Source organism: Chiloscyllium punctatum, chromosome 2 (genome assembly GCF_047496795.1).
Source record: "Chiloscyllium punctatum isolate Juve2018m chromosome 2, sChiPun1.3, whole genome shotgun sequence".
In the NCBI taxonomy this organism is placed as follows: Eukaryota; Metazoa; Chordata; class Chondrichthyes; order Orectolobiformes; family Hemiscylliidae; genus Chiloscyllium; species Chiloscyllium punctatum.
Genome location: NC_092740.1, coordinates 92,395,597 through 92,683,954, shown reverse-complemented (window position 1 = coordinate 92,683,954; position 288,358 = coordinate 92,395,597). Strand labels below are relative to the sequence as shown.

The following is a 288,358-nucleotide window of genomic DNA, read 5'->3' as shown; positions in this document are numbered from 1 at the left end:
ATGAGCCCAAGCCTGAAGAAGGGCTCATGCCCGAAACGTCGATTCTCCTGCTCCTTGGATGCTGCCTGACCTGCTGCGCCTTTCCAGCAACACATTTACAGCTCTTTCTATTCACAAACCCATGCTGACTATGTCCAATCAGATAACTTCTATTCAAGTGTCCATTTATCATGTTCCTTATAGGATTCTAGCATCTTTCTGACCTCAGATGTAAGGTCAATTGATCTATTGTTTTGCTTGGCACTTTTTAAAAAATAGTGAGGTTAGGTTTAGACAAGCTTCAAATCTGCAGGAATCATTCTAAGCTCTATGGAACTTGAGAAGATGATGACCAATCACTTACCGATATAGCCAACTCAGTCAACACAAGGAATATAGTCAATAGCAAAATCTACATGGATGAAACAGCTTTTTTCCTTGACAATCCATCAGCCTAGTCATTGCTGTACAAGCTGTGAGAAAGACTGCTGAAACTTACTGGCACACTGTCAAGTCTCCATCAAAATCTACTCTGGAAACTCTGAGTAATGTGTTACTTTATCTTATTGGACACATTACAGAAGTCTGCTTGGGCTGACAAGTGGCAAATGTCATTAATGCCATATAAGTGCCGGGCAATGAACATTTCCAATAAGAGGGATTCTAACCATTTCTCCCTAACATTCAATGGTATTACCTTTACCAAATCTCTTACTATCAATGTTCTGGGTGTGAGCATTGACCAGAAACTGAACTGGACTCTCAATATAAATATTGTGGATTCAAGACAGGTCAAAGGCTAGGAATTCTGCATCAAGTAACTCACCTCTTGAATCCCCAAAGACTGTTCCCCCATCCATAAGTTAGGAATGTGATGGAATACTCCCTATTGCCTGGATGAATGCGGATGCAACATTATTCAAAAAGCTTGACACTATTAAGGACAAAGCAGCCCGTTTGATGGGCACCACATCCACAAACATGTATGCCTTTCACCACCAATGCTCAGCAGCAACAGTGTGTACTATCTACAAGAAGCTCTACAGGAATTCGCCCAGCCTCCTTAGACAGCACCTTCCAAATCCATGATTATTCATATTTCAAAAGGAAAACGTCCCACATGTGCATGTGAACTCCACCATATGCAAGTTCCCCTCTAAGCCACACACCGTCCTGAGCTGGAAATATATTGCCATTCCTTCAGCGTCACCTATTCTAAATTCTGGAATTCCTTCCTTAATTGTATTGTGGTACTGACAGCACATTGACTGCAGCAGTTCAAGGCAGCAGCACACTAGCATTGTCTCAAGGACAAATAGCGATGGGCAATAAATACCAGCCCAGCCAGTGCTGTCCAAAGCCTATGAATTAATATTAAAAATTCAAGTGAGGCTCTATAACTTAGTAATAAATATGGTGACCAAAAATGATTACACGTTTTGCAGCTATTTCTTAACCAAAAACTATACCACACAATATTCCAACTAAACCATAAATGCCTTATGAATAATTAAACCTTTAAATACGGCCCTGTCTGTCGTTGGCTCCTTGATGTCTTCACCATAAATGAATATGAATTGGTCCCAGATCTCTACTATGTTCTTTCATGTAGGTTAAGATCTGTATTTCAAAGCTGCCGTTCTATTCTGCAAGTTTCAATTTTTATGTAAATACATGGGTAGAATTCAAAATACTTGCTACGATCTATTTAATTTTAGTAGCTCTGCATCATATTTTTTCAAATGAAAGTATTCTATAGCCCTCTAATAATATAATCATAAATAATTAAAATAAATGTAGCATGAGAATCATTACATGAAAGCAGTAATATTTCATCAGTGAATGCAGAACTCTAACCATTCCTGTAACTCCTGTGTCAAAGGTATGTCATGTATTTTTAATATCGGTTGTAAACCATTTAGTTGCGGTTGTTGTGTAACTATTTAGCAAAACAAAGCTGTAAAAATTGGGAAACCTCCATTTTGGGTTAATGCACGACTTGTGAAGTGTTTTAATATTCTGTGAGCTCAGGTCATTTTCTCTGCAAAATCAATTGTTTGCTTTGCCATTGAGTCTGCTAATTGTCATGCAACTTTATTACTTAATCTATTTAATTGATGTCATTAACTTGCAGTTTAGCTGCCATCAAATAAACTGTCTATTTGCTTTACGCTTGCATTACGATGGAATGGAGCCAGGTTTATTGTTGCTTGGGTCAGAGTACAAATAAAGTAATTAATACATATAGACAACACCTATTTTTTCCTGGACAGCTCATTACATAGTTTTATCCACTTGTTTTCACCTGTCATTTTAATTCATTCAGGCATTCTTCATTTTTAGACATACTTTTTAATATTATTTTGATTTCAGCTCAGACTTCTTTGCTTTTCTTTCTACTTTGAGAATGACTTGGGCACAGAGACATTTTCACAGCAGCGAAGTAGCATGGATAAGCAAAGGATGTGATAGTTATTGTATCGGTGACTTGATGGCTAAAATTACTATGTGGTATGATCCTGATCCATGCACAAGAGAAAGCTATTTTGTTTGTTTCTTGGCCTGTGTTTAAGCAGTTGATTTCACCTAGACTGAAGCTAGTGGTGCAACAATTGTCCTAATGCTATTTGCTGAATGAAGGAAGCATCAGCCAAATTGCTCATGTTCAACTCCTAGCTCAGTTCAGAGCCCCACTGGAACTGCTGAAATGTCACAACAAAAATCAATTTGAACATATCCAAAAGTTTATTAAATATTATACGATCAAAGGCTGATTTGCAATCCAGAATACTGGAAATATTCTGCAACACCTGAAAAGTAATTCAACAATATTACCATCCAATTGTTGTTCTCTCATAGCCTTGAAAATGTGTTGCTGGAAAGGTGCAGCAGATCAGGCAGCATCCAAGGAGCAGGAGAATCGACGTTTCGGGCATGAGCCCTTCTTCAAGAATGATTCCTGAAGAAGGGCTCATGCCCGAAATGTCAATTCTCCTGCTCCTTTGATGCTGCCTGACCTACTGCGCTTTTCCAGCAACACATTTTCAGCTCTGATCTCCAGCATCTGCAGTCCTCACTTTCTCCTCTCTCATAGCCTTCCCTATATCAACCAACAATTAAACCAGGTCATAGAGTCGTGGAGATGTACAGCATTGAAACAGACTCTTCGGTCTAACCTGTCTATGCTGACCAGATATCCCAACCCAATCTAGTCCCATCTGCCAGCATCTGGCCCATATCCCTCCAAACCCTTCCTATTCATATAACCATCAAAATGCCTTTTAAATGTTGCAATTGTACCAGCCTCCACCACTCCCTCTGGCAGCTCATTACATACACGTACCACCTTCTGCGTGAAAAGGTTGCCCCTTAGGTCTCTTTTATATCTTTCTCCTCTCAACCTAAACCTTTGCCCTCTAGTTCTGGACACCCCGTCCACAGGGAAAAGACTATCTATTTAGCCTATCCATGCCCCTCAATTTTATAAACCTCTATAAAGTCACCCCTCAGCCTCCGATGCTCCAGGGAAAACAGGCCGCCTTTATAGCTTAAATCCTCTAACCCTGGCAACATGCTTGTAAATCTTTTCTGAACCCTTTCAAGTTTCACAACATCTTTCCGATAGGAAGGAGACCAGAATTGCACGCAATATTCCAACAGTATTGAAGTGATACAACTTCATATTCAATTTTGCATTACAAACATAAAAAGATGGAACATAGGAGCAAGAGTAGACCATTCAGCCTTTTGATCATTATGATCATGTCTTATCATCCAACTCAATAGCCCGTTTCTGATTGCGTGCCAACACCTCCCTCCACCCCCACCGTATCCTTTGATACCTTTAGCCCAAGTGCTATATCCAACTCTTTCTTAAAATCTGAAGCATCTCATCCTCTTCACTGTTCATCCTCCCATCCAACTTTGTGACTTCTGCAAATCTAGAGACAACACTTTTAGTTCCCTCATCCAAATCATTAAAAATATTGTGAATAGCTGGGGTTAACATTGATCTCTAAGGTACCCCCACAAGTCACTTACTGCTATTCAGAAAAGGACCAGTTTATTCCTACTTTTGTTTCCCATCTGCCAAGCAATTTCCTATCCATCCAAATACCTCCAACCCTGTGTGCTTTAATTTTTACACATTAACTTTGATGTGGGACTTTGTCAAAAGCCTTCTGAAAGTCCAAATAAACCATATCCACTGACCTCACTGTAGTTGATAGTTAAATTCTGAAAAAAATGTCAGTAGATTTTTCAAGCTTGATTTCTCTTTCATAACTCTAGCTGACTCTGCCCAGTCTTGGCATTATTTTCCAAATGGTTAGCTATTAAAACGGACTCTATCATTTCCTTACTAATGATATCAGACTGACTGGTCTATAATTCCTGGCTTTCTTTCTGTCTCCCTTCTTAAATAGAGGGGTTACATTAGCTAACCTCCAGTCTGTAGGAACGGTTCCAGAATCTGTAGAATCATGGAAGGTGACCACCAATGTATCCATTATTTCTGGACTGTCTTCCTTAAGTACTCTGGGATATTGATTATCAGAACCTGGGGATTTGTTGGCCTTCAATCTCATCAATGTCCCTAACATCTTTTCCCTTTAGGGTATGGGTTTGCTCGCTGAGTGTAGGTTTGATATCCAGACGTTTCATTACCTGGCTAGGTAACATCATCAGTGGCGACCTCCAAGTGAAGCATCACATACCGATAGTAAATTTTAGAGTCATTTTGTTTTATATTTCCCACAAGCTTACTCTAATTCTCATCTTCCACCTGTTAATCAGTCCCTTTGTCCACCTTCTGTTAAATTCTAAAATGCTCCCACTTCTCAGGTCCATTTCTTTTCTGGCCAATTTTTATGCCACTTCCTTGGATCTAATACGGTCTCTAATTTATCTTGTAAGCCATTGTTTGGCCACCTTTCCCATTTTACTTTTGTTCCAGACAGGAATGAAAAATGTTTACAGTTCCCTCATGTGCTTATTGAATGGTTGCTACTTCCTTTCCACCATCATCCTCTTAAGTAATGACCCCTAATCTATCATAGTCATTGTGTCTCATACAATCGTAGTCTCCCCTGTTTAGATTCAGGACCCTAGTCACAGAATGCACTATGTCAGTCTCCATTTTGATGAGGAGTTCTACAATATTATAGTTGCTTATTCCCAAGGGGTCTCTCTCAGTAGATTGCCATTAAACAATACAAGGATTATGAAATCAGGTGCTATTTCAAAGAATGATCACATTTCTAGATTAATTTCACTAAAACAAATTTAAAATTGTGAGAGGATTACTTTGTTGAGAGGATAGAGACAGAGATTAAATATGTATTAACTGAAACATAGAATGCAGCAAACACAGCAACAAATAAAAACAGAAGGTGATGGAAAAACTTTAGCAGGTTAGGTAGCATTACATAGAGACAGAAGTGGGGGTGGAGCCTTATAAGGGGCTATCTGACATGGTGAGATTTATGGCAGAATTAGAGGAGTCGTCTAGAGAGTCCCATCTTGACTTTGGAAGCATCTCACTACATCTTTTATACTTCTGACAAGTGTTGTATTGAGTATCTGGCTAGGCCACAGCAAGTTTCTAATTAAGGGGGACTATTGTTTGTCAAACAGTCCAACTTGCCTCAATAATATCCAGCTTCCTATCTTATCAACTGCAACAAACAAGTTAGTTATCAATAAAATCCAACATGGCATGAGAGTGGAGTGTTTTATTTCCCCGTCCAATTCTATTTTGATTTAATCCCTGCCCCCCCCCCCCCTTCACTGTTTGATAACACAGCATTGCCCTTTGATGTGAAGGGCGCTGCTTGTCACTGGCCATTTGAGTGTTTCCTTTCTTCCTGGTGGTGGAAACTGAATAAAGATTGGTGCACCTTGTGTCTTTCACTGTGTCTCACACCTGTACACACACACCCACACACACACACACAACATGGGTGCTGGGGACAAATAAGCACTACCACAGTTCGGCAATAGTGTGGGGGTTAAGAGGAAAAAAAAATAAACAGGGGTGTCACCTTCTTCACTCAGAGCTGCCTCTGAGGGAGCTGGAACCAGTGTGTGAAGGGAAGGACTCTGCTCTTTAAGGAGAAGAGGAGACTGATTTTTGTTGGTTTTTTTTGAAGGAAAAAAAATAAAATTCAACATGGCAGGGAGTGGAGTGTTTTATTCCCCCCCCCCCCCAACTCTATTTTGATTTAATCCCCTTCACTTTTTTTGATCATGCAGTGTTGCCCTTTGATGTGGAGGGCACTGCTTGTCACTGGCCACTTGGGTGTTTCTTTTCTTCCTGATGGTGGAAATTGAATACAGATGTGTACACCTTGTGTCTTTTACTGTGTCACAGGTGCTGGCTAAAATATAAGCACTACCTAAATCCAACATTGAAATTAAAGTGATTGCCTGATTGTTTCAGCTCACCATTTGCTCTGAAGGACTTCCATGTTGCATAGGACAAAACATCATCTGAGAGCTTATCTGGACAGGCTGTGTGGGGACCATTGGAGGTACTGTGCCCATGGGATTTACAGGAATTACAACCAGGAATGAGATTTGGATGTTTCGGAGCTCACCAACACAAAAAGGCAGAGACTGGCCACTGGCTAAGGAGCACTCACCATCACCAAATGTGATACATGGACCATCACCATCACCATCACCTGTGTGCAATGGGGCTGAAAATGGTTTTGCCCCCACTCAGATTAGATGGGTAAGTGTTAACTTGTGAGGAAGGAGGCTGCAGGCCCCATCAATGTGAAGGATTTTAAAGGGACAGAACATTATGCACAGACCATACAATGGACAGGACACAAATCTGTGGGATCCTTAATCCATGGCCATCTTCATGCAATATCCAGCTCTTTGCAGCATACTTCCTTGCCACTTCCTTGTATTGCTTCCAGATGCAGGGTCTGATCACAGACATCAATCCATGGTGACCAGGAGGGTTAGGCTTATGTTGGAACTTCCTCATTTGGGGCTGCACAGACAGACACACAACCAGCTGAAAGCTCAAAACAGAACCATTTATTCAAAAAGTGCCAAGTAACGTACACTGTATTGTCACCCAGGCCACGAAAGTACTCTCAAAAAGTTTTCTTCTTCCTCTCCTTCCTATTGTTTCTTAGCGTATGCCCTTGTTCAACAGATAAGGTTGTAGTCATTGTGATGAGGTCAGCCAAGTGAACATCACAGAGTATGAATTGCTTGAATTTCACATTGGCCCCAAGGTCCCGTACTTCCCATGGGAGCCTGTGCCCCACAACCCGAGCCGCCTCCAAAACTGTAGTTTTGTCCCCTTCAGGGACATATCTCGGCAGGGCCCTGAATAAACTGCTGCTGCACACTGTCCACCTCTTCTCCCTCATTCATTGCCCAGACATGCCTTGGTGTACCCAGTTGCCACCGGGTGGTGGGGATCCCCAGTGGAGGGCTCTTTACATGGGAGTGCTCCCCCTTTCTCTCGGGGATCTGGGGTGGAGGGTGCTGCATGCAGCGGTCCCCTGTGACCGCAGATTGTGGTGGTTCACGGACTCCCAGTCCAACTGCTTGTTCTGTGGGGTTGTGGAGTCCATGGACCATGTAAGGCATTAGCACTCCCTTTATAGTTTTCTAGAGAACCTTCTCTGTTTTTGGTTGCACTTCAGTCTCACAGTCCTGATCTTTGGGCACCCCGTGCGGAAGGAGGGCTGTAGGTCTGAGGATCTTGTGGGTCTGCTCCTGGGCCTGGCCAAACTGGCCATAAACAGGTCCAGGCAGTGGGCCGTGGAGAGGGTCATTAGGGCCAACTATCTGCCCCTATTCGTAGGTATGTCAGAGCCCAGGTGTCCCTGGAGAGGGAGCTGTTCAGGGAGAGGTGGGCACCGCAGGGAGTGGAGTGCTTTATTATCCCCCTCCAACTCTTGATTTAATCCCTGCCCTCCCCTTCACTTTTTTGATTATACAGCATTGCCCTTTGATGTGAAGGGAACTGCTGTCACTTGCCACTTGGGCGTTTCTTTTCTTCCTGGTGGTGGAAACTGAATAAAGATTCATACGCCTTGTGTCTTTCACTGTGTCTCAAACCTGCACACACACACACACGACATGAGTGCTGGGGATAAAAAATAAAGCACGAGAAAAAAAAAGAAAAGAAAAATAAACAGGAGTGTCAGGGGTTCTGTTTACTCAGAGGTGGAATCTGTGTGGAGTGACGGACTTTGCTCTTTAAAGGAGAGAGAAGAAAAGAGAAAAGAGAAGTGAAGTTTTTTGTTGGTGTCTATGCATTGAGGAAGAAGAGGTTATTTTGAAGTTTTTTTGTTTCTTCTTTATTGTGTTTGTGTGTTTTCTGGCTTTTCTCTTTGCTTATTTGAAACTGTGCTCAGCTGCACAGCAATCTTATACTGCTACAGTTTGGGCCTGCTCCCACTACAGGAGCCTGGACCTTGCCTGCACTGTCGCTGCTGCCTGGACCTACTTACACCTGGGGCCTGCTCTGACCGCTGCTGCCTGGGCCCCACCTCCATCCAGGCCTACTCCACTGCTGTTGACTAGGCTCCACTTGCACCTGGGACTGCTGCTGCTGCCTGGGCCCCACCTACACCCAGACCTACCTCCACCTTTGTTGACTGGGCTCCGCTGGTACCTGGACTGTTGCTGCTGCCCAGGCCCCACCTGCATCCAGGCCCATCTCCATTGCTACTGACTGAGCCCTGTCTGTACCTGGAACAGCTGCTGTTACCTGGGCCATAGCCACACCCAGGCCTTCCTGTGCTGCTGCCACCTGGTTCCCACCTGCACCTAGACTGTTGCAGTTTGCTGCCTGGGCCTCACCTACACCTGGAACTGTTATTGCCAGGGCCTAACTCCTCTGCTGTCACCAGGGCCCAACAGGACTCATGACAGCCTGTACTACTGCCCCGGCCTCCCAGTCTCAAGATCACCATCGCCTGAGGCCCACAGAGGAAGAATGCCCGGGGTAGCCAACAGTACATATGGCGAGTCCAAAATCAGCAAGTCCAAGCCACACCTATGCCGGGGTAGCCGCTGCCCTAGGCTCAGCTGCTTCAGGCCCGGCTGCAATCCCGACCCCCTCAGGCATCTCACTAAACGCCCGGGGGTTGAGGCCTACCCCCACCTGAACATGAGCATTGAGGCATGCAGCAAGGCTATGGCTAGTATGATCAGTCCGCTAACCATCATCACTGCTGCCCGAATTGGTGGGAAGGTTTGTTTTTCTAGCAGGCAGTCCACCTGGCCGTGGAGAGGGGGCTGACTGTGGGCGGGTCACATCTACCAGTCAACCTATTGGAGGTCACAGCCCAGAGGGTCGTGATCTCTAACATACCAGCCTTCATTCCCAGTGAGTTCCTTCTTCCCCCATCTCAACACCTCAGAAAATCCGGTCAGGCTCCCAACCGCTCCTGTTCAATCTAAAGGACCCCTCCTTCAAGCACATATACTCCTTCTGTCGCCAGGTGTTCATAAGCTTGGAGGTCACTGAGGACTCTTTCACTCTCCTCCACAAGGGTGAAGCCTATCGCGTCTTCTGGACAGCAGTCAGTGTGCTGTGCCAATTGTGCCATGAGGTGGGACACATACAAAAGAACTGCCCCACCCAGAAGGCTGCCCAGCCCCCACCGGCAGCTGAGAGTGGCACCGCCGCATCCACTCCCCCCACCCCCGAAGTGGGAACTGAGCCAGGCGTTTCCAGTGCCTCAGCCTCTGGCAGGGAGCAGGGTCCGACCAGATGGAAGGCGCAAAAGATATAACGCACCAAGCCCGCTCTTGTGGAGATAATCCATCACCTCCCCCAAAATCAGACCCTCTATTTGCCCCACCCAGCACAAAAATGCCCCTGTGGCTGTGCCAGCGTCACCCCAGCATGGGAACCCTGACCTTCAACCCCCATGAATCCATACCTGGTCCCTGCCCTGTTGCGTCTCTTGACCCCACACCCAACTCCCACCCTGTTATGGAAACTCCTGGGGCATCATTGCCTGGTCCTGGTCCTGGCCCTGGCCCAAAGGTTCCAGAGCCCGGAACCCACTACTGACCTTCATCCTGCAGCAGCTGTGTCTCTGGTCCCTGGGTGGGAAACTAGGCCCCTGCCCACTGTCACCTGATAAACAAGGGGCAGTATAGGAAGTGACACATCCAGCTCTCCTGACCCTTGCCTTCCCCCAGCCAATCGTATTCTGTAAAAAGCTGGGGGGAGGAGCCTCAGGCCCCATGATCATCGGGGGTGGGGGGCAGGCGTTCCCCAAAGGCACTGCTACCTCAGGGAAGAGGCGCTGCCCCAGGAGGTGGAGGACTTCCCTGCGGCTCACTGACAGTGTCACGCCTTACAAGGGGGTGCACCTGCAGCACCTCCCACCTTTCCTGCACTGTGGTCTGATCCACCTGGAGCCCCGGGGGTTACAGCAGAATCCCCTGGTAACACCAGCCCCTGGGGACATGCCCATATACCATGCAGGCCACAGTGGAGGCCACAACAATGAAAGATTTAATACTGCTTGGTCGTCGAGTAGTGGAGGGGAGGAAGGTGTTATCCTCACTCCTCCCTCCCAGACTGTTTTTCTGGGGCCTTGGCCCTGGGGGAGGACCTTTTCCCCGAGGAGCCGGGCGTCCCGGTGTTGGGAGAGAAGCGGTGCCCCGAGCATTTGCCGCCCGACGACCCGACCTTGGGGCATTCTGGGAAAGGGTGCACTGAGGAAGTTTCTGCCGGTGACCCTGGCAGTGGGGTCGCTGAGGGTTTGAGGCCAGTTGCCGGTGCTGGACCAATCCTCACTCACGGTGGGGGACGGGCTGGTAGCTGAGGGCGACTTCCCGGAGGAGGGTTCAGGTTCGGGTTCGGGTTCACGTTCGGTGGTGGGTAACTGGGGATGATGTGGAGTCTGTTTCTAGCAAGGTGAGTCCCAGGTACACCCCCACCAAGCTCCCCCTCATCCCCCTCGAGGAACTCTAGGAATTTGTAGAAGGAACCCATATTCACCGAGATAGACCCCAACTAGCACTTGACTGCTGGAGGTCCTTTGAATGAGTGTACTGCTCAGCCCACGCTAATCGCCAGGCACCTGGGCTCGGCACTAACGAACAAAAGTGGGTCAGAAACTTCCTGGGTGCCCTCCTGGTAAGGGTGAGGGACTTCTGTGCCCCTCCCTCATCCTCCCAGTAAATGTATATAGTTTTAACCGTACTGGTGGTGGTTGCACAATACTGCACAAGACAACCATAGCCAGCCTCAACTTCAACAGCAGCAGGGAGTCACAGCACAGATTCTAAACCTTCTCGGTCCTTCGGGATGGGAAGTATGCAGTGTGCTTCCTGCAAGAAACCCACACCACTCTGGGAAATGAAGCCACCTAGCTCCTGGAGTGGCCGGGTGGGGGGTCTACATAAGTCACCTCACCCGCAGATCGGGCAGGGTGGCTATCATATTGGCCCCACATTTTCAGCCGGAGATCTTGGGGGTCAGGGAACCTGTGCCAGGCCGGTTGCTTCACCTGACAGTTTGGCTGGGGGAGGCGTGGTGTTTCACCTTGTGAACGTCTACGGTCCCCTGGCTAGGCCAAGGCAAGCGAGCTTCTACAGAGAAGTGTCCGCTCATCTCACCTTCATCGACAAGAGCCAGTGCGTTGTCCTTGGGGGAGATTTTAGCTGCATCCTCAAGGACAGGGACCACAGCGGTGCCCCGTCTGGTTGGTCATCGGGGAGGAGGTTAGGGGACTTGGTCGAGTCCTTTGACTTGGTGGACATCTGGTAGAATCTCCATCCCTGTGCCCCACAACTTGAGCCACCGCCAGAATTTAGTTTTGACCCTTTTAAGGAAGTATCATGGCGGGCCCTGTATCGACTGCTGCTGCACACCGTCCACTCCTTCTCCCACATCCACCACCGAGACACACCATGGCATGCCCATTCACCACTGGGCAGTGGAGATCTCAAGTGGAGGGCTCTCTACGCGGGAGTCCTCCCACTTTCTCTTGGGGATCTGGGGTGGAGGGTGCTGCACACAGCAGTCCCCTGTGACCGCAGATTGCGGTGGTTCACGGACTCCCAGCCCAACTGCTTGTTCTGTGGCGCTGTGGAGTCCATGGACCATGTATATATTGGGTGTGGGCGCTTGCACTCCCTTTTTGATTTAAAACCTTATTTGTTTCTGGTTGCATTTTAGTCCCACGCTCCTGATCTTTGGGCTCCCGGTACGGAGTCGGGAGGGTAGGTCTGAAGACCTCCTCGTGGGTCTGCTCCTGGGCCTGGCCAAACTGGCCATAAACAGGTCCAGGCAGCGGGCCATGGAGGGGGTCATTAGGGCCGACTGCCTGCCCCTCTTCCGCGGTTATGTTAGAGCCCGGGTGTCTCTGGAGAAGGAGCATGCGGTGTCCACCAACACCCTGGAGTTGTTCAGGGAGAGGTGGGCGCCGCAGGGAGTGGAGTGCATTATCTCCCCCTCCAACTCTATTTTGATTTAATCCCTGCCCTCCCCTTCACTTTATTTGATCAGGCAGCATTGCCCTTTGATGTGAAGGGAACTGCTTGTCACTGACCACTTGGATGTTTCCTTTCTTCTTGGTGTTGGAAATTGAATAAAGATTTGTACACCTTGTGTCTTTCACTGTGTCTCACACCTGCACACACACAACATAATAAGAAAACTAGAGAAAAGGAAAAAACAAATAAAAAATAAACAGGAGTGTCAGGGGTTCTGTTCAGTCTCAGAGCTGGCTCTGAGGGAGTTGGATCAGTGCCAAGGACTCTCCACGTGTGAATAAAGGGTGACTTGGTGATGGGATACCAGCTTCTGTGGAGTTATTTCAGGGGTGGAAGGTTCATGCCTGGCAGTGGAGCCTTTTGCCCCTGATGGTTAGCTGGATGACAATGGGGCTACTTGTGGTCTGGAGGGGCCAGACATACCCAGGATCTTCTTGCCAGTGGCAAGTAAACCCACTCATTGTGTATTTCCAAAGGTTAGATATTGGCAGTGGAGGGCCCAGCTATCACTGGACTGACCTGAATTGAAACATCTGAGGGGCCTGTGAATGGTTTCTCCTCTAGTAAGATGCCTCCTGGAACTGTCCTGTCTCCTCATCAAGAACAGTCGCCTGGACTTGGATCAAGAATCGCAGCCCCCAATTGCCAGCATGCCTTCAGTCCTGAGAAGCAATGGCTGGGGCAATGGAGTATGAGTGTATGTGCCTCTCCACCAGACCCTGAGGGTTCTGGGCTTGACTCCCCATGGCAGCCACTAACCTGCCCATGGAGGCAGCCAGACAGTCCCATTAACCACTGCAATGCCACAGCGTCTGGGCAATGAGACCATTGCATCTCACATACCTCTCCTGTTCTTCTCTTTGCATGTGAACAAAGTCCCTGATTGCCAATACCAGTGGGTCCTCTACTCCCTGGGCTGAGCAGGTTCCCGATCTCAGGCAGTCCTCTGAGTGCCAGTGGCCTAACCGCATTGTAGTTGTACCTACATCCAATAGACTGAAGCTGCTGATGAAGCCTCTGCCTTCTCAAGGGCAAGTAGGGATGATAAATGCTGGCTCAGGCAGCAATTCCCATATCCCAGGAAAGAATGGCAAAATCATGCAGAGGGAAAGAGAAAGTATTCTTATCATCACTATCTTGAGAGATCCTTACTATCAAATGACTAACATTCCTATTGGTATTGTCATCCAACAGATAAACATAACTACTTCACAACCACATCATCTCCTTTGGATACAATAGAGATGATTCATGTTTGTGGTTGTGACTTTAGCTATTTAATTTGAACCCAGTCTACAAATTCACAACATGATTCCCTTTCATACACCCGTGTGTATGCTTTTTTATACCTTGTTATTTCCCAATTTCAGCTGTTTTCACTCTGACAATCTTATTAACTCAGCAGATGCTGGAGATCAGAGTCGAAAAGTGTGGTGCTGGAAAAGCACAGCAGGTCAGGCAGCATCCGAGGAGCAGGTCTCTTCATCTGGAATGAGGGGTTGGCCCAAGGGGTCTGAGCGATAAATAGGAGGGGGGATGGGGCTGGGGGAAGGTAGCTGGGAACACGAGAGGTAGATGAAAGTCGGAGGTGATGGTGATAGGTCAGAGATGAGGTTGGAGCGGATGGGTGGGAAGGAAGATGGATAGGTAGGACAGTTCAACAGGGCGGTGCCAAGTTGGAAGATTGGATCTGGCATAAGGTGGGGAGAGGGGAACTTATGAAACTGATGAAATCCACATTGATCCCGTGTGGTTGGAACTCCCCCTCCTACTCCACCAAGGACATGCAAGTCCTGGGTCTCCTGCACCGCCATACTCTAATCACCCAATGCCTGGAGGAAGAACACCACATCTTCTGCCTTGGGACCCTCCAAACACACGGGATCAATATCGATTTCACCAGTTTTCTCATTTCCCCTCCCTGACTTTATCCCAGGTCCAACACTGCAACTCGGCACTGCTCTCTTGGACTGTCCTACCTGTCCATCTTCCTTCCCACCCATCTGCTCCACCGTCCTCTCTGACCTATCACCATCACCCCCCCACCTTCACCTATCTAATGCATTCCCAACTACTTTCCCCCAGACACACGCCCCTCCCATTTATCTCTCAGCCTCCTTGGGCCACCCCCTCTTTCCTGCCAAAGAGCTCATGCTCAAAATGTCAACTCTCACCCTCCTCAGATGCTGCCTGATTGGCTGTGCTTTGCCAGCACCACACTTTTCGACCCCATTCTTACTAATTGCCAGATTAAGAATGACCAGAGGTTTATGAACATAACAGCCCACCGTAAGTTCAGCTAATGTCTTCATGTGCTGATCTAGATCTCTCCTCACTGAAACTTTGTTACATTTTGAGCAATTGTCAGGCATTTTCTATGTGTGCATCTTTAATCTAACCTTCTTTCTGAAACCTTTGGTTACACTGGGGACATTGGTGTGCAGTCACTAAACACGCATGTTGTGGTTCATTAACAGGTGCAATATTGATCATTTTTCTCTTTCAATCCAACATACATCTTCTATTGACTCTTAAATACAGATGGAGTCACAAAAGTTTTATTTATCACATAGATCCCATTTGAAATATTGTTTACTGTGGTGTATCAGTAGATGTTTCTACAATAAAAAGGAAGTCTCAAACATAGCTTTACACTTTTCACACTATAATAGTTTATCTTCTTAGCATGATTTTGGTACTCATGGACAAACTCTTATCCACAAGGTTTGCATTCCTTAAAATCACATAGTGCTTTACATTATATGATATATACACGTGTCACACCTAATTCTCAAGAAGAGACTGTGACATCTCTCGAACTGGTGAATTCTTTACCAATAACCAGAAGGTGTTTGTGAAATCGTTTCATTTTAAGCATGAATTGCATTTTTTGTTGAAGCTGAATAAACATTGTGATGACGTGACCACAAGCACAAAACTGGAGAGACAGAGAAATCAGGCCGGAAGGAAAATTGGCTAAACTAAATTAAACTGTAGCCAGCAGCTATTGGCTACAAAGAATAACGGAAACCAAGATACAAAGATTGAAGGGGTTTCACCAGCCTGAAGGTTGATGATTGGAGAAATGTCAGTCAGACATCTTAACTTGCTGAGTATGTGCACTTTGCAGTTTCCTGACATGACAACAGTGTACTGCTTTGGCTCAACCCCACTGGATGATTTGAACTTAGGTCCTGACCCCATTGGCCAAAGTTCCCAGAACAATCGAGAAAGTCAGGGGCAAAAGGGAATAAGAATACACACCTGGACACCACCCCCTCAGGGAAGATGCTGTGAAGACTCAACATGGTCCAGCAGAGGAGCTCCAACAACCTGGAGAGAGACAGAGTCAAGATCGCCCCAGAGCTGTGAGAGCCACACTGACATTTCTACAGGCCCATAGTGCAGACTGCGGTTTCTTTGCCTGTTCAGTGCGGGAATCTGAGCACATATTAGTTTTTACATTTCTCAGTCAGCTCGGCCACAGCTTGACGGTGCGGGCTGTGCCTCCTGGTATCTTTCTGTCGCACTGCGTCTGTTCCACATTCCCCTGTTTCCTCTGCTCCTGCTCTGCTGCTTTGACTGTGACTTTCTCCAGTTCCTGCTTCATTTCCTCCAGCTCCTTACTCAGCTTCCTCTTCTCCTATCCTCTACCTCTCAGCTGCTCCATACAACTGGCTATCACACTGACCGCGACCCCTCAGGACGGCCAGAGCAATCATCCAGTTACTTAAACAACCCCTTTTTCTTGGTGAGGCAATTAGTGGAAGTAGCAAAAAAGATCCCCTTATTTGAGGCCACAGCTGACTCCGATATGATTTTCGACAGCACCCACCAACCAAGTGTTCTCCACAGGCTCAAGGATGTCGCGCAGGTAAAATGAATGTCCATGTGCCTGAGCGCCATGGTCCATCCTGCCTTACTCACCCTCAGAATGTGGGAGGGGGGAAACTGCAGGCCATGAACACAGCAGTCCCAGCCGCTGTAGAGACAATAGGGGAGACCCCATGCACACAGCAAAAGGGAGAGCACCCAACTGCATTTACCAAGTGCCTGTGGCAGGGAATGGAGTGCATTATTTCCCCCTCTAACTCTATTTTGATGTAATCCCTGCCCTCCCCTTCATTTTCTTTTTGATCACGCAGCATAGCCCTTTGATGTGAAGGGCACTGCTTGTCACTGGCTACTTGAGTGTTTCCTTTCTTCCTGGTGGTGGAAATTGAATAAAGATTTGTACACCTTGTGTCTCTCACTGTGTCTCACACCTGCAAAAAAAAGAAAAAAACAACAAGAGTCTGTGGATACAGTTCATAGGAGTTTTCCTGATGAAGGGCTCCTGCCTGAAATGTTGATTTTCCTTGCTCCTCGGATGTTGCCTGATCTGCTGTGCTTTTCCAGCACCACTCTAATCTTGACTCTAAACTCCAGCATCAGCAGTACCCACTTCCACCTAGGAGTTTTCGGTAACCTAGGTCAGACTGCACTGACCCCACCAAACAGGGCAAAATGGACCTGAACGACTGTCTCGCATGGCTCTGCGGCAGTGAGGAAAGGCTGTGAAAATGTTAATCCTACAAACAACCCTCTTGTAGTGCAACGGTTGAGAAGAGGATGGTCCAGACATGGGAGAAAGATATTCATAAATCAGACCACCCTAAATCAGGGAAAGGAAAAATGCATCCAGTAAAAGCCCCTAGCCCTGGTCCCATGTGGGGAATGAAGGGGGGCAACTGAAACAAGGGAATTTTTATTGGAGCCACTCACCGCAGTGAGAGATAGGGATCAGTAGTAGGAAGATACAAGGCAGCAATCACCTCTGCAAGTGAAATGCTACAATTGTGGGGACTGCAGGGGACCCAGCCTGTTAGAGCTGCCACAGAACCCACGCTCAAGACCCCAGTGCACGACACGAGAAGGACCGGAGAGAAAAGCATCAATTAATTTGGTCTGGGAGATCACACTGCCAAATTTAATGGAGGAAATCCCACCATCTTACACACTCCTCACCCCCAACCCCCACACACCAGTTGGACACATTCCCAGAGAGCTGTGCCTCTCCTCAGTGTGTATGTGACGTCAGGTGGGACACTGTGGGACAGCCCCTGGTGGACAGCGAGGTGGAAGGCTGTCCCATTCAGTTTCTATGGGACACAGGGGATCCACAACAACACTTAGTACATCCCAAGATTTTAATAACACATGGCGCATTCATTCTGAGCAAATTCATTGGACATCTACAGAAGGGGGTGGAGACAAAACTGATAGAATTTAAATTGGGAGACATAGTCTGCCAGCACTCTGTAGTGTTGGTTAATCTCCATATGGACACCAGGCACAGCTGAGGCATGGGTCACATGGCGAAGTGTAACTTATCTTTATACATTTAATGGTAAAGCCCTAGGGAGTGTTGCTGAACAAAGAGACCTTGGAGTGCAGGTTCATAGCTCCTTGAAAGTGGAGTCTCAGGTAGATAGGATAGTGAAGAAGGTGTTTGGTATGCTTTCCTTTATTGGTCAGAGTATTGAGTACAGGAGTTGGGAGGTCATGTTGCGGCTGTACAGGACGTTGGTTAGGCCACTGTTAGAATATTGTGTGCAATTCTGGTCTCCTTCCTATCGGAAAGATATTGTGAAATTTGAAAGGGTTCAGAAAAGATTTACAATGATGTTGCCAGGGTTGGAGGATTTGAGCTATGGGGAGAGGTTGAATAGACTAGCGCTGTTTTCCCTGGAGTGTCAGAGGCTGAGGGGTGACCTTATAGAGGTTTATACAATCATGAGGGGCATGGATAGGATAAATAGGCAAAGTCTTTTTCCTGGAGTGGGGGAGTCTAGAACTAGAGGGTTAGGTTTAGGGTGAGAGGGGAAAGATATAAAAGAGATCTAACGGGCAACTTTTTCACTCAGAGGGTGGTACTTGTATAGAATAAGCTGCCAGAAAAAGTGATGGAGGCTGTACAATTGCAACATTTAAAAGGCATCTGGATGGGTATATGAATAGGAGGGGTTTGGAGGGATATGGGTCGGGTGCTGGCAGGTGGGACTAGATTGGGTTGGGATATCTGGTCGGCATGGACAAGTTGGACCGAAGGGTCTGTTTCCATGCTATACATCTCTATGATTCTATGGCCAATTGTTTCATTTAGCAAATGCCCGAGCTCAATGAGGCCTCAGTGGAGATTGTGACAGACACATACACACAGACACACACAGACACATATACACAGACACACATAGACACACACACAGACACATACAGACAGACACACACAGACACATATACACAGACACACATAGACACACACACAGACACATACAGACAGACACACACAGACACATACAGACACACACAGACACATACACACACACACAGACACATACACAGGCACATACAAGCACACACAGACACAGACACATACAAACACGTACACACAGACACATACAGACATACACAGACACATACACACACACAGACACATACGCACAGACACATACACACAAACACATACAGACACACACAGACACATACGCACACACACATACACACAAACACATACAGATACACACAGACACATACATACAGACACACACAGACATACAGACACGCACAGACATATACAGACACACACAGACACATACACAGGCACATACAGGCACACACAGACACATACAAACACGTACACACAGACACATATAGACACTCACAGACACATACACACACACAGACACATACACACAGACATAGACACGTATGCACAGACACACACACAGACACATATAGACACACAGAGACACACACACAGAGCATAAGCACAGACATACACACACACAGACACATACAGACACACACAGACACATAAACACAGACACAGACACATACGTACAGACACATACACACAGACACATACGTACAGACACATACACACAGACACATACAGACACACAGACACACACATATACATACGTACAGACACATGCAGACACATACACGCAGACACATACACACAGACACATACAGACACACACAAATACATACAGATACATATGCACAGAGAATGTGTACCATGGGGGATTTGTGGATTAGAGTCGAGTGTGGAGCTGGAAAAGCACAGCAGGTCAGGCAGCATCCGAGGGATAGGAGAATCAATGTTTCATCATTCCTGATGAAGAGCTTATGCCCAAACGTCGACTTTCCTGCTCCTCGGATGCTGCTTGACCTGCTGTACTTTTCCAGCACCAAATTCTTGATTCTGATCTCCAGCATCTGCAGTCCTCACTTTCTCTGAGTTGTGAATTAGACTCAGCAGCACAGGCAATTCTCATAGAGCACAGGAGAGCATTCGCTAGTCACACACATGACTGCAGTTGTATCGAGGGTGAGGCAGTGAACCCAAAGCCACTTTCCCCAAACAGGCATGGTCATTAGCAAGGAATCCTGTACCCTGTAGCATCAATCAATAGCTTGCCAATATGGCCAGTTAAGCAAGTAGATGGCTCTCAGTGGCTCACTATTGATTATAGGGAGCTAAATAAAACCACCCCAACCATAGCACCGACAGTAGTGAACTAGCCTCAAAACCATGATGAGGCAGGACGTATTGGCAAAGTATTTCACCATCCTAGAGATTGGCAACGGATTTTTGTCCATTTCCCTCCATTGACACTGTCAATATAAATTCACTTTCACATTTCAGGGCCAGCAAGACACAGGGACCTGTTTGCCCCAAGGGTTTCACAATTCCCCATCAATATTTTATCAGAGGCTGGCTAAAGGGTTAAGAGGTTTCCCCACCTGGACTGCATGGTACAGTACATAGACAGTCTCCTCCTGCAGTCAGAGACAAGGACCAAACATTGGACACTAGTAAATGAACTGCTCACCTTCTTCATCACCCCAGCACTAAAGAAAGGGACAAATCATGAGGTCCCTTGGGAACTGTGATAGCTTATGGGAAACATGAAATAGAAGGGAAGCACATCGAGGTCATAAACCATTTCCCTTCCCCAGTGACATGAGCTCATTATGTTGTCTTTAGTGAGATGCTGTCAGAACCAAATTTGGTCATTCTAAATTGACCCACAGCTGAAGAAATCAGAAACGGAATTTTTGGGGAAAACTAGGCAGGTCTGACAGCCTCTGTGGAAAGGAAACAGGATTAATGTTTCAGGTCCAGTCACCCTTCTTCAGAATGGGAGAAATCGGACCTGGCTGAAAATAGGCCAAACTAAATTAAGCAGCAACTAAAACGCTACACCAGTGCTGGGCAAAAGAGATGTGGAGAGTATGTAGCAGTAGCAGCCCATACAGGAAACACCTCCGTGCCATTCTAAAGGGCACGTGGAGGATTTGCCTGAGACGGTTCAGATTGTGGGGTGCCATGTCCTGGGTGAGACTCCGTTGAGCAGGGCCAATGTTGGACTGGGATCAGTTCATCCAAGAAGCCCAGTAGGTGTGAGCCACCTCGATTCCACTGGGGCCAAGTACCTCATCCATCAGGTTCGGAATGGTTTGGACCAACGCCCTCTCGGCCAGCTGCACTCCCTTCTCCACCATCCAACATGTCTGGTCAGCCCAGGATCCCTAGCTCTCCACTCTGTTAGCCAGCAGGAGCCTCACTGATGGAGCAACCTGTTCCTGAGAAGCGGCTCCCTTACAATAACCACCATTCCTGCAGGGAGAGCGCTCCATCGTGAGACGTCCGTGGTCCAGACTGGGATCACATCCAAGTAAAAGACAGGCAATTTGTGGAAGAAGATCCGAGGGCAGGACGATTCCATGAAGAAGAACTGCAGGCCGTAATTGAGGCCACACACCTGACAGAAGAAATACGTCACCTGGGTGCACCATCTTGGAGAAGGCACAATAACAACAGGGTCTGAAGGTGAAAAGTTGCTATCAATAGTGCCTGACCCTGTGCTGAAGAGTAGGGTGCCATCAAGGACCCATTAACCTTCACTAGAAGATGGTGGTGTACAGAAGTTAGATGAGGGCAACAAAGTGCAGCCTGAGCCTGGAAGCTGGCAAAGTCCTGAGCAGACATTCTTGATCAAGGAAGAGAAAGGTGCTCAACAAACCAGTCCATTGGGAATAATGGATCACCTCCCGGACCAGTTGGATGGCATTGTGAATGCTTCGGTCTGGGACTACATAGGAGTGGTCTGGGTGAATCATGTGGTCCAACATAGCACCATGTTGAGAAGAAATCGTCCTGGCAAAGAGCTGTAGTCCAAGCTGGTGAGGCAGACCAGATGCAAGATCTTTAAAAAAACAGGAGATACCCCTCTTGGACAACAGGACAATGACATTCCCCCAGGACCTGCTGCCCCCCTGCCCCCAGCCTCCCAGGACTGCTTTGATGAATTCCATGGATAGCCTTCCAGCCCTGGGCACTTACACCTGGACAGCCAGTTGGTCAACTCCTCTGGGCTAAGAGAGCCAGCGAGTTTCCTCACTGGGTGAATCTGGAGAGATGACCGTGGAATAGAGCTCCCTTACCTGGCTCGGATACCCTCTGGATTCAATGGATCCATCGTTAGCAAGAAGCACAAGTAGCTGCTGGCAGACCCCGTGTCTTTTTTCCAGCAGACAAAAGAAGGGGAAGCCACGGTCCAGTTCCTAGAGGAACCGGATCTGCAATCTCAGGTCCATGTCCCAAGATCCAGCAAGATCCTGATGGCACAGTAGCTCAGTGGTTAGCACTGTTGCCTCACAGCGCCAGGGACCTGGGTTTGATCCCAGCCTTCAGCGATTGTCTGTGTGGAGTTTGAACATTCTCCCCGTGTCTGCGTGGGTTTCCCCCCCGGTGCTCCGGTTTCCTCACTCAGGGGAGATGTGCAGGTTAGGTGAATTGGCCATGTTAACTTTGCCCATAGTGTTCAGGGATGTGTAGGTTAGGTGCATTAGTCAGGGGTAATGTAGAGTAATAGGGCAGGGGAATGGGTCTGGGTGGGTTACTCTTCGGTGGATCGGTGTAGACTTGTTGGGCCATACTGTAGGGACTTTATGATTCTAGGTCTCAGAGCAAGGCCTCCTTCTCTTTGTATATTTCCTGCAGGGCCCGGTTCTCATCAGGCTAACCAAGTTGTGACTCCAGAATGTAGCCTTCTCAACTGCCTCGGTCCTGGAGTTTTGCCTCCCTAGAAGAAGCAAATAGATCTTAAATTTTAGAATCCATCATTTCTAGAATGTGAGCAAGATCTCCTAATGGAAAAAGAAATGATGCGGCAATTGGAGATTTAAACCAGTTTCCAACATGTTAATCCACCATGTTAGATCTGCTTGTTGCTAGGTATTATATTTGGTTTGAAGTGCTGTACATCTGTCTGATTTATCTCAAAGCAATATTCTAAAACCAAACAGTGCATTTGCAGATTTAAAACATCTTAGAGCTTCACAGAAGTTATCTCACCCATATATCTCTGTTAGCCAACAGATGTCTCCAGAACACTGCATACTGTCTCTCCAGCTCCACCTACAGGCTTACCAATCAAGCATACTGCACTAAAGACACCAACACATTCAAATACAGATCAGTTACCATTAAAGTTTTACACTCACTGAATGTGCTTAATTCATTAGCCGAACACACGCATTTTCACTCACTCAGCTAGTAGATTTGTTGGGGGTGGGGGTGCAGTTCTGAGGCAGGGCAGGAGGGAAGGCTAGACTGCCATTAGTGACCACTCACACTTCCACCAGAACACAATTTTGAGACTGGTAGGTGGAAAGCCAAGCAATTCTCTCAGCTTGGGCCTCAGATAGAAAGGAAGAGTTGTCACCTTTTCAAAGTCAAGGTAGACAAGCAGATGCTGGAAGAACACAGCAAGCCAGGCAGCATAACGAGGTGGGGAGAAGTCAACATTTTGGGTGTAACCCTTTTTCAGGACCTCCTGAAGAAGAGGAAAGGGTGAGGGCAGAAATGCAGGAGATGGCTCAGACATCGCTGAAGACCCTGTCCACCACAGTTGGGGGAATCCTTGGTTGAGGAGAAAGAAGGAAATGTCCAAGGCAGCATGGTGAAAGACGGCATCATCAGAACAGATGTGATAGAAATGGAAAACTGAGAGAATGGAATACTTGCAGGAAGTAGGATGTGAGGGAATTGCAGTTGAGGTATTAGTGAGAGTCAGTGGGCTTGAAAATTGGGAGTCGGCCTAATCCTGTCAAAAACAAAAGCCCCAACACAGTGAGGCCCTTGTTGATACATAGCTGCTTGCCCTCTTACTTATTCAGCCATTTTCAAGGAACATGTAGCCTTGAGCACGATAGTATATTCCATCTGTGTGGCACCTAGCTCTAACTGATATTGGTTACCTTCTCTAGCCCTGTAGTACAGCCTTACAACGTTGGAATAAACAACATGGATAATGGTTTCTTCCCTGTCTCCTTAAGATTCAGATACTAAGTCTGATGAAGGTTTCTGCATGGCTTCATAGAGACCAATCTCTTCTCACCAGTGTCACTGAGTGCGAGCTGCCCTGCAGCTCAGTTGCTATGCTTTACATGGCCTGGCTGAGATGTCAGTGTTATGAGTGGTTAGAGTTTGTTTACCTCAATGCTGCAATGAGTGTTTCATTTCAATAGAGAATTGTTTGCTGAGTGCTTGTGCAATTGATTTTTTTTTCATTTCTGTTTTGATTCAGTTTTGAGTATTTGAGATATTTAGGAACATATTACAGAGAGTGGTGAACTCGGCCCGGACAATCACAAAGGCCAACCTCCCATCTATAGAATCCATCTACCAGGCCTACTGTTAGGGAAAGGCTGCCAGCATTCTCAAAGATCCATCCCACCCTGGCAATGTTTTTCTACAACCTCTACCATCGGGGAGAAGGTACAGAAGCCTGAACACTCGCACCAACCTGTTTTGTAACAGTTTCTACCCTCCTGTTGTTCAAATACTGAATGGGCTTACAAACTCTTAACATTTGCCTATACCTGTGTTTTTGTCTTTGCCACTGTTTACTTATTATTTACTTATCTATGCTATTTAACTCTGTGATCTGTCTATATTGCTCACAAGACAAAGCTTTTCACTGTGCCTCGGTACAGGTGACAATAAATTCAATTCAATTCAATGTGCAAGCAGATCTCTGGCCTCTCTGATTCCTGCAGCGCATGCTCGTGAAACAATCGTTTTTGACTCCATATTGGCATGAATCACAACCATCTCCTACCTGCACCACTTATCGCCATCCCACCCACCTTTCCCCCAGCCCCACCCCACCCCTATATTTAATTTGCAGCCCCCTTCCCCTCCCCAAAGGTTCCGACCTGAAACATCGATTCTTCCTCTCCTCTTTTGCTGCTTGACTTGCCGCAATTATTCCAGCTCAACTCTCTATCCAATCTGACACTTCAGCATCTGCAGTTCTCACTATCTCCAGGGAGATGGAGATAATCACTTTATCTGCCACATGAGTTCATTGTGTGACTGAATGCAAGGAAAAGCTGTGAGAGATGTGAATCTGGGATGAATGATTGAGACATAACCCTCAACATCAGGGTTTGTGTATCTCACTGTATGGAGAAGGGGGTGCAGCTCTCATCCTCTGGGCATGCCACCACTTACTGTTCTGAGACCTAAAAACCTTGTTTCACTCCTTATGTTCCCAACATGTGTCATAGTTGGAAAGAATCATGCACTCAGCCTCTGGTGGGATGTTGGTGGCTGCCTTCTTAAGAAAGGTGATGTAAATACAGGAAGACCAAGGCTGACAGCATATCCACAAACAGCATCAGCCCACCACACAGTCTGAGGGGCACAAAGCAGCAGCGCTCTTCTTGTTATGTGGAGTCCAGTATTCATTTCCCTTGTTCACTTTTGCTGACTGTTAATAAAAGCTCATGTTTGGAATTATCCAATTGCCTGAGTGTGATGTTCCCCAATTGGACATTGACAGACAGTGTGTCTATACTGAGCACTGGGATGATGTGGCAGGGATCATTCCCTTTGGGACACCCTAGTCTCCTCCACTCACTACACAACCCCACAGCACTTTCCTATGCAGTTGCAGAAGGTGCAACACCTGCCTATTTATTTCCTCTCTCCTCACTATCCAAGGTCCCTGACATACCTTCCAGGTGAAGCAATGACTTACCTGCACTTCACTCAATCTAACCTGCTGTATTCGCTGCTCGCAATGTGCTCTCTCTACTTTGGGGAGACAAAGGACAAGTGGGTGACTGCTTTGCTGAACACCTATGCTCATTCGCAAAATGACCCTGAGCTTCCAGTTGCCTGCCACTTCTACACTATGATCCCTGACCAACATCTCTGTCTCAGACTTGCTGCAATGCCCCAGCAAAGCTCAGTGCAAACTGGAAGAATGGCACTTCATCTTTCACTTCCAGACACTGTTGCCTTCAGGACTCAATATCAAGTTCAAACATTTTCAGGCTTGAAGCACCTTCTCCCACATCGTTACTCTAACCCACACACACCAGGCCTTGTTATCACATGGTCTGCTGTCACACACAACCCATTGTCAGCCTTTAATGCTTCCCCATTAGCAGTTATTCATTCTTCCAGATTGACCTCTACCCATTCCTTTGTCTGCCCAACTCTGTTTCTCTTTCTTTCTCTCTCTCTGTCTGTCTTCATCTCCACCTATCATTTATTTCTTCCCCCTATGCTCATCCTATCTTTAACATAGATACAAACATTTTCCTAGTTACTATCAGGTTTAAAGAAGGATTACTTGACCTGAAACGATAACTCTGACTTCTCTCCACAGATGCTTCCAGACCTGTTGAGTTTTTCGAGCAATTTCTGTTTTTGCTTGTTGCTCTATCAAAGAAATGTGGACTCGAGTACAGTTGAAGTAGCTATCTTGGATTTGTGCAGTGCAGTTTCCCAACTTCTGAATCAGGAGGTCCAGTTTGAAATCCCACCTGCTCCAGAGGAATGTTGTAACATTTATATACAGGCTGATTTTAAAACTGTTAGGGTGGAGTTTTAGAACTGAACAAGGTCAAGTTCTGAATTGAGAGGGGGGAATGACTGTTCAACCAGACCTGGGTTTCCTTGTGTATCAGTAAGTACACAGCTCCAGCTGGAAATAAAGAAGGCAAATTATTTGTTGAATTTCATAGCAAGAGGATTTGACTGCACGAAAAATGATGTCTTGCTGCAATTATATACATAGTGTATTGGTGAAGTCACACCTTGACTATTGTATTTAGTTCTGGTCGCCTTGTCTGAGGAAGGATTCTTATTTTTATTCACTCGTGGGATGTGGACGTTACTGGCTGGCCTCATTTATTTCCCATCCCTAGTTGCCCTTGAGAAGGTGGTGCTGAGCTCCCATCTTGAACCACTGCAGTCCATGTGCTGTAGGTTGACCCACAATGCCATGAGAAAGGGAATTGCAGGATTTTGTCCCAGCAATAGTGAAGGAATGGCAATATATTTCTAAGACAGGATGATGAGAGGTTTTGAGGGGAACTTGCAGTTGGTGGTGTTCCCATGTATCTGCTCTCCTTGTCCTTCTAGACTGAAGTGGACATGAGTTGGAAGGTGCTGTCTGAGGAGTTTGGGTGAATTTCTGCAGTGCATCTTGTAGATAGTACACACTGCTGCTACTAAGCATCAGTGGTGGAGGGAGTGGACTTGGTGCTAATTCGGTGGGTTGCTTTGTCCTGAATGGTATAAAGCTTCTTGATTCTTATTGGAACTGCACCCATCCAGGTATCTGGCACATAGGAACATCAGTCATCTCAGTTCCAGGACATCTCTACAGGAGTTCCTCAGTAAATATTATAAATAAGGTAAAGTCACAATATGCCCAGTGGATCATAAAGGCTGCCCCCTCATTAGAGAGAGACGACTGGTGGTGATTTAACCTGAGGGTTACTACAGGTTCTTAGGTGAGGGCAGAGGTGCAGAACAGGAATCCTTCATGGTAACCTCAGCAGGATGTGGAAATTGTATCCATGCTGTCGGTGCCATTCTGTATTGAGACCAGCTGTCCAGCCAACTGAGCCAATCGACCCTGAATTCCTCAGCTCACCACTATCTTCTCAAGGGCAACTGGGGCAATAAATGCTGGCCAACTGGCAATGCCCACTGTGAATTTAGGTAAATAAGTGGGATTAGTTCAAATCAGTCCTGAATTGTGCCTTGTAGATGGAGGATTGTCTATTAGGAGTTAGGAGATGAGTTACTCATTGCAATATTCCTACATTTGACCTTCTCATGTAGGCACTGTATTTACATGGCAAGTCTAGTTGAGTTTCTGCTCAATGGTAAGCCCCAGGATGTTGATCATGAGGACTCAGTCATGGCAAAACCATTCAATGACAAAGGGATGGTAATTAGATTGTTTGTTTCTTTGTGGTGATGGTCATTGCCTGGCATTTTTGTAGCGCAAATGTTACTTGCCACTTGTTAGCCCAAGCCTGGATATTATCCCAGTCTTGTTACATTTAAACGCAGACTGCTTTAGGAGGAGATGCAAATGGTACTGAACATTATGCAATCATCAGCAAACATCCCAACTTCTGAGCTTATGATGGAGGGAAGGTCATTGGAGCAGCTAAAGATGTTTGAGCCATGGACACTACCCTGAGGAACTGATGCAGGTATGTCCTGAAGCTGAGATGACTGACCTCCACCAACCATAACTATCTTTATGTGCTCAGTATAACTCGAATCAAGTGGTGTGTTTACTCCCTGATTCCAGTTTTGCTAGGGCTCCTTGATACTACATTCAGTCAAATGTTGCTATGATGTCAAGGTCTGTCACTATCAAATCACCTCTGGAATTCAGCTCTTTTATCCATATTCAAACCAAGGCTGTAATGAGGTCAGGAGCTGAGTGGACCTGACAGAATCCAAACTGGGCATCACTGAGCACATGCTGCTTGATAGCACTGTTGATGACACCTTCCATCACTTTATTGATGAATAAGAGTAAACTGATGGGCCGGGTTAGATTTGTCCTGCTTTTTATAGGACATACCTTCGCAATTTTCTACATTTTTGGTAGATGCCAATGATGTTACTGAACTGGAACAGCTTGGCTCAGGGAACAGCAAGTTCTAGAGCACAAGTCTTCAGTACTTTTACTGGAATATCGTCATAGGCTTTGCAGTATCTAATGACTCCAACTGTTTCTTCATGTGGAGTGAATCGAACTGGTTGAAGACTGGTATCTTTGATGCTGGGGACCAGTGGATGAGGCTGATATGGCAAATCCACTCAGCACTTCTGGCTGAAAATTAATACAAATACTTCAGCCTTTCCTTTTGTGTGTTGGGCTCTTCCATTGAGGATGGGGATATTTGTGGAACCTCCTCCTCTAATGAGTTGTTTAATTGTCCACCACTGTTAATGACTGGATGTGGCAGGACAGCAGAGCTTAGATCTGACCTGTTGGTTATAAGCTCTGTCTATGGCTTGCTGCTTTTGCTGATTGGCCTGCAAGTAGTCCTGTTTGGTAGTTGCACCAGATTGACACTTCATTTTTAGGTATGTCTAGTGCTGCTCCTGGCATGCCCTCCTGCACTCTCCATTGAACACAGGATGCTCTTGCTATAGTGGGAGTGCAGCGAAGGTTTAACAAATTGATTCTTCAGATGGCAGGTCTGACATATGAGATTGAGTCAGTTCAGAATGTATTTCCTAATGTTTAAAAGAATAAGGCCGATCTCATAGAACCCTATAAAATTCTAGAAAGGATGAGACAGGTTAAATGCAGGAAGGATGTTCCTTGAAGCCCAGAACGAGGAGTCATAGTTTAAGGACAAGGGATAATGAGATGAGATGAGGAGGAATTTCTTCATCCATAAAGTGGTGAGCCTATGAAATTCACTACTACAAAGTGACTGAGGCCAAAACATTGTGTTTTAAAGAAAAAGGTATGTATTGCTCCTGTGGCTAAAGGGATCAAGAGACATGGGGAAGGGCTAGATGAGGGTATTGAGCTCTATGATCAGCCATGATCATATTGAATGGCACAGCAGGATCAAGGGGTTGAATGGCCTACTCCTGCTCCTATCTTCAATGTTTCTACTGTGTTCCCATTTCCTGTATCTCCAACAATACTTACCGGTAGGAGACAGAACATGGTGGGAGAAGGCTGAATCTTCTGAATGGAGGTCAGTGTACACTGACATGCCACAGTGATCATTGTCACTGGGTCCCTATAGTTTGTCATTTATATGTAACAATATCGTAAATAATGTGGAGGAGGATGATAAGTCTGTGATGACATGAGATTGGCAGGGTGAGGAAGTGTACAAGTGAGAAAGATTTTCTTGGAGTACAGGAGGATGTAGGAAAATTGGGTGTTTCAGTGGCAGATGGCATTTAACTCTGAAAATTGCGCACTTTGGAAGAAGTAACAAGGTACAGGAGTACTCAGGGAATGGCAGGACACTAGAAAGCTCATGGGAACAGAGGGAACTTGGGGTGTTTGTCCATATATCCCTGTATAGGACTGCTTCTTAATGTAGCTGAAAATGTGTTGCTGGAAAAGCGCAGCAGGTCAGGCAGCATCCAAGGAACAGGAGAATCGACGTTTCGGGCATAAGCCCTTCTTCAGGGGCTGATGCCTGAAACGTTGATTCTCCTGTTCCTTGGATGCTGCCTGACCTGCTGTGCTTTTCCAGCAACACATTTTCAGCTCTGATCTCCAGCATCTGTAGTCCTCACTTGCTTCTTAATGTAGTTAAGAAGGCAAACAAAAATGCTTATCTTTATCAGTTGTTGCATAGATTATAGGAGTAAAGTTATGTTAGATCTGTAGAGGATGTTGGTAAGGGCACAACTTGAGTACTATATGCAGTTCTACTCATCAGACTATTGGAAGAATGTGATTGCACTGGAGGGTTTGCAGAAGCAAGTCACCCCAGGATGTTTCCATGGCACAAAGCACTTCAACTATGAAGAGAAGCTGGATAAACTCTGATTGTTTTCTTTGGATCAGAGAAGGTTGAAAGGGGACATAATTGAGAGGCACGGGGAGGGTGGATAGAAAGTATTGTTCCTGTTTGTTGAAGAGGTGATCACAAGGGGACATAATGTAAAGGTGAAGGGCAGGAGGTTTAAAGGGGATTTTAGGAAAGGTTTTTTTTTCACAGACAGTGATGGGAATCTGGAGTGCATTGCCTGGCAAGGTAGTTGAGGCAGAAAGCCTCACATTCTTTTAAAAAAAACACTTGAAAAAGCACTTGAAATGCCATAGTATTCAAGGCTATGGATGAAGTGTTTGAAAGGGGGGCTAGTGTAGCTTTAGAGTAGTTTTCAGTGCAGACCTAATGGGCCGAATGGCTTCCTCTTCATTGTATAATCCCATATTTCTATGACCTAAAAAACCTAACTGAATTTTTGGAGTGGCTGTCAAAAAGGTCTACTGATTTTTGACATTCTTAAGCTGAATGAGAAGGAAGCTACTAAGGAGAAGTCTGCTGTAGCCAGCAAATAACAAAGGAAACAGGATCAAGAGAAGACCATTCAGCTCATTAGGCCTGCCCCTCAATTCAACAAGATCATGGCTGATCTGTTTCAGGCTGGGCTGCCTCTGATACCAATATCTTCCCTCAGGTATGGGGCCCAGTACTGTTCACAGTATTCCAACGATGGTCTGAGCAATGTCTTGTATAGTTTTAGCAAGACCTCCTCTTTTTATACTCCATTCCTTTTGAAATAAAGGCCAACATTCCATTTGTTTCCCTATTACTTGTTGAACCTAAATCCAGCTTTTTGAAATTTATGCATTAAAGTTCCCAAATTCCTCTATGCTGTAACTTTCTGCAATCATTCTCACTTAAATAAAAATTTAGCTCCTGTCTTCCTGCCAAAGTGCATAACCTCACATTTTCTCACATTATATTCCATTTCCTATTGCCTTGTGATCAATATGTTTGTTTTTCTCATAAATCTCTGTATCTTGTCTCATTGCAGCATGGGGTTTATGAATTTAAAATCAATGGAAATTTGTCATTATTAAATTTAAGTAGAAATCAGAATAAAAATGCACTTGTGAGGAAGTTTTAAACTGTTGTAGTGTTACCTCATGGTCTGATGGTAGCAGTGTTGAGCTATTTAAATTGCTGTTCTTTCAAATCCATCTCATTGTCAAGCACCTTGAGAACCACTGTAATTGCAATGCGTCAGACCAATTTTCCAGCTGGCTGCATTGGCAGCAAAACTTTGAGTTCGGAACCTCTTTCTGCCTTATCTTCTGCCTAGGTTCTGGCTAATCTGCAAGTTTAAGATTGTTTGAAAAGTTTTATTGAACTACCCCTCCTTGTGTAAGCGTTCTGTGGTCTTTACTGACTTCCTTTAATCTGAGTCTGCCCAGTGAAATTTACTGCATCAAGAAATGGGCTGTAGGACATTTATCTGCTCCTGCAATCCTATTGTAAACTAGGATGTTAGAAATGAACACTCTGACTAGCACCTAGGATAACTGTAGTGCAAATAATATTTCGCCTCTTTACAACATATGATCTTTACTTGGGCAGACAGTTTACATAGGCTCTAAAAGAAGCCTTTCTTACTGTTGATAAAGTTAGTATTTGCTGCACTAAATAGAATCTGTTTGATGAATTGATTATCCGATCTTAAGGGTTGTACAATTTATATCTGCATCGTCTAACCTCTTCGATATACAGAATAGTACAGGTTAAAGGACTAGAAGATTACAGTTTAATTCTGTGCTCAAACAGATTCTGAAGAGGTTTAGGTGAGCATCAAAGTCAAGAGACTGGGTTAGGGTAAGAGGGTTTTTAACTTGCCAGCGTGAGCACATATCTGTGTGGGCAGTAATTAAAAGAGTACCATTGTTGCTGTACTGAAATCCCAGTATAAACTTACCAGATTCAGCATTTAACATGAGTGCTCTCATTGCTACCACTTTGGATACCACTGCACGGCACACATGTTTAATAACTGAATTGGTTAAAAATCAGATTAATAAAATTTTAACTGTTTATACCACCTGCAATTCTGATTGCAGGGGATTTTTATTCAATTTTCTAGAACTTGCCAAATAAAACAAACCAAGAGGATAGCTTGAGACTGAGTAATTGACAAGTAAGAAAGTCTTGAAATATTGTGAAATGACAGCTGTTTTTGTTAACTTTAGTAAAAAGCTTGATCTGCTTGTAATTATTTTTAATCAACCTGTTTAATATTGTAATATGTCCAGAGCAGCTGAGACTTGAAGCCACTGCAGAATAGGCTGTCAGTGCTCTAGAGGGATTTTGAGGGGTTCAGAGGTCATTTTGACCACATACCTGGGAGTCAGAAAGGTGCACCATTCAGCTGCTTACAATCGCTCTGTGCAGAGTTTGAAAGCACAATGAAAAAAACAATGGGACGTCATAGAAAGATCTGAGCAGTCATTGGTTCATAATCAACTGTTATAGGGACTGTTGCAAATTGTTGTAATTTAAAAAGCGTATTATTTTTAAATAAGTAACTATACTTGGGATTTAACTGAAAGAAACACCCATGTTAAGGGGAAGTCAGGACCAACATTATAAAGTAATATGTTTCATTTCATTCATTGTTATCACATGCAAGGAGATAGTGAAAAGTGTTTTGCATGCTATCCAAATCCAAAGTAGACTAAATTTACAGTAGGGAAATAATTTCAAAATACGGCAGTTCAACTTGATCAAATGCAATATATGGGAAGAAATGGACCAGAGCAGAGCCTAGATGACGATATGTGCAAGTGGTGCCAGCTTCAGAAACTTGAGCTTTGGGTTTCAAAGCTGGAGTCACTGTGGCACATCTTCATGGTTAAGTTGCATGTTCAGAGAGGTGGTCACATCGCAGTTCAGGAGCCTGGAGGCAGAAAGAAATTTGCTGTGGTTGCACTTGTGGCTTCAGGATGATTTGTTGTCTCCATGGTGCCAGGGTCAGGGATGTCACACAGCAGCTAAAGTACATTTTTTTGTTTGAGTGGGAGGGGTTCACATGGTACCAATGATACAGATAGGAAGGGAGATGTGATCCTGCAATCAGAACTTAGGGAGGTTGGTAGAAACTTAGCAAGTAGGAACTCAAAGGTAGTGATCTCTGACTTAGTGGCAAATGCAAGTAAGTACAGAAAAAGCAGGGTAAAGCAGATTAATGCACAGTTGGAAAGATGATGCAAGATCAGGAAATTTTAGATTCTTGGGATGCTGGGATTGGCTCTGGGTGAGATGGCACCTGTATAAGCTGGACAGGTCACAGCTGGCACTAAGATCATTGTGGAGCGTTTTGCTGATGTTGTTGGAAGGACTTTAAACTGACATGGCAGGGCTGTGGGGACTAAAAGAGAATATGAGAAAGGAATACCAGGTTATAAAAAATACTACAAGAGTGAGCATGAACATAGAGAATTGAAAGTTAATAGATGGTGTTGGAATAAAGGAGAATGTAATGGAGACTAGGTCAGGTTACAGTGCATATATGTGAAAGGCAAGAGAGTAAATAAGATTGTGGAGCTACAGGCTCAGATCACCTTGTGGAAATATGATCTTGAGGCAGTAGCAGAGTCTTGGCTCAAGAAAGGGAAGGATTGCATCTTAAATATTTCTGGCAACAAAGTGTTGAGAAAAGATATGAAAGAAAGGAGGAGGCTGGTGGTATTAGTTAAGGAGAATAGTCCAGTGCTGAAGAAAGAGGATTTAAGGACAGAATAAATCTGCGTAGAATGAAGAAGCAAAAAGGGTGCAATTACATGGCTCAGCTTCGTCTGTAGACCACAAACAGATAGGAAGAACGTAGAGGAGAAATTTGAAGGGAAATCTCAGAGACATATCAACATGTCAACATGGTTATAATTAGGGACTTTGACTACCCAAATGTACACTGGAACAGTGGTAAATGTAAAAGGTGGAGAGGGGCAAATATTTGGTTTGTACTCGGGAATTTGTTTCTGCAACAGTATTTGTCCAGTCCAAATTAAAAGGATGCGCTGTAGGACTGGTGCTTGGTGCTTTATGTACATCAAGTGTTAGTGGGAGGATATTTAGGCGACATTGGTTGTTGTGTTGTAAGGATTAAGATGACAGTAGAAAAGTAGAATAGGCAATACAGAGTAAAATAAGGAGAGCCAATTTCAATGGGGCAAGAATGGAGTTGGGCAATTTAGACTGAAACAAAACATTGACAGGAAAAGCAGTAACTGAATAGTGAGCTGCCTTCCAAGAGGAGATACTTCAGACACAATTTGATTAATGTCCTCCAAAGGGAAAAGAAGGACAAACAAATTCTGAGCTCCTTGGATGAAAAAGGAGATAAAAATTAAAGAAAAATGGTTTGCTTATGATAGGTGTCAGATAGAAAATACAATTGAGAATAAAAGATAGACAGAAGATCAGAAGGGAGCTGAGAAAACGCTTTAGAGAAGCAAAGGGGGATTATAAGATACTGCCTGGGCTGGAGAGTTTCAATTGTAGGGAGAGATTGGACAGACTGGGATTGTTTTCATTAGAGCAAAGGAGATTGAAAGGGGATATGATATAGGTCTCTATAACTGGTGGCCAACATAAAGAGGAATCCTAAAGTCTTCCACAGAGAGATCAATAGTAAATGGATGGTAAAAGGAGGCATATAGCCAATTACAGACCAAAAAAGGATTTACATATGGAGGCACGAGACATGATTGAAATTTAAAATGAAGACTTTGCATTAGCCTTGACCAAGGAGGTAGACACATTGCAGGTTATGATGACAGAGGAGAAGCTTTGTCACTGGTAGTGTTCAAAATTGATAAGGAGGAAATATGGGATAGGCTATTGATGCTTAAAGTTGGCAAAATACCAGGACTGGGGGAGATGCATCTGAGAATACTGCACAAAATAGGAATGGAAATTACAGGGACACTGACTATCATACACATCCTTATTCAAAAAAGGTTGTAAGTTAATGCCAGTAATTACAGACCATTGAATTGAACAGTGGAGTAGCATCTGTTGTTCTGGATAGAATTAGTCATCACATGGAAAATAGTGCAACGCCATTTAGGAAAGGCCATTATGGATTTCTAAAGGGGAGGTTGTTTGACTAACTTGGAGTTTTTTTAACAGCAAGGGTCAATAAGGATCATGTTGTTGATGTTGTTTACATGGACTTTCAAAAGGTATTTGGTATTGTGCCACACATCAGACGTCTGAGAAAAGTTGTACCCCATGGGAAAAAAAGGAGAAGAGCAACATGGACAAAACATTAGTTGATTTGAGGGAAACAAACAGTAATGGTCAAATGCATATTTTTGGGACTGAAGAAGGTTTGCAGTGGATCTTGGTGTGCAAGGAGCAATTTAAAAGTTTGCAGATGATACAAAATTGGAAATACTATAAGTTGGAAAAGTGGCAGAAGAAATTTAATGTGGAGAAATTTGAGGTTGTACATTTTGGTGGAAAGAACATGGACAGTCAAGAGGGTCCTGGTTGTATATATGCACAAATCACTCAAGGTGGCAGGATAGGTAGAGCAGTTAATAAAGCACACAGTATCCTGGGCTTCATTAGTAGAAACATATCGTACATACAAGATCAAGGAGATGATGCTCAAGTTATACAAGATACTAATTAGGCCTCAGCTGGAATACTGTATACAATTCTGGACACCATATTATAGAAAAGATTTGAATGGATTGGATAAAATTCTGAAGAGATTTACAGAAATTACACAGACCAAGACTATTCTTTTTGGAGGGAAGAAGGCTAAGAGGAAAAGTATTGAGAAGTTAAGATAGAGTAGATAGAAAGAAACATAGTTAATGTGACTCACACACAAATCCATTGTGATGTACAGGTCTGGAATGCGCAGCTTGGAACTGTGGTGTCGGCAGAGTCAATGGAGGCATTCTACTGGGCATTAGATGATTTTTTAATAGGTACAATGTGCAAGGGTATGGCAAAAATGGAATGGTACTAAATCATAAAGCTCATTGGAGCATAATGCTCATTCCAAGTTTCCTACCCCTGCCCCTTGGCAATGGATTTGACAGAGAACCAGCCTGAGACTAGAAGCCCTGTCCAAAGGAAGACTGCAAATAGTATATATTGTAGCCCCAATACAATCATTTTGAACCGAGTGATTATGAGGAGCCAAATCCTCCAGAGAAATGGCCGATCCCAGCATTAAGCGGGGTCAGAAAGGAAGAAGAGGCAGGAAAGAAATGGATGTCACATCTTCATCAAGGTAGGGCTACCAGGAGGTGCCTGAGAGCCAGTGCTGCAGGGGGCAGATGGCCTCAGATAAATGTGACTTCCTTTCCAAAGACCATATATCTGCTGTACTAGTTCTTGTGTGCTGCCCATAGCCATCAAACTTACAGTAGAATGTAATGATTCACTTTTGGCTCTTTTCCAGAATCAGCTGCAGATCATAGTGGCACCTCAAAACAACCCACTGTATCTGATAAATGACTGATGCTTTTTTTGCCAGCTTTGGATTGCACAAACCATCTGATGGATGTATCCTCTCAGGCAGAGTAGGCAGCAGATTCACAACCAATTCTGGATTTCTCAGGTTTTTTTGTTTATTCACTTGTGGGATAGGGGTGTTGCTGGCTGGTCAGCATTTATTGCCTGTCTCTAGTTGCTGTAGAGGTGGTGGTATTGAGCAGCCCTCGTGAACTGCTGCAGTCCATGTGCTGTAGGTGGACCCACAATGCTGTTGGGAAGGGAATTCCAGGGTTTCAACCCAGTTTCAGTGAAGGAACACCAAAACATTTCCAAGTCAGGACAGTGACTGACTTGGAGGTGAACTTACAGATGGTGGTTTTCCCATGTATCTGTACCCTTGATTTTCAAGATGGAAGTGATCATCTAAATTGTTGTCTCAGGTACTTTGAATTTCTGCAGTGCATTTGTAGATAGCACACAATGATGCTGTTGAGTGTTGTTGGTGGAGTGATTCAAATTGGTTGAAGACCTGGCATCTATGATGCTGGGGACCATAGGAGGAGGCCAACGTGGATCAGCCTTGGCACACCTTGCTGAAGATTGCTGCAAGTGCCTTATCTTTTGCATTGATGTGTTGGGCTTCTCCATCTGTGGGATCATGTTCAACACCAACCAAAATTGGTAAGTGTCAAAAATAGCCTCTTTATTCAGCAACTGCAGTGACACAGTTCAAGCCGGCAATCGAATCCCAGAATCGTTTACAGTAGCCTCTTTATAAGGGTTGGTAACGATTCGCCACAGTAGATTCGTCGCCGATAATTAGCCACTGCCATATCTCCACCAGCGTTTCTCCACTGGGGTCATTGACCTCTGGAGACGATTCGCCACCGGAAATATATATATGGACTGATTGTTTTCCCTCCCGCCTGTTCTTTCATACTTCTCCGTCCCCTATATTTATACAACCACATATTGATTTAAAAAAGGTAAAATAAGTATCATTTTATTGGTTTATATATAAAAATGAGTTACAAACTTTAACCAGAAAAAGGAAATATATTTTTAAAATCTTTATAATGGCAGTAAAATCTCACATTAATATTAAACAATGAAATTTTAGTTCATTTGATAGTTATGCGCTATTTCTCTAAGATATTCCAATCTCTTTCACCGTATTCAAGAACAATTTTTTGTATTCTATCGTCTGCGCCTCCTATCATTCCTCTTTCATCGAATTATTTTCTTCATGCTGTTTGTCGTCGGTAAAGATGCCAGCACTGACTGAGGGACATCAGCTACACATTCGTTAATAAGAACACAATAAGAATGTTCACATCGCCAAAACTTAATACTTGAAACACTCTTGGATAGTTTATCAAAAACATATATAAAACCATCGTAGTAAAACTTCTTATTTCCACGTTCACTAATAATTTCTGTTTCCATTTTGAAGACTTGAGGGTAAATGGAAAAAAATACAAGCTTAAAAAAAACTCTCCTGTAACGAAAATAAGTTGTTACTGAAACAATGCAAACACTACCTTAACCAATATAACGACAATTTTATATAGTTTAGAAATGCTTGTTCTCTAACATTTTAAACTTATTTGCGGTGGCTAAGCGTCCTCGGTGGTCAAAGGGTAGTGGCTAATCGTCGGCGGCGAATGGTCCCATCCCGCTTTATACACAGTTTATATATATATATATATATATATATATTCCATCATTATGGTGGTACATTGCTTCATCTGTTATACACAAAGGTTTGGGTGATTTCTGTCCTGGGGAAACAGGAGACGGTTTAAACATTTGTTAAATGCTGGCTGTTGCTTCTGATGGGATTAGAATGTCTGTCCAGTCTGAGCTTGTATAATTACGAGGTGTTAGTCCTTTTGTCTTTTAAGTTTGCAATGTTAGTAAAATATAGGCCTGTATACTCTAAATAAGTTAGAAATTATACATGTACTTATTAAAAGAATAAAGGGTATTAAACTGATTACCGCAGCTGGATTGTGAGATTTGTTTACCATTTGCCGGTGTGAGTTTCATTCATTCATGTAGTTTCATGAAAGCGCTGTTTTGACAGTAAAGGGATATGTTGAATGAATTTGACAAGTACATACTAGTTGGGGAAACTTTTTGATGTTCTGCCACCTAGTCAGATCCTGAGAGACGGTTAGTAAGGGCTGATTAATTTTATAATCTTTCCAAAGTTATGGATGGATTGTGGAGACACTATGATGGTGAGGGTATTGTTTCTGAGTAGGTTAGTAGTCTTTATTGAGAGGTATCTTTTGATGCAAATAGATCTGATAAGGGTTAAAGGTGTGAAGGAGCAGGAATGGGTTTGGAAGTAATGTTTTATCTATTGTGCAATTGTAAAATGCGCTACAAAAACAGGTTTTATGATGGAATGAAAACACATCATAAACAATGAGTTATTAAAGGGTTATGAATGAATACATGGGATTGCAGTAATAATGAATATAACAAGCTAATGAGTGAGTTGGTAAAGATACTTATAACACAATATCTCACAGTCCCTCCTTTTGACCTTGCGATGAGAATCACTCAATTCTTATCCTATCTCAAACATACTACTTGGGTCTTTCAGATATTGGAGGGGCTTGTGAAGACATGGCTCACAGTTGGGGATAGTACATATTTTTACCAGTTTGTCGGCAACTGCACTTTACAAAAAAGAAAACATGCACAGTTAGAATAACAATAATAAACACCATGGTGGTCAGTCAGTCTCTGTTCTTGCCGTATTGAGGACCAGAGACTGACTGATCACCATGGGATGTCCGTTTGATGTGGAAGGCGTGAATCCAGGCCTTCTTTCCTTGGACTTTGACAGCCAACAGGGTGATCAACAGCACGTGACATGGTCCTTCCCATTTCACGCCTCAGGGTTCCTTGTGGATCTTTTGCACAAGAATTCACTCACCTGGTACAATGTTGTGACCTCCCTCTGGTGGGTCCTTTCAGGCAGCTGATACCTGTGAGGAAGCACACCTTACAGCGTTGGTTAGTAGCTGACAGTAGGATAGGGCATCAGTCATAAGATGACAGTTGTCCCTCTGTAAACCTATTGTCCTGGGTAGGGACATTGGCCTGCCTGTCACTATTTCAAAGGGAGCCAGACCTGTTGTTTTCTTGGCAGAGGTCCTGACACAAAACTATTGGTAAAGTCTGGGACAAGGCTTCTCCTCCTGGGGGCATTTAAGCTCGTCACTGTTTCAGGATGTGGTTCATTCTTTCCACCTGCCCAAATGTTTGTAGATGTTGGGTGCTGGAAGATTGGAGGTTGGCAAATGTGATGCCATGGTTTAAGATGGGTGGTAAGGACAAGCCAGGGAATTATAGACCAGTGAGCCTGACCTCGGTGGTGGGCAAGTTGTTGGAGGGAATCCTGAGAGACAGGATGTGCATGTATTTGGAAAGGCAGGGACTGATTAGGGATAGTCAACGTGGCTTTGTGCGTGGGAAATCATGTCGCACAAACTTGATTGAGTTTTTTGAAGAATTAACAAAGAGGATTGATGAGGGCAGAGTGATAGATGTGATCTATATAGACTTCAGTAAGGCGTTCGACAAGGTTCTCCATGGGAGACTGATTAGCAAGGTTACATCTCATGGAATACAGGGAGAACTAACCATTTGGATAAAGAACTGACTCAAAGGTAGAAGACAGAGGGTGGTGGTGGAGGGTTGTTTTTCAGACTGGAGGCCTGTGAAATGATTTGGATGCGAGCATAAGACTAAGTTAGTAAGTTTGCAGATGACGCCAAAATTGGAGGTGTAGTGGACAGGGAAGAAGGTTACCTCAGATTACAACAGGATCTTGATCAGATGGGCCAATGGGCTGAGAAGTGGCCAATGGAATTTAATTCAGATAAATGCGAGGTGCTGCATTATGGGAAAGCAAATCAGAGCAGGACATATACACTTAATGGTAAGGTCCTAGGGAGTGTTGCTGAACAAAGAGACCTTGGAGTGCAGGTTCATAGCTCCTTGAAAGTGGAGTCGCAGGTAGATAGGATAGTGAAGAAGGCGTTTGGTATGCTTTCTTTTATTGGTCAGAGTATTGAGTATAGGAGTTGGGAGGTCATGTTGCAGTTGTACAGGACATTGGTTAGACCACTGTTGGAATATTGCGTGCAATTCTGGTCTCCTTCCTATCGGAAAGATGTTGTAAGACTTGAAAGGGTTCAGAAAAGATTTACAAAGATGTTGCCAGGGTTGGAGGATTTGAGCTGTAAGGACAGGCTGAACAGGCTGGGGGTGTTTTCCCTGGAGCGTCGGAGGCTGAGGGATGACCTTATAGAGGTTTACAAAATTATGAAGGGCATGGATAGGGTAAATAGGCAAAGTCTTTTCCCTAGGGTCGGGGAGTCCAGAACTAGAGGGCATAGGTTTAGGGTGAGAGGGGAAAGATATAAAAGAGACTACAGGGCAACTTTTTCACGCAGAGGGTGGAACGGGTATGGAATGAGCTGCCAGAGGAAGTGGTGGGGGCCTGTACAATTGCAACATTTAAGAGGCATTTGGATGAGTATATGAATAGGAAGGGTTTGGACGGATATGGGCCGGGTGCTGGCGTGTGGGACTAGATTGGGTTGTGATATCTGGTTGGCATAGACAAGTTGGACCGAAGGGTCTGTTTCCATGCTGTACATCTCTATGACTATGTTAGGAACAGTGAAAGTTCAAGTCAGTCCTTTAAGGCATGGGCAACTCCAAAAGCATAGCAGGAGTGTGTGTAAAAGGTGGCAGACTGATCTTTTGCTGTTTGCAGGCTTCGGTCAGAGCCTATAATTTCACTTGCTGTGCCAATGGTCCAGAGGGTAGGCTTTCTGATGTCATGACAGTGTGAAGTGTTGTGCCAGCCCATCCAGCTTTCGTGTAATCTGAAGTTAATATCCATTTCCCACTTGCCTTTCGCTTGGGCCACACCGGGCTGTTATAAGTGCTGCGGGTTTTTATCAAAGTCCCTTTTTCCTCTAACTTCTGAACTGCCGGGAGGATTCTTGCAGTAGATGTCGGGCTGATGGGGGACCACCTAGTGCAAGGGGGAGGTGTTCCTGTAAAAGTTGCAGGTTCCATTTTCAGTAACCTGCAATCACCCTTGTTTTTAACCCAGATGGGGTGATCTTTTTATTCTTCCATTTGTAGGGGTTCCGATGGACCATATTATCTCTCCATTGAACTGTAAAAGTGAATTCAGTTGGGTGAGAATATCCATTCCAAGGAGCAGCTGGGCTACAGGCCCTACCCATATAAAGGTTGCTAACTCATGGGGGCTGAATACAATGTGTATGGGTTTGGTCCTTTTAATTTAAATCCTATCAGCTCCAGCTCCATAAGCTCTCCTCACTGTGTAGTCTAGAGGGAGTTTGGTCTCATAACTCTGGGGTAGGCATATCAATTCTGCTCCTGTGTCCAAAAGGTACTCAATGTCCAGGTTGGCCTCATGGTCACATACAGTCTGTCTGCCCTCTGCTGGATGGTTAGTTTATTAAACAGTTCTGGGAGATCAGCCTTATTCCCAGCTTCCGGGGTCTCCTCTTCCTCATTGTTTATTGGGCAACGTCTCCCTTTTCTCCTTTGCCAACACATCCTGGGCCAGTGGCCATCCTCACCACAGAAGTGACACTTCCCTGGGCATCTTTCTGGAGTTATTGGGGTTCTGTCCCATCTATCCTGCCTGAAGGGCTTGCAGTTTGGCCCCATATCACGGTTGAGGTGGTGGGCTCAGTCCACCTCTGGTTCCAGTCGGGGTTTGGTGAGCTTCAATATTTTAATGGGCTCAGGTTTAGGTCTGACCACAAAAACAGACTTCAGAGGGCCATAATCACAACCTTCAAAATCCCTGTCTTCTTGTACATTTAGGACTCCTGCATATTCTTTCCAGGTCATTCTAAATCTTTCCTCATATTCGGGGACTTCTATGGGGTTTTGACAGCAAGTTGTGACTTTTGTTCAATTGGTCTTATGTGGACTATACCCCTGTGACCACTGTTTTATCACTGTCCAGCCAGCTTGCAGCTCCTGCTCGTACTGTCCAAGACTGCCTCATGGAGAAGTTGTCCTTCTCTTTTAGTTACAATCACACTCAAAATCTGTACCCTGTCCAAGAGATGGAGCATATATATTTCCCTTAACTGGTCTAGGCTTTCCCATGCCTTCATTGGCCCCCTCCTTTGGGTGAGGTATTTCTTTAGACCACCTGTTTTCAGGGATCACAGGTCCATACACAGTGTGCATTGAAGTCTGTTTTTACTGGAACATCCACCTCAGTGCCATCCTCTAATCTTTGCCTAATCACTTTCTCTATTTTCACTTTTTTTGGTTTTAAGGGGTCGCAAAAGTGGTGCTGGGCATCACCAGTCCTCATTGCGTTCATTGCTCGAGGACCCATCTCTTGATATAACCAAGGAAGAAATGCTTCAGCAGTTACAGAACTACCCTGAGGTACAATTCTCTTTAGGGAAGACCTCAACCAAAATCGGGCAGAAGTACAATACCCCCCAAGGTAGCTTTTGATGTAAAAAGGTCTGATAAGGGTTGAAGGTGTGTGGGAGCAGTAATGGGTTTGGAAGTAATATTTTAATTTAGTCTATCTTGTGACAGTAAAATGCTCTACAAAAATGCAGTATGTGAATGAATGAAAACACATTATAGTAAACAATGGGTTAGTAAAGGGTTATGAATGAATGAATGAGAATGTGGTATTAATGAATATAGTTAAAAATCACACAACACCAGGTTTATTTGGATTTATTTGGAAACATTAGCTTTCGGAGCGCTGCTCCTTGATCAGGTGGTTGCTATGAAGGAGCTGTACTCCGAAAGCTAGTGCTTCCAAATAAACCTGTTGGACTATAACCTGGTGTTGTGTGAATTTTAACTTTGTCCACCCCAGTCCAACACCGGCATCTCCACATTAATGAATATAGTGAGCTAGTGAGTGAGTTAGTAAAGATACTGATAACATAATATCTCATATATCACCGAGGACGGGAATATTTGTGGAACATTCCCCTCCAGATTATTGTTTATCCACCACCATGCATGACTGGATGTGGCAGAACTGCAGAGCTTAGATCTGACCCATTGGTTGTGGAATCACTTAGTTCTGTCTATTAGTTGCTGCTTATCTTGCTTGATACACAAACAGTATTGTTTTGTAACTTAACCAGGTTGACACCTCAATATCATGTCTGCCTGATACTGCTCCTGGTACGTTCTCCTTCAGTATTCATTGAACCAGGAGTGATGCTCTGGCTTCATGGTAATAGTTGAGTAGGGGTATGGTAGGCCAAGGGGTTGCAGATTGTGTTGGAGTACAATTAGATTAGATTAGGTTATTTACAGTGTGGAAACAGGCCCTTCGGCCCAACAAGTCCACACTGCCCCGCCGAAGCGTACCCACCCATTCCCCTACATCTACATCGACCCCTTACCTAACACTACGGGCAATTTAGCATGGCCAATTCACCTGACCTGCACATCTTTGGACTGTGGGAGGAAACCGGAGCACCCAGAGGAAACCCACGCAGACACGGGGAGAACGTGCAAACTCCACACAGTCAGTCGCCTGAGGCGGGAATTGAACCCGGGTCTCCGGCGCTGTGAGGCAGCAGTGCTAACCACTGTGCCACCGTGCCACCCACCAATTCTGCTGCTGTTGATAGCTAATAGCACTTCATTGACTTCCAGACTGGAATTGCCAGATTTGGTCAAATGGTGCTGTATGAGTCTACGACTATGACTTCATCACTGTGCTATATCCGGCAGTGCGATACAACGTATAATCATCTGCACTCTCCAAGGACTTTATGGTGGTCACTCTTACTGATAATGCCATGGACAGATGCATCTGCAGCTGGTAAATTGGTAAGGGTGAGGTCAAGTATATTTTTCCCTCTTGCTTCTCTCACCACCTGCTGCAGTCTATCAGCTTTGTCCTTTATGACCTGCTCAACTCTATCACTTGTGGTGCTGCTCAATTACTCTTGGGGTGGACCCTGAAAATACATTTTGTGTCCTTGCCATCTGTGTTTCCTCCAAGTGTTGTTCAACGTGGAGTACTGATTCATCAGCTGATGGAGGTCAGTACATGATGATCAACAGGAGATTTCCTTGCCCATGTTTAACCTGATGCCATGAAGCTTAATGAGTTCTGGAGTACATGTTGAGAACTCCCAGGGCAACTCCAGTGTAACAGTATATCACTGTATCATAACCACTGCTCGGTCAGTCCTGCCAGTAGGACATGACATATCTAGGAAAGGTGATAGTGGTGTCTAGGAATTGCCTGTAAGTCATATTCACAGAATCATACCTATGTCAAGCTGTTGCTTGACTCATCTGTGAGACAGCTCTCCCAGTTTTGGCACTAATCCCCAAATGTTAGTGAGGAGGACTTTGCAGGGTTGACAGGGTTGTTTCTGTCATTGTCTTTTCCAGTGCTTAGGTCATTGTATTCAGTTTCATTTCATTAATACAATTAACTGGTTCGCTAGGCTATTTCAACCAGCAGTATGGTTGATTCTCATGTTGGCCAGATCAGGTAAGTATTGCAGATATCTTTCTCTAAAGACCATTAGTGAACCAGATGGGTTTTTCTGACAATTGACAATGGTTTCATAGTCAGTAGATTCCAGATATTTTTATTGCCATGGGAGGGATTCAAAATCATGCCTCAGAACATTAGCTGAGTTTCTGGATTAATCATCTAGCAATAATAACACTATGCCATTACCTCTCCTGTGCCAGGGATTAATGATTGACAACATGTAGCTATCAAGACACCCAGTGATTGTCCAATCAGATTCACCACAGGAACAGCTGCATAACATATGGACAGCTTCTTCCAGGTGTGTGTTCACGTTCCTTGAACTTATTACAACTCCCTTGTCCTTCCTCAGTCTATGCTGCCTCAAATCATTCCTCCACTCCCAAAGTGAAATGAGGTTGTAGGAAGCAGGGATAGCCCTTAAAAAGCAATTTTTCTTATTTCCAGCAGCTCCAAACAGAAGTATAGACACATCTGCTCACTAGGACCTTCTTTAAGTAGGCCATTGGAGTATGAAAGACGCAATTGCAGTGTCTGGAATCATTGGAGGTGTTCTTCAATATGCTGCAGTAAGTGTCTTAGTTATTGTGTTGGTTTTCTCTGTTCTCCACAGCACTGGCTTGAATATGTGTGAATCTTGGGTACAGTGAGTCCCTGGAAGACTACAGTCCATCAGAGGAAGAAAAGAGGAAAAGCAGGAGATGAAAAATGTGGAGGGAAATTATAAACTGAGCAGTGAGGACACTTAGCTGCAAGGAAAACTGGTTGGGCTTAGGTCAGGATGTGAAAGACTAGTGAAAACGCCATTAACTTCAGAGATCTCCTGATTTGGGAACTTTCCCACTGTCTCTTTTAACCCAGGTCATAAGACGAGCAGGTGTAAAAGCAGTAGGCCATTCAGCCCATAGAGTCTTCTCTGTATTTCAATGATATCGTGGCATGATGCAATAATCCTCAACTCCACTTTCCTGCCTTTTTGCTATACCTTTAAGTTTATTACTGATCAAAAATACCAATCTTAGCCTTGATTATACTTAACAACCCAGGCTGAACAGCCCTCTGTGGTAAAGAATTCTACAGATTCACTACCCCCCTATTCTGTCTTAAATGTGTAACCCCTCATTCTGAGATTCCGCCCTCTGGTTTTAGGCTTTCTCTGTCAAGTCCCTAAGAATCTTGTATTTCTCAGCGTCACCTATCATTTTTCCAAATTCCGAGTATAGGCTCAATTTACACAACCTATTCAAACTCCCCTCATAAGACAGCTCCTCTATCTCTGGTGTCAGCCTAGTGAACCTTCTCTGGACTACCTCCAGTGCCTCTATGTCTTTCCCTTGGCAAGGGGCCCAAAACTAAGATCAAGACCATCTGGTCAGGTACTTCAACAGCATCCATTGCTTTCAACAGCACACTGATTCAAACCTTCTTGGCTAAAATAAGGAACAAGAGAGAAGTTGATTTATCTGCAAATTAGTGGGAACCAGTAAAAGGGAACTAGGTCTCTTGGATAAGTTGAGCTCAGAAAGAGCAGCAGCAGAGATGAGAAATGAGAAACAGAAGTATTTTAGTTGTGGTCTGACTAGTGCCTTGTACAGTTTTAACAAAACCTCTCTACTTGTGTACTCGATTCCCTTTAAAATAAAGACAAGTGTTCCATTTGCCCTCCTTAGCATCTTGTGCTTCATGCGCAAGGACTCTCGATTCCTCTTCTATAGTTTCCTGCAGTCTTTCTCCATTTAACTAACATTCAACTCCTGTTTTTTTCTGACAGGTGCATCGTCTCACATTTTCCTACATCATATTTCATCTGTCAAGTTCCTGCTCATTCTCTTAACCTGTGTACCCCTCTACAGACTTTGTGTCAGCCTTCCCGTGTATTTTCATATCATCCTCAAACTGGCTCTCCCAATTTTGACACTAGCCCTAGATGTTGAGAAGAAGCACAAAGTAGGGTGCATCTTTTATTGTTTTGTGTGACTTAGTCAATGTTAGGGAACAAGCTATCTTGGATTCATGTCTGCTGCCAAATAAATGCCTGTTTCACTTAGGTATAGAATCTAGTATTACTATTCAGGGACAGAAATTGCAGGTTCCAGTGCTGCTTCTGACCTGACTCCCTGTCCCCTGAGAATGTTATTGGGCCTTGATGTAGACCCTTGTTCTGGGCTCAGCTGTTATTGCTTTCTCAGTCTTTCTTCTGTCCTATATAGCTGAGCCTGCCATGGATTTCCTGTTATACCCACCAGAGAAGCCATCATAGTTGTCATTTCAGTACAAATATTGTTGGAGAATGATATGCACTGGCTGTCCTCAACTACTTGGCAGCCATCCATTTCTTCTCTGTGTGCACACCCTTAAGCTGTGGGTGATCTATCCAAAGCAAAATATCCATGAAACTTTGAGTCTTGCAGATACACTGCACTGACTTCAGCTCTGAAATCTAGACTCAAGCTGTACCAAATGATAATATATCCTGTACATGAGATTGTCCATGAGAAGTGTACTGGAGTTCCCAAATGAAATAGGATGTGTATGCTGCAGCTCCAAGATACACTGGCATGCCTCTATTTATTAGACTATTCACTGACTTGACAGAAATAAAACTAACACAAATAAATAAATTCACTCTACTCATCAATCAGCTGCTTTGTTTTTAAAGTGAGTTAACTTAAACGTTTAACTTTGAAATATCTCAGCTTTCAGTGTTACTAGATTTGATTAACTGAACACTGACTTTAATTAAATGATAAATTATTAAACTAGCTTGAGATTTTAAACTAATTAATTAAGCTAGTCCACACTCCCCCAACAGGCAGAATTTAATGGTCACAGAAGGGACCCATCTACCAGCTGGAGGAATGGTGGCTACTCTCCTGAGGCCTTTTTTCCAGAGTCATTGGAATTCCCAGCTTCTGAGAGGAATTTTCCACAGGAATTACAGTGCAGAGCAGATACCCGGCTCAAAGAGTTTCAGATTAATCAGATGCCACAGCTCTCTAGTACCAGCAATACCACCAGAAGCAACAGCCACAGCTAGAAATGCAATCTTGGTTACCTCCAGGATTGACAATGGAACTCAAGGAAAAGACGAGAGGAGTAAACTCAGCAACACCAGATTTGGAGACCATGGTGTGGGATAGTAGGTGCAGGTGTGGGTTTGATTTGAAGGTCAGAAGGGAGGTTCCAGCCAGTTCCTTCCATTCCCTCAGGCCAGAGCCCCTACTGGGTGATCCTCAGGCACCAGATCTGCCAGGTTATTTCTGGTCTGTCACAAATTGCTGGTTAAATACTGGTGGCAGAAGTAATATATGTGAATTTCCTCTTTCAGGAGCTAGGAATCCCCATGTATAAATTTTCTTAGTAGGCACTTATGGAATCTTCAAAGGGCAATGGTCTCTTTGAGGCTTCCTGCCCCATTCATAATCAGAAAGGCTGAGTGACATTGAGATCTCTTACCCTTACCTTCCCACTCTCTTGTGATATTCCTGTACTGAATCTCTTCATATCACTCTCCTTACACATCATCCCACTCTGGAAAGAGACTATTCCACCATGTATTTAGAAACAGATATTTTCAAATTCCCAATTGCCAAGACATTAGCCCTCAATCTGTAATAATATTTCTGCAGCTACTGATTTGCAACATCATTCCCACCTTTGATGTCCTAATCCTCAATTGAATCATTACCCTGATAATTTGCCCAGATAAGGTCGTTTTCTCTGCCTTTAATTTAAACTGCAGGCTTGAAAGGTTTATTCGTCTGTCATCACCTAAGGATGGGCCACATGAAGCAATTCGGATCCAATTTTTTCTCTGATAAAACTACACGACATTCCAAAGTTAACCCCAAGCTTCTTTATTCCTACATAAACTGTCATTTTAAATTCTCCTCTATCTCTTTCAACTTGGAATTCCTTGTCACTTGACTTCTGTTTTTAATTTCTCTCCAAACTGTGCTGCTCTCTTTTTGTCCTTATCTTGTCCATGAGACCCAGCTCCCTTCTACCTGTTTCTACTAAATCGCTGTTAACCAACTTCCCTCGTGTTCACTATTTTAGCCAAGAAGGTTTTGGCTTCAAGGCCAAGGTAGTAAGAATCTTTTGAGGAGGTTTGAACCATGGGCTAGTGGAAGCAATGGATGCAACAAAGGTACTTTATCAGACGGTCTTGATCTTAATGACAAACAAGTCTATAAACTCATTTTTGTAGGTGAGTTGGAAGAAATGGGAAGGATTTAAGACATACAGTTCTGAGAAGATTAGGTATTGATTTGGGAGTGACAATATATTCAAAGGTTGTGGAGAGGCAAAGTAGATTAGAGATGTAGCAAGGATGGTTGGTGGAAGAGAGAGTGATGTTTTGATTCATGTTCCAAACTCCATCTTCGAGCTAATGACTCTATTATTTTCCCAAGTCCAACCATAATTCAGGTCTGTCCACAATCTTGGAGTTATATTTGACCCTGAGATCAGCTTTATGGCATCACAAAAACTTCCCATTTCCAACCTCATCTCATCTACGTTCATCAATCTTTTCATGCTTTTGGTACCTCTAAACTATTCCAATGCATGAGTGCCTGGTCTTTTCATATTCCATCCACTTAACCTGAGCACATCCACAACTCTTACTAAATCACGTCTGTCTAACAACTTTGGTCTTGTTGGATTGTTTCTGGTATTAGCAACAGCGTAATTTTAAAACTTCTCAAGCCTGTTTTCAAAACCATCCATGCCTGCCTCCAGCCCCATAAACTTCTAAGATATCTATGTTTATCTAATCCTGAACTCTTATGTACATCAGTTTTTTTTTAATTGCTTCACTGTTGGTACTATGCCTTCAACTGCCTAGGCCCCAAGATCTGGAATTTCCTCTCTTTTCTTGTTTTTAAGACACTCCTTGAAACTGTTTACTTAATGTTTTGGTTATCTCACCTAATATCTCATGGTCTGGTGGCATATTTTGCTCCTGTTGAGAGCAAAATCCTGATCTTGAGATGTTTTGTTATATTTATTGGTCTGTTTGTTTGATTAGTCTGGATCATGTTGACATAAGTAGGAAACATGTTTTGGGTATGCTAGAGGCTATTAAGGTGGACGGATCCCCAGGACCGGATGGGATCTATCCCAGGCTGCTGAGGGAGGCAAGAGAGGAAATAGCTAGGGCCCTGACAGATATTTTTGTGGCATCCTTAAACACAAGTGAGGTGCCAAAGGACTGGAAGGTTGCTCATGTTGTCCCCCTGTACAAGAAGGGATATTCCGGGTAACTGCAGACCAGTGAGATTAGACTAGATTAGATTACTTACAGTGTGAAAACAGGCCCTTTGGCCCAACAAGTCCACACCGACCCTCCGAAGAGCAACCCACCCAGACCCATTCCCCTACACCTAACACTAGGGACAATTCAGCATGGCCAATTTCACGTAACCTGTACATCTTTTGGACTGTGGGAGGAAACCGGAGCACCCGGAGGAAACCCACGCAGACACTGGGCAAATGTGCAAACTCCACACAGTCGCCCAAGGTGGGAATTGAACCTGGGTCGTCTGGCGCTGTGAGGCAGCAGTGCTAACCACTGTGCCACCATGCCGCCCACTCACGGCCTGCATCAGTGGTGGGAAAGTTGCTGGAGAAGGTGATGAGGGATAGGATCTATTTATATTTAGAAGAGAATGGGCTTATCAGTGATAGGTAATATGGTTTTGTGCGGGGTAGATCATGCCTTACCAACTTAATAGAGTTCTTTGAGGAAGTGATGAGGTTGATAGATGAAGGGAGGGCTGTTGATGTCATATACATAGACTTCAGTAAGGCGTTTGATAAGGTTTCCCCATAGTAAACTAATGGAGAAAGTGGAGTCACATGGTGTGCAGAGTATTCTAGCTAGGTGGATAAAGAACTGGTTGAGCAACAGGAGGCAGGGAGTAGTAGTTGAAGGGAGTTTCTCAAAATGGAGAAAGGTGACCAGTGGTGTTCCACAGGGGTCAGTTTTGGGGGCACTGTTGGTATGATCAGCAAGTTTGCAGATGACATGAAAATTGGTGGAGTAGCAGAAAGCATAAGGGACTGTCAAAAAATACAGGAGGATATAGATAGACTGGAGAGTTGGGCAGAAAAGTGGCAGGTGGAGTTCAATCCAGACAAATATGAGGTGATGCATTTATGCAAGTCTAATTCTGGAGCGAATTATACAATGAACAAAAGTGTCTTGGGAAAAGTTGATGGGCAGACAGATCTGGGAGTGCAGGTCCATTGTACCCTGGAGGTTGCTGCACAGGTGGATAGAGTGGTCAAGAAAGCATATGGTATGTTTGCCTTCATTGGACGGGGTACTAAGTATAAGAGCTGGCAAGTCATGTTAAGATTGTACAAGACATTAGGTCAGCCGTGTTTAGAATACTGTGTACAGTTCTGGTCGCTACATTACCAAAAGGATGTGAATGTTTTGGAGAGGGGTGCAGAGAAGGTTTACGAGGATGTTGCCTGGCATGGAAGATGCTAGTTATGAAGAGAGGTTGAGTAGGTTAGGTTTGTTTTCATTAGAAAAATGGAGATTGAGGGGGGGAACCTGTTTGAGGTTTACAAAATCATGAAGGGTAGAGACAGGGTGGATAAAGATAAGCTTTTTCCCAGGGTGAAGGATTCAATAACGAGAGGTCACACTCTCTAGGTGAGAGGTGAAAAGTCTAAGGGAGATACATGCGGCAAGTACTTTACACAGAGGGTGGTGGGTGTCTGGAATGCATTGCCAGCGGAGGTGGTAGAGGTAGGCACGGTAGATTCATTTAAGATGTGTCTGGACAGATGCATGAGTAGGTGGGGGGGGGGTGGGGGGCAGAGGGATACAGATGCTTAAGAATTGGCCAAAAGATTTAGACAGTATATTTGGATCAGCTCAGGCTTGGAGGGCCGAAGGCCCTGTTCCTGGGCTATAAATTTTCTTTGTTCTTTCTTTTCTTATTGCTGTACAACTATAGCATTCAGTTATTAAGGGACATATGTATGGAGCATTTGTGAATGGTTGATTTTTAGATGAGAGAAAAGTATACAGTGGTTATGTTGAGGTTGGTATGCAGATCTCTTTATGATTGACATAGACATGGGTATACAGGACAAGATTTCAAAGTTTGCAAATGATCTGAAACCCAGAAAAGTAATAAAAAGAGAATATTAATAAACTTAAGACAGGTAAAATGTACATATACAGAGTAAATTAAGTTTAACACAGTGTGAAGTGATATACTTTTATTGGAAGAGTGAGATCATTAAGTATTGGAGTTATATCTAGCCCAAGGGAAGATGGTAGTGTTTTTTGGAGGTTAATCATTTTGGCCCAAGGACATCACTGCAGCAGGTTCACAGGCTCATGACCTTGCCCCATCAATCTTCAACTGTTTCAATGATGACCTACCTTCCATAACAATGACAGAAGTGGGGATGCTTGCTAATGATTGCAGTTTTCAGTAGCATTTATAACTCCTCATACTGAAGCAGTCTGTGTTCATTTACAGCAGGATCTTCATAACACTGAGGCTTCATTTGATAACTAGCATTCATACTCCACTCTTGCCAGGCAATCACTATCTCAAACAAGAGAGAATATGACTAACAACCTTTAAATATTGTCATCCTTGATATTACCATTGACCAGAAACTGCTATGGCTAAAAGATCCATTAAGAAGCTAGGAATTCTATGGCAAGTAATTCATTATCTATCTCCCAGTGACTGTTCATCATCCACAAAGGCTTCAATGGAATACTCTCCATTTACTTGGATGCAGCTCCAACAGCATTCCAGAAGCTCCACATCATCAAAAGCCTGCTTTACTGGTACCTCATCCATGATCTTCAACAGTCTCTCTCTTCATCATTCTCTCCCTTCATCACTAACATATAGTTGTAAGTGTGTACCATTTACAAGATGTAGTACCATAGGCATCTTTTACAGTCCCTTCCAAACACATGATCCCCACCACTTAGAAGGGCAAGGGCAGCAGATTCAAGAGACCATCACCACCTGGTTCCCCTCCAAGCTACACACCATCCTTATTTGGAACTATTTCACCATTCTTTTGCTGTCACTGCATCATGATCCAGAACACCCTCACTAACAGCTCTGTGGGAGTACCTGTACAGCAGTTTGCCGCACTTTCCTAAGGACAGTTACAAATGGATAATAAATGGTGACCTGGCCAGTTACACCCACATTCCATGACCAAAATTTTAAAACATCATGGAAGCAAAGAATATTAGAGAAAGGAAGCTAAACTCTAGTTTAGCATTTAGTAAGCTTGAACTGGAGTATTATGTTGAACTCTGAACTTTAGACAGTTGCCAAAGGACTACAGAGGGTGCAGAAGAGGTACACTGGAATGGTAGCATGTCTGACAGATTATTCTAATAAAAGATCACCAATTTGAAACACTAACTCTGTTTCTATAATCTGAATAAACTGCAAGGAAATATGGCGGAGGCAAATTCAACAGTTCCTTTTGAAAGGGAATTGTAATATACTAAAAGGGAAATCATTTTGGGGGCAGGTTTGAAAGAATGAAAACAGAACTAGTTGGGTAGCTCTGCAAATTGTCAAAATAAGTATGACATGTGCTCTAATGTTCTGTGATTCCCCATACAGTCGCGTTATGCAATTCAAGGCTTAATGAATCTGAATTCTGCAACTGACTAGCAAGCAAGTTGTTTAGTTTATATATTGTTTGTTCTAAACTGAAAACTATGCTGTGCAATGACAATAGACTAAAGTTAAAGAAACGAGTAGATGCATTTAATGAGAAGCAGTTCAATTAAGTCACAAATGACATTCCTCAAGACATATCATTCCCATCTTTTAAATAACAAACATAATAAATTTCCAACATTCAATGGTCATAAAATTTGAAAATACATTTTCGAAGTTAAAAAGACTTATTAGTCAATGTATATTGTAACATAGATTTTGTGAATTCTCACCAGTGACAAGGTAATTTGCAAACTTGGGTGCTCACAGGGTTGTGTGACACCCATGATCTTCCAATATGCACCTACAATTAGCTGAATACCTCACCATGGGGGAGGACATTAAAAATTTAAATAAATGTATATTTATGATAGGAGGAATCAAAATACACCATCTTGGGATCAACAGAAATAAACGTTAGAAGGGTTTGTATATTTGATTGCTGTACTTCTGACAATAGGGTGTAATTTTCTGGTCCATTCCTTCACAGAATGCACAGTTCCTTGGACACGAAAGTCAATAATAAGTGAGGATAGAATATCTGCCTTGGAATGTAAATCAAGTGCTTAGTGTGAGAAATATACCAGATGATGAAGTGATAGTATGCCACCATCTCATTTTTTCTTGCTCACTGAGGAACAAAGTATATATTTCCCCAACAGTAGACACAACTGATTCACAATGTTTACTCACATCCACAGGCAACCTGGAGAATTTTTGGAGTTATGAGGTGCAATAGTATAGCCTAACATTCCAAGGGCCATGATTTTGGCTTATAATTCATCCAGGATTAACCCATAAAAGTATACTGGGCACATCTCAGTTTGCTTATATGTTCATTCTGCTAGAAAATCCAGCTTCTAGTTGCTAGGTTCAGGTGCAGAAGTGTCATGGCCCTGCTAAGTACAGGAATAATGGCTATTTTAGGAGTATCATATTTACTTTAAAATTTTATTTTCAAAGGCTCCCAATTTGTCTTGTAATTGTTTTTGTCTCTAGGCCCACTGCATCCAAACTTTGAGGTTCAGGAAATGGGAGTTCCCAATCCAGGTTTTTCTAATCCTCATGTTAATGGTCAAGACAAATTGAGGTTTAGGAAATTAGGCTCCATCAAGGGAATTAGCATATTCCCGGACATTGCAGACACAATTCAGCCCTATTTACTGGAATTTTAGCAGGCTTTATTTCATTTATGATACACTTTGTTCATTCTTCTAGTTATGTAACACTCTTCTTAAGTACTCAGATATTTTCTCATAATCTATTGACACAGTGCCTCTGATGCTGAAGAAGCATTTTGGTTAAAGTGTGTAGCGTTAATGGGTTATGTACTCTGTGTGATTTGTGTTAGAAACCCTCAAATAGATTTTGAAATTATATTGCCAAATTTTGGAAGAGATATCAATACAGAAATTTAGGGTTGAGTATTCAATTTCACTATTTTACAGGATCCAATAAAAAGCAACCTGTACATAGAGATGAGGAGTTGGCTGACTAGGAAGCTGTGGCTTTCCTCAAAGGTTCTCATATTGTGACAATTTTGTAGTTGTATCTGACATTGTATTGAGAAATGCTTTAACATGTGTAAACAGTAGCCATTGTTTTACAATGCGTTTTGGGATGCCAACTTGTTGGCAGAAAGCAGATTCTGATCACACACTTCAGCAATTTTACCAGAGATGGGTGTCTATGGGCCTGCATTCATTTAAAGAAGGTAGACTAGCTTCTGATTTTGTTGACCCATTCAGAGACACAAGCTGTGAGAAATCAGCATTGCCACTGGGAAATAGCTACTGCTGAGGTGTGCAGGATACTTAGAGCGTACAGCAAATTAGTTTGAAAGCAAACAGCAAATTTTATCAGGTAGAGCGTTAAAGGGAAATCTCTCTGGGTGTTAGTTGTGGCATCAGGGACACGCACTTTGTTTGCTTGTACCTCTGCTTCAAATGGCTGTTCTATCCATTTGGTATTCCAATTTCAACTTGAAAGAAGCACTATATCTCATTAGAAACGATGGGAAAATGTTCATGTGGAGATGTCTGTAATATGATGAATGTATTTTAAAAGATGGATAACATCACTGTTACTTTCAACAAGGCATATGAATTGTGAATGTGTTTCTAAAGCAGTAGACTTGTGGGGTCTATGTTTCTCAAGTGTGTAGTGGAGAAATGAGTAGTGGAGTGAGTGGATTAGACATACTATGTACAGTAAACTAATCAATACAATAAAGCTGCAAATTAAGACATTACAGTTTTCCAATCATTTTTCTCATTTTTAGAAAGAGATCTGATCACAGTTGAATGTAGGAAAATTCATCATTTCGCAGCAACCCACAAGTGATGAGTTTGTGTACTGTCCTCCCACGTTGACATCCGTGGAACTAATGACAATAGTGCTAAAGAGTAAAGGTAAAAGAATAATACTGAGTAAAATAATGACCTTATTATATCAACATTATATAATATTCCATTGAAAAGAGTTCATTTTCAAAACAAAAGAATGCTGAGCCAATATACTTCAAATATTGAAAACTGTTAGTCACACTTATTGATGTTTTGTACAAAGTATTCTCAAATCAGGATATATATGTGAACTAAATGGCCCTGAATTTCTGTGATAGAAAGCCTAACTCTTGCTTTGCCAGTGGATAGGCCAAAGTCCACTGTTTCTCAACAGTGCAAACAGCTAATTTTAGCCATTTTGTAATCTTTTCAGGGAACTCCTAACTGTCTCCAGGACAACCTCTGTGGAAATCATGTTCTAGAATTCAAAAATCCCCAACTGCATGAGGGATATTTCAGAGAACTTGTTTCTGCCTTTACATATAATCATGGCTAATTTTTTGGTGGTTTTGTGGCAAAAAACGTGAGTGCTGCATGGAGGTCTCTGTCCGGAAACAACTTAAGTGCAGCACATCAAGTGTCTAGATTCATGAAATGATTAAAGTAAATCTGGTTCATAACAGTAGATTTGTACACCAGAGTCATCAACATATCATACTTGTTTTGCACCAAATCACTTCAGAGAAATTTACATTGTACAATGTTGGAGAAATTCTGGTGTAACATGTGAATAAGGGATTTGTCAACTTCAAACCTATCCATTCAGATGTGCACCTGAGTCACTTCCTAACCTCGACACTATATAAACTTCAGTTCTTCTGAGATTAGCTGCTTTTCCTATCCCATTCACCTATTATACTTCTCTTTGCTAACCTTTAGTGGTTCCTGGCTCCCAGCTCCCTAACATCTCAAACATAAAATTCCTACTTTGTTGTTTAACTATTTTCGTGGCTTCATACACCCTGCTTTTCATCTCCCCCAACTTGACAATGTTCCTCACCAACCCATCTCATCTGCATTCCACGTCTCAACCTCCATCTTAAATCTTGCCACAAAATTCTTCTTTCCTTTGATACTGGACGTTGGTGACCAAGCTTTTATCTATATAAGCCCCTTGTTTTTCCATTCCTTCCCATTCCTCCGTTAAGATTCCAGTTAACACCCAACTCTTTATTAAGCTGTTGAACAGTAGCTTATTCAAAGTTCTCTTATGAACAGCTCATTTGATACACTGCATGGTCTAAAAGATTGTCTATGTTTCTCAAAGTCGCACACTGGCAAGCCCAGGTTAGGAAATTGGACAGTGAACTTGGAGGTAGCTAAAATACATCTCAAATAAAGTTGCACTGACAGACACCTTCTCTATATGTTTTTTGAGAGATGTCTCTTGATTAAATTTAAAATATAAGCCATAACTATTAATTTAACCTGGAGCAGTGTTTTGTAGAGGAATAAGACGGTGTTATTTTCTTGGTCTGTTGATTGTGAAGGAGCAAAAATGGCCATTAGTAGAGTGATATGCGCTTCTTGTCAGATGTGGGAGTTTAAGAAGAGTTTACGGGTTACTGTGGATTATATCTGCAATAAATGCTGTTGGTTGTGAATCCTATCAGATTGAATGGATCAGTTGAAGAGACAGTTAGAGGCAATGAGGAATTTGCAACAGCAACGGTCTATGATGGATGGCAGTTATAGGAAGGGGGAAAAGTCGCAGATACAGTCACATAGATGGGTTAACTCCAGGAAAGGTAAGGGTGTTTCTGTGCGGTCTGACTCTGTAACTTTTCTTAAGACCATTTTCTTGCCTCCCCCATAACCATCCACGTTTTCCTTCTTTAAAGTCAAATGAACTCAGCCTTGAATATATTCAATGACCCACTAGTTGCAGGAAGACATCGCCACATCTGAACATTAGTGCAGGAGTCTTCTGTGGGAATCCTCATTTCAAACAAGTATGCTGTTTTGGAAAATATAGGGGGTGATCAATTCACAGGGGAATGTAGCACAAACAGCCAAGTTTCTGGTATTGAGACTGGCTCTAATGCAATGAGGGGTAGGTCGGGTTCCAAGAGAGCGATTGTGTTAGGGGATTCTCCAGTCCGAGGTACAGACAGACGTTTCTGTGGCCAGCAGCAAAAAATCAGAATGGTGTATTGCTTCTCTGGTGCCAGGATCAAGGATATCTCAGAGAGGGTGCAGAATGTTCTCAAGGGGGAGAAGGGCCAGCAAGAGGTCATTGGAACCAAAGACATAGGAAGGGACCAGGTTGAGATTCTGAAGGGAGATTGCAGAGAGTTAGGAAGGAATTTAAAAAGGAGGTCCTCGAGAGTAATAATATCTGGATTACTCCCAGTGCTACGCAGGTGAGGGCAGGAATAGGAGGATTGAGCAGATGAATGGGAGAAGGATTCACATTTTTGGATCATTGGAACCTTTTTTGGGGTAGAAGTGACCTGTACAGGAAGGACGGATTGCACCTAAATTGGAGGGGGACTGATATACTGGAAGGGAGATTTGCTAGAGCTGCTTAGGAGGATTTAAACTAGTCAGTTGGGGGGGGGGGGTGCTCAGAAGCGACTCAAACAGTCAGGGCAGGCAAGGACAAGGTCGGACTAATGAATTAAACTGCATTTATTTCAATGCAAGGGGCCTAATAGGGAAGACAGATGAACTCAGGGCATGGTTAGGAACAGGGGACTGGGATATCACAGCAATTACAGAAATATGGTTCAGGGATGGGCAGGACTGGCAGCTTATTGTTCTAGGATACAAATGCTACAGGAAGGATAGAAAGGGAGGCAAGAGAGGAGGGGGAGTGGCATTTTTGATAAGGGATAGCATTACAGCTATGCTGAGGGAGGATATTCCTGGAAATACCTCCATAGAAGTTATTTGAGTGGAACTAAAAAATAAGAAAGGGATGATCACCTTATTGGGATTGTATTATAGACTCCCTAATAGTCAGAAGGAAATTGAGAAACAAATTTGTAAGGAGATCTCCATTCTCTGTAGGTGGTTATGGCAGGGGATTTTAACTTTCCAAACATAGACTGGGACTGCCATAGTGTTAAGGGTTTAGATGGAGAGGAATTTGTTAAGTGCGTAAAAGAAAATTTTCTGATTCAGTATGCGGGTGTACCTACGAGAGAAGATGCAAAACTTGACCTCCTCTTGGGAAATAGGGCAGGGCAGGTGATTGAGGTGTCAGTGGGGGAGCACTTTGGGGCTAGCAACCATAATTCTATTAGATTTAAAATAGTGATGGAAAAGATCAAACCAGGTCTAAAAGTTGAAGTTCTAAACTGGAGAAAGGCCAATTTTGACGGTATTAGGCAAGAACTTTCAAAAGCTGATTGGGGGCAGATGTTTGCAGGTAAAGGGACAGCTAGAAAATGGGAAACCTTCAGAAATGAGATAATGAAAATCTAGAGGAAGTATATTCCTGTTCGGGTGAAAGGAAAGGCTGGTAAGTGTAGAGAATGCTAGATGACTAAAGAAATTGAGGGTTTGGTTAAAAAGAAGGAAGCAGATGTCAGGTATAGAGACAGGATAGATCGAGTGAATCCTTAGAAGAGTATAAAGGCAGTAGGGGCATACTTAAGAGAGAAATCTGGAGGGCAAAAAGGGGACATGAGATAGCTTTGGCAAACAGAATTAAGGAGAATCCAAAGGGTCTTTACAAATACATTAAGGACAAAAGGGTAACTAGGGAGACAATAGGGCCCCTGAAAGACCAGCAAGGCGGCCTTTGTGTTGTGCCGCAGAAAATGGGGGAGATACTAAATGAGTATTTTGCATCAGTATTTACTGTGGAAAAGGACATGGAAGATATAGAATGTAGGGAAATAGAAGGTGTCATCTTGAAAAATGTCCAGATTACAGAGGAGCAAGTGCTGGATGTCTCAAAACTCATAAAGTTAAATCCCCAGGATCTGATTAGGTGTACCCTAGAACTCTGTGGGAAGCTAGAGAAGTGTTTGCTGGGCCTCTTGCTGAGATATCTTGCCATCGATAATCACAGGTGAGGTGCCAGAAGACTGCAGGTTGGCTAACGTGGTGCCACTGTTTAAGAAGGGTGGTAAGGACAAGCCAGGGAACTATTGACCAGTGAGTCTGATGTCGGTGGTGGGCAAGTTGTTGGAGGGAATCCTGAGGGACAGGATGTACATGTATTTGGAAAGGCAAGGACTGATTCGGGATAGTCAACATGGCTTTGTGCGTGGGAAATCATGTCTCACAAACTTGATTGGGTTTTTTGAAGAAGTAACAAAGAAGATTGATGAGGATTGAGAGGTAGATGTGATCTATATGGACTTCAGTAAGGCGTTCGACAAGGTTCCCCATTAGAGACAGGTGAGCAAGGTTAGATCTCATGGAATACAGGGAGAACTAGCCATTTGGATACAAAACTGGCTCAAAGATAGAAGACCGAGGGTGGTGGTGGAGGGTTGTTTTTCAGACTGGAGGTCTGTGACCAGTGGAGTGCCATAAGGATCGGTAATGGGTCCTCTACATTTCGTCATTTATGTAAATGATTTGGATGCGAGCATAAGAGGTATAGTAAGTTTGTAGGTGACACCAAAATTGGAGGTGTAGTGGACAGTGAAGAAGGTTACCTCAGATTACAACAGGATCTTGATCAGATGGGCCAATGGGCTAAGAAGTGGCCAATGGAATTTAATTCAGATAAATGCGAGGTGCTGCATTATGGGAAAGCAAATCAGAGCAGGACATATACACTTAATGGTAAGGTCCTAGGGAGTGTTGCTGAACAAAGAGACCTTGGAGTGCAGGTTCATAGCTCCTTGAAAGTGGAGTCGTAGGTAGATAGGATAGTGAAGAAGGCGTTTGGTATGCTTTCTTTTATTGGTCAGAGTATTGAGTACAGGAGTTGGGAGGTCATGTTGCGGCTGTTGAGGACATTGGTTGGACCACTTTTGGAATATTACGTGCAATTCTGGTCTCCTTCCTATCGGAAAGATGTTGTGAAACTTGAAAGGGTTCAAAAAAGATTTACAAGGATGTTGCCATGGTTTGAGGATTTGAGCTATAAAGAGAGGCTGAACAGGCTGGGGCTGTTTTCCCTGGAGCATCAGAGGCTGGGGGATGACCTTACAGAGGTTTACAAAATTATGAGCGGTATGGATAGGATAAATAGACAAAGTCTTTTCCCTGGGGAGTCCAAAACTAGAGAACTTAGGTTTAGGGTGAGAGGGGAAAGATATAAAAGAGACCTCAAGGGCAACATTTTCATGCAGAGGGAGGTGCATGTGTACAATGGGCTGCCAAAGGAAGTGGTGGAGGCTGGTACAATTGCAACATTTAAAAGATGTTTGGATGGGTATGTGAATCAGAAGGGTTTCAAAGGATAATGGCCAGGTGATGGCAGGTGGGACTAGATTGGGTTGGGATAGCTGGTCAGCATGGACGGGTTGGACCGAAGGGTCTGTTTCTATGCTGTACATCTCTATGACTCTATAACAATCCAGGCTTGGGGCCCACTTATGTTTACTGACATGTACAGATTAATTCAGTCCAGATTCTCTCTAGCTTTCTATCAAAATCTTCTTTAAGTATTAGTATTACCTCTTAACCTTTACAATAATCCCATCTTTATCAATCTCTTCCACATAACTGAAATTACACAGCCCTCATTATCCAAATAAGCCTCCTCTATTCCTGCTCGAAGGCCTTGATGTTGTTTTTCTGATGTGATGCCCAAAATTGCACACAGTTCTCAAGCTGAGATCTAAATGATTTGAAAATATTTAACACAAATTCTTTTTTTGTAATCAGAAGCCTTGTGTATGAAGAGAGTATTGATTCGTCCTGCCACTTTCAATGATCTTTGAGCATGCACCACCAGGCCTGCATTCTAGAGGCGCCTTCCAAAAACAGGGTGAATGTTCCAAATCCAGCTATTCAAAACTGAAATTGTCCTAAAAACCTTCACATTGGGTGCTGATCCCAAAAAAAAGTTAAGTGTCAGAATAGAGGGCTATTTTTGGGAATGATCCCTGCAAGAGTGCGCACATACCGTACCTACGTCTATTGCAGTAGTTTAAATCTGCCTCTCACCCTTGCCTTTCCTATTCAACAGGATGAGGATATTCTCATTTCAAGTGTGTTTAACCTCAGCCTACAAAACAATGATCTGGATTACGAGCCACAGTCTCGATAATTGTTCTCCTTTGTTCTCTTCTCACTAGTGCACATGATGGTGTATTTGAATTAATCATATTCCAGAAGAATTGAAATTGATTTTACTGAGGTCCAAATTAATGAAGTCGCACTGCAAACTCAAAAGTCCGTGATTCAAGGAACAGGCGCAGCGTAGGTCTATTTTCAATTCATTTTTACTTCATTTCTTGCAATCATTGCCAATTGGATTCTTCAATCCTGTTTCCATCTGCACGGAAGGCAAACATTTGCATCCCACTTCATGAAACTTGATTCCTTCTAACTCAGAGATCATGAGATTGACTTACGATAATAGAAAAAATTTGCTCGAAGAAAAAAAAAATCCTTATTTGAAAGGGTTTAAGCAAAAGAAAATGGTAAATATTTTATAATTGTGGTAAATGAACAAAGCTGTCTGTTCTGCCAGAAACATTCTAGTTGCTTTCAGGGCAGAGGGTCAGAAATCTTCTCTATCCCTATAAAATTTGTATGAAAACAATGCTTGGTAATCCAAATATAATAAAATCTGAAAGCTAGACCAAGATTGATTCTGTGACTGAAATAACTCCAGAGGCCAGTATCCCGACACCAAATCAGCCTTTACTTACATGTGCATAATACTTAACACTGGTCCCACTTCCTCAGAGCCTGCTGTCACTTTTGTTTAACTATGTCAGCCGGGGCTTCCAGATTGGGGCTGTTAATCTGTTCTAATCATGGAACTCATATTCTAGGAGGTCCACCTGGCTGACCTTGTATAATCACTACATCCCTCCCCTTCTAAGTCTGGGGACATAGGCCTCCTCTTTCTCTTGTAGCTTCTCCGAGGGCATTTTTGAGCCCAGTCTGCTTCCACTGACTCAGCCTTGAATATGGGTGGTGTGTACAGGACCACAGCCTGCCTCTTTCACCCAGAGCATCTCAGAAGGAATTCATCCTTTTCTTAAGGCGGTAAATGCATTGAAGCTGTGACATCTGCCCTGTTCATCTCCGACTCCAAGGTTTCTTCACTAGAAGGAGGGAGAGAACTCACAGGTTGCGAGAGGCTGAGTATGTTTTGCTCCTGCCCTTTTTGCGAGTTTGCAGCTTTTATGTTGTCTACGTACTTGTTCAGGACTGCCTCACACCTACCTGAACTTTGTTCGGAGGGGACCTGGCCTCATGTCAACCATGTCTTTTACCCATGAAAGGCCTTTAGTCATTTTGTTTTAGCACCAAACTTCATCACCTGAAATAAACTATTTCTCTCGCTTAGAAGAGTCTTGCAGGCAGAAGTGGGTACTGCAGATGCTGGAGATTACAGTCAAGATTAGAGTGGAAAAGCACAGCAGGTCAGGCAGCATCCGAAGAGCAGAAAATCGATGTTTCAGGCAAAAGCCCTTCATCAGGAATGGTGAATGGCTTTTGCCCGAAACACTGATTCTCCTGCTCCTCGGATGCTGCTTGATCTGCTGTGCTTTTCCAGCATCACTCTAATCTAGAGGAATCTTGTGTCTGGCATTGATGTTTCTGATGCCGTTTCACACACCCCCTCACCAACACCAACCCAGAAGGATGCCCAGAAAGTTTAAAACCAGAATGGACTCTTCCAGCAGCAGCACCACCGGTGATGTGCCTATCAACAGGATGTGCTCAAGGCATCCGCATTTGCTACTTGGCCTCCCAGATAGAAGTACCAACTTTTAATTGTACGGTTAGAATGAGAGCCCACCACTAAATTCAACCAGAAGCTATGAATGGCATAGCACGGTCCTATTTGAGAAGCTCTAGCAGACATTTAAGGTCTGTTACTATCCCAAATTTACATCTGTAATAATACTGGTGGAACTTCCTCACACCAATGATAGCTGCCAACCTTCCTTTTCTACCTAGGCATATTTGCTCTATCATAAGCTGAAATCCAGGAAGCATACCTATTGGGCATTCTTTTCCATTGGGCCATCTGTGAGCCAACACTACCCCAATATTGTATGCATCACACCAGATTTCACTTGGGATTATAATGAGCCAATATCTTAGATGATACCTGCTTGTTCACTTTTCTAAAGGCTACATCAATGAGACCATTTCCAAGGCTGAACCTTTTTCAAGAGCAAGTGCAAGGATAGAGACCAGGTTATGTGTGAACAGTTCATAATAATTCACCACGAGGATCGGTGCTGAGTCCACTACTTTTCGTCATTTATATAAATGATTTGGACGAGAGGTATAATTAATAAGTTTGCCGATGACACCAAAATTGGAGGTGTAGTGGAGAGCGAAGAAGGTTACCTCAGAGTACAAAGGAATCTTGATCAGATGAGCCAATGGGCTGAGAAGTGGCAGATGGCGTTTAATTTAGATAAATGTGAGGTGCTGCATTTTGGGAAAGCAAATCTTGGTAGAATTATACACTTAATGGTAAGATCCTAGGGAGTGTTGCTGAACAAAGAGACTTTGGAGTACAGGTTCATAGCTCCTTGAAAGTAAAGTCGCAGGTAGATAGGAGAGCGAATAAAGCATTTGGTTTGCTTTCCTTTATTGGTCACAGTATTGAGTACAGGGGTTGGGAGGTCATGTTACAGCTGTACAGGACATTAGTTAGGCCACTTTTGGAATATTGCATGCAATTCTGGTCTCCTTCCTATATGAAGAATGTTGTGAAACTTGAAAGAATTCAGAAAAGATTTACAAGGATGTTCCCACGGTTAAAGGTTTTGAGCTATAGGGAGAGGTTGAATAGGCTAGGGCTATTTTCCCTGGAGCATCGGTGGCTGAGGGGTGATCTTATAGAGTTTTATAAAATCATGAGGGGCATGATAGGATAAATAGGCAAAGTCTTTTCCCTGGGGTGGGAGAGTCCAGAACTAGAGGGCATAGGTTTAGGATGAGAGGGGAAAGATATAAAAGAGACCTACGGGGCAACATTTTCATGCAGACGGAGGTGCATGTGTAGAATGGGCTGCCAAAGGAAGTGGTGGGGTCTAGTACAATTGCAACATTTAAAAGTTATCTGGTTGGGTATATGAATAGAAAGGGTTTGGAGGTATGTGGACTGGGTACTGGCAGGTGGGACTAGATTGTGTTGGGAACTCTGTTCGGCACGGATGAGTTGGACTGAAGGGTCTGTTTCCGTGCTCTACATCTCTATGACTCTAATACAAGGAAAGATCTAAGCTCCAGTACAGACGTGGGAGTGCTAGTACCTTTGATCGCCCTCACTTTATCTTCCAATAGGGGTAACCTGGTCTTGTCAACCCTGCAGCCCAAATAGGTCTTGGAACACACATTTTTTCCTTTTAAGACATATTTCCACCTTGCAGAAACATCGAAGGACTATATTCAAGTTCTTTAAATGCTTTAAATTCCTTGTTTTTAACGTGTCATCCAGATAAATGGCATTATGGGGTAGATCTTGTAAAAGGTTCTCGATTGTCCGCTAAAAAATGGCACCAGCTGATGATATCCCAAATGATACAAATCCTTATGGGTATTAATTGTAGCAAACTTCTGGGAATCCTCACCTAACTTCAATTGCAGGTCCACATCAATCATGCCCAGCTTCATGAAAGATAGCCCTTCTGCCAGTTGTAAGTCCTCAATGCGAGGTATTGGATTATCCAGCCATGAGAACAAGTTGACCGTTTGTTTAAGATCCCCACAAAGGTGAACTGACCTGTCAGGCTTCACAAGCAGTATGACTGGTGCTGCTATTCCACAAACTGGATTAGTCTGATGATTTGTTAGCTTTCCAGCCTCCTGATTTCTGATTCTACTTCTGCACATAAGGCAAATGGCAGCAGGTTGGTCTTGCAGAATTGTGGAATTGCTTCCTAGTCAACATGCAAGGTCACCTTGCCTCCTCTGATAGTCCCTAGTCCTTCCTGAAAAACGTTCAGGTTTTTATTAAAACTTCATTCAGGCAGACATTTTCTAACTGAAGAATCTTGAGCAAATCTCCATGCATCTTCCTCAACTAATTTCACCCCATCTGGCTTGGGCTTGAGCCTTTTACTATAATCAGTGATAACTGAACAGGCTGCTTCTCATATGACAAAGAAACATCAATATGTATAGGTTCTCAGTCCTACTGAGGTGTTACACAAACTTAAGGGTTGGGGTCCACAGTGAAGCTTGTTAAAGACTGTTTCTACAATCACTGATATAGCTGCGCCAGTATTAACCTCCGTTTGAACCGGATAATCAGTTAACCAGACATTTATTTAGACTGGTTCTGATTTGGATGTCGCTAAGCAATTTAACTATTCCCACCCCAATTAGGGTGGGCTTTCCAGGATGTGTGCACTTCTGGACGCCGGCCTACAGTTCTCTTATTCAATTCACACCTCTTTTGCTCTCTCGAGTCCACCTACCAGCAACTAAATGGCTTCCTTGCCCGGATCCTGAAGAAAATGTTAACTGTCTGGACAAGACTTGGTTTTGTTTTGGGGTTTTGCTGTGCGCTGACCTAGAGTCCCTCTTCAGTATTTGTTCTAAATGAGGCTATACAATTGCCTCCACTCAACTGGCGTTCCCCCACGCTCAGTCAATCTGGGGAGGGTATTCACTTCCATCGGCATACCCTTTAACTCAAATGCTATACTGCCTCATTTTCTAATGACAAAGCCAGTTGTAGTGCCTGTTTAAAGTCCAGTTGGGCTTCAAATGTTAGGCGCTGTTGCATGGCTACATCATTAATCCCACTCTCATCACCACTGAAATGACTTGACAGAGTGAACAGAACCACTTACACTCCTGTCTACATCTGTCAGATAGGGCTCCCTGGTTGATGCTGTTAACCTGGCCCAATTAGGTAACTCATATTCTATAAGGTCCACCTGGTTGACCTTGTTACAACCACTACAGTGACCCTTGTTTCTATACTACAACCTGGGATATAAACAGGCCTTTCCTTCTTAAATGGATAATTCTTGATTTACAGGCTTACAGCCTTTTATCCTACTTCCTTTTTTAAAAATTGTACAAAGAAAAGCATCCAAAATTAAACAAAACATGATTTCCTCCTTGGAGGTTTGCAATGTCCTACAGGTTAATTTTTAATTCTTGAATACTCCAGGACAATATTGGAGTGTCGGCAACCCGCTTCTGTAATTTTTCGAAGCTTCTGTTTCTCAGGTAAGCAGACCTGTCAGGTCTCCAGCTTAGACCTTGGAAAGCATACTCAAAGACATGGAGCTAGCCCAACACAAGAGATTCAGATAATGATAAATGGTTCCTAGACTTCAAGCTTTGCCAACAACCTTTCTGTAATACTTCTTCAGCCAAATGCCTCTTATGGTACTGGCTTTGAGGTAGCAACTAGATAACACACTAGCTAAAATAGACGGTCAAGAGGAAATTGACTAAAAGAGGTTTTCATTTCTATTATTTTCACCATAATATTAATGCCCTTGTCAATATATCATTTGCCAATTTATTAGGTAGTTTTGGAGCTGTCATCCTTGACTTTATTCCATTTTCAAAATCTATTTCTGATTGTACATTTTTAAAAAATGAAAGCAGCCTCATGATGACAACCTGAGCTGTCAAAATGGCCACAAAAGCACTGAATGGAAATTCAAAGCTCGAACAGTTCCATAGATTGGAGGGTGCCAAATATAACTCCACTATTTAAAAAGAGAGTAGGAGTAAACCAGGAATTATAGGCTGATTAGTCTAGCATCAGTAGTAGGTATAGTCTATTCTGAAGGATCCTATAACAGGACATTTAGAAAATGTCAAAAGGATTTTAAAAAGTCAACATGGATTTATGAAAAGGAAATGATATTTGGCAAACCTACTCGACCAGGATGTAATGGATAATGGAAAACTATTGGACATCATGCATGTATTTTAGAAAATAATTGATAAAGTCACACATAGAGGTTCAATGTGCAAGATTAAAGCACATGGGATAGGAGATAGTTTCCTGGCATGGATTGAGAATTGGTGAGCAGGAAACAGAGGATATGGATAAATGATCACTTTCACAATGGCAGGCAATGACTAGCAGCAGATTGATCAGTGCTTAGGTCCCACCTATTCTCTCTTTCTCTCAATAAATCTTATTTGGATGTGGGGATTAAATGTAATATTTTAAAGTTTGCTGATGATACAAACAAGAAGGAACTGTGATTGGTGAGAAAGAAGTAAAGAGGCATCAAGGTGGACAAATACATGACAGATTAAGTAAAATGTGGACAAGTGTGAAGTTATCCAATTCAGTGGGAAGAACAGCTTTGTACAGTATTATTTAAACAGTGGAAGATGATGAAATTTTGATGTGCAAAGTGATCAGGGTGTCCTTGTGCTCCAGTCACTGGAGGCAAGCATGCAGATACAGTAAGCAGGCAAATGGTATATGCAGAAAGATTTGAGTACATGAGCAAATTTGTCTTGTGCAACTGTAAAGGGCCTTGGTAAGATCATATCTGGAGTATTGTGTTTTGGCTTCCTTATCCAAAAAATTAGAAGAATGAGAAGGAAGCTCATTGAAATAGCTGAAGTTGTGACAGAGCTGAACAGATTGGATAAAGGGAAAAGCTCACCCTGGAGTTGTCTAGAACGAGGGATCATAGTCTCAGGATACAAGGTAGACCACTTACAACTGAGATAAGGAGAAATTCCTTTACTCAAGGGATGGTGACCTTGTGGAATTCTCTACTACATAAAGTGGGGGGGCCAACAACATTTCACAGATAGATTTCTAGATCATAAAGGCTTCAAGATATATGGAGTGGGAGTATAGCATTGAGATAAAGGATCAGCCATGCTCATATCGAATGGTCCAGAGTTCCTTGTTCCTACATTTGTAAAAGGCGGTCTGCTACTTTTTCTAGCTTAGGCGATGTATATTACTGTTAACTTAATTAGTTTAAAAGCATAGCAAGATATGCCACTATCTACCATAGTATGAAACCTTTAATCAATGTCCGACCCAGGGTCTGTTTCCATGCTGTACATCTCTATGACTCGATGTCACTATTTAAATGAGTGTCCTAAACAGCACTTTATTCAATCAGGAATAAAATAAAAGCAATTTATATTTTATTGAAATTACTTATTTTTCTGGCTGCCATATAGAAATTATGCTTTTTTTTACATTACAATAATGACAATACCTCAAACATTTTCAATGGCTTTTTAAGTGTTTGTCTTCTTAAATACTCCAGATCAATGCACGATTTTCTTTAAGCTTTGGCTCAAAATTAAAGTTCTTATAAAGGGTCCTACTTAAAGCAAAATACTGACTGACTTGTTGACTATTTGAATAATTTTCATTCAATCTGCATTTTTATTTATTTTTCCAACTTTCTCTTTCCCAGCCATTTCAACATTATAGGTATTGTTCCCTCTCGGAGTAATCTCAAACTCAATTGAAAGGTCACACAGGAAACATGCTCAAATTTATTTATAATGTCTTGGAATGTCACAATCAGAGAAACAGTGATACTCCTAACAGATCTATTCACAATAGGTCTTTTCCAAGACAAAATATTCATACTGTATCTGTTAACTGACTTTCAAAATATTACTTTTTTTCCCAAATGTGATTTAACCTTTCTTGTTAACTGTACAACTAGCTGTGCCTTAACATACAGAATTCTTAAGGAAGGGTTAGGAATTCAGCATCATTAAACTGATAGGTAGCTTACATACTTGTGAAAAAGATTCATGCAGCAATCAATGAGAAGCGAACTCTTCACTGGCAAGCTTGAAGTATTAAAAGAATTCTTCAGAAACGTAGGACAAACAGCTAAAGCATCTGTGGGAGGTGTATACAATATTCCTGTAATTTAAAAAAAATCCTGAATATTGTTGAAGCCTCACTTCTAATATTGAATATCAATACATTAATGTAAAGGAGGGTGAAAATTGGCCTGCATGCATTGTTTCCAATGTTGGGGTGCAGGACAGATACACTTGCAAATATAACAATGCATTGAATCCTTCATATGTTACTTGTAAATTTGTTCAGCCAATTTTTTTAACATTTGTAACACACTCCATGGATGTCCTTCTGAGGGGTCAAACCACTGTTTAAGAATCCTTTGAAAAATTCTTTTGAAGAACTAATCGGTAAACATCATTGCAGTGGGTAAATTGGGATGGGTCAAAATAAATGAGCATGACATACCATGCTAGCAGATTTCCATGCATGAGTATCTATACACATCAACAACAGTATGAAATTTGTTTCTGATGAGTAGTACATGTGGTAGGCCTTGCTTTACTACTGATATTTCACTAGCATAATAGCCTAGGAAGTAGTTTCCACCAACAGCCATGTTTACATTAAAATTAATTATAAAAGACTATTAGACATGTAGCCAGACAACTATCAAAGTTAAATGCACAAATCACCGGCCTTTTAATGAAGCAGCTGGCACAGTACACCACTTGTCAGGGACCAGATAACAGGGCATAACCAATTTCCACTTTAGTAGCATAAAAAATCACAATGTATAACAGACTTGCAGAACATAATCCCCATAACTACAAATGTTGGAATCCTGTTTTTAATCTCTAAATAATTTTCAAATTTGGGCATTACTTTTTCACATTTTGCCGTTCATAAAATACTGACACAAAGTCCTTATGACGGTAAATTTTCAATTATTGGCACAAAACTAGCAGAATTTGTGTAAAATGGAACTCATTTTCTAGATTAATTAACTAATAAACACATTTACAATGTATTTGTTCAGGGATAATAAACCACTGTCTTTTTTTAATGAAACTTCAACATTTATTAATGTTGAACAACAAACACTAAAAATAAATGTACACTGTAAGCAGCAAGTTTGTTATTGGAAACAACATTAGCTACAGGGGAAAAGCTGTTAAGATTGGAAATTCTTTACTCAGAATTTAGTACACTGTCAAACAGAACAAAATGTTGTGAGCTTTCAAGATGCTCGGCTCTGCCTATCAGATTAAGATCAATAGCTTACATTAGGAACAATTAGGGCAATGACCAGTGAAAAAGGAAGAAAAAAAGGCTGACAAAAATAAATGTGGAATAGGATGAAAATGCATCAAAACTCAGACATCATTATGGTCCCACAAAATAGCTCATAGATTTCACACGCAACAACTACATTTATCCATGTAATCAATTCAACATGGGCACTGAAAGGTTGAGTGCACCAACTGTTCACAATCCCAGTTTCTGAATAATAAGCTTGATCCACCTCTTGTTTTAAGCCTAAGGTCTGTTTTATATCAAGCCAGCAAACCAAGAGTAACAGATGAGTTGCAATAGAAGATTACTGTTGCATCACAGTGGTTCTCAGGTAAGTAAAGAAATTTGGTAAGGAGAGATAAAGTGAGAGGTGGGAAGAGACCAGCCTGAGAACTTGCAGCATGATCATGGGAAATAGCAATCAGTGGAGAAAAGGAATTGCATGCCTGATTCATGTTCCGTCTACTTCACTAGTTTCCTAATTTCCCCTCTCCTGCACCTCATCCCAATTCTAACCTGCCAACTCGGCACTGCCCTCTTGAACTTCCTACCTATCTATCTTACTTCCTAACTATCTGCTTCACCCTCTTCTCTGACCTATTACTATCATCCCAACCTGCATCTGCCTATCACCTTCCCAGCTATCTTCCCCCCTCATCATTTTTGGCTATCTAGTATCTTGCTGAACTACAGAATTGTGCTCTCCGGCTTTACCTAGCAGCAAAATATGAGTAGCCCATGAAAGGAAAGATGCAGAAAGGATGTACAGATTGGAGACTCTGCTCAAAGCATTGCCACTCCTCCCATATTTTTCTCATCCTGCTCAGTAATGCCCCAACACTACTTCCTATCAAATGCCTGCACAGACCAAGCTGTGGTGGTCTTTGACTAGGCCCTTGTGAGTTCTAAAGCACAGAGAAGAACAAACAAGAATATTAAACATTCAGAACATGAGATCAAATAACCTTTTTTGTAGTTTTGCTAAAGCCACATGATTTGCATGACATAGTCACAATAAAATGTAGGTAATAGCCTGTAGTTGCACAAGGTTACTGATGGGTGATTAGCACTTAGATTGCTACACTTCAGTTTAATGTGTTTCAAAGCTCCATTATCCCAACCTTTTTAGTTTTATCTGCGATCTGCTCCGCAGGTCTTTGTCATGAAAAGAATGGTTACATAAGTGTGAAAGACTAGAAATGATTAAGATTGAGAGGGATGAATTGTTGCTTGTTGAATTGTTTCAAGGAATTGCATGGGGGGATGGATATGTGAGATGGAGACATTTCAACGGGTTCAGAATTGGTGCACCAGATGGTTGCACTGTCTCACATTAATTCAAATTTACTAGAATCAGCTTGTCCAGGGCAACTCTCAACTAGGTATGAAGCTATTTATTTATTTATTTTTTTTTTTTTGAAACACTCAAGTGGCCAGTCACAACTCCAGGGTGTCAGTGGACACCCACATGCTCCTTCTCCAAGGACACCCGGGCCTTCTTTTGTTTAATTTTTTTTTTTTTTTTGTTTTTTTTTTTTTTGAAACACTCAAGTGGCCAGTCACAACTCCAGGGTGTCAGTGGACACCCGCGTGCTCCTTCTCCAAGGACACCCGGGCAAATCCCCTGTTTTTTTTTTGTTTTTTTTTTCCCAAGGACACCCGGGCCAATCTCCTGGTTATATTTTTATTTTTTTATTTTTTTTTTTTCCTTTAACCCCCACACTACCACCTAAGTGCGGTAGTGCTTATTTTTATCCCCTGCACCCATAGTGCGTGTGTGCAGGTGATGAAGCTATTTATTGTGTAATTTGCAAAGCTACCATTTGTTGCCCATTCCTAATCATCCTTGTACTGATTGGTTTCCTAGACTACTGCAGATGGTAGTTAAGAATCAACCAAATTGCTGTGGGCCTGGAGTCAGATGTTGAACTTACTCAGCAAGAACAACAGATTTCCACCTTTTAAAGGCCATAAATGAAACAGATTGGTTTCACAACACCAGAGGGTTTCGTTCATTACTGAATTCCAAGCCATGGTGAGATTTGTACTCATGTCCTCAATGTGGGCCTCCAAATCATTAGTCCAGTGATAGTCCAGTTTCAGCTGCGGGAGTCAAGACAGCGTGAGCCAAGGAGCAGCCGAGAAGGTAAACTTGAATATAAAACACTTACCTCGTGAATTGGCGGAGCAAAGGCTGAACAGGAGCGGAAGCAGACATGGGGACTGCTGGGTAAGTGAACTAATATATTCGGGCAGTGGCTAAACCTGAAATACTAAATGAGTCCTGTCATCCTCTAACCAAAACAAAAGATTCTGTGTTAAGGTTTGGTAAGGCAAGGATTTCTTTTTCTTTTGGCAGCTGAGAGCAGAGGGGATAGGAGTTGCATGCTCCTCTTGCAGGAATTGGAAGGTAAGGGTCACCACTAGTGTCCTTGCTGACTTCACCTGCAGGAAGTGCACCCAACTCCAGCTCCAGCTCCTCACAGACTGGGTTAGGGAACTTGAGCTGGAGCTGAATGAACTTCGGATCATTTGGGACGCTGAGAGGGTGATAGAGAGGAGTTATAGGTAGGTTGTCACACTTAAGTTACAGGATAAAGGTAGCATCAGGAGAGGGAAAAAGAATAGGCAAACAGTGCAGGGATCTCCTGTGGCCATTCCCCTTAATAATAAGTATACCACTTTGGATAGCGTTGGGGGGGGGGGGGAACCTACCAGGGGAAATCCACAGTGGCCAGGTCTCTGTCAATGAGCCAGGCTCTGTGCTCAGAAGGGAAGGGAGGACAGTGAAAGGAGATTCAATCGTGAGAGGAACAGACAGGAGATTCTGTGGGCATGATTGAGGATCCCAGATGGTATGGTGCCTCCTGGGTGCCAGGGCCAGGGATGTCTCAGATCGAGTCTAAGGATTCTTACGAGGGAGAGTTGGCAGACAGAAGTCATGGCACACATCGGTACCAATAACATAGCAAGGAAAAGGGATGAGGACCTGAAAAGTGAATATAGGGAGTTAGGTTGGAAGCTAAAAAGCAGGACGAGCAGAGTAGTAATCTCAGGATTGCTACCAGTGCAATGGGCTAATGAGGTTCGGAAAAGAGAGTGAGTGCAGCTGAACACGTGGCTGCAGAATTGGTGTAGGAGAGAGAGCTTCAGAAATGTGGATCCTTGGAATACCTTCTGAGGAAGGTGGGACCTGTACAAGGAGGACGGGTTGCACCTGAACTGAAGGGGTACCAAAAATCCTGAACGGGAGCTTTGCAAGAGCTCTTTGGGAGTGTTTAAACTAGTTTGGCAAAGGGTTCGGAATCAGAGTTACAGATCAGAGGATGAGCTAACTGGTGAACAGGCAGATACAGCATGCGGAGAGTCTGTGAGGAAGGATAGACAGATGATAGAGCATAATTGCAGTCAGTGTGATGGGTTGAAGTCTGTCTATTTTAACACCAGAAATGTCAGAAATAAGGGTGATGAACTTGGATGAGCATGGATAAATACTTGGAACTATGATGTTGTGGCCATTAAGGACACTTGAATATCACTGGGGCAGGAATGGTTGTTGGATGTTCCGGCATTTAGATGTTTCAAAAGGAAGGTGGGGGAAGAGGAGGTTAAAAAAGATGGGGGAGTGGCATTGCTAATCAGGGATACTGCAGAAATGGAGGTTGTCAAGGAGGGTTTGTCTACAAAGTCAGTGTGGGTAGAAGTCGGAAACAGGAAAGGAGCAGTCACTTTATTGGGAGTTTTCTATAGATCCACCAAAAACAACAGAGACACAGAGGAGCAGATTGGGAGGCAGATTTTGGAAAGGTGCAATGTAACAGGGCTGTTGTCATGGGTGACTTCAACTAATCTTGATTGGAACCTCCTTAGTTCAAGTAGTTTGGAAGAAGCAGATATTGTCAGGTGTGTCCAGGAAGGATTCCTGACTCAATACATAGATAGGCCAACTAGAGGGGACGCCATATTGGATTTGGTGCTTGGCAACAAACTAAGTCAGGTGTCAGATTTCTTGGTGGGAGACCATTTTGGTGATAGTGATCACAACTCCCTGACCTTTACTATAGTCATGGAGAGGGATAGAAGAAGACAGTATGGACAAATATTTAATTGGGGGAGGGGGATTTACAATGTTATTAGGCAAGAACTGTGGACCATAAATTGGGAAAAGACGTTCTCAGGGAAATGAACAACAGAAATGTGGAGTTGTTTAGGAAGCACTTGTTGGATAGGTTTGTCCCGCTGAGGCAAGGAAGGGATGGTAGGGGGAAGGAACTTTGGACGACAAGAGACGTGAAACATCTAGTCAAGAGGAAGAAGGAAACTTACTTAAGGATGAGGAAGCAAGGATCAGACAGGGTTCTCAAGGGTTACAAGGTAGCCAGGAAGGAACTAAAGAATGAACTAAGGAGCACTAGAAGGAGGCATGAAAAAGCCTTGGGGGGGGGTAGGATTAAGGAAAACCCCAAGGTATTCTAACTTATATGAAGAACAAGAGGATGGCCAGAATGAAGGTGGGGCCATTCAGAGATACTGGACGGAATTTGTGCCTGGAGTTGGAAGAGGTAGGGGAAGTCCTTAATGAATACTTTGCTTCAGTATTCACTAATCAGAGGGATCTTGTCGTTTGTGAAGACTGTGTGAAACAGGTTGATATGCTCAAACAGTAGAAATTAAGGAAGAGGATGTGCTGAAAATTTTGAAAAACATGAGGACAGATAAATCCCCTAGGCCAGATGGGCTATATTCAAGGTTTCTATGAGAAGTGAGGGAAGAGATTGTGGCACCTTTGGTGATGATCTTTGCATTGGAGAGTGGCTAATGTTATTCCCTTGTTCAAGACAGGGAATTATAACCCTGGGAATTATAGACTAGTCAGTCTTACATTGATGGTGGAAAATTATTGAAAAGGATTCTAAGAGACAGGATTTATGATTACTTAGAAAAGCATAGTTTGATGAGAGATAGTCAGCATTGCTTTATGAGGGGCAAGTTATGCCTCACAAGATTTACTGAATTATTTGAGGTTGTGACAAAACCATTTGATGAAGCTAGAGCCGTGGATGTGGTGTATTTGGATTTCAGCAAGGTGTTTGATAAGGTTCCCCAAGGTAGACTTATTCAGAAGGTAAGGAGGCATGGGATACCAGGAAAGTTAGGCAAAAGTAAGGACTGCAGATGCTGGAAATCAGAGTCTAGATTAGAGTGGTGCTGGAAAAGCACAGCAGGTCAGGCAGCATCCGAGACGCAGGAAAATCAATATTTCGGGCAAAAACATTTCGGGCATCAGTAAGGGCTTTTGCCCAAAACATCGATTTTCCTGCTCCTTGGATCTGCCTGACCTGCTGTGCTTTTCCAGCACCACCCTATACTGGGAAAATTGGCTGTCTGAATACAGAATTAGCTGACCCATAGAAAACAGAAGGTGGTAGTAGAGGGTGATTTCTTACTCTGAGTTTGTGCCTTCTTTAGTCCTAGACTCTCCCACAAGAGGAAATAACAAGCAATAGGAATCTTCTATGTTTCAATAAGGTCACAGTTCATTTTTCTAAACTTGAATCTGTACAGGCTCTTTGCTCATAAGACAGTTCTTCCATACCCAGGATCAGCCTAGTAAACCTTCTCGGGACTACCTCCACAATAATAGAATATTTTTCCTCAGTTAAAGGGCCAAAAACTGGTCACAGTATTCCAACTGTGACCTGACTAGTGCCTTGCAGTTTTAGAAAAACCTCTCTACTCCATTCCCTTTGAAATAAAGGCCAACATTCCATTTACCTTTGCTATTACTCAATTGACTGAGCTGGCATTTTTGTGATGCATGCACAAAAAGCCCCAACTCCCTCTGTTCTGTAGCTTTCTACACTATTAACTGTCTGTATATAATATTCTTCTGGGCGATATGCATAATTTCACATTCTCCCAAATACATTCAATCTGCCAAGTTTTTTTTAACTCATTTAACTTATTTATTTCCCTCTCCAGATTTTTAGTATCAGCTTCGCCACATGCCTCCCTGAGTAATTTTCTACCATCCACAATTCTGGTCACTGTACATGCATGTTCATTATCCATGTCATTAAAAGTCATAATAGTACTACCAGAACGTAATCACTCTCTAATGACAGAACAGCCTTTAGAGGTAATAGCTGTTTAAACTGAGGGCCACCATACCTCAGGTAAGGGAAGAGGTTGAATTCATGATTACCTCAACGGATGGCATCACGCTGCATTGGAAACTAGGTGTTCAGCCAACTGAACTAACCAATCCTCAACACGCTAACTGAAGTTATCAAGAAGGATTCTCTTTCTCGACCTCTCCCCTCACCAGAGGCATGGTTACCCTTAGGTTAAACCACCACGAGTTGTCCCTCTCTAATGAGAGAGCAACTCTATAATTTGGTGGGACTGTGGCAAACTTACCTTTACATATTGTAAATAGTTGTGGTGCGAGCTCTGATCTCTGTGATGCTCCACTAGCTATAATTTGCCATCCTGAATATCTGCCCTTATCCCAACCCTGTCTTTTGTTTGTTAGCCAATCCTCTATCCATGCTAATATTTCATATCCAACACCATGGCCTCTTATCTTATTAAATAGTGTAATGTGTGAGAGCATTTCAAAAGCCTCCTGAAAATCCAAATATATTACATCCACTGCTTCCATTTTATCTATCCTGCTTACTATCTCCTCAAAAAATTCTAGTAAAGTTGATAGGTGTTTGTCATTTATCATACTGACTCTGCTTGCTTATGTATTTTCAAATGCTCAATTACATTCTTTATAGTAGACTCTATTTTCCCAACAGCAGTCATTAAACTAATTGGCCATTTTTATCCCCTTAACTTTTTAAATAAAGTACTATATTGGCATTTTTCAATCCTCTGGAACTTTTTCTAGATTCTGAGGATACTTGAAAGAAAACTACCAGTGCATCTACTGCATTTGTAGCTAGCTTTTAATATGCTAAGACACATCCCATCAGGTCCAGGAGATTTAATGGTCTTTAACCACTTAGATTCTTGTCCTTATTTTTCTAGTGATAGTGCTCATATTTGTTTTCTCTCCTCCTTTTGTCCCTTGATTACTGAATAATTTTGGAATGCCTTTAGTGTCAGTTAACAGTTGAATTGTGCAGATTAAAGCCGAAAACCTCCAAGGTATGGATATTACTTTGAGACTGCTATCCCTACTTGGATTTAGAAGAAAATTCAGCATGATGCAGAACCGCCAATGCTTTGCAAGATTGCTAGATTCTCCAAAGTGCAAATGATCATAGATTGTACCCATGGAGTAATTAAAACAATATTCAACGGCCAACCAATTTTATCAACAGAAATGGCTTCCATTCAATCGATGCCCAACTTGCTATGGGCATTGACCAAGGATTACATAAGTGTTTGTCCTCTCTTCTGAAAGCAATTATGATTCCTACAGGCTCAGGTACTTCCAGATGCCAGGGATGTTCTATACACCTGAATCTTTGGATGGTCTTAGGCTGAGTCTGACAATGAAGAGAGTGAGCTGTGCCAGGCAGCTGTGGAAGCAATGCAGTGGAGGCTTTGGATGCCATAGAAGTACTGAAGTCTTTTACTATGTGAAAATTTATTTTGTAGTATTTAGATCACTCAATTATAATATCTTTATTATACTCCCTTCTTTTTGGTTTTCCCATATATCACCCGGGACAGCTGAGGATGTGCTAATGGTGTTATATCAGCTGTCACTGAGTCAAAATCTAAACCAGGACACCACACACGTGAAATAGAAATGAAGCTAGAGTAGCAAGACCACACAGTAAGCATTTACAATATAATACAATACATGGGATCTCCGATATCAGGGTTCTTGGCAGAGGCAGAATTGCAGAGACTCGAACAAATAGCTGTGCCAAGCATCCAATCCAAACTTTGGGTTCGCTACGTGGATGACACCTTTGTCATCACTAAACAAAACAAATTAGAGGAAACCTTCAAGACCGTGAATAATATCCTTACTGGCATAAAAATTCACACAACAGGAGGAAAACAACAACAAAATACTAGTCCTAGATGTCACAGTAGAGTGAATAGTCAATGGAGAACTTCAAACCAGCGTCTACAGGAAAACAACACATACAGACCAAATACTGAACTACAGAAGCAATCGTCCCAACACCCACAAACGAAGCTGCCTTAGAACATTATTTCAACGAGCCATTGCACACTGAAGCACAGAAGAACTATGAAGAGCAGAGGAAAGTCACCTATACAGCGTATTCAAAAAGAACCGGTACCCAATGAACACAGTCCACCAATTCTCAGCAACAAACCCAAACAAGCAAACAAAACGCACCTAGAAATCCTAGCCACTCTCCCTACACCAAATACATCTCGGAAATAACTGCCAGACTACTCAGACCTCTTAGCATCATGGTAGCCCGCAAACCCACCAACACACTAAAACAGCAGCTAATGAACTTACAAGACCCTATACAGTCGACAAGCAAAACGAACGTCATTTACAAAATACCTTGCAAGAACTGTCACAAACACTACATTGGACAAACAGGCAGAAAACTAGCCAACAGAATACATGAACATCAACTAGCCACAAAAAGACATGATACACTATCACTAGTATCCTTACATACAGGTAAGGAAGGACACCACTTTGATGAGGACAAGCCAAACAGAGACACACACAAGAATTCTGAGAAGCATGGCATTCCAACTGAAACTCTATCAACAAACACATCGACTTGGACCCCATCTACCATCCGCTGAGAAAAAGAACAGAAAATAACATCACCAACACAGGAAATAACATCACCAATCCAAGGAAACCTAAACACGTAAATAGAAAGTGGGACATAACACCAGCCCTCCAATGGAAACTCACTGATGATGTTACCTAGTATGGTGATGAAACATCTGAAAACGAACCTTCCAGCTCCACGAGCAAACGTACATCCATAATACAATACAACACAATATAAGCAATATATTAGCAAACAGAAAAAAACTTTCACCTTTGTGAACTTAAGTGTAATTACTGTTTTCTTAAAAGTCTATGGGTGATATTTCATGTTTCTGACCTTACTGCCTGCTGTCCTGAGGCAGGTTGCTGTTCTGCCTGTTCTTTTGTTTGGAATAACTGTTGTCGCCTGTTCACTAGAGTTTGTAAAGGCCCTTGTGTTGGAAGGGTCTCATGTTCAATGCAGAAGTCCTGTCTGTTGCTGTGATCTTCTGAAAAATTGGTGTCCAGCACAGTGTGAGAGAAATACATTATCTGTGTATGATAGCTGATGTGGCGACTGCTGTGTTCTCGTCAGCTTATGGCTTCCTTTCCACCAAATAACAAGTATCCACCAAGATGTATGTATCCGCACTTATGCTGAATACTATTCAAGAATGTAAGGCTGTACCCTCTGAAGGTTCCTTCTCAATGGTGTAACTTTGATCCAGCAGGTCTGGCAGCTGCAGTTGCTAAGATTTCAACTTTGATAGAAGATGGTTTATAAAGAGCACCATGTCCCTGTGAAATAACTTCACTGATCCTGATTTCCTAGAAATACACACTATTGGCATTGTAAAATAATAACTGGGGATTAAATTTCAGATTCTTAAAAACTGAAGCACACAATACTCCTCAAATGTTGCAAGCCACCAAAACCACATGCACCATTATCCCCCCTTACCTATTTTACTTCCATCACTCTTCACTGTAATTTTTTTAAGAGAGAGCTTTCGTCTTTTAGAATCTTCTGTTGAGTTCCAGAATGTGCACACGAATTTCCCAAGTAGAATTAAAAGTCAGAAAGCTGGAGTAAAATGGCAGCCAATTCTCACTTTGCAAACTAAAAGAATGAACTAGCCTGTCGCCTGGTATATGTTTAAGAACACCCGGGATAAATGTAGCAGTTGGCAAGTTACTGTCAGCTTCCCAACACGCCAGTATTTTCAAGTGCTCTCCACACAGAAATTCACCCACCTGGCCAGGTTGAAATCATAACCCTGTGTGTGTCTTTCATTTCCAACAATGCCTGTTAATATAATAAAACCACATTCTATGAAAAGAATGATCTTTGTTTTATTTTCCATCCAAAAGATATTTCATTTTTGATATAATAAAAATAATATTGCTGCTAATTGAAGATTAAGTGTTGCACAAGATATTCTTGAATAATGTCTTTTTAACCTGGATATCTGAATGAGCATTCTGCATAGAATTAAAGATAACTTTACATTCGAGCAAATTATCACAATCATGCTGCTACAACAACCCAATTAATTTGATCTCAGCAGAGGGAATTACCTGGTCAGGTTGGTGTGAACTCCATTCCTGGGGAGTTGGTTAGCAGGGGAGAAGTGTTAGCCAGTGTTGATTAAAAGCTGACATTGGAGTCACATGTTTAACAAAACCATATACAATAAATTTTAAGTCAGGAAGTAAGTAAGGACCAAAGAAGAAATATAAGTAGACCATTGCACACCTCGATCCTGTATCACATTCAATACAATCTTGGTTGATCATTCCCCTTAAACTGCACATTCCTGCCTACTCTCCATATTCCTTAATTTTTTGAGAGAACAAAAATGTATGAATCTCAGTCTTATATTCTCAATGACAAAGCGTTGAAAACCCTCTACAGTACAAAATTCTAAAAAGTCATAACTCTTCACATTAAAAGTATTTCCTCATTCCAGTCCTAGATTTTAATTACTTAGCAAATGAAAATCCCCAGAACAAAGTGATAACATCCTCACATGGTGAGTTCAAGGTATTTAATCTGCCATTTAACCTGTAAAACAGAAACCTCAATAAAGTGCAACATTGTTTGTGTCTCTCCATAAGTGCACAAGGAATTTGTACTGAGGCAACCAACTGTGGAAGTCGACTGTTCAGGCACCTGGCACCTCCTGAAGGTGTTTAAAAAAAGATCACTCTTACTATGATGTTCAAAACATTTAATTCAACAGATGGTGTTTGTTACAAGGAACTTACTTTGTGACTTCCTGTGTTTCTCACTCCTTAATCCAAACGATGTCAGCTGGTAAAACTTTCTCAAGAAGATTGTTCTACATTGGGTATCAAGATGAGGAAGACAGGATATGGGTTTGTTGAATACAACGTCTTAGAATGGTAAATTATGAGCAGCACAAATGGTATTAACGAGTTTTTGGATTTTTTTTGTTCATTTGCAGGTATTTCTGAGGACAGGAAGTGATAGAAGGGGTGTTGAGTGGAAGATTCCGGTAATGATGTGCACTATTGCATTCAATTGTGGGTCCATAAGATAGCCTTTGCTTTTCTGTTGACCCCTGACACATAGATGCACAATATTCAGCTGTGATAAGATGAGTGCTAATGTACACAGAGAATTCTAGCAGCAACATCCCACATCAATTCAATAAGTCTGCTTTATTGATTTTTTTTTTCCATTTTGATCTTTCCTGATCCTTTTTTTAGAAGGATAAAATCCTACCTCCTTGCCATTCCTGCAGGCTACCATTTTTGAGTTCCCTGTGAACCACTCTTTAAATATTTCATAGTCATAGAGCTCTACAGTGTTACGACGGGGTAAGCTCTCCTGTTTAATTTAAAACCAGATTTATCCTGTGCAGTAATCTGTGAAATTTAACAGGCCAAGAATTATTTAAAGTAAAAATTAACAACTTTATTTCGTAAAGTATAAAAGAGAATAATTAACTAACAAGTATTTACAACTCTGTCCTCTAACCTATCATTTACCTTCCGCTTCCACAATACTAGTCCACTAAAACTCCCAATTAAGATTTACAAAACAAAACTTCTTATCTCAAAACCAGTTAGCCTTCGTTTCCTATGAAATTCGGCTCCTTTCCTTCTTCTCAGGGATTTCTGCTTGACATGTTATTGATCTATAACAGTTATTCCTGATGAAGGGCTTTTGCCCGAAATGTCGATTTCGCTGCTCCTTGGATGCTGCCTAAACTGCTGTGCTCTTCCAGCACCACTAATCCAGAATCTGGTTTCCAGCATTCGCAGTCATTGTTCTTACCAGAGCTATTTTTCAGGCAGTCTATTTACATGCTGGTAGCTGGACAATTGTCCTCTCAACTGTTCAATTTTCCCCGGTCTTATACTCCCAAAGCTTTTAAGATTGTCAAAATATTCAATTCAAACTTGATTGGAATTCGGTATTTTTCGGGATATAATTTAAACTGATTGGCCTAATTTGAATCTATTTTGTCATTTCCAGGCAACTAGCTAATTTAGCTTTCAACCAAGTGGGACATCGTTACCTTACTGAGAACATTTGGTGCTGTCAGGGAGCTCTACCAGCTTCTAACTTTCTTATAGGTACAGTACACCCACATCTTCATAACAACACCCCCCCTTAAGAAAAAAATGAACCATCATAATGAAAAGATGGCTTAATTGTTTTTTCTCTACTTTTAAACACATTACCCAATAAAGACAAATCTCATCTAAACTCTAATAGTTAAATCCACGATAACGCATCTGTGATTACATTCTTCCAACCCGCAAAATATGTGATTTTTAAGTTAAAAGTCTGTAACATAAGACTCCAATGAAATAGTCTTATATTCTTGTCTTTAAAGCTTTCTAAGAATGTAAGCGGATTATGATCTGTGTACACAACTGTCTCTGAACCATTGTTTGTGACATAAACATTAAAATGTTGTAAGGCAAGTACCAAACTCAATAGTTCTTTTTCAATTGTGGAGTATTTCCCCTGATGGATGTTGATCTTCTTTGAAAAGTAACCAACTGGCAGTTCAATCCCATCCTCATCTTCCTGTAGGAGTATAGCTCCAACTCCGATGTCACTAGCATCGATGGTAACTTTAAAGTGGTTTGAAAAGTTTGGTGGAGCTAAATCTGGTTTGATGGTTAATATGGCTTTCAAATGGTCGAATACCTCCTGGCATTGTTCTAGCCACTGAAACTTTGTGTTCTTCAGCAAATCGGTTAACGGTGCCACTACGCTGCTGAAGTTATGAAAAAACTTCTGATAGAATCTGCTGAGTCCTAAGAATCAAAGCACCTCTTTCTTCGAGATTGGTCATGGAAATTCCTTGATGACCTTTGTCTTTGTGTTCCATGGGGTCAACATTCCATGACCAATGTTATGTCCCAAGAATGTCACCTCTGCTTTCGCGAATTCAGTTTTATTTAAATTTATCACCAGTTTTGCTTTTTGTAGTCATTCAAAGAGCTCTGCCAATTATACCATGGGATCTTTCCAGGACTTATTGAAGATCACTATATCGTCCAAATAGACTGCACAGTTTGTTAACCCAGCCACAACTCTGTTCATGAGTCTTTGGAATATGGCGGGTGTGTTCTTCATTCCAAAGGGCATCACTTTAAACTGATATAGCCCATTTGGGGTTACAAACGCAGAAATTTTTTTCACTGTCCCTGATAAAGATACCTGCCAGTAAACACACAGTTAGTCCAACTTGGTGATGTAACTGGCTTGTCCGACTTTCTCGATACAGTCCTCTAATCTTGGAATTGGATATGAGTCAGACTTTGCACCGGTGTTGACCTTCTGATAATTCAGGCAGAATCGCTGAGTCCCATCTGGTTTGGAAACTAAGACGATCGGTGAACCCCATTTTCTCTGGCTTGGTTCGATGATGTCCTCGTTAAGTATGGATTCCACCTCCATCTGAACCTGTCTGGCTTTGAAAGGATTAAGCCGTTGGGGTGTTGTTTATTGGAGCAGTATTCCCTATGTCTACTTTATGTACAATAACATTAGTCCTCCCCATTTGATTCTGACATATGTCCGTATATTGCAGTAACAAATCTTTCAACTGTGTTCTATGCTCCTGAGACAGATAGCTCATTAATCTATCCTAATAAAGACAAATCTCATCAAAACTCTATCAGTTAAATCTGCGATAACGCATCTGTAATTACATTCTTCTGACCTGCAACATGTATGATTTTTAAATTAAAAGTCTGTAACATAAGACTCCAATGAAATTGTGTCATATTCTTGTCTTTAAAGCATTCTAGGTAAGCGGATTGTGATCAATGTACACAACCGTCGCCAACGTTGTGTATATGTAATGTGTATGTTCGTGACATACACATTAAAATGCTGTAAGGACAGTACCAAATAGTCCTCAAGGACTTCTTCATTTTTTAATCTATTCTAAGGCACCTCAAAATCCACATCATCTGGATTTGATTCCTCACTCTGCAGGGCAATAATTAACACCTGTTTCTCCAGTTCTTCCTCTCTAGTATAATATAGTTTCAACATTTTCACATAACATACTTGATACCATTTTTTTTCCATCTGGCATCTTTATTAAATAGTTGACCTGACTCAACTTTTTTTTCAATTTGATAGGGACCACTAAACTTAGCTTTGAAGGAATCCCATGGTAACAGTACTAACACGTCATCTGTTCAGGAAAACATCTGAGTCTCAGAGCTTTTATCTGCCACCTGCTTCATTCTACACTGTGCCCTCTTTAGGTGCTGTTTAGCTATGTCGCTGACTCAATTTAGTCTCTCCCTCACCATCGATACATATTCGAAGTGTGAGTTCTGCGACTTTGGTCCTGTCAATTTCTCTTTAATTAATCTCAAAGGGCCTCTCACTTCATGACCAAATATTAACTCAAAGAGACTAAACTGAGTTGATTTGTTTGGGGCATCTCTAACAGCAACAATACAAATGGAACACCTTTATCTCAATCATTCGGATAATCCTGACAGTATGCTCTCAACATGGTCTTTAAGATCTGATGCCACCTTTCTAAAGCTCCCTGGGATTCAGGATGATACACAATGGATGTAAAATGCTGTATACCTAAGCTATCCATAACCTCCTTAAACAGCCTGGCAGTGAAATTTGACCATTGGTCCGACTGAATCTCTCTGGGTAGACCATACTATGTGAAGAAAGCTACTAACTCCTCTACCATCTTTTTTGCCTGGATACTCCACGTTGGAATTGCCTCTGAAAATCTGGTAGACACATTCATTATGGTTAACAAGTACTGGTTCCCCTTTTAGTTCTCAGGAGGGGACCTACATAATCAATTATAACCCACGTGAAAGGTTCTTCAAATGTGGGAATTGGCAACAAAGCTTCTGGCTTTATTACCGCCTGTGGCTTGCCTACCATTTGGCATGTATGACACGTACGGCAAAAGTTAACCACATCCTTGTGCATTCCAGGTCAATAAAAATGTTTTTGTGCCTTAGCCTGAGTCCTTCGTACCCCTAGGTGACACAATCTGGTGCACTTCGCCCCATTTCTCCTCTGCACTAACCTGCTGTGGTCTCCATTCCCATATTAGGATTCTATCTTTCAAATAATAACCCTCAGAAATATTCACTGCCTCCTTTTTGGAGTACACATCCATATATATATCTTTTATAGTCTTGTCTTTCTGTTGCAAGTCCATTAGCCTTTCAGGACTAAACACTTCTGTCTGACCCTCTGTCTGTTCAGGCTTTTCCTGTGCCATTACATCAAACAGGGTATCCGCTAACTGAACCTCAACTGCTTCATCCTTCTCTTTAGTTTTTGCTTCGTGCTGTGACTTATGATAGTAGGATCTCGTTACCACACAGTCTGGGAAAATACCAGGATATTTGTTTTAACTCCTCAGTTTCTTGGTCTTCCTTGGGCTTCTCCACAACATGGGTGTCACTCCCACCTCGAATCCTACCAAATCATTCCCAAGAACAAACTGAATTCTTGGCACTGACACTCTGTCAATCACTCCCACTGTAACTTCCCCAGTCTTAAGTTGGCGCCCCAACCTGATCGTACATAGGGGAACGCTATATTTCTGTCCAACTATCCCACAAATTACCACACTCTCAGGTAACAGATCAAAAAGAGTGCATATTTGCTTGTCCCTTACTATCAGCCACTGGTTAGATCCTGTATCTCTCAAAGTTATAACTTCTTGTCCTTCTCCCCTGTTCTTTCTGAGTAAACTTTACCCACAGAGGTGAATTCTTTATAGAGATCAGGTACTAACTCCATACTCAGACCCTGCCTAGGCTGTGCACTCTCCTGCAGCTCCTCGGCTCTTCTTGGGATCATCTTTACGACCTTCACTGATGCCACTGGCTTAGCTTCTTTTACCACATCATTTCCCATAGTGCCTTTCTTTAGTGACCAGCTCTTTGACTTTACATGTCCCACCTTCTGGCAGTGAAAGCACCTTTTCCCAGTGCTCTTCAACTGTAATTTTCTGTATCCCACTCCATTACAGTGAAAATACCTGAGGCCTTTCACCTTCTGTCCATCCTCTTGGGTTTCTTTTTTAGCCTATGGTAAATTCTTACCAGTGCTCGCAACTCTTTGTTTCACAGTGTAGGATCTCCCCTTCTTCTAACTTCCATCCCTCACAGGGCGAAACTTTGGCCAGAAGCTTGTCTTATGGACCAACGTGTACCTATCTGCTAATTCTGCTGCCCTTCTCGCTTCCTGAACTTTCTGTTTCTTCACATGAATTCTTACCATCTCTGGAAGTGAGTTTTTTAAACTCCTCCAGCAGAATAATCTCTCTTAGAGCCTCAAAGGTCCTTTTTTTTAACTTACAGGGGCAGCATAGTGGCTCAGTGGTTAGCATTGCTGCCTCATAGCACCAGGGTCCCAGGTTCGATTCCAGCCTCGGGTCACTGTCTGTGTGGAGTTTGCACATTCTCCATGTGTCTGCGTGGGTTTTCTCTGGGTGCTCTGGTTTCCTCCCACAGTCCAAAGATATGCAGATCAGGGGAATTGGCCATGTTAAATTGCCCATAGTGTTTGGTGCATTAGGCTGAGGGAAATGGGTCTGGGTGGGTTAATCTTCAGAGGGTCGGTGTGGACTGGTTGGCCCGAAGGGCCTGTTTCCACGCTGTAGGGAATCTAACCTAATCTGATCTATTTTCAAAGCACGCACTCATTGATCAAAATGACTATGTTTAATAATTTCAAACTCAACATATGTTTGACCTCGTTCCTTCTTTGTGTTTCTGAACCATTGTCTATATGCTTCTGGTACCAATTCATAAACACTTAAAATAGCCTGTTTAACCTCTTCATAATCTCTTGACATATCTTCTCACATCTTTCTCATCAAAACGTGGCAGAGTTTTGACATATTTATATATATATCACTACCTTCTCTTTTAATCTCCATCCTGTTAACTTGCCTTTGCTAAGTCGCAACTTCTCAAGTTCAAATTCTCTCTCTCTTTCTCGCTCCTTTTCTTCTTTACTGCACTTGTTTGTTTCTCTGTTACGCCTAAGCATTGGGTAATTCCCTTACAATTTCAGCTTTCTTTTTGTCCTTGGTTAAACCCAAATCTAACTTCTTTGCTAATGATAAAAGTATGGCCTTTTTCTTTCCTTCTAAACTTCCTTTGTAAATTTGAGAATCATCTTCAAATCCCAGAAACTCTTCAGCAATTTTAAGAGCCATTTCTCTTGCTTTTAATTTAATCAACTGTACATCACCGAAATTAAATAAATTGTCTTTACCTACGTTTTATTTGAAGATCTAGGGCGCTAATCTACAAATGTTTAAATCTATTCAAATCTGTCTAAACCAGTTCAAATCATGGACGCGAGCCCCCACATTGTTACAACACAGGATAAACTCTCCTGCTTCATTTAAAACAGCAACACAGAAAAGATTTATCCCATGCAGTAATCTGTGAAAATTCGAGGCCAAAAGTTATTTAAAGCAAAAATTAACAACTTTATTTCTTCAAGTATAACAGCTATTTACAATTCAATCCTCTAATCTATCATTTACCTTCCCCTTCCACAATACTAGTCCGATAAAACTCCAAATTAAGATTGACAAAACAAATCTTCTTATCTTAAAACTAGGCAGCCTTCTTTTTCTCTGAATTCCGGTCTTCTTTTCTTCCTCTTAGGGATTTCTGCTTCACAGCTTACTGATCTATAATGGTACTTTTAAGCGAGCTATTTTTTAGGCAGTCTTTTTACATGCTGGTATCTGGGCAGTTCTCCCCAGTCTTATACTCCCAAAGCATCAGATTGTATCATTGGCTTTTAAGATTGTCAATATATTCAATTCAAATTTGATTGGAATTTGGTATTTTTTGGGGTATAATTTAAACTGATTGGCCTAATTCGTATCAGTTTTGTTGTTTCCAGGCAATCAGCAAGTGTTCGACCAAGTGTTACATTGTTCACTTATTCAGAACTCTTGATGCTGTCAGGTAGCTCTACCAGCTTTTAACTCTCTTCAAGGTACGTCATAACAACAACATGGAAATAAAGACTTCAGTCCAACTTATCCATACCAACCACATATCCTAAATTAATCCAATCCTATTTGCCGGAATTTGGCTCATATCTCTCTAAACCACTTCTATTCACTTACCCATCCAAATGCCTTTAAAATATTGTATTTGCACTGGCCTCCACCATTTCCTCTGGCAGCTCATTTCATACTCACACCACCCTCTGTGTGAAAAAGTTGCCCCTGAGGCCCCCTTTCAAATCTGTCCCTTCTCAACTTAAACCTATGCCCTTAGTTTTGAACTCTACTCACCTGGGGAAAAGACCTCAGCTATTTTCCAATCCATGCCCCTCTTGATTTTATAAACTTCTCTAAGTTCACCCCTCATCCTGGTAGTCCAGGAAAAACAGCCTAGCCTATTCAGCCTCTCCCAATAGCTCAAACACTCCAACCTTGGCAACAGCCTTGTAAATCTTCTCTGATCCCTTTCAAGTTTATTAGCGCCCTATAGCAGAGAGACCAGACTGAATGCTGTACTCCAAAAGTGGCCTAATTAATATCATGTACAGCCGCAACATAACCTCCCAACACTTATATCAAACGCTTTCTTCACTATCCTGTCTACCTGTGACTCTACTTTCAAGGAACTACAAACCTGTCCTCCAAGGTCTCTTTGTTCAGCAACACTGCACCGGACTTTACCATTAAGTGTATAAGCCCTGCCCTGATTTGCCTTTCCAAAATGCAACACCTCACATTTATCTAAATTAAATTCTATCTGCCACTCCTCAGCCCATTAGAGGGCTACCACTTTGTATCCCCACTCTTTGCACTAATATAACTCTATTTCCAATATGGGGAAATTTGTTGTCTATTCATTTAACATGTATAAATCTTTTTGTTGCCTCTTTTTGACCTCCTTACCAACTACATTCTCAATAAAGGGCGGCACGGTGACACAGTGGTTAGCACTGCTGCCTCACAGCACCAGAGACCCGGGTTCAATTCCTGCCTCAGGTGACTCTCTGTGTGGAGTTTGCACATTCTCCCCGTGTCTGCGTAGGTTTCCTCTGGGTGCTCCGGTTTCCTCCCACAATCCAAAAATGTGCAGGTTGGGTGAATTGGCCATGCTAAATTGCCCGGAATGTTAGGGGAATGGGTCTGGGTGGGTTGCGCTTTGGTGGGTCAGTGTGGACTTGTTTGGCTGAAGGGCCTGTTTCCACACTGTAAGTAATCAAACTTTATATTTGCAGTCTTCATTATGGATCGCCCAAAGTGAAGGCATTAGCACTGATCTTGTTTAACTCAATTGGATGCAACATGCCAACTGGAAAATGGCCCAGTTATCCCTAATCTCTACTTCCAGTCCAATAAACAATGTGCTATTCCCAAGTCTAAGAGCCTTCATCTTGCAAATTAACTTTTTTGGTGGCATTTTTTCAACTGCACTTGGAAATTCAAGTATACTTGTGTAAAAGGCTTCCTTTTTGTTCACCCTATGTTAATAAAAAATTGGAATAAACTTGCAAAATATAGTTTCTGCTTCATAAAACATGTGCACTTTGTCTGATGATAACACGATTTGCTGAATGCACTGCTAAGAGTTTAACAACAGATTCTAGCATTTTCATGACGATTTAGAGTCATAGAGATGTACAGCATGGAAACAGACCCTTCGGTCCAACCCATCCATGCTGACTAGATATCCCAACCAATCTAGTCCCACCTGCCAGCACCCGGCCCATATCCCTCCAAACCCTTCCTATTCATATACCCATCCAAATGCCTCTTACATGTTGCAATTGTACTAGTCTCCACCACTCCTTCTGGCAGCTCATTCCATACACATACCACCCTCTGTATGAAAAAGTTGCCTCTTAGATCTCTTTTATATCTTTCCCCTCTCACTCTAAACCTATGCCCTCTAGTTCTGAACTCCCCGACCCCAGGGAAAACACTTTGTCTATTTATCTTATCCATTCCCCTCATTATTTTGTAAACCTCTAAACAACGCCTCAGCCTCCAACGGTCCAGGGAAAACAGCCCCAGTCTGATCAGCCTCTCCCTATAGCTCCAACCCTGGCAACATCCTTGTAAATCTTTTCTGAACCCTTTCAAATTTCACAACATCTTTTTGATAGGAAGGAGGCCAGAAATGCACACAATATTCCAACAGTGACCTAACCAATGTTCTGTACAGCTGCAACATGACCTCCCAACTCCTGTACTCAATACTCTGACCAATAAAGAAAAGCATACTAAATGCCTTCTTCACTGTCCTATCTACCTGCCACTCTATTTTCAAGGAGCTATGAACCTGCACTCCAAGGTCTCTTTGTTCAGCAACACTCCCTAGGACCTTACCATTAAGTGTATAACTCCTGCTAAAATTTGCTTTCCCAAAATGCAGCACCTCGCATTTATCTGAATTAAACTCCATCTGCCACTCCTCAGGCCATTGGCCCATCTGGTCCAGATCCTGTTGTAATCTGAGGTAACCTTCTTCACTGTCCACTACACCTCCAATTTTGGTGTCATCTGCAAACTTACTAACTGCACCTCTTATGCTCGCATCCAAATCATTTATGTAAATGACAAGAAGTAGAGGATCCAGCACCGATCCTTGTGGCACTCCATTGGTCACTGGCCTCCAGTCTGAAAAACAACCCTCCACCACCACCCTCTGTCTTCTATCTTTGAACCAGTTTTGTATCCAAATGGCTAGTTCTCCCTGTATTCCGTGAGATCTAACCTTGCTAACCAGTCTCCCATGGGGAACCTTGTCGAATGCCTTACTGAAGTCCATATAGATCTTGACATCAAACAATCTGGCCTGTAATTCTGAGTTATACCTCTACCTCATTTTAGCATGGCAGAGTTACATTTGTTAACATCTAATCCACAAGCACCATTCCAGAACCCAAGGAATTTGGAAAATCATAACAAGTGCATTACTTTCCAGCTAGTTCTTTTAAAATTCTTGGATGCAGGTCATCTGCTCTTAGGGATTTGTTGACATTCAGTTGCTCAGGCTTCTACGAACCATTTCATTACTAATTTTGTTTACTTTACACTTCTCACTCCTGTTAACTGTTTAGTTAACCTTCATTTTTTCGTATACAATATGTACCTTCTATTTTGAAGACAGATAGCATGTGAAGGTAGTATCTGTAGAGACAGGATAGTTAACTTTGAGTCCAATTTGTCTCTTCTTCAGAATCCAAACCAGTGTTCTGGTTAACCTTTTCTCTCTCCACAGATGCTGCCAGAGCTGCTGAGCATCTCCAGCACTTTGTTTTTATTTTAAATCCCCAGTACCTGCAATACTCTGCTCTTACTAAAGTCTCCTTTCATACCAATGGCGTTGGCTTTGTACAACTTTAAACTTCTTATGCATGACTGGATTATATTGCTTTCAAATTTAATATGGAACTCAAACAGATTATGATTGCTTTGTCACAGGGTGTCTTTTATTTTAAAATGATTAATCAAACCTGCCTCATTACACGTTGTTAGAAATGATGGGTATTATTGCTGCTTGGTTCCACCACGTACTGTTCCAAGAAACTATTGTGACATTATTTCAAACTCATATTTCAGTCTACCTTTGCAAATTTGATTGCTTCATTAAGAGAAGAGACAAATAAAGCAAGATGAGGCTTTTCTTACATACAGTAGCCAGAATGAAAAGTCACTATTATGTTTATATTAAGCAAAGTTAAACAGCATTACTTGTTCATTACTTTTATGGAATTTAGTGAATGCAAGTTGTATCAAAAGAATTAAAGCTGAGTTCATTGTTCTGTTCTTCATCTTTCTCTGCAATAAAGCACCTTGCAAGGTCCATTTCTTGGGAAAGTAGGACCTATTCAAATCCAACGGGGTGCACCTGAGCCAAAATGCAGACTCACATCCTTGCAGGGCTTTGGGACTGCAATTGGTAGAGGCTTAAATTAATTTTTCAGGAGGAAAGAATATGAAGTGAAGGTACAATAACAGATGATGCACAGACAAATATAGAAGATAATACAGTGAATCTAGTAGGCAGACTGTATGCAGTTAAGGCCACTGGGAGAACAGCAAGGCTGTATGGCATTTATTTTAATACAATGAGTCTGGTGAATAAGTCAGATGAGTTGCGGGTACTGATTAACACACAGGGTTCTGATACAATTGCTATCTCAGAGACATGGTTGAGTGAGGGGAGGACTAGCAACTCAATATTTTGGAATTTAGAGTGTTAGGGATGGGAGGGTTATGTCTAAAATAGGGGATGATATTACAATAATCATCAAAGAGTCAATTATTGCAATAAGGAGGGATGATACCTTGGATGGTTCCTTAACTGAAGCCATGTGTTGAATGTAAGAAGGAAAAAGAGACAGTCTTGGCAGTATATTATAGTTGCACAAATAGTCAGGGAGAGAAAAAAGGGCATATATATTGGTTTTTCAGATAAGTATGAAATTAAACGGGTAGTACCAGTAGGATATTTCAATTTCCTTAATGTTAGCTGGGATAGACAAAGTGTGATATAGTTCTTAAAAGTCCTAATTTTAGGGAACAAACCTGGGCAAGTGTGTCTGATGAAGTAGTTTGGTAAGGTAGTTGTGGAAAAAGACAAATATGACTGGAAATAAAGATTCTGAATTGGGGCAAGCCAATTATAATATGAGACGACAAAATATGGCCAAAGTAGACTGCAAGCAGCTACTTGTCAGAAAATCTACATCACAGCAGTGGGAGTCTTCTAAAAAGTGGAAGTGCGGGCCAACATGTTCCTATAAAGGTGAGGATTGGGCTCAACAAGTCTAAAGAAACCCTGGAGGGTGTGGAGGGGTTCGGAATGTAAGGGATTGAATTAGGGAGACAGAAGGGACAGGAAAGAAAAACAATGGCAGGTAAAACAAAGGAAAATCCAAAGGCATTTTATAAGTTTATTAGAGGTAAGTGGATAACAAGGGAAAGAGCAGGATACTTGAGGGACCAAATTGTGGAGCCAGAAGACAGAGGTAAGGTATTAGTGACTACTTTGCAATCTGTATTTACTACATAGAAGGACAATGAAGGTAAAGAAATCAGAAAAAAAAACAATGATATAGTTGAATACATTACAATCGAGAGATAAGAGGCATTGTTAGTTTTAGAGGGCTTAAAATTGAATATCCCCAGGCCCTGAGATGTGCCTGGGAGGAAAGGGAAAATACCACAGGAGTCTGATCTTAATTTTCAATCCTCTCTGGCCATAGGAAAGGTGGCAGAGAACTGGAGGACTGCTAATGTGGCATTGTTATTCAAGCAGTGTAATAGGAATAAAGAAGGGAAATATAGGCCAGTGAATCTAACAACTTTCTGGGAAAACCTTTTGAAAAACTCTAACAGAAATAATTAATATTCATTTGGAGAGGCAAGGTTAATCAAAGATAGTCAGCATGTCTTTGTCAGGCAAAAGTCATGTTTGATTGAGTTTTTTGAGGAAGTTGTTGAGAGTGTGTTGCTAGAAATGCACAGCAGGTCAGGCAGCATCCGAAGAGCAGGAAAATCGATGTTTTGGGCCAGAGCCCTTCATCAGGAAATCTTGCTCCTCGGATGCTGCCTGGCCTGCTGTGCTTTTCCAGCAACACACTCTCAACTCTGATCTCCAGCATCTGCAGACCTCACTGTCTCTTTTTTTGAGGAAGTGATTAGCATAGAAGAGAGTAGTGCAATTAATGTGTTCTACATGAATATCAGTAAGGCTTCTGATAAGGTTTCACATGGAAGGCTGGTCAAGAAGCTCAGAGCACAAAGGATAAAGGGCAATTTGGCAAATTGGATCCAAAATTGGCTTAGTGGCAGGTGACAGAGAGTGATAGCCAAAGGATGTTCTTCTAACCGAAATTCTGTGTCCAATAGCATACTGCAGGGTTCAGTGCTGCATACATTAAAGTTCTAGACATAAATGTAGGAGTTGAAAATGTGTTGCTGGAAAAGCGCAGCAGGTCAGGTAGCATCCAGGGAGCAGGAGAATCGACGTTTCGGACATGAGCCCTTCTTCAGGAATAAAGGTAGAAGTTTTGATCATTAAGTTCACAGATGACACAAAGGTTGGTGGTGTGTTAAACTGCAATGAGGAAAACTTTAGAGAACATAACAGCAGGCTGGTCAGATGAGCAGAACAGTGGCAAATGGAACTTAATCTGAAAAAGTGTGAGGTGATGAATTTTGGGAGACTAACAAGTCAAGAAAGTACACACTGAGTGGTAGGACCCTCGTAGTACAGAGGACCCGAGGGACCTTGATGTGCATGTCCTTAGACTGGATAAGGTGGTTAAAAAAGTTTGTGGAATACTTGGTTTTATTAGACAAGATATTAAATACAACAGCAGGGAGGATATGAAGAAGTTGTATAAGATGTAAGCAAGGCTATACTAAGGGAAACATAATTGAGGTATAAAAAATTATGATAAAGATACATTGGAAGAAATATTTCTGAGAGAAAGTGGGGACTGCAGATGCTGGAGAGTCCGAGTCGAAAGGTATGGCACTAGAAAAGCACAGCAGGTCAAGTAGCATCTGAGAAGCAGGAGAGTCGATGTTTTGGGCATAAGCCCTTCATCAAGAATGTGGGAAGGAACATTTCCCCTTAGTAGAAGAGTCAATAACCAAGGAACATAGATTTAAAGTAAGCTGCAGAAGGTTTACAGGAGATTTAAGACAACAGCTTTTTCATCCAGAGAGTGGTGAGTATCTGGAATTCACTACTTGAGAGGGTGGTAGAAGCAAGAATCATCAATAACATTTCAGAAGGATTTAGATGAACACTTGAAATGCCATAACATACAAGACCACGGGCCAAATGCTGGAATATCGGATGATAGTAGATATGCGCTTGATAACCAGGCAGACACGATGGCCAAAAGAACTCTATCTATATTGTAAAACTCTATGACTCTGTGAATCAGATTTTGACCCTTCTGGTGTTAATTGGCCTATTGAAGACAGACATAAATGAAAAACACAAATATCCAAATAAATGGGGGTAATATAGTTTCATCCAAGGACTACACATTTTTGGTAACAATATTGGATAATGCCCACCACAGTTAGAGCTGTTCTAAAATGAAGGAGCTTTAAGTCATGACAGGATTCATTGTCAAAGATTCTTTTAACAATGCATTCAATGGTAAATACAGATAATAATTTTTCTGGCACTGAGAATTGGCTATTACAAACGTGGAGTTTCTTTTTTTTTCTGTTTTTGTCATTGGATATCCAAAATAATTTTTAAAATATTAATTATTTTTCTTTTCTTTTTTTGCTCTATTCCTTCGATTTAATCTTTCTTTCCCATTTTTCATTTATTTTCTGTGCCTGATTTGGCATTGAATTTCTCTCACTCTAATTTCTAACTCATTGCTAATGTAAAATCTGATTGGTTAGGGAGATAAATTATTGCTTACCTCATTCACTTGGGTCCATTTCCTTCACTGCAATGTTATCAATTTGTACTTTAAGTAATTGGGTCACAAAATATCACTGAGAATAAATGGACAACGTATGTTCAACTAACAATGGACACCATTCATTGCCCTTACATGGAAAATTATGTAGTAATAATGCAAAATTTATACCTGCTACGCAGGCGGTCATAAAGCTGGCAACAGTACCGGAAATGAGAGCCCGAACACTGACACTTGTTATGTCATGCAGTCTTTGTGGAGCCAAAGAAGCTGTCAAAAAATCAAATTGATAAACATAGGAATTGATAAACATATAAATTTATATAGCTGAGATATGTATATTTGCAGTAATTATTGTTGATCAAACCAGTCTGCGATTGTTGTCAGTAGTAGAAAGATATTTAGTAAAATATTTGAATAAAATATTTAACAATACTTTATGACTCAATCTAGTTCATAATGTATGACTATTATAAACCATTACATCATTTTTGCATAAAAATATATTTCTCTTTAAATAAAATCTTTGACTTTACTCCCTTCTATAATACTTTATTGACAAATATTTTTTCCAGTAAGGATTTTTTTTTAAAATCTTTTGTTTGCCTCTTCTGATGATAGAATTCCTGGTGGTGAACAGTTCCATAGGGCTCTGTTGTAGCATTTCTTTATGCATACCCCTTGTCTTTGGCCATAGAAAATGGTAAAAGTACAGTTGACAATGACATCACTAAAGGCAATCTTTATCTAACATTAAAAATAGGCAATAAAAACAGAAACTCCCTCTTGGTCTATCCTTCATGTTTTGGTAACAGTTGATGGTAATGATTCTACTGTTTTGAAGTATCCTTCCTCTATATGTATATTTGTTTCTTGTGCATTACCATCACCTTTTTCTTTGCAATTAAATCCCTTTTTATATTTATTTATCCTGCTTTCCACATTATCATATGCCTTCCCTTTCATTCTTTCTTCTTCAGTTCCGCGTATTTATTACAGCCTGGAGGCAGTCACCTACACAAAGAGTAGATTAGGGTGGGCTTGGTATCATGCAGTGCTTAATACCTAAACATGACACCATAGTAGTGTTTCCTTCCTTTCGATCTCCTCTAACCAAAAGTAAAAGGAGTGTAGAGAGATGTGCTACTGCAAAATTTGTTGGTTGCAGTGTATGTAGTTTGGTGCCTGAGTGAGAGTGAATGGAGAGGACCCTGGGAAGATAAGAGATTATTAAAAACTTGCCACATGGATTTGGGGTCTGCACTTCAGGACCGGAGCTGAGCCTGACCAAATAGAAATCAGTCTAGGAAGGTAAGAGGTTCTGAATCAAACAACAATCAGACAACACCAGGTTATAGTCCAACAGGCTTATTGGAAACACTAGTTTTCGGAGTGCTGCTCCTTTATCAGGTGGTTGTGTAGCCCTGCAAAAGCTAGTGCTTCCAAATAAACCTGTTGGACCATAACCTGGTGTTGTGTGATTTTTAACTTTGTACACTGCAGTCCCACAACGGCACCCCCAAATTCTGAAAAAAATGGTTTTGACTGAGGAAAAACTGAAAAGTGGCATCATAGGAGGGCTGTGATTTGATTGGCTAATAAAAGGTCTGCTAACCTGTGTTAAAGTGAACCTTGCTAATTTCTTGGTTACAACTTAGTTATTTATTGCATAAGCAGAGATACAAAAATAGTTAAAAATTTTAAAAAACAAATTCATAATGCATTGAGTAAGGATAGAGGGTCAGGTGATGTGTTGTTTCTGCATGATGTCAGATCTGGTGGTTCCCAGTGACCACGTCACTGGGAAATGTTGGTTCCTGGATGCTGTATTTCAGAAGACAGTCACACCCCCTCAGACTAACTCAAATTTGGCCAGTGTTCAGGGACAGGAGGGTGTGACTGTGTGAAGTAGGGTTACAGGAGCCTCAGCCCTTGTCCTTGTCTAACAGGTTCAAGAGTTTTGCTTGCTGTGTGGATGGGAATGGGGACTGCAGGGAGGATGAGCCAATTGACCATAGCACTGTGGTTCCGGGGGTGCGAGAGAGAAGAGAAATGTAGATAGCATGGTTTGAGGCATAGACACTGTTCTCTGTTACTAGGATCAAGAGTTCCACAGCTTGCACTGTCTGTCTGGTGCTCGGTTCGGGATATCGCATCTGGGCTGGAGAGAAACTTGAGGTGGGAGGGTGAAGATCCAGTGGTCATGGTCCATGTAGGTACCAACGACATAGATAAAACTTAGGCAGAGGTTCTGCTAAGGGAGTATGAACAACTAGGACTAAAATTAAAAGCAGAACCAAAAGGTAATAATCTCTGGATTACTACCTGAGCCATAAGCTAATTGTCACAGGGTCAATAAGATTAAACAGCTAAATGCGTGGCTCAAAGATTGGCGTGGGAGAAATGGGTTAGAATTCATGGGACATGAGCACCAGTAGTGGGGAAGAAGGGACCTTTTCCGATGGGATGGTCTTCACCTGAACCTGAGTGCTGGAACCAAAGTCCTAGCAAATCGCATAACTAGGGTTACAGCCAAGGCTTTCAACTAAATAGATGGGGAAACGCTCAGTTGTAGGGGGAATTAGAAAACTCAAATTAAAGGAGGAGGTAAGACTGCAGAACTCAGGAGGGGTTATTAAAATCTCCAGTACAGATACAAATAGGATAGTGTGTATGGAAAGGGTTAGCAATCAAACTTCAAGCACATTGGACAAAAGAATGACAATGAGAAGAGGGACGGTTAACACAGTACTGAAGATGTTACAGCTGAGTGGTCACAGTATAAGGAATAAGGTTATTGAGCATTGAAATTGGCAGGTTTGATGTGTTAGACATTATGGAGACGTGGCTGCAAGGGGATCTGGATTGGGAGCTGAATATTCAAGGATATATAACCAATCAAAAAGATAGGCAGGTGGGCAGAGGGGATGGGGTTGCCTTATTAATAAGAAATGAACCTAGATCAATACTAAGAAATGAAATACAGTCAGATGGTATAGAATCTGTATGGGTAGAATTGAGGAACCGCAAAGGTTTAAAAAAAACATAGTTGGAGTTTTGTACAGGCCTCCTAAAGGTAGTCAGGAAATGGGGCACAAGATACACCAGAAGATAGAAAAGATGTAGGAGAATGTAAGGACTACAGATGCTGGAGATCAGAGTTGAGAGTGTGGTGTTAGAAAAGCACAGCAGGTTAGTCAGCATCCGAGGAGCAGGACAATTGACGTTTTGGGCATAAACCTGTCATCAGGAATTACTGATGAAGGCCTTATGCCCCAAAACATCGATTGTCCTGCTTCTTGGATGCTGCCTGACCTGCTGTGCTTTTCCAACACCACACTCTCAACAGAAAAGATGTGTAGGAAAGGCAAAGTTATAGTGATCATGGGGGATTTCAATATGCAGGTGGACTGGGAAAATCAGGTTGGTAGTGGATTGCAAGAAATGGAATTTGTGGAATGTCTATGAGATGGCCTTTTGGATCAACTTGTGGTGGAGCCACTAGGGAACAGGCAATATTGGATTTAGTGTTGTGCAATGAGGCAGACTTGATAAGGGAGCTTAAGGTGAAGAAACCCTTAGAAGCAGTGATCCTAATATGAATGAATTTACTCTGCAATTTGAGAGGAAGAAGATAGAATCAGAGGTAACAGTATAATAGCTGAATAAAGGCAACTATAGAGCCATGAGGAAGGAGCTGGGTAGAATTGACTGGGAGAGGAGCCAAGCAGGAAAGACAGTGGAATAGCAATGGCATGAGTTTCTGGGAGTGATTTAGGAGACACAGCAGAGAAGCATGGTAGAGGGAGGATGAGGCAATCATGGCTGACTAAGGAAGTTATGGATAGCATAAAAGTAAAAGAGAAAGCATATAATGCAGTGAAAGGCAGTGGGAAACCAGAGGATTTGGAAATTTACGAAGGACAACAGAGGGCAACAAAAAAGAAATAAATGGGGAGAAGATCAAATTGGAGAGTACGTTAGTTAGAAATAATAAAGGAAGACTGTAAGAGTTTCTTTTGATTATATAAAGGGCAAAAGAGAAGCAAAAGTGAGCCACTGGAAATTGATGCTGATTAGATAGTAGTGGGGAACAAGGAAATGGATGAGGAACGAAATAATTACTTCCTATCAGTCTTCACAGTGGAAGATACAAGTAATATGTCAAAAGTTCAGGAGAGTGAAGGGGCAGAGCTGAGAATGGTGGCCATCATCAAGGAGTAGGTGCTAGAAAAACTGATGGCCTAAAGGTGGATAAATTGCCTGACCAGATGGATTACACCCCAGAGTTCGAAGAGAGATAGCTGAAGAGATAGTGGATGTGCTACTGGTGATCTTACAAGAATTGCTAGTATAGGGAGGGTCCCAGAGGACTGGAATATTGCTAATGTGACATCTCTGTTAAAAAAGGGAGTAACACAAAAGACAGAAAACTACAGATCAATTAGCTTAACCTCAGTCTTGGCTAAGATCCTGGAACCCATTATGAAGGTTGTGATTTCTGAATACTTGGAACTGTATAGTAAAATAGTGCAAAGTCAGCATGGTTTCATCAAGGGAAGGTCATGCCTGACAAATCTGTTAGAATTCTTTGAGGAAGTAACATGCAGGTGAGACCAAGGACAGCCAATGGATGTTATCTATCTGGACTTCAAGAAGGCCTTTGACAAGGTACCGCCCAGGAGGCTACTGAGTAAGATAAGGGCCCATGGTGTCAGAGGGAAGGTGCTAGCATGGATAGAAGCTTGGCTGTTTGGCAAAAGTATAGATTAAAGGGTCTTCTCTAGATAGCAGCTGGTGACAAGTGCTGTCTGCAAGGCTCAGTGTTGGGCCCACAACTTCTCAGTTTATACATTAACAATCTAGACAGAGGAACTGAGGGTAATATGGCTAAGTTTACAGATGATACAAAGATAGGTAGAGGGACTGGTAACATTGAGGAGGCGGGGAGACTGCAGAAGGATTTAGACAAGTTAGGAGCGTGGGCAAAGAAGTGGCAGATGGAGTACATGGCAAAGTGTGAGGTAGGAAGAATGGAAGCATGGACTATTTTGTAAATGGGGAGAATATTCAGAAGTCTGAAGTGCAAAGAGATTTGGGAATTCTAGTCAGGATTCTCTCAAGGGAAACTTGAGTCAGTAGTTGGGAACGCAAATGCAATGATGGCATTTATTTTGGGACGAGTTGAATATACAAGCAGGGATGTACTTCTGAGGCTCTGTCAGGCTTTGGTCAGACCACAATTGAAGTATTCTGCACAGCTTTGGGCCCCATATCTCAGAAAGAATGTATTTGCCCTGGACCGTGTTCAGAGGAGGTTTACTACAATGGTCACATGAATGAAAAGCTTAACATACGAGGAATGTTTGAGGACTCTGGGTCTATACTTAATGGAGTTTAGAATGTTGAGGGGGGATCTAACTGAAACATACAGAAAGGGCAATGAACTTAGAAATATCAAAGCTTTATAATTGCATGGATAAAGGTGTAATGAGAAACTAATAACCTAACAAATGTATTGCAATAAGTCTATTTGCATTCTGAAATAGTTTCAAATGAAATTAAATTATCATTTCCTAATCAGCAAAATTAAAACTGAAATCAAGTGGGAAAACCAGCATTGGATTTTCTTACTGGGGAAAACTGTCTCCAAATAATGTTTGGAATCCCAGTTAATGTAGCGAGATGTTATTTTGACTCAATCTGTCACTTAAGAGCAATTATCCCTGAGCACACCAAAAATCAATAAAAGCAGCCTCCAACACCTTCCCCCACCACCCCCTGCGCCCCCCCCACCCCCCAAACCCAGAACCCTCATCATATCTCACTCATCAGTGTCCAATAATCCTGCAGCAGTTCTCAGGCAGAGCATTGCTGGTAGCCACAGTCCCTGATGGCACCAATGGTACTGGATATTTGTCACCCTCTGATTAATTGGCACCTTTTAGTGACAGAATCTCCACACTAGTAAAGCTTGACTGTGTCGAAGACTTGCTGGCCAGATAAAATCATGTCAGGCCTCTGCCACGGAAGTTACGAGGGGCTTTCATCAGTTCTCCAAACAGTGTAGAGAACTGCCATTGCTAGCATTAAATCTGGCATGTTCAATTGTAACCACCCAAGAAGGAAAAATCAGTAAAACATATCAATGACAAATATTATGACTATGTTTGATAATGTAGACCCAATATGACTAAAATATTCTTTCCAAAGTATGACTTTTTGTTTGCATTTTTTACCCTCTGGAGCAGAATTTATATGATAAACTTCTGGTGAAGGATGATCCATGGTGAAGAATTTAAAGACAGTAGTGTTCACTCTCTTTTGTTGGAAATAAGAAATAGGAAAGACTTCCATTTGTACAGGACTTTTCAAACTACTGGATGTCTCAAAGCAGTTTGTCATTGAAATGTGGAACTTTTTCAAGGAACAGATACGACGTGTCCTTAATATGTATGTACCTGTCAGGCAGGAAAGAGATGGTCGTGTGAGGGATCCTTGGTTGACGAGGGAGGTTGAATATCTAGTAAAGAGGAAGAAGAAGGCTTACATAAGGCTGAGGAAACAAGGTTCAGACAGAGCGTTGGAGGGATACAGGATAGCCAGGAGGGAGCTGAAGAAAGGGATTAGGAGAGCTAAGAGAGGGCATGAAAAATCTTTGGCAGGTAGGATCAAGGATAACCCCAAGGCCTCTTATGCGTATGTGAGAAACATGAGAATGACGAGAACGAGGGTAGGTCCGATCAAGGACAGTAGTGGGAGACTGTGTATTGAGTCGGAAGAGATAGGAGAGGTCTTGAATGAGTACTTTTCTTCAGTATTTACAAATGAGAGGGACTGTATTGTTGAAGAGGACACTATGAAACAGACTGGTAAGCTAGAGGAGGAAGATGTGTTGGGCATTTTGAAAAACTTGAGGATAGACAAGTCCCCCGGATATCCTAGGATTATGTGGGAAGCAAGAGAAGAAATTGCAGAGCCGTTGGCAATGATCTTTTCGTCTTCACTGTCAACGGGGGTGGTACCAGGGGACTGGAGAGTGGCGAATGTTGTGCCCCTGTTCAAAAAAGGGAATAGGGATAACCCCGGGAATTACAGGCCGGGCAAAGTAATCGAAAGGGTACTGAGGGACAGGGATTTATGAGTATCTGGAAAGACACTGCTTGATTAGGGACAGCCAGCACGGATTTGTGAGGGGTAGGTCTTGCCTTACAAGTCTTATGGAATTCTTTGAGGAGGTGACCAAGCATATGGATGAGGGTAGAGCAGTGGATGTAGTGTATATGGATTTTAGTAAGGCATTTGATAAGGTTCCCCATGGTAGGCTTATGTGGAAAGTCGGGAGGCATGGGATAGTGGGAAATTTGGCCAGTTGGATAGAGAACTGGCTAACCGGTCAAAGTCAGGGAGTGGTGGTAGATGGTAAATATTCAGCCTGGAGCCCAGTTACAAGTAGAGTTCCGCAGGGATCAGTTCTGGGTCCTCTGCTGTTTGTAATTTTTATTAATGACTTGGAAGAGGGAGTCGAAGGGTGGGTCAGTAAATTTGCAGAGGATATGAAGATTGGTGGAGTTGTGGATAGTGAGGAGGGCTGTTGTCAGCTGCAAAGGGACTTAGATATAATGCAGAGCTGGGCTGAGGAGTGGTAGATGGAGTTCAACCCTGTCAAGTGTGAGGTTGTCCATTTTGGAAGGACAAATAAGAATGCGGAATACAGGGTTAATGGTAGGGTTCTTAGTAAGGTGGAGGAGCAGAGGGATCTTGGGGTGTATGTTCAAAGCTCTTTGAAAGTTGCCACTCAGGTGGATAGAACTTGTAAGAAGGCCTATGTTGTATTAGCGTTCATTGGCAGAGGGATTGAATTCAAGAGTCGTGAGGTGATGTTGCAGCTGTACAGGACCTTGGTAAAGCCACATTTAGAGTACTGTGTGCAGTTCTGGTCGCCTCACTTTAGGAAAGATGTGGAAGCTTTGGAGAGGGTGCAGAGGAGACTTACCAGGATATTGCCTGGAATGGAGAATAGGTCGTACAAGGATAGGCTGAGAGTGCTAGGCCTTTTCTCATTGGAACGGCGAAGGATGAGGGGTGACTTGATAGAGGTTTATAAGATGATCAGGGGAATAGATAGAGTAGAAGTCAGAGACTTTTTCCCCGGGTCCAACAGAGTGTTACAAGAGGACATAAATTTAAGGTGAAGGGTGGAAGGTATGGGGGGATGTCAGGGGTAGGTTCTTTATCCAGAGAGTGGTGGGGGCATGGAATGCACTGCCTGTGGGAATGGCAGAGTCAGAATTATTGGTGACCTTTAAGCGGCAATTGGATAGGTACATGGATAGGTGCTTAAGCTAGGACAAATGTTCGGCACAACATCGTGGGCCGAAGGGTCTGTTCTGTGCTGTATTGTTCTATGTTCTATGTTCTAGTTTACAGTCAATGAGATAGTTAAGAAGTATGCCATTGTTGCATTGTCAGAAATATCTTCCATAATCAGATAAAGACGAGATAATCTGTTTTCATCTGAAATTGACTAAGGGACAAATTAACCAGGGCACCAGGTCTCTGCTGCTTTTCTTTAAAATGAAGTGAAATAATGTCATGGTTTATATCCACCTGAAAGGGTAAAAGGACCTCAGTTTAATACTTCACCCAAAAGATAGCACCTCTGATAATGTAAACCTCTCTCATTACTGAACTTATTGTCACTCTGGGTCTTTGTGCTCATGTCCTGAAGTGGAACATGAACTCAAACTTTTGTGACTCTGAGGCAAGAGTACTACCCACTGAGTCAAGGCTGATGCTGAAGGTCATTGCCTGGCATGTGTGGTACACATGTTACTGATAATTTATCAACTAAAGTATGAATTTTGTCCCATTGGGGTATGGTTTCTTTATTATCTAAGGGACTGTGAGTGGAAATAAATATTGAGCAATCAACAAACATCTTCTTTTCTAACCTTATAATGGAGGGAACATTATTAATGATTCAGCAGGAGACTGGCCCAGAACTAAAGAAATCCTATAGTAAAGGCCAAGGGCTAAGATGGTGAGCATCCAACATATACTTCATTTGTTAGGTCTGACTCCAGCCACAGAGAAAGGTGTTCCCTGAATCTTAATGACATAGATTGGCAAGGGGTCCTCTTTGATGCCACACTCAGTAAAATATTTCATTGGTGTCAAGGTCACTCTCCTTTGACTTCTGGAATACAGTTAAAGCCCATATTTGTACCTACATAGTAATAAGGTAAGGTACCAAACCATACTGGTGGAACACTCAACTGAGTATCAGTGAGCAGGTTATTGATGAGTCACTGTCAGTTGATAGCACCTTCAAACACTACGCTGATGATTGATGATAGACTGATGGGACAGTAATTGATCAATTTAAATTTGTAAACAGGACATACTTGGGCAATTTTCCACATTGTCAGGTAGATGCCAATGTTGTAGCTTTACTCAGTTTGGCAAGAGAAGCAGCTAGTTCTGGAGCACACATATTCAGCCTTACTTCTAGGAAGTTGTCAGGACCCATGGTATTCTCCACATCCAGCATGCTCAGACATTTATCAGCATTACATGGAGTTGATCACAATGGTTATTGCACAAGTAAATATGTGGCAGTATGATGCAAGTCTCAGGAAGATACAAAGAACACTTGAATGAGTACAGTGGTGTAACCGAAGTGGAGAAGGAATCTATAATAAGCCACCATTATACCAAGAATGTCCCCATTGCCTTACAATATCATTTTGAAGAAGCTTCAAAATTCTGACCTTAGTTCTATAAACAAGAACACACAAACCATGTTGAAAGCAGCAACAACAGGGGATAAAGTATAAAGAAAGAAACAAGGTCTATTGGAAAGCATGGGAGTTAGAAACTTGACAACAGAAAGTAGAACAAGTGAAATTCACAATATTGGGAAGCAACGTGGAATAAAGAGGCTTTTAAAAAGTGAAGAAATAGAAAATAGCTTTATAATGATCATGATGCAAGAATGAATATCAGTAAATGAATATATTTTCAAACTAGACATTCCCTGTTGGTGTCTTCTTTAAATACATATCATAAATCACATGTCTGTCACATTTTAAGTTCTGCTCTAGGTAAACATGCAATTTACCTCATAACCTCATACTTCAGAATTTGATGTCTGCTCTAAAAATATAGAGTGAAATTGCATAGTTCAAACACTGTGTCTAATTCTATATCCTAACAGTTTTAAAGCACACAACCATTAACACAAATTTTAAAAAAACTTACACAGTCCTCCTATAACAATGCCAATAGAACCAAAATTAGCAAATCCACAGAGGGCATATGTAGCAATAGCTTCGGAACGGATCTATGAAAAAGCCAGAGTAAACAAACTGAATACATGATTATTCAGAAAAAAAGAAAACAAAATTCTGATCCAGTACTTGAATTTACTGATACAAAGTTAAATAGATTTGAGTTTGCGAAACTGAATTAACATTTTGAGAAAAATATTTAAAACTAAAAGAGATAAGTATAAAATATTGTTGAGTTCATTGATTCATGACTACAAATATTATAAATGCAATCATAAAATAGTCTTCGGTCAGAAGTGGTCATTTAGTTGCTCATGTCTGGGGACTGGAAGTTCCTTGGATGCTGCCTGAACTGCTGTGCTCTTCCAGCACCACTAATCCAGTCTCAGTATTTTAGCTTAGTGCCATCCTTTTGCATTTCCTCACAATGCGGCACATTGTTCCTATTTAAATAATTATCAAAGGCCCTTTAGAATGCCAAATGTAACCTTGCTCCATCATTTTCCAGGCAGCTCATTCCATACCCAAAATACTCGCTGCGTGAATTTTTGTTTTTTCACTTCATATGTAGCAATAGCTTCAGAACAATAGAACTATTGTTCTATGTTCTTTAGCAAAGCACTTCAAAACGCTGCCCTTTGATTCCCAATCTATTTACCAGTGGGAACAGTTTCCCTATAATCCCTCTATCCAGGCCCTTTATGTTTTTGACAGTGTTTATCAAATCTCCTCTCGGCTTCTTCTCTCCAAAATAAGCAGTCCCACTTTTCCAATCTTTATTCATGTCTCATCCCTGGAACCAATCCCTTAACTTTTCCTGTACTCCCTCCAATATATTCACATTCTTTCTTTCCTTCTATACAGTGGCACCCAGAACATGTACATAATACTCCAGATGATGTCTAATGTATGTCTTCTATAAGTTTATCATAATGTCCCTACTCTTACACTCTATTGTAAAACCTAGAATACTGTATGATTTACAGATAACTCATTAAAGGCCGCTATCTTTAGTGACTTGTGTATATGTACACTGGGGTTTCTCTGCTCCAGCAAATCGTTTCAAATAGTATCCTTTATTTTGTACTATCTCCCCAAGTACTTTGAAAGCGCATCACCTCACACTTTCCTACATTGAACTTCAGCTGCCATCTATCCACCCACTCCAACAACTTGCCTATGCCCTTTATAGAATCTACACTCTTCTCTTCACCATTTACAACTCTCCCAAGTTTAATGTTTTCTTGCAACCAAGATCTAGATTACTTACATATATGCAGATCAGCAAGGGCCCCAACCTTGACCCCTTGGGAACTCCATTATAAACCTCCTTCCAGCCTGAAAAATGCTCATTAATTGCTACTCTGTTTCCTACACCTCAAACAATTTCATATGTTTTTCTATGAAAAACACTTTTCTATGTCCCTTTTTCTCCACGCCTACAAATTTCCTCAAGTCTGCTGTGTGGTACCAAATCATACACCTTTGGAAGTCTGTGTATGGCTTCACAGGAGGCTCCAAAGCACTAAGATGTCACCTAGACAGGGGACAAAACATCTGCAAATCAACTTGCCAGCTTGGTGAACCTACCCACAACCACGCAAATCCACATTTGTCACATCAACAGCACTATCATTCTCAACCCTCTGTCAGCTCCTCAAAAACCCAAGTAAGATAGATAGGCATAAATTCCCCTTAACAAATCCACATTGATTATTCTGAAACAATCTATATTTTTCCATGACTATTAATTCTACCCAGAATAATTGTTTCTAGAAACTTCAACATCATCAATGTCAAACATGTTGGTCTATCATTGCTGGACGAATCTTAGAATATTTTTTGAACAAAGTAATAATGTTTAACATTCTCCAGTCTCCAGCATCACCTCCCCCAAGTCCAAGGAAGATTAAAAGATAACTGCCAGTTTCTTTGCAATTTCTACTCACTTCTTTCAGTATCCTTTGCATTTCATTTGGTCTCAGTGCCTTATCCATACTTCCTTCTTATCAATTCTAAACTCTCTTATGACAGAGTTTCCTCCTCTGTCACCATGGGGTTGGGCAGCATGTGCCTCAGAAGTAAGGATAAATGTAAAGCCATCATTTAACACCTCAGTCATGCCCCATATCTCTTAATATAAATCTCTCTTTTTGGTCCATAAACAGTCCTACTGCTCCCTTTTACAATTGATGTGCTGAGAGAAGACTTTGGGATTTCCTTTTATGTTAACTGCCAGTAGTTTTTCATAATCCCTCTTCATTTCTCACTTCTGAATCTTCTGCACTCAGCGTCATTGTCAACTGTATTTCCTACCTGTAATTCATCATCTCAGCCTGCTCCTGCTCCACCAAATTCACCTCACCTACCTTGATACTGTCCTATCCCCCGGTCCAGGAACTCCCCACATATGTGGGGTGCAGTACCTGGAGTGTAGGGAGGTTAGGAATATGGCATCAATCTCAAAGGAGGATGCCTGTAAACAGGAAAGTGGCTTGAAGTGTGTATACTTCAATGCAAGAAGTATACGAAATAAGGTAGGTGAACTTGTAGCGTGGGTTGGTACCTGGGATTTCAATGTTACGGCTATTACGGAGACATGGGTAGAACAGGGACAGGATTGGCTGTTGCAGGTTCCAGGGTTTAAAAGTTTTAGTAGGGTCAGAGGTGGGGTAAAAGAGGGGGAGGTGTGGCATTGCTTGTCAAAGATAGTAATACAGCGGTGGAAAGGACAATGGATGAAGACTCGCCATCTGAGGTAGTTTGGGCTGAGGTTAGGAATAGGAAAGGTGAGGTCACCCTGTTAGGAGTTTTCTACAGGCCTCCTAATAGTCCTAGAGATGTAGAAGAAAGGATTGCGAGGATGATTCAGGAGAAGAGTGAAAGTAATAGGGCGGTTGTTATGGGGGACTTTAACTTTCCTGATATTGACTAGGAAAGCTATAGCTCGAGTTCGTTAGATGGGTCGGTGTTTGTCCAATGTGTGCAGGAGGGTTTCCTGACACAATATGTAGACAGGCCAACAAGAGGTGAGGCCATACTGGACTTGGTTCTGGGTAACAAACCAGGCCAGGTGTTAGAATTGGAGGTAGGTGAGCACTTTGGGGACAGTGACCACAATTCGGTGACTTTTACTCTAGTGATGGAGAGGGATAAGTGTGCATTGCAGGGCAAGAATTATAACTGGGGGCAAGGAAATTATGATGCGGTGAGGCACGACTTAGGATGCGTGGCTTGGAAAAGTAGGCTTCAAGGCAAGAGCGCAATTGATATGTGCAGCTTGTTCAAGGAGCAACTATTCAGTGTCCTTGATAAGTATGTACCTGTCAGGCAGGGAGGAAAGGGTCGTGTGAGGGAGCCATGGTTTAATAAGGAATTGGAATCCCTTGTTAAAGGGAAGAGGGCAGCCTATGTAAAGATGAGGCGTGAAGGTTCAGTTGGGGCGATTGAGAGTTATAAGGTAGCCAGGAAGGATCTGAAGAGAGAGCTAAGAGCAGCAAGGAGGGGACATGAAAAGTCCTTAGTTGGTAGGATTAGGGAAAACCCAAAGGCTTTCTATAGGTATGTCAGGAATAAAAGAATGACTAGGGTAGGAATAGGTCCAGTCAAGGATAGTAGTGGGAAGTTGCGTGTGGAGGCTGAAGAGATTGGGGAGGCACTGAATGAATATTTTTCATCAGTATTCACTCAGGAACAGGACATTGTTGCCAATGTGAATACTGAGTCACAATTAATTAGAATGGACGGCTTTGAGGTATGTAGGGAAGAGGTATTGGAAATTCTGGAAAGGGTGAAAATAGATAAGTCCCCTGGGCCTGATGGCATTTATCCTAGGATTCTCTGGGAAGCAAGGGAGGAGATTGCAGAGCCATTGGCCTTGATTTTTTATGTCCTCGTTGACTACAGGAATAGTGCCAGAAGACTGGAGGATAGCAAATGTGGTTCCCTTGTTCAAGAAGGGGAGTAGGGATAACCCTAGTAACTATAGGCCGGTGAGTCTCACTTCTGTTGTGGGCAAAGTCTTAGAGAGAATTGTAAGGGATAGGATTTATGAACATCGGGATAGGAATAATGTGATCAAGGATAGTCAGCATGGTTTTGTGAAGGGCAGATCATGCCTCACAAACCTTATTGAATTCTTTGAGAAGGTGACTAAGCAGGTGGACCAGGGTAAAGCAGTAGATGTGGTGTATATGGATTTTAGTAAGGCATTTGATAAGGTTCCCCATGGTAGGCTACTGCAAAAAATACAGAGGTATGGCATTGAGGGTGAGTTGGAGGTTTGGATTAGGAATTGGCTGGCTAGAAGAAGACAGAGGGTAGTAGTTGATGGTAAAGGTTCATCTTGGAGTGCAGTTACTAGCGGTGTTCCGCAAGGATCTGTTTTAGGACCATTGCTGTTTGTCATTTTTATAAATGACCTGGAGGAGGGGCGAGAAGGTTGGGTGAGCAAGCTTGCGGATGATACGAAAGTCGGTGGAGTTGTTGACAGTGAGGAAGGATGTGGCAAGTTACAGCGGGATATAGATAAGCTGCAGAGCTGGGCAGAAAGGTGGCAAATGGAGTTCAATGTAGGTAAGTGTGAGGTGATTCACTTTGGTATGAGTAACAAAAAGATGGGGTACTGGGCTAATGGTCGGATACTTGGTAGTGTGAATGAGCAGAGGGATCTTGGTGTCCATGTACACAGATCTCTGGAAGTTGCCACCCAGGTAAATAGTGCGGTGAAGAAGGCATATGGCATACTGGCTTTTATTGGTAGAGGAATTGAGTTCCGGAGTCCTGAGGTCATGTTGCAGTTGTATAAGACTCTGGTGTTGCCGCATCTGGAGTATTGTGTGCAGTTTTAGTCGCCATACTATAGGAAGGATGTGGAGGCACTGGAACGGGTGCAGAAGAGGTTTACCAGGATGTTGCCTGGTATGGTAGGAAGATCGTATGAGGAAAGGCTGAGGCACTTGGGGCTGTTTTCATTGGAGAAAAGAAGGTTTAGGGGTGACTTGATAGAGGTGTACAAGATGATTAGGGGTTTAGATAGGGTTGACCATGAGAGCCTTTTTTCACGTATGGAGTCAGCTATTACGAGGGGGCATAGCTTTAAATTAGGGGTGGTAGGTATAGGACAGATGTTAGGGGTAGATTCTTTACTCAGCGAGTCGTGAGTTCATGGAATGCCCTGCCAGTAGCAGTGGTGGACTGTCCCTCTTTATGGGCATTTAAACAGGCATTGGATAGGCATATGGAGGATAGTGGGCTAGTGTAAGTTAGGCGGGCTTGGATCGGTGCAACATCGAGGGCCAAAGGGCCTGTACTGCGCTGTATTTTTCTATGTTCTACGTTCTATGGTCGGGACACCACCCAAGCTATCCACCTCCTCTATGACTTCCGTTTCCCTGGACCCCAATGCCTCATCTTCACCAAGGACATCTAGTCCCTCTACACCCCCATCCACCATGACCAGGGTCTCCAAAGCCCTCCGTTTCTTCCTCTCCCGACGTCCCTACCAGTACCCTTCCACTGACACTTTTATTCATTTGGCTGAACTGGTCCTCACCCTCAACAATTTCTCCTTCGAATCCTCCCACTTCCTCCAGACAAAAGGGGTCACCATGGGCACCCGCATGGGCCCCCAACTATGCCTGTCTCTTCGTTGGCTACATAGAACAGTCTATCTTCCAGACTTACACCAGCACCACTCTCCACCTTTTCCTCTGCTACATTGATGACTGCATCGGCGCTACCTTGTGCTCCCACAAGGAGGTTGAACAGTTTATCAACTTCAACACATACCACCCAACCTTAAATTCACCTGGGCCATCTCTGACACCTCTCTCCCCTTCCTGGGCCTCTCCATCTCCATCAACGATAACCGATTCAACACTGACATATTTTACAAGCACACCAACTCCCACAGCTACCTGGATAACACCTCCTCCCACCCTATCTCCTGCAAAATTGCTATCCTGTATTCCCAATTCCTCCGCCTCCACTGCATCTGCACCCACCTCCGCCCTGAAACCCCAACCCTCCAACCGTAACAAGGACAGATGCCCGATTGGTCCTCACCTTCCACCCCACCTACCTCAGTATAAATCACATCATCCACTGACATTTCCGCCACCTCCAAATGGACCCCATCACCAGGGATATTTTCCTCCCCACCCCTATCCACTTTCTGCAAAGATTGTTCCCTCCGCGTCTACCTGGTCAAGTCCACGCCGCCCAACAGCCCACACTCCCCTCCCACACCTTCCCCTGCTACCGCAGAAATTGCAAACACTGCACCCACACCTTCCCCCTCACCTCCGTCCAAGGCCCCAAAGGAGCCTTCCACGTCCATCAAAGTTTCACCTGCACTTCTACACATGGCATTTATTTCTTTGCTCCCGATGTAGTCTCCTCTACATTGGGGAAACCGGACGCCTTCTCGCAGAGCGCTTCAGAGAACATCTTTGGGACACCCGCACCAATCAACCCCACCACCCCGTGGCCGAACATTTCAACTCCTCCTCCCACTCCGCCGAAGACATGCAGTTCCTGGGCCTCCTCCACCGCCACTCCCTCACCACCCAACACCAGGAGGAAGAACACCTCATCTTCTGCTTCGGGATGCTTCAACCCCATGGCATCAATGTGTACTTCACCAGTTTCCTCATTTCCCCTCCCCCACCTTACCCCAGTTCCAACCTTCCTCATGACCTGTCCCACCTGTCAATCTTCCTTCCCACCTATCCGTTCCACCCTCCTCTCTGACCTATCACCTTCACCCCCACCTCCATCCATCTATTGCACTCTCAGCTACCTTCTCCCCAGCCCCACCCCTCTCCCAGTCATCTCTCCACCCCCAAGGCTCCTAGCCTCATTCCTGATGAAGGGGTTTTGCCCAAAAGGTCGATTTTCCGCTCCTTGGATACTGCCTGACCTGCTTTGCTTTTTTAGCACCACTCTAACCTTGACTTTATTTCCTACATGTCACCTGTCATTTTTTCTCCTTTAACTTAATTTGTATCTCCTTTGTCATCCAAGGACCTTGAATTTGTTTATCTTATCTTTCAGGTTTGAGGAAATATATCTTGACTGTGCCCAAATAATATTCTCTTTGAAGGCAGTCCATTGTTCGGCTAATATTTATAATCCCAAACTTTTATTCCAGTCTCTATGGCCCAAATCTCTTCTCACCTCATTAAGGTCTGCTCTCTGATAGTTGCTTATTCTTACTATGGTTTGACCAATATCATTTCCTACCATCAGGTAGAATATTACTCTCTCCTAAATATTCCTCCACTGTCACTTGATCTACTTGATGAGGCCCATCTCATTTGCAAGAACCATGTCCAGCAGTGCATCATTTCATGTTGAACTGGACACATTGCTGAGGAAAATTCTCCTCAACACAATCTCAGGGCACTTGGCCCTCACTGTCCCTTAGTCAATATATGAGTAATTATCTTTCACTACTGTAACTATTCAATGATGTTTATAGCTTTCTATAACTGCCTTGCAAATTTGATCCATCAAATCCTTCCCAGCAAATGGTGATGTACATATTACAGCGTGCAATATAATTTCATTCTTCTTTTTCCTTAATTGTACCCACATTGATTCTATTCTCAGAACGCTCAAAAGCAGCTTATTCATCCTGGACTGTAAGGCTTTCCTTAACCATCTTTTGACACCAAAAGTCCTCAATTTCTTTTCCTTTCCTCCAGAAATATTGAACACACAGATATGCTCTTCCTTAAGCCAGGTTTCCATTTTCACCACAACATCATAATCCCCGAAAACAATGTCTGCTTGTAATCCCTAACCCTTATTAACTAATATGTACATGAATGTATGGAATAAAGTATTGGTCATATTACTGTCACCAATTATACTCGGCATGGCTTGACAGCAGTTACACACTATCGCACAACTGGAACCCAGCTACAGCATGGCTCGACTTTCATCCTCCGTAATGATGCACCCTGATTCTGGCCTGAATTTTCATCCTTGGGTTCATTCCAAATCATTTGTAACTAGTTAATGAACTGACAATTAATTCGTTATAAGCCCTTGAACATTTTCTAATTCCGTGCTAGTTAACTCAAACAGGTCTTGTGTGATCATTCTTTTGAATAGTTAATTAAAATATGTACGATGCTATTTGAATAAGTATAATATCACAGAAATAATTATGTTTACTTACTGATAAATATTGCTTCAAACCATCAACATATTCAAGGTTGCCATCAGTTCTTTTGGCAATCAGGCCAGATAACCTCTCGTAAGCTACAAATTCATTGAAGAAAGTTTTCACTCCGAGGAGCTCGCCAACCATAAAGCTGTCATTCCAGTCTACTCCCATCAGGAAAGCAAGTGGCATGAAGACATAGGAACAAATTAGCTGAAAGAAAGATCACATGACATTGAATTAAAAACTCTAGTCCATTCTCACAAATGTTCAGATGATGCAACGTTCCATTACTTTTGATCTCTTGCTTTTTCTTAAATGAGGATTTCCTGCACGATGGTTGACAGGGCCCTTGACAACGTTCATTTTATTTCACATCAGTGCTCAAAATACGCAGGACTGCTGATGAATCAATCCTTGAATGTTCCCCTTACTGCTGCAGCCATGATGGTGGCTTGTGTAGTGAGTAGGTGGGTGTTGCTTTTTGTTCAGGCCTATGGAGGCAATCAGGGATATGGAAGAGACATGGAAGCTTCAAGGAGTCAACAGATTTTTGGGTATTTGCAAGGAAGATGAAGGAAGAAAGGGAGGAAGGAGGATGGACAAGGGAGAGAAAGGGTTAGAAAAAAGACAGGGAGACTGCGAGGGTTGGGTAAGGTTGAAAAACAGAAAGACTTCAAGGGAGGAGGAGAGCATGGAGGTAGTAAGGGAGATGGGAAAAACAGAGGCTACAAGGGAAGTTTGCAGGAGAGGTTGGGGAGGTGGTGGGGGGAATGCAAAGAAACGACAGCAATTCCAGAACTGGCAATAAAGGAATACACACCTAACTAGAATTTGAATTCATTGCGGTAATTAATTATTTGTAAATGAATGCAGAATCTCTGGCTTAAGGTTTGCAAATGTTCAGGTGCTATGTGAAGAAAATGCAGTAAACATTTGCAGTTAGCACTGGGTCAACTGTTAAATTTAATGTGAGATTGAGATCAAAGATGCATAAAAAGGTTAGTAACTGCATGGTTGAAAATATTCCAGCATTGTAAATATGCAAAAGAAACACATTAACCATAACTCTAGGGTGATGGCTTTTTTATGCTTAGAAGTGTATGTCAGTTATTTTGCAAAACAGATGTTGCTAACTTATGCCTGTCGTCTTTGTACCAGTTTAAATACAATGGTGTCCTGGAAATCAATGCATTTCTTGTGTGTTGCAGCCTAAATTGAACAGACAGATGATAATTATTGAGGATATTAATGAATTTTACTAATGCTGCTTTTGTGTGAGTCCACACAAAAGCGTGTGACTTCACACATCAACACAAACACTGGACTGCATCATTAAAAATGAACAGTTAGTAAGGATGAAAAGGCAGCCTGTGAAAACTAAAACGGTAGGTGCCAAAAATTTTTAAAAAGCTCTTGAGAAAATCTTAAGAGGAGTCCTCGAAAAGGAAAAATTCCTTTTACACTCTGCTTCACAACATTCTGCTCTCAACACTTCCCTTCTCCTCAAAACCATGATAGGGATTACCTTAACTTCACCTTACATAATGCAAACCTCCATATCCAACGAAGCATCCTCTGATATTTCTGCCAGCTATAGTAAGCTATAACCAGCAATCAATCTTCTCCTCGTCTTATGGCATTCTAAAGATGTCATCCTATCTATTTTTCAGTCATCAAAAAACTCCTCCATGGAGGGAATAGAACACCTGACCTTTCAGTTCCTCCCTTAACCAAGTCAAAACATAAAGACTGCTTTCAAGTGACAACTATGTACTATTACACCTTTCAATTAGTATGCTCTACTAGCTGCTTCAGTGTAGTCTCCTCTATACAGAAGAGACCAAAATAGGCTGGCTGTCTACTTAGAGGAACCATTCAGTCGGCAAGCATGACCCAGAGTTTCAGTTGCAATTATCTGGAATAATACTTCCCTATTTTGCTCCCACTCTGTTATTTCTGATCTTGTTCATAAAGTCATAATCATTCAGCACAGAAACATGGTTTCGTCAAGGTCGGGTCGTGCCTCACAAATCTCAATGAGTTTTTTGAGAAGGTGACCAAACATGTAGATGAGGGTAGGGCAGGTGACGTGGACATGGACTTCAGTAAAGCCTTTGATAAGGTTCCACATGGTAGGCTGTTGGAGAAAATGGAGAGGAATGGGATTGAGAGTGATTTAGCAATTTGGATTAGAAACTGGCTTTCTGAAAGAAGGTAGCAAGTGGTGGTTGATGGGAAATATTCAGCCTGGAGTCCGGTAACGAGTGGTGTGCCACAAGGATCTGTTTTGGGACCACTACTGTTTGTCATTTTTATAAATGACTTAGACGCAGGCATAGGTGGATGGATTAGTAAATTTGCAGATGACACTAAAGTTGGTGGAGTAGTGGACAGTTTGGAAGAATGTTACAGGTTGCAGGCAGACTTGGATAAACTGCAGAATTGGACTGAGAGGTGGCAAATGGAGTTCAATGCAGCTAAATGTGAGGTGATGCACTTTGGGAAGAATAACAGGAAGGCAGAGTACTGGGTCAATGGAAAATTCTTGGTAGTGTAGATGTGCAGAGGGATCTTAGAGTTCATGTACATAAATCCCTGAAAGTTGCCACCCAGGTTGATAGTGCTGTTAAGAAGGTATACGGTGTGTTAGGTTTCATTGGTAGAGGGATTGAGTTCCGGAGCTGCAATATCATGCTGCAACTATACAAAACGCTAGTGCGGCCACACTTGGAATATTGTGTATGGTTCTGGTCACCATATTTCGCAAAGGATGTGGAAGCATTAGAAAAGGTGTAAGAGGAGATTTACCAGAATGGTGCCTGGTCTGGAGGGAAAATCTTATGAGGAAAAGCTGACAGACTTGGGTCTATTCTCATTGGAAAGAAGAAGGGATTTGATAGAGACATACAAGAGAATCAGAGGATTAGATAGGGTAGACAGTGAAAGGCTTTTTCCTAGGATTATGGTATTAGCTTGTATGAGGGGGCATAACTACAAATTGAGGGGTGATACATTTAAGACAGATATCAGAGGCAGGTTCTTTACTCAGAGAGAGGTAAGGGCATGGAATGCCCTACCTGCCAATGTCGTTAACTCAGTCACATTACGGAGATTTAATCAATCCTTGGATAAGCACATGGATGATGATGGGCTAGTGTAGGGGGACTGAGAATAGTTGACAGGTCAGCGCAACATCGAGGGCTGAAGGGCCTGTTCTGCACTGTAAAGTTCTAAAACAGACTCTTTAACAGTGTTCTAACACTTCATATTTCCGCTGAACACATTCTATTAACAGTGAATATGAATGTTAGAACATAACAGAATGGGGCAGAAGTTTTGTTTTGTTTGTTTGGACTGGTTTGATTTGGTGTCTTTTTTGCATAAATGCTTTACTTGGCATTTGGATGGCTGTTATCCTGCCACTTACACCTTCTCTAGACACAATTTCATTTACTTACTTGTTCCATTACCATGAAAACTTTTGCCATTTAATCTCACTTGCCCTTCACCCTGACCTATTGTAGCCCTTCCATTTTGTATTGCTGAAAAGACAGTCTTGTTGCTAAAGCTTTTTGTCTTGTACTCATTGGGCCCTTGAAGACAGAAACAGGGGAATATATTATGGGGAACAAAGAAATGGCAGAAGAATTGAATTGGTACTTCAGATCTGTGTTCACTGGGGAAGATACAAGCAATCTCCCTGAGGTAACAGTGGCTGAAGGACCTGAACTTAAGTGAATTTATATTTGCCAGGAATTGGTGTTGGAGAGACTGTTAGGTCTGAAGGTTGATAAGTCCCCGGGGCCTGATGGTCTACATCCCAGGGTACTGAAGGAGGTGGCTTGAGAAATTGTGGATGCTTTGGTGATTATTTTCCAAAGTTCGATAGATTCGGGATCAGTTCCTGCGGATTGGAGGGTGGCTAATGTTGCATCACTTTTTAAGAAAGGCGGGAGAGAGAAAACAGGAAATTATAGACCAGTTAGTCTGACCTCAGTGGTGGGAAAGATGCTGCAGTCTATTATAAAGGATGAAATTACGACACATCTGGATAGTAGTAACAGGATATGTCAGAGTCAGTATGGATTTATGAAGGGGAAATCATGCTTGACTAATCTTCTGGAATGTTTTGAGGATGTAACTCTGAAATTGGATGAGGGAGATCCAGTAGATCTCCAGTGTACCTGGACTTTCAGAAAGCTTTTGATAAAGTCCCACATAGGAGGTTAGTGAGCAAAATTAGGGCGCATGGTATTGGGGGCAAAGTACTAACTTGGATTGAAAGTTGGTTGGCTGACAGGAAACAAAGAGTAGTGATAAACGGCTCCATTTCAGAATGGCAGGCAGTGACCAGTGGGGTATCGCAAGGATCAGTACTGGGACCACAGCTTTTTACAATATATGTTAATAATATAGAAGATGGTATTAGTAATAACATTCGCAAATTTGCTGATGATCCTAAGCTGGGTGGCAAGGTGAAATGTGATGAGGATGTTAAGAAATTACAGGGTGACCTGGACAGGTTAGGTGAGTGGTCAGATGCATGGCAGATACAGTTTAATGTGGATAAATGTATGGTTATCCACTTTGGTGGCAAGAACAGGAAGGCAGATTACTGTCTAAATGGAATCAATTTAGGTAAAGGGGCAGTACAAAGAGATCTGGGTGTTCTTGTACACCAGTCAATGAAGGTAAGCATGCAGGTACAGCAGGTAGTGAAGAAGGCTAATAGCATGCTGGCCTTCATAACAAGAGGGATTAAGTATAGAAGCAAAGAGGTTCTTCTGAAGCTGTACAGGGCCCTGTTGAGACCACACCTGGAGTACTGTGTGCAGTTCTGGTCTCCAAATTTGAGGAAAGACATTTTGGCTATTGAGGGAGTGCAGCGTAGGTTCACGAGGTCAATTCCTGGAATGGCGGGATTACCTTACACTGAAAGACTCAAGCGACTGGGCTTGTATACACTTGAGTTTAGAAGACTGAGAGGGGATCTGATTGAGACGTATAAGATTATTAAAGGATTGGACACTCTAGAGGCAGGAAACATGTTTCCACTGATGAGTGAGTGCCGAACCAGAGGACACAGCTTAAAAGTACGGGGTAGACCATTTAGGACAGAGATGAGGAGAAACTTCTTCACCCAAAGAGTGGTGGCTGTGTGGAATGCTCTTCCCCAGAGGGCAGTGGAGGCCCAGTCTCTGGATTCATTTAAGAAAGAGTTGGATAGAACTCTTAAGGATTGTGGAATCAAGGGTTATGGAGATAAGGCAGGAACATGATACTGATTAAGGATGATCAGCCATGATCATATTGAATGGTGGTGCAGACTCGAAGGGCAGAATGGCCAACTCCTGCACCTATTGTCTACTGTCTTTGACAAACACAAAAATTTCAATAATCAGATTTCACTTTATTAGAGGACTAAAGGTTGTTTATTGGCTTATTAATATTGCATGAAATAGGAACAAGTCTGATAATTGGGATTAAATTAGAAAGCAGCAAAGGGCCACTAAAAATTTGATTCAGGTAAAAACTAGAAAATAAGAGTAAAGTAGCCAGAAAAAAGAAAAACAGTCTAAATAAAGGAAGAGATAAAGTTATTGTTGATTTCTTAGAAGCAAAGATTGGTAAATTTAACACAGGCAATGAAGAAATTACTGAGGCATTCCTAGAATCATATAGCACTGAACAGCCCTTTAAATCTGCACTCGTCCCACCTTCTAGCACTAGGCTCATAGCCCTGAATGCTCATCCATGTATTTTTTTTAAAATAAGTGAGGTTACCTATCTTGATGACTCTGTTAGGCAGTGCATTCCAGATCACCACCAACCTAAGGCGAAATAAATTTTCCTCAAATTTCCTGTAAACCTCTTGCCTTTCACCTTAAAACTATGCTCCCTTGTTATTAGCCATTTCACTAAAAGAAACACCTACTTGCTATTCACCCGTCCAAGCCCCTCATAATCATATATAATTCAATCAGATTGCCCCTCAATCTTCTCTTCCCCAAAGAAAACAACCAGAACTTAGCAGCTTCTTTTTATAGCTAAAGTGGTGCAACCCAGGCAACATCCTAATGAATGAGGTAAAAACAATGACTGCAGATGCTGGAAACCAGATTCTGGATTAATGGTGCTGGAAGAGCACAGCAGTTCAGGCAGCATCCAAGTAGCTTCGAAATTGACTTTTCGGGCAAAAGCCTTCATCAGGAATAAAGGCAGTGAGCCTGAAGCGTGGAGAGATAAGCTAGAGGAGGGTGGGGGTGGGGAGAAAGTAGCATAGAGTACAATGGGTGAGTGGGGGACGGAATGAAGGTGATAGGTCAGGGAGGAGAAGGTGGAGTGGATAGGTGGAAAAGGAGATAGGCAGGTAGGAAAAGTCCGGACAAGTCATGGGGACAGTGCTGAGCTGGAAGTTTAGAACTAGGGTGAGGTGGGGGAAGGGGAAATGAGGAAACTGTTGAAGTCCACATTGATGCCCTGGGGTTGAAGTGTTCCGAGGCGGAAGATGAGGCGTTTTTCCTCCTGTCCTCTGCTCCCACTCCAATGAAATCACATCCTTTCTTTAATGTGGAACCAGAACTGTGCACAGTACTCCAACTGTGGCTCAACCAAAGCCCAATAAAGCTCCAACATAGCCTCCCTACTCTTATAATCTATGCTTTGACCAAACCAATATAGGCGAGTGTCCCATATGCTTTCTTAATTACATTATTAACTTACCCTGTCACCTTCAAGTACTTGTAAACAAAAGTTTCCTATTGTTCTGTCATTCATTGAGTACCCCCTTGTCTTGTTACTTCTTCCAAAGTGCATCACCTTACTAATCAGGGTTAAATTCCATATGCCTCTGAAATGCCATCTAACTAATCCATTTATATCCTTCAGTAATCTAAGAACTTCTTCCTCACTGACACCAGTCAATCTTCGTGTCATCCACAAACTTACTTATCATTCTGAACCTCAACACTCTTGTCTGCATTGTTTACATATATATTAAATGAATTAGAGTCTCAGCACTTATTGCTGTGGTGCATAAATTACCCTAAATCTTATGTACATTTATCTAAATTACTAGTCTCCTAGCTGGGTCCTTGTCAAAGAGTTTATTGAAATCCAAATAAACTGCATCAAACTGCACGACCTGCTTCTTCACACTTGGTCACCTGTTCAAAAAAATGCAATCAGATTTGCTGGAAATGACCTATGTCTGACAAAGCCATGCTGACAATCCCTGATCAAACCTTGCCTTTCCAAGTGGAGATTAATTCTGCCCTTCAGAATTTTCTCCAACAGCTTCCCTACCACAGACATGAGACTCACTGGGTGTAATTCCTTAGTTTATCTTTACCATCTTTCTTGAAAAGTGGAACCATATTAGCTGTCTTCCAGCCCTCTAGCACCATTCCTGTGGCCAAAAAGTAATTAAAAATTTGAGTCAAGGCCCCTAAGGTTTCCTCCCTATGTCCCACAGTAGACTAGGATACAACTTATCTGGACCTGAGGATGTGTCCATTGTTAAGCCTGCCAAAACCTCCAATACCTCCTCACTTCCCATATCAATCTGCTCAAGAACAACAGATATTTAGCATATTATTTTATAATGGAACTCATTCCCCAAAATAAGCAACATTGAAGGAGGTAAAAGCAAGAAGGAAAATAAGGAAGTTAAAATCAAATTGAGTATTGTTGAAAAGAACACAGATTTTGTCAGAGCAATGTCTCTACCATTCACAGTGTACTTGGCAACCAATCAGTTACTCCTTTCATGCAGTATAAATATTGATATTTCCTCTTGAATTGGTAATTAGATTAGATTAGATTCCCTACAGTGTGGAAACAGGCTCTTCAGCCCAACAAGTCCACACCGACCGTCCAAAGAGCAACCCACCCAGACCCATTCCCCAATACCTAACATTACGGGCAATTTAGCGTGGCCAATTCACCTGACCTGCACATCTTTGGATTGTGGGAGGAAACCGGAGCACCCGGAGGAAACCCACGCAGACACAGGGAGAATGTGCAAACTCCACACAGACAGTTGCCCGAGGTGGGAATTGAACCCGGATCCCTGGTGCTGTGAGGCAGTAGTGCTAACCACTGAGCCACCGTGCCACCCATAATCTTGTGAAATGATTGCAAAATGAAAATCTTTGACAAAATGCTTTTTAGCAATACTCAATGTCTGCATTCACAAACTAATATTACTATCAAAAAAGAGAAGTATTGGAGAAACTCAAAGCATATTGAGTTTCACAAAGACGAAAGAGTGCATGCTCACTTTAAGACAGAAAGTATTTTCTGAATTTTAAAGTAAATTTAAAGTACAACCACAGCTCTCAGAACAGACCAACTAAGAGACAGTTTGTTCCAAATTAGATACATGCAGCAAATGGCTGTTAAATTGATACCTGAGTTTTGGTTGCTGTTTTGACAATAGTTCACATTTAACTAATTCATTTATATTATGCCCAGGATACTAAAACTCAATTGAGTTTGAATTTATTGTGTTGACAATATTGGACCCATGACAGGGAACAATGTTAGGGGTATAAAAAACGTGGGCATTTTGAAAATTGGTCAGAGCAACTGCCATTAAGTATCCATCAAACTGGAGAGCATATAACATGTAAAAGGAACTCTCAAAGCTCTCAAAAAGAAATGTCCCACAAGGTACTATCAATCAAAAGGTATCTTTCCCTGTAAAAAAATACTTGCAGTATAAAGAAAGAAGATGACCCAGGAGAAGACAGCAGAGTTGGGAAGAAGAGGAAGAAAGGGTGAAGGAAGAGAAGACCATCTGTGTGGACTTTAAAAGATTAAGTGCTAATTTACCATTATTATTAATTGTCTTATTGGTTCTTGTTTAGTGTTCACTATTAGAGTTATGAAAATAAATTGTTAGTTTTCTTTAAACACTGGAAATAAGGATCTCTCGGTCCCTCATTCACACTTTTAACAGATTATAAGGTGAGGAGAGCTTTTCTGGGTGTTTGGTTTTAATTAGCAGGGGCGTTCATCCTCCGCATCATAGCAATATAATCCAATAAATCATTGAGATCTGATGACTACACCCCAAGATATTAAAAGAGATAGCTGCAGAGATAGTGGATGCACACTCAGCTATGATCTTCTTAGAATTGAGAATCAATTCCATCAGATTAGAAGTGGGCAAGTGTTACACCAACTTTTCAAAAGAGAAAACTGGAAACCACAGGCCAGTTAGTCTAACATGATCAACATTAACAATGCATGTAGAAAAACATAAGAATCATTAGAACAAGGCAATATGGTTTTACTAAAGAGAAATCCTGTTTGACAAATTTATTGGAGGTTTTGAGGATGCAAATAATAAGGCAAACGGAAAAATATAAATGTATTCTGCCTGAATTTCCAAAGAGCAGTCAATAAGGTGCTGTACAAAAAGGTAGTAGGTAACCTAAGAATTCATGGAATTGACATAATATATTAGCAAGGACAGAAGATTGGATAATGGACAGAAAGCGGACAGTGGGCATAAGTGGTGAATGTATAACAGGAATGAATAGTGGAGTGCCACATGCAGGGACCTCAGCTATTTATAATCTCTGCAAATTGGATTTAGATAGAGAGATAGAAGTAATGAGTTTAGCTTTACCAATTATACAAAGTTGGGTGGAAAAGAAAGCAGTGGGGTGAGAGGCTGCTAACAGGTATAACCAAGTAAAGTGAGTGGGATGGTAGATAGATTTATAATGTGGAGAATTGTTAAAGTTATTCACTTTGGTCAGAAAAATAAATATGCAGAATTTCATAAAAGTGCAAGACTTGTAATCAATAATGTCCAAAGAGATTTAAGTGTGATCATTCAGCGAACGCAGATAGTTAGCATACAGGCACAGCAAGCAACTAGGAAGCAAATGGCATGTTGGCTTTTATTGCAAACAGACTTTGCAAACACAGCACTTTGTTACAACTGTACAAGGCTTAGCAGAGACCACATTGTGGGTGGCACGGTGGCACAGCGCCAGAGACCTGGGTTCAATTCCCACCTCAGGCGACTGACTATGTGGAGTTTGCACATTCTCCCCGTTTCTGCGTGGGTTTCCTCGGGGTGCTCCAGTTTCCTCCCACAGTCAAAAAATGTGCAGGTTAGGTGAATTGGCCATGCTAAGTTGCCCGTAGTGTTAGGTTAAGGGGTAAATGTAGGGGAATGGGTCTGGGTGGGTTGCGCTTCGGCAGGTTGGTGTGGACTTGTTGGGCCAAAGGGCCTGTTTCCACACTGTAAGTAATGTAATATGTTAATGGTAATTGCCTTTTCCCTAGGATTGGGGATTTCAAGACTGGGAGGGGATACATTTTAAGGTGAGACGAAAGAGATTTAAAAAAACACATAAAGGGCAATTTTTTTACACAGAGGTAGTTATGTGTGGAATGAACTTTCTGAGGAAGTGGTGGATATGGGTACAATTACAACGTTTAAAAGGCAATTGGATAACTCCAACAGGCATATTTAAAATCACAACCTTTTGGAACACTGCTCCTTTGTCAGGTGAAGTGGAAAGAGACGCACAGGCTCAGAATATACAGAGAGATAATAGCAAGTTTAGATTATATAAATCAACACGCTGCTGATAATGTACTGCTATTGATTGGCAACAGCGACTAGTCAAGTGACATTACTACTGCATCCTTGTCCAAGTCAGGTTGATGAGTAGTTCACATTCACATTGCTAATTTTCTTTTTTAAATAGATTTAGAAATTCTTACTGATTTTTATATTTATTGCTGTTGTTTTTTTCTCATAATATATTTTTCCCTTGTTATCACTTTTCTGATCATTTTCTGCTATTCTAATATTCTGTCCAATCTTCAGACCTGTTACCCCCACCTTTGTGTACTTTTTTTGTTTAGTATTATCTTTAATTATTCTATCGTGTTCTCTGAAATATTTCCTTAAATGTCTGCTGCTACATCTCTATTACCCAACTCTTAATCTAATGATATTTTTATTCACTCATGGGATGTGGACATCACTGGCTGGTCAGCATTTATTGCTCATAGTTGACCTTAAGGAGGTGGTGATGGCCTGCCTTCCTGAACCTTTGTACTGTAGGTAGACCACAATGCTCTTCAGGAGAGAGTTCTAAGATTTTAATCTCAGAATTCACTTTTATGCTCTCATAATTGATCTTAATTAGCTGCACACCAAGAAAACAATAGTAACAGACATCAGGAAATCTAAGAGTTCCAAAGCCAACTTCTAGGGTACTGGATTACAAACCTTCATCCATCACCAAAAATATCTATTGACCTTTATTCTTGGTTTCCTATCACATGGTCAATTTTTATTCCACTTTTATTTTATGGGCTACAATTTTTCTCATAAGTATGTTGCGTGGCACTATATTTATCACCTTCTGAAATTTCATGTAATAGCTATTACAGCAGTACTATCAAAATTTCCAGTCTATGAAAACAAAAGGAAGAACTATAGAAAATACAGAGGTGAAAATGCCCATTGAATTAGCATTAACAACTTATGTGGTGCCAAACACACCTTTAGGAGTACTGTATTTGGTCTTGGAAAGAACAGTAAACTAACCCGAGGACAAGGATCATCCAATGTCTCACAGCCATTGTCAAAGGAGTTCAGATAATTCCAGTTCCGAGACTGCCTCGACTATAATGAAGGGTATATCAGATTCCAGGGGTTTTATTGTGATAAGCGTTTGGTACACTTGCCTTTATTGATCAGTGCATTGAGTATAGGAGTTGGGACACCATGTTGCACCTGTACAGGACATTGATTAGCCACTTTTGGAATACTGCATTCAATTCTCGCCCTGGTATAGGAAAGATATTGTGAAAGGGTTCAGAGAAGATTTACTAGGATATTGCCACGGTTAAGGGTTTGAGCAAAAGGGAGAGGCTGAATGGGCTTGGGCTATTTTCCCTGGAGTACCAGAGGCTGAGCTGTCACTTTGGACATGTTTATTAAATCATGACGGGCATGGATAGGGTGAATAAATCCCAGGGTAGGGGAGTCCAAAACTAGGGGACATAAATTTATGGGAAAGATTTGAAAGTGCCAACTGGGCAACATTGTCACACAGAGGTGGTGTGGATGGGTACATGAATAGAAAGGGTTTAGAGTGATACAGTTTAGTGCAGTACAACTCAATGACTCTATAATTGATTGGCGCAGAGGAAATAACATATCCCTAAAAACATGACATATAGACCAGTTATCAATTACAAAAGCCTTTTGCCTGCCAACAATTATGTGATTGGTCCTTAGACAACTGAACAGCTTGGGGCTGGGAACAAGTTACAGAGAAATGTTCTGATCTCTATCAGCACAGCCTTCTCTCTGTTCTCTGCAGTTAAAGCCCATTATAAACTTGAAGAAAATATGTTCAACTTTTCCTTCAACAATTGTTCTAAGCTGTGACTTTTAATTAATCATTCAGACACCTTTTTTATAAGTGAATTAGCCACCATGTGTCTTTTGCAAATCAATGGAAGCATCTGAATAAAAGCAACTATCAGGCAACATTCTGACCTGCATAAGAATCATCAGGATCAACTCAGCAACTCAGGAATAGGAACCACTGAATTTCCACTCAGTTTTCAATTGTCCATAACTTATCTTTCCCTATCTGTTCATTTGTCTGTGTGTGTGAGATGGGGTTTAAGGGCATTATAGTTTTAATTTGTAACGCTATGTGCTGACGCTTCATAACTGATTATCTGTAAATAGAGTCTAATTACTTGCAATAAATAGTCATTCTTGTTAAGTGCAGAAACCTAATATATGATATAACAATAAGTGCCAGACTCAGAGAGTACTCAGGCCACAAGGTACTGGGGGAAATATTCAGGAGCTAGGCCAATTCCAAGTGGGACTAAGAAAGTTACAGAAGCCAATCCATGCTGGAAAAGCTGCACAGGGGCCAAGAGGATTCAGGAGGCAGATTCCACCTGCAGAAAATGCACCCAGTGCTAGCAGATCCACAGCTGCACAGGAACAAAGAATACAGTAGAACCGGGGCAGCGAGGAATACAATCAGAGTGTGGTTCTCATCAGGCAGACCCAGACAGCAGTCTTCATTGAGCAGTCCTCACAAGGCAGATGGAATATAGACCAAAAGGACAGGAGAGAAACTTGGGAAGAAGTCCCTTGCACCTTGGCTTAAAAGCAGGATCTTGCCCCACCCACTTTATCGAGGACAAAACATTCCTTACCGACAGTTCTTTTCCTTAAGAATCAGTGAACCATTCCCAATTGTCACAGTTGTATACTTTCTTTATCTAATTTAAGAATGTATCATATCTAAATTGCTGCTTCTTAAACTCAATAAGTTATCATAAAATTACTTACAAATCACCAATTACCAATACTAGATAACTGTAATCATGAACCTTGAAATCAATGCAATTTTCATCTTGACTTTTATTAATTATACCACTTATGACTACTAAATATCCTGATTCTAGAAGCTTCTCCACCACTGAAATTAAACTAACTCGTCAGCAACTGGTGGGCCTACCAGTATTATGTTTTTCTGAGCAAGGACATAGGAACTGCAATTCTGTTCTAGCACCTGTCCTGCGTTTAGGCAAAATTGAGATTACAGCCAGAACTCTTGCAATCTCCATTCTCACTTTCTTTAATAACTTGGTTGCAACTCATCCAATCCTAGTGCTTTAACTTTAAATAGCAACAGTCTAATACTTCCTCCTCATCACCCTGAACTCTTTGAGTGACAGTTTCCTCCTCAGTCACCAAGGCCAGAATAGCATTTGCCTCTTTGGTAAAGTCAGATACTTAATATTCATTCAAAATCTCAGCTATGCTCCGTGTTTCCAAAGTATAAATCCCATTTTTGATCCCTAATCAATCACACTCCACCCTTTAACATTCTTCCACCTATATGCCTGCAGGAGATATTATATTAGCTGCCAGTCTTTTTCATAATTGCTCTTCGCTTCTCGATTATGTTTTCTCACCTCCCCTCTAAACCTTCTATATTCCTATTGATTCTCAATTATATTTTCTATCTGACATGATATCATCTGTCTTCTTTATCTTAAATTTAATCTTTGTCATCCTGGGAGATGGTCTTACCTTTCTTTGATTGTACCTGACCTTCTCCTCACTTAAGGAAGCCAACCTTTCATTCCAGTCTACCTTGCCCAGCTTCATTCTTGCCCCAGTGAAGTTGGCTTTCTGCCAATTGACTTTTCTTATTCTTACATGAGGGAGAGAGAGAATGAGTGTGAGAGTGAGAGAGAAAGAGAGAACATACGTGAATGAGTCAATAAATAAACGAGCAAGCAAGCAATGTGAAAGCTCACTCTTCAAATAAGGCCAAATATTTCTGATGAGAGGGTAATAACCTGAAGCACTGAATCTGTTTCCCTCTCCAAAGATGCCACCCGACCAGTGACTATTTTCAGGAGTTTCTGTTTTCATTGCAACTTTCAATAGTTATATGCTATAAAACAATTCATAATCCAAAGATTATGGTTCAAGTGAAATACCACGTCATGCCCTTCACTTGCATAAACTAACACAATTTGATACACAATTAACATCTACCAATTTTTGAGTTTAGGATAACTTAATTATATAGCACTGCATCGCCAAAGTGAATTCAGAATCAGTGCACATTCAGTAATGGTGACAACTTATTAAAATTCAGTAAGACATTTTTATTCTTAAAACAATGTGTTTTGGAATAGAAATTAGTTTTTAGGTACAGAATTCAGTCTTTGAGAATCACAAATTTCCTCAAATGAGATAAAATAATGTAATTAAAAAAGAAAATTACCTCAAAACTAAGCCGAGGCTCATCAAACATGTTTCCCAACCAGGAGAGCACAGCATTAAGAAAAGCCAAGAGTGCCAGAAATGCAATAAGGTTAACAGCAATGTTTGCCACCAAAGTAATTGATGCAAAGGCTCCTAAACAGGCTGCTTCTATTATGTTTTTTGCTTCACTGCAGAACAAAAAGATAAATAATTGTGTATAACAGTTGAAAATTCTTTGGTCAAATCTATCTATAACTTTGTGCCACCTCTGGGCACAGCACAGCTTAATTTCTAGCGCACTACTGCAGGCAGCCATGACAACTCTCCAAATTTCCCTTTAGCAGCATGATAATTGTTGAAACTGAAATCAGCTGAAATAGAGTTCTGATTTCCAGAGCTCGAATAACAATTAGAAATAGTGTGGTACGTCTGTGAGGTAGAGAGCAATGTGGATAGCATGTTGAGAGAAGTGATCACTCTACAACTTAAGGGACTGGAGAAAGGAAGGGAATTGGCAACCATCAACCAGTCCAGGGTAAATAGGCAAACTGATGTCCCACTCAAAAATTCATTCCCCATTTTGAAAACTGTTGATGGCACTGGCTTCTCAAGGAAATGCAGTCAGAGCCATGAATGTGGCACTGCAGCATCTCAGCTGTACAGAAGGAAAGGAAGAAAAAAACAGAAGTGATAACTTTCTCAAAAGATAAGAAACTGTTCTCACTTGTAAAAAAACAAGATCATGAAGAGCGAATGCAGGAAAAACTTGCACAATCAGCATGTAGTTAGGATATGAAATGCATTGCCTTAAAGTGTGGCAGAGGTAGGTTCAATTGAGGCTTTCAAGAAGACATTGGATGATTATTTGGATAAAAGTAATGTGTAAGGGTACAGGCAAAAAGCAGGAAAAAGTGCTCAATTAATGAACTGGTGCAGTCACAATGAGCCAAGTGGCTTCCTTCTCTACAGTAACACTTCTGTGAATTGTTAATACAAAGAAAATCAACATCTCAAGTGCAGAAAGGAAACAAATTAGAATGTAGTGTTTCATTCCTGCAAAGAGTAAATTCTTAGAGATTTCAAGAAGTTACAATTTAAAATTTTTCGTATACTTTTGTTGTTTCCCTGTCTGTCCCTTTTCTCTCTTTAAGTCAACCTTTTTAAAATCTTTTTCTCTTTTTCTACCTGTTTTGACTCAAATTTACCTCTGCCTTTATGTTTTGTTCTCAATCTTTAATTCTCATTGATTAAGGGAAATATATTAATTGTCTATTTGTTCACGAATAGTCCAAATATTTCATTATCAGTTCATACTTCCAGCAAATAATGTCACAAATTATTTTTGAATTGATGAGTGCAGAAGAAGTCTAACCAAACTTATTTCAGCTTGCATACAATTCTGGTCTCCCTCCTATTGGAAGGATGTTGTGAAACTTGAAAAGCTTCAGAAAAGATTTACAAGGATATTACCAGGGTTGGAGGATTTGAGCTATACGGAGAGGCTAAATAGGCTAGGACTGTTTCTCTGGAGCATCAGAGGCTGAGGGGTGACCTTATAGAGGTTTATAAAATCATGAGGGGCAAGGATAGGATAAATAGACAAGGATTTTCCCTGGCGTGGGAGCGTCCAGAACTAGAAGGCATAGGTTTAGGGTGAGAGGGGATAGAAATAAAGTGACCTGAGGAGCAACTTTTTCACGCAGAGGGTGGTGTGTATATGGAATGAGCTGCCAGAGGAAGTGGTGGAGGCATTACAGCATTTAAAAGGCATCTGGATGGATATATGAATAGGAAGGATTTAGAGGGATATGTGCTATTGCCTAGTGCTGGCTAATGGGACTAGATTAGGTTAGGATATCTGGTCGGCATCGACAAGTTGGACTGAGAGTCTGTTTCCGTGCTGTACATCTCCATGACTCTAAGCTATAGCACTTAGGCCTTTTTCCCTTTCATTATTTTATCAGAAGTACAGAACATCCGGTACATTTTATGACTTTCACATTCATGTAGCAATGAAAAAAGCAATGAAACTGACCCTTTATCCAACTTGAGGTTAGATTTAGTTGCTATGTTTAGAGTTTCTACCTCAGGCCAAAACAGTTTGGCTACAGCCAGAGCTGCAGGAGCAGACATCACAGAAGCTGTTAACAAATGGGCAGCTGGAACCTGTATTTGAAACAAAGTTTAGATTAGTCCTCACAGTAACAATGTAATGCAAGTGCACATTTTACTTGCATTTAAATTTTTTTTAATTAACTTATCTTTCTGATCAATTCAGAGATGTTATTACGCACTACTGGAGGAGGTGGGACTTGAACCCAAAGCTCCTGGTTTCAGGGGTAGGAACAGAACCACTGCACCACAAGGGCTCACACACTACACTTTCAATGTGAATTATTTAGTTTAAATCTGATGTGAATCATCATGCAGAAATTGCCATGAATGATACTTGCCTGCACAACATATGGGTTTACATTTCATTCAAATAAATGCACAAGTGGATGCTGCAATAAGTCATTGGGACATTCAGCTTTTCTAGAAATCTTTATGGCAATATTTTAAAATCCTAAATCAGTTTTGTAAATGTTGATGTAGTTTATGTCAGATGTTTTGGCAAGATGGTTTTTGGGTGCTCTTCTTCCAGCAGATACAAAACCTGAGGAACCTGAGGTCATACTTTTCTTGAACATGGGTAGAGTGTGAACCTAGAACACTTATTAACTTCTTGGAATGAATCAATTATAGGTCTGCTAAGGACTTCCAGCTTTGAAAATAGAGATTCTAACGAAGTGATCAGATATGAGTGATGGTTGGAACAAGATATCAAGGAGACCAATTCTGATACCATTGTTATTAGATTGCAAAATGAATCTCAATATCATCTACACTTTCTTACAAGCACAAACAAACAAGGTTATGAGTCAAGTGCTGGAAAATGGGATTAAAATAGTTCGGTGGCTGTTTTTGACTGATGCAGACTCAATGGGCTGAAAAACCTTTTTCTGTGCTGTAAGCCTCTATGACTCTAAAAGAACCATCTCAGTCAAGGAACTCAACATTTGAGTGCTCAGTGACATGAGAACCAAGACATCAGGTGAAAATATTGGTGCTGGATATTTTCTAATCAGCTTGTTCACAGATGTTATTACACAACCTTGGAACAGGTGGGACTTCAACCCTGGCCTCCTAGTTCAAATGTGGAGACAAGACTGGTATGAGTCTTCTTGAGACTAATACATATCCATTCTTCAATAAATACTATTACGAGCACAGTGTTTCATCTGAGTCAACTAACTTTGTTAGAGGATTCACTTTGAGCCCATTCAGGGCTCTGATATCTTGTAAAGACTCCTAAGCATGCAGCTTCAATTATGTTTAAAGGTTATGAAGAACATGGGGGAAACTGCAGTTGAGTCCAAGATGTGATCAGCTATTATCATATTAAATGGCTCAGCAGGCTCGAAAGGCTGAATTGTCTGCTCCGCCTCTTAGTTCTTCAGTTCTTCACTGCAGAAAAAAGGTAGTGTGAAAAGGTAAATATTGTGCATAATAGTTTAAAAATTGGCCATTTAGGCCAGGAGTATTTTACTGTACTCTCCTTCAATTTTGCAAGAAAAACAATCCTAAAATATCCTTGAGAAAGTCCACATAGAAGTAGAGGGACCCTGCCCTTCATGTTATGAGTGTCATGCTATGAACATCACCAGGGTCACATACAATGAAAATTTCAGTCAAGGCAAAATAAACGTGAGGAGTAGTTTGTGATTACAGAGTGCTATGAATTCATTAAGAGGATGTACTGAACTCCACCTTGCCCAGAAGCATATTAAAGACTTAGTTGCAGGAGGAAGCTTCAACAACGCAGAGATTTATTTTCAACAAGGCTGGTCCTCACGATCTTTTCCCATGTTTCTCAGAGATGTAGACATCCAAGCATCAGACCAACTCCCTCACCAATAGTAGGCCAAGAACAGCAAGATCAGAACTAAGAAAATGCACCTTACAACTATTCCCGCCTCAGGTGACTAACTGTGTGGAGTTTGCACGTTCTCCCCATGTCTGCGTGGGTTTCCTCCGGGTGCTCCGGTTTCCTCCCACAGTCCAAAGCTATGCAGGTCAGGTGAATTGGCCATGCTAAATTGCCCGTAGTGTTAGGTAAGGGGTAAATGTAGGGGTATGGGTGGGTTGCGCTTCGGCGGGGCGGTGTGGACTTGTTGGGCCGAAGGACCTGTTTCCACACTGTAAGTAATCTAATCTAATCTAATCTAAACTACATCCTCTATCAGCACAGATTCAATACCTCATTGCACCCTCACACACATCTGATGAACTGCTTCTAAGTCATAAGCAGTGCACTAGTAGCAGAGGCAACTGTGGGTAGTCCTCTACAAAGCATGGAGGTCACAGTTGTTCTCAGCTGGTCACAGATGGGAGTATCAAAGTGAAAGAAAACATGCTCCTTAATGTGCTGTCAGTATACCTTTAACAAAGTGAATAAGTGCTATTGATGAATTGGGTGGTATCTTTGGATCATTCCCTGTGAAATAAGCCTGTGCCAGGAATACCATCCCAGTGAGCACCAGTCTTTTCATCCCCTGGACACCTTGGTTCCTATGACTGTGAGAATTTGAATATTCAGTGCACTGTCAGAGATAGTTCTTTTATAAGTAACTGGAGATAACATCAGAATTAATTTTGCATCTCATTACAATGGTCACAGCACCCATTCTGAGCACATAAATCTGGACAGCCCATGTTCATGAGATCAGAACTTTAAACAATGAAGGCATGTTTCTCAGGTACAAAGCTCATCATGCAAAGCAGCCCTACGCTACTTTAGAACTATAGCAACTTTATACTAATAGCAGCATACCCAAACACTTTACATGCTGCTGGGAAATTATTCATTCAACGGATGTGGGCTTAACTGGCTGAGCCACATTTATTGTCCATCTCTCATTGCCCTTAAGGTGGTCGTAGTGAGCTGCCTTCTTTAACTGCTGTAGTCCACTTGGTGTAGATAGATCCACAACGCTACTAGAAAGGGAGTTCTAAGATTTCGACCGAGCAACACTAAAGGAATGATGATATATTTCCAGGGCAGGGAGGTGTCTGGCTTGGAGAGGTACTTGGAGTTGGTTGTGTTCCCGTGTATCTGCTTCCCTTGCTCTTCCAAAATGGTAGTGGGAATGGGTTGGAAGATGCTGTCTAAGGACGTGAAACATCAGCAATGCATCTTGAAGATCAGTGGTTTCCATACTTTTGAAGCACACAATCAAATTTTGAATTTAAGAGCAACTCAGTATCTACCCCTAAGAAAGTAAGACCACAAGACATAGAAACAGAAGTAGGCCATTGGCCCATCAAGGTCACTCTGCCATTCAATGAGAGTATGGCTGATCTAATAATCCTCAACTCCACTTTTCTACTTTACCTCCATCACCTTTTATTTCTCAAGTGATCAGAAATCTGTCTACTTCGGCCTTGAATAGACTAAATGACCCACCTTCGGTGGCCCTCTATGGTAAAGAATTCCACACTTTATTCCCCTAAACTCCAGTGAGTACTTACCCAACTGAATGAACCTTTCCTATGTGAAAATCACTTCATGCACAGCATTGACCTAGTGCATCTTGTCTGAATTGCCTGTGTATCTTACCTTTGATAAGGGAAATAAAACTGTACACAGTAATGAAGGTGTAATCTCAACAATGTATTGTACAGACTTAGCAAAACCTTTCTATTTTTACAGTTCATTCACTTTGAAATGAAAGCCAACGTACCATTCACCTTCCCTATTACCCAAGGTACTCGCATACTTGCTTTTTCTGATTCATGCACTACAGCTCCAAACCCATGTGTTCTGCAGTTTTCTGTAGTCTTTCCCTATTTAGGGAATATTCAGTACTTCTATTAATTCATGCCAAAAAGCATAACCCCACATTTTCCCACATTATATTCCATCTGTCAAACTTTTTCCCACTTGCCTATCTTGTCTATATCCCTCTGTAAATTCTTTATGCCATCTCCACTACTTGCCTTCCCACCTATGTTTGTATCTTGGTAATGTTCTTAGCACAACCATCTTCAGCTGCTTCAACAATGACCTTCCCTCCATCATAAGGTCAGAAGTGGCAATGTTCAGCAACACTTGCAACTCTCAGATACTGAACAATCCATATTCAAATGCAAAAATATCTGGACGATATCCAGACAAGTGGTAAGAAACATTAGCGCCACACAAGTGTTAGGTAATAACCATTGCTCCTTGACATTTAACTGTATCACTCTTATTGAAAACCCCATTATCAATATTCTGGGAGTTACCACTGACCAGAAACAGAATTTGACTAGTCATGTAAGTACTATGGCTACAACAGCAGATCAGAAGTTAGGAATCTTACAGTCAGTGACTCATCTCCTGATTCCTCAAAGCCTATCCAGTGCCAACAAGGCACTAGTCAGGAGTGTGGCGGAATACTCCCCACTTTCCTGGAGTGCAGCTCTGATAACATTCAAGAACCAGGACAAAGCAGCTGCTTGACTGGCACCATATCTACAAAAAAATCAGCCCCTCCACCACTGATGCCCAATGGCACAGTGTATAATGTCCACACAAAGTCCATTTCCTGAGAGATTGAGTCCCATAGTCACCTTAGCCTCATTTAAAGTCAGTTGGGGAAGAAGCAGGGGGTGGCAAGCCACATCCCCAAATTTCTTCAGCACCTCTACCCCATTCCAGAAAATGTAGCTCATGGAATTGGTAATTAGGGAACACAGTTTGGAGTAGGTACTGACAGCAATGATTATAGACACCCCAGTATTAAACTAAACAAAATGCCTATTATTTCAGAATGATAGAACTGTTACAGCTCGAAAGGAGGCTGTTAAGTCCATCGTATCTTTGCTGGCTGTCCAAATGATTGGATTACTTAGTACATTCAATACTGGAGTTTGAACAAGCAAACTATTAGCCTAGTAACAATCAAGAGAGCTGATGGTGAGGAGAAAGTGAGGACTGCAGATGGAAAAGTGCAGCAGGTCAGGCAGCATCCAAGGAGCTGGAGAATCGATGATTCTGGAACAGTTGAGGAACCCAGAGTGTGGGGGTAAGTACATGAAAGTTTTTGGTACTTACTGTCTTTAATTTACAATATGGCTAGGAAGAACTGTTTGTTTAGTGTATGGATTCTTCTGTGGATGAAGAACAGTAGAGGTCCTTTACAGATCTGTGAGAGTGTTGTCCTGAGCTGGGGTAGGTCTAATTGCAGGGAATGTAGGTAGCGGGTGTCCCAGACGTGTTGTCTGAAACGTTCCGCAAGTACGTTCCAACCAACCCAACCAACCCGTAGCCCAACACTTCAACTCCCCCTCCCACACCACCAAGGACATGCAGGTCCTTGGACTCCTCCATCGCCAGACCATAGAAACACGACGGTTGGAGGAAGAGTGCCTCATCTTCCGCCTAGGAACCCTCCAACCACAAGGGATGAACTCAGATTTCTCCAGTTTCCTGATTTCCCCTCCCCCCACCTTGTCTCAGTCAAATCCTCGAACTCAGCACCACCCTCCTGACCTGCAATCTTCTTCCTGACCTCTCCGACCCCACCCCACTCTGGCCTATCACCCTCACCTTGACCTCCTTCCACCTATCGCATTTCCAACGCCCCTCCCCCAAGTCCCTCCTCCCTACCTTTTATCTTAGCCTGCTGGACACACTTTCCTCATTCCTGAAGAAGGGATTTTGCCTGAAACGTCGATTCTCCTGCTCCTTGGATGCTGCCTGACCTGCTGCGCTTTTCCAGCTACACATTTTTCAGCTGATGGTGAGACCAAGCTGGGTTATAAGTGTGCATGTGAAAAGCATCATTGCTCCTTCAAATGATGTCACCAAAGACCTGCATTTCGGTAAGAAATGGAAGGAGGCCAAGGAGAGATCATTGTAAGACATCAGAGGTGATAACTGGAAGTTGGAAGAAAAGTATTTGCAAGTGATGCTCTTGCTATGATTGATAAAGAAGAGTAGAACAAGTGTGAGAGTAGTTCCACCAACCAGATGAACAATGTAGAGATATTGGAGGATGATGAAGTATTTCTTCTTGAAATTCAATGGCATTACCATTGCTGCATGCCCTGCCATCAACATCCTTGGTTAACCATTGACCAAACATTTAGTTGGACCAGTCACATAAATACTGAAGCAACTCTGGCAACAAGACCAAGACAGAGGCTGCGAATTTTGTGGTGAACAATCAACTCCATAAAGTCCTTTTTTGCATCCTCACAACTCATGAAAAGTACTTCCCATTTCTTGGATGAATATAACTCCCATAACTCTTAAGCAACCCTCAACCAACCAAAGCATGACTGGCATGTCAGCCATCAATTTAATTAAACTCATCCTCCACCAACAGATTATATGTTATCTACAATATTTCATCATGGCACCTATTTAATCCACAATTTCCATTGTTTAGGAAAGAAAACTAAAGCAAGCACATGGGAGTGCAGCCATCTGCAACATCCCCTTTGAATCATACACGACACTGACTTTGAAAAATGTTACCATTTCTCAACACTTTTGGGTTTAAATTTTTGAATTCCCTATCTTTCATATGTAAGTACGATTTGGAGGAGCTGGTGTTGGACTGGGGTGGACAAAGTTAAAAATCACAAAACACCAGGCCATAGTACAACAGGTTTATTTGAAAGCACTAACTTTCAAAGTGCTGCTTCTTCATCAGGTGATTGTGGAGCAAGACCATAATACCATATGGAAGTACAGTATACTAAATACCACACCTTTCTCCTGAGTAGTAGGGAGTTCCCTGTCTGTACTGAGCTCCTTGCAGAAACTTGTGCTAATTAGACATTGCTCTTAACTGAAGAAACTAGGTCAAGGTTGGAAACTGAAGCAGAGTTCTGGCCCTTTTCCAATGCAAGGAGAATAACTCAGTCCTTCAGTCTATAAGCCATATTAAAACGAGGAAAAGTTGCTTTATTCCAAATTATCTGAAGTGTTAAAAGAAAACACAATCTTAACAGAACAGAAAGCTTCTATTTTGTAACTCATTTAGCAGACTATGTCAATCACTCACCCCAAATGAAATATATGCCCCCAGGACAGATCCTGCAATGGTAGCAAATCCACTAGTCATTACAGAGTGTATTTCAGATTTTGTAAGATCCTTCAGATATGGACGAATGAGCAGTGGGGATTCAGTCTACGCAGAATATAGGACAAAAGAAAACATTTCAGAATCTGACATCAAAACACTTTACAAAAGTACATTTTTATCTTACAATAGGAATTACTAATTATAGAAACATATTTTGTCAGATTTCATTAAAATAAAGAAGATTTTGAAATGAAGGTCAGATTCTTGACTACCTATGACTCTGATGTTAACCTTGTCAGCTATCTCACAACCCCAAAACAAAACAGGGACTAGAAATTGCAGCAGTAAAAAAGATGAAAACAGCTGCAAACTGTAGTTAAAGTAAGTTGGAGATTCTTTAGAGGAGGCACATTATTCTTGACTCAAAAATTACTGCAAACTTTAAAGTTTGTGCACTTTCCACGAAAGCTGCCCTGATAAGCAGATTTTCTGTAACTCAGGATATTTCTGCAACATGGGAGAAAATGTTAAAAGATCTAAGAAGTAAGATGGTGCTGTTCCAGTTATGTTTTAAGTGTAGTTTGTATTACAGAAACTTATAGAAGCATATTTCAGGAGTGTTATGGAATATCATCCAATTGCCAGGATTATACAACTCCAATAACATTGAAACTCAATACCATCCAGAACAAAGCATTCCATTTTAGTGCCACCATTCACCATCATCAGTATTCACACCCCACCATCACTGGCATATGGTGGCAGAAGTATGCACCATCTGCAGGATGAACTGAAGCAACTCAAGCTCCTTTAGCAGCACCATCTGAACCTTTAATCACTCCCACAAAGAAAATCAAGGTTAGCCTATGTATGAGAACACTGTCACTTAGAAGTAACCCCCCACCCCCCAAAAACCACATGCCATTCATTCATGGAACTATATCACTGTCATTCGCTGTCACTGGGAAAAAATTCTAAACTCTGACAGCATTGTGGATGTACCAACGCATTAAATGTAGCTCAACAATTCAAGAGGACAACTAACCACCACTTCCTCAACTGCAATTATATGTGGACAATTAATGCTGGGCTAGCCAGCAGTGTCCATACCCCATGAAAAGGGTGGCGTGGTGGCTCAGTGGTTAGCACTGCTGCCTCATAGCATCAGCGACCCAGATTCAATTCCTGCCTCAGGTGACTGTCTAAATGGAGTTTACACATTCTCCCCGTGTGTGTGTGTGGGTTTCCTCCGGGTGCTCAGGTTTCTTTCCACAATCCAAAGATGTGCAGGTTAGATGAATTAGCCGTGCTAAATAGCCCATAGTGTTAGGTGCATTAGTCAGTGGGAAATGGGTGTGGGTGAGTTACTCTTCGGAGGGCCGGTGTGGATTTTTTGGGCTGAATGGCCTGTTTCCACACTGTAGATAATCTCAAAACAATACCATAGGAGAAAGCCACACACACAGACCAAGTCCTAAACTATGAAAGCAACCACCCCAACACACACAAACGAAGTTGCATCAGGACACTATTCAAAAGGGTCACACCACACTGCAGCACACCAGAACTACAAAAAGAGGAAGAGGAACACCTATACAAGGTATTCGCCAAAAACGGATACCCTCACAATTTCATCAAGGGAGAGACAACGGAACGAGGACATGCCACAACCCAAAGGACTAGCCACACTACCATACATTAGGAGCATTTCCGAACTAACAGCCAGACTACTGCGACCACTAGGACTCATAACAGCACACAAACCAACAGCCACGCTCAGACAACAACTCACCAGAACGAAGGACCCGATACCCAACATGAGCAAAACTAATGTAGTGTACAAAATCCCATGCAAGGACTGCACAAAACACTACATCGGACAAACAGGAAGACAGTTAACGATCCGTATACACGAACACCAACTAGCCACGAAACGACACGACTAGCTATCCTTAGTAGCCACACACACAGACGACAAGCAACATGAATTCGACTGGGACAACACTACCATTATAGGGCAAGCCAAACAGAGAACAGCCAGGGAATTCCTAGAGGCATGGCACTCATCCACAGACTCTATAACAAACACATCGACCTGGACCCAATATACCGGCCACTACAGCGGACAGCTCGAACTGACAACCGGAAGCGGCAGAGACAGGCCACTATAAATGCCGGACGAAACAGCACAGAAGCGCTTCACAGGAGGCTCCCAGCACTGAGGATGTCACCTAGACAGGGGATGAAACGTTTGCAAAACAAATTCCCAGCTCGGCGAACAGAACCACAACAACTAGCACCCAAGCTACAAATCTTCTCCCAAACTTTGAACCATAGGAGTATATCTGAAGGTGCATAGGGAGTATTCTATTCTTTTGAGTAAATTACATATGGATTTGTAGCAAGGAGCATGCAAGGAAAATTTAATATTATTTGTCTGAAATCTTTAATGAATAATGGTGCCTCCACAGACGTTAAGACGATCACTGGAAGAGGACATAATGAATCAGAAATCAGGGCTAATACTTAACATGAAGAAGATTACCCAGTCCACCAGTCAGAAGCAACACTACAGCCTTTAGTTCCTGTAATGAAGTCCAGATTCTCTGAGAGGCAATTAATTACATGAAGTCATGACTTCTAGCAGGATGCAGCCTCTACAAGAACTGTCAGGAGTGTGGATGCTGCTTTGATTGCAACTGATCTGGGACCAGCAATGATTTTGGAAGCCCATTTTGAAAGTCAGAGTTCATCAGGGCCTTTCTGATTAATCAAAAGTTCTGCATCTCCTGTTGCTGTCTCTTCCAGCCATTGAAATTGGGAAAGTAGAAATATCTGGATTCGTATGCATATTGACCAGGTGTATGATCCAACAGAGAGCAGCAGCAGACAGCATTGAGGAGCATTCTGGGAGAAATCAGCTCAGTCACCAGGACTAAACAGCAGATTGCATAAGAACCTCCCTTCCCACCTTGGATAAGAAGGAGGAAGAGCATCAAACATAGAATGGCATGGAGATATCACTGAGGAGCATTCTGGGAGATGTCAGCTCAGTCATCATGACTGAACAATGGATTACAGAATAACCAGGTGTCAAAAAGATACAAAAACTTGCAGAAGGGCACTTGACCTGAATGCTTGCAGTATTCAAAACAAGATAAATGACTTGATGGTATAAATCTTTGCTACTGGTATGGTTTAGTGGCTATTACAGAATCATGGTCGTAGGGTGGTCATGACTGGGAGTTAGATATCTAAGTGTATCAGATTACTTGAGAGAAGTCCAACAAACTCCCAGTCTAACACCGGCACCTCCATATCATTATTAGCACTGATATTTAAGAATCATATCAGGTGGTAGTGAGAAATGATATAGATTTTATGGAGTAAAAGGCTGAATCAATGTTAGTGGAAATTAGAAGTAGTAAGGGGGAAATGTCACTGATATGTGTAGTCTATAGGCCCACTGGGACAGGCAATAAACAAAGACATAACTGATTATGTAAAAACAGTACAATAATTTTCATGGGAGATTTTAATCTATATGTTGATTAGTCAAACTAAGTCAGTCAAAGTAGCCTTGAGGACTTCATAGAATGTGCCTGTGATAATTTCCTCAAACAGTATTTAGAGTCATAGAGATGTACAGCACGGAAATAGACCCTTCGGTCCAACCTGTCCATGCCGAGCAGGTATCCCAATCCAATCAAGTCCCACCTGCCAGTAACCAGCCCATATCCCTCCAAACCCTTCCTATTCATATACCCATCCAAATGCCTTTTAAATGTTGTAATTGTACGAGCCTCCACCACTTCCTCTGGCAGCTCATTCCATACACGTACCATCCACTGCGTGAAAAAGTTGCCCCTTAGGTCTCTTTTTTATCTTTCCCCTCTCACTCTAAACCTCTGCCCTCTAGTTCTGGACTCACCCACCCCAGGGAAAAGACTTTGCCTATTTATCCTACCCATGCTCCTCATGATTTTATAAACCTCTATAAGGTCACCCCTCAGCCTCTGACGCTCCAGTGAAAACAGCCACAGCCTATTCAACCTCTCCTTATAGCTCAAGTCCTCCAACCCTGGCAACATCCTTCTAAATCTTTTCTGAACCCTTTCAAGTTTCACAACATCTTTCCAATAGGAAGACCAGAATTGCACGCAATATTCCAACAGTGGCCTTACCAATGTCCTGTACAACCGCAACGTGACCTCCCAACTCCTGTACTCAATACTCTGAGGAACGCATACCAAATGCTGCCTTCATTATGCTATCTACCTGAGACTCCCATTTCAAGGAGCAAATGCTGTGTGGGGAGTGATTGCTGGGCCTCTTACTGAGATATTTGTATCATCAATACTCACAGGTAAGGTGCCGGAAGACTGGAGGTTGGCTAACGTGGTGCCACTGTTTAGGAAAGGTGGTAAGGACAAGCCAGGGAACTATAGACCAGTGAACCTGATGTCGGTGGTGAGCAAGTTGTTGGAGGCAATCCTAACGGACAGAATGTACATATATTTGGAAAGACAAGGACTGATTAGGGATAGTCAACATGGCTTAGTGCATGGGAAAGCCACGGATAAAGTATAAATAAAAGTAAGATGAATTATGAGAGTAACCTAGCTCAAAATATAAAAACAGATAGCAAAAGTTTCTCCAAATATACAAAATGAAAAAGAGTGACTAAGGTAAACATTGCTCCTTTAGAGGACAAAAGACAATAGGTGCAGGAGTAGGCCATTTGGCCCTTCGAGCTAGCACCACCATTCATTATGATCATGGCTGATCATCTACAATCAGTATCCTGTTTCTGCCTTATTCCCATTACCATTAATTCCACTATCTTTAAGAACTCTATCCATCTCTTTTTTTGAAAGTATCCAGAGATCTGGCCTCCACTACCTTCTGGGGCAGAGAATTCCATTTGAAGGGGGATGAGAAGGGGAATTTAATGGGAAATGAGGAAATGGCCAAGGCATAGAACAGGTGTTTTGTGTCAGTCTTCACAGTGAAAGACACAAATAATATGCTTATAATTGATGACAAGAAGGTTATAGCAGGTAAGGACCTAGAAATGATCATAATCACTAAAGAGGTAGTGTTGGGTAAGCTAATGGAGCTAAAGATAGACAAGTCTCCTAGCCCTGATGGAATGTATCCCAGCGTATTAAAAGAGGGGGCAAGGGAAATAGCAAATGCTCTTGTGGTAATTTACCAAAATTCCTTAGGTTCTGGGGTGGTTCCGACAGATTGGAAAACAACAAATGTGACATCACCATTTAAAAAAGGAGATAGTCAAAAGGCGGGTAACAATAGTTTAGCTTCTGTAGTGGGGAAAATCCTTGAATCTATTTTTTAAATTCAAAAATATACTTAATTAGTTAAAAATATCTTTGTATATATACACAGTCACAAATACAGTCAGTTCTGTACAACAGCATATCAAGGAAACATAGACATCTCTTACATAAGCAAGATTATATTTACATACAGTTGACGCATTAGGAGGGTGGGATAACTGAATGGGTCCCCATTTAACTTCAGCAGAAAGACCTCAGACAGTGGCCTTTTCCCAATGCACCTTGGCGACAGCTGCCCCAAGCTTAGTGTGTCCCTCAGGTCGAAGTCCGGGACATTGGAATGTGCCAGTCTGCAACACTAGGTTGAGGTCAACCCCTTATTCTGGAACACTAACAAGTTTCAGGCAAACCAAAGACTGTCTTTCACTGAATTTGATCGCCCTCCAGGCACAGTTTATGTTTGTTTTTGTGTGCGTCCTGGGGAACAAACCGCAGAGCACAGAAACCTGCATCACAGTACTGCCTGGGACGAACCTCGCCAAAAACCACTGCATCTCTCTTCAGACTTCCTTTGCACATTCCAGAAGAATATGTGTGACAGTCTCAAACCTCCACAGCTGCTCCAAGGGCAGACTGACCGAGCGGACATGAAGGATCTCAGAAGTCGTGCCTTTCTCCCCACCAGCCAAGCGATGTCTTGGTGGTTGTTGGAAAGATCTAGTGATGAGGCATTCTGCCAAATGACTTTGACAGTCTGCTTGAGGAACCACGTGGCAGGATCCATCCTCTCCTTTTTCCTGCAGGGTCTCGAGGATGCTGTATGCTGACCACTTCCTGATAGACCTGCTGTCAAAGGAATTTTTCTTTGCAAATTTCTCTATGAAGCACTGATGGAACGAGGCCATTTCCATCCTTCGTAATACTGGGGACAGGTGGAACTTCAATACGTAGAGACACTTGGAGCTTGCGTACTGAGGATCTATGCAAAACTTGATGCTGCGACACACAAAATGGCCATCAGGATGACGGCAGCACTCAGTACGTTCTTTTCCCCCTTATCCAGAGTTTTGTACAAGGTGTCTCTGCAGACATGGTCCATCTTAGACGTAGAGGTGAAATGAAATGTGGCTTGGACGACTGCAACAGTGCAGTTTCAGGTAATGTGTCAGCCCTGCAGCATATACAACAAGAGACAGTGCTTCACACCTGATGACTAGGTTTTTACCCACAATGGAGAGGAAGCAGTGCTCCTAAAGAAACAGTGTCTGCTTCACCATGGCAATGCACTACTCCCAAGATTTTGCATACTCCTCGGCCCACCAAACCATATCCCTAGCACCTTCAGGTAATCTGTCCTGATGGTAAACAGGATATAGAATCTGTCAGCCTAGTTCCCAAAGAATATGGCCTTGCTCTCGCTTCCCAAGGCTGATTCAAACTGGTCACAGACACTCATGAGGCTGTGCGCCAACAGTGGATCTGAGCAGAAAATAGCGACATCATCCATGTACAGGAAGGCTTTGACCTGCAGGCCTCCGCTACCTGGAAAAGACATTCCTCTCAGGCTCACATCCTTCGTGATGGACTCAGCAAAAAGCTCTATACAACACACAATAGTTTAAAAAGAAACAGTGAGACATCTGGATAGAAATTGTCCCATTGGGCAGACAAAACATGGATTCACAAAGGCAAGTCATGTTTAACGAATTTACTGGGATCCTTTAAGAACCTTATGAGTGCGGTGGACAATAGGGAACCAGTGGATTTACAGTAGGTATTTGACAAAGTGCCGCACAAAAGGATGTTGCATAAGATAAAGGTGCACTGTATTATGGGTAATGTATTGTCACGTTTAGAAGATTGGCTAACTAACAGAAAGCAAAGAATGGGGATAAATGGGTGTTTTCTGGTTTGTAGTCTGTGGCCAGTGGTACACCTCAGGGATCAGTGCTGGATCCACAGTTGTTTACAATTTACATAGAAGATTGAGAGTTGGGGAACAAGTGTAGTGTGTCAAAGGTTACAAATGACACTAAAATGAATGGTAGAGCAAAGTGTGCAGAGGACACTGAAGTCTGCAGAGGGATACAGATAGGTGGGTGGACAAGGGTCTGGCAATGATGTGAGGTAAATGTGAGGTCATCCATTTTGATAGGAATAACAGCAAAATGAACTTCTATTTTACTGGTGAAAAAATGCAGCATGCTGCTGTGCAAAAGGACCTGGGTAACCTTGTGCATGGATCACAGCTGCAGCAGGTAATTAAGATGACAAATGGAATATTGTCCTTCGTCGCTAGAGGGACGGGGATTAAAAATAGATAGGTAATGCTGCAGCTGTATAGGTGCTGATGAGGCCACACCTGAAGTACTGTGTACAGTTTTGGTCTCCTACTTGAGAAAGGATGTACTGGCTCTGGAAGGGGTACAGACGAGGTTTGTTAAGTTGATTCCAGAATTGAGGGGGTTGCCTTATGAGGAGAAATTGAGTAGGCAGAAACTAAACTCATTAAATTTTTTTAAAAATAAGAGGGGATCTTATGGAAACATATAAAATTCTGAAGGGAATAGATAAGATAGAAGCAGGGAGGTTTCTACTAGCAGGTGAAATTAGAACTGGGGGTCATATCCTCAAAATTAGGGGCAGCAGTTTTAGGACTGAGCTGAGGAAGAACTTCTTCACCCAAAGGATTGTGAATCTATGAAATTCCATGCCCAGAGATGCAGCTGAGACAAACTCATTGAATATTTGTAAGGCAATTGATAGATTTTTAACAGCAAAGGAATTAAGGGTTATGGTGAGCAAGCAGCTAAGTGGAACTGAGTCCATAAGAAGATCAACCATAATCTTACTGAGTGGCAGAACACCTTTGATGGGCCAGACAGCCCATTTCTTATCTTCTTATGTTGCATAAGGTCACTTATCAAGATGCCATGATGGTGATGGAATGGTGTTTTAAGTCTCCCACATCAGTGCTGGGTTCACTGTGTAGAGGTTTGATGGCCCACTGTTCCTGGATGAGTGGCAGAGTGATATGTGTTGAGACTATGTGGCCACTTTGTCATAATTAAAGTTCTTCAAGGGATTTGAACAAAGAACAGTGCAGCGCAGGAACAGGCCCTTCAGCCCATTAAGACTGCACAAATACATGATGCCTTTCTAAACTAAAAACCTTTTTGCCTCAAAGCGGACCTTTTTTTAAACTAATTTACAGATTGTGGGTATCGCTGACCATGCCAACTCCTCAGAAGGCAGTTAAGAGTCAACCACATTGCTGTGAGTCTGGAGTCACATGTAGGACAGGCTAGGGTAAAGATAGCAGCTTCCTTCCCTAAAGGGCGTTGGTAAACTGTCAGTTGACAATGGATTCACGGTCAACATTAGACTCTTAAGTCCAGATTTTTTAAAAATTGAATTCAAATTCCACCATCTGCCATGGCAAGATTTGAACCCTGTCCATTTCCTGGGTCTATAGAGTAATAGTCCAGCAACAACACCACTAGGCCATCACCTCCCTCTATTCCTGTCTATACATATCTCTGTCAAGAGGCTTCTTAAATGTTACTATTATATCTACCTCCACTACATCCTCCAGCATATTCCAGGCACTTGCCACCTGACTCTCATATCAGTAACTGACGGTGGCTCAGTAGTTAGCACTGCCAACTCACAGCATCAATTCTGCTGTCAGTGAATTGTCTGTGTTGAGTTTGCACATTCTCCCGTGAGTGTCTGTGTGGGTTTCCTCCCCAGCCCAAAGATGTCCAGCATAGGTGATTTAACCAAGCTAAATTGACCACAGCATCCAGGAAGATGCAGGCTAGGTGAATTAGCCATAGAAAGTGCGGACTATCAGGATGAGGGTGGGTCTGGGTGGAATGTCCTTTGGAAGGTTGGTATGGACCAGATGGCCAAATGATCTGCTTCCACACTAGAGGATTTTATGATCTCCTTTAAACTTACTCCCTTTTACCATAAACCTATGTTCCCTAGAAATTAACATTTCTAACCTAGGGAAAAGACTCTGACTATACATCCTATCCATGTCTCTCTCAACTTTGTAAACTTGTATCAGGTCGCCCCTTATCCTTTGACATTCCAGAGAAAACAAACCAAGTCTGTGTAATCCATTGTCATAGCTAATACCCTCCAAAACAGGCAGCATCGTGGTAAACTGTTTCTGTACCCTCTCCATATCCTCCACATCCTTCTGGTAGTGTGGCGACCAGAACTGTACATGATATTCCAAATGTGGCCTAATGATAGTTCAAACAGCTACTATATGACTTGCCAATTTTTATACTCTATGCTCTGATGGATGAAGGCATGCATGCCATATGCCTTAACCACCCCCATCTAGTTGCATTGCCACTTTCAGAGAACTGTAGATCTGTACGCTTAGATATCTCTCTGTATGTTGATGCTACTAAGGGTTCTGCCCTTTACTGTACATTTTTGTCCTGCATTAGATCTTTATTTGTTTGAATTTGCAATGTTGAGATCTGAGACAGGGGATTGACACCTCAGCAGAACTGTTGTGCTCACTTGCAGAACTGTGCTGTGAACTGCTGCATGTCCATTTGGTTAAGTACAGGCATTTGCAGAAGGGAAGCAGCGAAAGGCTATTCCAGCTAAGTCCTCAAAGGTAGGTCTTCAAAGAAAGCGTGTAAAGATAGCAACAAATCTTAGAATGGGCTGGGAGGACACAAAGGAACTGTTCTTAACATGAACTCTCACAGGGCAATCACGCATCAGCCATCAGTTACATTAACAAAAGTATTCACAGGTAAACGTTTTTAACTGCCTGTTGAAGCACTGAAAATCATTGCTTCACCACTTATCAGCGTTCACAGTCACTTCCTGAAAACTCTCCCATTCAGCAAAGTAATAAAAGAATATCATTTCGGCAGGCCTTATAAAAGGCTCGGAATTGGCTGATACACCTCCTCTGCTGACATAATTCGTACCACAGATTGAGCCTTCACCATCCTTCAACACACCATCGTTGCAATTCTAGCCTGTCTCCAACTCTACAAGTAAAAATATGGTGGGCAGGCATGACCGCTCAGGAGGCAGAATTGCAACATCGGGAAATTGTCTGATTCCTGACACCCATTTCAAAGCAGAAAATCCTGCCCTTCGGAAGAGCATGAAGGGGAGTTTCAGAGTTTGATAGGCAGATGGAATATAAGGATGGGTAGAGGTAAGTTGGTGTGAGAAGTGCTCTGCCATAATAAGCTTGAGAGACAGATTCAAGGAGTTTGGTTGGAACACATCAGGATGTTGTGAATTGGCTTCTTATTCCATTGCTAAGAAACAGAACATCTCTTCGTGTCCTCAAAGCTCCCAGCACCATATCCAGGGAAGCAACTCTGAAATGAATGGCAATATTTCTTTGTCTCGATTCCATCCTGGCACATGGTTTTCTTTGCCTGTCAATTCCAAATTCTTTCAAATTGCATGTTCAGAATGTCCACTTAAATGCTGAAGTTGAAATCATACCATTCATCAGATTTCCTGATATAAATTGGTTAGGAACCCCAGAAATCATATAATAGTGAGTGGGTTAAAATACCAATGATAGTTATCGTGCACTTATGTCTGGAGTTCCTGTGTGCTAGCAGTTCCCCTACTTTCAGTGCACCCCTCAACTTAAAATTCAGTTCAGCGTCTATTGATAGAGTAAAATAGTTTAGATGAGGAATGGGCAGTAAGTGACAAACTATGCATGGAAACCAAATAATACGATAGTAGAACTGGACAATGACACTTTTGAGCAGAATTTAAGTTAACACCAAAATATGCCAAAAGGCACTCAAAGATTTCAATGTTCCTATCATGAAAGACAGCTTTGAACACAACACCAAACTCATAATAATACAAGGCAAAATCTTATTTTTTAAAAATGAGCTGACAAGGATAACTGCAGTCCAATGCAATCTCATGTGGTAAATATCAGTGAGAAACACTCAAAAATGCAGAATATAGTGCTAACTCCAGAATCTTTACAGACGCCCACAAAGTTCAGAAGAGTCTTGACACACTCCTTAAATATAATGAGGGCAAGGAGATTTTTCTTGGTTTGTGTACAGGCAAGCTCGACCATTTAGGTACTGCAAATATCAAAAAATAGGGCAAGCTCATGTATAAACCTGAAAATGGTACCCATCCTATTTTCTTCCCAAAGAATCTAGTCTCAGAATCTAGTCATTAGCCCTAAAAAGGGTTCTTGCCCCCGATATACTTGTCAGCTATCCTAATGCAGGATTAAACTATTTATAAAAACAAATTTGAAAGAAAATATTAAATCTCAATGTATTCTGTAATAGGGTGGGCTTGGTGATTATTGGAATACCATGGGTAGTTGGTAATGAGGTAGGGTGTGAACAGACCAAGAGACAGAAGGAGAAATTTGAAGGTTCAAAATCAATTCATAGAAATGTCTAGGAATGTGATCTTTGGTTCTCGAAGGCATGGGAATTTGAGTTATCAAGCCATCAGGGAAAACAGGCACAATCGAGTTGCTTTGCTGAAAATGCTCAAGGACTTAAACTTAGTTCTGAGAAATTGATTAGGAAAACTATTTCTTCTCTTCCAATGAGAGGTGATATCAAATGAAACTTCACGCTACTTTAGTTGTCATTGCATGGAAATTGATCCCTAGAGAGGAGACGGAAGGCAACTGCTATCAGAAGACAAAAGTAAGATGTGGAAGTATCTACCAGGATCTTGTCCTGATATGCCAAGTTACTCAAAAAATTTAGGGCAACAGGAGTAGAGTCATAGAGATGTACAGCATGGAAACAGATCCTTCGGTCCAACCCGTCCCTGCTGACCAGATATCCCAACCCAATCTACTCCCACCTGTCAGCACCCGGCCCATATCCATCCAAACCCTTCCTATTCATATACCCATCCAAATGCCTCTTAAATGTTGCAATTGTACCAGCCTCCAACACATCCTCTGGCAGCTCATTCCATACACGTACCACCCTCTGCGTGAAAAAGCTGCCCCTTAGGCCCCTTTTATATCTTTCCCCTCTCACCCTAAACCTATGCCCTCTAGTTCTGGACTCCCCGACCCCAGAGAAAAGACTTTGTCTATTTATCCTAACCATGCCCCTCATAATTTTGTAAACTTCTATAACGTCATCCCTCAGCCTCCAGCGCTCCAGGGAAGACAGCCCCAGCCTGTTCAGCCTCTCCCTGTAGCTCAGATCCTCCAACCCTGGCAACATCCTTGTAAATCTTTTCTGAACCCTTTCAAGTTTCACAACATCTTCCTGATAGGAAGGAGACCAGAATTGCACACAATATTCGAACAGTGGCCTAACCAATGTCCTGTACAGCCGCAACATGACCTCCCAACTCCTGTAATCAATACTCTGACCAAAAACGGAAAGCATACCAAAAGCCTCCTTCACTATCCTATCTACCTGCGACTCCACATTCAAGGAGCTATGAACCTGCACTCCAAGGTCTCTTTGTTCAGCAACACTCCCAAGGACCTTACCATTAACTGTATAAGTCCTGCTAAGATTTGCTTTCCCAAAATGAAGCACCTCGCATTTATCTGAATTAAACTCCACCTGCCACTTCTCAGCCCATTCGCCCATCTGGTCCAGATTCTGTTGTAATCTGAGGTAACCCTCTTCGCTGTCCACTACACCTCCAATTTTGGTGTCATCTGCAAACTTACTAACTGTACCTCTTATGCTCACATCCAAATCATTTAAGTAAATGACAAAAAGTAGAAGGCCCAGCACCAATCCTTGTGGCACTCCACTGGTCACAGGCCTCCAGTCCAAAAAACAACCCTCCACCACCACCCTCGGTCTTCTACCTTTGAGCCAGTTCTGTGTCCAAATGGCTAGTTCTCCCTGTATTCCATGAGATCTAACCTTGCTAATCAGTCTCCCATGGGGAACCTTGTCGAACACCTTACTGAAGTCCACAAAGATCACATCTACTGCTCTGCCCTCATCAATCTTCTTTGTTACTTCTTCAAAAAACTCAATCAAGTTTGTGAGACATGATTTCCCACGCACAAAGCCATGTTGACTATCCTGAATCAGTCCTTGCCTTTCCAAATACATGTTTGTCCTGTTCCTCAGGATTCCCTCCAACAACTTGCCCACCACCGAGGTCAGGCTCACCGGTCTATAGTACCCTGGCTTGTCTTTACCGCCCTTCTTCAACAGTGGCACCACGTTTGCCAACCTCCAGTCTTCCAGCACCTCACCTGTGACTATCGATGATATAAATATCTGAGCAAGAGTCCCAGCAATCACTTCTCTAGCTTCCCACAGAGTTCTCGGGTACACCTGATCAGGTCCAGGGGATTTACCCACTTTCAACCGTTTCAAGACATCCAGCACTTCCTCCTCTGTAATATGGACATTTTACAAGATGTTACCATCTATTTCCCTGCAGTCTATATCTTCCATATCCTTTTCCACAGTAAACACTGATGCAAAATATCCATTTAGTATCTCCCCCATTTTCTGTGGCTCCACGCAAAGGCCGCCTTGCTGACCTTTGAGGGGCCCTATTCTCTCCCTAGTTACCCTTTTGTCCTTAATATATTTGTAAAAACCCTTTGGATTCTCCTTAATTCTATTTGCAAAGCTATCTCATGTCCCGGTTTTGCCCTCCTGATTTCCCTCTTAAGTATACTCCTACTTCCTTTATACTCTTTTAAGGATTCACTCGATCTATCCTGTCTATACCTGACATATGCTTCCTTCTTTTTCTTAACTGAACCCTCAATTTCTTTAGTCATCCAGCATTCCCTGTACCTACCAGTCTTTCCTTTCACCCTGGTAAAAACAATGACTGCAGATGCTGGAAACCAGATTCTGGATTAGTGGTGCTGGAAGAGCACAGCAGTTCAGGCAGCATCCAAGGAATATACTTTCTCTGGATTCTTGTTATCTCATTTCTGAAGGCTTCCCATTTTCCAGCCGCCCCTTTACCTGTGAACATCTGCCTCCAATTAGCTTTCGAAAGTTCTTGCCTAATACCGTCAAAATTGGCCTTTCTCCAATTTAGAACTTCAACTTTTAGATCTGGTCTATCCTTTTCCATCACTATTTTAAAATGAATAGAATTATGGTCGCTGCCCCAAAGTGCTCCCCCACTGACACCTCAGTCACCTGCCCTGCCTTATTTCCCAAGAGTAGGTCAGGTTTTGCACCTTCCCTAGTCGGTACATCCACATACTGAATCAGAAAATTGTCTTGTACACACTTAAGAAATTCCTCTCCATCTAAACCTTTAACACTATGGCAGTCCCAGTCGATGTTTGGAAAGATAAAATCTCCACCATAACTACCCTATTATTCTTACAGATAGCTGAGATCTCCTTACAAGTTTGTTTCTCAATTTCCCTCTGACTATCATCCCTTTCTTATTTCTCAGTTCCACCCAAATAACTTCCCTGGATGTATTTCTGGGAATATCCTCCCTCAGCACAGCTGTAATGCTATCCCTTATCAAAAAATGCCACGCCCCCTCCTCTCTTGTCTCCCTTTCTATCTTTCCTGTACCACATGTATCCTGGAACATTAAGCTGCCAGTCCTGCCCATCCCTGAGCCATGTTTCTGTAATTGCTATGATATCCCAGTCCCATGTTCCTAACCATGCCCTGAGTTCATCTGCCTTCCCTGTTAGGCCCCTTGCATTGAAATAAATGCAGTTTCATTTATTAGTCCTACCTTGTCCCTGCCTGCCCTGACCGTTTGACTCACTTCTGTTCTCAACTGTACCCATCTCAGATCGATCTCTTTCCTCACTATCTCCCTGGGTCCCACCCCCCCACCTTACTAGTTTAAATCCTCCCAAGCAGTTCTAGCAAATTTCCCTGCCAGTATATTAGTCCCCTTCCAATTTAGGTGCAATCCGTCCTTCTTGTACTGGTCACTTCTACCCCAAAAGAGATCCCAATGACCCAAAATGGTGAATCCTTCTCCCATACATCAGCTCCTCAGCCATGCATGCATCTGCTCTATCCTCCTATTCCTTCCCTCACTAGCTCGTAGCACTGAGAGTAATCAAGATATTACAACCCTTGTGGACCTCATTTTTAAATTTCTGCCTAACTCTCTGTAATCTCCCTTCAGAGTCTCAACCTTTTCCCTTCCAATGTCGTTGGTTCCAATGTGAACAATGACCTCCTGCTGACCCCTCTCCTCCGTGAGAACATTCTGCACCCTCTCTGAGACATCCTTGATCCTGGCACCAGGGAAACAACACACCATTCTGTTTTTTCTCTGCTGGCCACAGAAACGTCTGTCTGTACCTCTGACTGCAGAATCCCCTAACACAATTGATCACTTGGAAGCCGACGTACCCCTCGTTGAACTAGAGCCAGTCTCAATACCAGAAACTTGGCTGATCGTGCTACGTTCCCCTGAGAATCCATCACCCCTAAACTTTCCAAAACAGCATACCTGTTTGAAATGGGTATATCCACAAAAGACTCCTGCACTCGGTGCCGACCTCTCTCACCCTTCCAGGAGTTAACCCATCTATGTGACTGTATCTGAGACATTCCCCCCTTCCTATAACTGCCATCCATCACATACTGTTGCTGTTGCAAATTCCTCATCGCTTCTATCTGTCTCTCCAACCGATCCACTCGATCTGATAAGATTCGCATCAAACAGCATTTATGGCATATATAATCCGCAGTAACCCTTAAACTCTCTTTAAACTCCCACATCTGACAAGAAGTACATACCACTGCAAAGGCCATTATTGCTCCTTCACAATCTACAGACCCAGAAAATAACACCGTCTTATTCCTCTACAAAAACTGCCCCAGGTTAATTTAATAGCTATGGCTTATATTTTAAGTTTAATCAAGAGACTTATCTCCAAAAACATATAATCAAGAAAGAATCCACGAAGAAAACCTTTGACAGCTCCACTTCAGATCTGAGAAGACCGAGCAGCAAGTCCATGACAGGGCCTCATGCAGAGGCTGTATTTCCAACAAAAGTTTAAGATGCAAAGCCCTCTCAGAAGCAACTTGGACCAGGAATGAGAATGGGAAGTGATGACCTCAACTGGAATTAAAGGGAAGTTCAGGTCATTGTAGCTAAATCACAAATCCACTGCATTCTGTATGCCTGGTGCCAAATGGAGGCAGAGAAGGAACTGACCTTGCAATGCTTAAATTGGCAAGTTAACCAAAATTAACTCTACTTATTCATTTGAGCATTACTCACCTGTCCCACAAAAATGTTGCCTGCTGCTACCAATGACTCTGTGGGAGATGTGTTCATGGACATTTGCATTATCCAGCCAATCTGAAAAATGGAAAACAGTCTAAAATATCTCCTGGAATTGGTACAAAGAAATTTAATCATTTTAGTTTTTTATTTCCTTGTGGGACATGGGTGGCATTGGCTGGCCACCATTTTTGCCCATCACTAGCTGCCCTTGAGAAGGTGGTGCTGGTGAGTTGCCTTCTTGATCTGGTGCTGTCTACACGATGTAGGTTGATCCACAATGCTGTTAGGAAGGGAACTCCAGGATTTCAATCAAGCAACAGTGAAAGAATGGCAACATTTTTCAAAGTCAGGATGGTGAGCAACTTGCAGGGGAATGTGCAGGTCATGGTGTTCTCAGGTATCTGCTGCCCTAGTGCTTCTATACGGAAGTGAATGTGGGTTTGGAAGGTGGAGGACCACAAGTAATTAATGATCTATAATGCAGAGCGTTTTGTAAAAATAGTTTTTGTAAATGTACCATTGACTTTATTTTTTTAACAATTGATAGCTTTAGGCCTATGCAGAATTGAATATAATTCCTCCATTTGTTTAAATCAATTTGAATTCTGATGTTCCTTGTCACAATATTGAATAGCGGTATTTTGAAAAAAAAGTATCAAAGCTTAAGTTCAAAGTTTGCAAAGTGTGCAATGTGTTATTATAGTGACACATTCATACCTAGATTCCATTTGAAGATTGCAGAAAGGTAGAAAACTGGGGTGAGATTTGGTGGAGGGGGCAAACGTTCTAGCACAATTCAAGCAATAACTTGAATAAGACCATCAGATCCAGGAACAAAGGAGAGAAAAAGGTATAAAGATTTCAGGGACAAGGTCTTCTTTACATTTTTCAGCCATCCTCAAAGTGTGGATGGTGTACTTACATCTGGAGGTGGCATATGCAAAAAAAGCCATGCAAATAAAGTGAAAAAGCTTTAACAAAATGTTTCAACTCATTTCCCTATTTGTAAAAAGAAACAGGCACTATACTGCAAGCCAGTCCCACTTAGATCAAAGGACTGAGCACTCTGTGAACCACCATCCAGAAGTTAAGTTCTATAAAGCCAGCAACATGACTGAGAGTGGGACTTTTTTTTGTCATTATTTGTGGAAAGAAATAACATCATTACATCCAGTGATCATTCTCATTATACATATCTTAAACTTCAATAGCAACTTGATTCACATCATATTTCTGGGTACAGTCCTCTAACAAGGTCTAGCACATATACTGAAAACCTCAATTACGGTTCTTTCCATGTTGAAATGATCTACACTGATAAATGACCTGTCATCAGTCCACCCTAATGCATAGGAGTTTAGTGTGGGCAAATAGCCAAATTTTAAAATTAATTAAAAAGTGTTTGAATTTGCATACCTTCAAAATGAGCCATTGTATAAATCCAAGATAATACAATATGGAAATTGTTGTGCTGAAGAAAATCACTATTGGTAAAACCTAATAACAAAATAAAGTGCATTTGGTAAATTACACTATGGCTGAATGAATGTTTAGCAATGTAAATTGACAACTAATTAACGAAATAAATAATGCTAGACAGACATGGCAAGGATTTCAATATATCATGAATGCAGCACATGGAAATCTGTGGAAATGCAAAGCAATCATGGAGAAGCATACTTGCAACCTGCGCAAGCTCAGCTCAGAGTAGCCGGCCTGGAATTTTAGTTGAAAGCATTACGGGACATCATGAAGGGGTGAGTTTCCTGGATTGTGCCAGTAGGCAATCACACCCCTTAGATTCGGGAGAACTTTGGAGCTGATTCCTGATGAAGAGCTTATGCTCAAAACATTGACTCTTCTGCTCACCAGATGCTGCCTGACTGGCTGTGCTTTTCCAGCACCATATTTTTGAATCTGATCTCCAGCATCTGCAGTCCTCACTTTCTTCTAGAACTTTGGAGCTGGTTAATAAGGACAGCAGGGTATAACTGTGAATCAGACAGTTATGGGGATCTAGTATGTACTGCGGAGTGATTTAGAAATCCAAAGGATAAGGTTGAGGCCACTAAACTGTATACTAATGTGGGTAAAGTCAAACAGAGTAAGACAGGAAGCGACAGAGACATTAACATAAATTGTGCATTAGCAAATAAGATAATTGCAGGTAATAGAAGTTTTTAAAAAGTCAAAGATTCCTTAGTTGAATGCTTGATGCATCTACAATATGAAAGATGAACTTGAGGAACAAATAAAATCAATCTTACAGATATCGTTCCAAGTGATCAGTGCTGGGAGGTAAATATTCTAGAGTATACAATATCTTAGAAAGAGATACAGAATGGCAAAGGAGGAAACTGTAGCCCTAAGAATAAAGAATGACATAAGGATATTAATAAGAAAAGATTTGGTCTTCGAGATCACGAAGCAGCATCAATATTAGTGGAAGACAGTGAGGTCTGCAGGTGCTGGAGATCAGATTTGAGAGTGTGTTGCTGGAAAAGCACAGCAGGTTAGGCAGCATCCGAGGAACAGGAAAATCAACATTTCAGGCCAGAGCCCTTCATCCGGAATGAGGCCTCATTCCTGATGAAGGGCGCTGGCCCGAAGCACCGATTTTCCTGCTCCTTGGATGCTGCCTGATCTGCTGTGATTTTCCAGCAACACACTCTCAATTCAGTATTAGTGGAAGTTAGGAATCGAAGGGATCAGAAAACACTGTGGCGCAGGGAGTAATTTGTGGACCTCTTGACAATAGTTTTACCATTGGCCAGAGCATTAAATAAGAAATTATTGGATTATGCAACAAAGGTAGTGTTACAAATTAGCAAGTGTGATCAGAAGGAGAGTTTGTAGAATGTGTTTATGTCCATTTCCTGGAACAACGTGTTATGGAATTGACAAAGGATAAAGCTGTCTTAGATCTTGATTACATTACGAGGCAGGGTTAATTGATAATGTCATTGTAAAAGAGTCACTAGAAAATAATGATCATTAAATAAAATCAAAAGTGACATACTGTAATCATAAATAATAACAAGAACAATGCCTCGGGATTCCTTACTACTGTCTACTCCAAGGTTACGTCACGTAAATATGCTGGGACCCCTCCAGTTTTACATGCCATAAGATTGGCTTATTGGCCCATTTCATAAAAGGACCTGAGCCAACTGCACAGCATGCAAGCAAGATGCTAAGGTAGGGCACATCAAAAAATCCATCCTGTGAGACAATGGCTTCCTGGATCAGAATGAATCTCATTGTATATCATGCAAACTCTTGAATTAGCTTTTTGCCACTACTTTAGGTCCTGAAAAGTGCCCAATCTAACTTCAATGGAATACTAAAGTACCTCAAAAGTTTGACTAAGAGGCAAAACTTGCTGTTTCACATTAGTACTGCGCAGTAGCAATACGCGTGGTGTTTAACAGAATGTTGCCATCAAGCCAAAAAGACATTCTGACACAAATCAGTAATGTGGTATATGAATTTCCATGTCAGGATAAATATAGGCTGTGCATCCCAAAGACTAGCAGCTTGTATCATACAGAATGTCTCTTCAGCTATTCTCAAAAAGCAAGGTACTGATCATACCTAATTAGCCCATTCATGCAAAACTCAAAACACTGTGTCCAACATTAGATATGAATTTGGAAAATAACTTTTGAGTGTGTTCAGAATTATGCTGACAACGAAAGTAAGATTATCAGTTGGACTTGTAGCATAGCTCGCTTGTGCATATGGAGTTACATATATTAGGACTCAAAGCCAAGTTCTTCGGAAACAGAAAGAATGTGTACTGACATTGTGCTTGCTTCATCATAACAAAAAAGGGAACAGACATTCTCAGGACAATGTCAATCAGAGCCAGTCTGCCTGGTTTGAATTTAAACAAGTTTGGTAGTTAACTGTGAGTAATAATCTAACTGCTGCATTCTCTAGTGCATCATCTCTACCCCAGTTGAGTCTACTTGCCAACCAATGATCTTCTCATATAAGAAAATGTTTTCTCCTTTTACATCAATATTCCTGATAATGTGCTAAAACATGCAAAGACAAACAAAATGTGTCTTTTTTCAACAATACTCAAGGTCGATGCTATCAAATAGCTATAAACAAGAATGTTTAACTCAAACATTACTAAAAAGAAACATGAAATCAAACCTTTAATTTTATACTAATCAGGACCTGCCATGCAAGAATTCAAACTTGGAAAAGCAATACACCAATTTACAACATAAGAAGAAACTGCAGATTGCTTGCACCATGGTTGGCATTGAGATGAAACAGGAACCATTAACCATCAATCTCAGTTTACTGAAAAAAGTTCAGAACATGCAGGTAAACTCTGATTGGCTAAGATGTTGCCACAGGGAGTACAGCAGGGATTGAGGTTCTCCATTTGTTGGGAGTGAACAAGACTCACGATTGATGTGTTGCCTCCCAACTGCGAGGGTCCGTGATGTCTCAGATCGTACATTTGGTGTCCTGAAGGGAGAGGGTGACCAGTCTCAAGTCGTTGTCCATGTAGGTACCAATGACATAGGTAGAAAGAGGGATAGGGATGTAACACAGGATTTCAGGGAGCTAGGGTGGAAGCTGAGAGATAGAACAAACAGAGTTGTTATCTCTGGTTTGTTACCCGTGCCACGTGATAGCGAGGCAAGGAATAGGGAGAGATATCAGCTGAACACGTGGCTGCAAGGGTGGTGCAGGAGGGAGGGTTTCAAGTTCTTGGATAATTGGGGCTCATTCTGGGGAAGGTGGGACTTGTACAAACAGGACAGTCTTCACTTGAACCAGAGGGATACTAATATCCTGGTGGTAAATTTGCCGGTGCTACTCGGGTGGGTTTAAACTAGCTCAGCAGAGGGATGGGAACCGGAGGTGTAGTTGCAGTGCACAAGAGGATGAGAGTAGGAAGGACAGGGACAGTATTTCAGGGTCACAGGAATGTGATGGCAGACAGTGAAGTGGTTTGAAGTGTGTTCAACTCAACGCCAGAAGTATCCGAAGTAAGGGAGGTGAACTTGCAGCATGGATAGGTACCTGGGACTTCGATGTTGTGGCCATTTCGGAAACATGGATAGAGCAGGGTGAGGAATAGATGTTGCAGGTTCCAGGGTTTAGATCTTTCATTAAGAACAGGCAAGGCGGTAAAAGAGGGGGAGGTGTGGCCTTGTCAGTCAAGGATAGTATAACATTGGCTGAGAGAACTTTTGATGAGGAGTCGTCTACTGAGTTAGTGTGGGCTGAGGTTAGAAACAGGAGAGGAGAGGTCACACTGCTTGGAGTTTTTTATAGGCCTCTGCAGAGTTCCAGGGAGGTGGAAGTGAGGATTAGCAAAATTATTCTGGGTAGCAGTGAAAGGAACAGGATGGTCATTATGGGGGACTTTAACTTCCCCAACATTGACTGGAAATACTGTAGCTCGAGTACGTCGGATGGATGTGGTTTTGTCCAATGTGTACAGGAGGGTTTCCTCACACAGTATGTCAAAGGGCCAACAAGAGGGGAGGCCACACTGGATCTGGTGCTTGGTAATGAACCAGGGCAGGTGTTTGATTTAGTTGTAGGTGAGCACTTTGGAGAGAGTGACCATAATTCAGTTACGTTTAGTTTAGCGATGGAAAGGTATAGGTACATGCCACAGGTCAAGAGTTATCAATGGGGCAAGGGCAATTATAATGCGATTAGGCAAGAATTAGGATGCATAGAATGTGGTAGCAAAATGCAGGGGATGCAGACAATGGAATTGTGGAGCTGGTTTAAGGAACAGATTTTGCGTGTCCTTGATAGGTTTGTCCCTGTCAGACAGGGAGGAAGTGATAAGGTAAGAGAACTGTGGTTTACAACAGAAATTGCATCTATTGTTACGAAGAAGGAGGAGGCTTATGTGTTGATGAGGCAAGATGGTTCAGATGAGACGATGGAGAGTTACAGATCAGCCAGGAAGGATTTAAGGAGAGAGTTAAGAAGAGCAAAGAGAGGGCACATGCAATCTTTAGTAAATAGAATAAAGGAGAATCCTAAAGGTTTCTGTAGGTATGTGAAGAATAAAAGGATGATTAGGGTACGAATAGGGCCAATCAAAGACAGAAGTGGGAAGTTGAGTGTGGACCCTGTGGAGATCGGAGAAGTGCTAAACGAACACTTCTCATTGGTTTTCATTCAGGAAAATGAGAATATTGTTGAGGAGAAGAATGAGGTACGAGATATTAGACTAGAAACGATCGAGGTTAGTTACGAACAGGTGTTATCAATTCTAGAAGGAGTGAAAGTACACAAGTCGCCTGGGCCAGATGGGATTTATCCGAGGATTCTCTGGGAAGCTAGGGAGGAGATAGCAGAGCCTTTAGCTTTGATATTTGAGTCGTCATTGTCTATAGGTTTGGTACCAGAGGACTGGAGGATTGCAAATGTTGTGCCTTTGTTTAAGAAGGGCAGTAGAGATGACCCAGGTAATTATAACCAGTGAGCCTTACTTCTGCTGAAGGCAAGGTTTTAGAAAGGATTATAAGAGATAAGATTTATAACCATCTAGCAAGCAACAATTTTATTTCAGATAGTCAACGTGATTTCTTCAAGGGCAGGTCATGTCTCACAAACCTCATTGAGTTTTTTGAGAAGGGTAGGGCAGTTGACGTGGTATACATGGACTTCAGTAAAGCCTTTGATAAGGTTCCACATGGTAGGCTGTTGGAGAAAACGCAGAGGCAAGGAATTGAGGGTGATTTAGCAGCTTGGATTAGAAACTGGCTTTCTGAAAGAAGGCAGCGAGTGGTGGTTGATGGGAAATATTCAGCCTGGAGTCCGGTAACGAGTGGTGTGCCACAAGGATCTGTTTTGGGACCACTGCTGTTTGTCATTTTTTATAAATGACTTAGACGCAGGCATAGGTGGATGGATTAGTAAATTTTCAGATGACACTAAAGTTGGTGGAGTAGTGGACAGTTTGGAAGAATGGTACAGTGTGGGGGACTTGGAAAAACTGCAGAATTGGGCTGAGAGGTGGCAAATGGAGTTCAATGCAGCTAAATGTGAGGTGATGCACTTTGGGAAGAATAACAGGAAGGCAGAGTACTGGGTCAATGGAAAATTCTTGGTAGTGTGGATGTGCAGAGGGATCTTGGAGTCCATGTACACAGATCCCTGAAAGTTGCCACCCAGGTGGATAGTGCTGTTAAGAAGGCATATGGTGTGTTAGGTTTAATTCGTAGAGGGATTGAGTTCCGGAGCTGCAATATCATGCTGCAATTATATAAAACGCTGGTGTGGCCACACTTGTGTACAGTTCTGGTCCCCATATTTCAGGAAGGATGTGGAAGTATTGGAAAAGGTGCAGAGAAGATTTACCAGGATGTTGCCTGGTCTGGAGGGAAAGGCTGCTTTTATGAGGAAAGGCTGAGAGACTTGAATCTGTTCTCATTGGCAAGAAGATGGCTAAGAGGGGATTTGATAGAGACACACAAGATGATCAAAGGATTAGATAGGGTAGACAGTGGAAGTCTTTTTCCTAGGATGATGACGGTCAGCTTGTACGAGGGGGCATAACTACAAATTGAGGGGTAATAGATTTAAGACAGATGTCAGAGGCAGGTTCTTTACGCAGACAGTGGTAAGGGCGTGGAATGCCCTACCTGCTAATGTAGTCAACTCAGCCACATTAGTGAGATTTAAACAATCCTTGGATAAGCACATGGATTATTTTGGGATAGTGTAGGGGGACAAGCTGAGAATAGTTCACAGGTCGGCACAACATCGAGGGCCGAAGGGCCTGTTCTGTGCTGTATTGTTCTATGTTCTATGTTCTATGATACTTTTCTTGATGAAATAGGTGCAATATATGAGCAACTTCCTTTTGACTACTGCATGAAAAAGTTGACCCTTAGTTCCCCTCTCAACCTAAACCTATGCCCTCTAGTTCTGGAGTCCCCCACCCCAGGGAAAAGACTTTATCCTAATCATGCCCCTCATGATTTTATAAACCTCTATGAGGTCACCCCTCAGCCTCTGATGCTCCAGGGAAAAAAGCCCCAGCCTATTCAACCTCTCCCTATAGTTCAAATCCTCCAACCCGGGCGACAGTCTTGTAAATCTTTTCTGAACCCTTTCAAATTTCATAACATCCTTCCAATAGGAAGGAGACCAAAACTGCACCTAATATTCCAACAGTGGGCTAACCAATGTCTGGTACAGCCGCAACATGACCTCCCTGCTCCTGTACACAATACTCTGACCAATAAAGGAAAGCATACCAAACGCCGTCTTCACTATCCTATCTACCTGCGACTCCACTTTCAAGGAGCTATGAATCTGCAGATCTCTTTGTTCAGCAACACTCCCCAGGTCCTTACCATTAAGTGTACAGGTCCTGCTCAGACTTGCTTTTCCAAAATGCAGCATCCCTCATTTATCTAAATTAAACTCCATCTGCCACTCCTCAGCACATTGGCCATCTGATCAAAATCCCTTTGTAACCTGAGGTAGCCTTCTTCGCTGTCCACTACAGCTCCAATTTTGGTGTCATCTGCAAACTTACTAACTACCACTATGTTCACATCCAAATCATTTATCTAAATGATGAAAAGGAGTGGACCCAGCAATGATCCTGTGGTACTCCACTGGTCACAGGCCTCCAGTCTAAAAGCAACCCTCCATCAGCACCCTCTGTCTTCTACCTTTGAGCCAGTTTTGTATCCAAATGGCTAATTCTCCTGTATTCCATGAGATGTAACCTTGCTAACCAATATCTCACAGGGAACTTTGTCGAACGTCTTACTGAAGTCCATATAGATCACGTTCATTGCTCTGCCATCATCAATCCACTTTGTTACTTAGAACATAGAATTACAGAGCAGCACAGGCCCTTCAGCCTTCAATGTTGCACCGACCTGTGGAACCAATCTGAAGCCTATCTATCCTACACTATTCCATTTTCATCCGTATGCTTATCCAATGACAGTTTAAATGCCTTTAAACTTGGCTAGTCTACCGGCGTTGCCGGAAGTGCGTTCCACACCCCTACTACTCTCTGTCTAAAGAAACTACCTCTGACATCTGTCCTATATCTATAACCCCTCAATTTATAGCTATGTCCCCTTATACTAGCCATCACCATTCAAGGAAAAAGGCTCTCGCTGTCCACCCTGTCTAACCTTCTGATTATCTTATTTGTCTCAATTAAGTCACCTCTCAACCTCTCTAATGAAAACAGCCTCAGGTCCCTCAGCCTTTCCTCATAAGATCTTCTCTCCATTTGAGGCAACAGCCTAGTAAATCTCCTCTGAACCTTTTCCAAAGCTTCCACATCCTTTCTATAATGCAGTGACCAGAATTGTACGCACTACTCCAAGTGAGGCCATACCAAGAGTTTTGTACAGCTGTAGCATGACGTCACATTACCGAAACTCAATCCCTCTACCAATAAAAGCTCACACTTTTAAAAACTCAAGCAAGTTCATCAGACATGATTTCCCAAGCACAAAGCCATGTTGACTATCCCTAATAAGTCCTTGCCTTTCCAAATACCCTTGTCCCTCAGGATTCCCTTGCCCACCATCGACATCAGGCTCACTGGTCTATAACTCCCTGGCTTGTCCTTACCACCTTTCTTAAATAGTGGCACCACGTTAGCTACGCTCCATTCTTCCAGTACCTCACCTGTGACTATTGATGATATAAATAACTCAGCAAGGGGCCCAGCAGTCACTTCCCCAGCCTCCCATAGAGTTCGGTGGGTCGGTGTGGACTTGTTGGGCTGAAGGGCCTGTTTCCACACTGTAAGTAATCTAATATATTGTGGAACCTCCAACAATGTGACAGATTTTCAGAAGCTAACAATCGCCTAGTGGTATTATCACTTGAGTATTAATCCAGAAACTCAGGTAATGTTTTGGGGACCTGGGTTTGAATCATGCCATGCCAGAACTTGAATTCAATAAATATTTGAAAATCAAGAGTCTAATGATGACCGCAAAACCACTGTCAATTGTCAGAATACCCATTCGGTTCACCAGTGTCCTTCAGGAAAGAAAATCTGCTCTGAATACCCAGTCTGTTCTATTTGTTCTACATGTGACTCTACAGCCATAGCAATGTGATTGACAGTCAACTGCCTTCTGAAATGGTCACTGAACAAGCTACTCAATTGTATCAACCAGTAAAACATCTCAAAATAAAAGAGATAAAACCGGATGGATAGTCTGGCACTGACCCAGGCACCAGAAATGACAACAGCAATAATAGCTCCGTCAAACCTTCAAAGTCCTCCTTACTAACATCTGGGGACTATTACTAAAATTGGGAGAGCTCTCTCACAGACTATTCAAGCAACAGCCTGACACAGTCACACTGGATTCATGTTTAACAACAATGTCCCAGACACTACCATCATCACCTCTGGATTTGTTTTGTCCCACCAGTAGGACAGACAGCAGCAGCACAATGATATACAATCAAGATGGAGTTGCCCTGGAAACCTTCAAGATTGACTCCAGATACTGTGAATTCTCACTGTATCATGCATCAACAAAATGAACACTGTGATCAAGGACAATTCCAAGTTCAATCCTATAAAATCTGCTACTACAACGTACTGCACAGCCATATTCAACAACAAATTTCAGAGACCATTGTTGGATTTGAATAAAGGTCATAGCTTGTTTGGTGATATATCATGCAAGTTTTTATTCTAATGGATCACTATGACCTTACATACATGGTCTGCCAATGACACTCAAACGCAATGATCCTTTACACTCTATTTCATCAATTCCTGCCTCTGCACAATGTGAACTGCCCAAATGGTAGAGCAAACTCCTGGAACTAGTTTGAAATGAGTTTTCCCTACTGTGGAGGATTCCTTCAATTTCACTAAGACAATACAAGAACTATAACAAGAAATATAACATCTTTTGATGTTGCTAGCTTATTCAACAATGTATCATTCAAGGAAGCCATTGACATTTGCACTACGCACTATATCATGGTAATCTAGATGTGCCACTGGTGTTTTCATCAAACTCATGAACTTGGCAACTTGTGCAGTAAAGTTTAGTCTCAAGGACACTGTGTACGCACCAAACAAATTCTTTAGACAACTTAATAAGTTCCTTCTCATGTTCAAATTTGCTGTCAAAATGGAGTAACCATGGATTTCATTTCCTTGATGCATTATTTAAGAAATACTTCAGTGGGTTTCCTGATACTGACTACTGAAAGACTACTTTTACAAATCAATAAACACATTGGAATTCCTAAGGTTCAAATGCTATTAAATCAACCATATTGGCATCTTATTTATAGATCCTTGGCTATTAAGTGCAATCTTGATGCTGAGAAAAGATGAATCAAAACTATCTTGCAAGTAAAGAAGGCTACCCTTATCAAATTATAATTCATTGTACATCATACAAACTCCAAAGGGCCGATGGCCACAACTTTTGGCCCTGAACATGTCTAGTCTACCACAGATTATCCTCTAAGGGAAACGTATCTCAAAAATTTAAATAATAGGTGCAGCTAGCCATCTCATGCTGCTACTTTGCAATAAACACACGAGGTTTTCAAACTAATAGGATGTTGCTGTAAAGCCAAAATGATGCTTTGTCTCTCATACAAATGAGTTCCAATGCCCTAGCAAATATGTGGACAGTACATCCCAATAAATCATGGATCATGTCAAAGAACACATCTTTTGGACCTTGGCAGAGAACACACAAATCATGCTCAATCAGCCCATATTTCAAAATAGACCTTGGAATACCATTTCTAATACAGATGTAATTTTGCTATGAGACATTTACTAAATAATCCTAAGAATTACACCAGAAGCCAATTTAAGAATATCAGAGTCGAGAGAATGGTGCTGGAAAAGCACAGCAGGTCAGGCAGCATTCGAGGAGCAGGAGAAAGGACGTTTCGGGCATAAGCCCTTCATAATTTCTCCATTTAAGAATATCAGTCAGGCTTGCACTGTGACATATTTTGACAGCCTGCAAGCAACATGATTTAACAAACCAGGCCAAACAAACATGATTTAACAAACCAAATTTTATGTCAGCAAAAGGAATTAGCCCATAAATATTTTTCATTATGAAAAGGGTCGAGGAGACTGCCATTTGCTGCTGTATTCCCATCATAACAGCCTAACCATTCAGAATCTAACTGCCTGTTCTGAGTTTTTTTTTCAGCTAACTAATATTTACAGTTAACTGTTCCTGCTGAGTCTCAATGTCAACCACGGTCAAACCCTCTTCTCATGCTGTATAAATCAACATTCTCTTTCTATGGTTGTTCATCTGTCAGTCCAATAAGTGCAAAACATAAAGTTTTCACGTTTGTCTCTTAATGGTAATGTTTAAGTTCTGCTCTGAAAAAACAATAAATGCTTAACGTAAACATAGTAAATTGTATGAATAAAAGCAATGAATTGGGCTAGAAATTATTGGGCAAATAGATTAATAGGTATTGTGGAAAATAAACTTTAGGAAACATTTGAAAAAACAGCACAAAATGTTCCAAAAAATGCATTGAAAAACAAAAACACAGCGACAAAGAAACCATCTGTGGTCCCCTCAGAAGGTTAAGGATAGAATTAATTTAAATGAAGAAACTTATAATTTTGCAAAGAATGGTACAAAAATCTGAGGGTCAGGAATGTTTTAAAAACCAGCAAAGAGCCACCAAGAAGTTGTTTGGTAGAAACACAGAATAAGAGTGAACAAGCCAAAAGTATTAAAAAAATTGTAAGATCTTGTAGAAGTAGAAACAATGAAGAGAGACATGAATGTTGATCCCCTATAAAAATAGATAGGAGAAATTATCACAAGCAATGAGAAAATGGTGAGATGTATAAATATTTCATGCCTTCACAATAGAAGGCACAGATTGCATAACAGAAATAAAAGATAATCTAAGTATCAAAAAGTTCAGTAATACTGGCAAAGAAAAAAACTGGAGAATCAAAACAGACTAAAAATTTATGAGACTGAAAAGCTAAAAGAAATTAGTGTTGAAAAAGAGGCAGTATACAAAAAGGTTGAAGGTTGATAAATCCCTGGACCAAATGAAATGCATCCAACAGTGCTCAAGGAGCTAGCTATGGAGACAGTGAATTTGTTGGTGGTTATCCTTCAAACTTGTACACATCCCTGCTAACTGGATATTTATAAATGTAACACCACTATTTAACTAGGGATGGATGGTTAGCCTGAAGAACTACAACCTTTTATTTTAATATCAGTAATAGGGAAAATAAAAGCATATATTATAAAGGATGCAATAAATGAATGTGGGATGGGGTAATAAACTTGCTTGGATTGAGAAACAGCTATAAGACAGAAAGTCAAGACTAGTGATAAACATGTTCCAATTTCGTCAATACTTGGGATGTAGTTCATTTGGTTTAGAGGGTTTATCAACTTTCAACCCAATACAATTTTGAGTACTGGATCTTTATTAATACTAACTTATTTCAATTTCTCAGTGTCGAAAGTTCACTGATTGCTAAGTATTTCTGGCAGATATTCAATTTCACTACCGTGCTAAACATTAAGTATTGTAAACGTATTCCAATGAAGAGATGTATCAGACTCAAAATGTTAACCCTGTTTTATGCTATGTCGATGCTGCCAAACCCAGAGCTTCTTCAGAACTTCGATTTTATTTCAGATCTCCAGTATCCACTATAGGGTCACAGAATTATACAGCACCGAAACAGACCCTTTGATGCAACTCGTCCACAGCAACCAAACATCCCAATCTGATCTAGTCGCATTTGCCATCATTCGGTTCATAATCCTCTAAACCCCTCCTACTCATATACCCCTCCAGATGCCTAATAAACATTGCAATTGTACTCGCCTCCTCCACCTCTTCTGGTAGCTCATTCATACATGCACCACCCTCTGCATGAAAAAGTCAGGTCCCTTTTAAGTCTTTCCCCTCTTGCTTTAAGCCTATGCCCTCTAGTTATGGACTCCCCACCAACCCTCATAAAAAGACTTTGGCTATTCACCCTATCCATGCTCATTATTTTATAAACCTTACAAGGTCACCCCTCAGCCTCCAACACTCCAGGGAATAAAACTCTCGCATATTCAGCCTCTCCCTATAACTCAAACCCTCATATCTCAGCAACATCCCTGTATGTCTTTTCTGCACCCTCTCAAATTTAACAACATCTTTCCTATTGTAGGGTAACAGAATTGTTTGCAAAGAGGTATTGCCTCTAAAGGAGGTATTGCCAATTTTCTGCACAGCTGCAACATGCATCCTAATTCCTATACTCAATGTTCTGACCAATGAAGGCAACTGTGCCAAATGCCTTCTTCACCATCCTGTCACCTGTGACTCTACTTTCAAGGAACTGTGGACCTGCACCCATAGGTCTCTTTGCTCCACAACACTCCCCATGGCCCTTTATTATAATAGAAATAAACAGATGGGTATGAGAATACCATGCAGTCACTAGTGGGGTACCACAATGATCAACACTTGGGTCACAGCTGTTCACAATCTATATACAGTAAATTATTTGATTATGGGCATCAGTTGTAATATTTCCAAATTATTGATGACACTGAGTGGGAATGTAAGTTGTGAGGAGGTTGCAAGGAGATGTCAATAGCGAAATGGAGTTCACTAGACATATCCCAGGGATTGCTGAATGAGGAGAGACTTAGAAAACTGGACATGTTTGCTCTAAGGTTTTGAAGCTGACAAAGCTCATACAGGTTTTGAAAGGGTTACACAGATAACCTGTTTCTCCTTGCTGGTGAATCGAGAAACAGGAGATATAATCTCAGAGTAAAGTGTAGAACATTTACAACTAAGAAGAGGAATATCTTCACTGAGGATGGAGAATCTTTAAAATTTTATACCTCAGAGGATTGTGGAAGCTAATCATCGAGCATATTAATAAAGATAGAAATCATCAAGGAATGGAAGGATTGTGAGGCAAAATAGATCGAGCTGAATACTTAGCCACAATATATACGAATCGTGGAGCAGGTTCAATGCTCTCAATAGCCCACTCCTGTTCCTATGTTCCTATTAAATTGATGAATATGGAGCAGGCTTGACAAGCAATGTAGTCTACTCCTGCTCTCACTTATTGTGTTTTCTTAGCCTTTTAGAATGTTAGCATTTACATTGAGACATCATGAACATCATGAGGCATCACAATATCCAAGATATATGTTAAACTGACCTTAAATGCAAAAAAGTGGTCTGTGTACGTTGCACCAAATAAAAATTTTGAGCCAGCATCTGCATAATTCAAGAAAATCTGCAAGATAATAATTAACTTATATAATTGTTTGTTTATGAGCTTTAAATAATCGATCTTCATAATAAAATAAAACTAAAGCGTATTTACTACATACATATGGTTACTATATATGGCATTATTAAAATTGTTTTGGAGAATACCAATGTAACCAACGAACACTCGGAAGCTTCTTTGTTTGCTTATAAATGCATTGGGTAAATCAACAAAACTTTTCGGTTATATAGTGACTTTATTGTTGGGAATATTTGAAGTTGCTTCAGAAAGGGAATCAAAATCTGGATACTGAACCAAAGAAGAAGTATTAGGAAAGGTGAACAAAAGCTTGCTAAAATAGTTGGGAATTGTTTTATTCATTAATTGGATTGTGCATTACTTGTTGGGCCAGCATTTATTGCCCTTTAAAAATTCATGATGAACAAACTTGTTGAATCACTACTGTCCATGTAGTGCAGATGCATCTAAAGTGCTGTTAGAGAGTGACTTCCAGGATTTTGACCCAAAAGTGAAGGAATAGCAATGTGGTTCAAAGTCAAGATGACTTAGGGTTTGGAGCAAAACCTGCAGGTGGTGGTGTTTCCATGTTTCTGCTGGCCTTGTACTTCTAGGTGGTTAGGCTTGGAGGTTAAGATCTTTAGAGAGTTGCTACAGTGCTTTTTATAGATGGCATACACTCATGTCACTGTTCATTGGTAGTGGCAGGAGTGACTGTTGAAGGTGAAAAATCAGGTGCAATCAAGTGGGCTTTGTCTTGAATGGTGTTGAACCTTTTATGTGCTAGTGGAGCATATTTCATCACATTCCTTGTGTCTTGGTGAACAGGGATTTAGGAGTCAAGAGGTGAACAATTCACCACAAAAATGCCAGCCTCTGACCTGCTGTTGTACTCACAGTATTTACATGGCTGGTTCAGTTCAGTTTCTGGTCAATGGTAACACCCAGGCTATTGATCATTCAGTGACAGTGAGTGACTGCTCTTAATACCAAAGCCACATTTAACAAAGTGTGGTATCAAGGAGCCTGAGAAAATCTTGAGTCAATGCGAATGAGAGAAGCTGCTCCACTGGTTGGAGTCATACCAAGCACAAAAGAAAATGGCTGGAGTTGTTGAAGGTTTGTAATTTTAGGATAAGAACAATACTGCAGAAATTACAGCCATAGAGTCATAGAGATATTCAGCATGGAAACAGATCCTTCAGTCCAACTCATCTGTGCCAACCCAGATATTTGGGGCAGCAAGGTGGCTCAGCGGTTAGCACTGCTACCTCACAGCACCAGGATCCCAGGTTCGATTCCAGCCTCGGGTGACAGTCTGTGTGGAGTTTGCACATTCTCCCTGTGTCTGCGTGGGTTTCCTCCGGGTGCTCCGGATTCCTCCCACAGTCCAAAGATGTGCAAGTCAGGTGAATTGGCCATGCTAAATTGCCCATAGTGTTAGGTGTATTAGTCAGAGGGGAAATGGGTATGTGTGGTTACTCTTCAGAGGGTCGGTGTGGACTAGTTGGGCCAAAGGGCTTCTTTCCACACTGTAGGGAATCTAATTTTTTTTAAAATCTAATATTCTAATCTAATCTAGTTTCATTTGCATGTATTTGGCCCATATCACTCTAAAACCTCCTGATTCAGATGCCTTTTAAATGCTGTATTTGTACTAGTATCCACCACTTCCTTTGGCAGCTCATTCCCTCTGCGTGAAAATGTTGCCCCAGGTCCTTTTTATATCTTTCCCCTCTCACTCTGAACCTATGCCCTCTAGTTCTAGATTCGCCCACCCCAGGGAAAAGACCTTGTCTATTTATCCTATGCATGCCCCTCATGATTTTATAAACCTCTATAAGGTCATCCTTCAGCCTCTGATGCTCCAGGGAAAACAACCCCAGCCTATTCAACCTCTCCCGTTAGCTCAAATCCTCCAACCTTAAATCTATGCCCTCTCATTCTGGACTCCCCCCTCCAGGGAAAAGACCTTGTCTGTTTATCCTGTCCATGCCCCTCATGATTTTATAAAGCTCTATAAAGTCATCCCTCAGCCTCTGATGCTCCAGGGAAAACAGCCTCAGCCTATTCAACCTCTCCCTATAGCTCAAATCCTCCAACTCTGGCAATATCCTTGTAAATCTTTTCTGAACGCTTTCAAGTTTCATAACATCCTTCCGAAAGGAAAGAGACCAAAATTGCATGCAATATTCCAAAAGCGGCCGAACCAATGTCCTGTACAGGTGCAATATGACCTCCCAACTCCTGTACTCAATGCTCTGAACAACAAAGAAAAGCATACCAGATGCCTTTCTCACTAACCTTACACCTATGACTTTACTCTCAAGGAACTATGAACTTGCACTCCAAGGTCTCTTTGTTCAGCAACACTCTCTAGGACCTCACCATTAAGTGTATAAGTCCTGCTAAGATTTGCTTTTTCAAAATGCAGCACCTCGCATTTATCTAAATTAAACTCCATCTGCCACCCCTCCATTGGCCCATCTGATCAAGATCCTGTTGTAATCTGAGGTCGACTTCTTCGCTGTCCACTACATTTCCAATTGTGGTGTCTTCTGTAAACTTACTAACTATACCTCCTACATTCACAACCAAATCATTTATATAAATGACAAAAAGCAGTGGACCCAGCACAGATCCTTGTGATGCACCACTGGTCACAGGCCTCCAGTCTGAAAAGCAACTCTCCAACAACACCCTCTGTCTTCTACCTTCGAGCCAGTTCTGTATCCAAATGGCTAGTTTTCCCTGTATTCCATGAGGTCTAACCTTGCTAACCAATCTCCCATGAGAAACCTTGTCAAACACCTTAGTGAAGTCCATATAGATCATGTCTACTGCTCTGCCCTCATCAATCCTCTTTGATAGTTCTTCAAAATACTCAATTGAGTTCATGAGACATGACCTCCTCCACACAAAGCCATGCTGACTATCCCTAATCAGTCCTTGCCTTTCCAAATACATGTAAATCCTGTCCCTCAGGATTCCTCCAACAACCTGCCCACCATCGATGTCAGGCTCACCGGTCTATAGTTCCCTGGCTTTTCCTTACCACCTTTCTTAAATACCATGTTAGCCACCTTTCAATCTTCTGGCACATTACCTGTGACTACTGATGAGACAAACATCTCAGCAAGGCACCCAGCAATCACTTCCCTCGCTTCCCACATAGTTCTAGGGTACACCTGATCAGGTCCTGGGGATTTATCTACTTTTATGCGTTTCAAGAAATCCAGCACCTCCTCCTTTGTAATATGGACATTTTTCAAGATATCATCATCTATTTCTCCACATCCTCTACCTCCCAAGTCATTCTCCAAATTAAACACTAATGCAAAATACTCGTTTAGTATCTCCCCCATCTCTTGCGACTCCACACATAGGCTGCCTTGCTGATCTTTCTTTCGCTCCTTACCGTTTTGTCCTTAATGTATTTATAAAAACCCTTTGGAGTCTCCTTAACCCTATTTTCCAAAGCTATCTCACGTCCCCTTTTTGCCCTCTTAAGTATATTCCTACTGCCCTTATACTCTTCTAAGGATTCACTCGTTCTCTTCTGTCTGTACTTGTCATATGCACCTTTCTTTTCCTTAACCAAAATCTCAATTTTTCTAGTCATGCAGCATTTCCTACACCTACCAGCCTTTCCTTTCTCCCGAACAGGAATATACTGTCTCTCGACACTATTATCTCACTTTTGAAGACTTCCATCAAAATTAGCCTTCCTCGAGTTTAGAACTTCAACTTTTAGATCTAGTCTATCCCCTTCCATCACTATTTTAAAGCTAATAGAATTATGGTTGCTGGCCCCAAAGTGCTCCCCCACTGACTCCTCAGTCACCTGCCCTGCCTTATTTCCCAAGAGTAGGTCAGGTTTTGCACCTTCTCTCATAGGTGCATCCACATACTGAATAAGAAAATTTTCTTGTACACACTTAACAAATTCCTCTCCATCTAAACCCTTGACATTATGACAGTCCCAGTCTATGTTTGGTAAGTTAAAGTCCCCTACTATAATCACTCTATTATTAGTACAGATATTTGAAATCTCCTTACAAATTTGTTTCTCAATTTCCCGCTGACTATTAGGGGTTCTAAATTACCATTCCAATAAGGTGATCATCACTTTTTTATTTCTCAGTTCCAGCCAAATACATCCAGCCTGGATGTCTTCCCAGGAATATCCTCCCTAAGTACAGCAGTAATACTATCCCTTATCAAAAGTGTCACTTCACTTCCTCTCTTGCTCCCTTTCTATTCTTGCTATCGCATTTGTATCCTTGAACATAGAGCTGCCAGTCCTGTCCATCCCTGAGCTGCGTTTCTGTAATTGCTATGACATTCCCAATCCCGCATTCCTAACCATGCCCCAAGTTCATCTGCCTTCCCTAAAACGCCTCTTGCATTAAAGTAAATGCAGTTTAACTTATCAGTCCTACCTTGTTCTCTGCATTGTTCCTTCCTGCCCTGACTGTTTGACTCACTCCCTTTCCCAACTGTACCAGTTTCAGATTGATTTCTTTCTTCATTATTTTCCTGGGTTCCAACCTAACTGCGCCCACTTCCCCCCCCCCCCCCCCCCCCTCACCCCCACTACAACCCCACCGCCACCACTAACCCCCTCCTAACCCCACCACCACACCACCCCCCTCCACTTTACTAGTTTAAAACCCTCCCAGCAGCTCCAGCAAATCTCCATGCCAGTATATTAATCTCCTTCCAATACAGGTACAATCCATCCTTCTTGTACAGATCACTTCTTCCCCAAAAGAGATTCCGAGGATCCAAAAGTGTGAAGCCTTCTCCTATGCACCAACTCCTCAGCCATGCATTCATCTGCTCTATCCTCATATTCCTACCCTCACTAACTCGTAGCACCACTTCCTCAGAGTTATGTCCTCGGCCAAACAATTTTCAGCTGCGTCATCAATAACCATCCCTGCATCATAAGATCAAAAGTCTGGATGTTCGCTAATGACTGCACAATGTTCAGCATCATTCATGTCTCCTCAGATACTGAAGCAGTCCATGCTGAAGTGCAGCAAGAGCTGAATAATATTCAGGCTGGGCTGACAGGTTGCAAGCAGTATTCATATCACACAGATGCCAGACTTGGATACAGAACTGGCTCGAAGGTTGAAGACAGAGGGTGGTGGTGGAGGGTTGTTTTTCAGATTGGAGGCCTGTGACCAGAGGAATGTCACAAGGATCATTGCTGGGTCCACTACTTTTCGTCATTTATGTAAATGATTTAATGCGAGCATAAGAAGTATAGTTAGTAAGTTTGCAGATGACTCCAAAATTGGAGGTGTAGTGGACAGCGAAGAACGTTACCTCAGATTACACCAGGATCTAGACCACATGGGCCAAGGGCTGTGAAGTGGCAGATGGAGTTTAATTTAGATAAATGCGAGGTGCTGCATTTTGAAAAAGCAAATCTTAGCAGGACTTATACACTTAATGGTAAGGTCCTCGGGAGTGTTGCTGAACAAAGAGACCTTGGAGTGCAGGTTCATAACTCCTTGAAATTGGAGTCGCAGGTAGATAGGATAGTGAAGAAGGCATTTGTATGCTTTCCTTTATTGGTCAGAGTATTGAGAACACGAGTTGGGAGGTCATGTTGCAGCTGTACAGGACATTGGTTAGGCCACTATTGGAATACTATGTGCAATTCTGGTCTCCTTCCTATCGGAAAGATGTTGTGAAACTTAAAAGGGTTCAGGAAAGATTTACAAGGTTGGAGGATGTGAGGTTGAACAGGTGGAGCTGTTTTTCCTGGAACGTCGGAGGCTGAGGGATAACCTTATAGAGGTTTACAAAATTATGAGGGGCATGGATAGGATAAATAGGCAAAGTCTTTTCCCTGGGTTGGGAGAGTCCAGAACTAGAAGGCATAGGTTTAGGGTGAGAGAAGAAAGATATAAAAGGGATCTAATGGGCAATGTTTTCACACAGAGGATGGTACATGTATGAAATGAGCTGGCAGACGAAGTGGTGGAGGGTAGTACAATTGCAATATTTAGATGGGTATATGAATAGGACGAGTTTGGAGAGATATGGGCCGGGTGCTGGCAGTTGGGAGCAGATTGGGTTGGGATACTTGGTCGGCATGGACGGGTTGGACCAAAGGGTCTGTTTCTGTGCTGTACATCTCTACGACTCTATGACAATCACCACCTTCACCAAGAGGGAATCTAACCTTGACGTTCAATAACATTCCCATTGTGCTGGGAGGTTAAGACCGGAAACTGAACTGGACCAGTTACATAAATATTGTAGCTACAAGAACAGGTCAAGAGCTGGTAACTCACCTCCTAATTCCCCAGAATCTGTGCATGTCTCTGTTTGCATCAATGCTGTTCAGGTGGAGGAGGTCGAAAGCATCAACTTCTTGGGGGCGACAATCACCAACAAATGGTTCTGGTCCACCAACATCAAAACTACAGTCAAGAAAGCATAGCAATGCTTCTAATTCCTCAGGAGGCTGAGGAAATTTGGCCTATCCGTAAATACACTTACAAATCTTTATACATGCACCTGTTATGGACAGGGCAAGATTCCCTCAAAACATTTCAAGAGGGCGGCCCAAACCCTAACTTTTCTCGTTTTTTTTGAGCAGGTGTAAAATGGATATTCCAGGAGTGATGCAGCTGGTCAAAACCCTTGGTTTTAAACAAAACGTAATTTATTTAGAGAGCACTGAATGAAACACAAACAAAAGTGAACAGAATACAAAATAATTTAACCCATCAGAAAACCCAACAGATTATCCAAACTTAATGATTCTGTTCCAAATTCCTGTACCAATCCCCATAAACACCCCTTGGCCACAAAAGTAAAATCAAACACAAAGTCATACAGAAGAGAGAGAGAGGGAAGGCAGATGGATTCAGCATGGAACACTTTCTTCCATGTAGCTGTTTCTTTGAGCAGCAGCCTGAAAAAAACTGTTTGCTAAAACCAAACCAAAACCAAACCAGAGAAGAGCTGAGCTGGGAGAACTGCCCACTCCCCTTTCCATGTACACATGTTTTTTTAAACTTAAAAGCTTCTTCAAGTGGATAAACCCAGATATCTCAGCAACTCTGCCTCATACAAAACTTTTGTAACAAACCAAGGACAACACAACCTTGTCAAAGGAGCAGTATCGTCACACACCATAGAAAGTATCCTCTCTAGACGCATGGTACAGCAACTGCCCTTCCCAAAACCAAAAGAAACTATAGAGAGTTGTGAACACTGCCCAGTCCATCACATAAACCAGTCTCCCATACACTGACTTCAGCTATTCTTTCCGCTGCATCAGAAGAGCAACTAACATAATCAAAGACCCCTCCAGCCCCAATTATATTCTCTTCTACCCTCTTCCGTTGAGTAGAAGATATAAAAAGTTTGTATACACATATGAATGGATTCCAAAACAGCTTTGTCCCCACTGTTATCAAACATTTGAATGGGCCTCTTTAATGTTAGTATTGAACTCTCCCTGCACGTTCTCAGCAGCTGTAAGACAACATCATACATTCTGTTCTGTTACCCTGACATGCTTGTATAGAATGATCTGCCTGTAAAGCATGCAAAACAACACGATTCACTGTACCTCAGCAAAGGTACAGTAATAAATCAAATCAAACCAAAATGTCAAAGTGTAAAAAGAGATGCAGGCCACACAATTTAATTGCTTATTGTATTTACAATGCAATGGGTGCCACTTTAGTCCCAAAATAGTGGCACCTAATGCTGGCCACTAGGAAATATTTGATGGAAGTTCTGAGCTCAAATGCAAGGACCATGCACCAGTAATAAGCAAATCAGGCAGATCATGGTGCCAGTGTGCAATGCTTACATGAAACAGGTTTTGCTGTTTGAGAGCACAGCATTCCAGTTAATTCCCTCTCTTAACCTCATAATGCTAAACATGAATCCAGCTGCAAGAGGGACATCGCACTCCCACCTTGCCAACTCTAATTAGCACTGGTGTTGCTGAGTTTACATAAATGATTTGTTATTTGTACTGTTAAGTAAATTTGCATGTAGTGTCGCACTGCTAAAGGGTTCTGGTCTCAATGTTTATATTCCCCTTGGTCTGCAGCATGGTGGGAAAGTGACCAAAGGCAACATAAAGGAAAACAAGCTTCTTGAGGAATAAGTGGAGAAAGGCTGTCAGGAGGCTATATCCACCCAAGGTTTTCAGGGAGCAAATCTCCTACCTTAACCACTACCACTATAGCAAGAAGTTTCTTGCTGAAATCTGCTACCTGGAACTGCAATCTCAGAACACAGCAAAAACAGCAATGCCAATGGATGTGAAGATGTTGATGGCAATGAACTATAATGTATGGGGTATCATTCAAGTTGGATCAGGCAATGCAAAGAAAGCTAACTATACTTCACTCATTCTTATCAGAAATAAACAGGCAGAACGAGCAACAGTATGCTCACAGCAGTCACTCTGTCTTTTTGTGCACCTGTCCATTTTATCACCATGACAAATCAGAGAGTGGCCGTTGCGATGCCCCACTGATGACTTTGGTGTACAATCCTAGCGCATGTGGGAAGCATACATCAAGCAAAAGTCATATTGTCACACAATTGTGATGGGGAAGAAGTCGCCCTTGCCCTCCTAAGTGGAAATGGTCATGGATTTGAAGTGTGTCTAAGAATTGAGGTGAATTTCTACAGCGCATCTTAAAAGACTTCTTCAACTACCTGTGGAAAAACCATGCAGTGCTTTCCTGAACATAAGTAAAGTGTCACTCTACTCTGCTGCATAACTTTTCCGTCAAAAGGATACAGCTATTGTTATCAGGATATTGTTCCACCTGAGGAGGAGCAACAAAAAAAGGAGACACACAACTCATCCCCTTTCTTGTCAATTGACCATAATTGATTCATTTAACTCCAGTAGCAGAGAATACAACCTCCATCTCCACTTCTGACCTGCCCTACACTTTATTTTACCATCCCTTCTCTATTAATGATAATCACATCATCTTCTTAGCCATAATGCTAAAATAAAGGCTCAAAACAAACATTCCAAACCAACTTCATAAGTCAAACCATAAACCACTCACTATTTCATACAGAAGTCAATATTTCTTCCATGAGCCTTTACTTGTCCTGATTCTCTTACACACAATTACGCTATAATTGACAGATGACTGATAGGTGGCGGCGCTTCCATTGAGTGATAATAAAGGTCACCTTGCAGGATGACCTCAGCCAAATCTGGCCTCATGTTTGGCTTTGCCTCTGCTAACTTGGTATGAACACCAATATTCTAGACTGGCTAGTTGACAGGGCAACAGCAAGCATATTTTTACTAGGAAGACAAATGCTTTCTTCCTCAAAGGTGACATCAGGTCCTTGTTTCACTGCCTCAGGAAACCAAAAGTGCAGGCAAACAAGGGTAATACAGTGATGTTAATCTACATGTAGACTGGGTTAATCTATTGATCACCAATGATGAGTCGGATGAATTTCTAGATTTTTTTCTATCTTCTCATGGGACATGGGTGTTGCTGGCTAGCCACCATTTATTGTCCATCCCTAGTTGCCCTTGCGAAGGTAATGGTGAGCTGCCTTCTTAAACCATTGTAGAAAGATCCATGATGCCATTAGGGAGGGAATTTGACCAAACAACGCTAAAGGAAAAACAATTTATTTCAAGTCAAGATGGTGTGTGGCTTGGAGGGGTATCTTGCAGGTGGTATGTATCTGCCGCCCTTGCCCTCCTAAGTGGAAATGGTCATGGATTTGAAGTGTGTCTAAGGATTGGGGTGAATTTCTACAGTGCATCTTGTAAATCGTACACACTGCTGCGATTGAGTGTCTTAATGGAGTAAGTAGATTTTAATGGATACAGTGCCAATCGAGTAGCTGTATTGTCTTGTCTTGGGTGGTGTCAAGTTTCTTGAGCACTGTTGGAGCTGTACCCAGACAGGCAAGTGGGGAGTATTCCATCACATGCATGACTTGTGTCCTGCAAATGGTAGATAGGCTTTGGGGAGTCAGGTGATGAGTTACTCACTAGACTATTCCCCTTACCTGCTCTGTACTTATATAGAATGTCCAGTTCAGTTTCTGGTCAATGGTAATCCTTGTATTGTCGATATAATGGAGGACTCAGTAATGGTAATGCCATTGAATGTCAAGGTCCAATGGTTGGATTCTCTCTTATTAGAGATGGTCACTCTTTGGCTTTTATGTGAATGAAGTGTTACTTGCTACTGTCAGCCCAAGCCTGGATGTTGTTCAGAACCTGTTGCATTGAGCAGTGAACAATCGTCAGCGAACATTCTCACATCTGACCATATGATGGAGGGAAGGTCATTGATGAAGCAACTGAAGATGATTGGGCTAGGACACTATCCTAAGGAATTCCTGAAGAGATGTTCTGAAATTGAGACGACTGAACTCCAACAACTACAATCATCTTATGTTTCAGGTGTAACTCCAGTCAATGAAGAGTTTGCTCCCAATTCCCATAAATTCCAATTTTGTTAGGGTTCCTTGGTGCTACTTTTGGTTGAGTGTGATTTTAATGTCAAAAGATGCCACTCTCACCTTACCTCTATACTTCAGTTCTTTTATCCATGTTTGAACCAAGACTGTAATGGGGTCAGAAGCTGAGTGGCCTTTGTAGGCCATCAATAAGCAAGTTGTTATTAAGCACATGCTGCTTGATCCCACTGTTGATGACACCACTTTACTGATGATCAAGAGTTGACTGATGGGATTCATAACTGGCTGGATTGGATTTGTCCTGTTTTTTATGTACAGGACATACCTTGGCAATTCTCCACATTGTCAGATAATGCCAATCTTTTAACTGTACTGGAAAAGCTTGACTAGGGGAGTGACAAGTTCTGGAGGACAAGTCTTCAGTATCTTTGCCTGAATGTTATCAGAGCCGCAGTTACCCCAATCATTTCTTGATATCACATGAAGTAAACTAAATTAGCTGAAGACTGATATCTGTGATGATGGAGACCAGTGGAGGAGGTTGAGATGGATCATCCAGCAAGCACTTCTGGCTGAAGATAGTTGTGAATATTTTAAGAGCAGTGTGCTGAAGAACCAATGAGGGAACAAGTAATAAATTTTATATCTCATACTAGGAAATAATTAATAACCTTCTGTAACAATTCTTTAACAACGAAATGGTACCCTTGGCTTTTTTTGTCACAATGTCAGAAAAACATAGACTCCAAAAAGTCTGGGCTTGGAAGGGTTTTCAGGCCAGTTTGATTATAAATAGCAGATACTGTCTCAGGAAAAAGACTTTCAAGATTGAAAAAAAAGACTTGTACAATGAACGGGGAGTAGCCAATTCTCCCAGCTCAGCTTTACTCTGGTTTGATTTGGTTTTTACCAGTCTGGCTATTCACTGAAAGCAGTCAGGCAGTTTGGAAGCTGCTGGACCCAAAGAAGCAGGTCCATGCTGGCAATTTCTCTCTGACATCTCTCTCCTGTAAGACCCTCTGTTTCATTTTACCTTTTGTTCCAATGGGTGTGTATGGGGATTGTTGCAAGTATTGGGAACAGCATCATTAATTTGGTATAATCTGTTGGATTACCAGACGGACCAGGTACTTATAGACCAGTGAGCCATATGTCTGTTGTAGGAAAAGTTTTGGAAAGGATTATAAGAGATGGGATTTATAATCATCTAGCAAGAAACAATTTGATTGGAAATAGTCAACATGGATTCGTCAAGGGCAGATCGTGTCTCACAAACCTCATTGAGTTTTTTGAGAAGGTGATCAAGTGTGTGGATGACATGGTGAAAGTGGACTTCAGTAAAGCCTTTGATAAGGTACCACATGGTAGGCTATTGGAGAAAATGCGATGCATGAGATTGAAGGTAAGTTAGCAGTTTGGATTAGAAACTGGCTTTCTGTAAGAAGGCAACAAGTGATGGTTGATGGAAAATATTTAGCCTGGAGTCCAGTTACTGGTGGTGTGCCACAAAGATCTGTTTTGGGACTAATGCTGTTTGTCATTTTTATAAACGACTTGGATGCAGGATGAGTTAGTAGGTTTGCAGATGATACTAAAGTCGGTGGAGTTGTGGACAGTGTGGAAGAATGTTACAGGTTGCAGGGAGACTTGGAAAAACTGGAGAATTGGGCTGAAAGGTGGCAAATGGAGCTCAATGCAGATAAATATGAGGTGATTCATTTTGGGAGGAATAGCAGGAAGGCAGAATACTGGGTCAATGGAAAGATTCTTGGTAGTATGGTTATACACAGGAATTTTAGTGTCCATGTACATAGATCCCTAAAAGTTGCCACCCAGGTTGACAGTGCTGTTAAGAAGGCAAAAGATCTGTTCGGTTTTATTGGCAGAGGGATTGAGTTCTGGATCCGTAATATTATGCTGCAACTGTACAAAACACTAGTGCAGCCTCATTTGAATACTGTGTGCAGTTCTGGTCGCCCCATTACAGGAAGATTGTGGGAGCATTGGAAAAGGTGTAGAGGAGATTTACCTGGATGTTGCCTGCTCTGGAACACATGTCTTATGAGCAAAGGCTGAGGGAATTGGGTCTTCTCATTGGAGAGAAAAAGGCTAAGCAGGGATTTAATAGAGACATACAAAATGATCAGAGGATTAGATAGCGTGGACAGTGAGAGTCTTTTTCCTAGGATGATGACATCTGCTTGTATAAGGGGGCATAGCTGTAAATTGAGGGGTGATAGATTTAAGACAGATGTCAGAGGCAGGTTCTTTACTCAGAGCGTGGTAAGGGCGTAGAATGCCCTGCCTGCCAATGTAGTTAACTCAGCCACATTATGGGCATTTAAACAGTCCTTGAATAAGCATTTGAATGATGATGGGATAGTGTAGGGTGATGGGCTTAGATTAAGTTCACAGGTCGGCGCAGTATTGAGGGCCAAAGGACCTGTTCTGCGCTGTATGTTCTATGATTTTGGATGGGTTAACTTATTGTGTGTTCTATTCTCTTTTGTTTGTATTTCATTCAGTAATCTTGTAAATAAATTCTATTTTGTTCAAAACTAAGTGGGTTGACCAGCTGCATCATTCATGGAATATCCACATTACACCTGCTTAAAACAACTTGCAAAGTTAGTGTCTGGGCCACTTTCTTGAAATGTTTTGAGGGGGTCTGGCCTGGTCCATAACTCTTCTTATAGAAGTATCCCCAGGAACAAATGACCATAATTTGAAATAATTTTCCATTAAATTTGAAAACAACGTAGTTCAGTTCAAAACTAGGGTCTTGAATAGGTGACTTGCAAAAGTCTTTTCCCTAGGGTGTGGAGTTCAAAACTAGGGGATATATTTTTAAGGTGAAAGGAGGAAGATTTAAAAGGAACCTGAGGCTCAATTTTCACAAAGGGTAGACCATATGTGGAATGAACTGCCAGAGGAAATGGCAAATGCAGGAAGTTTCAATATTTAAAAGATATTTAGATAGGTACATAATTGGAAAGGTTTAGAGGGAAATGGGTCAAACGCAAGTAAGTGGCACTAGTTTAGTTCAGGAAATTTGGTCAGCATGGACTAGTTAAACTGATGGGTCTGTTTACATGCTGTATAATTCTAAGTATAAACAAAGGAACTAAGAAGGGATAAGAGGCAAGTTGATTGTGATAAATTGTAAAAATACATTATAAAGATTGACAGGTAGTGGGGCTAATATTTAAATTACAATGCAAGGATCATAACAAATATGGATTCATTTAAGGCCTAAGTCAACTGTGGGCTAACTAAAGAAGTTTAACATTGCATTAGGTAAAGGTTAACATTGCTTAAAAAGTACAAACCTGTAGGTCGGAGGTATTTCAGAATTCAGAAACAAAGAACCAAGAAACCAATAAAAAAAGGAAAACAGAATATGAAAGTAAACTTAAGGGTTTAATGGCATTATCGCTAGACCATTAATCCAGAGATCAGGTAGTATTCTGGGGAATCAAATGATGAGGTGAAACCATTATTAGTTACCAGAAAAACACCCATGGTTCACATAATATCCTTTAGGGAAGGAAACTGCCATTATTACCAGGTATGGCCTACACATAACTCCAGACCCACAACAATATGGTTGACTCTTTACAGCCCTCTGGGTAATTATAGATCAGCAATAAATGCTGGTCTAATGAGCAACACCCACATTCTGTGAATGAGTAAACAAAAATAGTTTTAAAACCTTCTATAGGCACGTAAAAGAGAAAATATTAACAAACTAAAAGGTGGTCCATTATGGGCAAAAATAGAATTTAAAATGTTAAATAGCGAAATGTCAGAGAAGCTAATAATGACTTGGTGTCTGCCTTCATATAGACAGATACAAGAAACTTTCGGAAATAATAGTAATCCAAAAAACGAGTGAGAATGAGGAACAGAGAGAAATTAGTACTAATAAAAATGTAGTCTGGACAAATTAATAACCACGAATCCTTGGATCCCAAGATCTCCATCTCAGTGTTGAAAGAAGTGGCTATCAACATATTGGATGCATTCTGGCAATAATTTAAAATAACACAGGCTCTGCAACCTGCCCGCAGATTGCAAAGGTTGCATATGTAACCACATTCTTTAAGAAAGGACGAAGGAAGAAAATGGGAAAATCACAGGCCTGTCAGCTTCATGTCATTGTCAGGCAAAATGCTAGAAATTACTGTAAAGGATGTGCTATCTAGACACTCAGAAAATAATGGGAAAGTCATAATATTTTATGAAAAGAAAACCATGTTTGGCAAATAGTTAGAGGTTTTTAACAATATTACAAGAGGAACAGATAAGGACAAATCATCGGTTGTTGTATATTTAAATTTTCAGAAAACTTTTGATAACATCTCACACAGGAGGTTCATATACTGGCACAGACTGAAGGTTGGTAAATGTAAAGAAAGCAGATGGTAAGAATAAATGAGCCACTCTCCTACAGTAGCACCTCCCAAACCATCAACCACTACCATGTAGAAGGACAAGAGCAGTAAGTACATGAAAGTACCATTCCTGTGAGACTCCCTCCAAGTCACTCACTATCCAGACTTGGAAATACATTGATGTACCTTCAATGTCACTAAATTAAAATTTTAAAACTCTCTTCCTAACTGCATCAAATGAATTGTAGCAGTTCATTAATGCAACTCACCAGTAACTTCTTGATGAAAGCTAATGCTGTCCTGGCCAGCAATGCCCACATTCCATGAATGAATTAAAACAAAATTCTCAAGATGTCAGTCTGTGACTCATCAAATACCACAAGGATTAGTGTTTTGCCCCACTTGTTCACAATCCATATCAATTACTTCAATGTGGGGACCAAATATAACATTTCCAAGTTTGCGGATGAAACAAAACTAGGTAAGAATATAAGTTAAAAATATAATGCATTTTGGGCAGCTTTGGACCTCAATGGGGTGGTTATTCCCTCCCAGCCTGAAGCACCAGTCAAAGTGTATGGAAGAGGATGAGAGTGTTATCCTGCAGAATGCTATAATTGATCATGGGCTACAGTAGGGTCTGTCATTCAGGCAACATCTTTGTAACAAGGTTCATTATCAGAAGTAACTCCTGAAATGCTGCCAGCTACCAGCCTCTTGAAGTGCCCTTCTGGCACTTTTACAATTACATCAACTAAAACATGAATGACAATCACAAGCAGAGACACATTGACAAGCTAGCTCCACCTCAACAGGGAGAAAGAAAGGAAAATGTAGATGGAGTAATGTGGACACGGAGGTGGAGTGATGTGGAGGTAGAGAAAGGTGGAAGGAGGGGAAAGGTGGATAGAGGGACAGGAAGGCGTGGGCATGTGAATATTGTGGGGAGAGTTGGCAGGAAGAGTAGAGTGGAAGACGGGGGAAGGAGAGAAGAGAGAAAAAGGGGGAGAGATGGAAAGGGGAGAAATGGAGGGAGAGTGGGGGAGAAGAGAGGAAGTGGGAGAAGGGTGGGGGAGGGTGGGGAAGCAGTGGAAAAGGGAACCATCTTTGCCTTTCTCCACCATGTCCTCAATTCTCTTGCAATGTCACTCCCCCAATCTGCACAGTCTATCCTCCCCCCACATCCCTCTACCCGTACCCTAACCCCTCTCCTCCCCACTGAACTCCATGTCAATATCATGCTTCATTGCAATGCATGCAAAGTGCAGTCTTTGTGTTTGGCATCAACAAAATGTTTTGTGATGATGTATAGGGTTGCATGCTTCCAGATTAGAATGAATGCTTAGTTATAGTTACCAGGAGAGACTGCTTAAAAATAGTAGAGTTCAGCAGCAGACCTTTAAGGGGATATGTAATAATTCTTAGTAGTGATTTATCCCAGTGAGAAGAAAAGGCTCTTTGAGAAGAATGCATCCATGTCTAAATTAGGAAGTTAAGAAAAATCATTTGGTAGTACAGAACTTCAATATTGCTGAAAAAGACACATTTAGTGGAAGATTGTTACCTTGCTTCATTCGGACTGTGCAGTGTGAGCAACAGCTGAACAATGTTATGAAAGTGTAGAGTTGTACTTTACTTTTAAGAGACTTAAAAAGCTAGCAAAGACTGACAAAGTACAGAGAGTCCTGAACAAAGTAAGAACGTAACACTTGGTTGAAACAAATAGCTGCAGCTTAGTTGCCATGAAACAGAAACAAATTCAAATTCGGCCAATTAGTTTACACTATGCCCCAAAATACCAAACTCCAAACAAATTTGAATTTAGTATTTTGATAATATGAAAACCAATGAAACGATCCAATGTTTTGGGGTATAAAACTGGACATTTTGAACAGTTAGAAAAAGAACTGCCAAGCCACCAATAACCACAGACTGCCAGCAAAACAGCTCTCCAAACGGTACCTAGCTATAAGAAGTTTGTGCAGCAGAACATTAAAGCCAACCGAGAGAAAAAAAAGAGGAAAATCTACAAATGTGAATCAACAAAGCTGACTGGTTCTGAAACGTGATTTTTTTAAAAATCTTAATCGGGGTTTTTTAATCAGACCAGTATTGTAGAGTGTGAGGTAATAGCTAGGTTTAAGAGAAACGAGTTGTAAATAGTTGTTGGTTTTAATATTCTCTGTTGGGCTTAAAAAAATAAAATTTTACTTTAAATTGTAACCTCTGGGATAGTTCTTTGCCTCTCAAATTTTAACAGATTACGGTGTGAGGTGAACCTTTTCTGTGTGGCTGGCTTAAACTAGTAGAGGGGTTTACCTCATGTCGTAACAACAGTTTGAGGTTGCTACTGCACTGTAGCAAAACACATGCTGTCATCACTAACAGGATGTTGCCATCAAGTCAAAATAAATTTTCAGCCTATCACACAAATGAGTAATGTAATAGTGCTGGTATTATCCAGGTATGTAGGTCATGCATTTCAAAGACTGGAGGATAATTTCAAACAGCAAATTCCTTCGGTTGCTCAAAACAGGCAAAGAACTGTTGATACCATCTATACTTGTAAAATTCATAACACAATGCCCAACATTACATATGATTCTGCAATTGGATACTATTTCCTAGATGATTCTGAATATGTGATGAAATACTCTGGCACCTAATCTATGCTTGCAGTGCAGCAGACAGCACGTACTGAAAGCTACATATTTTAAAAGGATCCTGTTTTTGTAGAAAAAAAAAAGCACGTACTACACCTATTTGAACTTAACAAAATAGATGACAGCGTTTCACTTGTTTGTTTCTTAGGGTATGAACCTGCCCAATCAAATTTAATAACACGGCAGGTAACTGTCAGTCATTATTATGCATTCACCATGGCAACACCTTCAAAAATTGGTCTATTTACAGTGCACTTTGCTCTTAATTAGTATAAACGTAGATTTTCAATTTGATTTGCATTCTTGTGAGTTGTCCTTACAAACGTAAGATTTAAAAAACTTAGACAAAGTATGTCCCTTTTCAGCAATAAAGTTAAGCATTGTATTAAACTGAAATAAACTGCACAAATCTGCAAAGATTACAGGTGAGTCAGGTATTGGAGAAAATAAGAGCCAGCAAAAAATAACAAGCAAGACAATTAAGGGGATGTAGATAAGAGTATTAGAGAAATCCAACTCATAATATAAAATAAAAGAATTTCTGCAATTATTTCAAGAGAAAGAACATAACTAAAGAAACAACCATGGTCTCTACAACAAGTAGATTGCAGTTGACTAGTTAATCATAGAGTCTCTGACAGTCAATCTCACTGTGTACCTGTCTTCCTTTGTTATCTCCATCTCTGACAATTGATCTCACTGACTACCTGCAATCCCTCGTTGTGCTTGTCTCTGGCAGTTGATCTCAGTGCCCTCCTACTCTTTCTTGCCTCATACACATTGATCATCATGCTGCAGCATGACTCCACTTCAGAATGCCCAGTATCTTGAGAAAACTGCATGCCCTTCACAGGCTTATTGTGTTGTCCTTCAACTTGGTACAGATGCACTATCATTGTAGGGTAAAGTAAGTTCATTGTGGCAAAACAAATGATTAAGAAAATCACATAGTAATCCAGTAGGTCCAACATGGCTTTTATTTTTACTTGTTCACAGGCTGTAGGCATCGTTTGCTCGGCCAGAATTTGTTACCTAATCCTAATTGGCCCAGAAGGAGTTAAGAGTCAACCATATGGGCGGCACAGTGGCACAGTGGTTAGCACCGCTGCCTCACAGCGCCAGAGACCCGGGTTCAGTTCCCGCCTCAGGCGACTGACTGTGTGGAGTTTGCACATTCTCCCCGTGTCTGTGTCGGTTTCCTCCGGGTGCTCCGGTTTCCTCCCACAGTCTAAAGATGTGCAGGTTAGGTGAATTGGCCAAGCTAAATTGCCCGTAGTGTTAGGTGAAGTGGTAAATGTAGGGGAATGAGTCTGGGTGGTTTGCGCTTCAGCAGGTCGGTGTGGACTTGTTGGGCCGAAGGGCCTGTTTCCACACTGTACCTAATCTAATCATATTGCTGTGGATCTCATGTCAGATAAAGGTCAGATCAAATAAGTATAGCAGATTTCTTTCCCCGAAGGACATAATGCACCAATGTTTCTACACCTCAGCATTACCAAAGTGATCCCAACACTACTCAGCCAGATCATCTTTACTCAGTATTTCCACACAGTACATATGAAAAATCTTTCACACCATTGTCCACTAACCAAATAAAAAAATTACTACAATTTCCACAAAAATATTAACACTCACAGAACTTAACCTCAATAATAATACTGTATTCAAACTTTGCAATTAAATAATTCAATTACTTAATTACAATTACAATTCAATACCCTGGTGCAGTATACATGACATGGCATAAAATAACCCATTCTCCTGCACACCAAAAACAATAATGTTTAATAACAGTTAATCTGCACAATACCTGTTCTCCCACATACCTGCACTTGACTTCCCATCCACTGAAAAACATGGAATCCTGCTTCTGTTCTCAAAATAATGAGTCCAAAAACAAACTGCAAGCCTATGCCCCACAAAATAGTTCTCCATCTTACCTAAAAATAAATCCAATAAGAATGAGTGAGAAGGGGAACTTAATTACAGAACTATCATTTTAGCATTTCTTCCTGAACTGAAAATCTTGTTGAGAGCAGGAACAAAACTGAATTATGCAAATTAATGCAAATCAAATTGCATAAGATACTGTATCCAAAATTATTACATTCCAGTTCAAAGATTTTTTTCTGACACAAGAGTTACATAATTAATATGGACAACATTTTTCCTTCTGAAAAAGTCACATTGGACTTGAAATTTTAACTCTGTTTTGCACTTCAGAGCTGCTGCAAGGCCTACTGAGTATTTCTAGTGCTTTGTTTTAATTCTTTCTTTCAAAATTCTTCAGTAACCTCAATATTATATCTCTTGTTGAATCTTTCATACTGGAGGCAGCCTTTAAACTTAAATAATGATTCAGAGTTCCTTCTGTGACCAAACAGCCAAAGACCTACGTAATTTGGCTCAACATAAAATTGGTTAAACAGTTTCCGCAAGCAAAGCCTGATGGAATGCAGAGGCTAAGGTTACCACGGGTCAAAAGCAAACAAGGACCAGCTCCGATCTGTCTTGCATATTTTAGCAGAAGTGCTCCATCTTAACCATGGAAGAGTGGTTATGAGGAGAAACTCATTCAGAAGTACTCAGCCAGAACAATAGGGCCAGACTTTATGTTACTATATTCTCCAGTTTCAGCCAGACCCCTTAGAACCATGGCATAATTATATCTCAGAAAGGGAATGGGAACACCTGGAATGAACTGGCCTAATCTCACTGGACACTGTGACTGCTACGCAGAGAGCATTTCAGAAGGGCTCAGAAGGAGGGGATAAGGAGGTACACCTGGCTGCCATTCCCTCAGCAGAGACTCAGTCGGCGAAGACTTCATGCATAACTGACCTTTGTATGAAGATGACCTTGAGTGCCCTGTTGACAGAACTCAGTGAGTTGAATCCTGCAGCCCATTCAAGTTCACCAGAGCTGCTAATGTGTGTTTTTTCAGGCAGTCAGCTTGTTTGGGAAAAATTAACAACTTTTACAAAAACTAAGTTTTCTTTAATTTGCAAGTGTTTTAATAAAACTAAGTTGAACCACAATCTTTTGTCTCATATAGTAAGAACCTGAGTAAACATGTTTTAGGAACAATAAAAAGGTCAAAGTTCTATATAGAATATTTCATAGGCAATTTCTTTATTACACTATTTAGATTTGAAGTCAACTGGTACAAGTATATGCATACATATGAAAATATGTATGCTTCCAAATTACCTTTTTAACTACACAATCGCATTTTGCTTACAGTAAACACATAACTACAACATAAGAACATGTACAAGCATAAGAACTTGAAACAGGAGTAGGCAATTCAGCCCCTCGAGTATTAAATCAGATTCACCATTTAACAGCTGATCATGGCTAATCTCATCTTAACCTCAACTCCACTTTCCCTTCAACCCATTACTAAATAAAAATCTGTCTATCTCCTCCTTAAATTTAGTCAATGTCTTGGCATCCACCACACTCTGGCAGTGAATTCCACAGATTTGTAACCTTTTGAGAGGGATAATTTCATCATTTCTATGTTTTAAATGCTTATCCTAAAACTACGACTTCTCATTCTAAATTGCCCCATATTAGGAAATACCCTCTCTAATTCTTTTTTGGCAATTTCCTTTTAACATCTAACATAACTGAAAAAGATCTAATTTTATTCTTTTAAATTCAAGAGAGTATAGGCCAAACTGCTCAATCTACAAAACACAAACCTCTCATCTCTGGAATAGATCTAGTGAAATTCCTCTGAATTACCTCCAAAATTATATCCTTCCTCAAGTCGGGGGGGGGGGATCAATATTGGACACAACACTCTACATACAGTCTCATTAATATCTTGTACTGCTGCAGCAACACTTCCTTACCTTTGTACTGTATTCCTCCAGCAATAAATGCCAAAAAAAATTTGCCTTTCTTATTAGTTGCTGTATCTCCATGATAGTTTTCTGCGATTCATACACAAGAACACTGTTTGCACTGAAGCACTCCAAAGTTTCTTTCGATTTAGATAATACATTATTTTAGTTTTTTAGAGTAAAAGACTTTTAATGTCTGAGATGGTTTTTCTGTCATTCTTTTTGAATAATTTCTCCTTCATTTGAACTCTAAAACTCCAAGTCTATTTAATTTATATGTTCGTGATGCCCTTCTTTGGCTGATGGCCAAAATCATCAGCAAGCCGAATTCACTGTGTGCTTGGCAAAGTGGCATTGTGGTTGTGTTACTAGACCTGTAGTCCAGAGATCTGATTGAATAATCCATGAAAATGTGAGTTCAAATCCGACTCAAGGAATTTGAACTCAGTGTTTAAAAAAAGTGACCATATCATCTCTACTTCTGTCCTGCCCCACTAAAGGTCAACAATATAGAACCCAATTTTAACAGTGTCAGTTAAGTGAGTTACAATCTCAACCATAAAGCCTGGGGAAGCCCTCAACATATTCTGAATTCCACTATCCCAGGGTTTCAGGTTAAAAATGAACAAGGAAACCTGCCAATAATTACCACAAGCTATCTTTCCACAGTAGAGAAACAGTCATCATCTTTCCATAATGAATACTGTTTGCAGGAAGCATTAAATAAAGCACAACTATCTTTCAGCAAGAGTGGCTCACAAGAATGAACCCAACTAATTTGGTAGAGTGCTGAAGGATGTAGCTGCTAAAGAAAACTTGCAGCCAGCATTGAGACAACATAAGGGAATAACCTTCATGTTCTCAGACTCACCAATCTACCGTCACAGTTACATCTCCCTTCACAGCACTGGTAGAATTGATAGCCATACAGTCTTCATGAAAACCATGTTCTGAATTTGCATTGGTCTATCCTGTCATGTGATACTATCACTGTGCTATAAAAATGTTTTTTAAAAAGTCTAAGGGGTTAAAACTGGAAAATTATTCATGAGGTCCTCTGCAGCAACAGAACTGTATTCCACAACAATTGTAAACACATAGCTTAACATTCTCTCATTTTCCATAGTCATGGAGTCAGATAGCCTACCATGGTTCAGTTAGGAATATAAGGAAGCATATGAGGAGCAGCATCAGACATGCCTGAAAATGTGAAAAATTGCCAACCTCAACACTATACACAAAATTGCATACATGATACACAACAAAAATATAATTTTACTAACAGAACTAAGTAATTCCAATGGATCATGTCAAAGTTCTGCAACCCCGCCACATGCATTCATGACTATTGGTTGACAATTAAGGAACTGTCAGAAAGAGAAGGTATTGCAATCCCTGTACGGGTCTTCACCAACATTCTTTCTAAACTGAGCACCTGGAAGCTCTGCACACGGTATCGTACAGCCACCAATTCCAAAATCCAGTGCTGCACACATGCACGAGACCCGCACAGCAGTATGAAAAAGTACAAGGAATGTTGGTGTTCACAATATTAAATGTAAAGCACAAATCTGAAGTGTGATTTTTTTTCAATCTGAAATATCCAGAGGATGATTCTTTCTCTTACAATCTCCTACTTAGGTCTCCACCCAGCAAATTTGTTTCACTTTTCATAACAAAAAGCAACAGTAAGTGCACTTCACCCAGGAAGCATTTTAGCCTGTAACAGAGGCTGTTTCACAAATAGTCAGCCTTTGGCCAAGCTGCACAAGTACAGTTATAACATTAGTGTGTAAAAGTCAATATGAAAAATTGTCACGTGTGCCTTGTCCCAAGGAGGAAAAATTCAACCCAACCAATTCAATCAGCCTACTTCCAACTGTCAATGTTATGAATAGAGGACAAGCATGCTTCTATGCTTATATCTTATGTAGAACAGAACTTAAAATCAAATGAGACAAACAAATCCTTGTGTCATAGCTCAGAATTCTTTATGGTTCATTATCAATGCAAAGTAGCTGTATTCAAAGAAAATAAGATTAAAAATCATCCAAATAAAACTTTCATTATAAAACAAAAAGCCCATATGTCATGGTACAAGCTTTGTTATATTACATTTAAAATATTACATCTAGTTTTGGCTCCTTCTTGCAATGGGCAATATTGAGGTTATGAGAAAGTTTCAGAATATCATAAGAATGATTCTCAGCTCTAAAAATGCTTAGACAGAAATTTATAAACCTATATCTGTACATTCACAATTTGTAGACTTTGGTAGAATTTTATTCTTATTCATAAATTATATCAATTTGAAAGATTAGGGAAAGCAAGCTGTTATGTATAGCACTGGGTTTGATGTTCTTCAATTCAGTTCTTTAATTCTATAGTCTGGGCTTTTGCAACAATCCGTTAGTTCATATATGAGCACTGACTTTCTATAAACTATCAAAAGATAGTTCTCAAATTTAACTGAGAACAACACTACTATCCTCAAGTTGAACTCCCAGACTAGATTTTGACTACTTCAGGGCAATGAAAAAAAGATTTTTCCAGATATCTCCACTTCTCCAGAGTCGCTGTACTTTTTTTATTCTTTTGTGGGATAAGAACATCATCAATAAGGCCTACATTTGTTATCCATCCTTTATTGCTCTCAATCAGGCCACTTCAGACAGTGGTTATGTGTCAACCACAATGTTGTGGATCCAGAGTCACATGTAGGCCAGTCCAGGAAGAATGACAAATTTCCTTCCCCAAAGAGCATTAGATAAAAGCAGATGGGTTTTTACTACAAAGAAGATAGCTAACATGGTCAGCGTCACTAAGATGATTTTTATACTTAAGATTTTTTATCAAATGAACTTAAAAGAGAGTTGAATCCCTGTCCCCAGAGCATTCTTTGTTGCAGCACTCCAGTGACATTACTATTATGCTACCTTCTGCCCTTTTTCTTGATATTTTAGGCATCATGACTATATTGGGAAGAATTAATGGGCCACTGATGTGTTCTTGCCTATTATTTTTGTACATGCGTATATTTTTGTACTTGTTGTTTCATTGGTATTAGCATATTAAGTGCTGCTGTACATGCTATACAGCAAGATGGTTTTGCACAATATTTTCCTCAAGGCTATTATGAAGTGTGAATGTTCAATATGTTTAAGCATTTCTGTGCAATCTACAGCACAAAATATAGAATGGAAGGTCATCCAAAGCTGAACTTCCTAGATAAATAAAGATAAACATAAAACAAAACAGGGATTGCTTACTTTTAATTAATGTTCAATTTAGAATATTGAATGGAACAAAACTGAATGTACAAAGTAACATAAACTGAAAAATGAAATAAAATATTAGAATAAATTTATTGGAAAAAGGGTACCGAAAAGTTTCATGTAATCCTGCAAATAGTAAAACAAAGGGTGAGGCTAATTATAAATCAAAAAGGAAAATGTCTTGTGGCTGCAGACAGCAAAGCTCATCTATTAAATGAATGATTTATATATGCTCTCTTTCAGGAGGATGCTTGCAATTTTACAGAGACAGTAGGAATACTGACTAGGATAAAAATCAATAAGGACAATGTACTTAATGGCTGGTGAAAGTCACCTAAGTAGAAAGTTAACCTAATTCAAATTAAATATATACTAAGCAGCTGCAGGAAGTGAAGATGGAAATTGTAGACGTTCCACCTACAATCCTCCGGTCTTCCTAAAATACAAAGGTTAATAATTGACAACAAGCAGATTTGTTCGAGGCATTTTTGTTTGACTAACTTGATTTTGTCCCTTAAAGTGATGCAGAGGGTTTATGATTGTCATGAAGTTAATGTCTTGCAGAAATTAATTTCAAAAGGCATTTAATAATAGTTTTTTAACAAAGTTGAAGTCCACAGGATTAAAAGGCAATGGTAGTACGGATACAAAGTTAGCTAAGGAACAAAAAGTATAGATAGTATGGTGGTGAATTACTTTGAGAGAAATAAAGTATGCATAGTTTATTATTTGAGCAATCGTTGTTTTGGTTATACAAGTTACACTTGGTACGATTGCATTGTAGAACTCCCAGCTTTCCAGGTGAGCAATTAAACGTAGAAATCTTGACATTGCTGCCAGAGGTAGCCTCCTCCTTCACATGATACAGTCTTCATAAATACAATCAACACAGATTTACTAATTTGGCATGGACTTCAATTCTTTGGGTTTAAGTTCTAAATTTGAAGATAGCAGTAAACTCAGAAATGTAGTAGCCAGCCTCAACTTGTTCCTCATCCATCAATAAAGCACCTTAGCAAAAGGAAGTTCCCAAAAACGTTGTGGGAAGTTTATCAGAATTTTTATCAGTCAGAGTGAAGAATTCTCATACAATAAAACAGGAAACAAACAGCATGAATATAATGTATATTTTAATAGTTACACAGAAAGTGAAGTAAAGAATGGGTTATAGAGATGCAATTATCGGAGCAGCTGAAAAATGTACATTCTTTTTAAAAAGAAAAATTAAATATTTTGTTAAATTGTGTACTTTTGAAATGTTCAGAATGAAATATTTATGAAGTTAACTTTTATGGGGCAAAAATATTGCTCAGCAGCGATTATGACTTAGTATGATGTTAGTTATTTAGCTTTCTCACTAATTTTAAAAGCAAGAACAATACGTAAAAAACATTGAAGCCCATGCAAAATCAGTGAATCTGTGTTGATTGTATTTATAAAGATTGTGAGAAAGTGAGGATTGCAGATGCTGGAGATCAGAGCTAAAAAATGTGTTGCTAGAAAAGCGCAGCAGGTCAGGCAGCATCCAAGGAGCAGGAGAATCGACATTTCGGGCATAAGCCCTTCTTCAGGAATAAGAAGGGTGTTTCCAGCAGGCTAAGATAAAAGGTAGGGAGGAGGGACTTGGGGGAGGGGCGATGGGAATGCGATAGGTGGAAGGAGGCTAAGGTGAGGGTGATACCTCCTTCCACCTATCGCATTCCCAACTCCACTCCCCAAAGTTCCTCCTCCCTACCTTTTATCTTAGCCTGCCTGGCACACCCTCCTCATTCTTGAAGAAGGACTTATGCCTGAAACGTCGATTCGCCTGCTCCTTGGATGCTGCCTGACCTGCTGCAATTTTCCAGCAACACATTTTTCAGCTCTATAAAAACTGTATCAAGTGAAGGAGAAGGCTACCACTGGAAGCAACATCCAGATTTCTACATTTACTTGCTCACCTGGGCAGCTGGGAGTTTTACGATACAACGATACCAAGTGTGACAGTTTTGCAATCATTACAATCACAAATTCTGGAACAATTCTCCTTTTAAAGGAGGATCTCTGGGTCTTTACATCTTCTGAACGTGCCTATCGTACATGCATCCAGGCCTATAAGCTGGTCAGTAGGTAGCACCGATGAAGATAAAACTTGCCATCAAGGTTCAGTCTATCAGATTTTATGGTTTGTTCCGCCAAAAATGAGAGGATCCTCTAAACTGGAGTTCTCCACTGCAGTTTATAATGTTTATCAGAGGAATAATCCTTACACTTTCAACTCTGTTCTCAGTGGCTACTGTGTAGATTCTCATACAGACTTATCCATAGGCTTTCATAGTGGATAAGGAGGCTGTTCGGCTCATTACGTCAGCACTAGTCAACAGACATGATGACGCAAATCCAGTTCTTGGCTATGCCCTAGGAGGTGATGGCAATGCAAATGAATACTTAAGAACTGCTTAAATGTTGCAGGAGTATCTAACCAAATCCAGACAGTGAGTTCCAGATTCCTATCACCCTCGAGGTGAAAATATTTCTCCCCAACCCTCCTCTTAGTCTTCCTACTTCTAAATCTGTAACAACTGGTTATTGACTCTCTCCTAATGGAAAAAGTATCCTCCTATCCACATTCTCTGTGCCCCTTTATCTTATATATCTCTATTAGGTTCCACCTCAACCTTCAGGGTGGCATGGTAGCTCAGTGGTTAGTACTGCTGCCTCACAGCACCAGGGACCTGGGTTTGATTCCTGCCTCGGGCAACTGTCTGTGCAGAGTTTGCATATTCTCCCCATGGGTTTCCTCCGGGTGGTCTGGTTTCCTCCCACAATCCAAAGATGTGCAAGTTAGGTGAATTGGCCATGCTTAATTGCCCATCGTGTTAGGTGCATTAGTTAGAGGTAAATATAGGATAATGGGAATGGGTGTGGTGGGTTACTCTTCGGAGGGTCAGTGTGGACTTATTGGGCTGAAGGGCCTGTTTCCATACTGTAGGGAATCAAATCTTCACTGCTCAAACGCAGCCTATTAAATCTTTCCTCATAACTGAAACTCTCCAGCTCAGGCAGCATCCTGATAAATCCACTCTTTATCTCTCGAGTATAGTCACATTCTTTTGCAATTCAGTGACCAGAACAGCATGCCAATTTGCAGCTTGGCCTAAGTAGCATTTTATACAGTTCCAACATAACCTCCTTGTTATTGTATTCTATACCTTAGCTAATAAAAGCAAATAGCTCATATGCCATCCTAAATACCTTATGTACCTGTCCTGATACCAAGGGTTTTTGCCTGAAACGTCGATTTTCCTGTTCCTTGGATGCTGCCTGACCTGCTGCTCAGTGGTCAGCACTGCTGCCTCACAGTGACAGGGACCCAGGTTCAATTCCAGCCTCAGGTGACTGTGTGTGGAATTTGCACATTATCCCCATGTCTGCATAATTTCCTGCAGGTGCTCTGGTTTCCTCCCACAGTCCAAAGATGTGCAAGGTGGATTGGCCTTGCTAAATTGCCTACAGTGTTCAGGAATATGCAGGCTAAGTTGATTAGCCATGGAACATGCAAAGCCCTAGGGACAGGGTTGGAGGGAAGCTCTTCGGAGAATCGGTGTATAGTTGTTGGGCCAAATGGCCTGTTTTCACACTGTAGAGATTCTATGACCTGCAGATTTATCCTAATTAAAGTCTGATAAACCTCCTCTCCTTATGTTATTTTTTCGAGTCTGCACAGTCTTCCACTGTGATGCCTACACCTATGTATCCTTCCCCATAGTGAAGACTGATGCAAGGTATTCAAAGAAGGCTATACCCACTTCTTCCAAGTTCGCATATGGATCACCTCAGCAGTACCTAACAAGAGGAGTTACTCTTTCCGTTGTTACTTCTTACTTTTTATATTTAAGAAACCCTTCAGCTTTACATTTATCCTTGTCAATGCTTTCTCATGCACTCACCTGGCTTTCCTAATTTTAACTTTTCCCCTTCATTTTTTATATTCCTGTGTATATTGAGCCCTTAACATCCAAAGTTCTCTCTTTTTGGTCCCCCCTTTTGCCTTTACAGAAACTTATTAGTCTTGTTCTTTCCTCCTTGAATACCTTCCATTACAGTGATACTGTTTCATCTGTAAGTAGCTGTTGCCAATCCACATGGGCCAAATCCTAAATTATCTTAGTTAATTTAGCCTTTCCCCTGAATTTAGAACTTTAATTCCATCACATGCTTGCTCTTTTTCACACTATCCAAAATATAATTGAGTTATAAGAGAAAGTGAGGACTGCAGATGCTGGAGAGTCAGAGTTGAAACATGTGGCGCTGGAAAACCATAGCAGGTCAGGCAGTATCCAAGGAGCAGGAGATTCGACATTTCGGGCATAAGCCCTTCATCAGGAATGTCGAATCTCCTGCCCCTTGGATACTGCCTGACCTACTGTGCTTTTCCAGCGCCACACTTTTTGATACTGAGTTATAGTCAGTATCACCAAAATTCACCCCTACACATATGTCTTCCACCCACCTGAGCTCATTGTCGGAATTTAAGTCCAGAACCACCCATTCCTTGTCAGGCTTTCTACAAGCTAGCTTAAAATGTTAGAAGATGCAATTTAAGAAAGTTGCTCCCTCTCTACACCTTGCACACTACAACTGTCACAGTTAACATCTGAGAAGTTAAAATGCTTTACTTTTACTTTCTTGTTCTTCTTACACATCACTAAAATTTGATTAAATATTTGGTCCTCAATCTCTCCTTAACTGTTTGGGAGTCTACAGTACACACCCAAGAGAATGTTTGCTCTTTTTGTGTTCTTTATTTCTACCAGTTGGGTCTGATTTGATAGTCCTTCCATCCTTAATCATTATTGCAAATACCCCCCACTTCTGTTCCACCCCCATCCCTGCCCATCTATCTGAATACTCTATAACCATATTTCAATCCTGCCCATCTTTCAAACAAGTTTGGTCATACTACAATACCAGACTCTCATTTGCCTGTGCCTTCAGCTCCTTGCATTAAAATACATTCTATTTATCCTTGTGGAACTCACTTTTTTATTTGACTCATGTTTTCTCTGCCTTCTAGACTCACTTGCATCTTAGCTTCTCACTTCATCACAGCTTCTTTCCCTCTGAGCTACCTATCAGGATCCAATCCCCCTATCAAGTTAGTTTAAATTTGCCTCAACAGCATTAGCACACCTCCTTATGAGGATGTTGGTCCAGTTTTGTCCAGGTGAGGAAATTGCTGGGGACTTGTACAAAATGTTTGTACCTACTTTGGTACAGGAGAGATCCCAGAGGACTTGAGAATAGCCAATTTCTTCCTTTGTTTAAGAAGAGCAACAGGGATAATCCAGGAAATTACAAGCCAGTGAGCCTTACATCAGTTGAAGGAAAGTTACTGAAGAAAATATGGACTTACTAGAGATGGGCAGCATGGCTTTGTGCAGGGAAGGTCATACCTCACAAACCTCATTGAGCTCTTTGAGGAACTGACAAAGATGATTATGTGGGCAGGGCTATGTGGACTTTAGCAAGGTCTTTCACAAGGTCCCCCATGGCAGACTGATACAGAAGGTGAAGTCACATGGGATCCGCACGGACCTGGAAAGATAAATACAGAACTGTCTTAGTCATAGAAGACTAAGGGTACTTTCTGACGATTGATCTGTGTCCAATCGTGTCCCGCAGGGATCAGTGCTGGGAGTCCTGTTATTTATGACCTATATAAATTATTTAGAAGAGAATGTAGATGGCCTGATTAGAAAGTTTGTGGACAACACAAAGACTGGGGGAGCTGCAAATAGTGAGGAGGGTTACCAGAGGATATAATAGCATACAGCTAGGCTGGAGACTTAGGCAAAGAAATGTCAAATGGAGTTTAATACAGACAGTTGTGAATGGATGCTTTGAGAAGCCCAAATGCAGGAGGGAAGTATACAATAAGTAGCAGAACAGCATCAATATGCAAAAGGATCTAAGCATACAGATCCACAGTTTCCTGAAAGTGGCAACATAAGTGGGTAAGGGTGGTCAAGGTGGCATTAGGGCTTGGGAGTATAAAAATTGGCAAGTCATGTTGCAGCTGTATAGAACTTTCATTAGGGCACATTTGGAATATTTATATAGTTCCAGTCACCATACTACCAGAAGGATATGAAGGCTTTGGAGATGGTACAGAAAACATCTACCAGATGTTACCTGATATACTAGGTGTCACCTGATTCAGAGGGTATTAGGAGAAATTGTACAAACTTAGGTTGTTTTCATTTGAACATTGAAGGATGAGGTGAGATCTGACAGAAGTTTACAAAATTATGAGAAGCATGGATGGCCAGAGTCTTTTTTCCAGGGTATAAATATAAATTACATGGGGACATAGGTTTAAGGTAAAAGGGAGCAAGTTTAAAGATGTGAGAGACAAGTTTTTTTTTACACAGGTGGTAGTAAATGCCTGGAATATGCAGCCAGAGGGAGTGGCAGAGGTGGATACAAGAATAACATTTCAGCTGCATCTGGACAGATATATGAGCAGGCAGGGCATAGAGGGATTCATAGAGGAAAAAGGTTTTTAATTTAGTAAGACATCATGTGTCGGTGCAGTCTTAGTGGGCCAAAGGGCCTTATCCTGTGCCATACTGTTCTTTGTTCTTACTTAATGTAGGCTATCTAACTTGCCCAGGTCTCACCTCCCCCAAAAATGGCCCCAATGCCTCAGTAATCTATGCTCTCTATCCTGTACTATTCTTCTAGCCATGCATTAATCTACTCTATCTTTTTATTCCTATACTCAATTCTGTGTTGCACTGGGAGTAATCCAGGAATTATTGCCTTTAAAGTCCTGCTTTTCAATTTACTACCTAATTCCCTGAAATTTGCTTACAGGGCTCATTTCTTTCTTCACGTGTCATTGTTCCAAACATGGACCATAATAATTGTAACAACTTCAACAACTACACATCCCTATCAGGAATAAGAGTAAAACAGGGAAGATGGTGAAATCATGGCTAACAAGGGAGATCAGGGATAATGTTAAAGCCAAAGTGGAGTCATACAAATTGGCCAGAAAAATCAGCAAACCTGAGGACTGGGAGAAATTTAAAATTCAGCAGAGGAAGACAGAGGGTTTAATTTAGAAGGGGAAAATGGAATATGAAAATAAGCTTGTAGAAAACATAAAAACAGACTGCAAAAATTGTTAAAGATAAGTGAAGAGGAAAAGGACTGGTGAAGATAAATGTAGGTGCCTTGCAGTTAGAATTAGGTGAATTCATAATGGACAACAATGAGATGGTAAAACAATTGAATAAATACTTTGGATCTGTTTTCACTAAGGAGGACACAAATAACCTTCAGGAAATGCTAGGGGATGGAGGGTCAAACATGAAGGAGGAACTGAAGGAAATCCTTATTAGTCATGAAAGGTATTGAGAAATAGATGGGATTAAAACCCAATAAGTCTCCAGTGCCTGATGCTCTGTATCCCAAAGTACTCAAGGAAGTGGCCCTAGAAATAGCAGATACATTTATTTGGTGATTATTTCCCAGCATTCCAATGGACTGGAAGGTAGCTACTCTAGCCCCACTCTTTAAAATAGGAGGGAGAGAGAAAATGTGGAATTGTATGTCAGTTAGCCTGACATTGGTGGTGGGGAAAATGGTGGAGTCAATTATTAAAGATGTAATAACTGAGCATTTGGAAAGCAGTGATAGAATCAGTCCTAGTCAGCATGAATTCACAATGGGAAAATCATGCTTGTAAAATCTTCCAGAATCTTTTGAGGGTATGAACATTAGATTGGGCAAGGGTGAATTAGTAGATGTTGTGTACCTGGACTTTCAAAAGGCTTTTGACAAGGTTCCACACAAGAGATTTATAAGGAGAATTAAAGCTCATGGTATCGGACAGAGAACTGATTGGCACACAGGAAGCAGAGAGTTGGAATAAATGGGTCCTTTATAGAGTGGCAGTCAGTGATGAGTGAGGTGCCACTTATTCAGAGCTGGGACCTCAGCTGTTCACAATATACATTAACGATTTGGATAAATAAATTGAATGCAATGTCTCCAAATTTGGAAATGACACGAAGCTGGGTGGCAGTGTGTGCTGTGAGGAGGATCCTCAGAGGCTGTAGGGTGACTTGGACAGACTGGATGAGTGGGCAAATACTTGGCAAATGCAATGTAATGTGGATAAATATGAGATTATCCACTTTCATCTCAAGAAGCGAAAGTCAGATTATCATATGAATGGTGGCAGTGAGGTGCAATGAGACCTGGATGTCACAGTGGGACAGTCCCTGAAGGTTGGTGCGGGTGATGAAGAAAGCTAATGGCATGCTAGCCTTCATAGCAAGATGATTTGAATATCGGAGTAAGGATGTCTTGCTGCAGTTACATAAATCCTGAAGAAGGGCTTATGCCCGAAACTTCGATTCTCCTGCTCCTTGGATGCTGCCTGACCTGCTGCACTTTTTCAGCAACACATTTTTCAGCTGCAGTTATACAAGGCCTTGGTAAGGCCACACCTTGACTATTGTGTACATTTTTGTCTCCTTGTCTGAGGAAGGACATTCTTGCTGTTGAGGGAGTCCAGCAAAGGTTCACCAGACTGACTTCTAGGATGGCAGGATTGACTGGGCTTGTACTCACTAGAATTTAGAAGAATCTCGCAGAAAGATATAAAATCCTAATGAGACTTGACAGGTTAGATGAGGGAAGAACATTGCCGATGTTGGGTCACAGTCTAAGAATAAGGGATAAATCATTCAGGACTGAGATGAGGGAGAATTTCTTCACTCAGAGTTGTGAACCTGTGGAATTCTCTCCCACAGGAAGCTGTTGAGGCCAGTTCATTAGATATTTTCAAGAGGGAGCTAATTGTAACCCCTGCAGCTAAAGGTATCGGGGGCATTGAGAGAAAACAGGAATGGGATACTGAAATTCTATGATCATGTTGAATGATGGTGCAGGTTCAAAGGCTGAATGGCCTATTCCTGCACCTATTTTCTATGTTTCTATAACCTCTGGCTGTTCACACTCCCACTCCAGAAAGCCTGGAGGAGTTTAATGGCATCCTTAACTCTGTTAGCCAGGCAACAACACAGTATCCAGGAGTCACATCTAAACCCATAGATTTGGAGATGCCGGTGTTGCACTGGGGTGTACAAAGTTAAAAATCACACAACACCAGATTTATTTGGAAGCACTAGCTTTCGGAGCGCTGCTCCTTCATCAGGTGGTGGTGGAGTATAAGATTGTAAGACACAAAATTTATAGCAAAAGTTTACAGTGTGATGTAACTGAAATTATATATTGAAAAAGACCTAGATTGCTTGTTAAGTCTCTCATCTTTTAGAATAATCATGTTGTTTTCTGTGCTTTCATATGTAAATCGCAAAACCTTTTTAGATGTTACATTCTCAAGTCATTCTAAAAGATGAAAGACTTAACAAACAAACCAGGTCTTTTTCAATATATAATTTCAGTTACATCACACTATAAACTTTTGCTATAAATTCTGTCTTATAATCTTATACTCCACAACCACCTGAAGGAGCAGCGCTCCGAAAGCTCGTGCTTCCAAATAAACCTTTTGGACTATAACCTGGTGTTGTGTGATTTTTAACTTTATAAAACCACTGAAGCATCTATCTATTTGCCTCACTAATAAATCCCCTACCACTATTGCCTTTCCAAACATATCTCTCCACCCATGATTAGCTGGACATCTCCAGGGCTCTGGCAAGCCTCCACAGAAAAAACATTAGTCTCACATTTTCTCAAAGCAAAAAAGCAGACTGTGTATGAGATGTACTTATGGAATTCCCTCACTATCTTTCTGATCCCCTACTTCTAGCTGATGGTCACCCATTCCTTTTCTGTCAGAATCTCATTATGTTGCAGGGTGATCACATCATGAGACATGCTGAAGAACTTCCCAGCATCATGAACACATTTTAGTATCATCAGCAGCAGGTCTAGCTCCAAAATCCAAACCTTGAGTTGATCTAGCCAGATGCATTTCCTGCATACATGGTCATGCAGTCTGCCAGGAGATTCTAGTATTTTCCACACAGTGCACCATTTGAAAGTTATAGGCCTGAGTTCCCTAGACATATCTTAACTAAATACAATATGGAGCCTGGCTTTTATTTTACCAGAATATCTTTTGTTATGTCAGACAAACAACCAGAACTCCTTGAATCTATAAAGCTAAGAATTTCTAAAGCTTGAACTTCTAAAATAATTATCTACATGACGTTTGTAAGCTGTAATCATAGCCATAAAGCAATATCCAGTCACAAGGATCAAGAAAGAACTATCCACCAATTATCTGGAGAAACTCAGCAGGTCTGGTAGCACTTGTGGCGACAGAAACATTTCATTGAACATTTCAAGTCCAATATGATTCTTCTTAAAATGTATCCATTCTGAAAAGGAGACATACCGGACTCAAAGCATTAACAGATGCCACCAGACGTGCAGAGTTTCTTTAGTATTCTCTGTGTTTGTTTCTTTCAGGTTTCCATCATCTGCAACACTTTACCTTTATCACACCAATTATCTAACTGTTCTCACATTCTGGTTTTATTGAACAGCTTTATCACAGGTCTAGCTGTTTCTGGGCTTCTCTACTCTCACTAGTCCTTTTAACTTCACTGCCACCACTCCTGATCAAAAAGAGGTCAATTGCCAGTCTCGCGGTTTAGTTACACAATGGACTGCAGATTTATGAACATATCAGATTGTAGAAGCTAAGCAGAACAGTAATTCAGAAGAGTCTCTGTCTTTCCATGCAGATCTCTATAAATGTTCTCAAGATGGCAACAAAGGGAAAGTTCCCTTTAGAACTCACTTGGAAAAGCAACCCCAGCAGATGAGTATCTGACCCTGGCTACTTAAGATTAATAAAGTTGTACAGCATAGAAACAGACACTCTGGTCCAACTGGTCCATGATGACCAGATATCCTAAATTAATCTAGTCCCATTTTCTAGCATGTGGCCCAAATCCTGCTAAACCATTCCTGTTCATATACCCATCCAGATGTCTTTTAAATGTTGTAATTGTACCAGCCTCCACCACCTCCTCTGGCAGCTCATTCATGCAGGCACCACCCTCTGTGTGAAAATGTTGCCCCTTAGGTCTCTTTTAAATCTTTCCCCCCTCATCCGAAACCTATGCCCTCTAGTTTTGGATTCCACTACTCTGGGGAAAAGACCTTGGCTATTCACCTTTTCTATGCCTCTCATGATTTCTCACTCCTCAGCCTCCAATGCCATAGGGTAAATATGCCCAACCGATTTAGCCTCTCCCTATAGCTCACACTCTCCAACCCTAACAACATCTTTGTAAATCTTTCCTGAATGAACTCTTTCAAGTTTCACAACATCCTTTCTAAAGCAGGGAGACCAGAATTGAAAACAGCATTCCAAAAGTGACCTGACCAATGGACTGTACAGCCACAACACTATCTCTCAACTCCTAAACTCAACGCACTGACCAATAAAGGCAAGCAAACCAAACACCTTCTTCACTATCCTGTCTACTTGCAACTCTACTTTCAAGGAATTATGAACCTGCACTCCAAGGTCTGTTGTGGTTCTGTTCGCCGAGCTGGGAATTTGTCTTGCAAACATTTCATCCCCTGTCTAGGTGACATCCTCAGTGCTTGGGAGCCTCCTGTGAAGCGCTTCTGTGCTGTTTCCTCTGGCATTTATAGTGGCCTGTCTCTGCCGCTTCCGGTTGTCAGTTCGAGCTGTCTGCTGTAGTGGCCGGTATATTGGGTCCAGGTCGATGTGTTTGTTGATAGAGTCTGTGGATGAGTGCCATGCCTCTAGGAATTCCCTGGCTGTTCTCTGTTTGGCTTGCCCTATAATGGTAGTGTTGTCCCAGTCGAATTCATGTTGCTTGTCGTCTGTGTGTGCGGCTACTAAGGATAGCTGGACTAGATAATTAAAAACACAGAAATAGAGAACACACACCAGATCATCAACACCACATTCACAGGAATCCGATTCACTAGAGAGGAAGAAAAGGACAACCAACTCCCATTCCTAGACGTGATGGTACAGAGAACACCGAACGGAGAATTCACCACAAAGGTTTACAGGAAAGCCACACACACAGACCAAGTCCTAAACTATGAAAGCAACCACCTCAACACACACAAACGAAGTTGCATCAGGACACTATTCAAAAGCACCACAACACACTGCAGCACACCAGAACTACAAAAAGAGGAAGAGGAACACCTATATAAGGTATTCGCCAAAAACGGATACCCTCACAATTTCATCAACAGATGCCTAAGGGAGAGACAACGGAACGAGGACATGCCACAACCCAAAGGACTAGCCACACTACGATACATCAGGAGCATTCTGAACTGACAGCCAGACTACTGCGACCACTAGGACTCATAACAGCACACAAACCAACAGCCACGCTCAGACAGCAACTCACCAGAACGAAGGACCCGATACCCTGAGCAAACATGAGCAAAACTAATGTAGTGTACAAAATCCCATGCAAGGACTGCACAAAACACTACATCGGACAAACAGGAAGACAGTTAACGATCCGTATACACGATCACCAACTAGCCACGAAACGACACGACCAGCTATCCTTAGTAGCCACACACACAGACGACAAGCAACATGAATTCGACTGGGACAACACTACCATTATAGGGCAAGCCAAACAGAGAACAGCCAGGGAATTCCTAGAGGCATGGCACTCATCCACAGACTCTATCAACAAACACATCGACCTGGACCCAATATACCGGCCACTACAGCGGACAGCTCGAACTGACAACCAGAAGCGGCAGAGACAGGCCACTATAAATGCCAGAGGAAACAGCACAGAAGCGCTTCACAGGAGGCTCCCAAGCACTGAGGATGTCACCTCGACAGGGGACGAAACGTTTGCAAGACAAATTCCCTGCTCGGCGAACAGAACCACAACAGAACCACAACAACGAGCACCCGAGCTACAAATCTTCTCCCAAACTTTGAACTCCAAGGTCTCTTTATGCAGCAACAGTCCACAGGACTTTATCATTAAGTGTATAAGGCCTGCTCTGATTTACCTTTCCAAAATGTAGCATCTCACATTTATCTAAATTAAACCCAATCTGTCACTCCTTGTAACACCCGCCCATCAGATCAAGGTCATGTTGTACTCTGAGATAATTGTCTTCACTGTCCACTACACCAACAATTTTGGCATCAGCAGCAAACTTACCAAACACATCTCCTATGTTCTCATCCAAATCATTTATGTTAATGAAAACAAAAGTGGAAGCAGCACCAATCCTTATGGCACTCTGCTAGTCACAGGCCTCCAGCTTAAAAATCAACACCCCACCACACCCTCTGACTTCTGCTTTCAGGCCTGTTCTGTATCCAAATAGCCGGTTTTCCCTGTATTCCAAGTGACCTAACATTGCTAACCAGTCTGCCATGCGAAACCTTGTCAAAACACCTTACTGAAGTCCATACAGTTCATATAGATGTCAGGCTCACCAGTCAATAGTTCCCTGGCTTTTCCTTACCACCTTTCTTAAATAGTGGCACCATTATAGCCAACCTCCAGTCTCCCTGCACCTCACCTGTGGCTATCGATGATACAAATATCTCAGCAAAAGGCCCAACAATCATTTCTCTAGCTTCCCAAAACGTTCCTGATCAGATCCCAGGAATTTATCCATCTTTACGTGTTTTAAGACATCCAGCACCTCCTCCTCTGTAATTTGGACATTTTTCAAGATGTCACTATTTATTTCCCCAAGTTCTCTAGCTTCTATATCCTTCTCAGAGGTGTGCAGAGGTGCCAATGTCAGACTGCGGTGGACAAGGTCAGAAGTCACATGACACCGGACTACAGTCCAACAAGTTTATTTGAAGTCACAAGCTTTCAGAGCGCTGCTCTTTCAACAGGTGAGGTGGACGGAAATACACAGACACAGAATTTATAGGCGGACAGATCAAAAGATTGTACAAATGGTGTGAATGGAGTGTCGACAGTTAAATACCAAGTCTTTGCAGATGATAAAAAGTGTCAGGCTGTGTGACTAAAGTGTCACCATCTAAATAGCAAGTAAAGACAGATCTTCATCTCCAACACCCATCTCACTTTTAATTTTATATAATTATCTCACTGCCTCAGATTAATAAATCAGATCATAGATCATCCCTTCACTTGCTTTTCAGCTGTAGAAGAGATTCCAATGATCTAAAAATGTGAATCTTTCGCCCCTGCCCTAGCTTCTCCGTCACACTTTCATCTGCTCAATCCTGCTATTCCTACTCTCACTAGCTCATGGCACCAGCAGTAATCCAAATCGGACTACCCTCGAGGACCTCCTTTTTAAATTCCTGTTAATTTCCTGTATTCACTCCTCAGAATCTCCTATTTTTCTCACCCTATTTTGTGAGTTCCAATGTGTACAATGAGCTCCTGCTGGACATTCTCCCCTTTGAGAATATTCTGCACTCTCTCTGAGATATCCTTGGAGCTTGTATCAAGGAGGCAACACACCATTCTATGTTTTGTTGTTGGCCTCTGACTAGACAGTCCCCTATCACAATTGATCACTTAGAATCTGACATTACAGTGGAGTCATTCTTAGTACCAGAAACATAGTTGTCGGTGATACATTCCCTGGAGAGTGCATCATCCCCTACATTTTCCAAAACAGCATACTTGTTTGAGACGGGGATAGCCACAGGAGACTCCTGCACTACCTGCCTACCCCTCCTAACTTTCCTGGATGTAAACCACCTAGATGACTGTATCTTCTGTTTTTCTACCTCCCTGAAATTCCCATCCACCACATCCACAGGGTCCTATAAATTTCTCATTGCCTCTAATTGCCATTCTAACTAATCTATGAGATCCAATAGGATTTGCAACCAAACACACTTCCTGTAGACATAATTATCAAGAATAGCACATCACACTACTAAAGGCCATCTTTGCACCTTCACAATCCATAAACCCTGAAAATAACACAGTCTTACTGCTCTAAAAACACTGCAGCAGGATAACATAATATCCATGCTTCATATTTTTAAAGTTTAATCAAGAGACAGATCTGAATTAAACATACAATTAAAACACAAACCACTCTGCTCACTATGTAGATTCACAAACTAAAAACAGTAAGGATATATTTTAGAAAATAAGCCACTTAGCTGCTCTCCTGCTGCACACTTCCCCACACAGGTTTCTCCAAGGTCAACTGTGAATTTCACTATTTGTCTTTCTTAGAATGAATGCTGATGTTCAGAGATACATATTACTAAACAGCAGAAACACTCAGCTGTGCTGGTTCACTGCCCAATCACACAGCTATTCAGGTTTACTTCTCCATTTATTTCACCTCCCATATGGTATCTGCATCTTCTCTTTCTCCTTTTTTAAAGAGCTATTGTTTGGATTCTTTTTCTTCTAAAGTTCCAAAACAATGCAACAGCTTATAAAACAGTAATTACTGCTTCAACGATTTGAGGAAATCAGCTCCAACACTGGAAATACCTCAAAAAAGGAGCGGCTCGTAGAGCTGCAACATTTTCCCCCATCTTCCATATAGGATTACCCGACATCGTCTCTTAATTGGTTCCTGTTCCTTTGCTATAGCTTCACCAGTCCTCATTTATTCTCTTCACTCTAAATAAATCCTTCAAAATGAGTATATTTGTGTTAGTGTTGTATAGGCAGGAGCTCATGAAGTATACTAATATAGTGGATAATTTCTTTCACTTTGAATATTGAAGTTTTGTATGTTATCTTGAGACTCTCATCTCAGCTTTGGCAAAATAGAAGCAGAATATTGCAGATGATGTCAATCTGAAATAAAAACAGAAACAGGAGCCAGAAAACAGGCAACAGCTGTAGAGAAAGAACAAATTTAACATTTTAGGTCAAGAAAAAAAAGAGCAATAGGAAAGATGTGATAGGAAGATACAAATGGAACGGTAATGGACCAACTGACAATAAAAAAAAATAGATTGACAGAAGTTTTAGATCAACGTCAGCAGGTCACCCTTCCCCACAACCCAGGTCTGCTGAAAGTATCCCATTCGTGTCAGGGCCTGCGTTGTGGGGAAGAGAGAAGTACAATTGACATAGAAGAAGGTTTTAAGCTCTAAAATTGTTAAACTCAATGTTGAGTCTTGAAAGGTGTAAAGTCCCCATACAGAAGATGAAGTGCTATTCATCCAGCTTGCATTGAGCCTCTCTGAAGTAGTGCAGAGACAGAAATGTTGGCACTGAAACACAATGGTGTGTAAAGTGACAGACAACTGGAAACTCTGGATCATTTTTACGGCTACAACATAGGTGTTCCGCAAAGTGGTTAGCAAGTCTGTGTTTCATCACCCAAATGTAGACAAGTTCATATTGTGAGCAGCAAAATAGTAGACTAGTTTGAATGAAAATAGTAGTCAACCAAATGCTCATATTGTCTTCTGGATATCTTCCACAAACAATGACCTAATCTCACCAAAGATTTAGAACCAGAAGAAATAGGAGTAGGCAGTTCCATTCATTCTGCCTGCTCTGCCACGCAATAGGATCACGGCTTGTCCAACATTCCTCATACCCATTGCCCTGCACTTTCACCATAACCTTTGATTTCCCTATTAATCAATAATCTATTTCATCCTTAAACATACACAAGAGTTCTGCCCTACAGATCTCTGTGACAAAGAGTTTCAAAGACTCTCAATTCTCTGAGAGAAGAAATTCCTATTTCTCTGAATCTTAAATTTTAAACCTTTATTCTGAGACTATGTTGTCTGGTCCAAGACTCTCCCATGAGGGAAACGTTCGCTCAGCATTTACCATTCAAACCCCTTCAGAATCCTATATGTTTCAAATTATGGAGACTGCAAAGAGAGTAGGAAATACAGTATACTAAATTGAAAATTGAATATTTAATCTGCCATATTACAGAAATGCTGGAAATATTCAGATCAGGCAGTATCTGGGAGTGGGGAATAAAGGTAACTGGATTCATAGCATAAGTAGTTACAAACTAGAGTATTAGTTCATGGTGCTTGTTTTTTTTCTTTTAATACATTCAAACAAGTTTATTTTCATTCAAACCGAACTTTTATGATACTATTTTCAGTTAATTACATGTAGAGTCATACAGCACAGAAATAGACTTTTCGGTCCAACTCGTCCACGCTGACCAAGTTTCCCTACTTGCCTGCATTTGGCCCAAATCTCTCTAAACCTGTTGTTGTGCTTCTGTTCGCTGAGCTGGGAATTTGTGTTGCAGACGTTTCATCCCCTGTCTCGGTGACATCCTCAGTTCTTGGGAGCCTCCTGTGAAGCGCTTCTTTGATCTTTCCTCCAGCATTTATAGTGGTTTGAATCTGCCGCTTCCAGTTGTCAGTTCCAGCTGTCCGTTGCAGTGGTCGGTATATTGGGTACAGGTCGATGTGCTTATTGATTGAATCTGTGGATGAGTGCCATGCCTCTAGGAATCCCCTGGCTGTTCTCTGTTTGGCTTGTCCTATAATAGTAGTGTTGTCCCAGTCAAATTCATGTTGCTTGTCATCTGCATGTGTGGCTACTAAGAATAGCTGGTCGCGTTGTTTCGTGGCTCGTTGGTGTCCATGAACCTTGACCGCTGACTCTGGAGTCCACAGTCATGAGGAACATGTTTCTTGCATTTACCCCATCTAGTCCTGTTAGGTTTTTATAGAGTTTTATCAGATTCCTCCTCATTTTTCTAAACTTCAGTGCAATAGTCCAACCTGATCATCTCTCTTCATCGATCAGTCTTACCATCCTGAGAATATGTCTGGTAAACCTCTGTCGCACTCTCTCCATAGCCAGATCATCCTTCCTCAGCCTGCACACAATACTCCAAGCCGGTCTCACCAAGGCCCTGTAAAACTGCAGAAACTCAAATCCTCACACTATGAAGGCCAACGTGTCATTTGCTTTCTTCACGGCCGCTGCATCTGCATGCTTGCTTTCAGCGACTGGTGTACAAAGACATTCAGGTTTTACTGCACCTCCCCCATTTCCCAATCCATCACCATTCAGATGATAATCTGCCATCCTATTTATTCTACCAAAGGGGTGTCTTCACATTTATTCACATTATACTTCATATGCCAGGTATTTACTCATTGAACTTATCCAAATCACACTGACGCATCTCAACATCCTACTCAGTTCACCCTACCACCAAGCTTGTGACATCTGAAAACTTGGAGATGGTATACTTAGTTCACTTATCTAAGTCATTCATAATGTATTCTATTATGAACAGCTGGGGGTCCATGCACAAATCACTGTGATATCCCACTAGTCACTGGCTGCTACTTGGAAAAAGACCGATTTATTCCTACTAAAATAAATTAAGAACTGTGGATGCTGAAAATCTGAAACAAGAACAGAATTTGCAGAAGAAACTCAGCAGATCTGGCAGCAACTGTAGAGAAAAGCAGAGTTAATGTTTTGAGTCCAGTTACCCTTCTTCAGAGCTAATGGTAGAGTTTCTTTGTATCTGCTGACCTCATCTTTCCAGATAATAGCAGCCATGGGCTTGGAAAGTGATGTCTAAGAAACCTTGATAAATTTCTACAGTTCACCTTACACATGGTAAACACTGCTGCTCCTGTGTGTCGGTAGTAGAGATACTGAATGTTTGTGTATATCAAGCCACTTGCTATGCCTGGAAGGCGTCAAGTTTCTTGAGTGTTGTTGAAGCTGCACTCATCCAGGCGAGTGGGGAGTATTCCATCACAGTCCTTTCTGATGCCTTGTAGATGGTATAGGTTTAGAGGAGTCAAGGCGAGTTACTCTCGGCTGTATTCTGAGCCCCTGACCAACTCTTGCAGCAAAAGTATTTATGTGGCTAGTCCAGTTCAGTTTCCAGTCAATTGTGTCCACCAGAATGTTGATAGTGAAGGATTCAGTGATAATAATGCCACTGAATGCCAAGAGGCAATGATTATATTCTCACTTGTTGAAAGTGGTCAATGTGTGGCACTTGTGTGGCTTGACCATTAATTGCCACTTGTCAGCCCAAGCTTAAATTTTAATCAGGTCTCGCTGGGCTGCTTAGCATCTGAGTGAATTGTTCTGAATGAGACACAACTATCAGCAAGCAACTCACTCTGACTTCAAGATGGAGGAAAGTTTATTGATGAAGCAGCTGATGATATTTGGGCCTAGCATGCTACCTGAGAAACTCCTGCAGCTAATTCCTGGAGCTGCAGTGACTGACCTCCAAAAGTACAATCATCTTCCTTTGCGCTAGGTATACTTCCAACCAGCAGAGATTCTTTCCTGATTGTCATTTACTCTAGTTTTCTTCAGTTTCCTTAATCTTATACAAATAAATGCGGCCTTGATATCAAAGTCTGTCACTCTCACATCACCTCTAGAGTTCAGCTCTACTGTCCATGTTTGAATCAAGGCTCTAATAAGGTCAGGAACATAGAGGCTCTGGCAGAATTCAAACTGAGAGTCAATAAGCGAGCTATTGCTTAGGTGCGACTTGATAACACTGTTGATGACCCTCTCCATTTCACTGATGATTGTTAGTCGACTAATGGGACGATAACTGGCCAGGTTTAACCGGTACTAATTTTCACATGTAGGACATACCTGGGCAGGTTTCTACATTGCACAATCTGATGGGATTGTTCTAGAATCCACAGAATCTTGGAAGATGACTATATATACACACCCACACACCCACCGCACCCCCTTTTGGTACTAATGGATGTAGATCATCAGACCCTGGGGATTTGTCAGTTTTCAGTACTACTGATTACTCTAGCACTATTTTTTAAATACCATAACCTCCTTCAGTTCCTCCTTCCTACCACTTCTGGGAAGTTATTTGTGACTTCTATGAAGACAGAACTGAAGTAGTTGTTTAATTGCTTTGACATATTTTTTGTTCTTCATTATCAATTCTCCCACTTAAGTCTGTAAGGGACTGACATTCAACTTCACCAATCTTTTTCTTTTCACACACTTACAGAAGCTCTTATAGTCCACGTTTATGCTCCTTGCAAATTTATTCTCACAAACAATTTCACACTTCTTAATCAACCTTTTGGTGCTCTCTTGATGAATTCTAAATTGCTCCTGATCTTCATGTTTGCTACTTCCTCTCGCAATTTTATATAATTCCACTTTGAACCTAACACCACCCTTAAAACTTTGTTGTTAGCCAGGATTCTCGTGTTCTTTCATGCTTAACTGTTACAATTTGTTCCTTAAACAATAGCCATTGCCCATCTATTGTAATGCCTTTTAATGAAGTTACCCAGTCCATCACAGCCAACTCAACCACCAACTACTACCGCTTCCAAGGCTCAATACAAGTTTACTGTAACTTCTCTGCATTTCAATTCTCAACTTCCAGGAGTAAACAAAATTCCTAATTTGATTTTATTATGCATTAATTAACTAGTGTCACAAGATCCATTGCTTTGCATATTTAAACTCCCAGATCCCCTTGAATCCCTTTCACATTCAATTTTTTATTTTCAAAACAGTAAGCATTGCCATTCCTCCAATAACTGGAAATATTTCCCTTACATATTTTGTAATCCACTCACTCCATAGATGCCTGTATTACAACTTTATGAACACCTTCTTGTAGTTTGTTGCAAGCCTTCTTAGTGTTAACAATCCCAACTTAGTCTCATCCACAAATTACAAAATTGTGATTTTGTTTCCAAAGATCATATCATCAATATAAATTGTAAACCACAGTAATCCCCACACTGGTCCAAATAATTTCCATTTCAACAACTGCTACTACTTATACATTTACGTAAAGTCTAGTGAAGTATCTCAATGCACTTCACATCATTGTAAGAAATGATAATTTAAGACAAAGCACATAAGGAGATTATATTAAAGCAGATTGATAAAAAGCTAGGTTTTAAGGAGAAGAGAGAAAAATAGTGAAGATGTTTAGGGCAAAAGCAGGTGAAAGTGAAGCCAACAATGGAAGAACTATGAAAACTGGAGATGTGCAGTAGTCAAGAATTGGAGGCATCAGATGCCTTTGAGGGTTATGGGGCTGAAATGCGTTACAAAAAGAGGAGTGGAAGAATCAATGGAGGGATGTGAAAACAAGGATAATAATGTTAAAGTGTAAACATTTTTCAACCTGATGTAATACGGCTAAAGAAGGAGAAAGATGAAAACAAACATGACTTTGTGTAATGTACAATAGAGCTGGCTGAACTTTGGATCACATTAACTTTCTGAAAGGTGAAAGGTGGTTGTCAGCCTGGAAAACAAAGATTTAGATGTTGGTCTCTGCAGCAGGTGAGCTTAAGCACTGGTGAATTCAAGCAATGTATGGGCAAAGGTGGAATTAAGTGCCTTAGTGATGGCATGAATAGGTGGTTGGAAGCTCAATTTGGGATCAAATACAAGACAGCTTTATACCATTCAGAAAACTACCCTTTAACCCAAACCTCTGTATTCTAACTTGCAGCGCTTGATACCCATTCAGCAACTTCTCTTAATTCTGTATGATGAAACCTTATTCATTAGTATATTACATGGTGCATCATCAAAAACATTTGAAAATCTACATAAGTTGCATTAACATTGCTTGTTTTCTCTATCTCTTCAAAGATTTCAACAAAACTGGTCAAGGTCAGCTTTCTATTTCAAAATTCATGGTGACAATTTTATTTTGGATTCTAGACTTTTTTCTATTTTCTCTGAAAAGAGACATTCGGGTTTTTTTCTACTATTAACAATAAGGGTCTATAGCCCCTAAGCATTTATTTAAATAAAAATATAATGTTATCCACCTATGGCACTTCACATTTAATTATCTCGAGATGAAAAACTATCAGTAATTTGCCTGAAATTTCTTACCTGATCTCATCATCACTATTTGGTGGACAACATATATACACAGTAGCCTAAAAGCTTCTCTATTATTCATTAGTCTAAACAGAGTTTCCCCTTAGCTGCAACAATAACATTACAGATGCGTATATGAAATAAAAACAGAAAACGTTGCTGGAAGTCAGCAGGTCTGTGCTATGAGAAACATAATTAACTTATGACACCAAAGTCAGTGGACTAGTGGACAGTGTGGAAGAATGTTGCAGACTGCAGGAAGACTTAGATAAACTGCAGAATTGGGCTGAGAGGTGGCAAGTGGAGTTCAATGCAGATAAATCTGAGCTGATTCACTTTGGGAAGAATAACAGGAAGGCAGAATATTGGGTCAATGGAAAGATTCTAGGCAGTGTGGTTGTGCAGAGGGACCTTGGAGTTCATGTAGATAGATCCCTGAAAGTGGCCACCCAGGTTGATAGTGCTGTGCAGCCGCACTTGGAATGTGGTGTTCAGTTCTGGTCACCCCATTACAGGAAGGATGTGAAAGCATTGGAAAAGGTGCAGAGGAGATTTACCAGGATGTTGCCTGGAGGGAAGGTCTTATGAGGAAAGACTTGCGTCTGTTCTCATTGGAGAGAAGAAGGCTAAGAGGGGATTTGATAGAGACATACAAGATGATCAGAGGATTAGACAGGATAAACAGTGAAAGTCTCTTTCCTCGGATGATGACATCAGCTTGTATGAGGGGGCATAGCTACAAATTGAGGGGTGATAGATTTAAGATAGATGTCAGAGGCAGATTCTTTGTTTGGGTGCAGCAAGAACACACAGATCATAGGGTGAAAGAAACTTGTACAGAGTGCGGCATTCAGGTAAACCGCACAGGATGTGCGTGAGGCAAGAAAAACATTAACAAGATCAACATTATTTTGAAGTTTGAATGTCCATTCATCAGTCTAATAACAGCAGGGAAAAAGCTGTTCTTGAGCCTGATGTTGTGTGTGTTCAAGCTTCTGTATCTTCCACCTGATGGAAGAGGTTATAGGAGAGCATTATCGGGGTAGGATGGGTCTTTAATGATGTTGGCAGCCTTTCTGCAGCAATGACAGATGTAAATGGAGTCCATGGATGGGAAGTTGGTTACAGTTATGGTCTGTACTGTAGACACAACCTTCTGTACTTTCTTACGGTCCTGAGCAGAACAGTTGCTGTACCAGACTGTTTTGCACCCTAACATTATACTTTCTATGGTGCATCTGTAAACGTTGGTGAGGGCCCTTATGGATGTTCCAAATTTCCTGAGCCACCTGAGGAAGAAAAGGCATTGTGCCTTCTTGACCACTGCATCCACATAGGAAGTCCAAGCCAGGTTGTCAGTTATTGTCACTCCTAGGACCTTAATGCTGTCAATCCTCTGAACATCCGCTCTGTTGATATAGATGGGGACGTGTTCTCCTCCCTTCTTTCTGAAGTCAATGATCAGTTCTTTAGTTTTGCCAACATTGAGAGAGAGGTTGTAATCATTGCGCCACATCACCAAGCCCTCTATCTCCTTTCTGTATTCTGACTCATCACTGTTTGATATCAATCCTACCATAGTGGTGTCATTAGCAAACTTGTAGATGGCGCTCATTCAGAATTTGGCTACAGTCATAGGTGTACAGGAAGTATAGTAGGAGGTTGAGAACGGATCCTTGGTGAGCTTCAATGTTGAGTGTTATCATAGAGGAGATGTAGCTGCTTAAAGTCAGTTGAGGGGAAAGAATAGCTATTAATGGGGACAATCAGTAGCCAACATTGGGTGATGTATGGTAGCAGCCCATGTAATAACAAAGCTTGGGGTTTGGGGTGAGGGAAAGTATAGGAAAAGGTGTTCAAACCCTAAAATTGTTGAACTCAATATTAAGTTCATATAAGGCTGCAGGGTTCCCAAGTGGAGAATGAGATGCTGTTCTTCCAGCTTGCACTGTGTTTTCCTGGAACACTGCGGCAAGCCTGAGACAGAGAACACAGTGGGTGTGTTGAAGTTGCAAGCAACTGGAAGTTTAGGTCTTTTCTGTAGACAGAACGTGGGTGTTCTGCAAAGTTGTCACTGAGTCTACATGCTGTTCCCCAAAGTAGAGGAGACCACAATGTGAGCAGTGAAAACAGTAGACTAGATTGAGTGCAGGTAAGATGCTGATTCATCTGGAAAGTATGTTTGGGATCTCGGATAGTGAGGAGGGAGAAAGTAAATGGGCAGGTGTCACACCTTCTTCAATTGAAGGGTAAGGTTCCATTGGGGTTTGGGTCTTGTTAAGAGTAAGGGAGGAGTGAAACAGGGTATTCTGGAGGGAATGGTCATTACAGAAGCTGACAAGGGAAGGGAAGGGAATGTGTGTTTGGTGGTGGCATCCCACTGGAGATGGCGAAAATGGCAGCAAATGATTCTCTGGACGTGGATGTTGGTGGGATGATAGGTGAGGACAAGGGAGGTAAGACAACTGACCCATGTTCATGAACTGAACTATCCTCTGCACTGGACACTTAGTATCAATATCTATTGTACTCTCACACTTCTGTTTTTAACAACCATTTCCAATCACTTTGCCTTTGATCTCTAATCTCTCCCACCCGCTAACTTTCCCCGATCTTTACTTTTGTTCCACTCATTTCTGCCATCTTTTTCTGCACTAGAAAACCCGTTAATTTTCCACCTCTCTTCGGTTCTTAAGAAGAGTCAACGTTAATTCTTTCTCTCTCCAAATATGATGCTGAGTTCCTCCAGCCCTTTTTCTATTCTCTTTATTCCCTCACTAATTAATCCCTTTCAAGTGCTATAATAATCTAGACAGTCGTTTTTCCAGCACATTGCAGATGGGGACGCTGAAGAATTCCAGGTAGCAGGCTATAAGACCATATGACATAGGTGGAGAAGTAGCCATTCAGCCCACCAAGCCTGCTCCACCATTCAATGAGATCATTGCATATCTGGTAACTCTCAACTTTACATTCCTGCCTTTATCCATAACTATTGATTCCTTTACTGATTAAAAACCTGTCTCAGCTTTCAATATATTTAGCAACCTAGCCTCAACAGCTCTCTGTAGTAAACAAAGTCCACAGATTCTCAACCTTCCAGGAGAAAAGTTTTCTCTTCATGTGTATCTTAAACAAGTGCCTCTTTATTCTAAGATTTTATCCTTTTCAGTACATCTTTCCTTCAATAAAAGACTTAATATTGTTCACAACAGTCCAGCTGTGGTCTGACTAATGCCTTGGTTACTCTGAAGAAATTGCTGAGGAGATTGAAAATTCTGCTGGGGAATCCAAGATGGCGGCGACCCAGCAAGTCTGAGCCTATAGTGCTCCTCCCAAGACTTGGGTAAAGTGGGTCACCCACCCCCACCACACTCACCAAATCATTTATAATAGCTGTTTAATTTATTTAGTTGCTTAGTATTAAATTTAAACAATCTAATAATTAGTAAAAATGACCAAAGGGAAGGGAGCCCGCAGCTCTCGGCAAGGAGGTCCCCCTCCCCCACCCTCTCCAGCTGCAGCTGAGGCGTCCACAGCCGCCCCGGGGGACTTACCTACAGTGACAAGCCTTGTGGAAATCATCTCCAAACTGGATGCGAAGATCGACGCTTTTATCGAAGAATCCCGAAATCAATGGGACTCACTCTCGGCCGCGCTGCAGAAGCACGACCAAGTCATCCAGGAAATCGAGTGCCAAGTTGGAGGGGCGGAGTTAAAGGCCACGACCTCCGAAACTACAGCTCAATCGGCTGTAGATCAGGTCCGGACTCTCGAACAGCGAGTCCGGAACTTAAGAGAATTACATTGACGACCTCGATAATCGAGGTCGTCGAAAAAATATTCGTTTGCTGGGCCTTCCCGAACGGGAAGTGGAAGGTCAGCTTACAGCGTTCCTCGAGCAGTGGCTGCCACAGCTTTTAAATTTGGAAGCTGGATCAGGCCAGGTAAGGGTAGAATGGGCCTACCGAGTCGCAATATGCGGGCCCGGCTCGAACCAGCGCCCATGCCCGTCCTGTTCCGGCTGCAGAGCTATAGGGAGAGGCAGATACTCCTAGAAGCTTCTAGAAATCTTGGAAAAGACCCCCAAGCTATGATCTATAAAGGATCCAAGATCATGTTATTCCAGGACTTTTCCCCAGTTCTGGTCCGAAAGAGGAAGGCATTCGACGAGGCGAAGAAGCGTTTAAGGGACTTAAATATTCAGTACTCCTTACGCTACCCAGCGACGCTACACTTTAACCATGAAGGATCCGTGTATAACTTCGGATCGCCAGAAAAGGCTAAGGAATTCTTGGACTCTCTTAGATAAACTGTAAGAGATAATGGATGTTGGTTTGCCTTCCCCCCCGCTTTGGTTTATATCCCCCGTTTTTTTTTTCTTTTTTCTTACCTTAGTGTTTAATATTATCATGGGGGGTGGGGAGAGGGATTTGATTTTCTCCCCCTCCCCCCTTGGGGTTGTTTTATTTTATTATTTTATGTATATATGTGGGTATGTATGTATATATATGTATGTATGTATGTATATATATATATATATATATATAAGCCGGGGTGTTTGGTTAATGTTGGTGGGGGGAGGTGGCTACCTTATTCTATTTTACCTCTGTCTTTAGGAGCGGGGTTGTTTCTCCCTTGTTATTTTGTATTATTATGTTTAATTATTATTTGTTGAGGTTGTAATATTATAGTTATATGTTTATATATGGTTTTAACAATACCAAATATATCCAGGTGTTGGTGTGGGTGGGGGTAGGGTGCTCACTGTTAACTCTAGCTTTGTATAATATCTGAATTCTCCTCATTTTATTGAGGAGCGCCTGAGTCAAGGGAGGAGCATTGGCTGGGAGAGGATCTGATGGACTTTTGGAGAGGAAGTGACACCCCCTGGGAACAAGGGGGAAAATCTCCACTTAGTTACGTTTTATATATTTTTTTATTTAAAAATAGTTTTTTATTATACTGTTGCGAGTTTATTAGAGAGCCTTTATTTTGTAAATTTTATACACTCTATGCTTGGGATGTTCTGGATAGGGTTTTCCCTCCCGAGGGGTCTCGGATTTGCCCGGATGATTATGGTCGATCAGTCGGTTAAGTGGTGCACCTGGAATGTCAATGGGGAGTAATTCGCCAGTCAAAAGGAAGAAAACATTATCAAATCTTAAGAAAGAAAGAGTGTATATAGCTCTCCTACAGGAGACACACCTGACGGATAAAGAACACTTGAAACTACGACAGGGTGGATTTGATCAGGCCTTTTTTTCTTCTTTTAGCTCAAAAAGTAGGGGAGTTGTTATTCTTGTTCAGAAGAATTTCCGTTTCAAAATCCTAAAACAGATAAAAGACGAATCTGGACGATATATTTTGATTAAAGCCCTTATAAATGGAGAGGAATATGGGATTTTAAATTTGTACTGCCCCCCGGCACACCCCTTTAAATTTATAACGGAAGCCTTTTCAAAATTAATGGCTTTTGGTGCCCATCATACAATTATAGGGGGAGACTTTAATTGTATTATGGATCCGGAAATAGATAGGATTCCCAAGATCACTGCACGAGTATCTCCCAGATCTAGACAATTGGTGGATCTGAACAAAGAATTAGGATTAGTAGATGTATGGAGATGTCTTCATCCACAGGGCAGAGATTTTTCTTTCTACTCCAATCCACATAAATGTCATACCAGAATTGATATGTTTTTTGCCCCCTCGATTTTTTTAAATTCCATACCATCCAGTAAAATAGGCAGTATAGCAATTTCCGACCACGCTCCTGTATATATGGAAATTAAGGCGAGGAACAATGGGACATCCCCCCAGCAATGGTGTATGGACCCCTTCCAAATGAAAGATAGTAAATTTGTACATCTCTTAAGAATTTAAAACTTTTTTAGAAATTAATTCAGGTACGGCTAGCAACCCATTAATGATGTGGGAAACCATCAAAGCTTACACGCGAGGTTTGATCATCTCCTACTCAGCGACCCAGAAAAAATTGAAGGGAGAACAACAGTGTCTGCTTGAAGCTCGCTTAAAAGCGGCTGAAACAGCATACACTGATAGACCTTCTATTATTAAATTGCAAAGAATTACGGCTCTTAGGACAGCTCTAAACACTACGCTTACTCAAACAGCTAAGGGGGAAATATTATTTGCAAAACAAAGGTTATATGAATATGGCGACAAACAGGTAGATACTTAGCATTTCTTGCAAAGGAAAAAAAGGCCCCTCAGACTATTACGTCTATCAAGGAAAGGACGGGTATTTTGACTCATGATCATAAAAAGATAAATGCGATCTTTAGAGAATTTTATTCTGTGTTATATAAATCTCAGGATTGTGAAGATAGGATTAGGAGGATGCAGTCATTTTTTAAAAATTTGACCTTTCCGGGCCTAACTCCGGAACAGGTATCAGTCCTAAATGCTCCCCTAACAGTCCAAGAAATACTTGATGCAATTAGGCAACTTCAGAGCGGCAAGGCACCAGGCCCAGATGGTTTTCAAGCTGAATTCTACAAAGAATTTACAGAAATATTGGCTGGTCCACTGATGGACATGTATAACTATGCATATAGTCAGAGCTGTCTCCCGCCTTCGCTGAAAGAGGCAAATATCTCTCATATCCTTAAAAAAGGAAAGGACCCAGAAGATTGCGCGTCATACAGACCAATATCCTTGCTAAATGTAGATTTTAAAATTCTTTCTAAAACGTTAGCATTGAGACTAGAAAGGGTACTGCCACATATTAGAAAGGAGGATCAGAAGGGGTTTATTAAGGGCCGTAGAACATCCAATAATATTAGAAAGGTTTTGAATATGATTCAAGCCTGTCATCAGGGAAAGATACCAGGAGTAATAGTTTCATTAGATGCGGAAAAGGCATTTGATAGGGTTGAATGGTCATATTTGTTTTACACATTGGAAAGGTTTGGCGTTGGACAGGTGTTTACCAAATGGGTCTCAACATTGTATAGTGATCCCAAAGCAGTTGTGATTACCAATGGATTAGGTTCAGATAGCTTCAGTGTGGATAGGGGCTGCGTCAGGGATGTCCTCTCTCGCCATTGCTATTTACGCTAATAATTGAACCACTAGCAGAAGCTATACGAGCTGATCCTAAAATAACGGCCCCGAGGATTGGTACAGGTAAACATAAAATTACCCTTTATGCAGATGATGTTCTTCTATTCCTCAGTAATCCTCTGATGTCTGAACCTCGCCTAATCCAAGTTATTAATACATTTAGCGCATTCTCAGGCTATAAAATTAATTTTTCAAAATCGGAAGCTATGCCAATGGGTGGCCTTGCTATAATACCCCACTTAGTGGACGGATCCCTTTTTCCATTTCGTTGGTCCCTGGAGGGCTTCTTATATTTAGGCATTTTTATTACCCCATTATTTGGTCAGTTGTATAAGGCTAATTTTGTGCATTTACTGGAAAGGATAAGACAGGACCTCCAGCGATGGGGAGACCTTCCAATTTCCTGGTTGGGTAGAATAGCACTAATTAAAATGAATGTCCTGCCCCGTCTCCTATACCCTATGAGAATGCTTCCGGTGATGCTGCCGAGGCTGGCTCTACGTAAATTATATGGCTGGCTGAGTTCCTTTTTCTGGAATCATAGACAGCCCCTCATTAAGCTGAAGAAGCTACAGCTTCCACAGGCAAGGGGAGGATTGGACTTCCCAGATTTTAGGAAATATCAGTTAAGTTCCCTATTAAGTTACATAGCTGATTGGGTCTTGTCTGATCCACAATCAATCTGGTTGGACATCGAGGCCTCTCAAGTAAAATACCCACTTATTAACCTTTTATTTTCAGACAAGAGGAAAATCATTACAAATCACTGTAAAAACCCTATAATACTAAACACAATCAAGGCTTAGAATATAATGCAGCAAAATGAGGGTAATTCACATGAAACATCCCCCTATGCACCGATAGTGGGAGCATGAGGATTCCAACCGGGGTTTACAGATGCCACTTTTAAACTCTGGAGATCCAGGGGAATCTCATGTCTAGGGGACCTATTTAAGGATGGGGTCCTGATGTCTTTTGAACAGCTGCATCAGAAATTCAGATTACCTAATGGAGACCTCTTTCCATACTTCCAAATTCGAGACTATATACAGAAGACTACGTTATTAGATAGTCTTTATAAATCAGATAGAGAATGTAGTGTCCTACGACCAGTGGGGGTATCTTCCGTCAGTACTATTTATCATTTACTACATGATGAAGTATCGGGAGATATGGACAATCTGCTTAAAACATGGGATCAGGATTTGGGACTAGAAATCTCTATAGAAATATGGAATGATATTTGGGAAAACGCTAGAAGAATTACTATCTGTAACAGAACCCAGGCTATCCAGTTGAAGATACTTCATAGGACCCATATAGCACCAGTTCGATTGGCCAAATTTAAGGCAGGAGCATCTCCAATGTGTCCCAAATGTAAAATAGAGGTGGGCACTCTTGTACATTGCCTATGGACCTGTCATAAGATCCATAGATATTGGACTAAAGTAGCAAGTACCCTGACAGAAATTTTGGGAACGGAAATTAAAGTGGACCCTGTATCTCTCCTTTTGGGCTTTTCGAACTTTCCCTCCCTGGACATGTACGGGAAGAGACTATTTTCTATTCTCTCTTTCTGTGCAAAGAAAAATATTTTGGTGAACTGGATGGCTGAGGGCCCCCCTGGACTTTCAAATTGGCAAAGATTAATTATGGAATGTATTCCCCTTGACTTCCTTACAAATATGGTGCACCGAAAGACCGAATTATTTTATAAAATATGGCAGCCCTTTTTGAATTACATAAATACAGATATTTCGGCTCTCCTAACAAGGGCTTTTATTTAATTGAGATTACAAACCTGGCTGGTCCGGGGCCCCTTAGGAGAGGAATCCCTCACGAATATGGGTTTTATTACATTTGATGTTAACACATTCCGAGCATGTAAGAAACTTAAATATACACTCTGGTGAGTTGTAGGTTAGATTAGTAGACAGTTGCGTTTTGTGTTTTTTTTTCTTTTTCGTTTTTTTTTTCTTTTGTTAAATTTTGGCTATTGTAAATTTGATTTAATTGTATATCAATGTTTGTATTTGAGAGTTTTGTTTATTTTTGTAAACTTGAAAAAATGTTAAATTTCTAATAAAAATATCTATAAAAAGAAATAAAATTCTGCTGGGTAATCCTCCATGCTTGGAACCATACAAAGGATTCCAGAGAATTTGTACCCTATACTTATCTCACACATCCCCAATTATCCCTGCTCTCAACAACTTACACCCCCGATCCTGACCCAACATCCCTACCTTACTCTAGACCCAATGGACCCTTCTGTCTCTCCAGGTCTGCAGCCCCTTCCCCGACTGAAGGACCCATTGACTGCTGTGAAAAATGTGTGCATGGTCTGCCTTCCCCCAACAGTTCTGCACTATGAGAGAACTGCTAAAATAGAAGTTTGGCTCCATATGCTTGAAACAGCCCTGATCAGAATCACTTAACAGAAATGGGGAAGTCTCTCCTTGCTAAAAAAATGACAGTATTGAAGGAACCAATTGTATTATAGGCAAATATTTTGGAAACAGAACACCATGATAAACGATTTGCAAACGATTAGTATGCAGGAACCTCAGTCTTCCTTGCAAATGGAGGTACAGTGTAAAATTAAGGAAGTCTTAAGACAATGCTGCAGGGCATTAGTGAGACCACGCCTAGAGTACTGTGTTCTCCTTTGGTCTCCTTACTTAAGGAAAATGTTACTTGCATTGGAAGCATTTCAGAGAAGTTCCACTCGGCTATTTCCCAAGATGAAGGGTGATGAATGGTTGAGTTTAGATAAAATGAGAGGTGATATTACAAAATCAGGTGGCTTTACAAAGTAGATGATCAGAAAATATTCCCTCAGGGAATACTATCTGGGAATCTCTAGTTGCAAAAACTTTTAGAAATTTTCCTTCCTTCCTTTACAATGGCACAAGGAAGGCAACATATCATGCAGTACTCATTCCAGTGACTACGGAAACACCTCTCTAGTTCTAACCAACTTGATACATAAACTCCTTAACATGAGAGAGATACCTTTTTAACCTCCGTAGCTGGGTGGTACCCTGACAGAGTGGATCACCTAACAATTGTAAAAGGCATCTATGTCCTTTCCATTGATTTCAACAGAATTGGCACTGGCATCTTGGTTAAGAATAAAACTTCACCATTTTGAATGACGTGGAAACATTATTTTAAAATCATAATTAACTTCAGATCTGTTGCACTGATTTGGACAAAGATATCCAAAATAAGGAACAAAAATGAAAGATATAATTAAAGTCTACTTAGAGTCATAGAGCAGAGAAACAGGCCCTGCTGTCCACCACTTGCTTTGGCATCTCATTCAGTACATGCACCACCCTCTGTGTGAACAAGTTACCCCTCAGGTCACTTTTAAATCTTTCCCCCTCACCTTAACATGGCTCCAGTTTTGGACTCTCCCCATCCTCGGAAAAAGACCTTGGTTATTCACTGTATCCATGCCCCTTCATGATTTTATAAACATCTATAAGGTCACTCCTCAGCCTCCAATGCGCCGGGGAAAAAAGCGCCAGCCTATTCAGCCTCATAACTCAAACATTCCAATCCCGGCAAATTCTTGGAATTCTTTTCTGCACCCTCTCAAATTTAACAACATCCTCCCTATGGAAGGGCAGCCAGAATTGTACGCTGTATTCTGAAAGTGGCCTCACCAATGTCTGTACAGCTGCACTATGATATCCAACTCCTATACTCAATGTTCTGACCAATGAAGGCAAAGGTTCAAAATGCTTTCTTCTCCATCCTGTGTATCTGGGATTCCACTTTCAAGGAACTATGTACTTGCACCCCGGGACTCTTTTTTCGGCACCATTCCCCAGAGTCCTACCAATAACCAAATATGTTGTGCCCTGATTTCCCTTACCAAAATGCAACACCTCACATTTATCTAAATTAAACTCCATTTGCCACCCTTCTCCCATTTGTCCATCTGATATAGGTCCCATTGTACTCTCAGATAATCTTCACCATTGTTCATTACACCACCAATTTTGGTGCCATTTGCAAATGTATGAACCATGCCTCCTTCTGCACTCACATCTAAATCATTTATATCATTAATGAAAAGCAGTGGACCCAACTGTGGCACACTGCTAGTCACAGGCCTCTAATCCAAAAAGCGATGCCCTACCACCTGCCTCCCACCTTCAAGCCAATTTTGTATCCAACCGGCTAGTTCCCCCTTGATCCCATGCAATCTAACCTTACTAACCAGTCTATCACACAGAACCTTATCAAATACTTTCCTGAAGTCCATACAGACATCTACTACTCTGTCTTCACCAATCTTCTTTGTCACCTCTTCAAAAACTCGATCAAGTTAATGACACAATTTTCCACACACAAAGCCATGTTAACGATCCCTAATCGGTCCTTTCCAAATGCATGTAAATACTGTCCATCAGAATCTCCTGGCTTTTTCTTACAGCCTTTCTGAAATAACTTGTTCAAACTATTATTTATTTACTCGGCAAGAATAAAAAATAATGAAGGAAAAAAATACTGTCTTTACCTTATCTGGATGTTTGGAGAAGATGAACAAGAACAAAATAAACAACAGAAGTCCCACAACAGAAATTAGCTGGTTCATGCCTTGCTTAGCTGTGTCCAGAATAAGCCAAAGTACAACTAGTACAAGTAGAATCATATATAGTAGTCTGAGGTAAAAGAAAATACAATAGTTTGAAGAAATCTTAGGTTTAGTCAACTTAATCATTCTATGGAACCAATAAACTGTAGCTATTCTATTAGTTGGAAAAACACCCTTCCACATAAGCCGTCATCTTGACTTGGACAAATATCACTGTTGCCTCACTATCACTTATGCAAAATTAGAAGTTCCAAATTTAAAACCATTTTCGGATCACCAGTACCACAAAGCCTGCAGTGGTTCAAGGAAAAGGCTCATTGTCACTTTCTCAGGGCAATTCTCAAAGAGCAAAAACTTTTGACTTTCCCAAAAGCATTCACATTCTAAGAACAAATAAATAAAATCTATAATTTAATTTTTAGAGGGAAAGGTCAATACAAATATGTAATTGCCACTGAAATTATAGGGAGGTGATGATATAGTGACAATGTCATTAGATTAGCAATCCAGAGGCCCAGGCTAACGCTCAAGTTCCATCTCAACAAATGGTGAAATTTGAATTGCCTTAACAAAACCTTAAAAGCTACACCAGTGGTGACTATGAAGATATTGTCGATTTTGTAAAAACCTATCTGGTTGACTAACACCCTTTTAGACCAAGGCACCAGAAACAATAAAGTCACAAATAGCCTTGTTAACCCTACAAAGTTCTACTAAACTAACATCTAGGAGCTTGTAGCAAAATTGGGATACTTGTCAAACTACAGCCTGATATTATCTATAAAATACGATTCCGTGAAAATGAGTATTCCAGTTTTGGCTTTCATTAACAGGGGGATTTAAGAGCCTCAAGGTTTTGCTGCAGGTCTATAAAACCCTGGTTAGACCACACTGTAATTTGTGTCTCGTTCTGGTTGCCACACTATAGGAAGGATGTAGATGCTTTAGAGAGGGTACAGAGAAGATTTATCAGGATGCTGCCTGGATTGGAGGACTTGTCTTATGAAGAGAGGTTGAGAGAGGTAGGGCTTTTCACACTGGAGAGAAGGAAGAAGAGAGATGACTTGATAGAGGCATACAAGGTAATGAGAGGCATAGATAGAGTAGATAGCCAGAAACTTTTCCCCAGGACAGAAATGGCTGTCACATGGAGTCATAATTTTAAGGTGACTGGAGGAAGGTATAGGGGAGATGTCAGAGGTAGGTTCATGTGTTGGGTGCGTAGAATGCATTGCCAGTGGTCGTAGTAGATTCAGAGACATTAGGGATATTTAAGCCACTGTAGAACAAGCAAATGGATGGCAGTAAATTGGGAGTTGTTTGGTTGAGCTTGATCTTATATTAAGATAAATGCTTGGCACAACATCGTGTACTGAAGGGCCTGTACTGTGCTGTACTGTTCTATACCACCATCACCACCTGAGTATGCTCTGACCCAACAGAGCCACCAGATGTGGTGGCACAGTGATATAAAATTGCAAGGGAATTTCCCTGAGAGTCCTCAATATTGACTCCAGACATCATGAAGTCTTATAGCATCAAGTAAAATGAGAGTAATCCTGCTGATTATCATCTATTGCTGTCTCCTTCCCTGTGATGATGAATCAGTTCTCTTCCACATTGGACACCACTTGGAGGAACACTGGAGAGAAGAAAGGTCACAAAATATACACTTGGTGGGAAACTTCAATCACCGAGGGTGGTTCAGCAACACCACAAATGACCAAGCTGGTCAAGTCCTAAAGGATGTGGCTACTGGACTGGGCTTATGGCAGTTGGACAGAAAAATGTACCTAGCTTCATTCTCACAAATCTATCTGTTGCAGACACATCTGTTCATGAAAGCATTTGTAAAAAGGAGCACCAAACAGTCTTGTGGAAACACAGTCCCTTCTTCAGATTGAGGACAACATCCATTCTTTTGTCTGATAGTTGCTGAATGGGAAAGATACAAAATAAACCTAACTGGGCATCCATTATCAGTTGTGGCTGTCAGAAGCAGCAGAATTGTATTCAAACATCATCTCCCCATTCTACCATTACTAACAAGCCAGTGAATCAATCCTCATTCAGTGCAAAGTTCAGGTAGACTTGCCACATGCAGCACAAGGCATTCCCAAAAGTGAGATGTCAATTTGTTGAAGCTACAACTCATGATTATTTCTTTGTCAAAAAAAGAATCAGAATGTGATAGGCAAACTAAATGATCCCACAACCAACAAATCAGATTTGAGCTCTGCCGTTGCATTGCATCCAGTCATGAGCAGTGGTGGATAATTCGTCAAATCACTGGAAGAGGAGATTCCACAAATATCCCCATTGTTAACGGTGAGGGAGCCCAGTGCATCAGTGGAAAACACAAGGTTAAAGCATTTTCAGCCTCAGTGCCCCGTGGACAATCCATTTTAGAATTCTCCTGAGGGTACCAGCCCCACAGCTGCCAGCATGCAGTTGATTCATTTCACATATGATATTAAAAAACAACTAAAGGTACTGGATGCTGAAAAGGTTGTGGACCTCAACAATAGGACCGAAGATATATTCCAGAGCATGCTGCAGCCTTAATTAAGCTGTTTCAGTACAGCATCAGCACTGGCATCTACCCAACAATGTGGGGTGGCACGGTGGCTCAGTGGTTAGCACTGCTGCCTCACAGCACCAAGGTCCCAAGTTCAATTCCAGCCTTGGATGACTGCCTGCGTGGAGTTTGCACATTCTCCCCATGTTTGCGTGGGTTTCCTCCCACAGTCCAAAGATGTGCAGGTCAGGTGAATTGGCCATGCTAAATTTCCCATAGTGTTAGGTGCATTAGTCAGAGGGAAATGGGTCTGGGTAGGTTACTCTTCGAAACGTGTGGACTTGTTGGCCGAAGGGCCTGTTTCCCCACTGTGATCATCAGAAAAGTGATGGAACGTGTCATCAACAGTGCTATTAAGTGGCTCTTACTTAGCAATAACTTGCTCACTGACATTCAGTTTGGGTTCATCAGGTTCGCCAGCTCCTGAACTCGCTAAAACCTTGATCTAAAAACGTGGACAAAACAGTTGAACACAAGACAGGAAGTGATATGAAGCTAACCTTTCAACCAGTATGGCATCAAGGAGCCCTAGCAAAACCGGATACAATCACAATCATAGGGAAAACTCTCCATTGACTAGAGTTGTCCGAGCACAAAGGAAAATGGTTGTACTCGTTACAAGTCAATAATCTCATCCTGAATTCAGCTTTTATTCTCTTAGCTGAAATAAGAGAAAAAAAATTGAAGCCTACACGATTGAAAGGTTGGATGGGTGACCTAATAATTTGAAAGATCACTGGGCCATTTCTTAACATTTTGCATGTTTTCTGAAGAAATATGCTTGTTAAAAAGTGCTGTAATTCAGCAGGTGATGAAGCAAACTGCAGACACATTGTATCTGACTGAAGCTCTGATTTAAACCAGATGCAGTGCATTGGATATGATTGATCATTTGTTTGTAAAACAAGATGCAGTTGATCGTACGGTAATGTTGTGCAAATATCATCTGATTAATTAGATAACACAAAAGCTGCAGCAATCATGAGCAAGCTTACCTGAGGTCAAGGTTTGTTAAAAATCAAAAGATAACCCTCTTTTCAAGGAAAACAGGCAAAAGTTTGAAGGAATGGAAGAATACCTCACAATGGTACATTTATGATGTTTGCCAATGCTAATTAACTGCTCAAAACTGGACAGTGTTAATGTTTTATCATACAAGTTGCTTCTTTGGATGGAGTCAAAAAATGGTGCCTCAGATCGATAGTTAGCTAGCTGAAGACTAGGAGGTGTCTGATCAACGACTGGAGATTGAGACAGAGTAGGCTGGACCTGTTTTGGTCTGATCCTTGGACAAGTCCATGTAAACCAGTTCATGTGTGACTGCAAGCATTATATGAGTAAGCTTATCATGTATTAGTATTATTGTACTATTTTTGGAGTGTACCTTGCTTCAATAAAGAACAATCGTGTATATCCTGTTGTTTTGACAGCCTTGAGTTATTGATATCGATAGCTATCAGTAAACTTGATAGACAAGGGAAGGTAGATATAAAAGTCTATATCTCGTAACATACAATGCCAATAACATCACTGAATTCCCCACCATCAATTTCTTCGGAATCTCCATTGACCAAAATCTGAACTGGACCAGCTACAAGAGAAAGGTTGGAAATTTTGCAGTAGGCATTTCACCTCCTGAGTCCTTAAAGGCTATGCACCATCTGCAAGACACAAATCACAAGGATAATAGAATATGCTCCAGTTTCATGGATGGTTGCAGCTCCAATAATATTTAAAAAGCCATCCAGGACAAAGCAATCCCTCTTCCTTTGGGACATTCAACATTCACTCCCTCCACAACTGACACATAGTGGAGGTAGTGTGCCCCCAAGATGCACTGCAACATTTCACCAAGGCTCCTTAGACTGTAGCTTCCAAGTCCACGACCTCCACCACTTAGAAGAACGAGGGCAGAAGATACATGGGAACACCACTATCTATAGGATCCCCTTCAAAACACACACTATCCTGTCTTGGCATTATACCACTGTTCCTTCACTGTCACTGTGTCAAAATACAGAAACTCCCTCCCTAACCACACTACTTGGATGGCAGATTTCAGGAAAGGGGCATAAAAACAGATCAAAAAAAGCAGCAGACCTGAGGATTGGGAGATTGACTGTGTGGGTTGGGGTGGTTGTTGCGGCTGGCTGTGGGTGGGGGGGTGGGGAGAGCTGTGGTTTGAAAAGAGTACAAGAGTAAATTATGAGGCAAGTATCAACTGAATGTAAAAGTTTCTACAAATACATGAAGAGGTAAAGATTAATGAAGACAAATGTAATCAAAAACATGGCAAGTTATAACAAGAGATGGCAAACAAACCCAATACATACTTTAGCTCTGCCTTACAAATGAAAACACAAACAACATGTCAAAAATGTTGTGGAGTATAAACTCAAGTTAAAGGAAAGAACTAAAGAGAGTCAGTATTAGTAGGTAAATGGTGTTGGGGATATTGATGGGATTAAAGGCCAACAAATTCCAATAGGCCAATAATCAACATCCCAGAGTATTTAAGGAAGTGACCCAGAAACAGTGGATGCATTAGTGGTCATCCTTCAAGATTCTACTAACTCTAGAACAGATTTTATTGTTTGGAAGATAGCTAATGTAACCCTATCATTTAAAAAAGGAGATAGAGGGAAAATAGAATTATAGACTGGTTAGCCCAACATTGGTACTTGGGTATAGTGATCAGAACCAAATGGTTATTATTGATTATAAGATCCTTGAACGTTGTTAACCTGGGCCAATCAGGGAGCCCTAGCTGATAGCTATAAACAGGGGACTCAGAGTCTCATGATTTCAGGGGACTAATGTCGAGCTGGCGAGCCACAGCCAGTGTGGTGCGCACATGTAAATAAAGGATGTCTTGGTGATGGGATATCAATCTCTGTTCAGGAAAATCCCAATATCCAATACAAAAAGTTTAACATCAATGTACTTGAAAACCGTGACAGAATTGGACAGAGTCAATATGAGTACATGAAAGATAAATCATGCTTGACAAATGTGCTGGAATGTTTCACGGATGTACCTAGTAGACTTGATAAGGAAAAGGCAGTTGATGTGACTTATTTGGACTTTCAGAAGGCTTTCAATAACGTCTCACTCAAGAAATTGGGGTAGACATGGATAGAGAAGTTAAAGCAGACAGGAAACAAACATTAGGAATAAATCTCCCAAGTGGCAGGCAATGGCTAGTGGTGAACCACAAAGTCCAATGCTTGGACCTCAGTTACTAAATGAACTATCAACTTGCAGATGACATAAAACTGGTTGGGAGTGCAAACTGTGAGAACAGAGATGCTTTAGTGGTTTGGACATGTTGAATAGGTGGGGCAAGTGCATGGCAGATGAAGTATACAGTGGATAAATATAAGGTTATCCACTTTGGTAGCAAAAGCAAGGATGAGATTATTATCTGAATAGTAGTAGATTAGGAAAGGGGGAGATGCAACAAGAACTGGGCGTCGTTTTACACCATTTACTGAAAGCAAGCATGCAGGTGCAGCAGGTAGTAAAGGCGACAAATAGTATGTTGGCTTCCATAGCAAGAGGATTCAAGTACAGGAACAAAGATATCCTTGCTCAGCTGTACAGGGTCTTGATCAGACCAGCAGTAGTGTGTACAGTTTGTTGCCTTATCTGTACCAGCATGTTCTGGCTATGGAGGGAGTGTAACAAACATTTATCAGATTGATTCCTGGGATGACAGTACTAACATATGACAAGATCCTGGATCAGCTAGGACTATGTTCACTGGAGTTGAGAAGAATTAAGGGGAATCTCACAGAGAGCTTTAAAATTCCAAGAGGACAAGACAAGGTAAATGAAGGAAGGATGTTCCCAATGACTGGGTAAAAACAATGACTGCAGATGCTGGAAACCAGATTCTGGATTAGTGGTGCTGGAAGAGCACAGCAATTCAGGCAGCATCCAAGGAGCTTCGAAATCGACGTGTCGGGCAAAAGCCCTTCATCAGGAAGGGCTGTTCCCAATGACTGGCAACTCCAGAACTAGGAGTCACAGTCACATGGGAGGCCATTTAGAACTGAAATGGGGAGAAATCTCTTCACCCAGAAAGTGGTGAGCTCGTGGCATCCTCTGCCACAGAAAGGTTGAGGTCGAGTTGGTTTGGCCATACCTTGCAGATGAATGAAATAAATCTCTCTAGAATATTTAATCAATCCACATCTCCTCTACACAATCTTATACAGTCATTGCAACACCATCTTACACTATAGTCTTAAATAATCAATACTTGTCTTTCCAGAGGGTCAATTTTACAGAACATCATATATGTATGGTATTTGATCATATAACTTCAGAGGAATCTTAAGCACCATTCAACTAATTATTTATCTCTCTCCTTTTTGGATCAACATAACACATGCTTTTGTTAGCTTGCTTGATTGCAGATATCCACAATATTTTTAGTATAAAAAACATAGAAAGAGGTGCTCTCCTCTGGAAAATAACTTCTGGAGATCATCACGGTGACTCTCTCAAGCTTCATACTGAGTCAGGAAGTCGTGTGCATTAACAACAGGGCCTTAATTTGGATCACCCAGATGATTCATTACAAAATTACAGCCGCTATACTAATGTTATAAAACATAATGCTGTGAACACATTCTAAGTTTATTATGAATACACTGGCACAAATGTCAAGACTGCACCCACATGTTCTCAATCCTTGATCCCACTAGAATTTACAAAGTCAGCGTGACAGCGTTCACTGGCACCGGACTACAATGAGGCCCAACACCACTCCTTGCCAGACCCGTGCGGCTGCAACACCTAACTGCCTGCAACTGAGAAATGGTGGACAAATTCACCATTTCGTCAGCCTATGAAGCCCTTGGGAAGACTGGATGCATATTATACAAAAAGTTAAAAATGAAATACTGACACTAAGATGGATAAGCATAAAAATACATAAATTGTATAAAAAGAATAAACTCAATTGAATTGATATGGATGTCTAGATACATGCTTTACTCACATTTTGAATAAAATCCAGTGTTGTTCGATGAATTTGCTATGTAAAGAAATAAACTCAGCAATTGTATCTTCATACTTCTCAATAAGCATATCCCAAAAGTAAAAGAAAATGGCAATCAGTGTTAAAATAAGAAGTCCAAGAGCTCTTTGAAAGTTCAAAATACATGCCGCAATCACCATGCAAAAGTACCCTGCAAAATAAATGAAATATACTTAAATTCATGTATACAACTCTACCAGGGACTCAGGTCCCACTCAAATGCTTGAGCAGACATTCTTACATTATAATTTAATACCGAAGGAACATTGTACTGTGTGAATTGCTAATTTTCAAAAGAGACATGAATCTATTTCAGGTGGTTTAAAAGATTAATTTGCACTTTTAAAAGTGAAATAAGCAAGGAGGAATTCTCCCAATGCCCTGACCAACAACTATGCCTTAACAAACTTCAGAAAAATTGATATAATTATTTGTCTTGTTGTTGCATTTGGAATCTCTGTGTTTGCAAATTAGCTGTTACATTTCACTACACTAACAACAAATCCTAAAGTCCAATTTGGGGTTAGCATCAAATCTACAGGGAGTTTCCTAATTTCTACACTGTCAAAAACTCTGCTAAAGATGGTAGACAGCACCCCATGTTCATTTCCTGAAGAAGGGCTTATGCCCGAAACGTCGATTCTCCTGTTCCTTGGATGCGGCCTGACCTGCTGCGCTTTTCCAGCAACACATTTTCAGCACCAAATGTTCAGCCTAAACCAATGTCGCTTAGTTGATGATGTAACTATGCCTTTCATGCTGATCAGGTAAGAAATAACTTAATAAAAAAGGAAAGACCGTAAAACATAGATACAGAAATGGAAGAGTATGGTGCGGGAAAAGCACAGCTGGTCAGGCAGCATCTGAGGAGCAGGAGAATTGACGTATTGGGCACAAGCCCATATCAGGAAGGACTTATGCCCGAAATGTCGATTCTCCTGCTCCTCCGATGTTACTTGACCAGCTGTACTTTTCCAGCACCACACTCTTTGACTCTGATCTTCAGCTCTGCAGTGCTCACTTTCTCATAGGTACAGAAGTAGGCTATTTGCCCCATCAGGTCCACTTCATCTTTCAATGAGATCAAGGATGATTTGATAATCCTCAAATCCACTTTTCTATCTTATTCCCATAACCCTGGATTCCCTTTATGATTAGAAATCTGTCTATCCCAGCCTTAAATATATTTAGCACTCAGGCCTCAACAATAGACAATAGACAATAGACAATAGATGCAGGAGTAGGCCATTCAGCCCTTCGAGCCTGCACCGCCATTCAATATGATCATGGCTGATCATTCCTAATCAGTATCCTGTTCCAGCCTTATCTCCATACCCCTTGACTCCACTATCTTTAAGAGCTCTATACAATTCTTTCTTAAATGAATCCAGAGACTGGGCCTCCACTGCCCTCTGGGGCAGAGCATTCCACACAGCCACCACTCTCTGGGTGAAGTAGTTTCTCCTCATCTCTGTCCTAAATGGTCTACCCCGTATTTTTAAGTTGTGTCCTCTGGTTCGGCACTCCCCCATCAACGGAAATATGTTCCCTCCTGCCAGAGTGTCCAGTCCTTTCATAATCCTATACGTTTCAATCAGATCCCCTCTCAGTCTTCTAAACTCAAGGGTATACAAGCCCAGTCGCTCCAGTCTTTCCGTGTAAGGCAATCCTGCCATTCCAGGAATTGACCTCGTGAACCTACGCTGCACTCCCTCAATAGCCAGAATGTCTTTCCTCAAATTTGGAGACCAGAACTGTACACAGTACTCCAGGTGTGGTCTCACCATGGCCCTGTACAGCTGCAGAAGCACCTCTTTGCTTCTATACTCAATTCCTCTTGTTATGAAGGCCAGCATGCTATTAGCCTTCTTCACGACCTGCTGTACCTGCATGCTTGCCTTCATTGACTGGTGGACAAGAACACCCAGATCTCTCTGAACAGCCCCTTTACCTAATTTGATACCATTAAGGTAGTAATCTGCCTTCCTGTTCTTGCCACCAAAGTGGATAACCAGACATTTATCCACATTAAACTGCATCTGCCATGCATCTGCCCACTCACCTAACTTGTCCAGGTCACCCTGTAATCTCCTAACATCCTCATCACATTTCACCCTACCACCCAGCTTTGTGTCATCAGCAAATTTGCTAATGTTATTGCTGATACCATCTTCTATATCATTTACATATATTGTAAAAAGCTGCGGTCCCAGCACGGATCCCTGCGGTACCCCACTGGTCACTGCCTGCCATTCCGAAATGGAGCCGTTAATCACTACCCTTTGTTTCCTATTAGCCAACCAATTCTCTATCCAATCTAGTACTTTGCCCCCAATCCTGTGCGCCCTAATTTTACTCACTAACCTCTTGTGTGGGACTTTATCAAAAGCTTTCTGAAAGTCCAGGTACACTACATCCACTGGATCTCCCTCGTCCATCTTCCGCGTTACATCCTCAAAAAATTCAAGAAGATTAGTCAAGCATGATTTCCCCTTCATAAATCCATGCTGACTCTGTCCTATCCTGTTACTATTATCCAGATGTGCCGTAATTTCATCCTTTATAATAGACTCCAGCATCTTTCCCACCACTGAGGTCAGACTAACTAGTCTATAATTTCCTGCTTTCTCCCGCCCACCCTTCTTAAAAAGTGGCACAACATTAGACGCCCTCCAATCCTCAGGAACCGACCCCGATTCTATTGAACTCTGGAAAATAATCACCAGCGCATCCACGATTTCCCGAGCCACCTCCTTCAGTACCCTGGGATGCAGGCCATCAGGTCCCGGAGACTTATCAACCTTCAGACCTAACAGTCTCTCCAACACCAAATCCTGGCAAATATAAATTCCCTTAAGTTCAGGTCCTTCAGCCACTGTTACCTCAGGGAGATTGCTTGTGTCTTCCCCAGTGAACACAGATCTGAAGTACCCATTTAATTCCTCTGCCATTTCTTCGTTCCCAGTAATATATTCCCCTGCTTCTGTCTTCAAGGGCCTAATTTTTGTCCTAACCATTTTTTTGCCTTGGACATACCTAAAAAAGCTTTTACTATCCTCCTTTATATTCTTGGCCAGTTTACCTTCGTACCTCATTTTTTCTCTGCGTATTTCCTTCTTACTAATCCTCTGTTGTTCTTAAAGCTTCCCAGTCCTCAGTTTTCCCACTTATCTTCGCTAAATTATACTTTTTCTCTTTTAACCTTATATGTTTCTTTACTTCCCTCGTCAGCCACGGCCGCCCATGTCTCCTCCTGGGATCTTTCTTCCTTTTAGGAATGAACTGATCCTGCAACTTCTGCATTATACACAGAAATATCTGCCATTGTTCCTCCACGGTCTTCCCTGTTAAGGTATTGAACCATTGAACTTTGGCCAGTTGCTCCCTCATAGCTCCATATTTCCCTTTATTCAACTGAAATATTGTCACTTCAGATTGTACCCACTCCCTCTCAAATTGCAGATTGAAGCTTAATGTATTATGGTCACTACTTCCCAATGGCTCCTTCACTTCGAGGTCACTGACCAATTCTGGTTCGTTACACAATACCAGATCTAGAATCGCCTTATCCCTGGTCGGCTCCAGCACCAGCTGCTCTAAAAATCCATCTCTGAGGCACTCCACAAAGTCTCTTTCTTGAGGCCCGATACCATCCTGATTCTCCCAGTCTACCTGCATGTTAAAATCCCCCATAACAACTGTAGTAACATCTTTGCGACAAGCCAATTTCAGCTCCTGATTCAACTTACATCCGACATCCAGACTACTGTTTGGGGGCCTGTAGATTACTCCCGTGAGGGTCTTTTTACCCTTAGTGTTTCGAAGCTCTATCCACACTGACTCTACATCCCCTGACTCTAGGTCCCCCCGCGCAAGGGACTGAATAATCTCCCTTACCAACAAGGCCACCCCACCCCCTCTGCCCGTCAGTCTGTCCTTACGATAGCACGTGTAGCCTTGAATATTCATTTCCCAGGCCCTGTCCCCATGAAGCCACGTCTCAGTTATCCCCACAATATCGTATCTGCCAATTTCCAAAAGAGCCTCAAGCTCATCCACCTTGTGTCTAATGCTTCGTGCATTCATATATAGAATTTTTAATTTGTTACTGCTCTCACCCTTCCCCTCAACCCTTTTTTCACTCAACTTTACAGCATGATGCCTTTTCCAGTTTTCTGCCTCCTTGATACAGTTGTCTTTCTTGACTTCTCTTGTTCTAACTACCCCTTCAAATTCCTTTTTAAACATCCAGCTTGTCCCCTCCCCCCCGCTACTTAGTTTAAATGTAGCGGTGTTGCAGCAGAAAACCTGCCTGCCAGAATGCCGATCCCTGATCTATTAAGGTGCAAGCCGTCTCTCTGTGGAAAGAATTCCACAAATTTTCAACATTCAGAAAAACATCCTCTTCACCTCTGTCTTAAATGAGTGGCCATGATGTTGATGTGTTGGTGTTGGACTAGGGTGGAGAAAGTCAGAAGTCACACGACGCCAGGTTATAGTCCTCCAAGTTTATTTGAAATCATTGCTTCTTCATCAGGTGAAGTGGAAGGAAGCACACAGGCCATTATCTCTCCACCTATATACTCGGTGCCTGTGCACAGCTATTATGTCCGAGTCCTACATTCCCATACATGCCCAGAATTCATCAGCCTTACCTATAAGACCCCTTGCATTGAAATAAATGCAGTCAGATCCTTCAAAGTTACCTCTTTCTCTTAGAGTCATAGAGATGTACAGCACGGAACAGATCCTTTGGTCCAACTCATCCATGCCAACCAGATCTCCTAACTAATCTAGTCTCATTTGCCAGTACTTGGCCCATATCACTTTTATTTATCTCTCCACCCCCGAGGCTCCCAGCCCCCACTTATCTCTCCAACCACGAGGCTCCCACCCTCATTCCTGATGAAGGGCTCCGGCCAGAAATGTCAATTTTCCTGCTCCTCAGATGCTGCCTGACCTGCTGTGCTTTTCCAGCAACACACACTCAACTCATATCCCTTTAAACCCTTCCTATTCATATACCCATCCAGATACTGTTTAAAAGCTGTAATTGTACCAGCCTCCACCACGACCTCTGGCAGCTCATTCCAAACACGCACCACTGACTTATTCATCTGCCTTTTCTAACTGACTTGCTCTTTTCTGGTTCAGAATCATTCTTATCTGTCTTTTTATTTTTTCTGCTACTTAGGAACCTTCCACCTTGCTTCACCCAGCTTAAAGGCTCCCAAAATAGAACTAGCACATCTCCCACCTGTCCCTTTTCAGCAGGGGTTTTTTTTGCCCCAGAAGAGATTGATTAGGTTAGATTCCCTACAGTGTGGAAACAGGCCCTTCGGCCCAACAAGTCCACACTGACCCTCTGAAGAGTAATTCACCCCCCCTGACAGATGCTCCTAACAACTATGGACAATTTAGCATGGCCAATTCACCTGACCTGCACATCTTTGGAATGTGGGAGGAAACCGGACCACCCAGAGGAAACCCACGCAGACACGGGGAGAATGTGCAAACACCACACAGACAGTCGCCCAAGGCTGGAATCGAACCTGGGACCCTGGCGCTGTGAGGCAGCAGTGCTAACCACTGAGCCACCATGCTGCCCATCCTGATCCAAAAATTGCAAATTGCAGCATCGCTTCAGCCAGTAATTTATCTTTTTTTTTATTCCTATTCTCATTAGAATATGGCACCCGGAGTAAACCAGAGATTATTACCTTCCAGGTTCTGCTTTTTAACCTACCAAACCTCTTAAATGAACTCCTCAAAAACTTAGCTCTTTTCCTAACTGTTTCGTTCCTACTAACATGTACAACAACTTGTGGCTTCTCACTCTTCCCTTTAACAATATGTTTTAACCACTTTGAGACATCCTTAACTCTTATATTCCTTCTGCGAAGTGCACAAACTCACATATTCATATTAAATTCTATCTGCCAGGTTTTTGCTAGCTGACTTAGTCTATCGATAACCCTTTTTACATTCCTTGTATCATCCTCACTACTTGCCTTCCCACAGTTTTGTGTTATCTGTAAATTTGGCGACAGTACATCCAAATCAGAGGCTGTAGATTTTGCTATTTTAACTGTATTTTGAGAAGACATTTTGAATATCACTGAGGTAAAAACAATGACTGCAGATGCTGGAAAGCAAATACTGGATTAGTGGTGCTGGAAGAGCACAGCAGTTCAGGCAGCATCCAACTAGCAGCGAAATCAACGTTTCGGGTAAAAGCCCTTCATCAGGAATAAAGGCAGTGAGCCTGAAGCATGGAGAGATAAGCTAGAGGAGGGTGGGGGTGTGGAGAGAATAGCATAGAGTACAATGGGTGAGTGGGGGAGGAGAAGAAGGTGATAGGTCAAGGAGGAGAGGGTGGAGTGGATAGGTGGAAAAGGAGATAGGCAGGTTCAACAAGTCCGGACAAGTCAAGGAGACAGTGCTGAGCTGGAAGTTTGAAACTAGGATGAGGTGGGGGAAGGGGAAATGAGGAAGCTGTTGAAGTCCACATTGATGCCCTGGGGTTGAAGTGTTCCGAGGCGGAAGATGAGGCGTTCTTCCTCCAGGCGTCTGGTGGTGAGGGAGCGGCGGTGAAGGAGGCCCAGGACCTCCATGTCCTCGGCAGAGTGGGAGGGGGAGTTGAAATGTTGGGCCACGGGGCGGTTTGGTTGATTGGTGTGGGTGTCTCGGAGATGTTCCCTAAAGCGCTCTGCTAGGAGGCACCCAGTCTCCCCAATGTAGAGGAGACCACATCGGGAGCAACGGATACAATAAATGATATTAGTGGATGTGCCCGCCACCTCGTGCTCCCGCGAGGAGGTTGAGCAATTCATCAACTTCACCAACACATTCCACCCTGACCTTAAATTTACCTGGACCATCTCTGACACCTCGCTCCCCTTCCTGGACCTCTCCATCTCCATTAGTGACGACCGACTTGACACTGACATTTTTTACAAACCCGACTCCCACAGCTACCTGGATTACACCTCTTCCCACCCGATCTCTTGCAAAAATGCCATCCCGTATTCCCAATTTCTCCGCCTCCACCATATCTGCTCCCAGGAGGACCAGTTCCACCATAGAACACACCAGATGGCCTCCTTCTTTAGAGACCGCAATTTCCCTTCCCACGTGGTTAAAGATGCCCTCCAACGCATCTCGTCCACATCCTGCACCTCTGCCCTCAAACCCCACCCCTCCAACCGTAACAAGGACAGAACGCCCCTGGTGCACACCTTCCACCCTACAAACCTTCGCATAAACCAAATCATCTGCCGACATTTCCATCACCTCCAAAAAGACCCCACCACCAGGGATATATTTCCCTCCCCACCCCTTTCTGCCTTCCGCAAAGACCGTTCCCTCTGCGACTACCGGGTCAGGTCCACACCCCCGTACGACCCACCCTCCCATTCTGGCACTTTCCCCTGCCACCGCAGGAACTGTAAAACCTGCGCCCACACCTCCTCCCTCACCTCTATCCAAGGCCCTAAAGGAGCCTTCCACATCCATCAAAGTTTTACCTGCACATCCACGAATATCATTTATTGTATCCGTTGCTCCCGATGTGGTCTCCTCTATATTGGGGAGACTGGGCGCCTCCTAGCAGAGCGCTTTAGGGAACATCTCCGAGACACCCGCACCGATCAACCAAACCGCCCCCGTGGCCCAACATTTCAACTCCCCCTCCCACTCTGCCAAGGACATGGAGGTCCTGGGCCTCCTTCACCACCGCTCCCTCACCACCAGACGCCTGGAGGAAGAACGCCTCATCTTCCGCCTCGGAACACTTCAACCCCAGGGCATCAATGTGGATTTCAACAGCTTCCTCACTTCCCCTTCCCCCACCTCATCCTAGTTTCAAACTTCCAGCTCAGTACTATCTCCTTGACTTGTCCGGACTTGTCGAACCTGCCTATCTCCTTTTCCACCTATCCACTCCACCCTCTCCTCCTTGACCTATCACCTTCATCTCCTCCCCCACTCACCTATTGTACTCTATGCTACTCTCTCCTCACCCCCACCCTCCTCTAGCTTATCTCTCCATGTTTCAGGCTCACTGCCTTTATTCCTGATGAAGGGCTTTTGCCCGAAACATCGATTTCACTGCTCGTTGGATGCTGCCTGAACTGCTGTGCTCTTCCAGCACCACTAATCCAGTATTTTGAATATCACTGTCTGGTGAAGAGTAGAATCTTAAAGCCAGACTTAACCTTTTGAAGGAATTTTCTAAAATTAGAGAAAAGTTTAAATATGAGGTCCCATATTTGAACCCTAATATGTATGGTGCAAATGTTGGGAGGAAGAGGAAACAGCTAGAGAAGCCTGGAAAACACAAAGGCTAATGGAGACTAGTCCTTATTTCACGTTAGAGTATAACAGTAAGGCAGTCTTGCTGAAACTGTGATTCTACATCTGAGCGGTAGTGCAGGATAGGCATGTCCCGTTTAAGGCAAAGGATAGGAAGGGCAAGATTCATGAACCGTGGATGACAGGAGAAATTGTACGACTAGCCAAGAGAAAAAGGGAAGCGTACATAAGGTCTAGGCAGCTACGAACAGAACGGGCCCTGGAGGAATATCGGAAGAGTAGGACAAGTCTTAAACAAGGAATCAAGCTGGTGAAAAGGGGTCATGAAATAGCCTTAGCAAGCAGAATTAAGGAAAATACCAAAGCATTTTATTCTTACATAAGAAGCAAGTGGGTAACTAGAGAAAGGATTGGCCCACAAAAGATAATGAAGGAAGGCTGCGTTCTGAACCTGAGAGAATGGGTGAGATTCTGAATGATTACTTTGCATCAGTGTTCACTGAGGAGAGGAACATGATGAATCTTGAGATGAGAGATAGAAGTTTGATTAGTCTGGATCACGTTGGCATAAGTAGGAAACTTGTGTTGGGTATGCTAGAGGTTATTAAGGTGGACAAATCCCCAGGACCGGATGGGATCTATCCCAGGTTGCTGAAGGAGGCGAGAGAGGAAATAGCTGGGACCCTGACAGATGGGTAAAAACAATGACTGCAGATGCTGGAAACCAGATTCTGGATTAGAGTGGTGTTGGAAAAGCACAGCAGTTTAGGCAGTATCCAAGGAGCAGGAAATTCCTTGACAGATATCTTTGTGGCATCCTGAAATACAGGTGAGGTGCCGGAGGACTGGAGGGTAGCCTTATATTGTCCCCCTGTACCGGGTAACTGCAGACCAGTGAGCCGGATGTCGGTGGTGGGGAAGTTGCTGGAGAGGGTACTAAGAGATGGGATCTATTTATGTTTAGAAAAGAATGAACTTATCAGTGATAAGCAACATGTTTTTGTGTGGGGGAGATCATGCCTTACCAACTTAATCACTTCCTCAAAGAACTGCATTAAGTTGTTAGATGAAGGAAGGGCTGTTGATGTCATATACATGGACTTTAGTAAAGCATTTGATAAGGTTCCCCATTGTAGACCAATGGAGAAAGTGAAGTCACATGGTGTGCAGGGTGTTCTAGCAAGGTGGATAAAGAACTGGTTGAGCAACAGGAGACAGAGAGTAGTGGTTGAAGGGAGTTTCTCGAAATTGAGAAAGGTGACCAATGGTGTTCCACAGGGGTCAGTATTGGGGCCACTGTTTGTTATATACATAAATGATCTGGAAGAGGCATTGTTGGTATGATCAGCAAGTTTGCAGATGACACAAAGATTAGCGGAGTAGCAGAAAGCATAAGGGACTGTCAGAATACAGGAGGATATAGATAGACTGGAGAGTTGGGCGGAAAAGTGGCAGACAAGTGTGAGGTGATGCATTTAGACAAACTTAATTCTAGAGCGAATTATACAATGAATGGAAGAACCTTGGGAAAAGTTGATGGGCAGAGAGATTTGGGAGTGCAGGTCCATTGTACCATGAAGGTTGCTGCACAGGTGGATAGAGTGGTCAAGAAGGCATATAGTATGCTTGCCTTCAATGGATAAGGTATCGAGTGTAAGAGCTGGCAAGTCATGTTAAAATTGTACAAGACATTGGTTCGGCCACATTTAGAGTATTGTGTACAGTTCTGGTCGCCACATTACCAAAAGGCTGTGGACGCTTTGGAGAGGCTGCAGAGAACGTTTACGAGGATGTTGCCTGGTATGGAAGGTGCTAGCTATGAAGAGAGGTTGAGTAGTTTAGGTTTATTTTCACTAGAAAAAAGGAGATTGAGGGGGACCTGATTGAGGTTTATAAAATCATGAAGGTTTCGACAGGGTGGACAGAAACATGCTTTTTCCCAGGGTGAAGGATTCAATAACCAGAGGTCATGCTTTCAAGGTGAGAGGTGAAAAGTTTAAGGGGATACACGCAGCAAGTACTTCACACAGAGGGTGGTGGGCATTTGGAATGCATTGCCAGCAGAGGTGGTAGAGACAGGCACAGTAGATTAATTTAAGATGCGTCTGGACAGATGCATGAGTAGGTGGGGAGCAGAGGGTTACAAATGCTTAGGAATTGACCGATAGTACATTTGGATCGACTCAGGCTTGAAGGGCTGAAAGGCCTGTTCCTGGGCTGTAAATTTTCTTTGAAGTATTGAGAGTACTGGTTCCCTTATCTCAGAAAATATTTTATTTCATTATCAGCAACTACGAGAATGCTCTCTGGTATGATCCCCAGTACGCAGGGATTGCCTTAATTGCGAAGGTTAAATAGGTTGGTTTCTACTCATTGAAGTTTAAAAGAACGAGTGGTGATCTCATTGAAACATCAGGGGCTTGACAGGGTAAATGCAGAAATGGTGTTTTCCTGCATAGCAGAGTCTCACCAGCCAATTTAAGACTGAGATGAGGAGGAATTTCTTCTTTCACACAGTTGAGAGTCTGTGGAACTCCTAACCACAGAGAGGTGGGGGGGGCAGAGTCTTTGTGCATCTTTAAGGCTGAGATGGATTCTTGATCAGTAGAGGATGCAGCAGCACCTGAATGTAAGGCATGTCAGATCAGCCGAGATCCTAATAACAGAAGAGCAGGTTCAAAAGGTCAAACAGCTTACTTCTCTTCCTATTTCTTATGGATCAGGCAGCACCTAAATAACACATTTCACCTCAGGATATAGTACCTTCCATATAACTAGCTAGAAATTTTGTCTTAGGCCACAAAGAATCAGGAAAGGGTCTTGTGCACAAGAGTGTTTACTGCTTCAATGACTCAGACAAATAACTGATAGAATTGTCAAAGCTCTGAACTTTTATTTGACTGGCTCTTTCCAAGGAACAACAAGTATTGTTTGACAATTAGTTTTGAGAATGCACAGTCTATTAAATTCAATAACTCAGATTCAAGAGCTTTTCTTTTACGACTGACTAAGAGCTTAGCAGTCCCTAATGGCGTAATTGTGGCCATCAGTAGTCTACACGCAAATCTAAAAGGTTATGTCAATCCAAAGTGCTTTCAGTCTCCCAAAGTATCCATGCTGCTGCTGTCCATTCATGTTGTCTCGATTCAGAGTACCTGCCTTTAAAAAGACTGAATGTTTACAGTAACAAAAATGGAGTGCCAATCATATAGACTGTTTTATTATGTAGTTGTTGAGCTCATAGGTATTATACTCATCTCAGCAAATGGAGAGTATTCCATCACATTGCTAACCTTATAGATCAGGAAGTCAAGAGACAAGCTAGTCATCATTAAGTACACAGCCTCTGATCTAATCTTGTAGCCACAATATTTAATTGGCTGCTTCAGTTAAGTTCCTGGACAACGGCAAACTCAGGAAGCATATGACAGAGGAGTCAGCAGTAGTAATGCTGCTGAATGTCAAAAGGAGATATATACCTGACAAAAATGTTAACTGGCACTTATTAGCATAAGCCCAAATGTATCCATGTTTGCAGCATAAGGAGTTGCAAATGAAACTGTATAATTGTCAGAAAATATCTTTTTTCAGATCTTCCGATTGACAGCTGAACAGATCAGTCTAAGGATATCACTTTGAGGAACTCATGTAATGGGATCCTGAAACTAAGATGAATAGCCTCTAGCAATCACAACCAGTTTCCTCCATGCAAGATAAGACTTCATCCAGCATATGACATCATTCACAGAAGTTCAGTTTTACTAGAATTTATGGGCGGCATGGTGGCACAGTGGTTAGCACTGCTGCCTCACAGCGCCGGAGATCCGGGTTCAATTCCCGCCTCAGGCGACTGACTGTGTGGAGTTTGCACATTCTCCCCGTGTCTGCATGGGTTTCCTCCGGGTGCTCCGGTTTCCTCCCACAGTCCAAAAATGTGCAGGTCAGGTGAATTGGCTATGCTAAATTGCCCGTAGTGTTAGGTAAGGGGTAGATGTAGATGTAGGGGTATGGGTGGGTTACGCTTCGGCGGGGCGGTGTGGACTTGTTGGGCCGAAGGGCCTGTTTCCACACTGTAAGTAAGATAATCTAATCTAATCTAATTACAAATCAATCAAATGCTGACTTGATGACAAAGGCATTCATCTTACTTCACTTCTGGATTTTAAATCTTTTTCCAAGTTTGGGCAAAGGCTGAATGAGGTCTGGAAATTATTGGTCCTAGTTCAAATAGAACATTAGTGAGCATTTATTAATGAGGAAGTGCCACTGTTGACCTCTCATCACTTGTGAAATGACTACAATTGGCTGATGGGTCAGCAACTAATTGGTTTATGATTGTTTTTTATTGAGGACTGGATATGCTGGAAGACCCTCCAGAATTTCACAGAGATGCCAGAGTTGTAGCTACACCACAAGGTTTAGCTCGAGGTACAGCTCTTCCTGCAGTACAAGTTTCCAGCACCTCAAGCATAATGGCGCTGGGGGCCTACTGCCTTGCTGCATTTAGTGTACTCAGCCATTTTTTGATATCAAATGGATCAAATCAAATTCAATGAAGACTGGTATTTATGACACTGGAGGGAGCAGTGATGGATTATCCATTCAGCACTCATGGCTGAACGACTGATTGCAAAATCTTTATTTCATGCTTTATTCATTTTTATGAACCCTCCCATTCAGATAATTGTTAAATTTTCACCACCAACTTTTTATAACTGTTAACACATTAGACCAGCAGAGTTTCAGACTGATAGCACAATGAGCTTCATTCATCTGAGTATACATTAAACAACTGGAATTCTGAATTAACAGTTTCAGTAAATTTAATTGGTCAAGAGAAGTGCAGCAGCTTGTTCTCAGTCAAGTCTCTAAAACTGTGATCTTATGGTGCACTTTCCAAAATGTTTGCCTTGAGCAAGATCTAAGAATGGGATTAAGTGAAACAGCTGCACAGTTCACAAAAGATGATGAGCAGATTTTGAAGAAGAATAAAAGATGGCAATCAACAAGAAACACAGGAATACAGGAGCAGAAATAGACCATTCAGTCCCTTGAGCCTGTTCTGCCATACAATGAGATCAGGGTTGATTGGTGGCCTAACTCCATCTACCTGCCTTTGGCCCATATCGCTTAATACCTTTTACAAAGCTTTATCCATCTCACAGATTTAAATTTACTAACAATCTAGCAACAACTGTCATTTTTACGGAAGCTTGGTCCAAACCTCTATTACTCTGGGTGAAGAGGTGCTTTCTAACATCTTTCCTGAATGGTCTGATCCTCATTTGTAGATTGTGCTCCCTATTATAGAATCTCCAAGCAGTGGAAATAGTTTATCTTTATTTACCGTCTTTTCCGATTGTTACCTTGAAGACTTCGTTCAGATAACCCTTAACTTTCTAAATTCTATTGAAACAAGCATATTTGTATAATCAATCTTTATAACCTAACCCCTGCAGTTCAGGGGTAATTTTTGTAAACCCATATTGCACTCTCTCCAAGGCCAATATATCTTACGTAAGAGTGGCTAAGAGTTTTATTTCACCATAGAATGAAATGGAAATGCCAATTCCAAATCACAATAGTAATTTTGTTGTGTGTTTTCAAATGCAGATCTGTCACTCAGTCAATAAACAAATAATTTTTCAACCTAGTTACTATAAACAGTCAAAACAATTTAATGTATATCTGCAGATTGCCTTCCCTAGTGCCTGACTGCATGTTTTATTGGCTTGTTAAGGAATCCTTTCTACTTACTAGCTGAGGGCCAGAGTACATACACTGGAAGCAGTGTTTTAGAATTTAAGCTTCTGAATTCAGTGACAAACCCATGATAGATATGCTTTTATGGCATTGTCGTTAACACAGCCTAACTATATCTTCTTGCTGCTACATATGAAGGTTTGACGGGACTGGCCAAAAATAAACAATATCAAATGGCAGAACGTCTGTTATTCCAGGGTCCAGGTTCTTTCTGCTAAGTGGGAAAACAGACCTAACCTGACAATCTTGTAAGCCCTCAAAATGAGTTTGCCAATCAGTCCACAAAAGACTGAAAGTAAACAATCAAAGCTTCTGCACTGAATGCTCTGATTTCCCAGGAAGTTGAAAATATGGAGATGATGAAAACCCCTGAAAGTATTATCCATATTTATTCATGGTAACTTCAGTTATTATTGGGGGAAACAAAATGCCTTTTTTTCAAAGCAATATTTGTTATAAACAAATCCTTACCTTCCAGTTTTTTTCCCATTATAATTGTTTACATAGGAATGTTTCCCCTTAGAAGAACTCATGTAAAGATATTACACAAATAATGTTTGTATACATTTTGTACACATATTAAATTTTAATATGTAATTAATGTTTTCAGTTATTAACATATCATAAACACTACCTGTCAGGAAGATGATCAGAATTACACGATGAATAATATTTTTGTGCTTTGAATAGAATTCTTGCACCTGTTGATATTTCACTCCACAAGTTCTGAGGAGGCTGAACAGACAAAACATTGATTCAATTGTAGAAAGATTTATAGGATCTTGTTATTGACAGACATTAAATGTCTCTTGCAGTATGTATGTTGAGAGTTGCAATAGTATTTGCATGGCAACTAAGGTATATTGAACGGCTGTAAATATTTATGTAGGAATAGTTAAGTGTTTTCTGCATGCATTTGATTATACATGGGTGTATGTTTAAGTGTGTTAATGTATGGTTGGTGAGATGTGAACATTGTGTAAGAATATGTTCATGCATGAACATTTCCATTATGTCACTAGACTGATAAAAAGTACCATTCATTTGATTGAACCTGATTCATTAGTTTTCATTTTGGCATCAAAAATAATAGTAAAGGATCGTTCTTCAAAGAGACAAGGTGGTAGGAAGTGGATCCCAAGGATCAGTGCTGGATTGTCTGGTTCAAAATGTGCAATTTACACTTGTGACAATGCTGCTCCTTTAACAAGGCTATGTTGTCCTTGTTTTTCTTTCAGAGAGGTTGTAAAAGACACAAGCTCCAAAAAGTCTAAGTTGAAGGGTTTTAGGGCCAATTTGATTATAGCTAACATATACTGCCTCAGGCAAAAGCCTTTTAAGTTTAAAAAAAAGCACTTGTACAATGCAAGGGGAGCGGCCAGTTCTCCTAGCTCAGCTTTTCACCAGTTTGGTCTGTTTTTTAGCAGTAGAGTTAGATTCGCTGCTGAACCCGAAAAAGCAGAACCAGGCTGATCCTCCTCTCTGACTTCTCTGTGTAAGACCCGCTGTTTGATTTTACCTTTTGTGCCAAAGGGTGTTTATGGGGATTGTTGCAAGTATTTGGAACAGCTTCATTAAGTTGACATGATCTGTAAGGTCAAGGTATTCAGTATTCTGTTCTCTTTTGTTTGTGTTTCATTTGGTAATCTTGTAAATAAATTCTATTTTGTTTAGAACTAAGTGGCTAACCAGCTACATCACTCCTAGAATATCCAATGTTACATCTGAGTAAAACAACTAGCAAATTTTGAGTCTGGGCCACTTTCTTAAAATGTTTTGAGGGTATCTGGCCTGGTCCACAACACACTCATAACTTAAACTTTGAAATCAACAACAAAATTTCAAAATTTGTGGATGATACCATGTGGGAGAGATCATCAACACTGAACGGGGGCACTGCAATAAATTACAAAAATGCATTAATGCAGAATGGGCACATACTTGCAGATTAATTCTAACATAGGTAAGTATGAGGTACAATATTTTAGTAAAATAAGGAGACTGAACATAACTTGCAAAATAAGAGGTCCATAGGGATTTAAGAGCTGAAATATACAAAACACAAAATGAATCTCAGTTAATGAGGACAAAAGAAAACCAAGCAGCCAAGTTTACTTCTGACATAGCAAAATTTCTCTCCTTCTCGATTCTGTTAAACTTCTATCGAACAATATTTAGACCACAATTGGAAGTTCTGATTATCAAATTTCCAGATCTATCAGCAATCATTAGTTTTTGCACTTTATATTTTTACATTTTATTTCTGCTCTGCTTCTGATTTTATGAAAATGTTCATTATACTTATTTTTGTTTTAAATATTACTTTGTTGAGATGAATTTAGAACTAAACATAATTGTGTTTTGATTCACTCAAGTATTTCATCAAACAAGTAATCAATAGTAACAGATAGTAAACAAATAGTAATAGGTAAATGCGATGAGATTCATTTTGGAAGGTCAAATTTGAATGCTGAATACAGTGTTAAAGACAGGATTCTTAGTGTGGAGGAACAAATGTACATAGATCCCTCAAAGTTGCCACCCATGTTGATAGGGTTGTTAACAAGGCGTACGGTGTTTTGGCTTTCATTAATAAGGGGATTGAGTTTAAGAGCTGCGAGGATTTGCTGCACTCTATAAAACCCTGGTTAGACCACACTTGGAATAATGTGTCCAGTTCCGATCACCTCATTATAGGAAAGTTTATATGGTTTAGAGAGGGTGCAGAGGAGATTTACCAGGATGCTGCCTCGATTGGAAGGCTTGTTTTATGAAGAGAGGTTGAGTGAGCTAGGGCTTTTCACACTGGAGAGGAGGAAGACAAATAACTTGATAGAGGTGTACAAGGTAATGAGAGGCATAGTTAGAGTAGATAGCCAGAGACTTTTCCCTGGGCAGAAATGGCTGTCAGGAGGGATCATAATTTTAAGGTGGAGAAAAGTATAGGAGAGATATCAGAAGTAGGTTCTTTACGTAGAGTGGCGGGTCCATAGAATGTACTGCCAGCAGTGGCATTAGAGTCAGAGATTTTAGAGACATTTAAGACACTGCTGGACAAGCACATGGACAGCTGTAAATTGAGGGGTATGTAGGTTAGGTTCATCTTAGGTTACGATAAATACTCAGCACAACATCGTGGGCCAAAGGACCTGTACTGTGCTGTACTGTTCAATGTTCTATTAATTGTAGTTTCAGTCCCCTATCCACCACTAAGGAGTTTCCATTCTGACCATATTTGCAAATGTTGCATTGTCTGAATTATTTGCTTTTCTTAGACAAGCCAATATTAAGTATTTTTCTAAATTCCATCCCCCTTGAACTATAAGGCAGGACAAAGAATGGGTGGAGTCAGGAGATGGGAGTTTGAATGATCAGCAGTATAGTTTGATTGATGACAGGTGGGAGACATCATCCAAACATTTTATTAATAGATCAAGTTCTGTGGAATCTTACAGAAATCTGTGACAAGGAGTTGATAAGGGTTAATTATTGTCAGACTCTTGTTTTGGGAAAGTCTGAATAAGCCATCAAAAGCTAGAATGGAGCAAAACATTGAACAAAGAAAGGCATAACCTCTTGGGTTCAGTAGTTCAACCAGATGTTCTAGACAACCACCGAGGACTGATCAGAGAGTCCACCCACGTGTAATGCAATTCAGAGATGTGGCAACCTATGTTTTAATGTTCACAGGACAGGACTTGAAAAATTATGAGTCAAATTTATAGGTTTGAGATGGAGGAATAATCTCTCCAAATTTGAATTTCTATAAAGTAATTATGTTGGAAAGCAGGATGAAAACTTTGACTTGCTGTGTATTTTAAGATTTTTATAATCTGTGTTCTATACATTAGGTTTCTTCATTTTATTGTTTTTTCTTTATATATAATGAATTTGTTTTATGTTAAAGAAAATCTTCAACTTTGTGTACTTCTGTTTCAGATGTGACCATCACATTGAATTTTTTCTTTGAAATGATCTATTGAGGCAGCTATCATTCCAAAATCTTGCTTTTCTATTAGTAACAGTAGCTGACATCAGAATAATATAAGACAGAGATGTACACCATTTTAGGCATTTGTCATGTAACAGATTAATCTGGGGCTGTTTACCATTTTGGGGTGTTGTCTTGAACAGACCAATTTGGGTTACCATTCGTGCTATAATAAAGTGGTTTCTCTTTCTATATACTCACACGGTATACTCTTTCTAATAATGTTATCTTATATTTTATTGTTTATAATTGTTTGTGAATGATTTATTAAAATGTTGTTTTTAATCACATTATTTGCCATTAAGTCATTCACATACATCCAGAGTACTGGTCCAAACTTAAGACAGACCACAAGGTTGACAGCAGTTGGAAAACATGATCAAAACAGTATATTAACAGACCAAGCTCTGCAGAATCTGTAGGCCTTGCAGAAACCTGAGAGAAGAAGTTGATAAGTCTTGATCTATATACTATGAAAAGGACATAAATGCATTAACAATGATGATAAATAAATATTTACAAGGATGACAACAGAACTGAGGAATTATAGTTATTAGGAAAGGATAAACAGGTTGGGCTGTATTTTACCAGAAATCAGCAATGTGTCAATTTTGGTGAGTTTCATGGAGGGCTTGTCTCCATGAGTTCTAACAAATTTCTGATGCTATCTTTCCAAACTTGTCTCGTGTATCATGCCCCTATGACACCTTATCATCATATTCTCCCTTTCAACATGGGCAGCAGTATTGGCAACTTCCAAGATCTCCCAGAATTCCTAGCACCACTGTCATTTTGAAACGCAATCACGACCTAGTCAAGTACTGACAGTCTAGTTCCTGTCTATAGCCCCAGACATGTCAGAGGGAAATTGGCATCTCACTTTGCCAACAGGGACCAGATTCCTAGTGGAGAGGGTGTGTGTGTGTGTGTGTGTGTGGTCCTTGCCCCTGGAGCATGCCCTGACGTACTGGTGACAGGGGCTCAAGATGGATGGCCAGGGTAACAAGTGATGAGCTGGAGTCACCAGGTTACTACTGGTAACTTACATATTTAGCATTGCAACTGTCTAGCTTCTATCTGGGGAGTGGGAGAAATTAAAATTGCGTATCAAAAGCGATGTGATTAACTAATAACAAGATGTCATGCAAATGAATATCAGGTATCTTCTTCCTATCAAACTCACCCGCTTCTTCCAGGTTTCTTGCCAATGTCCACATCATTTAAAATGCTGGGAAAATTCAGCTAATTGAGTTTCTTTTCTCTTGAAAAAGGTGGAGAAATAAGTGAACGTATCTTTAAAAGTATTATAAAGGTTTTGACGAAGTAGACACAGGGGTTTTCCACTTACAAGGAAACAAAACCAGAACCATTACAAGATACTCACAATGAAAACGAATTGAGAATTCTGAAGAAATTTTCTTCCCTGGAGAATAGGAAGAATAAGAAATCCGCTACTGTAAACAGTGACTGAGATGATCAATACAGATTCAGTTAAGGTGAAGATAAGTAAGTATAAACAGAAGGATGGTGTTGTTAAGTGTGAGACAAAAAAGGAGGGAATCAGTGCTGGGATCACAACTGTTTACAATATATATAAACAAGTTGGAGGACAGAAATAAATTTATTACAGCCAAATTTGTAGACTGCACAAAAATAGGTGGCAAGTTAGGTGACAAGAGGAATACAAACAGTTTACAGAGAGATATTGATAAGTTAAGAAAGCTGGCAAATGGATTATAATGGAGGAAACATGAAATTTGTATTTTGTAAGAGAAAACGCTATTATTTAAACAGAGAAAAAACTGCAGAAAACTGCAACACCAAGGGACTTAGAGGTCCTTGTGCATGAAACACAAAAGGCCAGCACACATGTGCATCAGGTAATCAGGAAGGCTCATGGAATTTTAGCCCTTATGTCAAATGTTTGAAATGCAGGAATCCAGAAATCTTACTGCAACTTTACAAGGTGCTGGTGAGACCACATCTGGTGTATTGTTAGCAGTTTTGGATCCCTTATCTTCGAAACATATTATTCCATTGGAGGCAGTTTAGGAAAAGTTCACTAGGATGATCCCCAGTACCTTGAAATTGTCTTATGTGCAAAGGTTTAAAGGGGTTAGAGTCACAGAGAGGTACAAGACAGAAATAGACCATTCGGTCCAACCCGACCATGCTGACTAGATATTTTACATTAATCTAGTCCCACTTGCTAGGAGAAACCCTTTCTTTGCGTATACCCACCCAGATACCTTTTAAATGTTTTAATTATACCAGCCTCAGCCCTATCCTGAGTGAAAATGTTGCCCCTTAGGTCCCTTGTAAATCTTTCCCTCTCACCCTAAACCTTCTAGTTTTCAACTCCCCTACACCAGGGAAAAGACCTGACTATACACCCTAGCCATGCCCCTCATGATTTTATGAACTTCTGTAAGGTCACCCCTCAGCCTCCGATGCTCCAGGAAAAAAGAATCCTAGCTTCTTCAGCCCCTCCCTCTAACTCAGACCCTACAATCCTGAAACATCCTTGTGAATCTTTTGGCCAGGGTTGTAGGGGTTGAGCTATGCTATAGATTAGAACTCTACTCATTTGAATTTAAAAGAATGAATGGTGACCTAATTGAAACATGTAAACGCTGGGAGGACATATCTCACAATTAAGGGATGTCAATTTCGGACTGAGAGGAGGAGGAATTTCTTCTGAGGATTTGGAACTCCTTGCCACAGACAGCTGCAGGGGCAAAGTCCTTGCTTTTATTTAAGCTTTAGATATATTCTTGATCATTAAAGGAATCAAAGATTACAGGTACTGGCAGTGGAGTGGATGTAAGGAACGTTGGATCAGCCATGATCCTATTGAATGGTAGAAAAAAACTTGAGGAGCCAAGTGGACTTCTTATTTCTTATGGTCTTAAAGTCAGAGTGTAGTTTAAACATTAAAATGAACTGGTTGGTATTTTTCTGTGTCATCTATTCTGTGTAAATTTAATTCAGTCTCGGATCTATGACCAATGTAGAATGCATTACAGACAGTGATAAAATAAATTCAAGAATAAATGCAAAAAATGTATTTTGATTAGGAGTGCAATAAAAGGATCATGAACTAGAAAGGATACGAATTTGAGGAAGACATTTAGAAGGTAAATGAATGTTCACGAACTCAACCCTGAACTTCAGTCCAATGAAGTGCATAATAGAGAAATGGATAAAGTAGGTGCGTCAACGTATACCATTGTGGTGGAACATCTCAAACCTATGATGTGCACCAGGTGGGCCACTGTGTCAAGAATTAGTAAAGTTTAAGGTTGCTAAAAATGAAAAAAAAACAGGAAGAGTCAAAATAAAGTTGCAAGGGAAGAAAGGGGATCAAGATGCTTACTCAGGAGGTTACGCATAAGATGATAGAGTCTTGAAATCTTGTTCCAGAAAGCAGAAATTTGAAGGGAAGATGAACAAATATTTGCTTAATAATTATTATTTCAGTAATCCTGTGATAAGCATTTTTCTCAATGTTATTATCAGGGCCATTAGGATCAATTTGTGACATATCTGTCCTTGATTTATTGTTCGGTTACCTACGAATGCACTTAAACTTACTACTATTTCCAAAGTTAAACATAGAGAAAAATGTGAAAATTTTTTATCTTTACATGCAAGTTTCATACCTTTTAAATTTAGAGGGTGATTCATCCTCACGTGCTTGCTGTGTTGGCTCCACTTCTAAAGTAGTCTCTGACTGGAGGTCACTGATAACATTTAAAAAATTAATAATATCAATTTGTGTTGAAATACATGTTTAATCATGAGATAAAAGTAAATATACTTACGTTACATCATAAAAACAAAAGACATAGGATCAGAAGTAGCCATTTCAGCCCACGAAGTGTATTCTACCTTCAATGAAATCATGGCTGATCTGATAATCCTTGACTCTACTTTCCTGTCTTTTCCCCAAACAGTTGATACCTTTACTGATTAATAATCTATCTCTGCCTTGAATATACTATATACCATATCACTGTGCCTCAGTATACATGACAATCAATTCAATTCCTCACCACTTGACTACCCACCTGTTTGTGTCATCTGCAAACATAGCTATAGTAGATTTGTTTTCCTCATTGAAGTCATTAGTATATGTTGTAAATATTTTTGGCCTCAGCACTGGTCCCTGTGGCACATCAGTAGTTACAGTTTGCCATTCTGAAAATGACTCCTTTAATCCAACTCTTGTCTTCATTAATTAGCCAATCCTCTATCCATGCTAATTTACGTCTTTCAACATAGTCAGGTCTTATCTTATTAAGTAGCCAAATGTGTGGTACCTTATCCAGCATCCTCTGAAGATCCTACTTCCTTTGTCTATCCGACTTGTGATCTCCTTAAAATTTCTAGTAAATTTGTTAGGCATGATTTCCCCTTATGAAGCCATGCTGACTATGCTGGATCATATTAAGCATTCCTAAATTACATCTTTTGGAACAGACATTAACATTGTCCCAATATCAGACATTAAGCTAACTGGTCTATATTTACATGTTTTTTGTCTCCATCCCTTTATCTCCTGATGAGTTAATATCTAGTCAAGTTAATCTATTTCAGGGTCAAGCTGTAGTTTGCCACAGAACTGAAAGACAGCAGTTGCAGTCAGAGTTCTAGGAAACATCTACAGCCCAAATAGGTCTCTCTCTCTCACCGTCTTGAAGATAAATAACACTCAAAACCTCGAAAAGCAATTCCAACTCACTCAAAACCATGTCCTACTGACAGGCTACAAAACTGAGGTTCACCATGGTTGATATCAAAAACCAAAAGAACCGAAAGGCATTTCATTCTCAACTCTTGAGCCACAGAAATTGTTCCTTTCTGCCTATGTTTCACACCCACATTTTTGCAGGTTTCTGTCTTGTCTGCGTACGTGTTCTATTTGTGCATGAATGTGCGTATTGGGATTTCAAGGAGGTTTGGTTAAGTTTGCATATTACCAATTAACCCTGTTTTTCTACTGTTAAAAAGAATAAGTTTGCTTATAGAGAATAAGTTTTGTTTCTATGTTTATTAATTAACCTGGCTGTGTTTCTTTTCTCTTAAATGGTGGTCACAGCAAGCAAATTCAACAATATAGTGATTAACTGGTTATTTATACATTTGTGACGGCTTGAAGAAATTTGGTTTTTGACTTCAAGCACATCCTTCCCATTAGGGTTGTGACACGTCGCACAAAGAATTTTCAGATCTGTGTGTTTTCAGTAACTAATTTTCAGAACTTCTGGTCTTCAGCCACCTTTCTTTAAGTACTCACTGCCAGTTGTACGGGTACCTCTATTTTTAGGTTGAACGGTATCTCAACTACATGCTCTTTAACTTTGACTTAGGCAACATCTTGTTCATCATTGAAGACAAGCACAAAATATACATTCAGTACCAAAGGAAGATTGTCTTCCCATGCGCACAAGGCTCTTTTTGTTCCTCTTAGCCTCACCTATTGTCTTACAAGTTCTTAAATTATTAAAGAAGACTTGTGGATTTCAAGTATGAAATGACTCAAGTGGATGAAGTAAAAACAAATGAAAATTTATCACAACTTCATAGCATTTAGATTAACTAAGAAAAGAAATAAGTTTCAATTTGGAGCAAATATACTTAAATGGAGGAGCATTCAGGTTAGAAAGTTGGAGATCTAGTTACAATTTACCCAAGACCACTTGCTGCAATAGCATGGATCTTGCAGCTGCTCCTGGGATTGCTGGCTTAAAAATTTATAATAGAATTATGACAGTTACTACAATTATATTTCATTAATAAGATGTTTATTCATTTTGTTTCTTTAACATTAAGAAACAAAACAAAAAATTCATGATTTCTTTTTAAACTGACTTTCTTTACGAGGTTTTCAAAGACCTACAGTCAATGGTTGAATTTTTTTTATTCTACGCTTTTAAAAAAAAAAGACCCTTTTAAAGGAAGTTTTTTTTTAACTATGCAAGAGTTTTTTTTTGAAAAGCCCAAAGTTTTGTTTTTTTAAGTATGGAATTGTGGTTTCATTTTGGAGAGTCCTATACGTGGTCGGCTTTGGAGAAGTTTTTTTTATATTTGAGGAATTTTTTGGAAAAGGAGTCATTTTAATTCAGTTAATCAGCTCAGTGGTCAATTTTATTTGAACTTCATATGTTTGCTATTGTTTTGTTTTTGCATTTTAACATTACTTCCTGTTGGCAATGAAAGGTAGTTTATTTTATATACAAGGTGTTATTGAAAGTTGCTTTTTTAGGCTTAATGTTATTAAGGTAGATACAAGGTACAGTGTGAGATGGCTAGTAGACTTAGAAAAGTGGTTCCACAGCAGGATCAGTCATAGACGGGTGACTGATTGTCAGGAAAGGTTAGTTAGTTCAAAAGTCTTCACTGTCTATTCTTCTATGAATAGATATTCAGTGTTTGGTACTGTTGAAAGTGATATTCTCCCTGTGGGAAATAAAAGGACCGCTTATTTATTGGAAACCAGAAATCATTGTTATGTTAGATAACATTTGACACAATTTAAATAGAATAATTGCTACAGCGTACTCTCCTGACGGGCATGGACAAGAGATTCTGTAGCAGAGCAAGTTAATTAGAAAAGAAAGACAAGAGAGATTCAGAGTACATAATAACTTTAAGGAGCTAAATTGCATTTATTTCAATGCAAGGCATCTTGCAGATAAGGCTGATGAACTCAGGGCATGTTTGGAAACATGGGATTTGGATGTAGGATGTTATGTTGTTAGCATTAAGGATGTCTCCAAACTATTCAAGCATATTATTAAAGGCAAGATTGAAAAGCTGGAACTCATTGTAAATGTTGGTAGAAATAACGTTTTATGACAGATCACTCCCAGATCGTCTCAACATTTCTATGCTCGCTTTGAGCAGAATTTTGGCGGAGAGGTAACACCCATTTCAACAAGTCCTGACAAACTTATCCCAACAGTCACTGCATCAGAGGTCAGATTAGTTTTCTTTCGTGTGAATTCAAGGAAAGTGATGGGACCAGATGAGTACCAGGCCATGCACTCACAGCATGCGCAGATCAACTGGCAGAGGTCTTCTCAGACATCTTCAACCTCTCCCTGCAGCAGGTCACTGTCCGTGACTGTTTCAAGAGGGCCAACATCATCCCTGTGCCTAAGAAGGCTCAAGCAGCATGTCTCAATGACTACCGCCGAGTGGTCCTAACTTCAGTGGTCATGAAGTGCTTTGAAAGGCTGGTCATGGCATTAATCAACTCCAGCCACCCCACAACTCTTGACCCACTCCAATTTGCCTGTCGGACCAACAGATCCACATCAGGTGCCATATCACTTGCCCTTCATTCCTCCCAAGAATATCTTGACACCAAGAACAGCTACATAAGAATCCTACTTGTTGACTACAGTTTGGCCTTCAACACTTATCCCCTTGAGACCGATTACTAAACTTAATGATCTCAGACAAAGCCCCAATCTGCAACTGGATCCTCAATTTCCTGACCCACAGATCACAGGTGAAGACTGGGGACAATATTTCACCCTCACTAACACAACACTGGAGCACCCCCACCCCCCCCACCCCAGAGGTGCGAACTCAGCCCCCTTCTGCACTCACTGTATAACCATAAGTCACCAAATACCAGACTAATGCCATTTACAAATACGCTGATGACACCACCATCGTCGGTCAAATCTCAGATGGCAACAAAACAAACTACAGACGGGTGGTGGAAGACCTGGAAAAATGATGCACCAAGAACAACCTAGCTCTCAATGGCAGCAAAACCAAGGAACTCATTATTGACTTTCTTGTTACTCATGCCCCCCACCACATTAACAGCACAGAGGTAGAACGAGTGGAGAGTGTCAAGCTCCTGGGAGTGGTCATCCACAACAAGCTTTCTTGAACTCTTCATGTAGATGCACTGGTTACAAAGGCTCAACATCTCTTCTTCGTCAGGCAGCTGAGGAAATTTGGCATGACGGTGAATACTCTTGCCAACTTTTATAGGTGCGCCATCAAGAGCATTCTGTCTGGATGTATTACTGGTAGTATGGCAACCGTGCCATTCAAGATCAGAGACCGTTACACAGAGAGTGGTGAACTCAGACCGGACAATCACAAAGGCCAACCTCCCATTTATAGAATTCATCTATCAGGCCCGCTGTCAAGGAAAGGCCGTCAGCATTCTCAAAGATCCATCCCATCCTGGCAATGCTTTTTGACAACCTCTACCATCAGGGAGAAGGTACAGAAGCCTGAACACACGCACCAGCCAGCTTCGTAACAGTTTCTACCCTACTGTTGTTAGAATACTGAATGGACTCACAAACTCTTAACATTTGCCTGTACCTGTGTTTTTGTTTTTGCTGCTGTTTACCTATTATTTACTATCTATGCTACTTAACCATGTGATCTGCCTGTATTGCTTGCAAGACAAAGCTTTTCACTCTGCCTCAGTACACTTGACAATGAATTCAATTCAATTCAATTTTAGGGAAAATATTAAAGCTTTACAGAGTGAATTTAAGAGGTTAGGTACAAGATTAAAAAATATAACCTTAGAAGTAGTAATCTCTGGTGTACTCCCAAAGCCAAACTTGAACGAGGGAAGGAACAAAAGGATAAAGGAAATAAATCAATGACTGAAGAAGTGGTGCTGTTGTGTAGGGATTCAGGTTTTTGGACAACTGGAATTTCTTCTGGGTCAGAAAAGACATGTTCAAAAAGATAGGGTTTATCCTGAACTATAAAGGGCCAATATCTTCACAGGGAGATTTGCTAGTTCCATCAAGGGAGATTTTATACTGCTAAAGTTGGGGTGCTGGAATTCTAAGTTGCAATGCAAATAGAAAGATGGAGGAGGAAGGTTCTGAATGTGAACAGAGTAAGTTAATTTGAAAAGAAAGACAAGAAAGATTCAGTATATTTAGTAACTCTAAAGAACTAAATTGCATTTATTTCAATGCAAGGGGTCTTGCAGATAAGGCTGACGAACTCAGGGCATGTTTGGAAATATGGAATTGGGATGTCACAGCTATTACAGAAACTTGGCTGAGAGATAGACCTGCTGCGCTTTTCCAGCAACACATTTTCAGCTCTGATCTCCAGCATCTGTAGTCCTCATTTCCTTCTGAGAGATAGAAAGGGCTGGCAGCTCAATGTTCCAGGTTTTAGAAGGATAAAAGGAGGCAAGAGAGGAGCAGTAGAGACATTTTGATCAAAGAATATACTGCCACTGAAGATATTTCTGAAAAATCGTCCAGTGAAAATATATGGGTAGAAATTAGAAATAAGAAAAGGAAAGATCACCTTGATAGGATTGCACTATAGACTCCCGAATAGTCAGAGGGAAACTGAGAAACAATTATGTAGTGAGCTCTCAGAAATATGTAAGCATAATAAGGTTGTAATAACGGGGGCTTTTAATTTTCCAAACATTAACACAATGGTAGAGCCCCAGTCAAAGATTTAGATAGTGAAAAATTTATCAAATAAGTTCAGGACAATTTTCTTTATTAATATGTGGACACTCCTCCTATAGGAGGAGCAAAAACGGATCTTTTGAGCCCTAAGACAGGGCTAATGACTGAGTAAAGGTCGGGGAACACTTTGGGTCTATCAATCATAATTCTATTCGTTTAAAAATGGTTATGGAAAAGGATAAGCCTTCCACAAAAGTTGAAGTTTTAAACTGAAGTAAGGCAAATTTAATTGGTATGAAACAAGAACTTTCAAAGGTTGATTGAAAAGACCGGTTGCAGGTAAAACAACATTTGAGAAGTGGGAAGCTTTCAAGGTTGTGATGAATAGACTTCAAAAAGGTATTATGTTCCTGTTAGAGTGAAGGTTAAGGCTTAGCAAGATTAAGGAACAATGGATGACCATAAGACATAGGAGCAGAAAATAGGCCATTCAGCCCATCGAGTCAGCACTGCCATTCAATCATGGCTGATTAGTTTCTCAACCCCATTCTTCCGCTTTCTCCATGTAACCCTTGATCCCCTTGACAATCAAGAACCTGTGACCTGGCCGCCACAGCCTTCTGTGGCAATGAATCCCACACATTTGTCACTCTCTGGCTGAAGAAGTTTCTCCTTATCTCTTTCTTATCTTCCCTCTACAATAAGGCTGTGCCCTCGGGTCCTAGTCTCCCCTACCGATGGAAACATCTTCCCAACATCCACTCTGTCCAGGTTATTCAGTATTCTGTAAGTTTCAATTAGATCACTCTAATCTTGACTCTAATCTCCAGCATCTGCAGTACCCACTTTCACCTAACATCATCAGTGAGCCTCCGATGAAGCACTGGTGTTACATCCCACTTTCTATTCAAGTGTTTTGATTTCTTAAGGCAAGTGATATCATTTCCAGTTTCTTTTTCCCCTCAGAGAATGCTAGATGGGGTCCACATCGATGTCTTTATTGATGGAGTTCGTTTAGAATGCCAAGCCCTAGGAATTCCCATGCGTGTCTCTGTTTAGCTTGTCCTATGACGGATGTGTTGTCCCAGTCAAAGTGGTGTCCTTCCTTGTCTGTATATAAGGATAGTAGTGATAGTGGGTCATGTCTTTTGGTTACTAGTTGGTGTTCATGTATCCTGGTGGCTAGTGTTCTGCTTGTTTGTCTGATGCAGTGTTTGTTACAGTCCTTGCATGGTATTTTTAAATGACATTTGTTTTGCTAATTGTTGTATAGGATCCTTTAAGTTCATTAGCCACTGTTTAAGTCTGTTGATAGGTTTGTGGGCTACTATGATGCCAAGGGGTCTGAGTAGTCTGGAAGTCATTTCTGATATGTCTTTGATATAAGTTAATGCTATAGTTTTTGGTTGCATTGTGTCTGCTTGTTTGGGTTTGTTTCTGGGGAATCATCAGACTCTGTTTATTGAGTACCCGTTCTTCCTGAATATGCTGTATAGATATTTTTCTTCAGCTGTTTGTAGTCCCTGGAGTGTGTCGTGGCTTATTGAAGTGATGTTTGTGGGTTTGGGATGATTGCTCCTGTAGTTAAGTATTTGATCTGTATGTGTTATTTTTCTGTAGACACTGGTTTTAAGTTCTCCATTAACTGTTCATTCTACTGTAACTTTTAGGAATGGGAGTCTGTTGTCATTCTACTCCTCTTTGTAAATTTTATACCAGTAAGGATATTGTTGATGGTTTTGTAGGTTTCTTCTAATTTGTTCTGTTTTGTAATCACGAAGGTGTCATCCATGCAGCAGACCCAGTTTGGGTTGGATACTTGTGAGGGCTGTTTGTTAGAGTCTCTGTATTCCTGCTTTTGCTACGAACCCTGATATTGGTGATCCCACAGATGTTCCATTGATTTGTTTGTAGGTCCTGTTATTGAATGTGAAGTGGGTGGTGAGGCACAGGTCTACTAGCTTGGGGATGTTGTCTTTGCTGATGAAGTTGGTGCTGCCTGATGTTTGTGTCATTGATTCCTCTAGTAGTGCAGTCAGTGTTTCTTTGGCAGGTCGATGCTAATTGATGTGAACAGGGCTGTTACGTCAAAAGAGACCATTATTTCGTCCTCTTCCATCTTGGTGTCTTTGATGGTGTTCAGGAATTCTGAGGTGGAGTGAATGGCGTGGCATGAGTCTTCTACCAGGTATTTGAATTTTCGGTGGAGTTCCCTTAGTTTGTCTGTACGTCGGTGTTTCAGGTAGTGAAACTATAGGCCGGGGGAGGGGGGGGGCCTCCAATTTGTGTACTGTAGTCTGTAGAAGCGGGGTGTGTTGGATCCATCCGGTTTCATTTTTTGGAAGTCTGTCTTGTTTAATTGTACTGATTCCTGAAGCCTTTTCAATGTGAATGTGAAACAGTTTTCTAGTTGTGTGGTGAGGTCGGGTCTATCACCACCTGTTGGTAAGCGTCGGTATCTGCAAGCAGTGAGTTCGCTTTTTCCAACGTACAGGGGAACCTCGATTATCCGAACGTGATGGGCAGGCACCATTTCGTTCGGATAATCGATTATTCGGTTAATCAATTAAATGCCTTTTCTCTGGGGCTCAGAGTTTTTAAGTCTGCTCCTCGTTCAGGAGACTACAGCAGCGTACAGCGCGTGAGGCCCCGCCCCCCCCAACCGTGCACAACACCGCATCCCCACCCCCAACCGTGTCCAACACCACCACCCCCACCCCCACCCCCACCCGTGTCCAACACTGCACCCCCGCCCACCCAACACCTCCTCCCGCCCCCCCTGCCCCACCGGCACCCGCCCCTAACCCCTTCCAACATCGCTTCCCGCCCCCAGCCCCAACCCCGCCCCCAAACCCTTCCAACACTGGCCCCCACCCTCAATCCCGTCCAACACCACCTCCCGCCCCCCATCCCAATACACATCCAACCCCTCTCTGGGGCAGCTGGACTGGACACCAACAACAAGACTGCTGCATTTGCCTTTGTGGGGTAAGTCTCCAAATAGCGCACGCGCGCGCACACACACACCTTTTTGACAGGTTCCACATTTGCCCTGCACAGGACAGTGTTGGAGAGATTATAAGGAGAAAGGGGGTTTAAGGGACACCCCTGTGCAGAACTCCAGGGAAAGTGTGGGGAGATAGAGAGAGCGAGCACAGGAGAGAGAGAGAGAGAGAGAGAGAGAGAGAGAGAGAGAGAGAGGTCAGTCATTTGGAGACAGTGCCTGTTTAATCACTGTAAACAAAAGACACGATCACTGTTGGAAATAAGTCTTTGATGCAATGCTTCCATCAGGACCAAGAGATCACCTCCGGATAATCCGATTTTTGGAAAGTTGGTATTCGGATAATCGAGGTTCCTCTGTACTCTGTTGTTTAAAATAACAGTCATGCACCCTTTGTCTGCAGGTAGGATTGCAACATTTTTGTCTTAGAGTTTTTCTAGGGCTTTCCTTTCCTGTGTTGAGTATGTTCCCTTCATTTTTTTTCCTGCTTAGTGTTAGAAACCTAGCAGACCCTCAGACAGACAGTTGCACTATTGTTCTTCAGTGTTGATTGTAATGCTGCTAGGAAGTTCTTTTTGTCTGTGTCTCTGTAGTTGCAATTTAACCCTCTTACTCTGACCTAGTAAGAACAGATACCTTTTCTTGTATCTGTTAGTGGTTGGTCTGATAGGCTCTATCAATAAACACATCGATTTGGACCCCATCTATCTTCCTCTGAGAAAAAGAATCAGAAATGGTATCACCCACCTTAAGAAACCAAGACACAAACAGAAAGTAGGACATAACACCAGCGCTTCACCGGAGGCTCGTCGATGATGTTACTTAGTATGGTGACAAAATGTCTGAAAACAAACCTTCCAGCTCTGTGAGCAAACTTATAACCTGAACCTCAACCTGAGCTACAAATCTTCTCAAATCACAAACACCTATCGACACAATACGCTAAAACTAGCACGAAGATGAGAAATCAACGTCATCAGACTGAACGTCACCCGCAAACAACTGTACTTCCTGCATGAATTTCTCAGGAATCAGATCCTACCAAAATGTCTTAAATACCACTCAACATCCCACTAGCCAAAAGAATAGCAGAACAGAACGTCCGCGCAATGTTGCAAGAAACTATTAACAATGCTCACAACCGACTCCATAAACACAATCAGGAAATTCCATGCCAAAAATAACTTTATATACGAAGGCAACAGACCATGAATGGACAGACACTAGAATGAGCCATATGCATTATCAGCAACAAACACAGAAAATTTAAAAACTAACCCTACATGAAAAACTGGACAAACTCACAAAAAAGAATAGCACAGAAGCTTGGATTTAAAAAAATTAGCAGACCGACCACTAACGGATACGGAAAAAACCATCCCAGTGAAAGGGGTAAACTACAAATAAAGAGATGCGGACAAAAAGGACTTCCTAGCAGCATTAGGATCAACCCTGAAGGACAACAGACTAAGAAGAAACCCAACAGACCATCAGATAGAGAGTTGCACCAATACTATGCAGGAAAAAGGAAGGGAACACACTCAACACACAGGAAAGCCCTAGAAAGACTCAAAAAAGACAAAAACATTGTAATCCTACCTGCAGACAAAGAGCACATGACCGTCATTCTAAATAGAGCGGAGTTCATTGAAAAAGCAAACTCACTGCTTGCATACCGACACTGTGATAGACCATACTCCACAACTAGAAAACTGTTTCACATCCACATTCAGAAATCAGGACAATTAAACAAGACAGGCTTCCAAAAAATGAAACCGGATGGACCTAATACACCCTGCTTTTACGAACTAACTAAAGTACAAGGAGGTTGAGTGAAGTGATTACGCCACAGTTGAAGAGGGTGAAGACATGACTGCCAAGCTGGTTCAGTGTGCTACATGCTTGACGTGGGAGGTCAACGCCTCTGGTGTGTCTGGCTCGTATAAGTGTGGAAAGTGTGTGCACATTCAGCTACTGACAGAGCATATTACAGCACTGATGAAAGAACTCGAGGACCTTAGGCTATCCGAGAGAACGAGATCTTTCAGGACAAGACCTTCAGTGAGGTTATTACACCGACCATACCAGAAGAGAGCAGATGATGAGGAAGGCAGAGAGGAGGCAGGTGCAAGAGACCACGGGAAGTACCTGTCAGGAACAAGTTGAATCTTTTGGAAACAATAGAGACAGATGACACTGCCAGTCCACGAGGTGGCCAGGTCTGTCAATCAAAAGTTGGCGTGGAGGCAGAGCGGAAGAGTCGGACATCGCACAGAGCTGTGGTAATAGGGGACTCCATAGTGAGAGGAACTGACCAAGGTTTTTGTGACAGCAGGCGGGACTTAAGGATGGTGTGTTGCCTTCCTGGTGCCAGGGTTAAAGACATCACAGACAGAAAGCAGGAAATCCTCAAGGACGAAGGTGAAGAGCCAGAGGTGGTGGTACATGCCGGCACAAATGATGTTGGGAAGAAGAGGAGGAACATACTACAGCGGGACTTCGGAGAACTAGGAAGAAGGCTGAAAAGCAGAACATCCAGAGTGGTTGTCTCCGGTTTGCTTCCAGTTCCTCGGGCTGGTGAGGCCAGAAACAGGGAGATAATGGACTTGAACGTGTGGCTGGGGAACTGATGCAGGAAGCAAGGATTTAAATTCTTGGATCACTGGGGTATGTTTTGTGGTAAGCATAACTTATACAAGAGAGACAGTTTGCACCTTAATAGGTAGGGGACCAGAATTCTGGCAGGCAGGTTTGCTACTGCAACACAGCTGCGTTTAAACTCAGTTGCCGGGGCGGAGGGGACAAACTGGATGTTAAAGAAGGAAATTGAAGGGAAAGTTAGAACAAGGGAAGTCAAGAAAAACAACTGTATCAATGAAGCAGAAAACTCAGAAAGGGATCATGCTGTAAGGTTGAGTGAAATAGGAGTTGATGGGAAGGGTGAGGGCAGTAACAAATTAAAATTACTATATATGAATGCACGAAGCATTAGAAATAAGATGGATGAGCTTGAGGCTCTTTTGGAAATTGGCAGATACGATATTGTGGGGATAACTGAGATGTGGCTTCAAGTGGACAGGGCCTGGGAAATGAATATTCAAGGCTACACGTGCTATCGTAAGGACAGACTGACGGGCAAAGGGGGTGGGGTGGCCATGCTAGTAAGGGAAGGTATTCAGTCCCTTGCACGGGGGGACCTGGAATCAGGGGATGTAGAGTCAATATGGATAGAGCTAAGAAATTCTAAGGGTAAAGACCCTCTTGGGAGTTATCTACAGGCCCCCAAACAGTAGTCTGGATGTCGGATGTAAGTTAAATCAGGAGCTGAAATTGGCCTGTCGCAAAGATGTTACTACAGTTGTTATGGGGGATTTCAACAAGCAGGTAGACTGGGAGAATCAGGATGGTATTGGACCTCAAGAAAGAGACTTTGTGGAGTGCCTCCGAGATAGATTCTTAGAACAGCTGGTGCTGCAGCCTACCAGGGAGAAGGCAATTCTGGATCTGGTATTGTGCAACAAACCAGAATTAGTCAGGGACCTCGAAGTGAAGGAGCCATTGGGAAGTAATGACCATAATACAATAAGCTTCACTCTGCAATTTGAGAGGGAGAGGGTACAATCGGAAGTGACAATATTTCAGTTGAATAAAGGGAACTATGGAGCTATGAGGGAGGAGCTGGCCAAAGTTCAATGGTGCAATACCTTAGCAGGGATGACAGTGGAGGAACAATGGCAGATATTTCTGTGTATAATGCAGAAGATGCAGGATCAGTCCATTCCAAAAAGGAAGAAAGATCCTAGGAGGCGGCATGGGTGGCCGTGGCTGATGAGGGAAGTTAAGAAACATATAAAGTTAAAAGAGAAAAGGTATAACATAGCAAAGATAAGTGGAAAAACGGAGGACTGGGAAGCTTTTAAAGAACAACATAGGATTACTAAGAAGGAAATACGCAGAGAGAAAATTAGGTACGAAGGTAAACTGGCCAAAAATATAAAGGAGGATACTAAAAGCTTTTTTAGGTATGTGAAAGGCAAAAAAATGGTTAAGACTAAAATTGGGCCCTTGAAGACAGAAACAGGGGAATATATTACGAGGAACAAAGAAATGGCAGAAGAGTTGAATTGGTACTTCAGATCTGTGTTCACTGGGGAAGACACAAGCAATCTCCCTGAGGTAACAGTGGCTGAAGGACCTGAATTTAAGTGAATTTATATTTGCCAGGAATTGGTGTTGGAGAGACTGTTAGGTCTGAAGGTTGATAAGTCCCCGGGGCCTGATGGTCTACATCCTAGGGTACTGAAGGAGGTGGCTCGAGAAATCGTGGATGCGTTGGTTATTATTTTCCAGAGTTCGATAGATTCGGGATCAGTTCCTGCGGATTGGAGGGTGGCTAATGTTGCATCACATTTTAAGAAAGGCGGGAGAGAGAAAACAGGAAATTATAGACTAGTTAGTCTGACCTCAGTGGTGGGAAAGATGCTGGAGTCTATTATAAAGGATGAAATTACGACACATCTGGATAGTAGTAACAGAATAGGTCAGAGTCAGTATGGATTTATGAAGGGGAAATCATGCTTGACTAATCTTCTGGAATGTTTTGAGGATGTAACTCTGAAGATGGACGAGGGAGATCCAGTAGATATAGTGTACCTGGACTTTCAGAAAGCTTTTGATAAAGTCCCACATAGGAGGTTAGTGAGCAAAATTAGGGCACATGGTATTGGGGGCAAAGTACTAACTTGGATTGAAAGTTGGTTGGCTGACAGGAAACAAAGAGTAGTGATAAACGGTTCCATTTCAGAATGGCAGGCAGTGACCAGTGGGGTACCGCAGGGATCAGTACTGGGACCACAGCTTTTTACAATATATGTTAATAATATAGAAGATGGTATTAGTAATAACATTCGCAAATTTGCTGATGATACTAAGCTGGGTGGCAAGGTGAAATGTGATGAGGATGTTAAGAAATTACAGGGTGACCTGGACAGGTTAGGTGAGTGGTCAGATGCATGGCAGATACAGTTTAATGTGGATAAATGTATGGTTATCCACTTTGGTGGCAAGAACAGGAAGGCAGATTACTACCTAAATGGAATCAATTTAGGTAAAGGGGCAGTACAAAGAGATCTGGGTGTTCTTGTACACCAGTCAATGAAGGTAAGCATGCAGGTACAGCAGGTAGTGAAGAAGACTAATAGCATGCTGGCCTTCATAACAAGAGGGATTGAGTATAGAAGCAAAGAGGTTCTTCTGCAGCTGTACAGGGCCCTGGTGAGACCACACCTGGAGTATTGTGTGCAGTTCTGGTCTCCAAATTTGAGGAAAGATATTCTGGCTATTGAGGGAGTGCAGTATAGGTTCAAGAGGTCAATTCCTGGAATGGCAGGACTACCTTACGCTGAAAGACTGGAGCGACTGGGCTTGTATACCCTTGAGTTTAGAAGACTGAGGGGGGATCTGATTGAGACACATAAGATTATTAAAGGATTGGACACTCTGGAGGCAGGAAACATGTTTCCGCTGATGGGTGAGTGCCGAACCAGAGGACACAGCTTAAAAATACGGGGTAGACCATTTAGGACAGAGATGAGGAGAAACTTCTTCACCCAGAGTGTGGTGGCTGTGTGGAATGCTCTGCCCCAGAGGGCAGTGGAGGCCCAGTCTCTGGATTCATTTAAGAAAGAGATGGATAGAGCTCTCAAGGATAGTGGAATCAAGGGTTATGGAGATAAGGCAGGAACAGGATACTGATTAAGGATGATCAGCTATGATCATATTGAATAGTGGTGCAGGCTCGAGGGGCAGAATGGCCTACTCCTGCACCTATTGTCTACACAAACCATGGGCCTCAGACCGATAGTCTCACTACCTGGAACACTGACACAGACTAACCAAGGAACTCCACTGAAATCTGAAATACCGGATAGAAGACTCATGATACTCCATTCACTCCACCCAAGAATTCCTGAACACCAAAGACACCAAAAGGTGGAAGAGGACGAAATAATAGTCTCCTTTGATGTAACAGCCCTGTTCACATCAATTAACCTGGCCAAAGAAACACTGACTGCACTACTAGAGGAACCAAGGACACAAACACCAGACAGCACCAACTTTATCATCTTAAGATACTACGACACATAAACAGAAACCAGGACATAACACCAGCGCTTCACCAGAGGTTCACTGACGATGTTACCTACTTTGGTGATGAAACATCTGAAACAAACATTCCAGCTCAGCGAGCAAACTTACAACCTGAACCTCAACTGGAGCTACAAATCTTCTCAAAAATTACAGAAAATCTTATTTTAGATATAGACAATTTGGTTCAAATGAATCTCTTGATCAATATAAACAGTAGGGGCATTCTTAAAGAAGAAATCAGGAAAGCAAAGTTATGAGATATGAGATGATATGAAATAGCATTGATAGATAAGGTTAAGGATAATCCAAAGGGATTCTACAAGTACATTAAGAGCAAGAGGGTAACTAGAGAAAGGGTAAGGTTCCTTTAAGATCAAGAAGGTCATGTTTGTGTTGATAGGAGAGACAGAATATTTCATGTCAGTTTTTACTGTGGAGAAAGAAATGGAGGTTAAAGAACACAGAGAAATACATCACGACATTTTAAAAAAACAGTTTACATAACAGAAGAGGGCATTCTGGAGGTCTTCAAAAATATAAAGGTGGATAAATCTTCAGGTCCTGATCTAACATATTGCAGAATGTTGTGGGAGGTAAGGGGGAAATAGTAAAGTCCCTTGCAGAAAAATGGGCATCATCTACAAATACAGGCAAGGTGCCTGATAACTGGAGGATGGCTAATGTTGTACCTTTAAGAATGGTTGCAAGGAGAAACCGGGGAATTATAGACCTGTCTCTGACTTTGGTTGTGGGTAAATTATTGGAGGTGATTTTAACAGATGGGATTTATGGACATTCAGAGAAACAAAAATTAATTCAGGATAGGAAACATAGTTTTGTGCAGGAAAATCATGTCTCACAGACTTGATTTGAGTTTTTTGAGGAAGTTACCAAGCAGAGTAAAGAGGCTAGAGCAGTAGACGTTGTTTACGTGGACCTTAGTAAAGCCTTCGACAAGGTTCCAATTCTTAGACTATTTAGTAAAGTTAAGTAACATGGAATTCAGGGTAAGCCTGCTGACTGGATAGACAATTGGCCTAACAGCAAGAGACAGAGTGATGGTGCAGGATTGTTTTTCGGACTGGAGGCCTGTCACAGGGATCGATTCTGGGTCATCTTTGGTTTGGCACTTACATAAATGATTTGGATGAGAATATAGAAGGCACAGTTAGTAAGTTTGCAGACGACACCAAAATTAATGGTACAGGAGACAGTGAAGAAGGTTTTCTAAGACTACAAAGAAATCTTGATCAAATGGGTTAGAAGGGCAGAAACATGGCAAATGGAGTTCAATCTGGATAAATACTAGGTATTGCACTTTGCTACAACAAACAAGGGTAGGACTTACATAATTAATGGGAGACAGTGAGGACTGCAGATGCTGGAGATGAGAGTCAAAACTTGTGGCACTGGAAAAGCACAACAGGTCAGGCAGCATCCAAGGAGCAGAAGAGTCGATGCTTTGAACATAAAGCTTTCATCAGGATTGGGCTTATGCCTGAAACGTTGACTCTGCTACTCCTCAGATGCTGCCTGACCTGCTGTGCTTTTCCAGTGCCACAAGTTTTGACTCATCTCCAGCATCTGCAGTCCTCATTTTCTCCTTGGGTAGTGCTACAGAACAGAGGGGCCTAGGGATTAAGGTATATAATTCCTTGACGTTTCCTTCACATATCGACAGGATGGTTAAAAATGTATTAAGCAAGCTTGCCTTCATTGCTCAATCCTTTGAGTATAGGAGTTAGGAAGTCATATTGAGGTTGTACAGGACATTAGAGAGGTGTCTTCTGGCATACTGTGTCCAGTTCTGGCAACCAGTTATAGGAAGATTATTATTAAGTTGTAAAGGGTTCAAAGAGTTCTGGACTCCCCGATCCCAGGGAAAAAGACTTTGCCTATTTACCCTATCCATGCCCCTCATAATTTTGTAAACCTCTAAGGTTAACCCTCAGCCTCTGACGCTCCAGGGAAAACAGTTCCAGCCTGATCAGCCTCTCCCTATTGCTCAAATCATCCAACCCTGGCAACATCCTTGTAAATCTTTTCTAAACCCTTTCAAGTTTCACAACATCTTTCCGATAAGGAGACCAGAATTGCATGCAATATTCTAACAGTGGCCTAACCAATGTCCTGTACAGCCGCAACATGACCTCCCAACTCCTGTACTCAATACTTTGACCAATAAAGGAAAGCATACCAAACACCTTCTTCGCTATCCTATCTACCTGCGAATCTACTTTCAAGGAGCTATGAACCTGCACTCCAAGGTCTCTTTGAAATCGATAGATAAAGCTAATTAGGAGCAGTTAGTACTGGAGCAAAATTTTCAGTACTCTTATTGTTAAGGCCCATAGCCTTTGCAGTATTTTGGGACTTTAGCTTTACCTTGATATCATATGAAGTGAATTGAATTGGCTGAAACCTGGCACATGCGATACTACTGTCTTCAGGGGGAAATCAAAATTGATCATCCATTTGACACTTCTGGCTGAAGGTAGTTCCAAATGCTTCTTTTATGTCTTCTGCATTGAACTCTAATGGACTTCCCTAGCTCTAAAGATAGGGATTCTTGTGGAGTCTTCTCCTGTCAATTGCTGAATTGTTGCACGTGGCAGGCTTGCAGAGTTTAGATCTAATCTATTGCATTGGGATCTCTCTATTGCAACCAGTTCGACTTTTGGTATTCAAATAGTCCTGTGTTGTAGCTTCACCAAATTAACACATTGTTCACAGGCGTCTACAGCAGCTCCCAGGATGCCCACCTGCACTCTTCATTAAACCAGGGTTGATCCTGCAGATTAATGGTATGAGTGGAGGACATACAGGCCTCAAGGTAACAGACTGTATTTAATACAATGCTGTTGCTGAAGGCACACAGTGCCTCATGAATGCCTAGTTTTGAGTTATTGATCTGTTCAAAATCTATCCCATTTTGCAGGTTGATGCTGCCAGCAATCACAACGAAAAATACTCTCAAGAAAAAATGGGAAGGACTGTGCTACAGAATACGATTACAAATAAATGCATCGCAACAGATAGATTATTGAATACGTGGTCAAGATGGTTTCTTGCTGATGCTGCTGCCTCACCACCAAATGCAGCACCGAGTCTAGTAGTTATGTCCTTTAAAACATAGCTAACTAGTTAGTAGTGGTGCTACTGAGCCACCATTTTTGGTGGGCATTGGAGTCCCCTAACCAGACTACAGACTGTATGCTCACCACCTCAATGCTTCTTCCAATTGGTGTAGAAAATAATGTAGAGATTCATCATCAATTCAAATGAAACTTGATGATGTTATTTTTCAGAAACAGTATATTATCTGCAATAATACTTTCAAAAGATTTACAAGTCAAATCTGAAGAAATATCAATACCTTTCTGAAGCGATGTGTGCATCTCCTGTGTCCAACTCCTCTTCACTTTCAGCCTCAACATAAATAGAGTTTAAATTAGTAACAAAAAAAAAGGTAACTTTCATAGGTTTCAAAGTAAAATTCAATAAATTGCTTATAATGAAACAAATTATAATAAGTATTGTGCTTTACTTGGTGGTACAGAACTTTAATTATTGCTAAAGAGAACAAGTCGGTGAATCTTTTCATCTTAAATTCGTCAGGATGAAGAGTCTTTGCTCAAGTCAGGTTCTTCCCGTTCAAGACGACAAGCTTCAACTACTTGTTTCATCTTGAACTGGAAGAAACTGACTAGAGCAAAGATTCCTCATTCTTTTGGATGCAAGAGGAAAAGCTTCAACTTCATGCTTCCCTTTAACAATGTTTCAGGTAAGAAATATAAACTGTGCTTTCAACTTTAAATGATTTATTTATTTGCATTGACCCTAGAAATAGAAAAAGTATCAACTTGAATTGTCTAAACAAACACAATTCAAACTGTCTTTATATGACAGTTAGCTTTTTTTTTGCTCTGCTTCAAAAATGATTTTTAGACACAAGAAATAGGAGCAGGAGCAGACTAAATGTACTGGCGTAGCTTGCTCTATCCTTACAAAATAATGATAAACACACACGAAATTCTAACTCAACCAGGTGAATCACTGAGTAGAATGCCTTTTCCTGCCCATTATCTAGATAACTTACAGCAGTCTGAAGAAATGCGAAAAATGGTTTATAATACCACCGCCAAACAGACATATTAAACAACAATTGGCAAATTGCACTGAATACAATCACATTCAAAACTGACTATTATCCACAGCAAATCTATCAACTTGTTTAAATTCTCTACCTTGCTAATTTTGGCAAAATCTCTTTTGAAACATCACTGAAGAATGACTGAAAAAAATCCACTAATGTTTGATGTTTGACCCGTTTTTTCCAATTCTTGCATTAAGCTTAAGAATGCTGCAGTCATAATTCCACAACTAGTTTCCCAGTCTTACATAAATTATCAACCTGGCTTCATTTTCCAAAATATTCTGTGTCAGGAAATACACTGATTCAGAAACCAGCCCTAGACTCACTGAATAATAAATAACTGTCTTTCAGTTGAAATACCTACTTTTAATCCAAAAAAGACAAATCACTTTTTTTAATGGCTTACATTACTGGGAGCTGTTAAGGAATGTGGGCATCTGGGTACACATTAAAGTAGAGAATAGATGCAAAAAACAATCAAAAAGGCTGATACAATGTTGATTTTTACATCAGGAAAATGGAATACAAAGGAAATTATGTTGTACACCATTTGTACAGCATCTTGATTAGACTACATTTGTGGTACTGCTTTCAGCAACAAACACTGGCCTTGGAGGTGGTACAGAGCAAAATCTCATATGTGAGGGTTTGAACGTGCAATTTATGAAGATAACTTTTATGAATGTGAGTGTACTCCCTCAATTTAGACAACTATTTCTACCTTCTGATCTACACTATCAGTTTAACAACATCTTAACAATGTTATACACACTATTGAAAAATTTCAATCTATGTTTTCTAATCCTTCCATGTCATTACCACTCACCAACTCAGAGTCCTCCATCAAGTCTAGGCTCTTGAGTATCCACTACTTTGCTCCACCGTTAATGGTCATAGCCTCAAGCCTCTCTTTTTCTCTATCCTTACTTAAGAGGTGCCTCAAAACCATTCTTTTGGTCATTTTCTGAATATATACTTATGCAGCTCATTGGTAATAATACAGGAGTGTTATCAATCAATTTGACAATGTTTTATTACATTAAAGATAAGTTGTCTAATCAAATATTTATAAACTTATGGGACATATGGGGAAATATAAAGAAACTGGTGGAAAAAAAATTTTTAAAGTCAAGCAAGGCCATATTTTTCCTCTTAATCTGGGGTGTAAATCTTAAACTTTCACTCGAAAAGTTTTGATTGCTAAAACTATTGAAATCCCATGACTGGAATTGATGGATTTTTGGTTGTTACGGATGTCAAGAGATATAAAGAAACAGCAGGAAAAATTAAATTGATTAGCCATAATGTGACTGAATAGAATTTTTGATGGGTTGAATTGCCTACTTCTATTTGGGAGATTAACGAATTGTCACATTGCTCCAATTTTAATGCACAATCAATTGTCTAATTCCCTTTCCTACCATATTGCGCTGCCTGCAGGCTAACACCTTTTTGGGACAAAGTTTAAAAATCACAGCACCAGGTTATACTCCAACAGGTTTATTTGGAAGCACACCTCAACCACTTGATGAAAGAGCAGCGCAGTGACAGTTAGTGCTTCCAAATAAATCTGCTGGACTATAATCTGGTGTTGTGTAATGTTTAACTTTGTACACCCCAGTCCAACACTGGCCCCTCCACATCATGGACATTTTGGAACGTATCCGCAACTTAAAAATACTTGTTCTTACTGGAGAGTGATAAGGTGGGTCCAGTTCAGAAGCCTGGAACTCAAGGTCAAGTACTCTGAAAGAATGTCAATGTCAGTGTTTCTAAGATCTATAACTATATCAATCTATAAGATCTATATCAATCTATAAACTCCCTTATGTCTTCCATAATAAACATCATAAATGCTGTTCTTTTCTTAAGTGACACTTCAGACAATTCGTTGATTTAAACTTTTTTTAGTTTAATTTCACAGCAAATGGAAATTAACATTGAACTCGATGGTGAAAATGCTATAGAAAGAAATATCAGTAAGACAGCCCAGCAAACCATTAGTTGCTGACGCCTATAAACCTGCTTGGCGGTAGGTACCAAGTAAATGGATTTGAACAGTTCCTGGCATTAATCAGCCCAACGTGGAGCAAGTTAAACTCAACAGACTGAGGTTTCAACAACTGCTACCAACTCGCAACAACACGCACTCGCAACTCCAAGTTCTATTAACTCTGGATAAGAGCCGTGTTATTGCAGACACAGACTGAACGTTAAGGAAATTAACCCCATGTGAACCCCGCAAGCAGGTTTCTCCGCTCATCAGAAACATAAACTTTGTTTCTCTCTCTAGAGAAAACCACCAAGAGCCGGGTTACCCTGGACATTATAAAAGGGCATGAAACTGAAGAATCATTTATGGTCTTGTCCTATTTGTGCAGAGGAAGAGGCTCACCGCCACTTTATTCGCCATTTTCAACCGTTCACCGCTAATCTTGTGGTTTCGAGAAATTTCCAGGGGCGCGTGCGGACAGTGATGTCACCACCATCCCGACCTGAGCATCCACTGAATCGGAGATAAGGGCAGGCCGATGGGTACTTTCAGAAATCCCTCAGACGTAATACAGGACAGTATAGGGTATTGTGAATGTGACGCACCGACACTTCTGCCTGTAGGAGTAGGCGGGCCTAATAACCCGAGCCGCGTGGTGGGCGGGGCCAACTGTCCCTGCCAGGCGGTGGACGGGGCTTACATCTTGAGCACGTTGATTTGTGGTGCTGGAAAAGCACAGTAGGTCAGGTAACATCCGAGGAGCAGGAAAATCGACGTTTCGGGCAGGAGCCCTTCATCAGGGGAAAAAAAAATCACTCCTGCCCAAAACGTCGATTTTCCTGCGCCTCGGATGCTGCCTGACCTACTGTGCTTTTCCAGCATCGCTCTAATCTTGACTCCGATCTCCAGTGTCTGCAGTACTCACTTTCGCCTGTTGATTTGTGTCTCGACCTTGCTCACTGATTAACCTTGCAGAGGCATTTGGAGTAAGAGATTCACAGCCCTTCGAGAATGCAGACCTTATTCCCATCTCAATCTGAAATGATTTTCCATTATTCTGAAATTGTTTCCTCTTGTTTTCAACTAATTATTCCAGGTGAAAGATTATATCTAACCTACACTGTCAGCCCTGTAAGAAGTTCCTAAGTTTCAATGAAGTCACCTTTCATTTTCTAATTTGAGATGCCAGTGTTGGACTGGGATGTACAAAGTTAAAAATCACACAACACCAGGTTATAGTCCAACAGGTTTAATTAGAAGCACTAGCTTTCAAAGCACTGCTCCTTCATCAGGTTGTTGCCCAGGCGCACTCTGAAAGCTAGTGCTTCCAATTAAACCTGTTAGACTATAACCTGGTGTTGTGTGATTTTTAACTTTGATTTCTAAACTCTACAGTAAAGCACAATAGAAAGGAATTTGATACTTTGAGCCAGTCCCAGCTCCTAGAACAATCTAATTAATCCCACTTCCCTGTTCTTTCCCCATATAATTGTAAACTATTCTCCTTTAAATATTCTCCCTTAAATGTTTTGAAAGCTGATAACGAATCTACCCAAGAAAAGACAGTGCAGTAAAATTCTGATGAGGAAGTGCCAGTATTGGACTGGGGTGGACAAAATCCTAACCACCGACTGCTTAATTTATTTTCTCTCATGATGCCCAGAGCATGAAGACCACCTCATCAGAGTACTTGTAAACAGTATTTATTTAATCTGGGAAAATTGTAATTTCTCTCAGTCTTAATGATAGACAAACTCTCTACTAATGGGAGCTGCACTGTTACTTAATTGTCTGGTTGATCAGAGGTATCTGGAATTAAAGCTAGTATGAACACAGAAGGTTTTATTAACACAAAATATGTCACAAAGTCCAGCTTAATGGGATATTTTTTATTCATTCATAGGATGTGGGTATTCCTAACATTTATTGTCTACCCCTATTTGCCCTTGAGAAAGTCAGATTTTCTTGAATTATTGCAATCCATTTTGTTTAGGTACAGCGACAACAATTTTAGGGAGTGAGTTCCAGGTGACACTGAAAGAATGGCAGTATATTTTGAAGTCAGGATGATGGTGGTTTGGAGTAAAACTTCCCACATTAGTCTTCTATGTATTTGGTATCCTTCTTCTATATATTTGTAGTACAGGTTTGGAGGGTGCCATTTAAGTGAATTAGTGAATTTACACAGTGTAGATAGTAACTGCTGCTATTCAGTTCTGAGGATGTGTCACTGGACCCAAAACGTTAACTCTGATTTCCCTTCACCAATGCTGCTAGACCTGCTGAGCTTTTCCAGCAACTTCTGTTTTTGACACTGCTGCTATTGTCTGTCAGTGGTGGAAGGAATAAATATTTTTGGATATGGTGCCAATTAGGTGGGCTGCTCTATCCTGGATGATGTCATGTTTCTTGAGTGTTGTTAAGTGCTGGACTGCACTTATCTAAGCAGATGGAGAGTATTCCCTCAAATTCCTGACCAATACTTTGTAGATGGTGAACAGACTTTGGAGAATTAAGGAAGTGAGTTACTCACTGAAGGGGCTCCTGTTGTCGTTCCTGTATTTTATATGACTAATCTAGAAATTGACTTGATGGTAATTGAGGGCAAGCTGTACAGTTGTTCTGCGTTTTGGGCAAAAGCCCTTCATCTTTTGCCCGAAACATCGATTTTCTTGCTCCTCGGATGCTGCCTGAACTGCTGTGCTTTTCCAGCACCACTCTAATCCAGAATCTGGTTTCCAGCATCTGCAATCAATGTTTTTACCCAGTTGTTCTTCTGGTCTTTCATGGCACTGAGAAAGGTCTGAATGAGGGAGAAAGAGATAAGCAGGTAGGTGATGGGTTGGTGAGTTTTGAGGGTTTACGTTGAATTGGGAACAGTAGCTTAAAAAAGGTACCAGGGAGATATAAATATTAAATTAATTAGTTAAACTAATATCACTACAAATATTCATTTAGTAATACTTATAAACTTGAAACCATAATTCATCAGCATTTAAAAGAATGAAAATTGATCCAATTGAAATATAAAGATTCTGATGGGGCTTGATGGGGCACAGGTTAGACACTAAGAGAATATTATCCCTCATAAGGCAATAGAGATCTAAGGTCAGGGGACATCAAATTAAGAAGGAAATTAAGAGGGATTTCCTCTCTTAGAGGATTATTAACCTTTGAAACTTTATTTCACAGAGAACAGTGAAGAATGGGATGTTGAATATATTCAAGGGTGTGTTAGACAGATTCTTTTCCTCCAGCGTGGTGATGGCAGAAAGTGGAGTTAAACTCACAATCAAATCAGTCATATAGAGGTAGGCTAGAGAGCCAAATGGCTATTCTTGCACTTATTTCTTACATTCTTCATGAATGTTCCTAATGCGTGAAAGGTCAAAATGTTATTGTTTTGAACATTTACTTCTAATGCTACATGATTCTCTCTCTTTCTCCTAGGTTTCCCTACATAAGTTAAGAAGATTCAGAATTCAGTGCTCCCATATTTCCTTTTGGTGAGCCACCTCCAAGTCACAGGCTTAAGTTGTTTTCACAATCTTAATGTTCCATGTCCCTGTGCTTTATGCTCACCTCTGGATAGTCACCTCAAGGGATACTCAAAGATTCAACCATAGCCCCAACAATTTCTAATTTATGCATTACCTGTCTGTAACACTAACCAGAAATAACTTCTATGCTTATGTTGCCAACACTGAGGTCCACATCACTATCACCACTCTAAATAGACAAACGTCACTGCACTTGTCTGTCTTCAAATTGTGGGTTAGGGCAGTACATCCCAATATAATAACAGAAGACCTCTTGCTTAGCTCCCTCAAAAAGGAAATTGTATTCTAGTCATCTGTTTCAATGCCTTCCCTGGATTCTCATCAGGTCAGACTGTCACAGCAGTAATCCTTCTTGAACTTTGAGCTGAACTTCCAATCCCAAACCCTAAACATCATTAAATCATCCAATTCACTCATACTAAAAAGTCAATTATTAGTTGTTTTAATGCCAAATCTTCTTGGTCAATCAGCAACTCCTCAGGGTCAATGAGGTGAATGCATATTAGGAAGAACTTCTTCAGTGAAACTGAGAAGCTGAAAAGACTTTGATCAGCTACACTGAAGAATTCCAGCCAATGCTGTTATGAGATTTCTGACCAAAGCACTTCTGTCATGTTACAAAAGCAGAAATTGCTGATGAAACTCATCAGGTCTGACAAAATCTGTGGGAGAAGGCACAGTTACTGTTTCAACTCCAGTGACTCTTCATCAGTTCAGAAATGTGCTGAGTTTTGCCAACATTTTCTGCTTTTGTTTCAGACCTCCAAAATTTGCAATTCTTTGTTTTATTTTTATTCTATCATCTTAATCAAATTGTTCACAGATGTTATTATACACCACTGGAGCTAGTGGGACTTGAGCCCAAGCCTCCTAGTCCAGGAATAGGGACACAAAAAAGCCTAAAGTTCTTTGTTTTACTTTACTTCTCTCATGTAGTACTGTCACTGCTTAACAGGCAGCACCAATTAGACATTGATTATTTTGAAGCTGAACCAGTGGATATGTCATCTCAGCTCACCTCAACTCTACTTAAAAGGGAGTCTGTTGAAAGTCGCAATCTGTAAGCTTTGCATAAGCAGTTGGGCAAGAACACAGCCAGAGTGAGTGAGTTTGTGTTTCTGGGAATTTGGAGCATAGAGGATATTAATGCAAAGGGGAAGAGGTGACTTTTCCTTTTTTTGGTAGCTTGTAAGGATGATTAGTAATGAAGACTAGGGAATAAGGGCCTTATAGTATTTGACATGAAACATAGAGTCATAGAGATGTACTGCATGGAAACAGACTCTTTGGTCCAACCCATCCATGCCGACCAGATATCCTAACCCAATCTAGTCCCCTCTGCCAGCACCCGGCCCATAAAGAAAGCATACCAAATGGCTCTTCACTATCCTATCTACTGCGACTCTACTTTCAAGAAGCTATGAACCTGCACTCCAAGGTCTCTTTGTTCAGCAACACTCCCTAGGACTTTACCATTAACTGTATAAGTCCTGCTAAGATTTGCTTTCCCAAAATGAAGCACCTCGCATTTATCTGAATTAAACTCCATCTGCCACTTCTCAGCCCATTCGCCCATCTGGTCAAGATCCTGTTGTAATCTGAGGTAACCTTCTTAGCTGTCCACTACACCTCCAATTTTGGTGTCATCTGCAAACTTACTAACTGTACCTCTTATGCTCACATCCAAACAATTTATGTAAATGACAAAAAGTAGAGGACCCAGCACTGATCCTTGCGTCACTCCACAGGTCACAGGCCTCCAGTCTGAAAAACAACTCTCCACCACCACCCTCTGTCTTCTACTTTTGAGCCAGTTCTGTATCCAAATGGCTAGTTTTCCCTAAACATCTTCCAAAAGATTTAATTTAAAGGGATAAGTCATGGCAGGAGAATGCAAAGTCCTAGTGTGATCTTCTCGTTCTATGTGGGAAGCCAAGAATATTTCCAGTGCAGAGGCCAACATGTATGCAGGAAGTATCTCCAGCTACAGCTCCTGGAAATCAAGGTTTCTGACTTGGAGAGGTGGCTAGGGATACTGTGGAGTATCATCAAGGTGGAAATTGTTGTGGATAGCACATGAAGAGAGGTGTAGGCTGACTCCACAGGCAGGAAGAAAAGGGGTGACCACCAGGCAGAGCAAGAGGACTAGGCAAGCAGTGCAGAAATCTCCTGTTGCTATTCCTCTCCAAAACAGATATATCACTTTGGGTGCTGCTAAGGGAATGGTTTCTCAGGTGAAAACAGCAACAGTCAACTTTATTACACCACGGTGGCTTTGCTGCATAAGGCCTGAGTAAAATGTGTGAGAATCCATTTGTTATAGGGGATTCATTTGTTAGGGTGTATGGCTTTAAACGAGAAACTCCAAAATTGGTCTAAATGTCATATGTCTCAATGTATGCACCAGTTGCATTAAAGTAGATTAATTAATCATTCAAGTAGAAGAAAACAGCTACGATATAGTCAGGAGTACAGGAACATTATGTGGTGACCAGAGATGGGAATTGAAAATCCAGAGGTATTTGGTATTCAGGAAGGAAAGACAAAAAGGAACAGACAGTAAAGTTACATTGTTGGTTAAAGACGGAATTAGTGCAATAGTAAGGGAGCATATAAGCTCCGAAAATGTGGAATCAACACAGCTGAGAAACATCAGAGGGCACAAACATTAGAGTTAGGGTGATAGTGTGGAGACGTTGAAGGAAAGAATTCTAAAACATAAGGGAAAATGAAAGGTGCAACTAATCAACCAGTGAAATAAAGCCTGGCCATTGCTTTACAGACAAGATTGTGGCATTGATAAGAATTAAGAGACCTGAGAACTGCTCATTCTACTTTTGTGGCTTAGACTTATGATCCAGAATGCTTCTTTTCACTGACCATATTTTCCCCCCATTTGTAGTAACTGCACTGTACATTGTTATTGATTGAATGTGCTTAAAAATGTGCATAAGCCCTTCTTCAGGAATCCCGAAACATCGATTCTCCTGTTCCTTTAATGCCGCCTGATCTGCTGCGCTTTTCCAGCAACACATTTTTAAGCTCTGATCTCCAGCATCTGCAGTCCTCACTTTCTCCTAATTGATTGAATGTGTACTTGGAGTACAAGGGATATCACTTAAGTTTAATAATAGTTTAGTATTTAATAATCCACCTTTCTTCACTTTGTTAAAGTATAAGCATTTATAATACAATTTTCCTGTCCATGATCTGGTATGTATTATTTTTGCGTTTTGTAGTCAGCCAGTCAGCAGATAATTTGATTTTGTTTTAATGGTTTAATTAGAATCAGATGCATTTGTCTCAGCTTGTGCAACACTGGGACTTGATTATGAGTGCATTCTTCCCAACTGGGTTGTAGCAACAGATATTGAGCAAGGTAGGAACTCATGGAATGGGTTAACATATTAGTGTGGATAGAAGGCTGACTGGAGAAAACGGTGTATGCATAAAAGATCGTTTTCAGATTGGCAGATTGTGATGAGTGGGGTTGCACAGGGGTCTGTCCCAGGACCTCAACTTTTTAAAATTTATATCAATGACTTGGATGAGGGGATTGAAGCCTTAACATAACAAGAATGCAGATTGATAGAGATTGGTTAAATGGGCGGACAAAAATCTGATAACTGTAGTATAATGTGGGAAAAAGTGAAGTTCTTCACTCTTATCAAGACTAACTGAGGTTGTGTATTGGAAGTCAAGCCTCACTATTCTCAAAATTGTAACAAATATGAAACATTTTACTCAAATTGTCCAGACTAAGTGACCGTGAGTACTGCAGATGCTGGAGATTAGAGCCAAGAGTGTGGTGCTGGAAAAGCACAGCAGGTCAAGCAGCATCCAAGGAGCAGTAAAATCAACATTTCGGGCAAAAACCCATCATCAGGAATGAGGCTGGGAGCCTCGGGAGTGGAGAAATAAGTGGGAGGGAGTGGGGCTGGGAGCAAGGTAACTGAGAGTGTAATAGGTGAATGGAGGTCACGGTAAAGGTAATAGGTTGGAGGGGAGGGTGGAGCGGATAGGTGGGAAGGAAGATGGACAGATGGGACGGGTCATGAAGACAGTGCTGAGCTGGAAGGTTGGAACTGGGGTAAGGTGGGGGGAAGGGGAAATGAGGAAACTGGTGAAATCCATATTGATGCCATGGGGGTTGGAGGGTCCCGAGGCAGAAGATGAGGCGTTCTTCCTCCAAGCATCAGGTGGTAAGGGAGTAGCAATGGAGGAGGCCCAGGACCTGCATGAACTCAGCAGAGTGGGAGGGGGAGTTAAAAGTGTTCGGCCACGGGGTAGTGGGGTTGATTAGTGCAGGTATCCCTTGCATTTCCACACATATCATTTACTGTGTCTGTTGCTCCCATTGTGGTCTCCTCTACACTGGGAAGACAGGATGCCTACTTGCAGAGCGCTTCAGAGAACATCTTCAGTACACCCACACCAACCAACCCCACTTTAACTCTCCCTCCCACTTTGCCGAGGACATGCGGGTCATGGGCCTCCTCGATAGCCACTCCCTTACCACCTAATGTCTGGAGGTCAGTTGGAGAAGGCCGAAGTGGGGTCAGGGTGGACAGTCTAAGTAACAAGCGATCAGAAACTTGGGGTCATGCATAGGGAATATATGGTAATCATCCACAAAGTGGTCACCCAATTTGTGTTTGGTCTCT

The 288,358-nt window shown here is 41.5% G+C and overlaps 1 protein-coding gene across 1 annotated transcript; it reads right to left on the bottom strand.

The window, feature by feature from the left end:
- Positions 1 to 54,263: 54,263 nt before the first annotated feature.
- On the bottom strand, positions 54,264 to 280,730 carry LOC140486527 (solute carrier family 28 member 3-like). The gene is made up of 18 exons (XM_072585796.1): positions 280,537 to 280,730; positions 277,362 to 277,414; positions 259,063 to 259,143; positions 252,044 to 252,144; positions 237,295 to 237,484; positions 229,631 to 229,775; positions 190,851 to 190,964; positions 171,429 to 171,506; positions 157,631 to 157,711; positions 156,209 to 156,289; positions 139,656 to 139,781; positions 132,593 to 132,723; positions 130,577 to 130,745; positions 115,773 to 115,970; positions 107,556 to 107,637; positions 97,464 to 97,562; positions 70,317 to 70,446; positions 54,264 to 56,551 (listed from the first exon to the last, which is right to left on the bottom strand). The coding sequence occupies exons 1-18, from the start codon at positions 280,552 to 280,554 to the stop codon at positions 56,431 to 56,433; spliced, it is 1,998 nt and encodes a 665-aa protein (XP_072441897.1). The 5' UTR covers positions 280,555 to 280,730; the 3' UTR covers positions 54,264 to 56,430.
- Positions 280,731 to 288,358: the final 7,628 nt, after the last annotated feature.

What these genes read in the sequence shown, in the direction of transcription:
- LOC140486527 (XM_072585796.1), bottom strand. An exon ending in GGATGGGAAGTCAAGTGCAG is followed by an intron (nt 171,507 to 190,850) that starts GTATGTGGGAGA and finishes ATTATCTTGCAG; the next exon opens with ATTTTCTTGAATTATGCAGA. An exon ending in ACCACTTTTTTGCATTTAAG is followed by an intron (nt 157,712 to 171,428) that starts GTCAGTTTAACA and finishes TTTTGTTATTAG; the next exon opens with GTTTTACCAATAGTGATTTT.